The following is a 288,358-nucleotide window of genomic DNA, read 5'->3' as shown; positions in this document are numbered from 1 at the left end:
TTGGGGTGGGGGGGTTTGGGTTGGCATTAGGGCCATGGGTCTGTTTTGTTATGACATGGTGTTTGGTGGGCCATGTGTTGTCAATGTGGGGCGGGGGGGCATGAGTCGGGCCTGCTGGCAGGTGCCCGTCAATGGGGGGTGGAGGGACATGAGTTGGGGTCTGCTGACAGGTGCACTTTCAATGGGGGGTGTGTGGGGGACAGGAGTCGAGGCCTGCCGGCAGGCGCTCATCAATGGCGGGTGGTTGGGGGGGCATGAGTGAGCCCTGCTTGCAGGTGCCCATTAAATGGGGGGTGGGAGTGGGGGACATGAGTCGGGCATGCTGACAGGTGTCCGTCAATGATGGGTGAGTGGGGTTGGTGGACATGAGTCGGGCCTGCTGGCAGGTGCCCTTTAAATGGGGCGTGGAGGTGGGGGACATGAGTCGGGCCTCCCAAGTGCATGGTGACATGTGACCTGCCTGTGGGGCATGACCAGGAGTGATGGGTTGCCCGCGGGGCATGTCCAGGGGTGATGGGCTGCCTGCGGGGCATGCCCAGGGGTGATGGGCTGCCTGCGAGGCATGATCAGGGGTGATGGGCTGCCTGCGTGCCATGGGGAGGGGGAGGCCCACACTGCCCAATTGCAAGTAAAACTCCCCACGCACCCCCAGAATACGCGTACCCTTGTAACGCTCACCTGATTCCCGCAGAGGCGCCGGTCTTGACAAGGTGAATGCCGTATCTTCAAAGGTGATGTGTAACACACGGTTGGCTCTTTGGGCTGGACCTCTGTGCACTGTATGTCTGACTCGAAGAGTAAGATGTCTTAGGTAAGTGAACGCCGAGCTCTCCATCTGCCTCGGGGCAGGGTGCCGTAACCAGTTTCTTCACTGGATAAGGGTGCAGGCCTCTTGACCTCAGAGGACTGCTGTCCGTCGTTAACTGCACGAACGGTAAGTTCTGGGCACTTCAAATGTCTTAAAAGTCTTTTGTAATGATATCTCTTGTTTTGCAGGGTTCCGGCGATGGCGGATGGCGGGCTGATGAGAGTTGAGGATCGAACCCGCGTGAGGAATAGAAGCGCCTGGAAGCACGTAAGTAAGCGCTTGTAGCCTGCTTCACGATGCGCACTAACTGTCCCTTTTATCTTGCAGGTACAAGTTCGGAGCTTTAGAGAAGCTGAAGGGTGCTGGAATACCCACTGGATTCGGCGTGGGAAGGAGTAATGGCACGTGAGTAATAAAGTTGCCCAATGTCTTTAAACGCACCTTCTTTTGTCTTTCAGATGCGGGATGCAGCGCCGAAGGCCTCCGGAGCGTGCGAAGAGCTGGTAAGCTTTTGTCTTTCAGATGCCGGAATGCAGTGCGAAGACCTCCGGAGCATGCGAAGAGTAGGTAAGCCTTTGTCTTTCAGATGCCGGAATGCAGCGCGAGGCGTTGGTGACAGCCGATGGACCAGGTAAGAGATGCGCTGCCACTGAAGACCGTAGTGCTAACCTGTTCTTTCTTTGTCTTTACAGGTGCTGCTGAAGACTGGATTCCAGGATGGTAAGCCTTTGTTCCCTTAGGCCCAGGATCAGAAGCAGAAGACACGATGAGCGTTCTGCTGCAGAGAATGCAGAATAACGCAAAGCAAGATTCATCCATCGGGTGTGGTTTAAATAGCCTCCTGTAGTGCTTAGGTGTCTCCTTCCACAGCCACGCCTAGGTAAGAAAAGAGTTCCTGCTTTCCAGAAGAGTTCCAGAGTTCTGAACCTAGGGAGTGGCTCCTGCCCCACCCAACAGGAAAAGTAGTCCCAAACAGAAGAGGATCAGGGGTTCAACTGGCAGGTAAGTAAGCAGCATGGTCTGCTGCAGGTAAGTCCACCCAAGCATTATGAGCCCGGCGCTTCCAGCGCTGGGACTGGGCATCTTTATGAGCCTGGTGCCACTGGCGCCAGGACAGGGTCCAAAAGGTCCCAATTGGGACTGGCTGGCACTCGGAACCGGGGTTATGGGTCTGCTTCCAAGGGAGTCAGGCAAGTCCTGATCTTTTGGAAGCAGAGATCATGACACCCTGCTTGCGTCAGTGAAATCGCATGTAAAACTCCCTGCACACCCCTCTGAATACGCCTACACTGCTCGCGCCAACGAAATTGCATGTAAAACTCCCTGCGCAGCCCTCAGAATAGGTGTATCCGCTCGCGCCAGCGAAATCGCATGTAATACTCCCCGCGGACCCCCAGTATACATTCAAGCAGACCATCCACCCTCCCCATGCCCCGCAGGCAGCCCATCACCCCAGGGCATGCCCCGCAGGCAGCCCATCACCCCTGGGCATACTCTGCAGACAAACCAAACCACAGGGGGGACTTTTTCCATGCGATTTTGCTGGCGCGAGGGGGGTACGCCCATTCCGAGGGGTGCGTGGGGAGTTTTCCACGCGATTTTGCTTGCGCGAGTGGAGTACGTGTATTCTGAGGGGTGCGCAGGGAGTTTTCCATGCGATTTCGATGGGCAGTTGTGTTGTAAATATGTATTTTTAAATATAGTGACAGATAGTGTAAAACTTTAATAACTATGCATGAGCAGTAAACATACATGTAAGTATTTTTAAAAAGTCCTTGTTAAATTGCCTTTCATTTTTCTTTGTAGACATAATACAGTGTGCTGCTTAGTGTAATTGTTTGTATTTTTTATATTTAAGATAAAGAGATGCCATCTTCTTTAAAATTAACAGCATTACCTGCATCAATATTCTCATTATTACAGAAGAACATACCAGCTCTAAGCATGAAGGCACAGATGCCTCAGTTGATGACACACCTAGCAATATTTTGCTGAGGACAAAAAACTGAACTATTGTCCCATATTGCCCTAGGTAGTAATCCAGAAAAAATTACTTTCGCATTTGGAAGGATCTTCATTACGGCTTGAACCAAGCGTTCCAAATCAGCCAACAAAGTAGGGGCAAAGACGTTGCCCAAATGGAAAGCACCATAGTGCAAAACTACCACATACGGACTGTTCATCATGGCCATATCCTCACAAACTTGTACAATTGCCTGTACATTGCAATCAGGCACAGTGCTCCACACCACCTCCACTCCTTTCACATCAAAGTTCTTTGCAACATGCCTGCATTGAGCGTACTGTTGTAAACCATGCACAAACATATCTCCAAGCACCAACACCCTGACTTTCTCTACTTCTGCCATCTTCACCACACACAGTCTCTTTCAACACAAATCCACAACCTCGACATCTGATTGGCTGATCCGTACAGTCTTCTTTCCATGTTGGATTTCCTGGAAAAACCCGGATGTAGCACGCCCTGTCCACGAACAGCCGCGGTGTCCGTGTACGGCGTCCACTTTACTCTCTGTGCCATTCCCTCATTGCATACAGCTAAGCAATCACACAATACGAATAACGTCCTCAGAACACCCCCATTTTGTGAATTTTCAAACATTTCAGGACAATTATAATTTCATTATTCAACATATTAGCATTACAAATATTATACCTTCATCTTGTACTCTGCACACAATGCTATGTTTCTCCATTAGTAGCTCAGTATACTAGATCGAATCCCATAATACAATGCTATTTATATCAATGCATCGTTCAAAGCACTAATAACGGTATGATATTTATTGCAATATCCTTGACACTTTTTTCGCAACATTATAATACAAATCCCTAGTACACACATTCCATGAAAAGTACATACACATGTGATGTCATCAGTGATTTCATCAATGACATTTGTGATGTCATCTTTGATGTCCTGGGTGTTAGTCTTAGCAGTGCACGGTGGTGGCGCGAGTTATTTTTCATAGCTTACCATAACTTGCGATTTTCAGGGGTCTTTCGGCTGTACTTAGAACCATAACGTCCCTTAAACAAACTTTTTTTAACATCACGCAAACAATATACAAACATGGCGTGCAAAAACCAACTTCTCACAGATGGCTTTACACAGAATGTTGCAAAGTAAGAATTTATGCTCGTTCACAGTGAAGGTCAGCTGCTTACATTTTTTTCTCGGGCCCCGGAGAGGCTCACGAAGCGGACTATAAGGTTGTATTGTGTTTTGAACTTGACAGACAGAGATTGTGATGAAAGACCTGATGAAAGACTTCTCTTGAAGGAGTGTTGCTAAAACGTAAGAGAAGATAAGGATGAAATTTCTGAAACAAAACCACTTTTATATATTATATTACTATGCGAAAGATCTTTCGCACACGCAGAGTCGTATTTTGGGACTGCACTACTCATAGACAATGGAAATTGCAATTGTACTGTAAGTAACCCTTTAGATTATTTTATACCAAATATAATTACAATAGCGTAGCATTAAAGACCGCTCAAGTTGAACTTGTTCGTTCAAAGTGGCATAATGTTTTCTACCGTGCACTATCACAGCCAAATTGATCCCCTGTCGTTTAGTGGGCTCTGAAAAAGGCAGACGACACAGGGTGGGTTAATAGAAATAATTTAACCGGTCTATAGGCGGTCAAGCGCTCTACTCGCTGTGCCACTTCACTGTAGCCTGTCAAGTGGCACAGCGAGTACAACGCTCGCTTTGACATCCGTGCACAGCTTGCTAACGCAAGTTCGAATCCCGGCAAGGCCAAACTCAGCCTTTCATCCTTCCGTGGTCGATAAATGAGCACCACACACCGTGGGTAATAATAAGCACCGCTTAAATACCTCACGGTTCTTAGTGCTATATGAATGGGAAAATATTATTATTTTATTATTAACATACTCCGTTGCACTATCTTCGATAGCAAATAGTTTCACGCCCTAATAAATAAAATGATGATTTTTAATGAAGATCGGCTGGTGAGACTAATTTATGTTTTTTAAAACAGGTATGTCGCCCCATTTTGCCTATGTCACGATTTACAGACTCCAGTGGATGGGGTCTTCAACTGCCAGGTGCAGGTCCAAATATGCAACTTCATGACCCTCACCATTTTATGGGGCAATCGCCAAGGGCCAATATGCCCTTACGCAGTACTACCGGCTACAAATGACATACCAACCAATAGGGTGGTCTAATGGCTCATTGTTGGAGCAACCTTCCGATTATCAGAGCGACCATTTACTGCTTTTATCATAAACCAACAGCCTATCTACCGCAGAGGAACAACGCGTATCTCAAAATAAACTTTTGCTGATCGACAGCAGAGAAAATAGCAAATCGCTGACTATTCACTAAACATTTCATCTGAAATAAATGTACTTTACCAAATGTACAATCCTGCTGTTTACTTTTAAACCACAGTTTCATATTCCGAATTGTGGCGCACTGAGTTGTAAGCTGATCTAACACTGTCTGAACCGCAAAGGAACATCGCGTGCCTCAACATGAACTTTTGCGGATCGACAACAAAAACAAATGCAAATTGCTGAATATTCTCTAAACATTTGATGTCAAATAAATGTACTTTACAAAATGTACAATCTTGCTGTTTGCTTTTAAATCACTGTTTCATATTCCGAATTGTGGCGCGCTGTGTTGTGACATAATATGTTGTCTTCTGGGTTCTGTGTAAAGTCACTTAGGACTGGAGAGGACTGGGCACGTTTGATGACGCACCCTGTAACGTCACGGAGAGAGGCAGGGAATATGAATGCTTTGATAATATCAGGCTTAGGGGCAGGTGATATGATTTAGTGTCGCAAAAGCAAGTCAGCCAGGTCAATAGCGCCAGTCATAGGATTATCACATAATGTCGGCGCACACCAGCAAAAAATCAGTTGACGTCCATAGGAAATTGTACTATTAGCGAACAAAAGGAGTGGTCTTAAAACACTTTCACCCTGACAACGAACAATACAAACAACGTTCTCAGAACACCCCCATTTTGTGTAATTGCAACCATTTCGGGACACCGCGAGTGTTCTTAGAACACATTCAACTAGACAGATTACAATACGGACAGCGTCCTGAGGACACCCCCAGTTTGTGTATTTACGAACAATTAAGTACACCGCGAATGTTGATAGCTCATTTTTACCTTCCTTGCAAACAAAAATGACACATACTCCGTCCTCTAAACACCCCACCATTTAGTTTATTTACAAAATGTCAGAACAGCCGTGTTCTCCGCGGACAAATCGAACACAACAAAAACATCTAGCACATAAAAAAACAAACATTGAACCTATCTCATACTCCCTCACCCCCCCAAAACATCTTACACACCAACACACAGCACTAAATACAATTTTTTATCCATGTTTCACCGCGAATACAAGATGGCGGCCGCCACAGAAAATCTGACACGCTCCACGCCCCTCGCCGTCCAATCAGCAAACATGTCGCATGTCCGCGGACATGACGCAAGGCCATGGGCCAATCGGGGTGCTGTCCACGGAGCGAACAGGGAAATCTGTCCGCGAAGCGAACACAGATATCACTAATTTTTTTGCCTTACGTTTTGTTCATTTTATAAAAAACTACTGGACGTATTTACACCATATTTGCAAAAGCACGCTTTCGGGACCAAGCCCCCACTCCTGCCGCAAATTTGGCATAAATCCGTCCAGCGGTTTGGCCTATGGCCGTGCACAAAGTTTTTTCCCATTATGTCTATAGGAAATAATGGGAACGTTTTTCCCATTATGTCTATAGGAAAAAACACAAGTTTTGGGACCTCCCCTATAGCTTTTCCCCCTGTGGACGAATCCTCAAACTTGTGGGCTATATACTTTTTTTGCAAAGTTTGGTGAGGATTCGTCCAGAGGGAGCGAAGTTATAAGCCACCCAAAAAATGTTCTTCCTATGGAAACACTTAACCATAACTACATGGACGCTAACGCGTCCATGTAAAATATATATATATATATATATATATATATATATATATATATATATATATATATATATATATATAATGTTCAAGGAAACCACTTTAGTTGTCGGGACGTTGAGGTGAGAACTTAATGCAACAAAACCCCTGAAAATCAGCTAAATCCACCGTAACTTCGTGCCCACTGTTGCACAGCCTGAGACCACAATAATGACAACTCTGATGACATAATCTATGACATACACACAAGTCAATGTATGAAAAAATTAGATAAAATTTAAAGACAATTTTTACTTTGTACAGTATGGCCCTCATTACGACCCTTGCGGAAATCGAAAAACGATGGCGGAAATGCAATACCGCCATCGAATAGCGCTCGGTGCGACTATGACCCGTCACCGCAAAGTACGAAGCCATTAGCGACACCGTAGTGAACGCCAACGCTAACTGCACCAAGCACGCGCGCGCGCGCCATGCCAAACCGCAAACACCACCATGGTGCAACGGTACGCCAATTCCGACCCTAGCGGACATGTACCTAACGCCATCAGGCATGGCGGAATGTACCATTCCGCCATGGCGAGAAGTACGGCATCGCGAATCAACCGTAAACGGCCCCACTGAGTGCCTGTACACCGCTCCCTGCCCACAAAGTACAACTCCCCGTAGGTGCAATGAAGCCACAATGCAACCATTGAAATGTACAAGTCACCCATGCATGCCAACGAACAAAAGAAACACAACAGGGGCCAATGGGAGCTGCAGGGCACAGATGGCACGAATACAGAAGCCATCCCAATGGACATGACCACAGTCCCCCACCAAGAAACGCACGCAAACACAGGCACCTGTGACCAGCAATATTCCGAAAACCACATCATTCAACCAGTCCACCTGGCTGACCGGCATCTGTTACACAAAACCCAATCCCCCGCCCCTGAGCATGACAACATTCAAACTGGCATATTGGCAGCCCCCATCCCTGACCTCACTGGGCTTCGTAGGCAAACGCGCACAGCACAGTACCACGCAACTAAACCCCGAAGCTGGAACCCAATGCAGATCTCCTCACAATACATCGCCCCCCAAATAGGCATATGCCACATCACTTGCAAAGAAAAACGCTACACGGGCCAAATCAGAATAGATATTTATGCACATCAAAATCACCAAGCACATACAGCCATCAGGCCATGAAATCCAAAACACCAATCACCATTGTGGGCTGCTTCCGCAAGAAATGACCAGCCACTACCTGTGTGTCGCCCTGTTCCCCCATGGTACACAGAGCCACATTCACGTCCGAAAAGGCAACATGGAAGCGCACAGAACCACAGGGCCGTCCCAATGGGGAGGCACTAGTCCAGCTGAAAGGCCGAAATGTTGCTCCGAGCCACCAGTACTGCGTAAGGGCATGTGGCCCATTGGCGATCGTCCCATAAGATCGTAATGCTGCTCCACTGATTAACACGAAGCAGCAGGTGTCGGGAGTAAAATCCATCTGCAGGAGTGGCATACAGATGGCAGTGGCAAAAGGGGAGGAGATACCTGTCAACCAAAAGAAAAGAAAAAGAACAGAATGGCCATCAGAACTACATACCAACAACTCACTTCAATGATCACACGAAATCCACAGCCATATGCATGCTAGCCCACTCCAAAGGAACATCACCACCCCAAAACCACTTGCGACTCATAACCATCTATATCGAGGTGCAAACACCATCGCAAACGAGTGTCTGAGGGCGCCTCGAGACAGGGAGGGCTCAACAAGGCCAGATGGACGATGGTCCCACTATGGCAGCCCTGCATCACATAGCGTAGGGGAGGCAGATAGATCCCAAGAAGCCCTGTACATGGCAAACTCTGTATCAAATCACCTGCCCATGCATCCATCCATCATTCCCTCATCCCGGGATCAAAATGCCTGAATAATTACTCACATGACATTAGAAACATCCATTGAGTCTGTGCGTTATGCAGCCTGCTAAATCCACAGTGCCCCAGCCCGTAATTCCAGTGTTGTGAAGTAACATGTATTTGGGAACGGACGGCCTCATCGCCCACGTAGCTATTGCGCATCCCAAACTATTCATATCAATCATTGCTCCCTCGCCATGGGCCCTGTCTCAAGGACATAGAACAATAGAACGTTACATTTGCAGTCAGACCTGTGGGCATCTCCTCGCCGCTAGCTGGAAACCGAAAGCGCCGCCCTTCGAATTCCTCATTTGCAACATCACGTCGAAAAGGCATCTGTGGCCGTTTGAAATCACTAATCATCCCATCGAGTGCGGCTGTGTGTGAAAATGGCAACTGCCTTCACCCACGAATGGGACGCCCCGCCCGTCGTTGCAACTCGGTACAGTGATGCATGAGGGCCCACCGTTACTCGAGTACTACGTCCCACTGACCCCTCACAAGTCTGTTCGCGACTGCACAGATAGTATGTGAAACAATGGGACCACAGCAGAATGAACATATCAACCAATCTTACACGGCCATCGGGTACTAATACATGATTGCAATAGCAAGATACAATTCCCCGAATTGCAGCGTTGTGCGCGGGACGTGCTCGGCCAAAGGGGAGAGCAGTTTGCACAGGTGGAATCAATCACCACAGGTGGAGGCCATACAGCCTGAAAACACATAAATTGCACAGCCAGTCTCCTCCCACAACCACACCGAAATGCTACCGGCAGGACTCGCGATGTTGGCCCTGGGGGACCTGATAGCACTGCAAGTGCTCCGACTCCAAGAAGTAGACGAACACCAACTACAACCAGCCGCACGGAGGAGACGCAGGAGGAGGAGGAGGCCAAGGCAGGGCCAGCAAGGCCCACCAGCACAGCCACTACCACCACGCAGGCAGCCCGCAATTCAACGCCTCCGAGCACATCCGTTCAACCTCACTGATGAGCAGATCCACACCCTCTACCGTCTGGACCGGGACACCATAGCCGCCATTGTGGACATGACACAGGCTGACCTTGTCAGCATGATAGATAGCCCAACCGCCATCCCACCCCTACTGAAGGTGGTGTCTGTACTCCACTTCCTGGCCACAGGCACCTACCAGCACACAGTCGGACAGTTGCATGGCATTTCTCAGCCACTGTTCTCACGGACACTATTGCAAGTGCTCGATGCCCTCCTGAAGCACGCAGACGACTACATCTCTCTACCACGCTCGGAGCAGGAAATTACCAACACAAAAGTGGGATTCCATGCACTTGCCGGCATACCGGGTTGCATTGGTGCCATCGACTGCACCCATGTTGAATTGGTCGTCCCACATGCCATGGAGGCCCAGTACCGCAACCGAAAACAATTTCATTCCCTGAATGTACAGATGGTGTGTGACTCCAACAGGATCATTACACATTGTTGTGCCCGATTCCCTGGATCAACCCATGATTCTATGGTCTTGAGGAACTCTACAATACCACGCTACATGGAACGACACGCAGGGAACAGATCCTGGCTACTCGGTGAGTCTCATTACATGCATGATGATGTGGGGTATGTGAATTGTCAATGACCTGCCAGGAAGGGGGGGGGGGGGGTGTGCGTACGTATCAATGGCATTCCACATCATACGTTTCTCGTCCACATACAGGTGATGCTGGATATCCACTGAAGAGATGGCTCCTCACACCAGTCCGGAACCCACGGGACCAGCATGAGGAGGACTACAACCATGCCCACTCACGTACCCGTGTAGTCATCGAACAGGCATTCGGCCTACTGAAGACCCGTTTCCGCTGCCTCAGCAGGTCTGGCGGGGCACTCCTGTACCGCCATGAGAAGGTTGCAAAGATGGTCATGGCATGTGTCATGCTCCACAACATGTGCGTACGTAGAAATGTGCCCATGCCCCCTGACGCAGAACTGCAAGCACCTGATGATGGTCATGATGAGGGTGGGGATGTGGCAGCACCTCATGGAGTCTGCGAGGCACCGGAGGGCCGTGACATTCGTCAGCATCTCATTGATGTATGCTTCTAGCACTCACGCCTGGTGGCTGATGCATGGACACGGGACTCGTGGCACTGCGTGTGTCTGGGACATGCACAATATGGACTGTACGCCTATGATGGCCTAGTACACAAAGATCAATGTCCACACTTCTCATTGGTTGATCGTGCACTTTTTATGGCATATGTGATATCATGTTGAACACCCTATCGACCCGCCACCCAAGTGAGCCCAACACACCCCCTCCACCCTCCTACCTCCCACCCGAACACCAGTGTCCAAAGATGCTCATTGTCAGTGGGCTGTCGCTATTGCATGCCCCCTCTGCGGGTATCAGGGGCACCCCTGCCTGTGGAGCGCAGGTTCCTTCCAGATCTACGTTGGGGGCTGCCCTGGACGGAACTTGCAACGGATGATGTGTCTGCCTGCTCACGTCCATGCATGTCCCTAAGGGTTTGCGAGAGCTCAGTGAGCACACGGCGCACTGCGGCAAGTTCGGCACATACGTCTTTGGACGTCGCATGCAGTTCCCCCCTCAGGCTCTCGGTGCTACTCTCCATTTGGACTCTCAGGCTCTCGGTGCTACTCTCAATTTGTGCCCTTAGCGTCTCTGTACCTCTCTCCATTTCTGCCCTAAGTGTCTCTGTTGATGTTTCTATGTCTGCCTTGGTGCCCCCACATTCATCGGCATGGCCCTTGAGGAGTGTGGCCATTTGCTGCTGTTGGACGATTAACTTGTCGAGGGACTGTTGCCTCTGCTGGGCCATGGCCATTTGCGGTGGTGTCACAGAGGGGCTGTTGTCCTCATGTTGCCTTGCCACAGGGCTTGTGGGGGATGGCCAGTCGTCGTCTTGTGGCTGCACCTGCGTGGTATCCTCATGTTGTACGGGAGGGGACAGACAGGGGGATTGGGACAGGTCATGGATGGATCTGACCTCGACATCCCCGTCTTCTGTGTCCGAGCATGCTGCCATCAATGGGGTGTCACCTATGGTGCTGCTGCCACCAGAGGCAGTGCCTTCTGTGGCATCCATTGGGGGGACCTGTGGTGGTGGTGTTGTGGCCATGCTGGCTGCTGGGGTGCCTGTTGATGTTCCCTCCTCTGTGCTGCCACCTGATTTGTGCTGCTGCCGTGTCTTGATGCGTGCAGCTGAGGTGGAGGGTCTCTGGCCGTTGGTCTTGGCCCTCTTTGCAGGTGTGCTGGTAGGGGTGTCCTGTAGCTCGTCGTTTGGATCGGACCCTGTGGTGGAGTAAAGGAGGGCGAGGGTTATTGATGGGTCAGTGGGAATTGGAATGGCATTGTATCACATGCATTGGGGTGGTACCTGAGGGTGATTTGGGTCGGGGTCTTGGAGGTGCTTTGATTTGTGTGTGGAGTGAGGGTGCAGTTGTTTGGCAGCCTGCAGTTAGGGTGTGCCTGCTGCACGTGTAGTGCGTGTATTACGGGTTTTTAATTATTTATGTATTTATTGTGGGTTTTGACGTGCGCTTTCAGGCCGATGTGTGTGGACGTTCTCCTGGACATGTGTTTCTGTTGCACTATGTGGACGCATGGTACTTCACATGGTTGGACTTTGTGGATTTGGCATTGTTTTATCTGGCCCACCTACCTGAATCTTCGGATGTCTGCACTCCTTTCTCCATCCCTCCGACTCCCTCTATGCTCTCCATTCCGATGGTGGAGGCACAGATTTCTTCCCAGGGGGTCAACTTGATGGGTGATTCAGGACCTCCCCCGGTGGCTGTGGCAATGTTGCGGTTGGCAGAGAGTATGCTGCGGACGCGTATCCGCAGGTCGTCCCATCGCTTGCGGCATTGCTGTGGGGTGCGGGGTGCGGTCCCCACCGCACTTACCCGCTGTGCCACCAGAGCCCATATGGCCTTCTTGTTTGCAAGTGCCGTCCTGGTCATTTGCGTGGAGAAGACGACGGCTGCATTCTCCTGGAGGGTCTCTGTTAGCACGGTGAGTTCCTCACGGGAGAAGTGGACCTGCCGCTTGCGGTCGCACGCTTTCTTCGCTACTTTTCCCATTTTTCGTGGTTTCGCTAGGGTGGTTGACGGGTTGGGGTGTGTTTCAGGGTAGTGATTTTAGTGGTTGTGTGGTTTTGGTGTTTTTATAGGTGTACGCCGGGATGTTTCCCGTTCCGGGCCCATGTTTTAACTTCCGTTTCCGTATATTTCCGGGCACCGTACTTTCCGGTAGGCGCACACTGCGGTGACCGCTAAGAGGGGTGGCGGTATTGCACCTAGGGCGCCGTACGGCGGCGGTGTGGGCCGTTTTGGGGTCATTTCCGCCATCGCGGACTTTGCACTTCCGCCGTGGCGTGGTGCTCGTGCCCGATGGGTCGGAATGGGCCGCACTTTGCTCCTTCGTACAATGGCGGAAACGCTATTTACGCTGTGGTGCTCCGGTCAGTCGCTTTCCGCAAGGGTCGTAATGAGGGCCTATGTGTTTTATTCCAATGTGAACCTATTGATCACTTACAAAAGACACATTGAAAGAAGTACATGTATTCAAGCAAATGTTGAATTTTTAAACTTAATTTCTTTTCTATACATACATACATACATATATACATTTACAGTAATAATCACTTTTTTGCAATACCCATGTATGAAATCATAAAATACATCCTATTAACATATTTTTTACATCTTTCCTCATCTCTTCTGTCCATTCCTCTCTGGAAATAGTTGTATTTTGAAGAGCACAAATCATTTCTTGTTGTTCTTCCATTTCTTCGCCCTCTTCATGAAAATTCTTCAACCTGGAAAGACAATCTGCAGCATAGTTCTTTTCACCAGGAATACATTTCATCACTAGATCAAAATCTTGCATCCTGGAAACCCATTGCCTAATTGTTCCTGATGCCTTAACTAATCCTTTAGTCATGAATACCTCCACCAGCGGTTTATGGTCAGTATGTAATTCAAATCTTGTTCCACATACAAAACTTCTGAACTTATCAATTGCCCACACAATAGCCAGTTCTTCCTTCACGATAGTCGCCTATGCCTTCTCTGCTCCTTTTAGTAAGCGTGAGGCAAATGCTATGATCTGTTCCTTCCCTTCATGTACATGTGTTAACACCGCCCCTAAACCAATGTTGCTTGCATCGGTTGTGACCATTGTACGACACACATAATTCTTCATGGCTGGTGCTGTTCCTAAGGCATTCTTGATATACTTGAATTCTTTCTCACAATCTTCATTCCAATCAAACTTCCTGTTAATTCGTGTAAGATCATCAACACTGCTCTGTGATCAGAGACATTTTTCACATACTTCGAATAATATTCGGCCATGCTCAAAAAATGTCCTTAGCTGATTAGTATGTTACTTGTATTGGTGCACAAATGCACATTTAAGAATGTAGCCTAGTAGTCTGGAATCTACACTACACCAAGGTTCCATAAGTGTCATTTAGGACACACAGGATGGGAGAGAGACTAGAGAAGATGTATATACCTTAAGCTCCTACCCTCTTCTTATAACTTACCCTGTAACTTAATAAAGTAACCTCCTTTTATAAATACCTGTCTTCAGTTTGCTTCCTGTATCATGAAGAACTCAAATACTTCAAGTAATAATCACTGTTTTGCAATACCCATGTATGAAATCATAAAATACATCATACTAATTAGTTGTTCCTTGTTTTAAAGCACTTCACATGTTATTTGTAAAATGATACATGTACACATTTTCTTACAATAAAACTATTGATTATTTACATATGTTTATTTTAAAACATAGTAAATTATTAGGGTTCACGTGTTGCTTTCTATTTATTTCTACTATTTTATTTCTCTAAATGTATATACAGATTATATTATAGTGAACATCTCTTAGATATGATGAGACAAACAGAAACATTCTAAACAGTTTACTATTTATAATTCAGATATCATCTTTTATCAAAGTACTACAAGTGGTGATATCATGCATGTGTAGCTGTTTACTGTTTAAACAATGTACTCATTGTTAAGAACTGTTCTAAATGCTAATCTCACAAATGTAGAAAAGTAAGGGTGGTCTAAATATGGGCAAATATGTAGAGTGATCATATGTCTGATGCCACCAGGTAAATAATCATTTATGTCATATAAGATGCATTTAGCAATGCCATCAGTGATGCCATCAGCAATGTCACCAGCAATGTCACCAGTGATGTCACCAGTGATTTCACGAGTGTGTTCATAGGCAGCACAACAGGGTGTGCAAAGTTAAGGTGGCTTTAGCTGAATTTCAGGGGATGTGTTGCATTAAGTTCTCAACTTAACGTCCCCGCACCTAAAACATGTTCCCAGAATTCCAAAGGATTTGTTGCAATGTATTGTTCATCTTAAACTCCTTGGATTTCAAGGGTTTTGTTATTCCATAGGTTTTATACGCACATGGCCAGTGGCCACAGCCCATGGCCGTGCCCACTGTATATTTTAGAAAACTACCAGACCAATAGCCATGGTCTTTGGCCATGGCCGGTGGGCACGGCCTGCAGCCGTGCCCATTGTCTATTCATTTTAGAAGACTACCAAACCACTAGCCATGGCCCTCGCCCATGGCCAGTGGGCAAGGCCACTCTATATTTTAAAACACTTGCAACCCATCGCTCAAAGACGTTCATCAATCACAAACTGATTTTGACCTGTTTTGACAGTGGTATTGGCATGTATAAAAGATTGCAACTCTCAATGTTTTAGGCAATGTTCAATGAGATTACATTATTTGCCATGGATCACATACTTTGGTGAAGCACTGTGGTACAAGCCCCTTGTTTTATGGCTGGTCTCTTTGTGAATGTTGTGATACATTGCATAACCCCAACTAACCTCATTTAAGCAGCACAGAACATGTAAAAGAATGACTGGCTGCCAGAATAAGATATGACCAGGTACTTTGCGCCCATAGCTAAAATCAAAAGCTGACCCACATGAATAGACACACAGTAAGTGATCACATATCTTAAAGTGAAATATGCAAATGTAGTTCAATTGACCTTCCCCCTAGAGGAAATTAGCTTTAGACACAATAGCATTGGACTTTTATTTAAAAAAAGCAATGAACACCAGCAGAAAAATGACCAAAAGAGGAAATGTTCCAATAAATATGCCTAGCAAAATATAAAGGTGCTCACCTTTTGAACCTAGCATTATCTTGTGAAATATGCCCTGGGAAACAAAATTTGAATATTAAATACGTGCTTGTGGTCTTGTGGGAAAGCTTCTGCACTGGGAACATGACAACCTTAGTAAAATCCTGGTAGCCAATTGCTTGAGGAAGCTTGCCAGCCTAAAAAAAACAAGCGGTTGTGTCCACCCTCTGATAAAAAGTTACGCTGTCCAGCCACATGTGTCTGTTTGTGCTCTGAAAAGCAGCCACATGCAGGGGAAAATAATTGCACCAGTGTCCAGGATTGCAAACTCACTTGTCACATCATAGGCAAATACTCATGACTTACTAGCCCTCTCATCCCCTCCTCATAATGTCTGGCTTTCATCAATACTCTGTTTTATAAAGATATCTTGAAAGATGTAAATACCATTGTGTCCCTCAATTATATAAATCCTTATAGAAATATGTTTGTAAAAATGTGAACAGTAGTCGCATTATTCCCCCCATCTTGACTGGGAAACTACAAAAAACTACAAAAAAATAATTTAATTCAGCAAAAGGCAAAATATGGGCTATAAGTGCAATACTTCAAAGGACTGACAAAGGTCAGTAGCATGGTTTAAATAAATGTGGATGCCGTGTTTTCATTGTGTTATGAGATATTTAAAACTAACAAAACACAGAGCATTTGGGACTGTGGACTGTCTTTACACCATGCAGTAACCGGGACTGACCCTGCTTAGCGTCAAAGAGAGGAAGGAGCCTGCCGCCTCAGGCCAAGTTAATCCAAGTGTTCTTGTAACTTGTGACCATTTAATCTGCAACATGACCTAATGGTGTTGTCCGCTACCTTTGTTTGAGCCTAAGCAGGGTCAGTACTGATTACTGCAGTAATGGAAGTCGCAGAAGCCTATTGCGGCACTGTCCATGGCCTGCCAGCGATTATTAACCTCCAAAGTCACTGTAGCTTTCAAAATATCTGTTGTACATTCATGATGTCATCCTTGATTTCCTGGGTGTTAGTCTTAGCAGTGCACTGAGGTGGCACGAGTTATGGTTGCTTAGCATACAATAACTGGCAAATTTCAAGGGTTGTTCAGTTTTACTTGTAACCATAGTGCCCCTTTCACAAAGTTCTTTCACAGAATTTCATAGTTTTCTGTTAGTGAAACTCATCCATAACGTCCCTTTAACAAAGTTTTTTTCAGTGTATTTCATAGGTTTTTACTAGTGTACCCTTAATCTCCTTCTGCTACAAGTTCCTTATATTATACTCCCCCCAATTTGGCACAGCGTGGTAGTCCGCAGACATTGGGTGGCATTTACAAGGTGCAGAATCACAAGGGAGAACCAAAAAAGATGTACCCAGCAACCAACAAACAGATGTACAGAACATCACAATTAATGTTTACAACATGCAAATACACCTTTTTGTACAAACACGTTAAAAAAATATTAATTATTTTTGTATTTAACACACATTACAATGGAATGCACCAATCACAAACCATAACTGTACACTTCATATAATCTCCTCACTACAACTCTGCATACAGATTGAGAAACATCAAGTGCTTATTGAACAAGACAATCTCACCAAATAGTAAATACATTGTATTTATTTCTCTATTATTAGCTTTCATTATATAAACATGTGCTATAAGACAGAAGCCCTTTTTTTCTCACAGAAATGGCAAACACACTTGAATGGTCAGAGAACTTCTCAAAAGAAGAAATGAGTGATAACATCTCCAATGGTATACAATATATATTTTATATTTTAATGTAAACAAATAATGTATTTTGTAAACATTTACTAAAATAAACATTTCTATTTTTCTTACAGTACATAGTTTTCATGAAGAAACAATACCCCAGTTTTATTACACCCAAATCCCAGTATCACAAACAGAAACATTATCCCCAAATGGAAATAATCAAATCATGAAATTGTCCATCATATTAGATGAACTTAGTAAGGATTTCAAAGACCTTTTACAGTATGTGAATAATCATGTGATTACAAATGTTCCCTTGCACCTGTCCCCTTTGTCCCTAGCAATCAACCCCAGCAAATTCTGACCATTTTAATAAAAGACTCTTTGATGAAACCTCACTAACTTCCTCCCCTGATAATTATTGTACAAAAGTTCCTGATTTTCCCATTTATTTTTCCCATCCCTTTCTTGAATAAATATATTCGTTATACTATAAATGTTTAGTTTATTGTTGTGCGTATTTCTTTTTTTTTAAACTCCCATTATGAGTCAGTGGACACCATTACTGTCTGGGCTGTCCACACTCAGAATGGAGGTGCCCCCGGACAGCGGCAATGTCCAAACATGTCCGTTTTCGTGTGATGCACATTTAATTAGTCCGCTGAGACTCTCCATGGTCTATGGACACCCAGCGAATGCACACCGCGATTCCCGTCCGACGGGTGTCCACTGATGGCCATCAAGGCTGCGGACGGCTGCAGACGTCATCATGTGACTACATTGTGCAGCCTGACAGCGAAGTCTGTGAACGGTGTCCGTGGCTATGGACAGTTTAAAAGTGCTTCTTCAGCCAATCTCGGGTGTTTGAAGCAGAAACCTTACCCTTGCATCTCCCAGACCCATTCTACGTTGATCTGGCAATTTTTTTTACAACATTTTAAGGCATATATTGACTCAGTAGTCCGCCGACAGTTCCTCAGAAGGGACCCACCCATTACCTTTACTCATTCTCAATCTGGCTATCAAGGAGAGAGCACCTTTTTCACTGCTGGGCACATTTCATTTGCAGAACTTGTTCTTAGAGACCATGGCATCTCTTATGGCCATTGCTTCAACCCAGTCACCGTCACTTCCACCACCACCACTAGCATCTTCTGTAAGGCCTGGCGAGGGGAACTGGCTTGGTGATACAGACGAGGAAGATCAAAAGGAAGAAGAGGATGAAATGGAGGCCGTCCCTGTCAGCAGTACTGGAGTGAGTCCTGGGTGTGGCAATTTTTCACAACCGTTGGAAATGTCCCAAAGGCTCATGCAAGCATGGTTCAATGCACTAAGTGCAAACTCAGTCGGAGGAAACCTGGCTTGTATTCCTACAGGACTACTACCATTAAGCGCCACACCAAATCGACTGATGCGACTGGTCTGAGAAAGGCGATACCTTTCTCAGGTAAGAGCAGGTTGACTTCCTCCACCCCATCATCTTCATCTGCTCCTGTCACCACAAAGGATACTCTTTTGGGGCAGAGAATCCCAGCAGCGGTTTCACAGGCCATATTGAAAGCTGTTGACCCTTACATTTCAAGTATGTACTGTGAAGCACTGTTCTGTAGTAGGGAACAGTTTCAGAGTGCTTTTAAGTCTGCTTTCAAGGAGCATGAGAAACACTGCCACCTACCTGATTAAGGCCCAGTCAACAACTTCCTCTCTCCACCTGCCCCTTCATCCCTGTGGTTTTTGCCCCTTCTCTCCCTACCCTCCCCTACCCTTGCCTCTCTTGAAGAAAATGCCAAAAGAAAATACTAAATTGAAAAAACGCGAACAAAGGTTCCTTTAGGAGCCACCTTTCACACTTAAAAAATAGAAGTGGAAAAAAAGTCACAGGCACCTGTGGCAGCATGGTAGTCCACGGACATCTAAATAATTCTGGGTGTGGGAGAATTAAAATAATTTTAATTGTTTTGTGTTCAAAAAGGGTGGCTCTTAAAATAACCTTTTTTGTGTTTTCTGCTTTTATATATATTTTATTTATTTTTGGTTTTACAAACTGAACTAAGAAAACATTTAACCGAATGGATTTGTTTCTTCTCACTTTCACAAAAAATGCTTCAAAGTATTTTGAATGTTTTCCACGAAAATCTGATTAACCAAGTCAGTTAGATGGACTCCATCTCGCCGACAAATGTTGACCCTCTCAAATGTAATGCTTTCATTATGAAACAATGTCATGGCAACATCTCAAACAAAAGCACACACATCTTTATTGACGTTGCACCTTTTATGTACAGTAGTACGTACACTCTACATCTTCCTTTACAATGTTCTTACAGGAACCTTTTCAATGAATTCCTAACATTGTAAAGGAAAATTGCATTTTCGACTTCTGTGAAGTGAACTCCATCTTGACAAAAAGAATTCACACCATCAGAACTTATATTGTCATTCTCAAAAGATTACATTCAGCAGCATATAAAAAAGCAGATACAGCTTTATTGACAAGCTGCCTTGATTGTTCATTTTGTGGCCTGAAAATGTTTGTTGGACATCTCCATGTTTGCCTCTGATTTATTTCACCAAAAAAATGATTTTAGCAGCAGGAAACATCTGCACTAGGCTTTTAAAGAAATCCTTGAGGGCAACCTGCAAAGACACTGGAGTCATAAACAGACACTGTCCCCTCCACAATGCACAATCAGAATATCTGGAAATTTGAAGTGAGCCATACTCTCACAGAACAAAAACAAGCTTGCCCAGTTTAAGCCACAAACTGCATGCCACAAAATGTCCACTTCTGCCAATCCAATATTTCTAAGGATGCCATGATTTCAGCATACACCTTGAATGACTGAATTGAAGAGTTCAATAAACGTATAGTGAACGTGCACCACCCACTTTTATTAGGTAGTCCTTGTAGTTAATCAAAATTCAATGGAATTAAAGGAGGGGTGCAAACCCGCTGGAAAAGTGCCTCCGTGGGGCACACAACGAAAACAGGGGGTATGGACCAAGGCCGTTAAGCCTGCAGTGCGGGCTGCACTCCCAAACGCCACAATGTGGTGTGTACGTCCAATGTAATTCAGTCAAAAAAGTAACAAACTCCCGGTAACTTGTTGCAAGGTGCGACTATTTAATCTTGGTCTTATATTATTAACAACTATACATCCTGGTTGAAGCAGATGTGTAGGGTGAGCTCAAAAAATGGCCAATGCATTTCGGAACTACATTCCTTCGTCAGGGCCAGCCCATTCTCAAATTAATAGGATCCGAATGTCATAAAATCATAAACAAACAGATCTGTAACATAATACACAACAAATAAACAACAGTAGTTGGTACAACAGTGGGTACCGCGTTCATACAGTGAATTCACACAATTCGTGAAAGAGCAAGTAAATGAAGCTGTCAGCATGTGCATTATCATAATCATTTTTTTAAAGTAAGCTGGGTATAGTTGTACCATATTCAAAAGGAGGTATAAATGCACAAAATTGATAACACAACCCATCATTAGTCATAAATGTACTGACACACATCAAAAGTAAAAAAATAATAAAAATAAATAAAGGGTACATACATGCAAAACCAAACCATATGCAAGGTTGTCAATGAATCGTAGAATCACAGCAATTATGTAGCACCAACAAAGATAGTAAAGAGTGAAAGAAGAACAAGGTGGAAAAAATAACAAAGGGAAAGCGATTAGCTGATACTTTCTCAATAAAGTGATGTAATTGTATGAATAAGGCTGCACTGACCTTGTCGTCAAAGCAGTATCAGCTTAAGTCTTGACAAACTCGTCAGGACAAAGATTGATGAAAGGCTTTCATAACCGCATGCAGACTCTATCTGAAAGAGACGCCCACCGCAGTGAAAAATATGCTCAAAGCCCATTCCGTATTCGGAGCTCAGGGGCTCAGGTGTCTACAATGACAGTTAGGCAAAGTCTAGACGCTTGAGAAGCCTCACCTGGAAGCGGCAGAAGAGTGAATTAACTGAAGGCGCCACAAGAGCGCGCTCATTGTATGCATGGTACTTTTACTATGTTTACCTGTGGTTGCCTAGGGAACGTCAGGAGCCGTGAAAATCCGGCGGCCATGACTAAAAGGCTACTGATATGATATACATAAAGGTAATGGAGACTCCCGTAACGTAGTGCATAATGTGCGTAAACACACATAATCCACCTAGATATTATTAACAAAATATAGAATGAGTAACAATTCAAATCTACATGAAAAGTAAAAAGTACATGAAAAAGAAAAATACAAATAAAAAAACGGGAATAAACACGTAATAGCAATGCAGAGTGACAGTGCTTAACAGTTACTAGACTGATACCAAATGATGTCTTGGGTCCGATAGCCACAGTGAGGACCAGTGATGGACAAACTAAATAAGAAATGGATTGTCATGTGCTCAAACTCATCAATCAGGTGAAAGAGAGTAGGAGCCGGCCTAAACCGTCAGAAATTCAGGGTAAAGTTACCCAAAAAAACCAAAGAGTCGAGATCACTTAGAAGAGAGGAAAGTAAATAAAATGAACACTAGCCAGAAACAGCTAGAAATGTGCTGGCGGTAACTAAGATGGTTCCATAAAGTGAATGCACAATTCATGACTTGCAATGCTTGCTATATATCTCATCATGTCAGTGAATATATTTAAATCTATACCTCCAGTGGCAATTTCAACAAAAACAAAAATAACTCAATTTCATAGTTCGTTCTGAGGCATTGCACATTTATAATCATGAAAAATACTGAGGTAGCTTCTCATGCGTCAAAGGAAACAACTGAGGTCGAATTCCTCATTCATCCCATTCGGTGATAAAGAGTCGAGCTTGTCAATCCAAAATGCCTCTTTCTGTGCTCTCCATTGCTTAATGTCTCGAGATTGATCTTTAGGAGGCATAACTTCCAGTACCAAATACCTCAATTGACTCACAGTATGCCCATTGTCATTGAAATGCCTAGCAACGGCTGACATCCTGTTCTTGTTCCTGATGTTGGACTTGTGCTCATTTATCCTAATGCGGATCTTGCGTGAAGTCTCTCCTACATAATATTTCCCACAGGGACACCTGATTGCATAAATTACATTCTCTGAAAGACATGTAGCATGTTGTCTCAATGTAAATTTTTGGCCAGTTCGTGGATGTGTAACAGTGCTTCCTTTTATGATATTGTTAAAGTTCCCACAGCTCATACAAGGATGGGTTCCAGGGAACTTGTCAAGTCTTGTTGCGGGTGTCTTCTCTTTGGTGTTAACTAATAAATTCTGCAAACTGCTGCTCTTCTGATACGCAAATAAAGGTGGAGTTGGAAACAGGTCAGCAGTGCGTTCATCACTGGTGAGAACGTTCCATCTATTATGTGTTATAGCCTTGATTTGTTTGCTTTGTATAGAATATTTGGTTACAAAGACCAGTTCTGGACTCTCTTTCACTGGTTTTTTCACTAGTAGTTGTTGACGTTCTTGTGCGTTGGTCTTGTCGCGAGCAGCTTCGAGATCTGTCACTGGATATCCTCTTGTTTGTGGTCTTTCTTGTAATTTCTGCAACTGTAGGCACAATCCTCTGGATTGCTAACTATCCTTTTGATCCTAAACATTTGTCCCTAGGGTAAATTCTGGAGAGTCTTGGGCGGATGGAAAATGAGCCGGTGCAACAGATTATTACGATCTGTAGGTTTAGTGTAAAGCGTGGTGATAATTCTGTTCGCTTGGAAAACTGTTTGCACGTCAAGATAGTGGACATCCGGATTGCCTATATCCATAGTAAACTGAATACGTTGGTCAATTCCATTGAGGAATATCAAAAACTCACAGAGATCCTGCTTACTACCTGTCTATATGCCGAAAATATTGTCTATGTATCTGATCCATGTTTTTAACTGGTGTTGCCATCTTGGGTTGGATAATACATACGTAGTTTCAAACTGATGCATGAAGCAATTGGCGTACATGGGTGCCATGGTGGCTCCCATTGCTGTTCCTGATATTTGGTTATAAAATTTGCCGTCATACCTGAAACAAGAATTCTTAGAGATGAAATCTAGCAGAATAATGAGGAATTCTTTATTGGCTCCAATCACTGTCGTGTTGAGGAAGAGGGCTTCCACTGCTTGTTGTCCAAGATCATGTGGGATGCTTGTATAAAGGCTTACCACATCAATTGCTAACAAAATATCTTCAGAGGTCAGAGAAATGGTATCTAATATTTGAAGAAAATGTGTCATATCTTTTACATATGTGCTTGTAGTTTGTATGATTGGTTGCAGAAAAAAGTCAATATATGTGCCAAGTGGTTGTAACAGACTCCTCGTGGCAGCGACTATAGGTCTTCCAGGTGGGTTGATCAAGCTTTTATGGTTCTTCGGCAGAGTGTATAGGTGAGGCATTACTGGGAATGGAGTAAATAGGTATGCCCTTGTTTTTGTGCTGATCCATCCATCCTCAACTGCCTTGTCTAAAATCTCTGTTAATTTTCTTTTGATCTCTGGTGTAGGATCTCGTGGGAGTAACTTATACGTATTAACATCTGAGAGTTGTCGTAAGCATTCTGAATGATACTGTGATGCCTCTTGGATCACCATTGGACCGCCTTTGTCAGCGAGGCGGATGAATATAGAGTCATCACTAAACAAATAGTTCACCTCTGTTGAGATTGGTTCTTTTGGGTGCTTGAAAATGCATCTTTTTTAGATCGCTCAGTACCATTTTTTGGAAAAAATCTATTGCCGGTACCTGAATTGGAGGACAAAAAGTACTGCTTGGTTTGAATTCAATGTACTCTGATTCCGTTGCTGCAGTGGACGATGCACTCTCTGCAAAAAATGCCTTCAACTTTAATTTACGAATCAGCTTGAACAGTTCAATTTCCGTCTGGAATTTATTGGTGCTGTAGGTAGGTAGAAACTTAAGTCCTTTCTCCAGAGTTTGTATCTCACGAACGGAGAGTGTCCTTTTCAACAAGTTAACCACTAACTGCAATTCGCTTGAAACCTTGTTTGCATCCTTTGGTTTCCTCTTTCTCCCCCTCCTTGTCCTCTTCCTCTGTCTAAAAAACCAGTGTTAATGGCACGTTTGGGTTGCAGTGGTCTAGCTTCTTGCGCTGAAGCACTGGCCGGTTGAGAATCTGTGGTCGCTCTCTCTTCTTGTTCAGGGATGTCAGAGTCAGAGCTGCTATTGCCGCTCGTGTTTTTATATGGGCGTGTGCCTAGCTGTTGGTATTTGTCAGCCCAGGTATAGACCTCGTTATTAAGGTAATCGAAGGTGTCTCGACAAAACTTTTGTATTTTCCGAGCTTCTAAGTCTTCTTGATAGCTCTCAAGTTTTTTATTGATGTCTGCTAATATTTCGGCAAAGGATTCAGCATCAGTAATCTCAGTAATGTCTTTGGAGAGGCTCTCAATTTCCTTCTCAAGTTGTTCAACGTTACCAGATAGCTCTTGTATGGTCAGTAAAATCAGATCTAGGGAACATCTATTGAGAATCTGTTCCCATTTTCCGACAAACTTCTTGTTCTCCTTACAAAGAGTTGGGCGTAATGGAATCCGAAGACCTCTTGGTATCCTTTGCGCTTTATAATACCTGCTCAATGTAACTGCATGTAACTTGCGGTTATGAATTGAAGAGTTCCCCAGAATACTCACAGTCTGCCTTCTCAAACAAATAGCTATAGCCATTGTCAGTGCTCTCACAACTCCTGCAAACAAAACTCCTGCTATCCTCCCTTCCTGTACACCACACCCATCAAACCTGATTGGCTAATCATCAAAATCCCCTTTCCATGCCAGGTATCTAAAAAAGGACTGGATGTGGCATGTGCCATCTGTGGTATGCCGCAGTGTCTGCGGACCCACTTGCATTGGGCAGCCCCTCTACCCTTTCCACTTCTATGTTTTTAACACTCCCTCATTGGCTGCTTTCAAAGAGTCATCCACCCACCAATCACATCCAAAACCTCTCCACCTAACCCTGTCATCCCATCTCACTTCTACACTTCAGATTTACACTCTCAGAGTACATATCTGCAGTTAATGAAAGGCATCTTGATTGCATGATTGAGGATTGCAATGAGTATGTCATGTTAATACAACAGAAGTATACCACTCGCAAATGCTGTACTGAACATAGTACATACAATGTACTATTTATGAGGGTCAAAAAAGTAAATCTATATATATAATTGTATGCAAATAAACATTTTAAAGTAAATCTGTATGTAAATGTGTATGCAATTTACATGTTTTAAAGTATCTTGTGTAACAAATGATACTGTTTTTTTTTTCACAGAAAAACAACCACAGATTCCAGCCTTTTTACCACATTCAACTAAGAATCCACAAACAGTATTATACTTTTTCCACAGATTCCATAAGCAGTATCCACAATTGTAGTAGGATTATAAATACCATACACACTTCTTTGATACGGTTCAGCCATATTACAAATACTGTATTCTGTCCTAGAGTACCTATAATCACTGTACACATATTACTATGCCGGTGGCCAGTGGCCCGATTCTTGGTTGCATGACCTGCGTCCATGCTCGCAGAAATCTGGCCACTGGCCGCAATTACAACAATATAATTGAACCATAGAATAAATACGCACAATCCACCTTCAAATAATATAAAACCCTCCCAATCCCTGTGGTGTCGGCCATTGTCTGCAGCTCCTAATATTGCCATGGACAGTAAAATTGACCGGACTCACCGGTACCTGCATGGCCTTTTTCACACATAGGAACAGCTCCATCTTAACTTATTTCCTCTCCTCCATCCTTCGCAGACACTCTTTCAGCCACAAAAGAACCCTGAATGTATTTCCAGAGTGTTTTCTCACTGCAGTGTCCACAGACAAAGGCAGTGGTCTGCAGACCCAACATGGCAAATGTTTAAAAAAATATGACACAGCTCACTTTTTCCAACAACCAATCAGTGTGCGTGTTTAATGTTTGCGAACACGAGGGCACCCCCCTGATTGGTCCAGGGGTGTCCCTGGACTCCGAACCAGGAAATGAGTCCATGGACTGGACACAGATATCGAAATTTTCTTTTTTTACCTACCTTTTGCCCATTTTTTTAAAAAACTACCAGACGGATTTATACCAAATTTTCAAAAGCACGCTTCCAGGACCAAGCCGCTGCTCCACGCACAAGTGTGGTAAAAATCTGTCCAGCAGTTTGGGCTGTAGGAGTGAGCCATTTTTTTCATTATGTCTATGAGGATTTCAAAAGTTTTGGGACCCCTGCTAAGACTTTGCACCCCCCCTTGCTGAAACCATACCAAACGTCGGAAAATCATTCTGAGGTGGCCATATACTTTATCTGCAAATTTTTGAGAGGTTTTGTACAAAGGCACCAAAGTAATAAGCCGCCTAAAAACTGCTCTTCCTGTGAGTTCAGCCACTTAACCATAACTACATCGCCGCTACTGCATAACGTGTAATATATATATTATATTTATATAATATATTCACTGAAATAACTTTAGTTAAAGTTCAATTAAGTTGGCCTTATTTACCTCAACGAAACCCTTGAAATTCAGCAGATGTGGGAAGTCATGACTTAACTGGGCTTGTTCCCATTGATGTCCCCCATAATGACGTTTCACTGTGAATCCCTTCTCTTATAATATGTATGTGCTCATGGGCTTTGCAACAGGACTGTGCTGAATTAAGCTGGTCATGCATGTGTTTGGCAATATTTTAGTATATATGTAATTACTGCACTGCACTACAAACCTCTAAGCGAACCTGAAAGGACAACAGAGGATAAGCTGGAGCTGGAGCAAGTAGAGCAGGGAGTCCAAATGAATTAGGAAAACCGGAAGGTAATGTCTCTCTCATATGACTTAGTGAATAGGACACACATAAAATGTGTGAGATGTGTTACTCCATAAAAAAGCATAGAAGGAGACAGGAGTACAATACCCACCTAAATGCAACCATTAGTAAGGTAATGCAATAGGTAAACCACAATGCTAAATCCTGCACTATAGCATTCATCACAGAAACATGTAAATTAGCGAATGATCTAAGGACCCAGTTGGAAGAATATCAATCATCAGTAAAGCAGCAGTCAACCAGCACTCCAGGCCTTGGCGCCTGCATTCTTACAAATTACAGCCATGCAGATCACCCCTTCTTTCCATGGCAATCAAATTCCTGATTCCAAATTCACTGCCCACGTGTCCTCTGAAGGGTGATTAGAGAATATGTAGGGCAAGCTATTAGATCCAGCACGATCCTGACCAGATGAAGCGCCCCACCCTGAAACAATAATGAGTAATCCCAGAAAAGAGTAAACGGTTAGATTAACCCTACAGAACACAGTCCTATTGCCACAATACAAAAATAAAAATAAACCTACAACTAGATCCAGCAGCCCCACACAAGTGGCCATTTTATAAAGGCGGAGCGTTAAATGAAGGCATAAAAACAAGACACAATGATTTAATGCCTTCATTGGCTGCTCCAGAGCCTTAGCAAATGCTTTCAAGGCAGATAAAGACCATAAATCAGAGTTAACATCTTCTCAGTGCTTTCTTGCTTCTTTTTGAAAGTGCAATTCATTTTTTTTATGACCGTGCAAAACAAATGAATTAGTACATAATCTTCCTCTATTTAGAACCTACTTAAACCACACAGATTCCATAACAAAAGAGGCCCTGGACATCATTTTCAAAGTGGCCCTACATTGACACATTTTCAGCAAGCCCAACCCTTTTCCTATGGGGACATATTGAAATACCACACAAAGGAGGCCCACGGTGCAGACCCTTATAGGGAAATCTCCAGAGTTCCTTTTAGGCCCGTCCAACCCTGTAAGAGTCCAATTGTAAATGCTGTCTGCAAAGCCTCATTTGCAGACTACATCTACATTTTTAACAAAACGAGGAGAAAAAGTGAAGAATAAAGGCAGTTTCACCTGGTTTGACTTTCATACTCTGCTTTGTAAATGTATTAAATTGCCTGCACAGGAGTTGTGTGAGCAGAGTCAGTCTGCATCAGCATACACACTGCTTTTTTTCCTAGAGGAGCTGCAGCAACATGCTTTTTCTCCTGTTTACCTGCTATTGGCACTGTGTCTTTAAGGTACTGGGAGTGCCTTTGAAACAGGAAATACCGCGTGGAGCGCGATGCCCAGTCGTGTGAGCAGAGTCAGTCTGCATCAGTATACACACTGTTTTTTTTCCTAGAGAAGCTGCAGCAACGTTCTTTTTCTCCTGTTTACCTGTGTTTTGGCCCTGTGTCTTTAAGGTACTGGGAGTGCTTTTAAAACAGGAAATACAGTGCAGAGCGTGGTGCAGAGTCGTGTGAGCAGAGTCAGTCTGCATCAGTCCGCATCGGGCAGCCGCGGGCGGTTAGCGGCTATGACTGCTAACTCAAGTCATTCAGGTCCTGTCACCAGCGCAAAACATTACAGCATGTCGGATGCTAAATCCATGGACCGCCCTGAAAACTGTCAAAACAGGAAAGAACTCAAAGGTAAGCGATTTGGCATCCTTGTCCTCCATGTCTCCTGTACATGCTGTGTTAAACTCAGACCCTGATAACACAAATGATCACACAAATGAATCTGTGGACAGGTTTGTAGCAGTGCCTGCCACAACGTCTTCTTCTGGTAATGATATCTATTCTAATGGTGTGGAGTCGGGCTCTCTGAGGGTGATGCCGAAACCAGCCTTGTAGCTGTATCGGCGTCGGAAACGATTGCGGACGCTTTGTCCGTCTCGAGACCACATCAAATTGCTTTATTGACTTTGGCTGGTCTGACTCCGGCACCCCTGGGCCCGTTGATAACGCCCATAGTGGTGCAAACGTGTGCAAACATTAAATCTCCTGACTCAAAAGAGATTTTCTACTTTCCATTCAACTTCACGGATGCCAAGCTTATAGAGGCGACACATGTTGAGCTCCCAAATGGTATCACTGAGTCTCTCTCTGAACTTGCCTCTCATGCCGACACGTTGCCAACTCCTGACATTGACATTGCCACTAAATTAAATGTGAACGAGGACCCGTGGGAAACCGCACCAATACTTACACATGTCACCGTGGACTGCAGTGACGTACTAAGCTCAAAGAATCTCCCACGGGCCAACTGTTTATCAGCTAAACCAGACCATGAACCAACGCAAGTAAACAACATCCTACTTGCATTTCATGACATCACTTTAGGCAAGAAGACATGCTCTGATCCAAACAATCAATTGCGCAACCAGAGACCAGTGACAACAATTGGCTAAAACTCCCTTCCATTTACAACAACAGCTGATGCCTTCTTTCCACGCAAAAAGTTTGAAGGCCACCCCAGGCTCCGTCAACGGAGTCAACTCAAACCACATACTTTGATTGCACAACATCTGAGGCAGTCTTCCTCCAGCACACCTCGAAATATAGGCACAAGAGCAGGCCATTCCAACTCATCTAAAGTCTCATCTGCCTTGATGACTGCGAATGTGTCAGTGATTGGCGATTGACACTCTGCCTCAATCAGTAGCACACTCTCTAGTGCTGAGGAGCATCCTGTGCCTAGCTCGAAATCAAGTCTGTCCTCTGCTGCCTCTACTCAGATCTACAATAACATTCTGGCTGCCTCTTCCATGGCAATGCTTCCCTCCATCAAACTGTATGAATCCCTCCACGAAGCGCTTAATGATCAGACAGCGATAATCATTACCTTGAAGGAAAAAATGGCAAAGTTTGAATCCTTAAACACCTTCCTCCAAAGCCTAATCCTAAGAGAAGCTGATCTAACGACACACTGGCAAGAGCGCCTAAGTGAATTAGCTGCTCGTCACCATTGCCAGAAAGATACCCAGTCTGATGGCCTGTTGGAAGCGGTTAAATGGATGCGCCACTCGAATGCTACTGTGCCCCTTAAAGTAGATTTGATCACAAACCTCCTCTTGCAATCCACAATACTGGCTGGGCTACCAAGAGACCCAATTCAACAAACTGGCCTTATGCCTGACGATAATTCAACAAATATTTTGTTGCTCACAACCAACATTGCCAATCCATCATCTACCGAAAAAGCGACGAACAAGGATCTCCCTGCCTTAATTGAGAAGCCGGCTGAGCAAATCAGTAAGCAAACCACTTGGCCCACTATGTCAACCCCTCTGGCCTCTTTTGGTATTTTCGTGGGGGCAGCCAAATCTGTTACTTCTAGCATCAAAGCACCTTTTCAACCCACCACAAATCTACCCATCCATCAGGATTTGCTTTCCAGAAATGAGGTGCCGGCCCCCACAAATATAAAAGGAGGCAACAAACAAAAGAAGTTCATCAGAAATCTAATAATACCACTGAAAGCTGGTTTGCTGAGTTCCACTGAAATCGTCAAACGGACAAGTTCAAAGATTTCTGGACAATGAAAACTTCGGACCCTGGTACAAATCTTTCAGGTCCTTTACCAATTAAATGACGAAGAGTTGATTCAGAACTTGAACACAATTTGTGTCCCTCAGCAACATCAGCAATTAACCTTTGTGATTTATCAGTTTACTCCCATGAAGACGAAGTCTGTAACAACAGTACTACGAGTTCAAACTCACATCTTCAGCAAATGTAACTATTATCTTCTTTGGGGACTCGACCAGACGATCGTGCCCTGCCGAAAACGCAGAAGCAATCAGCTAATCATGATAAGCACTCAGTAGAACTCAGCAAAGTTCCAGCTCAAAACCCAGCCTGTACCACAAATTTGAATCCAAAATTAACCCTAACACAAAAAAGCAAGATGATGCAGTGCAGCTCGCGTGTTCACCAGAACTTCAATACCATTATAGCTAAGCCCATTTGGAAATTGAGACTACAAACCATTCATTCTGACGACAGTGAAATCAATCTAAATCGTCATAATGTTATGAAACTTTTTAACTGTATCCCCTCTCTATGCACAATCCTGTCTGCTGACATTATGATCGTTGAGTATCTGACGGAAAAAAACCTCTGACCAGGTTCTTCTACATATCACGTCATCCTCGGTCCACAACACAATCATGAAAGCAACAGAAGAACTGCTTGCCCTTGGATTCGATGTAACTCTCGAACCAATGGCTATAGCAAAACCAGTAGAAGATCAGCATCTAAGGCCCACTGAACATGATAACATTGCACAAAGATCCTCTCAGCTAAGGAAAGCAATGACCAACTCACCGTTGAAGTGACATCATGACGACCACCCCCATCAAGGGCCCACGATATCGCAACATAAAATGCATCACCATCTGGCTCGCCAAAAGCCATGACACGAGGTGCATGAGTTCCTGTGTGTGTTCCTATCGTGGAACACAAGAGGTTTCATGCACCTATTCAACGAATTTGAGGCAGACCTGGAAAATGTGAGTATAATCTGTCTGCAGGAGACCTGGTTATGTGAGGCCCCGACAAGAGATGGCTATGTCACATTTCTAAACCCAGCTATGAAAAACCCAAAGGCTAGGCCCTCATCAGGCCTCCTAATGCTAATAAAAACAAATTCCTGGTGGTCGATAGTGGATACATACAATCCGAATCCCTTCACCCAAGGAGTTCTCATGCGGACTAATGATCCAAACACCTCAAGAAGGAAACATCTGCTCACTATCAATGGGTACTGGAATCCTGAAAAAATTAGCACCAGGGCCTTTCTTAATTCAGTGACACAGCTCATTGATAAGGTCCTCATTGCATTTAAGGACTTATCGATCATCTGCTGTGAAGACCTAAACTGTACATGGTTTGGTTATGACAAGGGAAAACGGTCATATCAAAACCTGCCTGCAGATGAGGTTTCTGCAAGGGCTCAGCTATGGATGTCTGCTCTTTCCAATAGAAACTGCCATATGGTAAATGGAAATGTGAGCTGCGATCAACCACGCAATGCAACCTGGAGAAACAACAAGTCACAAAGGATAATTGACTATTTTTGGATATCGAGAAACTTGTTTGAACAAGATACTTCTCTCCACATATGTGAGATGAAAAACAGCAATCACGAATTACTTTGATTTACCTGCATGATCGAATGTCCCCAGTCCTGCATAAGGTACAACGTTCCACTCGAAGTCAACGCATGTGAAAACCGACACCGAATAAGTGGATCACAAATTCAAAAATTCAAAGACTGCGCCAAAAGTTCCTAAATCAAAAAGATTCACAGGCGGCAAATTACGTCCCTCTGCTCACAGACTTTATAACTGCTCACCCCTCGCAATGTGCCATGGGTGTTACACATAAGCACCTATCAAGCAACATTCTTTCATCTGCTAAGAGAGCAATGCGACACGATATAAGAATCCTGAGAAAGAAAAAAGGCACTTTAAGCCTCAGGTAGAAGTGAGCATTGCAATTAAACATCGACACCAACAATACAGGAACTGGCTAAAATCGCACAAAATCATAATCGAACAAGACAAGGCAGAAGCCATGATGAAACTTCTGGTTATGAAGAACTCTTGTGAAATCTGGACCATACTGAATGCAGGCAACTCCAGATGCTCTGCTTCTCTATCTAACCAAATTTCAGCAGCTGAATGGGAATCACATTTTGCGCAAATCTATAGCAAACCCTTAAGCGAACCAAAGACCTTGACAGCGAATGATCAGTTGACCAGGGACGTAAAAATAGCCTCACAAGATATCGCAAATGCAATACGTAGGCTAAAGAATTCATACATGGCAGGGCCGGACCTGATCACTAATGTGATGCTGAAAAAGAACATACCTCATTGGATGTCTTTTATCGAAGCCCTATTTGCATTACTTCCCAACATGAGACAGATTCCGGATTCCTGGCGCAAAGCTATAATCATCCCAATTCACAAGAAAGGCAATCGGGCAGATCCAAACAACTATCGGCCGATTGCCCTGCTGGACACAATAGGAAACATTTTTGCCTCGTTTGTGCGACATAAACTAGCCCTCTGGGCGTGTCGGGAAAAGATCGGTGATATCCGACAAACTGGTTTCACTGAAGGGGTTGGCGTGGAAGTAAACCTCTTAATACTGACCATACTAAAACTTGAAACCTTAAAGGCAAAAAAAAAATGTTTGTGGCATTCATCGATACGCGCCAAGCGTTGGATAGAATTAATCAAGGTAAGTTGTGGCAGAAACTATTGAAATGGAATTGCCCTTCAAACTTACTCGAACCAGTGATAGCTTTACATTCCAACACAGAGATTCGGATTCACTTGAACAACCAGGGCGAGCTATCAAAAAAAATACCTACTAAAAAAGGTGTTAAACAGGGCTGTCCCCTTGCCGCCGATCTGTTTAAGCTATTCATTTCCGATCTGCCGAACCATCTTGAGGAAGTGCAGTGCTTCACTCCAAAATTAAACAACCACCCGATCAATTGCATAACTTATGCAGATGATCTTCTGTTAATGGACCGCACGCAGATCGGTTTACAATGATTACTATCTAAACTCTGTGATTATTTAAACCTGAACGACTTGGAAATAAACATCGAAAAGACAAAGATAATGACTATTGGGGAATCTGGTACAAAAAAGTGAAAAGCCTTTAGGTGGACAATCGACAACAAACCAGTAAATCCTGTTACTTCTATCAGATATCTTGGCATCATGTTGAACACCTCGCTAAATGAACATCATTGGAATCAGGATCTTGTCAACCGCATGACGCAATTCAGTTTACAGGGTGCCATGATAAATAAGAACTTTGGGAAATTCACACTAGCACCAGTCCTCACATTCTATTCAGAAAAAGTAGTCCCGGACATTACTTTTGGTGCCGAAGCCGGCTGGAATATCGATGCCCTATTCTGGCAAAAACTAGAGTGTCACTTCTGGCGGCGAATATTAAAACTACCCTCGCATATTTCCATGACAGCAATGTGGAATGAATTGTCTCTGAATTCAGTGCATTCATGTGTTATGTGGAAATCTTTATTGGCGAGGCGTAAGATGAGTCTAAATTCTCCAATTCTGGCATATTACATCTTCCAGGACAATCAAGGTGTTGAAAGATCACGTCTATTGGATACCTGGCAGAAGCTCCTGGGCGTCATCCTGTCAAATGTCGATCAAACATTATTCAACCTGATTAACTACCCACAACTTGTGAAAAAGAAATTTGAGGCCTGGTGCAGGATTATGAACCAAGATCAACTTCAAAAAATGCCCTCGACCCTGGAGTCGGGTATAGGTGCTCACAAACTTAATGTGCAACGTCGCTATCTGACAAATTGTCCATCACGCCACCATTGTGAGCAATTTTTGAGACTAAATGCGTTGAACACCAAAGACATGCTTTGGCTTCACTATGACAACGAAATCAAAGACAATCTTTGTCGCTATTGTAAGTTGGTACCTGACCCAATCCAACACTTATTAATAGCTTGTACGCTACCACGGCATTGCATTCTTATCATCTTGGACGCTTTGCACCTGCAGATAACAACATGAACAATTGGTGGACCTATGCATCCTCTTGCCACAATGTCAAACTGAGCTGTGCTGTTGTTGACTACATGGATTCGTTAAAGTTGAAGGACAATCTCAAACTGATGGAAACCTGCTGAAAATGTCAGATTCTCTTTGCTCTCACTCCGTTTCCTTTTTCTTCTTCTTTTTTCCTTTTCCTTTCCTCTGTTGTTATTCTTTTTTGCTTGATGGGTGATTTGAGGCTTAATCTGTTTTTTTCATGCTTTGCAGACTATTTTCATTAGGACAGATTGAAGGATCCTCCTTTTTTTCTGAATTCTAATTTTCATTTTTTTTTATGTATTTTGTAACAAAAGTTTAACCTCTTTGGTTGATTTCAACCAAAGTTTGTTGTACTGACGTTTCAATAAAAAAAAATAAAAAAAAATTGCCTGCACATTGGCCTTAGGGGACCCAACTTGATGTAACTGCTAACGTTGGTTGTCCTTTGCATGTAAATATCATTTTTGGTGAAATGACCCCCAAAGTGTTCCACTTAAACTTCAGACTCAGAGACATGGGTAGGCTGGATGGGAACCTACAAAGCAAGATCTCTATTTCCACATAAGGTGTTTAATAAATGTATCCCCCTTTGCTTAAATTGCACTGGCAATAAGGAGAAGCCTGGGGTTGGGGGGGGGGGGGGCTGACAGAAAGGTTAAACATAGACAATCAGCATATGTACTAGACCCAAATAGACACCAACCTTGAGACATTGGCCCTCATTACGGTTTTGCCAGTATCTCCCCAGTAATTCCGTCGGGATACCAGCAAAACTGCCTCATTGTTTCTGCCGCCTGAGATCCCGGATGCAGGTAAGTTCCCATGGGATGGGATTGCCTGAATTACTCGCTACTGGTGCTGGTGATTCTTATATGTATGTGCCGGTAGGGGCCTGAACTTCCAGCAGGTCAGGCCTGCCCGTAGTTCACTGCCCCCACCGGCAAACTTGTGTTTACCCATTCCAGAAAAAATGCTGGTGCCAGAATTACCTGCATTTTTACCAGTATTTTTCTGGATTTGGGAACTCGTCTTACTTCAGAAGTAAACAAAAAGGGACTTTATCTAAAAGAACCATTCAGAAGTAAACAAAAGGGCCGTTATCTAAGAGCCCGTTTCGGTATGTGCAGTCTAGATGCATAAATAAATCCGAAGAGGGCTGCAGCAGCAGGTCTCTCACAAATTTGCTAAACCCAGATCAACATCCTTCCTCCTGCTCTCAGTATCTGAATCAGCGGAAACAGACGCACAGGATTATGGGTTATTGGTCATATGCTTTATAGCCGGGGGATAGGCGAAAGCTTGAGAGTTTGTATATGTAAAGGGCTAGCACAGTTGCCTGTTTCCTGGACATGAATTACATTGAAAGAATAAGGGATGTGACGCAGAAGAGGCTTAATAATAAAAACATGGTCAATTTTTTTCTGTGATCCGTGTTTCGTTCCAAAATGCAGTAACTACTGAGTAGCAAAGGTTCAGCTTCGTTAGAGCAGCAGCAGATTTTAAAAGTAAGGTTATCATAGGAACGACGCTTCGCTTGAAACATTGGACGGCTGTTTTATTCTGTGAGTGTAGACTCTATGCATGGCAAAGTCGTTTGCATTAGAGAACTAATTAAATGAAACGAAGAAAAGGTTGAAGAACCATTTGACCTCCATTTGACGCCGCATGATTAAATCAGGGAAGAAGACTTTAAACAAAAAATAATTCTACCTGCTATGAGTGAACATAATTTATAATTCAAGTTGATTAAATAGCAGCTTTTCGAAAGCTTGGTTAAAAGCCCACTGACAATTGTCATTTCATGGCTGCAGCTGTAGAGGTGAGAGCTCAAGCAGACAATTAAACATGCTCTTGAAAAATTCAGGATAGTTCCACAGATGAGAAAACAAGAAGCTATAGCCGGTTTCTTAATGCGACCATTTGGCGCATGACTAGTATTATAAGAATTGGAATTACAGGTTGACAACCTGCATTACTAGCTCAATTGCAACGGGACCGCAGCTTCTTGCCTTGACTTTTAAAGTAGTTCTCAATTGTGAGTGTTAACCCCCATTCATCCCTCATACTAATCAGATGGACTGAATCATCATATTTGAACAAACAAGGAACACCGAATTTCGTTCTCATGGCTACGCCTCCTCTTCCATTGGCAGAGGACTTTTTGAGATACTGGTAATCTAGACACCATTCGACTAATCTGCGCTAAAGGGACACACATGGTATAGGTGTTCTCCAAACATTGCTTTCTTATTCTAAGTCAAATAGGGATTTTTGTTGGCAGCTAAAACAATAACATTGACCATTACTACCACAGACCTGAACTGCCATTAGAATATGCTTCAATTTAAAATCAATTTTTGTTTCAGCGAAAATTGGTTGAATATATTGACAGTTGTGGTAAAAAACACCTCTGAACAAAGTAGCATGAACTCTAAACACCAGTTTGATCTGCTAATGTGAGTAGCATATTGAGATGTTCTGAGCCAGGTCTGAATGATATGTCACAACCACCAACATGGACATTTCAAGACCTAGTTGCTATCAGCACAATTCTCATTGCTGTGCAGAACAGAGTCAGACACATAAAAAGACGGCACATAAATGGTTCACAGCAATTGTTTATCACTTCAGGTTTTTGCGGTGGATTCTTCTATGTCGCTAAATGTAGCACAAAACTGTGGGTTGTGCTACATTAACTTTGCACGGTGCGACTGCATACCACCAGCATGTGATAGGCAAGCCTGTGGCAACCATGTCTGTAGATGCTTCGCATGACTCACCTGACAGGAAAGTGTCATGGAGACGTATCAATTCTCCATGTCACAATTGGCAGGGCAATATGGAATTGTGGATGAGGGGAAACACAACCGTCACAAAGCTCAAATTTAAGCACGACACACATATTTCCTTAAGATTAAAAATGTCAGCAGTGCCAAGAAGGAGACTTTCACTTGCCCACCATGGAGCACCTGTAGCCCCATTGTGAGAAATTGCCATCTGGCTACAGTCTAGAAGCCCTGGATTTTTTGATTTCTATTAGTAATAACATGAAGTTGCTAATTGCATCTCAGAATGTGTGGTCTGCTAACCTGGCCCCCCTTTCATAAACTTCATGACCATAGAATAGTATACCCTTGTGCCTTGCTGCACCAGTATCCTGATCTGCAACCCTTGTTCTCAAATGGCATAGAGCAGATTCAGAGATCACAGGTGCCGTGGTTGACAGCTATTGAGACAACCAAGTCATTGCAGTGCGGAGTTTGCATTTAAGTGTACACCTCTGTTCCAAATTCCATATGATTAAACCCTCATTTGGTGGCAGGGTAAACTGAAAATATAAATTATACCCTGTGTGGTATGGTAGTTGTTAGGAAAGATTTCATATTTGAATGTAATTTTCCCTCCATGTGTTAACCCCAAAACCTTTTGCTGCTGTTTTACACCATGATCTAAACTTTGCCAGAGAAGCACATCACTCAGCTGCACTCCTCTGGGCTTTTGCTCACCTTTTATGGGAAAACTGACATGCCCTTTAAGAATGGTTCAGTCAAAAAATGTTGTTGTCCCTACGGGTCGGCCATGTGTTTTTAAGCCTAAGTCGCTCGATTTTAGAAAAGTTTCCTAAGGACCTTACCCGAGTTTTCGTCCATTAAACGCACGTGAAAACAGACATCATGGAGCTGCCATTTTTGTGATAATCCTATCATTTCCCCCATCGCCCTGGCTAAACTGCCTTTGCGGCACTAAATCATATCCCCCGCCCCAGAGCCTGTCATCAGCAGACATGTACCGCCCATTTCACAACGCCAAAGCACGTCTCGTGTCAACATTCGCTGCGCTTCAGCTAATGACGTGTCGACATGGAAATGGGAGGACGCCTCTTTCCTCAATAAGTATAAACAGACCGTTTCACAACACACAGCAGCAGATTTTCGATTCCATTCCTCTCTCTGTGTTTCTTTGAGTATTCTGTGACTCGTTTCTGTGCTCTGGTCAGCTACCTTCGTTGCTTGTAGCCCGTGTGAACAGATACCAGTACCACCGCTATAAATTATTTTAGTTTGTTTAACACACAATGGCTACAATAATGCCCTACATGTACGAGCCCGAGTATACCGAGGAGGAACTACTGGAAAGGGAAACATGCAAAAACGATGGGTCTTCGGATGGCAGTTGGGAGGACGATTCAACAGCTGAAGAGCCTAGATCTAGACGCATGGACGGTGTTTCCACCTGGTGCACATGCAGTCGGTGCGAGCTAATGCCAACCGAGGACGAGAACTGCTGCTGCTGTGAAAACTCGGGATGCGTGGCCTACATTTCGGAAGGCGAGCCACGACCGCAGTGCATCACCGAGCTGCCAGACTTCAGGGAAGCCTGCCTCACACGAACTTTGTGCAACTGTTCGTCCTCGTAATCCGAGTAACGAGTAAGTATACTCTGCTTGTCATGCCACTCCTATTTCATGGTCTTCTACTATATCCAAAATTACATATACATATCATTGTAACGCACGAAAGTCTTTCAATAGTGTGCAGTGTCTGGATAGCATTTGTCCGAGCAGAATGCCATTAGTTACAAGAATTGTCATTGACAACAAACCTTTATTAAACTTATCTTGGTCATTTAAAAACTGTTTGTTTCATTCCTTTTCACAGGTGGTACAGGCTGGTGGCCTATAGTTCCTTTGCATGGTGGCTTCACGGGAGGCTTGGACACCGCGTTCGAAGAGTGATACCCGCCTGTGCCGTTCGTGCTATAAGAGAAACGTTCCCGAGTGACAGTGGTCAGTACAGGGGATTCTCTCTCGGGGGTACAAAAAATGGATGCCCCGTGTCCTGCTCAGTGTTCCCATCTACGCGAATGTCATCCAAAGTTAACATCACATAAGGGCAAGGGGCGAACCCACTACTGGAGGCACTTAGTACGAGTTTCTACTGAGAAGTAATGGATGAGAGGGGCCTGATGGCCCCTCGCTCCCACACACTTGCCTGCACGCCCCAGGCCCTCTATCAAAGGCGGTTCGCACCCGGGGATGAGTGCTGGCATGGGGGGCTGTCACGGCGCAAACGGCCAAGGTGCCACACAGCATGTACATTTCAAAAGGTATCCCACGCCCAGGGGCCATCGCTCACATTGCCTCCTCAGACCCCATGTCTCCAGGCAGGCCTCCCCCGAGGTAATGAAAATACTATGTTTTAGGGAGTCGATGGAGCCTCATTCCGTGCTGTCTATGCGGATACAGAAAATATAGTCGTTGCAGCGCAAGAGGAAGGGGAGACATGCGGATACGTATCGGAGCTCTGTGTTCCTGGCACCCTCTCACTGAATTTCGTACACTTGGTATTCCCAGGACTGAAGTGAGATGAGTGCGCCCGGACCGGAGTAAACACGGTTACCGTGTTGCCCTGCTGGGGCAACAACCTGTGCAAGTTTGCTGCATTTATGACCCCCTTGACCTTGAAGCCTGCTGCAGTGGAATTGGGCTCATTCCTCCACCCGGAGCGGAAAAATCGGCCCTGTCCCGTTTGGGAATCCTCACTGTATCTCGGAAACTACACAGTGTTGAGACGTCATGATTATCGCATTCGAACCGGTCAGCAAAGTGGACTGTACTGGCGAAGTTTGGGTCTGCCTGTGTCGGGGACTGGTGAGTAGTCCCTATCAAAACTGGTGGCCCCTAGCACAGAAGCCCATTTTTATGCACAAAGTGGCCCCTGGGGGCCCCTTTCCTTTCCACAGCTATTACGATATAGCGACCCCATCCAGCACTCTCAAACTGCCTCTGCCCTCAAGTGGAGGTCCTGCTTGAATAGTGGGAACTTGTTCTTCATCGCCCTATCCACCTTCCTGAGCTGCTAGAGACCCTTGAAGAGACCCTAATTTGTCCATTGGCACACGCGGATGCATGCACTATTGAGCATAAGGCTCCTCTGTTCGTGGGGCTTGGATTGCCTCTTAGTTAGGTGTATTATTAATGTTGAACTGGGTCTAACGATTACTTGCACTGCCTGTTTCCTCCCCACCTAGGTGGTCTACATATTTCATGCTTTTAACCCCTTAGACCCGCCTGGTCATGTATATATATTGTGTTGATTGTGATGTATTGGTTTGCTTTAGTATTATTGTGATTCTTTGCTATGATCTATATTACAAAGGCCTTGTAATAAATGTGTCTATACTTTTCAATATAACACCTGTCGGGAGTAATTTGTAAGTGTCCTTGCTTTGTGTGCTCATTGAGGTCTTTCAGTCACCTTCACCCCTCTTGAAACTTAGTCTTGACCGCCTGCCATAGTTACCCTGATTCGTCTGGCTTGTCCAGAGGTTACCCTGTTCCAAGAAACTAGGTTGGCCTTCTGAACCTCTGCCCTCCAGGTCAGAGTTCAGAAATCCTTCTTAACAGTAGTGAACGGTTTACATAATTATTAAACTCCACAACAGATTATATAACACCTATTTATTCATTGGACATTTGTATGGCGCCTATACACATGTGTTTCCAGACACCACAAAACAAAAGGGGCGGGGGCATGGGATAATAAATACGAAAAACAACAAGAAAAGAGACGGTTATATTGGCCATGTGACAATCTTACCATGCAAGTGCTTGAGGATGAGTGTCAGGGGGAAGGGGTAGAGGCAGAACTGCAGTAGTGGGGGGACCCCACAAGTGGTGGGCAAGTGCTGTACAGGCAAGGGTGGCAAGTGCCAGGGGAGAGAGGGGGGGAGACGAAGTGCAGTGGGCAGTTGGACTGGGTAGCGATAGTCTGGGAAAGTGAGCTCAAGTGCAAGTGCTGGCAGTGTATGCTGGTAGGGACTGGTAGGGGGGATGGTCTAGTCCCTGCACGACTCAGAAAGGGACAAGGACACAGTTGCAGCAGCAGGTGGAGAGCTTAGCACGGGAGGGGGAGATGGAAGGAGGAGTAGAAAAGGATGGTCTTAAGAAGTTTCCAGAACTTAAGAAGATCCTGCTCAAGTATGATGGGGAGAGTGAGGCTGTTCTAGAGGGAGGCACCAGCCGAGGAGAGCGATCTACCTCAAACTCTCTGCTTGGAGAAACGTCCGACCTGCAGAGATTTGGAGCCAGGAGACCGAAGGATTCGGGCTGTGCGGTATTAAGGGATGCAAATCTGGATGTAGAGGGGTCCCAAGCCCTTGCAGTCACCAGGAGCCAGTGGAGGGACTTTAGGGCTGGGGAGATGCCATCCCTGGGCTTCAGGCCAAGGATAAGTCTTGCAGTCTTATTCTGGATTAGCTGGAGAAGGCAAAGAGAGGAAAGAGGAAGGTTAAGAAAGAGGAAAAGCAGTAGTGAGGTTTAGAGAGAACCAGTGGTCTGCAGACATTGAGCTTCTGGGGGAAGGTGAGGAAAGGAGTGAACTTGTATGCTCAACACAAGCCCTTTAAGATGACGTAACAATACTTTGAGCTGGATGGGGATGCAGAATATACTCAAACATCAATAATCGAACTGTCTCAGAAAGTTGGCAAAGTGGGACTGTTTTAATATTCATCATCTAAAACATGGAGCATAACGAACATCAACGAACACGCTTAAACTTCTCACTCAAAGCATTTAATAAACACAACATTTATAGTAAAACACCATCATCATTGACGTTAATCTACGTTGCAAACTACAAAAACCTACTTGGAAAGTGATAGGCTTACAGGGAACCTCTAGGTATACATTCCATACTTGTCAGGGAATGTGATTGGGTCTCTAGCATCAGGTGGGGCAACTAAGCCCTTCTTTAGTGCAGGTCACTATGAATGCCATCAAATACACAACGTCCCATTGGTTATACAAACTATAGGGCTCTTTAGTGCGTGGCCCTTCATAATTGGTTGGCACCCTTGTGCCCCTCTGTAATATTCCACCTATGCAGGCAGCACGCAGGCTAACATCTTAACATTCTAAACCTGCCTCCCTCTACTCTCTGCCCTCTACAACTCATCCAGAACAAGGACTGCAAGACTTGTTCTTGGCCTCAAGCCCAAGGATCATATCTCTTCAGGACTGAAATCCCTGCACTGGCTCCCAGTGGCTGTGAGGATTAAGTTCAAACCCCTCTGCATTGTCCACAAGGCCTTCTGGGGCCTGGGGTTTCAATACCTTCAACTCTCTCTTCCTAAATATCTTCCTTCTCAAGCTCTTTGCTCATCCACCTCCATTTCCCTCAGGGTCAATCGCTTCTCCAAGCAACGAGTTTGTGGTAGATCTCTCTCCTCAGCTGGGGCATCCCTCTGGAGCAGCCTCCATGTCTCTTTGAAAATTGAGGAGAACCATCTACGGTTATGGAAGCACCTCAAGACCTTCTTCTTTGCTTCTGCTTTCTATCCTCCACTCCCCTGCTGAACTCCTGGCTGAAACTGCACTGATCACCTGGCTACCCTCTGTTCTCAAGCCCAGGTTCCCTCCCCACCAGTTGCACACCTGTACAGCCCCCCTGGCAACCCATGCACCCTGTGCCTGTTTCTGTATCCCTACAGCCCTCTACCAGCACTTGACACCTGTTGACTGCACTTACCCTTGCAGCTTCCACCAGCTGGTCACACTTCTTATTTATTTTCCTATTTATTGCTTCTGCTTATTTACTGTTTATCCTATGTACTGCACTTCCCCACCCTCCTTCCCCTCACACTTTCCCCTTTCCCACCTCCCCTGCAATTTGCGCAATCTCAATGTCACCTGGCCTAGTAAGATTGTTGTCTCTGTCTTCCCTCTGTTACCCTCCCTAGCCTCGTCACGCCTTGAAACACTTGTGTATAGGTGCGTTATAAATGCCATATCATATTATATCATATCCAGGTGCTAGTGGGCTTGTCATAACCATAGCTTCCTACCAATTAGCCTGTCATCTATCATCACTCTTGCCGTCTGCCAGTAAATTAGTCCTTTGAACATTGGCCTTGGAAAAGTTATTTGTGCCTGAGACTAAGAGGGAGTATAGGCATACTCTGTCTCTTGGTTTCGATACAGCTCATCCAAGTGTCTACTTTCATCCAACCACATAAGTGCAGACCATGTTTCAGGGTCTTTCTGTATTTAAAACACTATTACATGATGAACCTCTGACATCTTTGGTGTTCTCACTCCTCATCTCACACAGGAGTTTATTCTTTTCACACGTTCTGTAACTACTGCATGAACATTCAGATTCATGGTGACCTTGACTTCCTGGTGCTGGGCCAACCAAGCCTTTCTTCGATTCACCTCTGAATGTCGATTGCTTTTCCAACTGTGACACACTGAAAGCCTTGCTTTTCACTGGATATAGCTCTGCTAAAATGGGATCTTTAATCATCCATAGTACATACATTCCTATGCATATACGTTGGAGCGTCGCCGCAATCTATTCACTACATAGCTGGCCTTTAAGAAAATGTTGTCTACTTGCGTTACTGCATCTGTACACTTGTAAAATGACTTGATATCTTCTTCATTATTTCTGAAGCATGAGCATCTTCATCTCAAGCCCAAAATGTTGCTCATCATTAACACCTCCTTTGTTTCCATGGAATGTCTATTCTCTTCAGTCTCTTCTTCTGAGTGTGTCAGCTCTGCTTTTCATGACATCGACAGGCTTCTTCCTTGCTTGTTTTTCCCATTTCCTGCGGGATTTCATTCAAATGGGCTTCATGTTGTCGTGAATGCATGCATGGCTTCCTCAATGGGAACCTTACTTCCAAGATTCTTTTCAGTATAGGTATTTTCACTGGCACTGCATGTGGCTCACACTCCAGTCCCCAACATATAGGTAACATGGGGGAGAAGCATTGGGTGGGCATACATGGCTCCACCTCTACACTCATCCCTCTGGGCAATTCATCGACCACTCTCTCATCAATCTTCCCATCTAGACATCCTCGTCTGAAGAAATGCTTCTTTGGGAATCATATTTTTATGACTCCTTTCAGGCATCCTGCTCATTTCACATGCTCATCTTTATTCCACGACCTAAGCATGCATTGTCCACTTGGAGTGCACTTGGCCCATTTTCCCACATACTTCTTGTGATTCTTCGGGTACAGGAATTTCATTCCCTCAGGTGCATGAATGCTGGCCTTCACGTAGTCTCTGATTTCTTCATTCGTCAGCTCTTTAATTTTCCATCCTGATTCAACATCAATCATAATCTTCATTTCTATTGCCTTCTTTGCAGTCTTCTTGCACTGTGCTATGGTTATCCTGTTCACAAGAAATACAAGCAATAACATCACTATCAGGGCTCCAAGGAATTTGAACATATCTGCAGTCCATCGAGCGAACCCCGAGAAGATTGATCCAAACCAACTGTCATCAGCAATGTCTTCCACTTCGTCTATCATCTGGACGTGTACCTTCATCAGCATTGTTATGGCTTCTGTCAAGGTGCCATTCTCATCATCATGAGAAGGTATACATGTGCAACATGATTCTCCAATTTTGGCACAAACACCTCCATCCATAGCTGTGATCATGTCCAGGACCTATCTGTTCTGAAGAGTCATTTGTCATATGGCTCTCAGCTCCTCCTTGATAGCATTGAATCCAGTTATGGTAGTGTTAATCTCTTTTTTCTCCGGTGACCTAGATCTATGGTCAGCTTCATGTAAGAACAGCACAAAACAAAACCGTATGTTGCCAAATGGTGACCCTATGATGCACTGCTGGGGGACTTATTATCCCAGGGTTATTCTAGGTCTAGGGAGTTCGGAAGCCTCCTGTACAGGAGGGCTTCTCTTGATGGACCACAAAGGTAAATATTCACAGCAACAACTTAATCTTTTTAGTAAACATCAGTAATGAAATACATTTCCATGCGTGGTAATCATATTATTCTTAATAGCAAAAGTAACTAAGAGACTCAAGACAAAGATGTCTAAAAGAAAAATATATATTGGGTTTTATGGTCTTGTCCAACATAATAATCTGTATTAAGTGGCTAGTACCCAAAATACAGTAGATTCAGTCTTTCATCAAAAACCTGAAAGACTGTGAATACACATCAGTGGTAGTACATTATGTTCCAATCTGTATCAATGTACTAACATTGATTTGCTTTGACCGTCTTTCAGGTTTTTGATGAAAGATTGAATCTACTATATTTCATATGCTGATAGCACATATTGTTACCCAAGTGTGCTGTACTATCTAGGTAATAGTTTAAATCATGATCATCCTCCCTAGCACTTCTCTTAGGTCTCTTTCTTTGTCTCTCTCTCAGAATCTGTATCTGACTCTCAGTAAGAATATCTATAAGAGTCTTTCCTGCATAAGGATTCCTCAGGATATTTGTCAGTGAAATTGATGTCCCTGCATGAGCTACTGGTGAAGACACAATCACATACGGTCGTGGTGGTCTCACAATCACCATGGCTGTACCTTCCTGCTGCATAGGAAGATATACAGTAACTACTCCTCTCTTTGGATCAATATAATAAACAGCTTTTATCATGAGGAAGAGGAGAATAACAATGAACATTACACATGTATATATTATTTACCAATAAGTCCATTTTATACAGAAATAGCTTCTTGCACGTCATGATGCTCTCTCCTTGTCTGCTACATTGTTGTTACGATCAATGTTGCCCATATTGCCTGTGACTATTTTTAAGGAAGGAAAATTCAATTTTAATAAGACAATCTCATAAAATATTCTGGCAACTTTCTAATCTGCTTCACAAGCAGTTGGCTGATTGCAGGATGATTGACATGATTCTGGATAAATATAAACGTGTTATCCTTGCACCAAACAAGATGAGGATGAGTTTCAAGCAAATTGTAAAAGATCAAAGCCTGTAGATTGTGAATGTCATCACTTGACAGCACCATCCGTACCTTCAACAAGATGTTCAGGTAGCAAGTGAATCTGCTCACGAATTTCACTAATCAGCCATTTTATCACAGATCGATTCCTGGGATCTCTCAGAAATGCATGAGTATTGGTTTGTCATTGACCAAGATATGGATGTTCTTCAATCAAGAAATAAAAGACCATTCCAAGCAGTTTGTGCGCATCTTCGTCACATATGACCATCTGTACTTTTTGTACTATACTCAGGTAAATGGGAGATTTGCTCAATTATGGCTGTGAGCAGTCTCCTCATGATTGGACCATATTTAGGATATTGAGGAACACGATAATGTCAACAGTTCTCCCAAACAGCGTAGGATATGTGCAACGAATGAAGAGGAAAACAGCAAGAATGATCCCATGAATGTTTCCATTAGGCGCTACCATGGGTGCCTCCAAAGAGAAACTCTGTGAGAAAGGAATCAGGGAACTGCTCCCTTTTCCAGTCGTCGAAGGTTAACTCAAGATTTGTCAGTTTCCTTCTTCTGGATCGCAATGCTTCACAGTCCAATGTTTTCGCAAATTTCTGTGGCTCAAGAACAATAGCGTTTTCACTCCTTTCTTAGCAGCTACAAAGAGTGTCTAGAAAGAACCACAGTCCAATGTACTCTTTATCTGTCTATTGGACAGTCTCTGTGTCATTCTTCCTTGCCATCAATCTAGTTTGCACATTCTGAACTTCTTCTCCTTGGCTTGCTTCCGATAGGGTGGGGGTCTCTCTAGCATCAACTTTCACGTCTCCCAGGTGCAACCAAGACCATCTCCCTAGGACCTTTACTGCGGAAGGAGTGACATCTTTCACTACGAAAGGATTATTATATCTGGGCTGGTGCCATTTGAAGTTAATGGTCCTGATCAAAATGTGATCCCAGCAAAACCATTTTTGGCAATAATAGTTCCTTAGTTCCGGTTGCTGTATGGTCTTCATCTGTGTTCTGAGCTCATCACCCTGTCCGGTTAACTTGGTCTGAAATGACGGAAATACTTGTAGTCATACATGTGAAGTAGGTACGTAACTCATCTCCTAACAATTCTGCTATCATCTGGGCAATCACTTCTAGTCCTCGATGGAGGAGTGTGAGGTGATCTCCTTCACCTCCCCATTCCCAGTTCATGGAGCATGAGGTGATGGTCAGAGCCTGGTTGATTCCTCAGTGCATATAATAAAAGTGGCAGGCAATACAGACATCCTTTTTTCAACGTTAGCTTTAGCTTTGCTATCCTTTCCTTGTGCAAGCCATTGAGTCTCTCACAAAATTCTGTTTGCTTGCGGGTGATAAGCAGAAGGAAATTTATCTGGGCCATTATCTAATCCCAACACCTCATATATACTCATCTAGGAAATGCTTCTCGAACTAAAGATTTCGCAGTGCAAGTGGTGTCTGGGTGTGTGCATGGACCAGCCTCAATCCATCTAGAAAAGGGGCCCACCACCATTATCAGGTATCTTTAACCATTACAAACTTGCAGCATGTCAACATAATCAATATGTAAATGCGGAAAAGGACAATTGGGTCGAGATATAACTCCTCTGACTGTTCGCAGCATGTGGCAAGCAGTAACATTTTACTACATAAAATGAAACGTTTTCTAACAAATTCGGTACGAACCAGTCTTCCACAATAGTTGCTACAAGGCTTTCCCTAGTGACATGCACAGGGTAGTGTAGCTGTTCCAACATCACCCTTAATAAGGCTACAGGCATCACCGGTTTACCAGTGCTTTCCTTTTGTCACAGTGGCTCGGAAGGGAATTGAAGTGGAAAAATGGGGAAATACCCTTCCCCCATTCTCATCCAAACTATTGCCCAGGACATCAAGACCCAAGCACCCCCCGCAAGAGGAGTTAAACCCATTCACTTCCTCACAAGACGGAAAGGTCCCCTGTATCCATGGCCCACACACCGAGGGATCCTGCCCACTTCCACGTCCGGGAACCGCCGACGTCAGCCTCATGGACCAACTCGATTAGACAACAGCCACAAACACCATCATCGTTAGAGATGCCATGACGACATAGCCAACAGACAAAGAACACATGTGCCACCATGCATACTGGTCACTCACACACCAACCCACACAAAGAACATACTGAGTGCTATGACGTAGAGGTCCGATGCACCCACAGACATGCATTGTTGTTATTTTCCACATAGGCCTCCTACAGCACCGCAGAAATGCAAGACGCCTGAAGAGCTTGTGTACATATGCTTGCAGACGCTTTCTCACTACCTATCCGTATGAAGACTCCACCCAATATATCTACTGCTGCTTGTGACACTCTGTCACCCCTCACGACCTCCATACTATGGATCATGTACCGCCACCCAGAAACTAGTCCAAGGTAGGCCGCAAAGCAAGAGTCCCCAGACAGGAGCGTATCAGACGAAAATCTTCCCAGATGAAAATGCAAGGCGCAGATCACGCAGAATGAGCCCCAACGAGAGCTCACAGCCAAGGCCGCAATGTTGCCATTTACATGCCGCGCTCGCTGCGCCAAGGTTACACCTGCCAATGCGAAACTCTCCTCAGAGCCAAAATACAAATCAAATGCTCATAATTCTGCTCCAGCCATGGTCTCTCCATATGTGACCAAGCCGAGCTGACAAGATGCCAAGTTTATGAGGCAGAAAGTCGTCGCGGTCCCACGTCTTGGGATACGATCTGCAACAACGAAGTGACAAGCTGGACACCTACAGCGATGGGAAAGATACGCACACCAGTCACTAGTCAGACCTGTCTATTGTCCACCATTAACACATAGGGCCTCATTACACGGATGGCGGTAGGGATTTACCGGTACCGGTAAAATACCGGTACCGGTAAATCCCTACCGCCTTACTACGAGGTCCCTTAGCGGGTTGGTGCTTTAACGCCTGCTTTTTGCAGGCGTTAAAAACCAACCCGCTAAGGGACCTCGGAGCTAATTACGGCACCGCAAAATTGCAAAGCCTTCCCCATTCCCATAGAGCCCTATGGGGCAGAAATGGGAATGGGGAAGGGCAATGGCGGAAGGGGGATTTACCGCCCCACCAACCTTGGAATGGGGCGGTAAATCCCCTTTCCGCCAAGGCGGTGCCGGTATTTTACCGGCATGAGCCATGGCACTAATAGTGCCATGGCTCACCGCCTTCCGTGTAATGAGGCCCATAGTTGCACATTGTTGCCAGCATCAGGTACACCGCAAGCTCGGAACAGCGATGGTCCCAGGCTTGTCGGCTCGCAGGTGAACCAATCAGAATACAAGGGGCTCATCACTGCCACCATTCTAGTTAGCCAATCACCAAGTGTCCCCTTGTAACCAATTTGGTATAGCAATTGTTAGGGACAGCCCAAGTGTACCACCTGACCCGTTCTTATCCAATAACCCCTTCTCCTATAGTAACCATACTGACCCTACCACTCGGTGAGTCAACAAAAAGAGGCGTTAGGTTTTCAGACGGTATTCCCAGGTGACGCAAGTAGCGCATCACACTACAGTAAAAAGGGCCTGCAAGCTCTACTAACGCTGAGAGTCTCTCTGGATGCATATGGGCTGAGAGTTATCCCTGCCGTTACTATAATAGACAGCAGTAACTACCTTGCTCTTGTGTGTGCCTCATACTCGTTTTGGGACGCAGGAGGAGTTGGGACCTCCCCAGCCCCGGAGGTCCGCGGACAGCTCTGCCGGCCCCCGGGAAATCACCTCGACAAGTTGGAGGCACTGCTGAGATCTGTTTAAGGTCTACCTAACCTAAGGGCAACCACTACAAGGCCTCTTGCTGTGAGGTAACCTGGCAGCGCGCCCCCTCTGCCGTGCCCCCTTTTGAGGACTACCGGACCATTGCGGCACTGCAAGACAACCACACAGCGCAATCCGGACATTGACCATCGGGAGCCGACTGGAGAAGTATCCCGCCCGCGGTTGGCAAGTGTTCAGATGTGGACCAGATGAGGGGAGGTGGCGAGCCGCTTTGGAGGGGTGCCCGCGGTCGAGCGGCCCCAGTTTACAAGGACTTGATGTGAGTATGGCACACCCAACCAGCAATGTAATGTTGTGCGGGAGGTGGGAGGAATTGTAACGTGGGTGGTGGGTGGTTATCACAGTGTGTGGAAACTGATTTCGACTAATAAGCGGCAATAGATGTGTGAGGTGTAGTGGGACAGGCACGAGGGACGTCCACTACAGCATCACAAAGTGGATAGGGTGGGGCTTCAGGGCACCCATGTATGACTGGCACATCACGTGGATTGGTCTAGATTGCAGATACCTGTACGAGGGAGGAGTGGCTTTCCTATGAATTGACATTGTTGATCAATGAGTAGATGAGGATCCCTACTAGTTGAGCGTTTTAGCTCAGTGAGTAGATGATGTTTTCCTGCAGGAGGTAGCTAGATTGTTTCCCGAGTGCGGAAGATAATTGGCTGGTTAAGCTCCCCTGGAGAGGGGGCGTATCACACGCGAGGCGACGCAGCATGCACAGTCCGATTATAATAGGTAAGTGATTATTGATTACTCCACTCCAGAGGTAGTGGGAAGACAGCTGTGGGATTAACAGGGAATGAAAGTGTCAAGGATAGCTCGCGTTCATTGGTTCTGAAATTGTACGTATTGGTAATATATTGTAGAGGTTGGTGACATCACCCATAGGGCTTACATAGGACACAACAACCATCTTGTGTTCACCCAGGGGTGGTCGAAGACAGGAAGTACGAAAGGGTAGGAGCGAAGCTTGAGAGGCGGCCGTGCACGGAGAACGCCGGCCGCGCTCAAAAGGGTAGGGGCGAAGGGGAAGAGGCGGCTGAGCACAGAGAACACCAGCTGCGCTCGAAGGGGAAGCGGGGAAGGGGAGAGGCAGCCGCACACGGAGGACGCCAGTCACGCTTGACAAGGGGGTTGAACCAGAAGAGGGAGGGGACTGAGCAGGCAGTGAGGATGGGAGGAGGAGCAGCTAATCTGAAGGTGTGCCAAGTATAGGCGGCACAGGAAGGTGGGGCAGCTAAAAGGCACGCCACACAGGGCACATAGCCGCAGGGGGCTTCATATGCCACGGCCGTTGGGGGCCATAGTTGCAACATCGGGAAGAAAGAACAGCAAAAGCAAAGCATTGTAAAATTGAAATTGCATTCCTTTCCAGCGGACAGTCAGAAGTCCCCAGCTTACGGGGCTAGGTAAAAGGTTGAAGTTGAGAAAAGTGAAGTTGTATCATGGCCACGTACTATCGGTCGGGGGTAGGAGCAGGGTTGGGGCTCAGAGCAAGCGCTTTAACTACACCACTCCAGCACATCTGTGCGACATTGTCACAGCACAAAGAGAAAATTATAAAATACAGCATTGAATGGACACATGGAACAGACAACAAAATAAGGGTACCTTGGCCGCCCAACGGCAGCTTCGACACGTTTACCCAACACTACCTACTGACATATCTGCATAATACAAAAGGAAAAAGTTAGCAAACCATTTAGAGGTTTTTGATCTCTGGAAGATGTTCCAGGGAGGTACACCAGGAGCCCCGGGAATGTTCACAGTATAGGGGGTAAAGTAGGAGAAGGGGATAAGGGAGGAGAAGGAGGTAAAAGAGGAGAAGGTGACAGGAGGGGGTGGGAGTACGACACACAAAAACTCACCCAGCACTGAAGAATGTGAGGAGGAGGCAGAAGGATCATTTCTGGTAGCAGAGGCAAGGGTGAAAAAGGAAGGGGCAGGGGACGTGCCAATGGCTAAGGTAGTAAAAAAGGATGAGGGGGACTGTTTCCAATAACAGAACTAAGAGAAGCTTCCCAACAGCAACTAATGGCCACTGAGGGGTACTCTAACCCTGCATACAGTGCTCCACCATACGCACCAACATATAGCTGCCAAAAAAGGGGTGGTAGCGATGGGCATGGCACATATAAGCAAAACGCAGGCACGGGGGCCGGGAAGAGGGTCCTGTGGGACTTCTCAAACATAGGGCCAGATGAATTATAGCAGCACAGGTGCTTCTGAAACTCTGGGGACCTTAACATGGGAAGAGGAGGACGCAGTGAGGAAGGCAAGAAAGGAAGAGATGGACCATGTACAGACAAGGCAATTGAAACACAGCAACAACAGGTCCAAACAGTGCAGCAGCTCACACACATACAAGACAATGCAATGACACCTGTAAAACACACACAGCTAGGGAGGGTGACAATATTGGGTCACAACCCTTACACAGGGAGTAGACAGTCACTATACCAACAAAGGACAGCCCACAGATGTCCTTGATGTGTCCAATCCTATCAGTAACACCAAACCCTGTGGAGGAACCACGCATACAGGTGGTGATAGGTGACAAAAAATGTTCCTTCCTAGTTGACACAGGTGCCACTAGGTCATGCATAAGGGAGGGAAAATGTTACTTGTCAGGCGAAGCTATGAACACTCAAGGGTTCTCTGGGACTAGAGGGTTGGTTCCCTTTACTGATAACATCTCATTATCTATAGGAGATCACGACATGTCCCTTCCGCTGCTGTATTCAAAGCAGCCACCAGTAAATATACTAGGGAGAGACAACATGAGCAGATTGAATATGACCATATCCTTTATTGAAAAGGGGATAATTTGCTCTACACCAGGCATTAACATGCTCACAGCATGACAAATACTGCACGCTTATTGTGTAAAAACAGTGGCCAGTGCATAACCAGTAGATGGAGACATCTTCCAATATGGAACAGACATGGCAATAGCATGGCTACCAGGAATTGAAGGGAAAATATGGAGGAGACCAGCAGCTTATCTTTTCAGACCCAAAACACCAGCTAGTAAAAAGGAAGGGGCCACAATGTCAGTGAGCATAGTGAGCATTGTTGCAACAACAGACTACATTGCAGTGCATGCCCAGGACAGGGAAGGGAGAGCATGCAGAGCAGTAAAAGCACTAGCTGAAGGATGCCGACTAACACAGGTATCAGATGAGGAGCTGTTCTCTGACAATAATGGAGAGAGGGAGATGGTTTTTGAGATGAGAGTTAACATTTGGTTGAGAGTGACATACAAAGAAGTAGCACAAAAGATGGCAATGGCACTAGAGGCACCTGCCACTACAGCAGTGCCATTTTACGAGGATGACCTGGCAGCAGTACCAGCATCTCTATGGACAACCAGTCCATATGACGTGGGCTGCATAAAAAGCACTGGAGGAGTAAAAATAAAATTGAAAAAAAGAGCAATGCTGCCAAGAGTAAAGCAAAACCCCCTATCAAAGGAAGCAGATGAGGGGATATATGAAACTATAACAGCACTAATAAACAAGGGTATACTAGTACCATCAGAGTCCCCATGCAACAATGCTGTTTACCCTGTGTGCAAAGCAAAGGGAGGGTCCTGGCATTTCATCCAAGATCTAAGACCCCACAACCACATTGTAGAAGCAGAATACCCCATAGCGGCTAACCCAGCCACTATACTATGTGGAATACCAGCAGAGGCATCACGGTTCACCATGATTGACCTCAAAAATGCATTTTTCTCCACACCCCTACACCCTCACTCACAAGATCTGACAATTTTCACATACCGCAACACAAAATTGAAACACACAAGGCTATCAAAGGAGTGCTGCGAATCACCATCAATCTTTAACAGAGTCATACAAATTGATTTGAGTAACATTGATATGGAAAGCACAGTGTTGCAATATGTAGATGACATCATCATCTGCAGCACCACAGAGGAAAAGTGCATGAAAGACTCTGTAAAGATGCTCACAGTGCTAGCCAAAAAAGGGTACAAGGTAGACAAGGAGAGCAAGTACTGTACATAGGCCAACTAATTTTACAAAAAGGGAGAAACATTGCACCAAAAAGAGCGCAGGCCATAACAAACACACCACAGCCACAGACAGTGAGAGAATTGCAGCAGTTTCTGGGCCTATGCAACTACTGCAGGGCATGGGTTTTCAACTACAGCTCATGCATAGGACCACTGCTTGAGGCCCTCAGAGAAGCACAAAGGGTAGAGAAGAAGTTGTTATGGACAAGAGAAATGACAGAGGCTTTCAGTAAATTAAAACATGCCATCTCCACTGCACCAGTACTAGCAACCCCAAACTATGAAGAACCATTCTACATATTTTCACATTGTGACTCAGCAGTAATGAAAGTGGTACTGACACAAAAAACTAGCATGGGACACAAACCAGTAGCATTTTACAGTGGCCATCTAGATCCTGTAATGATGGGTCACTTCCCGTGCGAACAGAGCCTGGCAGCAGCAGAATTTGCGGTAGAAAAATCATCATCAATAACAATGGGGTACCCCACCACACTGTACGTGGAACATGCACTCTTTGCAATATTGAATAAACCCAAATCCACATTGACCACTCAGAGGGCAACAGGCTATGAAATTATTTTATCCAGACCAGAATTGAAAATTGTGACGTGCAGTAATGTAAATCCAGAAAGATTTATAGCAGAGGTAGTAGAAGATGGCAACTACGCCCATGATTGTACACAGGCCATTGAAATTTACTCAAGCACAAGGAAAGTTGAGGAAAATGCCCTAGAGGGGGGAGAGGTAATGTACATTGATGGGTCCTCAACAATTTATCAGAGTGATGGGGTAAGAAGAACAGGTGCAGCAGTGATACGACTGAGGGACGATTGGACGTGCGTTCCAGAAAAGTGCGTACAGTTACCACAACATTATTCAGTACAAGCAGCAGAGCTAGTGGCCCTGATTTTGACCCTCAAGGAAAGCTATGACAAGAGGGTAAAAATATATTCTGACAGTGCATACGTCACATCAACAGTGCACTCAGGGTTAATTAAGTGGCAACGAAGAGGGTTCAGAAGAGCAGATGGCACCCCGGTGCAGCATGCTCTACTACTTGCTGAACTAATTGAAGTAATTGATAGCCCTGGTAAAGTGTCAGGCCCATACAAATGGGGATGATCCAATTTCAAAAGGTAACGAAAGAGCAGACGCAAATGCTAAATATGCTGCGTATTTTAACGAGATTTGGACCCTCCCAGAAAAACAAAAAGATAAGGAAAGGCGGGGGCAAGACAGATGTTGATGAAGGATGGATACACACACATCCCTGAAACTCAAATAATGGAATTACAGGCAGCAGCACCTATGGCAGAAAAAGAACTATGGGTCAAAAGAGGATGCACCATGTCTCCCACAGACGCATTATGGCGACAGAATAATACAGGCAAAATCGTGATGCCCCTAGCCTTGTTAAAAACAGCTTTGGCACAACTAGACCACCCCACACACACAGGAAAAGAAGTGATTGAAGCACGAATAAAAGAGGTGTGGTTCTGTCCCGAGCTAAATTCACATGTTGCAAACTCTATTAGCAATTGTCTCACTTGTCAACAATTTACGGCTGGTCACATGCTGCAAGAGATCAAAGGTACTATTCCCCGACCAGAAGCACCCTTTCTGCACCTAAATATTGACTATGTTGACATGATCAATGTATGTCAAGGATACAGATACATGATTGTAGTAGTATGCCCATTTTCAAGGTGGATCGAGGCTGGTCCATGCTCTCATGCAGATGCCTTCGGAGAAGCTAAGTTCCTAGTAAGGGAGGTGTTCCCGAGGTGGTGGGTATGTGAAGTGTTGCTCTCTGACGATGGCCCACACTTTGCCAATGAAATGTTCCAACACGTAACTGCCCTCCTTGGTATAAAGCATAAGTTTGCATGCGCGTACCACCCACTAGAAAACGGCGTCTGTGAACACCTCAACAGCCTCCTAAAAGAAGAGACAGCCAAGATTCAGTAAACAACCAAAAAGAGTTGGCTTAACTGCCTCCCCTTGGCTCTGTTTGAATTAAGGAATAGGCCTGGGTCAGACCACCACCTCACACCCCACGAGGTGGTGACCAGACGCCAAAATGCACCTTTCACTAACACCACCATCAAGAGCTATAACAGATTGCCATGCCTCGCAAAATGTATTTGGTGAAGAAATGTATGAATATGTCTCTTCCTTGGTTACTAGTGTCGCCTATATCTGCCAACAGATCAAACGGACACGGGGAAGGTCGAAGAACACCCAACAAGAAGAAAAAGCAAATGAAGAACAGGACCAAGCCACACAGTGGACAGTAAAAGAGGGGGACCACGTTATTTTGAGGAACGTTAACCGCCAGTGGAACAGCCCCCGGTTCACTGGGCCCCACCAGGTGGAAAAAACAGTTCCTAGAGCCATAAAACTGAGGGACAAAAACGTTTGGTCCCACCTGCATGATATCAAGCCCTACAAAGCACAGACCCCCCCTTGCATCGACGGAAGGGCCAACACACCATCAACAACAACCAACTACAACAGCAACACAGCCCAGATAACAAACCACCCTAAAGACATAAGTGAACAATCACCTATACCCCACGCAATGGTCATGAGATCCCAGACTAAAGCTAACACCACTCCAGCCAACCCCTAATAAAGAACATTGTCCGATAATTTGCATATTTACACCACACTGTCTAGACACCTGCACGTTCTCTTCTCCTTTTTGTCTCGTACATGCAGGTACCGCACAGTACTGTTATATATAGAAAGAGTTGAATTTAAGTTACTAAAGCATACGTCATTGCCCAGAGGTAAATGCTGCCCGCGGATGACAACACCCCAGAAGCATTGTGACACAAATTTGTATACGTTATAAAAAGAATACGTGTGTATTATAACACGTTCCTTTTGATCATAGAGCAATCCTTCCCACATCTCCACAAGCACTTACCAGCCTTAAGAGAGAGGACGCTAAGGACAGCGTGGGAACAGCTTTTTGTCTGGGCTTTGAACGATTATATGATAGGGAGAGCTTGAACAAAAAAAAAAAACACTAACCAAATAACGCATATTTTGAGAAACTTTCAGGTGTGCATCTATATCATCCGAAGTAAAGAAGCTGCAGGACCGCAGCAAAGGTAAGAGAATTATGCCAGTGATATTAGCAATCACAATAAAGATGATAGCCATATTTTTCATCGTTGGTCTACTTGCTGCTACCATCTGGCAGGCACACTATGCTTCCTATGTAATGGGTTCACCCTCTACTAACAGATCCCCCACCATGGCTGCAACAGGTACGGTGTCAGGTGGTACAAGTACCCCAAGAGGGAACAGGATGAGGGATAAACGTAGTGCTCCTATTGATAACCACGGGGTAGACATATATTTATATGTGGTACCAGCACATGTCAAAAACTGGTAAGGGGACAACTAAGGACAACTGCTAAGTGTGCTCATTGATCCCATATGCCATGAGAGCATCCAGAACATTTGTGGCAACAGCTGTATCTGCAACATCAGTGGGGTGCCTGCTATACCTGGCCTTGTTCCAAACAAGAGGATGATTTCAAGGGAAACTAGCAACGCTGAAATGGAAATCGAGGGATACATACCCGTATGAAAATAACTTCATCAAAACACTACCCATGTACGACAATTACTGGCAACATACACAAGGGCTCCAATATGTGACGGATGGACCTGACAAAGGAGAAACAAAGGAAGTAACATTGAACTACCTACCATGCAAATGGCGTACAAGAGAAGTTCCTGCGATACCAGGGTGCTGGGAAAGACCACTGATATTAATCTATGGAAAGGTATACACAAAAGAAGGATGGGTGTATGGGGCTGTAGGAAGCAATATGGTGAGATTGGCAAAGGCAACAGTGGTAACAGTAACTGAAGAGAACAATAAATGTTACAATGGATGGAAAAGGAGCGCAGCCCTAGTAACTTGGCTAGAGAAGGACAAGGAACCAATAACAATACTTCCACTAACTGCACCTACACTATGTTATCAACACAATGGGAATATAGAGGTTGAAAGAAACAGCAACTGCAAAAGAACAATAATGATTGCTGAGGGGGTGCTGGCAGATCAGTTCTAATGGACCACTATTAGGCCTGTGGAGCAAAAGCATACCATAGCTTGCCACCATCATGGAATGGAATATGCACTATGGTGCACATCAACGTACCATTCCTGGTAGTAGCGCAGAAACATGTCAACATGGGGAACTTCCCTAAGATGGACGAAGGGAACAAAAGGAAGAAAAGATCAGTGAAGATAGAAGGAAGAAGGGAAAAGAACAACACGCCAAGCCTGTCGAGAGTAAAGAGACAAGGAGAACCACTGACGGGAAACTACCTGTGGGGAAGATCAGAAACAGCTCTTAGTGTCATTCCACCAGAACACAGACTGTTCAGCAGATCGACAATGCTTTTCTCCTCCATAATACATCCAGGGATGCAGGCATATGCAAATGGGAAGTGGCTCCAGATTACCAGATGGGAACTAATGATGACAATTAACTCCACCGTCAATGGATTCAACACAATAAAAGAAGAACTGAGTGCAATACAGTATGAATGGTGGCACTCCAGAACAGATATGTGCTGGATCTCCTAACAGCAATGGAAGGAGGAGTTTGTGCGAACATTGGGAGCTCGTGTTGCACATTTCCCCCTGCCAACGACGCAGACAATGGCACGCTTTCTGAGGCAGCATCACAACTTGCCAAGATGCACACCAAGATGTAAGAAGCAAAGGGAGTGAAGAAAGATGGTATCTGGTTTTCCTACTTGTGGTCATGGATGCCATCGTGGCTGTCAGATGGTCTCAAAATTGTAGCAGGATACATAATATTGGGAATGGTCGCCCTGTTGGGAATGAGGTTATGGAAAGAAAGATCAGCGCGTACTACTGATGAAATGATGGAAATGATAGGCATGAACTCCCTAATGCCAGCTGAAGACGACAAACACACAGACATCATAATAAAGGAACGAGAGTGGTTACGCCAGCAGATACTGGAAGCAGACTTATATCCACTATCAGTGAAGGTAGAAAACCCAAGGAACCCGAAGAATTACGTTGGAAAGTGGGTCTATTGTAAGCCTGGTGGTGGATGCGTATACATGTACTGGTCGTTTGAAGATCATGCAAACCAGTTTGGACACCTGGTGTGGATAACGAAAGTATGGAGAGTACGCAGAGACAAGAGAGTGGATAATTTTGCGGCTGAAGTGGGACATTGGAGAAATAACCTTCCCCATTCTCATCCAAACCATTGCCCAGGACATCAAGACCCAAGCACCCCGTGCGAGAGGAGTTCGACCCATTCACTTCCTCACAAGACAGGTCCCCTGTGTCCATGGCCGACATGCCCAGGGAGCCTGCCCATTACCACTACCACGTCAGGGAACCGCCGACATCAGCCTCATGGACCAACTCGATAAGACAACAGCCACCAACACCATCATCGTTAGAGATGCCATGACGACATAGCCAACAGACAAAGAACACACGTGCCACCATGCACACTGGTCACTCACACACCAACCCACACGAAGAACATACTCAGTGCAATGACCCAGAGGATCGATACACCCACATACATGCATCGTTGTTATTTTCCACATAGGCCTCCTACAGCATAGCAGATACGCAAGAAGCCTGAAGAGCTTGTGTACATATGCTTGCAGACGCTTTCTCGCTACCTATCCGTATGAAGATGCCACCCTATATATCTACTGCTGCTTGTGATACTCTGTCGCCCCTCACGACCCCCATACTATGGATCATGTACCACCACCCAGAAACTAGGCCAAGGTAGGCCGCAAAGCAAGAGTCCTCGGACAAAAACCCTCCCAGATGAAAATGCAAGGCGCTGATCACGCAGAACGAGCCCCAATGAGAGCTCACAGCCAAGGCCGCAATGTTGCCATTTACATGCCGTGCTCCCCGCACCAAGGTTACACCTGCCAATGCCAAACGCTCCTCAGAGCTGAACTACTAATCAAATGCTCATAATTCTGCTCCAGCCACGGTCTCTCCACATGTGACCAAGCAGAGCTGACAAGATGCCAAGCTTACGTGACAGAAAGTCGCCAGGGTCCCACGTCTTGGGACACAATCTGCAACAACGAAGTGACAAGTTGGACACCTACAGCGATGGGAAAGACACGCACAGCAGTCACTAGTCAGACCTGTCCATTGTCCACCATTCACACATAGTTGCACATTGTTGCCAGCATCAGGTACACCGCGAGCTGGGAACAGCGATGGTCCCAGGCTTGGGGGCTCGCAGGTGAACCAATCAGAATACAAGGGGCTCATCACTGACGCCATTCTAGTTAGCCAATCACCAAGTGTCCCCTTGTAACCAATTTGGTGTAGCAACTGTTAGAGACAGCCCAAGTGTACCACCTGACCCATTCTTATCCAATAACCCCTTCTCCTATAGGTAACCATACTGACCCTACCACTCAGGGAACGAACCTGAAGAGGCGTTAGGTTTTGGGATGGTTTTTCTAGGTGACGCAAGTAGCGCGTCATACTACAGTAAAAAGGGCCTTCAAGCCCTACTAACACTGAGAGTCTCTCCGGATGCATACGGGCTGAGAGATATCCCTGCCGTTACTACAATAAACAGCAGTAACTACCTTGCTCTTGTGTGTGCCTCATACTCCTTTTGGAATGCGGGAGGAGTTGGGGCCTCCCCAGCCCCGGAGGTCTGCGGACAGCTCTGCCGGCCCCCGGGAAATCACCCCGACAGGGCAAGAAAGACCTGTGGTGCTCCACCTTGAACTTCCATCAATTGTGTCTTTGATACATTATTAAAAATTCATTATATCAGGTCAATAGGTAGTTCTTTTTGCTTCTTTGTCTGTGGCTTGGTTTCTGCATGAAATAAAGTCTGCTCTCCTAGTATGTGCTGCGCACTTGACTATTGCGATGGCTATTGGGAGTTATAGTGCTATAATAACTCTGTTCAATAAAACAGCATGTTGCACTGGAGTGCAGTCTGCTCTGAGTATCCCCTCCTTTTCCAACGTGCTAATCCTGCGTGCACTGTTGACGTAACATTGGCAGAGTCACTGTACATGGTTACTTCCTGGTCTGCATGTTTCTCGAGTGCAGCAATCAACGCCACTAATTCTGCAGCCTCTGCTGAAAAGTGAGACAGTAGTCTTGCACTTGTCATTACTTCAAATTTTCCATTAGCTTTGGGCCTTTCCACAGCGGCACCTGAATATATTTGCCCATCAGTTTGATCGATCCTTGAAGAACCATCAATAAAAAGAATCTGCCCAGCTGCCAAAGCATTTTCTTTTACCCTCGGGATCTCATCAAAAAATTCCTTGTATTTTGAGCAATCGTGTACATGCTCTCGTCTTCTGCCAGTGGTTCAGCTACAAACGTCGCAGGGTTCACTGTTTTAAATCTTACTATTTTAATCGCTGGATTTGATATAACTACCTCATAAGCAGAAGCTCTTTGGGACATCAATGTACCTTTAGGTTTCTCTAGAACAGCAAATAATGCATGTTCAACAAACAACGTTATGGAACACCCCATTACTATGCTGGTAGGTTTATCAATAGCGAACACAGCGGCTGCCAACAAATGCTCGCCAGGGAAGTGACCCCTGATTACTAGGTCCAGGATCCCACTGTAATATGCTAGAGGCTTGTACCCCAATGTAGTTCTCTGCTTGAGTACTGCTATCATAACTGTTCCATTCATGTGCGAGAATAAAAAGAATTCCTCAGAATAATTAGGCATCCCTAAGACTGGAGTTGTGCAAATTGCCTTTTTTAACTCATCTAACCCTTCCTTCATTTCCTCAGTCCATACAATAGTTTCCTAGCTTTGTTGGGCCTTTTTCCAGGGCCTGTAATAATGGCCTTGTGTATGAATTATAATCAAATACCCATGCCCTTACATAAATGCACAGTCCCAGAAATTGCTGCATGCACTTTATCGTGTGCTGTTTCACTGTTTTCAAAATTGCCTCAGCCCTTTCAGGTGTAGCTTTCTTTCCTTCATGCGAAATTAACTGGCCTATGTATAAAGCCTCTTCTTGGCTGTACTGCAATTTTTCTTTGTACACTTTATATTCTTTCTTGGCTTAAATAATCATTAGCTGAATTGAGTCACGTTTTCACTCTTCTTCTGATATACTACAGACCAAAATATCATCTACGTATTGCACAACAACACTCAGCAAATCTATAAGTCCAACTGTAGGACTCTATTGAACATTGATGGTGACTCACAGTACCCTTGGGGTAATCTTGTGCTTTTTAGTTTTTGTCTGATGGAACGTAAATGAAATCAGATCCTGAGAATCTTTATGCAAAGGAATTGAGAAAAACACATTTTTAAAGTCAATCACCATAAAATATTGTGCTTCTGGGGGAATACTACATAAGATTGTCACTGGATTTGGAACTAGAGGAAACTCAGCCTATACAATCTGATTAATTGGACGCATGTCTTGAATTAAATGCCACAACCCTTCCTTAGATTTTTTGATAGGGTACACTGCTGTATTGCATGGTGACTCTGACGTCACTAAAATGCCTTGATCTATCATGGCGGATATTGTCTTAAAAATATCTTTGTATGCCACTCGAGACATGGGATACTACTGTGCTCAAGGTAAAATTGCTCCTGGCTTCAGTTTAATCTTAACTTCTGCAACCCCTTTTAATAGGCCTACGTCATAGGGACCTGTGGTCCATAAAGAAACTGGAACATAGTCATCAAAAATGTGGGACGATGTTGCACTATCATTATTCTCTGTGGAACCTCTTGTCTTTCTGCCCTAACCCAATTTGAAATGCTCATCTTTAATACCACTTAATCATCAGATGGGTCATCCTTAAATATGTCCTCATCAGTGATGTTAATCTGTAACCCTCTCCAATAGCAATGACTGTACTCCATGATTTGCCATTGTCATCAAATCCTATGAGCATGGCCAAGAACCTTTGTACTACAGCTGAGTGTAACTCCAAGGGAAAAATCTGTCCCCTCTCTTCGTCCATGGGAATTTCTGGCCTGAAGAGAAATTCATCAGGTATTCTCATAGTCTTATCCACTAAACCAGGCAGCCATGTTGACAGAATGCGTATAATGAAATACTTCTGGTTATAACAGTACTCCTCATATGGCTATTTGCCATGTAAGTGCCATAATAAATTCATACACATTTAAATAATGTATTCCTGGCATTGAACACACTATACCTTCACCTGTAAAAGAAATCTTCATGTTTAGCTTCATCATTAAATCTCAACCCAATATATTAACCCTGCTGTATCTGCAAGGGTGCAGGTTGTGACTTCCATTATGGCAGATTCAGTGGTGCTTGCTGTAGTTGCAAAGCCTGTTGTGCCCTAGGTGCTTGTGTTGTATACACTGTTTGATACTGGGCAAACCTGTCCCCAGTTTGTGAGCCATATGCAGGTGGATAGGCGGTCGGCTCCTCTTGAGAACTGCCCATTCTGTACATACCCTTGGCTCCCACATGTTCGAGCTATGTGTCTTGTCATTCCACATGTCCAACATACAGGAGGGAGTCTTCTGACTTGTCCTCCCTGCATGCACTGGTTATCATTCTTCATAGGCTGAAACCCACCTTGGTTACTCTGAAAATTCCCTTGATTATTCTGAAAGCCTCCTCTTCTGCGGAAGGTTCCCCTACCTCATGGTATAAATCCATTCCGTCCTTGATCAAACTGCCTTTGGTTATTCAGCTGTGGCATTCCTACTACTTGCTGAGATCCTGACCCTTCACCACTAGTTAACATTGCCCCTTCTATAGCATACTTTGATAGCTTCTACTGTACTAACTTGGCCTCCTCAATCTTCCTACCATTGTCTCTCTTTTTATTGTTCTCATGCAACAATCTGCAATGATGCGCTATGGTCAGCTGTATTTATGGTCATGGTTTTGCTTCCATATGCAACAGTTTCTTGAGCTGTCCCTGCACCTTGTCTGGTAGCCCTTGACATAATATATGATAGAACACAGGTATGGATTTTCCCCATGGCTAGCGCATTTCCAAAGATCACTGCTCTTGGAAATTCAGAATGTAAACAAGCGGATCCTCCCCTTCTTGCATCTTACGTGCGATTATAGCGCACATATCCGACGTATCAGGAAATTGTACTCGAAGTGCTTTAGAGACTGCTGCTCTACAATTATTAAATGGCGCTCCATCATGAGCTTTGTTCTGGGCAGTGACACCTGCGTATCCTGCTCTCGACCAAATGTCATCAGTTCTCTCCCCAAGTATAACTGCTAGAAGACCCTTAATGTCCCCTATAGATAGCATATTGCCTCCTGACATTTTCTCTAATTCATAAATCCATTTTCCGGCACCCAACGTCAGACACAGGAGTTTACATCTTAGATTATCCTTATCCATTTGGGGCCAATCTATATATTGTGGTCTGACTCCTTCTTTTCCTAACAACTGAAACTACGAGATCCCAAATTCGCACTTGTCTCCCATAGTCTGCCTATCCATAGCAGGGACAATGGTTACAAACCGTCTTCTTCCCAGTATTGACCTTAGACTGCTCACATAAGGTGGCGAGTCCCCCCATACACTATTAGATCGCTCTTTTGGTCAGTCTGGCCGCTCCAGAGGCTCTGGCATCCTCAGTTTAGGTAGGTCCACATCTGACCATCTTACTTCCCTGTCTGTCGGAGAACATCCTTCAGGACCACATGCATTAAAGCCCTCCTCTTCACAGAAGGTTTCTCTGTCTTCATCTGACATATCTTGTCCCCAACTAGTGTGGCTTCCCTCTTTCTCATCTCTGTTTAACGTTAATTTTTCCAAAGACAAGGCTCTGTGCCCGAGGCTAAACAAACCTCCCTCTTCACCTTGTGACTGAGCACCTTCAAATCGATCATTTTTTCCTTTATTTTTTGATTCACTCTTGGTCCTCATTTCATGATGAACTTTATCAATTTTCTCTCCAATGCTACTTATATCAAAATCATCCTCTTAATCTGTCGTAGACAGTCCTGGCATTGGTTTGTGTGTCAGGAAGAATTCTTCTAAGTCCTCCCATGCTACTACTGGATTTGGTTCCATTAACTCTTTCTCAATGCGATCAATGTCGCGTGCCCTTTGACTTCTCTTTCATTCCATTTCCTCATCAAACTCTTTGTTTCTTTGCTTCCTCCCTGACCCTTTCCTCTTCCTGTCTTTTCACCTCTCTTCTCTCGTTTGTCCTATGCACTTCTTCATCTCTGCGTTTTTGCATTCTTTTATCTCTTCATTTCTGTTACTCCTCTTCTTCTCTTTTCATTTCTAGCTTATCTCATTCTTCGATTGCTCTTTGCCTGTTACAGTTGTTCTCATCTTGGTCTACTCTTTCTTTTAGCTTCATCTTCCTTCAAATGTTTCTCTCATTCTTTGTCTTTATCTTGCCTGTCCTGATCTTCCTTTTGTCTTACTACCTTAATGCTCTTTCCATCAAGTTTGAGTAGTATCTGACCACCCATACATTTGTTCTGTATGAGCGCTACCTCGTCAGTTTTGTCTTTTTCTCATTTCTATCTTTCTATCTCTCTCTCTATATCCAGAGACATGCCTGGTCGATCACTTCTCTCCTTGTCCCGTGGGACTTTAGGGATCACATCTCTTTCTAGAGTCTTTTCTGGATCCTCGTTGCTGCTATGTGCAGGCGACTTATATGTTGGGTTGCTATACCCTGTCGCTGCCTTAAGCTCTCGTAAAGGATATAATCCTTCATCCCTTGGACTATCGCTTTTGGCTTCAAGCATGGTAGGGGGAGCAGAATTCTCAACACCCCCCTCTTTACACTGGTTAAGCATCCAGTCTTCTGGAGGCGGGTCTTCCCGTTCCCCCTAGTACATCTTCCAAAGCTCTAAGCTGGCTAACCTCTCTTCTAACTTTTGTCCTGTGTATGCTGCATGCAAGTATGTCGTCATATGTTGCAAAACTGCTTTAGAAAGTGATCCCCCTTGTGGCCATGGCGTGAACATTTTATCTGGCGTGCCCTTAACCCATTCTGCACTGTACTACTTGAGCCTGGGTGTGTGTTTTGGCAACTGTCTGCACAAGTGTAAAAGAGTAACATCCTCCATCATGACTTAGTCACAATCAACTGTCACTACTTACCGTTACTTTACACAAATAAATGCTTTCCAGAAAAATAATACAATATGAGCCTGCACCAATCACCACAGCTCCAAGCTTCTATGTCACTTTACTTCAATCTGCTTATTCAATGGACATCATCGGTCAACTAATGAATACAAAACTAAAATTCAACACTTTATTCTCTACCTTAGTCTATTTCTTCCTTATTTTTTCAATACTTCATTTCTTTTACCACAAATATCAAATATAATATACAGACAGACAGACAAACTAACAGACTGGCCGGTCCACAGAAATCTCTGTCAACGCTCCTTGTGACTTTATTCCTGGCCCTAATATTGACTCCGATGTACTGTCCTCTTTAACGATCCTTGATCATTTGTAGCCTAGGTACGTCCACTTGGAATTTAGGACAAGTTCCTTCGAAACGTCCTTGACGTAGGATTCCAGGCTTATCATATAGACTGCGCCTCATCTACATACCTTAAACTATGATGCTCTTTGTCTTAAACCAAAAAATAAAATACCCCAACCAACCCTCCATTACTCTTTCCCCGTTATCAATCTTCCCCACTTAGTGCTTATTCAGTTTGCCACCTCACTCATCCCTACTCACCATTCGATTTTTAAGCTTCCAACCCTGGGGATTGCCTCCTCCTCAACCAGCCTCTTCAGCCTTCGGTCCACTCAGCTTCCTGTAGAAGTCAGAAGGGGATTCCGCTTGAAAAAGAGGGACCGGTCCCACCTGTACTTCCAAGGTTTTTTAACTAATGGCTGCTATCCACAGGGAGCTTCACGTTCCTCCAGCTAAATAGCGGAAGATATCCGATATTTCTGGGACCCCAAAGCTTACTACGTCAATTGATTTTTAACCATCCTTTGCTACCACGTGAACTCGTGTGCCCAACACAGGCCCTTTAAGACGAGGTAACAATACTTTGAGATAGATAGGGATGCAGAATATACTCAAACATCAATAATCAAACTAATTCAGGATGTTGGCAAAGTGCATCTGTTTTAATATCAATTATCAATCTGTGGAAGGGTTAGGTGTAATCTGGTCAGACGACCTCTCCCTGTGAGTCCGGCAGGGCCAGAGACTGAATGGCTATGCCTCTCCTTTGATACTTTGTGAGTTTAGGTGACACCTCTCTCCAGCACAGGTAGCCCTCAGCATGTGTTGGCCTGGGAAACAAGAATCAAAGGGCACACCCTGAAACACAGGGACTAGCTTCATACCAGGGTGTTGCATACTAAAAGGGCTTTTGTTCCTATCGGGGTGAGAAGGAGTGGGTTTAGTTTAGACAAAGGGAGCTCAATATAGTTGGGAGGAAGGTTCCACAGCCATGTTTCTCTTTGTACCTCACTCTCCTTCCTGTCTCTTACACATTCTTTAGTACAAATCTATTTGGGTATGATGTCAGAAGGCAAAGACCACTAGTCCCAAGGGCAGGGATTGACCCCTTGAAGAAGGTATCCCTTTGGCCAATCAACTATGTACTTGTACCTATAAAAGCGGGCACTCCAATGGTTTCTTGGCTTAATCTCTGGACTTCAACTCTTCAAGAATAATTTTTTGCACTCTGCTGGTGAACCAGTCCTTTTCAAAGTCCTCCTGTTGTGAGGTGAAGGCAGCTGAGATAAAGCAGATTCAAGATCTGGGGGTGAATTTGCTGCTGGAGAAAGGCATGCCTCTCTGCCAGCTACATAAGTACCCAGGACCTCACAGGAGGTGAAGGACCCTTTTAGGTGTTTGCCAGACCCCAATGTGTTTCCAATAATGAGAACATTGATCTATCTCATCCCAAACCCCTGGATTGGTACTCACAGCAAACTGAACACGGGATTAGCCAGGATCATGCTTTTTTCCATCAAACTGCATTGAGCCACACATCAAATCTGTTCAACACATTTGGACCAGCAGGACCCACCAGTGCTCTTTCTGGCACCATCTTGGTTTTTGAACAGCTTGCACAGTGCCAAGAAGCCTGGTCCCATGCTGTTGAATTGCCAAGTACAGTGGGAAGGTATTATTGACTCTTAACTTCCCTCCCGGTCCATCTTTGGGCCCTAGAGAGGTCACTGGTGAGGTTACTTTTAATCTACTTTTCACACAAGAACATACCCTTTTTATGAACATTGTGGTTATTGATTGCCTTTTACCCCTGTTTCATTATCCAGAGCAATGCATCCTTTATTTCTTTTTTATTGATTTAGCTGATTTTCCATATCAACCTTTCAATATGAAGTTACAAAATAGTTATTACAAAAAGAAAAAATGCATAATTATATTTATATTACAACCAAGTTAAAAACAGAAATGTAATCGGTCGTTCAAGTGAACCTTTAAAAATACAGTATGAGCAAAAGCATAAGTATGCACAATTTGTACACCATTATTACATTTGTCTTAAAACAAAACAGCATGCTGGACTATGATTGTATTTGATTCTATTCCTGATTTTAACTGTCAGAATTAATATTCAGAGTCATTAAAAAGTTTATGATGGCAATTCTAAGCGAATGACTATCCGCATAGAAAAGATTTCTCCATAATGCACCTGCAGTCATTAACACTTGATTTTTAAAATAGCTCCGAAAATAATGCGTTCACAAGATAACTGAGTACATTCCACCATCAAATGTCTAATAGGCTCAGGTTCTTGATCAGAGAATGGACAAACATTATACCGAACAGGGATCAATCTCCATTTTGCCAAAATGTCATTAGTGCGCCACAAATTCAACCTGAATCGCATGAAAGCTGTTCTCTGAATTGGGTCATGTGACTTAATTAGATACATTAAGTTTAAACATCGGTTTCAACGACCCAGACAACAAGCATGCCCACTCTATAGCTGCTTTACTCAACGACCATGGGCTCACCCAAAAAATCCTCTCACCTACCCACATTAAGGGCAGAAACCTCAACTGGGTATATGAACTTAATTGTAACATCACCATCACCGACATTGTCCCTCAACCCTGGACAGACCACTACTTAATCAACTTCACTGCCTCACGCAATCGCCTCACTCCTAAAATTATCAACATGATACCCCCCTACCCACTAGAAGTAAAAAAGACATCTCTGCCGAAAAACTCATCCCACTTCTCCTCCCCGCCATTAATGGCCTGGAGAATAACACTGATCCAGCCACATTAGTGGACACCTTTAACCAAGCCATGAGTAAGGACTAAGGCACTAGACACCATTGCCCCCTTCAAAGATTGCGCAAAAGTAAGCAAGAAGGGCTCCTGAACACCTGGTTCACCCCCCAACTAAATGAACTCAGAAAACAGAAAAGGAAACTACAAACCACCTGGTGTAAATCGCCCAGCGACAGCAATAGCCCAACTATCTAAACACTATAAGAAAGAAATCACAATCACAAAGAAAAACCTATTCAATGACAGAATCATGAAGGCCCAATCTAGTACAAAAGAATTCTTCTCCATCCTCAGTGAAATGGAAAACCCAATACAACCAATTGACACTGTCACAAAGGACAAGACATGGTGTACCAATATACTGAGTACCCTAACCAACAAAATCTCCTCCCTCCAACTCAAAATAATAAAAAAAAGACTCCCTGCCCACCGATAACCAACCACCACCACTGCCTACGGAGCACAATACTATCCCACCATTTAGCTTCAAGACTATCTAAATCATTGACACTGAAAAGGTTATTCTCTCCTTGAAACCTTCCAATTGCAAGGGTGACAGCTGCCCAGCGCAAATAATCAATGCTGCAGCTAGAGACATAGCCCCATTCATCTCAAAGCTAATTAATTCCTCCTTCAAATCAAATATGGTACCGACTAACTTGAAAGAATCCTGGGTCCTCCCCCTACTGAAAAAACAAACCCTTGACCCTTCAATACCTACCAACTACAGACCCATTACAACTGTACCCTTCTTACTTAAAATCATTGACAGAGTAGCTTATCTACAAATTCAAGACTACCTTCAAACTAATCACCTGCTAGGATCACGACAATCAGGATTCCACCCCTCTACGGCACTGAAACAGCCTTGCTTGACCTCAAGACTAAAATTGAGGAACTAAAGGACAATGGCAAAACCACCCTGCTACTACTGTTGGACTTGTCAGCAGCCTTCGACTTGGTGGACCACGGAGTCTTATACAGCCACTTAAGACTCGCTGCTAACTTCACAGGAGAAGCCATTGCCTGGGTGTAATCCTTTTTAGCCAATCGCACAATGAGAGTTTTCTCTACCTCCTCTTGCGCCGATCCCATCCAAATCTCCTGCGGAGTCCCACATGTATCCTGCGTCTCACCAACGATGTATAACATCTTCACTAAACCACTATTCGACAAGTTGGACAGACTGGGTGTCACCTACACTAATTATGCAGATGACACCCAGATCCTCATACCCCTTTTGGGCAACTATGAAGAGGACTTGGCCATGGTGAACAAAATATACACCCTCATTCAGGCATGGATGGCAACCCATGGCCTTTGCCTGAATGGCGATAAGACTGAGATTCTACTCCTCAGATCCAATTCTAATTTTAAAAAATGAACTCCAAACTACACATCCTTTAACATTGACAATAACATCATTAAGGTCCTGCCGGAGGTAAAAACATTAGGATTCTACCTGGACTCCTCTCTCAACCTAAAAAAGCAAGTTAACTCTCTCTCCTCTACCACTGCCTACACTTGTAAATTAATCCGAGCTGCCAGACCATTCCTGTCTAACGCCAGTAGCATTACCTTGGCCAATGCGCTCATCATGTCCCGACTTGATTACTGTAACGCCCTGTACTCAGGAGCCAACACGTATGTCACTGACAAACTTCAAAGATTGCAAAACAACGCTCTTAGAGCAGCGTTGAACATATCTCACAGAGAGCATATCTCTAAATTTAGGAAAGCGGCCCACTGGCTAAAAATAAAAGACAGAATCCTCCTCAAAACGATATCCCTCACCTCCAAATGTCCCAACACCCTAGCACCTCCCTACCTATCGGAAAAAATCACTAGGAAAACTGCCGCCAGACCACTGAGATCTGCCAACACCTTCCTGCTTGACATTCCCAGATTCAAACTCGCCACGGCTGGAGGAACTAGCTTCCCAGTCAAAACTGCACAAGTATGGAACACACTCCCTACTGACCTTAGATGTCCCCTCCCGTACACTAGATTCAGAATCAACTTCCTCAAATGGCTTCGCTCGAATGACCTATAACGTCTTTCTCTCCTTGACCTGCACAATCCAAATGCCTATGACTCAACTTCCTTGCTCTCAAAAGTGTAACCATAGGCCACCCATCTGATGTTTCACCTCATTTACTGTATTATACTCTCTCTACAATTATTGCCTATACGGAATCTTGCACTGTATTTGTTTTCTCACACTGTAATGTAATTTATGCACGTACCAACTATGTAACACTGTAACTAAGCTTCGAGTATTCTTGTACTGCTGCGCCCGGCTGCCCATGGGCTTGGTGCGCACTATCAAATAAATAAACAAACAAACAAACAAAGGTAATGTTCCACATTTCTTTATTTGAAATTGATTATTTTCAAAATCTTTGTAAGAGAGACATTTGAATCTTGTTTGAATCCAAACCCATTCCCATAGTTTGACCTTAGCTCTATTTGGATTCACAACAAGAAGTTCCTCAGATATATCAGCAGCACACAATACCTCCTTTACCTTTGTTCTCTATTGTAGCAAAAAGCTGTGGTTTGAGGATTTGACATATGCAGACAATATGGATAGCAATGAATCAACATCAGATACAATTAGACATTTGTGATACAATGCACATAGTTTCCACATGTATATGTTATACATAGATAGCAAACCATTTCACGTCCTATGATTGGCATCAGCTCAGACAGGGGCAGGCTCAGTACCCTTTTCCCAAATTTTCCCTCAATTCTCTACCAAAAAATGTCTGCTTTCCATGGCTTCAACTCTGCCCCATACAATAGCGTTGGTATGACTTTTTATTTGTAATATGTAATCACAGCAACAATAAAAAAATATTTCGCATTAATTAATTTTGCTTGAGAAATGGCAGTTACAGTCTTGTTTTTTAAATCTTCCACACATGGTAAATCAGAGGGATGGTCATTCAGATTAAGACTTAGGTAAATATATTCTTTAACCAGTTCTAGGTTGGTGTTCTGTAGTGTTCACTTAAGATTGTACGTTTTCCTTGTTTTTATTCCATACTGGACTATCTTAGTTTTGACTGTATTGATAGTCAGATAATTCTCCTGTGCATATTTATCTAAAGCTAAAACATAATCTCCAGACCCTTAGGTGTCTTGGACAAAAGCACCAAATCATCCACAGATAGCAGCCATTTGAATGCTTCCTGACCTAGTTTAGGCGGATCAGTGACAAGACCACTGAACAAACGACCCACATTTGTGATAAAGAAATTGAATAAGGCAGGTGCCATTATACAGCCCTGTTTCAATACTCTCTAAGTTAAGATTGGGGAAGAAAGTTGTCCATCCATAGACAGACGCACCTGAATTGTCATTCGTGGGTGAAATTGATGTATCAGTTTCAACATATATAAAGGACATTGTCGATCCATTAGTTTTTTAATCAGTATCTCCCTCTGCACAGAGTCAAAAGCTGTCCAAAAATCTATAAATGCCATGAATAGTGGTTGTTGCTTTTGTTGCTCATGAAATTTTATGGCATTTATAGTGAGCAAATTGATAGATATGACTAGACCAGGAATAAATCCCCTCTGAAATGGGTCTCATAATTTCATTGTTGTTACCCATTGGTTGAAATCTCTAAACAGTATTACGCGCAAAGATTTTTCCCAGGCTGTCGAGCATGGCAATTGGCCTCTAACTCATGGGATTAGATCTATCCCCCTTTTTAAATATGGGGATGAATATTCAGGTTGCCCATGAGGATAGAATAGTCCCTATATTCATAGCTCGCCAGAATATTATCTCTAATATGCTCGCCCAAGCTTCTGAATGCTGTTTCAATGTTGCATTACTCACGCCATCAGGGCCCAGACATCTTGAAGAACTTAATTTAGAGATGTATAATAGTATATCATCTCTATCAAATTGCATACATTATTCCATTTTTATATTGGAGAGCTCAACAGAAGAATAGGGCAAGGGGGTTGAAGAGAATTCTGTGAAATGCTTCGTCCAATGTTATTCAGAGATTGAATTTATCTGGACTGGTGTCTGAGTTCTATGGAAAGCCATATTTAATTGTCCCCAGATTCCTGCTGATGATTTCAATGTCATCTGGGTGAGCATTGCTTCTCCATCTTTTTGCAGTTTCTGGATCTCAACTAATTCTTACAGAAAGATTTAACATGTCTGATCTGGGCCCATCTAAGATTACTCAATAGCCCCCTTGTTCCTCTGATTGCTCTTCTTAATGCAATCCTTGAAATTTTTAGCTTGAGGTGGAATGTATGGAGATGCCTGAAGCTATTTTGCTTATGTAATGTTTTCACTTGTGAAAATATTTGTAAAGACGTTATATAGCTGACCTCTATGTCGGTTGCATGCAACGATTTCTAAGATTACAGCATAATTTGAATTTTTTCCAGGGACTTATCTCTCCATTTTATCTGATTCCTGTCATTTGTCACATATAATGATCCTATCATATGCCGATATTTGGGTTTATGCGAGTATACCAGTGAAGCCCATGTTAAGCACAATTGCATATGATCACTATGTTCATTCAGGGTTATTTTCAGAGAGAGTGCCTCTGCCATGTGGTTCATATCAGAATAGATGTAATCAATGGTGGTCTTTTGCAAATGCCCTATCCAAGTATGTTGATGAGGGGTTTCTCCGGGAAGTGCAACATTTGTAATTATAAGATGTCTCAAATGCACTAACTGGATCCAACAAACAACTATTGGCATTTCTGGGCCCACTTGATTCTGAAACAAGTGTAGGTTCAAATCTCCTACTAGGAGCCTATTGGTTATAGTAGGATCTAAACAGATTGTGCAAGGGTAGCCTCTATTTGTTCAAAAAAGTCATCCACTTTCACGTCAGCACAACCCCAGTATACATTAATAAGTGCAAGAACATATGGGTGCCTCGTGATCTTAGCAAAAACACTCGAAGGGGGACTCCAAGCAAGAGTATCCGCGGCCGTGCCTGGAAAGAACAAGTGTATATAAAGCAACTAAGAGGCCAAGATAAGCAAACTTATTCAGGTGGAAGGCAAGACGGACAAAATGCTTAACACAGCCTATAATTTAACATCACTAAGTAAGCACATCATTCAATGGGAGGTGAAAGGATTCAATTCACTTCCATAACATATTGGAAAATATATTTTTTAATTAATAAACATTTGTCATAAGAGTTGTAAAAACTCATAATATATCAAAAATGGAAACAATAGAAAATGGAAAAAGAACTAATGATACGTATATACTAATTGCTACTGCCATTCATCATATATAGTGTGCAACAAAACAAAACCCACTTACCAATTACTCCATCCATACTGCACTCATGCATACCTAAAATACAATGGTAATTACCAAAATACAAATAATACATAAACATAAAACATGGGAGTTTTAAAACAAAATGTTATAGCACCATTTGCAAAATCTAGTCAGTAATGAACACTGTACTGCTAGAGATAAAGTTTCCCAAAACTAGAAAACTTAACTTGTCAACTTAATTGGCAATTAATCAAGCAAAATATCAAAAGACCCAACAAAGAACCGACATGTTTCTTTCCATCTATATTATTAAATTATTTGTTTGGAAATTCATCAGGGAAAAAAGAGGTCTGAAGTCTTCGGAGTCAAATGGTACTGGATTGTCGCAAAGCACTGTACCACTGTCTTGGCCTGCCATCTAAACAAGAAAGCAAAAATTACTGATCTCATACCAAATCAATTCAAGGAGTTCAGTATATATCTGAAACGCTCTGTCAATGAGCGAGATATCGAGATCAAGTGACCTCATAAAAAAAAATGCACCTAAATAAGGATCAACAAACACTTGTGAATGGACCAACATAGCTGTAGAACTGAATAAATGAGCTTCTAGCCCAATGTACTATGTAAGAGAGAAGAAAAATGAAACATCCCTAAAGATGGTGTCAAAATGTAAAACAGTACAATATCTAATTGCACCGAACATTAAAAGTGACTTCAAGATGTAATGGTGACAAACTGCTTATGGCTAGAGTAAATAACGACAGTATCCATCGTGTATATAAGTATAACTACTGATGGAGCACTGATGTGTTAGAACAAAAAAAGGCAACTAATAATGGCCATATGGTAATGAAAATCTTCACCCATATAACCTGGATGGTAAGGGGACTGAAACAACTAAACAAGCATAGAGAGCATATGGCTGTGCCTAAACTGTTGACTTGACTCATTAAAACAAGTATTTCAGAAAGAAGCAATGCTTACTCTGCTGTAGAAAGTATGTAGGTCAGTGGGAAGGTGTAGTCAATCATGGAGTGCTGTACCATACATATACAGAACTGTGTGCTGTTAAAAAAAATGCACCCTACAAAGAAGGGACAAAAAGTATAGATATTGAATGTATGGAAAATAAGACTCAATTGGTACATTTAGCTGATACGACTCGCCATAGCCTGACCCAAGTATAAATCAAAACAGTAATTGACAAATGGGATTCAGAGAGGTACTTACTTGTCACAGCAGTGTGGACAGAACCCTTGTTTGTATTTGAGTAATAGCCGTGCTTCGTCAGGCGAGGTTGAGAGGTGATCAATTGTGCGGTGATCGAGGCTGCGAAAATGCCTCACAGCCAGTGTTCATTAGTGCCTGTCAACATAACCAACAGACCCAGTTCCCATCAATGGAAAAAATGAAAAATAGTGGGCGGCAACACAATATGCTTCAAAGCCAGACGGCAATACATACGTAACATGCCTGAGAAGCGTCATGAAGTATTCGATAAAAATACGATCACAAAGTGAAAGAAAAAGTCATGTCTTGTTGGCTTGTGCGGTGTTCAAAAAGTACAAACACTAAACATCGTGCCTAGGTGCGGTTAACAGCCGTGCACATAAATTAAGGTCACGAGAAGATTAAACGGTCATGTCGGTTGTGAACCGAGAAGCAGTTAGACACTTAAACTGCCCATGCGCTTATACTGATAACCTTTGTAATGAATAGTACTCACCGGGAGCAGTCGTAGGACTGGTGTTCGTGGCCAAAACAAGGAAATATTCTGAAAAATAGTAGATGGACTAGAAGAAGTGTATCAGGCTGGTCCATATATATAGCAAAGTGTCAAGGTTATCATTACATGATCTAACAGAGTAACGGATCGTACAGGCGGCCATATTGAAGTGGTTGCAGAGATCTCTCGAGTGCACACAAAATGAAAATCGAACGGGCAAAAGGGACAAAATTGATATGCAGGACAGACTGTAATGGAATGGAATACAACTCCTAGTTAGAAATGGACGGTCCATCAAGGGATAATGATGGTGGTAAGAGTAACCTGTTGTACAAAAAGCTCAGACCACAAGTTACAAAACCAAATCAAACTACTGATTAAGACCGGTCAGGTGACTTTTGGTTAAAAATATTAGCCTCATTTCTTCTTTCTTCAAAATACTTTTGCTCGTGTTGCAACCATTGGCAGTACATATTCTCTTTAGCACTGTCCATTTTAAATCTTCAGTCGTGATTATTTGTCAAAAAATTTCCAACCATATGGGCTGCAACATTTTTCTTCCTGATGCAGCTCCTATGTTCAGTTATTCGGGTTTTAACTTTACATTCAGTACACCAAATGGCATATACAACGCCACTGGTGTTGCAGTTGGTGAATACCTTCTGTTGCCAAGGTTTTGTTAGGACTATATCAACGGACGTGCTCCGTTTGGTAGAGGAACAACACTTGCACATGCCACACGGGGCATGGCCCCTGGGCCTATCAGAACCCCATTGCTCAGTGATAGTTTTTTGTGAAGTCAACTGATCACTGATATCGTTCCTTGTTAACAATTCTTTAAGATTGCGTCTGCGTTTAGACGCACATCTAGGAGCATGAATAGGATTGTTGCCTTTAGACAAGATGTGCCAGTGCTTCCTGATTAATCTTACAATCTTGTGGGACAATGGATTGTAAGCGCTCACAAACACTAATCCGTCCGGATCATATGTGGGTAATTCTTTCTTGTACTCTAGTAGAGCTTGTCGATGGTTATTAGAAGCCCTTTTACGAGAACGTTTAACAATTCTGCGCGGGTAACCTCTTTGGATGAGATTCTCGCTAAGAATTTTGGCTTCCGCCTGAAATATATCAGGATTGGTGCTGTTTCTCTTCAACCTCAAAAATTGGCCAAACGGGAGGTTGTCACAAAGTGTTTTGGGATGGAAGCTGTCATATCTAAATAAAGAATTCTGATCAGTGGGTGTGCAAAAAGGTTTGACTTGTAAAGTATTGTTAATAGTATTCACAGAAATAGTTAGGTCTAAAAAGTCAATCTTGTGTCTGTCATAGTGGATGGTGAACTGTAAGAATGGATTATTCCTATTAAGCCAATCAAAAAATGCCAGTAGTTGTTGTGCATCTCCATGCCAGATCATCAGCACATCATCGATAAACCTTTTCCATAAAATCTGATGATGGCGGAAGGTATTGCCCTCACTGTAAATACTTTGTTGTTCGACAAAATCAACATAAAGATTGGTCAAGGTGGGGGCCACGGCAGAGCCCATGGCCGGACCATGGATCTGTTGAAAATAATCATTGTTGAATTTGAAGTAATTTGTATTTGAAGTAATTTTACATTAAGGCTAATGAGGTACACCAAAGTATGAAAGAATTGGGAGTCATACCTGGTGTACGTTTAGCCAGCAGCAGTTCTTCAATCATGTCGAGAGTGGCTGATTGTGGAATCTTTGTATACAAGGAAACGATATCCAAGGTGACCAATATGTCTTCCCTGTTATTAAAAGGAAAATGTTTGATGAGGTTGATGACACTGGTTGAGTCTTGTATGAACAAATGCATCTCTGTCACATAGCCCTTTAAAAAGGAGTCTGCAAATTTTGCTACTGGTTCCAGTAGAGAATTAGTACCTGATACTATAGGTTGTCCCGGTGGATTAACCAGGGTCTTGTGGACCTTGGGCAAAATATAAAATTCCAGGACTCTCGGATCACTTTTGACCAGGAATGCAGCTTCTTTATTTGTAATCCATTTTCGGTCTCTTGCCTTCTCTACCTTCCTGGTAATCAGGGCCTTGTGATCTTAACCAGTTGGATATAAGAGCTAGGAGAATACCAGGGCTTCAAGTTAAAGTTTCAGGTTATGCTTGGCCGATATGATCTCTAAATCAAAATCATCCCAAACGGGATTGGTGGAGAGCCAAGTTTCCTGAAGTGTGACAATATCAAAGTGATGCACATTTGAAGTAGCTCAATTGATTAAATGTTTAAAGCCATTCGAGTTCCATGAAAAAAGCCTGAGGGTCTCACATGTGCTTGGTTGTTATGCTTGGATTTTAGTATTAATCACTCATGGCTCTGATCGTTTATTTGGACTCTGTGGATTATTGCCACACTGTCGTTGAGTTTGGGTAAGAAATTTAACGGACACTTCGGGATACATGGGGTGTTCCCAAGGAACGGTGACCACATTATCTTGCTACAATAGAAAGCCCAAATCATATAGCAATGATTTGGCTCTCCATAAAGTATTCAGGACCACCCCAGATCATATCCACAATTGAGCAACAGTAAGATCTTTATCATTGATAAAGTCTACTGTGTCGATATTTGGTGATGTAATGTCCTCCAATTCCGGAATTTCCATAAAGGTATTTAGAATGCTCGATCTATTCAAGTCATATGCTGGGAACTGTAGTTCACGACATCTCATTAGTAGATGATGGTAAGATTTGTAATGCAAAATGTGGAGGGTAGTTATTGGAGCACTCCTAGGTTTATGGTTTACTGTTTTCATATTGGGTGTTAGATGCTTTATCTAGGTTTAAGGTGCGGTGGAAAAAACAGTGGACTTGGCACACGCCCACTCACACGTATATGTAAACAAGAAAAGGCGATCCAAGATTGGAACACTCCCGTCCCCTGCACACTCTAATTCTCTGTCAAACAGGCGGTTAACAATATCTTAAAGATTAAAGAACATAGTATATATTTCAAATTTCAACAAAAGTAAATATCAGAAACAACAACACTAAGTTATTGTTACTTAGATGATGTAATATAAAATAGAAGATACATTTGTGATGCAAATTCAAAGTCCAAAACAAACAACTTATAATGGCAATTCCAGCATTGCCTGTGTCAAGTTCAATTTGAATGGCTGACACGTTTCGAGTCACAACACTCTTCTTCTTGAGCTTCAGTTGAACTATAAAGATGACAATATAGGAATAATAGAGAAAGGAATCCATTAGAGTTTTGTATTGTAGACAATGATTCATTCATGATTGTATTTACACAAGCACATTTAGTCTCAAGGTGAGCAAATCAAAATAAAACAGCAAGTGGTAGAACATATTATTGGAGGCCTTATTTGATAGTCACCATTATATCAGAACGCGTTATTTGGGCAAATATGCTTATTAACTCATGTATGTGCTCTCATGACAATCGTAACACTAAGCATTCAAAGTCATAACTGTGAGGAACTGACTAGGTGCCCAGGTTTTCTATTCCTAAAGCTGTTTAATATTATTAGTAAACCAAGGTATTTCACTCAATTGGTAAATAGGGTACTCCATCTAGTGCTTAAACTGAACAATCTCATATGTAGCCAACATCCTAATTCCAACAAATGTCATTGCCTAAATCAAATCGTTCTCAATACACATCTGTCATAACTGGAAATCATTTTAGAGTGAGGAATACCTTTTTTATGGTGTGCGTGAAACTACTTCTGCAAGTCTTCTAAATCTATGCTTCTCAGTGCGAAATCCTGAAGCGTGGATTCTAATTCTGTGTATGGAGCATGATAACTCCTGTAAACCAATAGTGGTACAGCATGTTAAAACGGGACATATTCTCAAAGTGCCTATACCCTCTGAAGTAAACATACGGAGTCTCACCGGTTTCAATGAGGGACATCATCCTTATATTCTAATATCCCAAGAGTCCCAAAGATGCTCCCAGCTAACAACACAAAACTATTTGAAGGACAAATCTGTTTACACAGGCTATTGAGAAAACTCAGACTTAAAATCTTTTTTGAATCTGAGGAGAATTTAGAAACTTTGTACTTGGAGGAAGACATGCTGGAAATTCTACCAAGAAGCAATTTTGACCCACATAGAGAACTCAATCTTGAATTTCTTTGAGAATAATGTACTGGCAGATTTAAAAAAGAATCAACTATCAGGCAACAACTCCCTTCAACATAAAGAAATGACAATTAGACCAAATCGAGGCACTGGCTAGAGATGAAGATCTGACTATCAAACCAACGGACAAGGGAGGGGTGATAGAAATAATGGATACAGAGAACTACACAAAGAAATGCCTGGAATTATTGAATGAAGTAGACACATATGTCACATTAAATAGGGACCAGGTCATGAGGATAAGATCACTCATTGAAAACATCCTAGACGAGGCACTTGAAAACAAATGGATCAGCAATAAAACAAGTGAATTCTTGATTAACCAACATCCCATTACGCCAGTATTTTATGGCTTGCCAAAAATCCCTAAGAACCGGTTGGACCCACCGTTAAAACCAATAGTAGTGGGCACGGATAGCATATTTGATCCCTTATCAATATATATTGATCGACTACTACAACCAGTGATTCAGAAGACTCCAACGTACCTCAAAGATACTACAGATGTTTTAAACTGCATTCATGAGATTTCAGCATTAAGCCCAGAGTGTATATGGTTTAGCCTGGATGTCTGCAGTTTATACACATCAATTACACATGATGAAGGCATCCAATCAGTGGAGTGGCTTTTACTTAATTCATCAGCCATCAGAGGAGATCCACAATTCATCATGAAACCATTGAGCCTAATTTTGAACAACAATTATTTCAGATTCCAGGGAAACTATTACCTCCAGGCTACAGGAACCTCGATGGGCTCAGCAATGGCCCCGGTTTATGCTAACAGTTTTATGTACATATTTGAATGTCTAGAGAACATGTACTAGAGAACTTGGAATGGTTGAATAAGATACTACTATGGAAACGATTAATAGACAAAATCTTTGGTGTCTGGTGTGGCACAATGGAAGAACTGGCCACCTTCTGTAATTATTTAAACTCGGTGCACCAGACTATTAAATTCACTATAGAGACTGGATCACCATCCTTACATTTCCTTGATGTCTGCTTGGAAATCAGGAATAATAGGATTATTACTAATATCTACCACTAACCCACAGATGTAAACAATCTGTAACACTTCATAAGCTTTCACCCCAAATCCATGACAGGGAGTCTACCTTACAGTCAAATCTTGAGACTCAAGAGGATCATTTCAGATCCAGCTGGCCTTGACATAGAGTGCAAAAAATTTTTGGACACATTTGAAAGGAGAGGCTATCCAAAAACAGCCCTCGAAGAAACAAGAGAAAGGTCTTCCAACGTGAGTAAAGAACATTTACTCACCCCCAAGATAAAAAACAAAGAGACTCCACTCCTCTATATCTCCAAATATTCGAGACAAAGTTTCCAAATGGGGAGAACTACCAAAAAGCTTTGGAACATTCTACAGAGTGACCCAGTACTACATAAACTGTTTCCAAAATCACATGACATTTGTCAGAATTAGCAGGATGTTGGCTACATTTAAAGTTGTTCATTTTAAGCACTAGATGGAGTAACCTATTTACCAATTACGTGAAATACTTTGGTTTATTAATAATATTAAACAGCAGCAGGAATACAAAACCTGGGCACCTAGGCAGTTCCTCACAGTTACGACTTTGAATGCTTGGTGTTATGATGGTCATGAGAGCACATACATGATTTTAGAAGCATATTTGTGTTACGCTCACCTGGTATCCACAGGGGCACCACACGATACTGGATGGAGGTCTATGCGCTATCCCGGACCCCTCTCTGCTTGGTTATGTGCCAGACGTTGGGTAGCGCCCATAACAGGAGAATGGAGGGTTAAGATACTGGTTCTGTGATGGGTGGACTTCCACCTCCCTCTGGTCCAAATCCCCTCCTTTGGGGTTATTGCTCACCTTAGGTTTTTGTGCATTGAACTCTCCAACCTGCGTCTTTGTGCAGGGGCGCGTGGTGGTGCAGGCCTTCTGTGGACCTAGTTGCTTTACTGGTCCGTTTGCCCTTATGTCGGGTCCAGACCGGCTGTTACTTGGACTCTGCTTGATGTCTTCCAGGTGAGTTATAATGCCTTTGTCCGTCTTTATTCTGCCTCTTTCTTTCCCTCTGTTTTCTCTGTCTTCTCGGCTTCTTGCTCCACTATGCTGTTCCCTAACAATGTCTCTTTTTGTTTTCACAGGGATGGTTGCAATCTTGGAGTTGCCACGCCAATGGTGAAGACCACGGTGAGTTATTGATGCGCGGAGCGATGCGCTGTTTAATGGTGTTAATTGCTAACCTGTGTTCTCTTCTCTTCTTGGTACAGGTTGCGGTGATATTCTTGAGTGACGAGCGATCGAAGTGCCACTTGCCCAGGTAAGTTAATGCTCACCTTGTTTCTTCTCCCTTGCAGGTTGTGGTGAAACCCAGAGATGGGTGAGGTAAGAGAAGCGCAGTGTGCTGCCAGGACTCGCTGATTGCCCAGGTAAGAATTGTTATTAATGCTGTCCTTGTTTCTTTACCTTTACAGGTTGTGGCAAACTCCGGAGATGGGCGAGGTAAGCGAAGCGCATGATGATGGATTCAAGGCCGGTTACTTCACAGGTAAGTGTTCTTTCTCGCTAATGCTGTTCTTGTTCTTTCAGGTTATTAATGGACACCAGATCTAGGGCTTCAGGATCGGGCCACCGAAGAAGCAGATGAGCAGGAGCTGGACACGGTGAGCCTTACGCTGCAGGAGTGCAGAATAAAACGAAGCGTGTTCTGCTGTTTGGGTGTGGTTTAAATAGCCTCGGTAAAGTAGTTCCAGGCCAAGTAGTTGCAGGCCCAGCCACACCCAAAACACTAGACCGCATGGCTTGGTTCTAAAGAACTGAACTGTTTATTAGGCCTCCATTTGGATTAAGGTGCAAAACTGGTATTGCTTTATTCTTGCCAGGACTGACTCATGTATGTTTCTGATGGAGTTTTAAGGCCCTTAGGGCCGGTGTTAAGGGTTTTAGCCCCACTACTGCCAGGGGGCTGTTATACCTTAGGGGGTCAGGGGCATGGATCGTGACAATTTGCCCAAATAACGCATTCTGATATAATGGTGACTATCAGATAAGGCGGAACAATAATATGTTCTACCACTTGCTGTTTTGTTTTAATTTGCTCACCTTGAGACTAAATGTACTTGTGTAAATACAATCATGAATGAATCATTGACTACAATACAGTTAGTAATTTAATTTGTAATTTATTTTTTTAATTATTTTTTTTTTATTTATTTGAACTTTACTCAGTTACAACTAAATTTTGTCAAAACTTCCATGTCTTCAGGATCTTCTTCTCTGAGAAACTGCAGAAACCTCCCCAAAGCTGGCCAAGCCACTTAAGCTTGCTTAAATTCCTGATTCTACATTTCTTTGTCCTGGGTCTGAGTCCTGCAAAGTGCAGCCGTTGGGCTGTAGACGGTTAATCTGATCAAGAGCAAGTTCAATAAGTTTGGCCAAAGCTGTGTTCCATCTTGTGTTCTAGCCAGAAATTAATCTGTTCCACAGATCGTTCGTTTGGAATATCCAGAGGTTTTCCGCTAGCAAGGGGAGGTAGATGTTTCTGTTTTCGCACTCTATCACAAGGTGCTTCAATGTTTCAATGGAAGATTCCTTTTTGCAAAGGCAGCATCGCTTGTCGGTTGAAGCTCCTTTGATTGTTATGATCTCTCTGGTTGGCAGTAAGTTGAGTCTTGCTCTCATAATGCAGATTCTCAGGTTCTTCTCTGGGAACTTGGCACAGTAATTCAGTGTTTTTTTCACCTTATTGAATGTTGGAGGCAGGTGGTTTAGAAGTTTATTCCCCACCGCTTTCTCTGTTGTCAGAATCCAGTCTGTTTCTACTGTTTTTCTTTTAATTTGATCTGGATTTTCTTTCAGCTCTTTTTCAGTACATGCAATTTTTGCCAGATCATCCTTTCTAGCTTTTACCCATTTTTTCAGAGCCTCACATTTGCCTTTTTCTATTTCATCCTTTATGATGTTAAAGATGGGGAGCATGTCCGACCTGATTATTCTTCTATACAGACGCATCTCACTTTGATCTACCATGGACGCTAATGACACAAGCCCCGGCTCTCTCCTGATAGCCCGCATTGCAGTTGATTTAGGAAGTACCAACACTGTTTTCCAAAAATAGCCTTCTAATATGCTCCAGGTGTTACTTGGGAAGTATAGCGAGGACTCCATTCCATAAGCCAAAGCAGGAACCACTTTGGCTTTGTAAAAGGTTATTGCCGGTATCAGTGAGAATTTTCCGAACTTGTGATCAACTGCTCTTATTTGGGCGGTCAGGCATTTCGCTTTTTCCCATAGTTGGTTTTGGAGACTCTTTTCTGTTCTGGAACTGTCCATTTGAATCCCTAGATATTTGAAATGTTTTACTATTTCGAATCTGGTGTTGTCGAGCAACAAGTTTGGTTTTTTCGTCGATTTATTGGGAACTTTCTCCACCACCAGAATTTTTGTCTTTGTTTTGTTTAGCTCCAGGTGGTTTTCAGCAATATAGTTCTCCAAGTTACGTAATTTTCTTTGTAGGCCCACTTTCGTCTGATCGATCAAAATGACGTCATCTGCGTACAATAGGCGTGGGATCTCTGTTTTCACGATTTTCGGGGGGAAAGATCGGATTTTGCTTTCTGATAGTTGGTTAATCACCTAGAAATGCTATATTCTGCCACATTCTGCAAAGATCTTGCTGATCATTTCAGCCCATTCTTTTGGAAACATTTTTAGGTCCATGTTCGTTAGTCCATCCGGACCCGGGGCTCTGGATGTTTTAAGTTTCCATATGGAAGTTTCAATGTCTTCTGCCTTCGAAAGATCAACCCAGGATGTTTCAGGGATCTGGTTTTTCATTTGTGCGTCCCAAGTCGGACCCTCAAATTCTGTCGTGAAGTACCTAACCCACCTTTCTTCGGCCACTGCACTGGACAGGGAGGAACTCTGGGTGCAGTTTGTCTCTTTTATCAGCGTCCAAAATTTACTTGATTTTTTGTTTGTAGTTTGTGCATCATTTCTTTGGCTTCATTTTGATATTGAATGGCTCTATGCTGTTTGTGCCAGTTTTTGTAGTTTTTTACTTCCTGTTTCCAGTTCTTCCAGTCATCCATGGCATTAGATTTCTTTGCTGTTCCTAGCAATCTACGGCCCACTTTTCTTTTTGTCACCAAATCCTTGTCATAAGTTTGGTTGATATGGTCAGGTTTCTTTGTTTTTTTTGTCCCCTTTACTTGGAATGATAATAACAGAGGCAAGTAGTTTGGTCTTTCTTTCCTATCATTCCAGGCATGATTGGTGACTCTGTTCTCCCAGGTCCGTTTCATTTTCACAATGTCTTGTTCAGTTAGCCTTAGACGAGTCTGTTGGAGATTTGTTTCGATCGCCCAATCATAAGTTCTTGATTTCGGACTTGATGTTTGCCACGTGCAGCACAGTAGATTGTGATCACTGTGCATGGTTTTTTGGACCTTGAAACCGGTCAGATCGTGTGTAAGACCGTTTGAAACAAAGATGTAATCAAGCGTTGCTTTTGAACCATTACGTTCACGTGTTGGGATATTCGTTTGGTTAGGGAACAGTGAGGCAACATTTTGTATATTTCTTGAGCTGATAGATTCATTCCAGGCCTTTCCTCTCTCGATGGTAGAGTCAACACCTCCCCGTTGATGGATGGGTCGTTGTCAGTAGTCCAAAGCGTCCGTGCATTTGGCGTTAAAATTGCCACAGATGATAAGCTTGATTTTGTCAAATTCGACGTATTGTTGATCAATCGTAGCACACATGTTGGAGCAGAAGGGCTTTATTGACTTTTGCTGCGGGTTCCAATAACAGTTCACAATGGCCAAGGGATTTTGGAGCCCATTTTTTTCATCTTGTCCTTACAATGGGTTTGAGAGGTCAGGGTGACCAGCGTATGACTGTTTCCACTTTCTTGGTTCACTCAGACCCGTTCCTGTTTTAATTGCGGTTAGCAGGCCCGACAACAGTCTACCTAGCAGGCCTTTAACTGCAGGAGAGATCACCACTGAGAACCCGTCCAGTGCAGGTTGGTTTACCAGCCAGGTTTCTTGCAGGCAAAGGATATCGTAGTGGCCCAGATCGACGTTTCCAGATATCATGAGATGAATATGGCCTCTCGTATTCCATGAGCCCAGATTGTATGTTTCCTTTCTGATGTTGTCGTCGGGGCAAGCTGACCCTGGTAGTTGCTATTTGCCAGAGTTTTTATTCCAACTTGACATAAGCCACTTCCAAGGTTCTTTTGGTTGTCTTTCATCTTCACTTTTTGCTTGATGGTTTACATGGCTATTTACCTTGTCCTCTGACTGTTCCCTCCCTGGATTTCTGCAAGAGACGGTGTGCCGCTGCTCCTCTCTATTGGATCTGGTAGGTTTCCGACTCAGGTCAAGCTGGTTCTTTGTACTTTGACATTGTCTCGGGTTAGTGTCGTCTCTCTCCGTCGGCTCAGTGGGCCATTTCACTGCCCTACCATGATGCTGTGGTCGTCTATACGGTTCCTGAGGCTCCTGGGGCTTATACCATCGACTTCGGTGGTATAGATCCTCCGTTTTTGATCGATAGTGGTACTGGAGTTTTAGCTTTCCCACCTTTTCCTCTTCACAATCTTGTCTACCCATCTTCCTTTTTAGTTCTGTCAAGCGAAAGCCCATTTGTTCGAGTTCTTCATAGGCTGACTCATCGATGTATTTGATGCCGGCTGATTTCAGATGTAGAAATGCTTTGCCTTCTTTTCCCTGTGATAGGGTTCCACAAGCACGACATCCTCTGTTCTAATCTTTTTCAGAGTTTTCATTTTCTTTGTTATTTGGAGTATTGTCGATCTATTTAGAATTAGAAAGTTTTTATCTACTTCCATTTGTTCAAGCTTGAAGACTTGTATCTCTTTTTTTGTCTTTTTTCTATTTTCAAATTCGCCTTTTTCTGCGTGGTACTTCCACAGGCTTCTTCGGTTGTCGGCCTCCTCTCGTGCAAATCGGGAATTAGATGGACTTCTTCTTGTTCTGGATTCATGACTTTTGACCTTCTCGTCCTCTGCACTCGATTGGGATGTTGCTTTGTGTGAATCCGGCGGGATTGTTGCTCTCTTATCACTCCGGATGGATCCCTCCTTGTCTGTCTTGGGCCTGACTGTGGGGTTTTCGTCCCGTTCTATGCCACTTATTTTTTCACCACCTTCTATGCGTGGCTCCCTTGACTCATTACATCCCTTCTCTGAGTGTGTGGATAAGTTCATTAAGTCTGAGCAGCCTAGGAATTCACCCACGGTTCTTGGTGAACTCGGTGAGCCGATATCCTCCGGCCATTGCCTTGGCTCTAGTTGATTATCCTTTGTTCGTAATTCGCCCAGGCTAGACTCCCTCAAGTCAGATTTCGCCGACTTTTTGGTATCCATCTTGGGGTTTAACTTCCTTTCCGTCTGGAAGGTTATAGGCGGCTGTGTCTTTTGTAATTTGGCATGTTGACCACCTTTGATTTTCTCTTGTGTCAGTATCAAAAGGCTTTTCTCTTTTCCCTTTGACCGCACTGCGGCCTCTTCCACTGCTTCTTCGGGGGCAGATGTTTTTACTAGTGAATTTCTGGTGAATTTTGTAAAATAGCAAAGCTCTCATAGATTCCTTTCACTATTTTTCCTATGTTGTCATCTTTATAGTTCAACTGAGGCTCAAGACGAAGAGTTGTTGTGACTCGAAATGCATCAGCCATATAAATTGAACTTGACACAGGCAATGGTGGGATTGCCATAATAAGTTGTTTGTTTTGGACTTTGAATTTGCATCACAAATGTATCTTCTATTTTATATTAAATCATCTATGTAACAATAACTTAGTGTTGTTTCTGATATTTAATTTTGTTGAAATTTGAAATGTATACTATGTTCTTTAATCTTTAATCTTTAAGATATTGTTAACCGTCATTTTTGACGGAGAATTAGAGTGGCAAGGGGACGTAAGGGTTCCAATCTTGGATCCTCTTTTCTTGTTTAAAGATTTGTAATGCGTCATCTTCGCATTAGTGATGTCTGTTGAGTATTTGTCTGTGAGGCAAATATCACAGGTGACTTTTTTGGAGGTTTGTACTGACGTAATGGTATAGTATTTGTCACCTTAGGCCATGAGTTCTGTCTATGTATCTGATCTCTTGAAGGATCTATTGATGTCTGTGAATGAGGATTCTGAAATGCAACCGGGATGCTATTTATCACATTGGACCACGGGTTCTGTTTGTGTATCGGAGTTATTGGGAGATCTGCTGGTCCCTGTAATGTCAGTTTGTAAGATGTAAACGACAACCTATTTAGGATGCAAATTCATTGCCACATAGGTGGCACAGGACCTTTTAATTTCTTCTCGCATTTGTTCTAATGTCAAGTTTACAACAGTGTTTGACTTTTGTGTTTAGGAGGAGTCAGCTTCTTGTAGACCATTTCCCAAATCAGTCTCTGTAATGTTAATTTTGGGGATAGATGCTTCTTGTGAACATGTATATTTTGTCATCATGTAATAAATAAGCTGAAATTGCGACAAAATTATCTAGCGGGTGGTATTGCAATTTATCTGCCTTTACCAAATCGCTAGTGGATTTCTTTAGTCGCGATGCAGCAGCATGTTTCCTTACCTTGAGGGATCTTGTTATATTGGTCCCACTTGCTGGAACTCTTATGGCATTAACAAATCTCTTTGTGCCACTTTGTGAATGTGCATTGATATTTATCTGTTTTTTTTCTTATGGAATTCAATAAATTCACTGCTTTTGTTTTCGAACTCACCGTAAAGATCTTGAATTCAGGTCGAAATGCTGTCATTTGCACCGGCAAACTGTTCGAACATTGTCCTGTTTGATTTCCACCTGAAGAGAGTATTGCATCATCTTCCACAATTGCATTCTGGCTTGTAATCTTCTGCACTAGTGGTTGCAATAGAGGCACTTGTTCCACATTGGATTCTAGAGGATTATGTGTATTATTTAGTTGTTCTGTGTATAATAACCTCGTTTGTGAGCTCGTTGTGCGTACTGCAACAGATTCTTTGCAGCTTCTGTTGTCCCTCGTAGGCATAACACAAGGTCGTTTTTCAGTTACTTTATCAGATAGCAATTGTGTTAGAATGTCTGTCTGATGCATCATTTTACGATCTAGGGTCTCATACAACTTTGCTATGGCAAGCAGTGCCGTATTCATCGCCATGATTGTCATGTTTACAGAAGGTGAATTCGACGGTGGTGAGCAATGTGTTTGTTGGGACAACGAGTTTTGTCTAGCTCTACCTGTTGTAGGGTTCGTAAAAGACAGAGAAAGTGCTCATGACTGGTGTACCAAATTTGGAAATAAACTAGGAGAGTGAGACAAGTCCCGGATATTATCCGACAAATGAACACGTGGACTTGTCTGACTCTCTCGTGAATTTTGGGGGGTGGTGGTCAGTTCTGAGTCAATACGTAATGCAGAATTAGACACGTTTTTTCTTGCTAGATCTGCTGAGTTTGAACCTATAAAAACAACTTCTTCTGTTTGTCTGAAAAACCCCTGATGTAAGGTTGAGCAGTATGAAAAGGGTCATTATGTATCATAGCCTCTGCCGTGGTGATGCCACTAAATGAGCAGGCACCCTCCCGTTCGTCTTGCATACTTGGCAATATATAATTTGCCACAACTTTACCTACAGCATCCGTGCTCACCAGATCAGGATCTATTTATATTTGATTATCAGGCATGAACACGGTTTCCTTGGGCGAGTTTGTAGGAAACTATGTGGGCCTCATTGCGAGTTTGGAGGCAGCCATGCCCTTAATAAGGGCATGGCTGCCTCCAAACTCAGGTCCGGTTCCGGGTTCCTTGAATCAGGAATTACCGGGCCATTCCAACCTTGGAAGACCCGGTAATTCCTCATTCAATTTACCCATCCCCATTCCCATTGAGCCCCCATAGGGCTCAATGGGAATGGAGAGGGAGCTAACAACGGGCCCGTTAATAACGGACCCGTTGTTAACTCCCTGGTCCCCTCGCGGGACCCGCAAAAGATGTCTGGTCTGACCAGACGTCCAGAGCGGTTCCCCCAAGGGGACCTCGTAATATGGGGGAATGGGTTTAACGGCTCTGGCACATTTACCGTCACCATTAAAGCCATTCCACCCTGGTCGTAATGAGGCCTTGTGTCTCCTGATTACGTAATTGCATTGCTCGTCGCTCGCTGTGCTCGCGTGTTCACCGCATGCGATAGGGCAGATGTTTCCTGAGTTTGGGCCATTCATTGGAGCATTTGGGCCCTGGAAATATCATGTGAACAAAACAAACGAATGTCCGCGTTCATTGATTATGAACAAACCTTGGCTCGCGTACCATGCATTTTACCAGCCGCTGCCTTTGTTGGATTTCTTACAGGAATCAAGGTGCACAAGCAACATAGTACAGATAAAGGTTTGATTGCTGGCATATCAGTTTTCAATGAATAAATCCCCCACCCCCACATAGAAGTCTATGTGAGAAGACAGATGGTTAAAACACAATTTAGTCAACTTTGAGGCTAACTGCTCTTGGAGAAGGAGACGGAGACAGTGAGCTGCTCAGCAGCACACTTCAGCACTTCCCACGGAGGCGCCCATGCAGTTCCACACTCATGGCAGTTTTTGTAGGAAGTAAGTGAAAGTGGCAGAGCCTCAGTATTGTGTGGATTTTAACAGTAAAACCATGTAAATCTACAACAAAGTGAAAAGATAAAGAGTTATAATAAGTTGCTTGAGTCCATTAGGGATGCAGCATTGTCAAATTTGTTATGTATCCAAGCTGCATACCCCGTAGCAGAGTCTAAAAAACAAGGTCTCCTGCAGCTAGGCAGCACACTCCAGCACTTCTCCGGAGCACTTCCCACGATTATACATCATTCCATTTCTTGCATATTCTGTGTTATTTCCACAGGGGTGGGCTTTTCTATTGTAGTTATATTTCGATATGGTGTCTTTAATGGAAGTATATATATTTGTATAGAACCTTGATTGGCCAGTCCTTTATTTTGGACTGTTGTACTTTGCTGTTTTGATTGCCACTTTTTCATATTCAAACCCCTCTTAAGAATAAAGCCTGTCCTTGGCCCATGTTATTACAAAAGGTGAAGGAGATATATCTTGTACCTGTGCCAATTTCACCTTTTTGATTGGTATTGCTTTTGTTTTGTTGAAGTTTTGTCATCATTGTACTACTGAGGAGAACAAGTCATGTCAGTAACCCCACCCTGACGATAACCCCACTCCAGAGTACTTTTTTAGCATTCCCTTCACTGTGCAGGAAAGCTTGCTTTCCTGCTAGAATCCAGTTTGAAGTGGGTTGGGAAAATGAGAAGTTCCCTAGAGAGAAGTACATGGTAATCTGAAGTAGCAAAAAAAACACAATTGGCACTGCTGTACTCATGTCATTTGACACCTTATGGCCACAAAACTCAATCATCGGCCATTATGGACTGACATGGAAACAGTGACGGGGAGGGACATGTATATGTATGCACACTTCAACGAAGTTCATGGACAGAGTTGGGGGTACTTAACAGTTGTAGCACTGCGATACTGCACAGTGAATAGAAGTGCAGCCTCCACCATTGTGATCCACGAGGTTTAGCTACATCAAAATGGCCGCCCGCCATATGTTTGCCTACTTCCAGGGGCTGATGCACATAGGAACCTGCATCCAAATCTGATTGGCTGCCCACCTACATTTGAGACCCAATCGCGAACCGGCTGGCTCAAGCCGGCCCACGTCTAAAGGCACACGAGTGAAGGCACCATATCTTGTCGTGAGTCTGTCAGGAGCCGTTGAGCCTAGGTCCATGACATCTGTTCCTTCCCCGTGACGTTCACTTGCCACTGACACTGCTTGATTTGGTGAGTGAGATGCCGTCCAATCTACTGCTTTCACCAGGACAAACCAAACATGAGCCATACATCAGACCGACTTCCTCATCACGGCGTGTCTCCTTGATCCCAAGATCCATCCTGGCATCCACACGGTACCTGTAGAGAATGAGTAGACCCTGCCTCGACCTCCTCACTGTTGCGGTTTACAAGCTATCTAAGTTGCCCACGTACGCATCTACAACCTTTTATTACTGTTATATGCTTTATAAACGGAACCAAATGCCATTGCTGTAACTACAATGTTACTTGTATACGAGGTACGGATTAGGTTTGCACTCATGGTTAGAGTCATACCAGATCCTGTTCACACTGTCATTGGTATTTAATCTATAAACTTTCCCTGGAACACCGTGAAGTAATACATCATGCATAACTGTTTGGCTGGCAAACCCTTTAAAATGCTTACAGCGTTTTTTTTCTAGACCCAGGCCACTTTAGGCCACTGTGTTCAATTGCCTTTTGATGACCTTTATGTCTAGATATTTGCCACATTAGGTCATTGTAGTACTGCTCTTGATGCTTAGATTTATGTTGCATTGTGCTTAGACTCATGCCACTTTAGCGCACTATTCCCAACTGCCTCTCCGATGCCCACTGTGTCGAGATTCATGTTGCATTAGGTCACTGTAGTACTGCTCTTGATGCTTAGAAAAATGTTGCATTGTGCCTAGATTCATGTTGCTTTGTGCCTAGATTCCTGCCATTTTAGCGTACTATGCCTAACTGCCTCTCTGATGCCCACTGTGTCTAGATTCATGTCGCATTAGATCATTGTGCACTACTGCCTGATTAGGAGTACTCTGAAGTTTAGCATGCTGATATTTTAACTATGCCAGTTTAACCTACTGTGCCTATCAATGATTGAACTACGGACTAGCAGCCTAATATTAATTACCCTACCTTCAACCTTCCATGCCCAACCGAAACTGTATACTAGCTACTGCCATTATGTACGCAGATGCTATATCTAAGATAGCATTGCTAATGCTACACATTGCCATATCTATCATAATAATATCACAGACCAACATCCTGACCTTTAACACTCCAACTATTATGCTCGCTCCCTCGACAACCCCAAATAGTAGTCCTATTTACCCTACTATGTCAGCCACATCTGCACATAAGTTTAGTATACAGCACAAACTTTCTTTCACACAGGCACCATGTAGCATCACTGATAGAAATTCAAGATTGCGTGCACACATATCTAAATGGTACCAACTACCAGCTAAAAAAGTTGAGCAACTTAATCGCCTAAAAAAGAACCCACCACACAAAGAAGTTATAGAGCCCAATATAGGCCCAGCCAACCATAAAAATCCTAAACACAAATCTCCTAGGCACACCATTATAGACAAAATTAAACCCAATGTGTCATATGTACCAGAAAGCCAACTACCAAATCTCAAAGGATTTTAATAAATGCAAGGTAGCTAGTTGCACACGTAACAGAAATATCTAACATCATCCAAACAGATAACCTTGGCCTCTTTGCCGTCACAGAATCTTGGTTACATGATGCTGCAGGCCCTGCCCTGTCTTTGGCAGTCCCAGATAACTATACCATTCTAAGAGCGGACAGACATGGCTCCCGAAGAGGAGGATTAGCAATCATTGCCAAAACCAACCTTTCCATGAGATTAGTCACCACACCTTGCCTGACATCTTGTGAATGCCTAACTGTCGAAATACCCACCGCCAATTCCCAAACGTTGAATATCCACCTTATTTATAGACCACCAGGTCATATTGGAACCTTCCCTGAAGACATTTCTATGTCCCTGTCCAATAACCTAAAAAACACTTCTCAAACTTTAGTTTTAGGTGACTTTAATTTAGGTTACAACGATGCCAAAAATACCCATTCTACTGCCACCGCCAATATACTGAAAGAATTAGGCTTCAACCAGAAAGTTCACCTCCTTACCCATAATAAGGGACAAACTCTCGACTGTATTGCAGAGCACAACTGTAATGTAACTATTACTAATATCACTCCTCAAGTCTGGACAGACCACCATTTCCTGTAATTTACTGTGACAACTAAACTGGATACAGATCAGACTATCCTACTTTCAAGAGGAATAAAAAAAATATCACAGTAGACAAACTACTACCCTACTTACTACCTAACCTCAACTGCCTTCCTGAGAATCTAGATCCCAACTTGCTAGTTGAACAATATAAAAAGCTATGACCATCGTCCTCAACGATATTGCACCTCTCAAAATGAGGAAGAGCAAACCTAAAAAACATCTCAATAACTGGTACACCCCTCATCTCAAGAATCTAAGACTACTCAAAAGAAAATGTGAAACTGCCTAGAGACTCCCACCTTCAGCAGAAAATAAAACTAACCATACCAATCTCGCATCCCAATACAAGAAAGACATTCTCCTGGCCAAACAGGAAATGTATAATAATCGAATAACACAATCTAAATCTAGTACTAAAGAACTGTTTAAAATCCTAAAAGAACTAGAAACACCTATCACACCGCAAGAGAATTGTACTAAAGACAAAAAGTGGTGCTCCAGCATTCAGCATGCACTTACTAACAAAGCCTCAAATTTACAAACTAAAATTGCCCTTAAGAAAGCCTCTCTAGCACCTCAAACCACCCCCAGCAAATTAACATTGCCACACGATAATCAGGAAACACGCTTCTGCTTTTCTAAAGTCTCTGTCATTGAGGTAGAGAAGGTTATACTGGGACTCAAACAATCTAATTGTAAGGGTGACCAATGCCCAGCAAAACTTATTAAAGATGCTGCTAGAGAACCTTTGCCTTTCATATCTAAACTTATTAACTCTTCATTTACATCTGGTACTGTCCCTAATAATTTAAAAGAATCATGGGTACTTCCTCTACTCAAAAAGCAAACTCTTGATCCAACCATACCCACAAATTACAGACCTATAACAACTGCTCCTTTTCTTCTAAAAATGTTAGATAAAGTGGCATACATTCAAATTCAGAACTTCCTGGAATCCAACCAGTTACTAGGATCTCAGCAATCTGGTCTCGATCCTCAACATGGCACGGAAACAGCTCTCATTGATCTCAAGGCCCAAATAGACGAACTCAGAGACAAGGGCCAATCAGCCCTTCTCCTCTTACTAGACCTCTCGGCTGCATTCAACTTGGTCGACCACAAAGTCCTATGAAGCCACCTAGATTCTGCAGCACACTTTTCCAAGGAAGCCATAATTTGAATTGAATCTTTCCTGAGCAATAGGACTATGAGAGTCTTCTCATGCCAGCATCAGCAGACCCCATCCGTATAACTTGTGGTGTTCCCCAAGGATCCTGTAGTGTCATCGACCCTCTATAATGTATTCACCAAGCCACTCTTTGACGAAATGGACCATTTGGGTATCGCCTACCTGAATTATGCAGACGATACCCAAATCCTCCTACCTCTTTCCGGAGACTACTCCTTGGACCTGGCCTTGGTGAATAGAATTTATAGTATCGTTCAGGCATGGATGGCCACTCACAGACTATGCCTGAACAACAACAAAACGGAGTTCATCATCCTGGGCACCAGAGCCCATTTGTCCAAACTAAGCCCCGACAACGGCCACTTCACCATTGATGGTAACGACATCAAAGTAGCTAAGGAGGTGAAGACCCTAGGTTTTTACGTTGATGGCACCCTTAACTTTACTAAACAAGTCAATTCTCTGGCATCCTCTACTGCATACACGTGCAAATTAATTAGAGCAAATAAACAATTTCTCTCCACAAACAGCTGTCTAATTCTCTCTAGAGCCCTTATACTCTCTAAATTGGGCTATTGTAACACCCTGTATATTAGCGTGAATAAACATAACATACAAAAAATACAGGTACTCCAGATGAATGCTCTGAGAGCAGCGCTAAAGATAAATAGAATGGATCACATCTCTTCCACCAGGAGAAAATACAAATGGCTCTCCACTTTTGACAAAATTCGACTCAAAACCTTCAAATGCCTAAACAATAAAGCACCACCTTATCTAACTGATAGGATTATCAGAAAAACATCCAATAGACCGACTAGATCTACCAATTCCAACTGCCTACTAGTTCCCGGTTTTAAATTATCCACTATTGGGGGTTCTAGTTTCCCAGTTAAGGCAGCACAGTTATGGAACTCTCTACCCCCTTGCCCCAGAGAACACCAAACATTTGCAAAATGTAGGCAGAACATGACCGTTTGGTTGAAAGAAAACAACAAGTTGTTTATGCTATAGCGATTCCACAGCTGCCTATACCTTGCAGATGCCAGATTTTGCATTTTGCTAAACTGTATATTTGACTGCTAACGCTCTCTCCTTATTGTTCACTTTCTTCTATACTTTGTAGCTTATTGTGTCTGGTCCCTTCTAGAGATTCACTCTGCATATTAATTCCTATCATTATGTACCTAATCCTATTTGTAATTACTCGGCAATATTCTATCCTTATTGTATTTCATGTATATATGCAACTATTTGATCCTCATTGTATTTCATCTTTATATGTAACTAAGCTGAGCATTTTCTTATGTCTTGCGCCCTGATGCCCCAGGGTCTGGCGCACACTATAAATCAATAAACTAAACTAAACTAAACTGTGCAGGCCCTGTTTACAAGACTGTACATTTGAGCGAGTAAAGCAAGGGAGAATAGAAGAGGCATGTAGTGGTATGTCACGGAGGGTGGAGGCATGACCAAAAGAGGTGGCCAATGGACCTGATTAGTAAAGGAAATGGCATTTTCTGGGGTATTGTTCGCAGGCAGGCCCAAGGGGTCCTTTCACCAGTTGCTATGCTAATATGGATTGCTCCTAGTCTGTGATTTAGAGCTGTGATTCTATTAATGGCACAGAGGAGAGAATTCTGTATCTACATTTTTCTTTATTTGCTCCACAGCAGTAAGAAACAAAACAAGTGGCTGTAAATCCCATTATCCCCTACTGCACAATTGTGAAATCATTATACAACCCGCAGGGAACAAGGGAACGGGAGTTGTACTCGCTCCCTCAGTGTTTTGCCCAAAGCCCGCGAGGATCTAGGGTGCGTGGGTTGTACTCAATCCCTCAGTGTTTTACCCTGGAAGGGCCACTGTAACCATCGGAAGGCGGGAGTTGTACTCATGCAGGGAAATCTATGAGAGCTGCCTGAGTAGCAAACAGACTTGGGGAAGTTTCCAGCCCCGCCCTGGAAATCCAGAAATGTTCCCCATCCCCTATATGGAAGGAGCTTGGTGAAGATCTGGAGTTCCATGTAACTGACAGCCTCCAGTGTGTGCTCTTTGAAAAGCTTTTGGGAGAGTATGACACTAGGATTGTAACATATACATTTACCTCATAGGCTAGTGAGGCTCGAGAGCCACACACACAGGCAGCGGCCTTGGGAATTTGGGAACTTGTCTATTGAATGAGCAACTGATGAGAGGAAACACATGATAGTTGGCGTAGGACTAAACTGGATCTTGGTGCTGGGATTGGGTTATTGCTATATCGCTGAACGCATCATACCCTGTCCACTTGACGCTCTGCTCTTGGAATAGTCCTTTGGGGCAGTCGGCTTTTGAGAGCAGGGTTCGTGCATTGAATTTATGTGGAAGCGAGGGGGGGTGGCTAAAGCAGCCACCCGAACTGTTGGACCTGCCTCGCTCCATGCTTTATACAGAGCAGCAAGAGAGCATTCTGTTTGTCGTTGACCACTTGCTATGTCCATTTCCTTTGGTTGACCAAAATACCCACTAGGACGGTGTACCCCTAGAGGCCCCTGGGGGACTCCTGGAGCTGTTAGGTGGAGTGAAAGACACCTTGTTAACTGTTTATATTACCAGAGGTTACTCGGTTTCTGTATGTACATTTTAATGAATTTGTAAGCAATCTAAGTCTAATGTCAATTAGATTTTTAGGAATTTTTCAAATAATTATTGCTTCGCAGATTTCATATGCTAGTGTACTAATCGTTGCAAGTGTGGTGAATATTGCGGTCGTGAATACCAAGGCATTCCTGGTTTACAGTTGATTTGTTTTGCTAACCCATGAGAATTATGTACACAAGAAAAACGCTAAGCCCTTTAAATAACGGCATAGCGAGGAAACACTCCACAAAGTTCATGGATTGAATTGAGAAGGCCAACGCCATGATTGATGAGATTGCTGGGTTATTATATGATATTGACCCTACTAGTGAAGGGCTAGGGAGTGGGAGGAAGTTTGTGACAAATTCCTCGAGGGCAAAAGAGTGACTTCTAATTGTAGTGTGTCAGTTGGTGAAGAAACTATTGTCATGGTAAACAAGGAGGTGGTACCCACGGTTTGCCTGGAGAGGTTTGACTCCAGGTGCAAGCTTAGCATTGAAGAGATGTGGACACCCACTAATGAAAGTATGGATATACGCAAGACAAGTTTAGTTGCCCTCATGGATGTGGGGAAAATATTTTCAGGATACCAGGTCCAAAATCGCCCGAATTAAAATGAAGCAAAGTCCAATAGTATACCAGTGGAGGTTAATCCGCCCACAGTAGAGATCAACAGTGGGGCTGAAGGGGGTGAAGGGAAGGAGGGGGAAATGTTCCCCGGAGTTGGACCAGGAGGTTATAACCAGCATTAGTTATCCACTAAGGTTGTTGTTAGTAATAGGTATGAGACTTTGAATATCCCGTGTGTTGATATTTTAACCTTCTCTGCTGCGCTCCAATCTGTACCTGAACTTTCTGTCACATTGGTGTCCCCTAGCGTTAAGAGTGGGGAGGACGACCATGACAAAAATCCAGCACGTATTGGAGGGCCACATGGGTGTGAGGGTTGCAAGAGTGCCTTGGAATTCATAGCACGTATCCTGAGGAAAATGAAGAACTAAAAAGAGACCTGTGAGCAGACTGACAAGTTAGTAGAGGGACTAGCACTATGTATACCAACTCCACTGGTGTGTGCAGCTGATCTGGCAGCAGCGACAGCTGGGCAAACTGAACAAAGGAACAGGGGTTATGCTGAAAAAAGCCGAACTAATGGGTGTAGCCAGGAGGAAATGTGCAGATGACGATCATAGGCAAGAACAGAATCCGGCCCCATTTCGCTATGAGATGGAGCTGGACTCTGAGACTGAGCGGGACATGCGTAATCAACATCTTGGAGGAAGTCCTGCTCAAACTGGTCCTGGGGTGAGGGTTCTCTCGTGGAATATAGCCAGGGTAAATAAACATATGCTTGATAATGACTGGCTCAAGCTTATCTGACACTATGAGATAATTTGCCTGCACGAAACCTGGGCCATTGAGACTCCCCATATTCAAGGGTAAGCTGCATTTTCCATACCGGCATGCAAAGGGTAGAAGGGCCGCCCAAGTGGGGGTTTGGTCACGTGGTTGGATGTGGCCTTGTTCAAGTCTTTTAAGTTTGTGGACACTGGCTCACCTGATTTGCTTGAATTACATCTTAAGTTAAGGGATGATTCCACTATCTTGCTGATTAATTTTTACAATATGATCCTGCCCGGCAAGGGTGTAGGGCAAATAGCTAAAATGGTGGAGATTTGGAGATTGTTTTCCACTGGCCCCCAGAGGGTGTTGGCTATGGGGGACCCAAACCTCCAGTTCGAGCTCCTGCATGGCATGGATGACATCATGGATGAGGAGGATAGTCACTGGGGAGTGGGCCCCCCTCATTCTGCCTATTCGGTTCAGCAACACAGGAATACACAGGAGGTAGCTATCCTGTTATTGTCAGCCAATTTAAGGGCTTATAATGTTCTATTTCTGGGGGATGCCCCAGCAGCACCCCAATTGGATAACGGTCAGGCCATTAAAATTCAGTAAACGGTCAGTAAAATTGATTATATCCTTGTGAATATTCAGACCTGGGACCTTGTGAAAACCATTCATATTTGCAAAAGGATTATAGCGATCATCATCCCTTGTTCATGGTAGCGAGCAAACGCCTCTGGGGGATTACTGCGGGAAAAGCACCAAGTACCAGGTGCCGTGACCTAGAAATGGTCCTGCCACCGGTATACCATGATATTGTCCCTTTTTTGGATGAATTTGCCAGAGTAGACCCTAATGACGCAGCCACATTATTCAGCAAGCATGATAGCTTATTTGAATAGGTGGGGTCACGGTTTCCTAGATCTCTAAAATCAAAATGCAAATCGACTGGCCATAGGTTAAGGATGACTACAGCAGAATATCGAAGGTTAATAAGGGACAAAAAGAGAGCATGGCATGAGGATACCTGGAGTGCCCTGTTGAATGCTATCAGCAAAGGGGACTAAAGGGGCTTTTGGGCATTGATGGGGACTGGGCACATAGTGGGGTCAAATACACTTCAGGGCGGCATCACAGAGCAAACCTGGGAAGAATACTTAAGTGGACTCTCTGTCAATGATGGGGGTTAAAGCAGTGCGACTCCCCTTGAAGGGGCTTGTGCAACGGATGGAGATCGGCTCAACTACTACGTATTGGTATTGACCTGCAAAAACCTATGCCAGGGTGTTATTATTCCACCTGGAGACCTAGGCAAATAGTAATCAGATCATCAACCACCACCAAGCAGGGTTTTCTGAGGGACTAAGTACAGTCGACCAAAGCTTGCGGCTGAGGTTGGTGTGTGATAAATATGTAGTTCTTCGGAAGGTTAGTGTTTATGCTGTTTTTGTAGATCTGCATACTGCTTTTGACACCATGCCAAGGCACTGCCTCTGGGAGATCCTTGGGAGGTATGATATCCTGGGTGCTCTCTTATCTGCCATCCAGAGTTTGTACAAGGGAAACACAGCAGTGGTTCGGTGGGGAATCAACAAAAGGACTTCCAGCAGCATTAAAATCGAAAAAGGTTGCAGGCTAGGGGCGCGTCCTGGCCCCTATGTTATTTTGCCTTTTTATCAATGGTATTATAGAGGAGTTGTTGGCCTCTCAGACCGATGCACTGATGCTAGCTGGCAACAGGAATCCGGTCCTACTGTTTGCAGATGATGCGGTTTTACTATCACTGACACCTCCTGGTGCACTCAAGCAGTTGCACATATTTGTTGCTTTTTGTAAGAGAAATGACCTGGCACTTAATATAACGAAGACTACCTTGTTGATCCTTAACACCAACAGTAGGAGGAAATGTAAAGGGTTTAACTTGGCCTTGGAAGAAGGTGAAATAGAACAAGTAACCTCTTATGATTATTCGAGGGTCAGAGTGATGGCATCCAATGGTTGGTCCATGCAGCTGGAGAAAGCAAGGACTATGGCTAGATATGGCACCACCCTTACTAGGTTCACTGCAGAGCATTGCAATGGGGCGGTGCATGTCTCTCTAGAAGCATATAGGGTCCACGTAAGACAAACTGCAATTTACAGGGGGAGCTGTGGGGGCAGATGAACATTTCTTCACTGGCGATTGTCGAAAATAAGTATTTAAAGAACAAATTGCAATTGCCTTACAGGACGCCAAACCTGCTGGTGTTACTAGAGACAGACATGCAGGGGATTGAACCTAACTGCCAGCTTCGCCCACTGTTTTTCTGGTTGCGGCTTTGGACCAATCCAAACCTTGTTAAATATAGAGAAGCACTGGTGGATGTTCTATCACAGCCTGGGGTCACCTCTTTGAAGTGGGTTGCCCACATCAACAGATGCCTGGGGCACAAGGATCTTGTCAATTACTGGTGTAATTACGAGCATAATTTCAATCCATTCCAGAGATGTGGTTAAAACTGATGCTCATGGTAAGGCTCGGCGGTTCTATGTGTTTATAATGACAACAAAAATAACGTCAACTTTTTCAGTGACAACTAAATAACGAAAACATTTTGCTTTTTTTTTCTCTTTTTTAATTTGGGGATCCCCCCACCGAAGCCCCCGTTTCTACAGCTGTTTTACACCCCAAACTACCCCCACCCTTTTTAATACCTGACACCACATCTATATATACGTTCACTAAATTCGACATCCAGGTGTCACTGAGAATGATTGCCGTAATTTTTTTTTTGTTATTAACTCTGCATTCTGGCAAAGCGACATATTTCGGTAAAAACGGCCAACTCCCTGTCCCTGGCACGCTATGTAACTCAACCCCAAATTTGCAAGGTCTTTGTATACAAAGTTGCGCTTTGGGATTCTGTCTAGGCAGCCTTGAAACACAAATGGCGCATTGATGATTCTCCTGCGTGCTCATTGTGTAAAACGCGAACGAGGACTTGAATCATTTCTTTATGCTGTGCCCGGTTACATCGCCATTGAGAAAGCATTTTCTAAAGCCTCTCTTTCTGGTCCGTGGTTGCAGGACACTTCCAGAGGCTATGGCAATTTGTTTAATTATTGCTGATACGCCTGCAGTGCTTGCCACCAGTAAATATCTCGAGTGGGCATGGAGAGTACGATTAAAGAAACAGATGGGGGATGCCTAATACTTTTCTAGACACAGTAACTTGCAATTTTAATATTATGCAAGACTATTTTTATGAATTGTACGTACTGTATGCTGTTTTTGTGGAACGTGTGCTTTTATGACTTTAGTTGTCGAAACAACGTTTCTGAACTAAACTATACTTCCTCCCCCGTGCAGTCTCCTTCCTCTTTTCAACAATCCATCTGTCTACAAGTCTTGAGGAAGAAACATGAGCAGTACCAGTGTAGACAAACATGAATGTAGATAGAAAAACCTGGCTGAGAAGCACGCAGATTCCAGAAATGCATTAAGGGGTGAAGAGGGGATAACACTCTCCTCTGTGTAATTAATAGCATCCACACTTCCCATCATAGACTACGAGTAATCAACATTCTATGGCATAGCATGGAGGCTTCTTATTATGCATGTTCAAAGTCCCTCCAATGTGGCTCATGAAGCGCGAAAAATAGGTTTGCAGTCAATTTGATAGAATGGCCCCACATTGGACCAATCTCCTTACTGAAAAATATCTTCCAGTCATGCACCGGACCAAAAGGCTTAAGTGGCATATCCCCATCAGTGCAGAATGAGACCTAAAGAGAGACACGTCCACATCAGCCAGATCCATGAAGCACAATACCCATCTAGCCATAGTGGGGGAAGAAAGAGGGTGAAAAGGTGCATGAAAGAAATGGAAAAGTAGATTTGATGCACTTCTAGCAGTAGCCTTTCTTCAATCATACTCAGGAAGACTACAAACCACAGAGTTGAGGGAAACCAGAAAAGAAAGGGAAAAAAACATCCAAGAGTCAGAGTTAGTCCTATGAAGTACATGAAACAGACCCCTTCTGCTCAATAAAATTCCCTGCATATGTCCAGAATCCTGACATCCCCAACACTTCTAAAGGACACCAAACACACCAACATCACCAGCTTGGCTGACAGGTCCTGGGAGGACAGATTGCCATTCCCTGGCCAATTCTGAAACAAAGACAAGACAATGGATTCTACCTCGCAGGAAAACTGTCCACCAAGGCATGATAAGGCGATATAGAAGAGCGTTAAATGTTGACCAGGTGGTAAAACAATGAATCAGCCATCCCAATCAGGACATTTTCCACATGCACTACTCCTGCATGTAAGGGATCCTGATGCCATGAACAGGGTGTGTTGAGTGCCCCTCATCACGAGTTTGGCTGTAACCCTTAAATGCGGTGGTGACACTATTACCGCTGTATTTAAGGGTCTGACAAATCACAGGTCTGGCAGTATTTACCCCAGCTCAGAGCTGGCGGTAAATCAACCACGAATTTGCCCATTTTCAGTGCTATTACCGTGTGCTAATACTGCTGACGGTAGTAGCACCGAAAATTCCCCATTGGGCCCCATGGGGAATGGGGAATTCCCGAATGGGCCCAATGGAGAATGGGGAATTACCGTTCTGCCAAACCTGTGATCCAGTGCTAATAGCGCTGGGGGTTTGGCGGTAACGCTAATAGCCCCAGCAGTATTACTGCAGGGATACCGCCCAACTCGTGATGAGGTCCTGAATGAATGTGCCAGCTGACTGCGAAAGGCCCCAGCATCCTCCAACACCAAACAGAGAACCAACCGCAGAGACATCTGCAAAACCAGTAGATGGAGGGCAAGGGTTGAATGGAGGGCAACGGCCGAATCTAGCAGAAGGTCTCAGGAAACTCGTAGAAGCATTGGTGGGGTCATGAATATGTGAAGCAAGAGTGGAAACCATAGTTGACTCCGCCAAAGAGGGGTGCTCAAAGCCAGAACCGTGTCCTGCATCAGTGCCTGCAGGAGTCTGCATGCAATCAAGCAAAATACGTTGGTCACCCCGGCAAATGGATCTGGATGCCAACTGAAGACCGTAAGGGATTTCAATCAGGCACTCACCCAGGTCTTGCCTAGCATGTAGCATGCGATGAAACCCTTATTTATTTGTGTCTATAAGTTCAATATTCTGAATGATATACCACTCGAAAAACCCCAGAAATTCGGCAATTATGGTAAGATAAGCAACCATAACTCGCGCTACCGTGCACTGCTAACACTAACACCCAGGACATCAAAGATGACATCATAAATGTCATTGATGACATCACTGATGACATCACATGTGCATTTACTTTTCATGAATACTCTGTACAAGGGATTCTTATAATGCTGACCAAAAACTGTCAAGGATCATTGGGATAAATATCATGAGCTAATTAGTGCATTAAGCAATGCATTGATATAAATAGCATTATGTTATGAAGTTCTATAGAGTATACTAAGCTACTCCTGCAGAAACATAGGCAGTGTGTGCAGCATACATGATGAAGGTGCAATATTCATAATCTTGTCATGTTGAATAGTGAAATGATAACTGCTTTCTTATTAGAGTTTTGCATACTGTGAAACATGTAATAAGTAGATAATAAAACCCACTTAATACATAATTATTACAGACAAAACAGACAAAACACAAAGAGACAACAACAACATACAAATATGAGTATATACAGGGACAGCGAAGTAAACAAAAAAGCAGAAGTAGTAGCAGAAAGAGTTCATAACCTAACTGATTGTCTTTATGCAGAGAAACTATTGCTCTGTTTCAAAGCTGCTACTTACCATATGTATGTGTATCACATGATGTGACTGCATCCAAAGGAAAGGAGAGTGAGTACAATGTATACAAATATGAGCATATACAGGGAAGGTAGAGTAATAAAAATAAAACTATGAGAAAGTGCTGATAACCCTAATGAGTATCTTCATGCACAGAAAAGATTGCTCTCTTTCAAGCCTGTGTCTTCCGCTATGTATATGTTTCATCTGATGTGACTTGACCCTAAGTCTACAAATATAGTACCTTTTCAATTTTTACTTCCTGACTGTTACTGAAGAAACCTATGTGGCCTAGATATGTCAGTAAAGGGAGAATCAGACATGTGATGTCATCAGTGATGTCATCAATGACATTTGTGATGTCATCTTTGATGTCCTGGGTGTTAGTGTTAGCAGTGGCACGGTGGCGCGAGTTAAGGTTGCTTATCTTACCATAACTGCCGAATTTCAGGGGGTTTTCGGTTTTACTTTGAACCATAACGTCCCTTTAACAACGTTTTTTTACTGAATTTCATAGGTTTTTTGTAGTGCAACTTAACCATAACGTCCCTTTAACAAAGTTTTTTCACTGAATTTCAAAGGTTTTTAGTAGCGCAACTTAACCATAACGTCCCTTTAACAAAGTTTTTTCACTGAATTTCATAGATTTTTCGTAGCGCAACTTAACCATAACATCCCTTTAACAAAGTTTTTTCACTGAATTTCATAGGTGTTTAGTAGCACAACTTAATCATAATATCCCTGACTTCATATACATGTAACATAGAACATTCTGAACCCCCACGTAGTGATTTTGATGTCCGCGGACTACCGCCATGTCCGCGGACATATTAAGAATCTGAGCGTGGTGAATGTAAATTTAAATAGTGTGCCCCATTTCCCCTTTGAAGTTGGCTCTGAAAAGAGCCTTTTTTTGTTTTTTTTACAGATGCTTGACAGACACCTGTTATTTTGTATTTTTTTTCTTGTTTTTTTTCTTGCTATACTCCATGCTATCTTCTTTAAAATTAACAGTATTACTGGCATCAATATTCTCATTATTACAGAAGAACATACCAGCTCTAAGCATGAAGGCACACATGCCTTCATGCTTATGACAGGTTGATGACACACCTAGCAATGTTTTTCTGAGGACAAACAACTGAACTATTGTCCCATATTGCCCTAGGTAGTAATCCAGAAAAAAATACTTTCGCATTTGGAAGGATCTTCATTACGGCTTGAACCAAGTGTTCCAAATCAGCCAACAAAGTAGGGGCACTGACGTTGCCCAAATGGAAAGCACCGTAGTGCAAAACTAACACATGCGGACTGTTCATCGTGGCCATATCCTCACAAACTCGTACAATTCCCTGTACATTGCAATCAGGCACAGTGCTCCACACCACCTCCACTCCTTTCACATCAAAGTTCTTTTCAACATGCCTGCATCGAGCGTACTGTTGTAAACCATGCACAAACATATCTCCAAGCACCAATACCCTGACTTTCTCTGCTTCTGCCATCTTCACCACACACAGTCTCTTTCAACACAAATCCACAACCTCGACTTCTGATTGGCTTATCCGTACAGTCTTCTTTCCATGTTGGATTTGCTGGAAAACCCCGGATGTAGCACGCCCTGTCCACAGACAGCCGCGTTGTCCGCGGACCGCGTAACTCTTCGACACCCCTTCTACCATTTCCACTTTACTCTCTGTGCCATTCCCTCATTGCATACAGCTAAGCAGTCACACAATACGAAGAACGTCCTCAGAACACCCCCATTTTGTTTATTTTCGAACATTTCAGGACAATTATCATTTAATTATTCAACATATTAACATTACAAATATTATACTTTCATCTTGTACGCTGCACACAATGCTATGTTTCTCCATTAGTAGCTCAGTATACTAGATAGAACCCCATAATACAATGCTATTTATATCAATGCATTGTTCAAAGCACTAATTACGGTATGATATTTATTGCAATGATCCTTGACACTTTTTTCGCAACATTATAATAAAAATCCCTAGTACACAAATTTCATGAAAAGTAAATGCACATGTGATGTCATCAGTGATGTCATCAATGACATTTGTGATGTCATCTTTGATGTCCTGGGTGTTAGTCTTAGCAGTGCACGGTGGTGGCGCAAGTTATGGTTGCTTAGCTTACCATAACTGGCGAATTTCAGGGGTTTTTCGGCTTTACTTGAAACCATAACGTCCCTTAAACAAACTTTTTTTATTAGCACGCAAACATTATACAAAGATGTAGTGTAAACAGCAAGTTCTCACAGATGGCTCTACACAGAATGTTGCAAAGTAAGCATTTATGCTAGTTAACAGTGAAGGTCAGCTGCTTCCATTTTTTTCTCACGGCCCGGAGAGGCCCACGACTCCCAGTATAAGGTTCTATTTTTTTTTTTACCTTGACAGACAGAGATTGTGCTGAAAGACTACTTTTGAAGAAGTGTAGCAAAAACGTAAGACACGATAAAGATGACATTTCTGAAATGAAACCACTTTTGTATATTATATCACTTTGAGAAAGATCGTTGGCACACGCGGAGTCGTATTTTGGGACTGCACTACACTTGGACAATGGAAAATGCAATTATAATGTAAGTAACCCTTTAGATTATTTTATACCGGAATATAATAACAATAGCGTGGCATTAAAGCCCGGTCAAGTTGTACTTGTTCGTTCAATGTGGCATATTGTTTTCTACCGCGCACTATCACCGCCGGATTGATCCCCTGTCGTTTAGAGGGCTCTGAAAAAGGCAGACGACACAGGGTGGGTTAATAGAAATAATTTAACCGGTTTGTAGCCGGTCAAGTGCTCTACTCGCTGTGCTACTTCACTGTAGCCGGTCAAGTGGCACAGCGAGTAGAGCGCTCGCTTTGACATCCGTGCACAGCTTGCTAATGCAGGTTCGAATCCCGGCACCGCCAAACTCAGCCTTTCATCCTTCCGTGGTCGATAAATGAGCACCACACACCGTGGGTAATAATAAGCAGCGCTGAGATACCTGACGGTTCTTAGCGCTATATAAATGTAAAAATATTATTATTTTATTATTAACATACTCCATTGCACTATCTTCGGTAGCAAATAGTTTCACGCCCTAATAAATAAAATGAATATTTTTAATAAAGATCGGCTGGTGAGACTAATTTATGTTTTTTAAAACAGGTATGTTGCCCCATTTTGCCAATGTCACGATTTTCAGACTCCAGCGGATGGATTTTTCAACTGCCAGGTGCAGCTCCATGTAAACAACTTCATGACAATCGCCAAGGACCAATATGCCCGTACGCAGTACTAGCGGCTAGAAGCAACATACCAACCATTATGGCGGTCTAATGCCTCGTTGTTGGAGCAACCTTCCGATTATCAGTGCGACCATTTACTGCTTTTATCATAAACCAACAGCCTATCTACCGCAAAGGAACAGCGCGTGGCTCTAAATAAACTTTTGCTGATCGACAGCAGAGACAATTGCAAATCGCAGAATATTCACTAAACATTTCATGTGAAATAAATCCTGCTGTTTACTTTTAAACCACAGTTTCATATTCCGAATTGTGGCGCACTGTGTTCTAAGCTGATCTAGCACCCTCTGCACCGCAAAGGAACATCGCGTGGCTCAACATGAACTTTTGTGGATCGACAACAAAGACAAATGCAAATCGCTGAATATTCTCAAAACATTTGATGTCAAATAAATGTACTTTACAAAATGTACAATCTTGCTGTTTGCTTTTAAATCACAGTTTCATATTCCGAATTGTGGCGCGCTGTGTTGTGACATAATGTGTGTTGTCTTCCGGGTTCTGTGTAAAGTTGCGTAGGACTGGAGACGACTGGGCGCGTTTGATGACGCACCCTGTAACGTCACGGAGAGAGGCGGGGAATATGAATGCTTTCATAATGTCAGGCATAGGGGCGGGAGATATGATTTAGTGTCGCAAAAGCAAGTCAGCCAGGTCAATAGCGCCAGTCATAGGATTATCACATAATGTCGGCGCACACCAGCCTGATTTATCGTTTCTTTAGTGGACAAAAAGTCAGATGAGGCCCATAGGAAATTGTACTATCAGCGGACAAAAGGAGGGTTCGTAGAACACTTTCAACCTGACAACGAACAATACAAACAACGTTCTCAGAACACCCCCATTTTGTTTAATTGCAACCATTTCGGGACACCGCGATTGTTCTTAGAACACATTCAACTTGACAGATTACAATACGGACATCGTCCTCAGGACACCTTCAGTTTGTGTATTTACGAACATTTAAATACTCTGCAAGTGTTTTTAGTGGGCTGCCATGGCAAGGGAAGAGGGGCTGTGTATGGAGCCCCGCCTTCTCTTTCCATGTTGGCTGTCTTGGAAAAGGATTTTCCTTCCTACAGCGGGACGCCATAGGCGTCCCGCTGTAGCAAGAAAAATCTATGTTTTAGCACCCTGGGTTCCCGCTTTGGGAACCAGGGGTGCTAATGGCCTTTAGCCCCCATTTCAGGGGCTGCAATGGACGATAATGGTCCGTAGCCCTCCTTATTTATTTATTTATTTATTTATTTATTTATTTATTTATTTATAATGCACCAATGCCCACAGACATCAGACTGTGTGGTTACAGTATTTGTTGAGGAAGATGAGGTGGAGGAAGACAGCTTACTACTTGCTGAGAAAGGAATAACCTTTCTGAGAGCATTGCAGTCATTGGATTTGGTGTGGCGGCGCATGGAGGTGGTCCAGGTAGTCTGCGACTGAGTACAACATTGCACTCAGTGCATTTCACTTTGGTAGCTTTAGCCTTTGGTACACTCCCAACAGTAGCAAAGAACTGGTACACCCATGATTCGATCTTGGTGCTAGAAGTAGGCTCTTCCTCTACCTCATCTTCCTGGTCCTCTTCATTGTCTTTGAAAGTACTGTGCTTTTTTTGTTGTGAAGGTCCGCCAGCTGATGGTGGTGGTGGCTCTTGGGGATGAGAGATGGCAATAACTGATGCCATTTTCTAAGATAAATAGCAGTTTTGATAACATTCTTCCAAGTATGTACTGTGTACTAGATTGGTAATGGATAAAGAGTACGAAAAGGTGTTGAAGGTGTGCAAGGGAAATTTTGAAGATGAAAGTTCCAAGATCAGTAGAAAATGCAGTTCCAAACTGTCTGCGAAGGACGGATCTTATCGTGAAGTGTAGACGGGTTCTCGGACACATCATCATGCCGTGCACCAGCGTATGGACATGTGGCACTGTCCGGAAGGTCTGCAATGAAGTCAGATGTTTGTAGATATCTACGGATGCAAAACTAGTTGAAATAGTTGCAAAAAGTGTATAGAAGTGTTAACAATGATTCTAGAAGGTGGGAAATGGCAGAGTTTTAACGTGACACTTTGTAAATTGGACACAAATATTGTTATATTTGGTAAGTATGATATTAGTAAATTGTAGGAAAATAGCATGCACTGGTAAAAACCTATGAAATTCACTGAAAAAATTTTCTTAAAGGGACGTTATGGTTAAGTTGCACTAATAAAAACCTATGAAATTCAACGAAAAAACTTCGTTAAAGGGACGTTATGGTTAAGTTGCACTAATAAAAACCTATGAAATTCAACGAAAAAACTTTGTTAAAGGGACGTTATGGTTAAGTTGCACTAATAAAAACCTATGAAATTCAATGAAAAAACTTTGCTTAAGGGATGTTATGGTTAAGTTGCACTAATAAAAACCTACGAAATTCAATGAAAAAACGTTGTTAAAGGGAAGTTATGATAAAGTTGCACTAATAAAAACCTATGAAATTCAGTAAAAAAACTTTGTTAAAAGGACGTCATGGTTACAAGTAAAATCGAAAAACTGCTGAAATTCGCCAGTTATGGTAAGCTAAGCAACCATAACTCGCGCCACCACCGTGCACTACTAAAACTAACACCCAGGACATCAAAGATGACATCACAAATATCATTGATGACATCACTGATGACATCACATGTGCATTATCAATGATAATAGGCAGTGATCCTTGTGCCGGTGTCATATTTCTTTGTATGTTTAGGCATAGTTCCAGTAACAAATTGTTATCTATGTCGTCATAATTTGAGGCACATAGAGAACCAGCGTTATGTGGCACTGGAGCAATAGCCTCCTCTATAGTAGTGGAGTTAGTTTCAGGGAGAGGGTTTTGTGGGAAAACTCAGTAATCATGCCCTGGTCAGCCGGAATAGCATTCTTGGCTTTCTTCCTGGCTTTTGCCCGTTCTGTATCATTACTCGGAGGGCTCTTTACTTTCTCGGTTCCCTTAGTTCTTCTAAGATTATACTTAAACTGGGTGGATCTCTTCATTGGAGGCATTCGGGTTGTCACCAGCTCTGGTCCTCCGCACCTTGATTGTGTCACAGGTCAGTATCAATGGGAGTAAGTTCCACAATCACCTGTCTATGGCAGGATGCGAGATCAAGAAGGAACAAATACCCACCAGCTCCTTAATATGTCAGTGGTCAGGATCAAAGGGAACAAGTCCCAGCAGTCTACTGGCCCCAACTGCTCACTGCGTGTCAGCTCTTTATTAAGGGAGGGGATTTAGTTGACCGCAGCTCCAAGTAGCACCCTGCCACTTTATGCAGTCAAATCGCTGCCTTCAGTAGTGCTCAGAAAATGTATGAGCACACACATACATATGCTCACAACCAAATATAAAAAAGGGGGGCAATCAGCAGGATAGAACCTAATGGGCATCAATAGCACATATTGGTACCCAATGCCCACCACAGAGGCAATGTTTAACACCTCGCAGTAATTGCCCACAGCAAGGCAATTTGTAAAGTGCCCCTCAGCTCGACTCCAGGGCCCTGTGGGCTGCTGTCAAGTTATAATTGATATCAGCAGCCCTGCAGTCCCACTCAACAGTTGCCGCTCAGCGCAGTTCAAGCACCGTTCCTGCACCGCTCACTGGCTGCTACTCACGGCACATGCCTCCCAACTCGGCCCCCCTCTCACCGGCTGTGATCTGAAGATCTTAAGGCAACAGCAGGCGGCAGCGGTGGCGGGCGTACTAGCACCGTCAATCCACTCCGGGGCTATGTTAATGACCAAAATGCCTGGTGGCAGCCGTCAATGCTCTTGAGTTCCGAGGCTCCATGTTTCAGTATAAACGGAGGAAAACCCTTCGTCTGGGAGCCGCAGACCGAAGGCTGCAAACTGCAGGCAGTGAGGGGGGGGCAGTGAGGGGCGGCAGCCCGCCGGAACGCCTGCTTCCAACGGAGCACAATACACAATACTCGAAGAGCAAAGCTGTGGGCGTGTCAAGCTGCACCTCCACCCACAATAGCAGCAACGTAACGCAGCTCAGCAACGCAGAGACACGCATTTACTTTTCATACAAGGGGTTGTGAATTTAATGTTGGCAAAAAAGTGTCAGGGATTATCGGGAGATGTGTAATAAATTACATACTTCACCACGCAAGTAGCGTTCTAAAGAACATTCAATTGCAGTGTTCTTTCTAGTACAGGAACCTACTCATACAGAAATGTAGGTATTGGCTGCAGCATACACCACAGAGGTGCTATATTTGTAATTTTCCAAAGTTATATAATAAAACGGTGAATGCTTCTGTATCAGACTTTTCCGTACTGTGAAACAAGTACTAAGTAGCTAATAATGCATCACTTACTACATATTTCTACTAATACACACAAAACATAAATAGACTACAATGCTTACAAATATGGGGCTTATATATGGAGAGTAAAGTAAGCAAACAAGAGGCAGTACCATTTGCAATTGTGTATAATCTACATGTATTCACACACAAAAATGATTGCTGTGTTTCAGGCCTGCTTCTACCCCTATCTATGAACATCATAAGATGCGATTACATTCTAAGGAAAGTAGTTTAAGAACATGTGAGAATAGCAATATCTATAAATGTAATACCTTTAGAAAGTTAAGTTTCTGACTGTCAGTAAATAAACCCACCTGGCCTAGATATGGCAGTGAACAAAAAGAAGGGGCTAGACATGTGATGTCATCAGTGATGTCATCAATGATATTTGTGATGCCATCTTTGATGTCCTGGGTGTTAGCCTTAGCAGAGCACGGTGGTGGCACGAGTTATGGTTGCTTAGCTTACCGTAACTGGCGAATTTCAGGGGTTTTTCGATTTTACTTGTAACCATAATGTCCTTTTAACAACGTTTTTTTACTGAATATATATATATATATATATATATATATATATATATATATATATATATATATATATATATATATATATATATATATATATACATGGCCACGGTAGTGGCCATGTAGTTATGGTTAAGTTGCTGTTTCCATAGGAAGAGCACTTTTTGGGTGGCTTATAACTTCGCTCTCCCTGGACGGATCCTCACCAAACTTTGCAAAAAAAAGTATTTGGGTCACTCTGAATTTTTTTTTGCAAAGTTTGGTGAGGATTCGTCCAGGGGGGACAAAGTTATAGGGGGGGTCCCAAAACTTTTTTTTCCCCATAGACTGAAAAGGAAAAATATTTTGCTCGCGCCTACAGCCCAAACCGCTGGACGGATTTCCACCAAATTTGGACCAGGAGCAGCGGCTTGGTACCGAAAGCGTGCTTTTGCAAATTTGGTGAAAATCCGTCCAGTAGTTTTTTTTAAAATCACCAAAAAGTAGGTAAAAAAAAATTAGTGATATCTGTGTTCGGTTCGCGGACACACTTCCCTGTTCGCTCCGCGGACAGTGTCCTGATTGGCCAATCGTCTTGCGTGATGTTCGCGGACATGCAACGTGTTCGCTGATTGGACGGCGTGGAGCGTGAAGCGCATCAGATTTTTCAGTAGCGCCCGCCATCTTGGATTCGCGGATGTCCGCGGACAGCGCGGTGAAACTTTGTTCAAAATGTGTATTTTGTAGAGTGTGTTGGTGTGTAGGAGTGTTTGGGGAGGGTGGGAGTGTATGAGATAGGATGAAAGTTGTGTTTTTTCATGGGTTAGACATTCTTTTTGTGTTCGATTTGTTTGCGGACATCACGGGTGTTCTGAAATGTTCTAAATAAACTGAATAGGGGGTGTTCTAAGGACTCAATATGTGTCCGTTTTGTTCGCAAGCAAAGTGAAACTGTTCTAAGAACACTCGCGGTGTCCAGGGAGTGTTCGTAGGGGGTGTCCTGAGGACGCTGTCCGTATTGTTCTCTGTCAAGTTGAATGTGTTCTAAGAACACCCACGGTGTCCTGAAATGTTCGCAAATAAACAAAATGGGGGTGTTCTGAAGACGTTTTTGAGAACACTCCCGGTGTCCTGAAATGTTTGTAGGGGGTGTCCTGAGGACACTGTCCGTATTGTTCTCTGTCAAGTAGAATGTGTTCTAAGAACACCCGCGGTGTCCTGAAATGTTCGCAAATAAACAAAATGGGGATGTTCTGAAGACGCTTCTAAGAACACTTGCGGTGTCCGGGGAGTGTTCGTAGGGGGTGTCCTGAGGACGCTGTCCGTATTGTTCTCTGTCAAGTTGAATGTGTCCTAAGAACACTCGCAGTGTCCTGAAATGTTTGCAAATTAACAAGATGGTGGTGTTCTGAAGACGCTTCTAAGAACACTCCCGGTGTCCTGGAATGTTCGTAGGGGTTGTCCTGAGGACGTTGTCCGTTTTGTTCTCTGTCAAGTTGAATGTGTTCTAAGAACACCCGTGGTGTCCTGAAATGTTCGCAAATAAACAAAATGGGGGTGTTCTGAAGACGCTTCTAAGAACACTCGCGGTGTCCGGGGAGTGTTCGTAGGGGGTGTCCTGAGGACGCTGTCCGTATTGTTCTCTGTCAAGTTGAATGTGTCCTAAGAACACTCGCGCTGTCCTGAAATGTTCGCAAATAAACAAAATGGGGGTGTTCTGAAGACGCTTCTAAGAACACTCGCGGTGTCCGGGGAGTGTTCGTAGGGGGTGTCCTGAGGACGCTGTCCGTATTGTTCTCTGTCAAGTTGAATGTGTCCTAAGAACACCCGCGGTGTCCTGAAATGTTCGCAAATAAACAAGATGGTGGTGTTCTGAAGACGCTTCTAAGAACACTCGCAGTGTCCGGGGAGTGTTTGTAGGGGGTGTCCTGAGGACGCTGTCCGTATTGTTCTCTGTCAAGTTGAATGTGTCCTAAGAACACTAGCGGTGTCCTGAAATGTTCTCAAATAAACAAGATGGTGGTGTTCTGAAGAAGCTTCTAAGAACACTCCCGGTGTCCTGGAATGTTCGTAGGGGGTGTCCTGAGGACGCTGTCCGTATTGTTCTCTGTCAAGTTGAATGTGTCCTAAGAACACTCGTGGTGTCCTGAAATGTTCACAAATAAACAAGATGGTGGTGTTCTGAAGACGCTTCTAAGAAAACTCACGGTGTCTGGGGAGTGTTTGTAGGGGGTGTCCTGAGGACGCTGTCCGTATTGTTCTCTTTCAAGTTGAATGTGTTCTAAGAACACCCGCGGTGTCCTGAAATGTTCGCAAATAAACAAAATGTTTTTGAGAACACTCCCAGTGTCCTGGAATGTTCATAAGGGGTGTCATTAGGACGCTGTCCGTATTGTTCGTTGTTAAGTTGAAAGTGTTCTAAGAACTATCGCGTTGTTCTGAAATGTTCGTAGGGGGTGTCCTGAAAACGGTGTCCGTGTTGTTCGCTGGCAAGTTCAAAGTGTTCTAAGAACACTCACATTGTTCGCGGACATTAAAAGTTTCCCATAGATCATAGTTGAAATGTTTGACTCTATGGATGTGATATGCTGCGGTGGTTGTGGCCATGCACCATGCATAGAGTCATGCACCCAAGACTCTATGCCCTGGCAACAACCACCACAGCATATCACATTCATATTTGCTTATAACTTTGGGTGAAAAACAAATGTATAAGGAACAAATGTATTAGATACTATGGATGTGATATGCTGCTATGGTTGTCCTTATTATTGTATACTTACTGTTTGGTCTAGTAATGGGAGTCCATGTTTTTCTTCTTCATTTATGTGATAAAAGAAAATAGCATGTTACTATTAGTATTTTGTAATGACTTATTACATTGTATAAGCAATATACTTTTTTTTTTTTTCGAACCTCATATTTAGTAGAATACAAATCAGAGTACTGTGCAATTTGCTCAGTTTCTGTATTTGTTGCTAAAATCATTGGGTCTGTGGGAGAAAAAAAAATCCATGTTGGATTAAAAAAAAACCCTTTTTCTGTTATGCTACAGTTTATTTGTTTGTTTGTTTTCAGTGTTCACTTGTTGTTTCTGGCTAATGCTTTATACTTTGTATTTCTTTTGGAGCAGTAACAGATTCTTCATTTTTTTTGATATTATAAAATTTTGGAGCAGTTAGATACCAATTGGCGTATTCTAACTGTCTATTTTTTTTAATATATTTTAGTGGTTTTGATTTATCTATTTGGATATTGTTAAATTTTGGGACAGTTAGATACCAATTGGCGTATTCTAACTGTGTATTTTTTAGCCTAATTTAGTGGTATTCATTTATCTGATTAGTTGTGTAGAATCTTTGAGCTGTTAGATAGCTTTTGGAGTATTCTAACAGTTTATATTATTTTAACACAAATTTATAATTTTGGGACAGTTAGATACCAATTGGTGTATTCTAACTGTGTATTTTTTGGTCTAATTTAGTGGTATTCATTTATCTGATTAGTTGTTGTAGAATCTTTGAGCAGTTAGATAGCTTTTGGAGTATTCTAACAGTTTATATTTTTTTAACACAAATTTACTTAAAGGTTTAAATACAGTTTATTTATCAAATTTTGGTTTTAAGAACATAAAATAAGCGTTTGTAAGATTTGCTGGTAATCTCTGCTTTAGAGTAATGGTACTATCATTACATTCAAACCATCCACATTTCTTTTTTATATATGCAGTGTAGTGCCCTGAATTGGTTGTGGCTCCTGCGTGGTAGATTATACCTATTGTTGTGAAGGTTTTCTTACCAAGTGATATTTGACCATGTGTGAATCCAGTCAGCTTGCAGTTGTTTTTGGTACCATCTGCATTGTAACGTAGAAGCATTAGAATTACGTATTTACTATGTGTTTGTATTACTAACATGGAGCGATTATCTGAATTGCAGGTAGAGCATAATCTACCATGGTTTGCATTTTGTACAAGTTGCTGAAATGGAATGGATTCACAATTTGGTATTGATATATATATGAAGCGTTCATTGGGGATTTCTTCTTGTGTCACATTGTTGCAGAGAGTGCATGTATGTTTCCACATGTATGAAATCTGAAAGATTTCATTTATAGGTATGTTTTTGTTTTCCAGTACTTGTAGTAAGTACATTAGAAATTCTTGTGGATCTTCCTGTGAGTTTATAGTGAATTTCACCATTCCAGCACAGTAGTCCAATTGTCGTCTTATTCCAAAAACAATATATGTGTTGTCAGGATTGTTTGCTGCATTTCTGTGAAGTACTAACATTTGAAAACACAATGGGTGTGTAATGTGTAAGTAAATGTTGTCAACAATTGGTGGTAATTGAAATAGAATATTCATTGCTACATTTGCATAGCAACTTACACCAACTATATTTGAGAATTTAAATGGTCCAGGTAGGTCTGTATCTAACTGCTTTTTTTGGAGTTTGTCTTCCTTCTTTAAAGAAGTTCCTGGTTTACTTTCCCTAATTGATTCTTTTTTGTTTGTGGTACTTGATGAAGTATTAGTTTCTTTTACTCTCTTTGGAGGATTTGCAGTGACGTCCTGTTGCATTTCTGTTTGATTTAGTTTTCTTTTACAATGTTTTAGTTTTTGTGGAACAGAATATGTGTTTAGATGGGGAGTGTATAGTGAGCGAAGTCTATTATATACTAAAATGCAAGGAATATCAGCGTTTACTTTACTTGCATCAAAGTTGATTAGAAATAGACCGTCAAGTGTACATAAGCGTGATAGTGCTACGTAGCTCATGCCTTCTTTAAAGACTGTGTTACCAATATCTATCAATGCTTTGTCTAGGGTAAGACCTTGTGATTTATGAATTGTGACTGCGTATGCAAGAGTTAGAGAAAATTGTTCTCTGCGTACATACATATCTTTGAAGAGAAGGAATCTAGCTGTTGAGCATCCTATCCGTTTTACTTCTGAAAGTTTGTCAAAGAGTATATTGACAAACTGAATTTTGTTGTCACGTGGGTATGTTTGAAAGCCAACAACTGTACCCAGTGCTCCATTAACTAGTCCTTGGTCCACGTCAAGGTTACATTTAAGCATTACTCTGCAATTTAAGCATAATTTTAACATATTTTCTAAGCCTGCTGTGTTTGAGATTGATTTTTCTAAATTATTTAAATTATTTAGTCTTGTTGTGGCTTGGTCACACATGGGTAGTGTCATACCATGTACATCTAGTTTGTCTGTGGCGCTAATTCCATTATTGGTTGCATTTCTTTACTTAACATTATTTCATTGAATTTGAGACAGCTTGCAAGAGTTGGCATTAAGGCCATACAATTGACATTTTTGTGGGCTAATTGTTCCATAACATCTGTAGCACATGCATTATCGCCATAAAGTGCATTAATGTGCCGGGTTTTCAATCTTGCTTCTGCTTCTTTAGAAAGAATACCAACTCTCAAACTTTTTAAAATGTTGGCATAAGTTAGATCTGCAGATTGGCGCATGTTTTCTGTTAATTCTCTCTATTCGAAATATTGCCAAAGGTTGACATTTCCAATGCTGCCAACAGTTTTACTGCAGAGTTTGTGCCCTAATGTTTTAAAAATAGGTTCACCTTTTACTGGTGTTAATTGAAGCAGATCTCAAAAAACAATAATGTGTTTTCCTGCAAAGAGCTCTTCATAGTCTGTTTTGAGTACTTCTTGTAATCTGAGGTGAATCAAAGCTAACTGACGTACAGTAGTATAGGTTTATAATTATGGCAGGAACATTCTTTATTTTCATGTTTTACACCATGTGCAATTTGTTTTGTTACTTCTCGAAAAATGCTACTTTGCTCATTGTTTAGTTTTGATTGTAGTATAGTTAAGTCTTCCTTATCTTCATACTGACACATGGTGTTTTCTACTTCTATCATAGCTAATTCTGCCTCATTTGTTATTAGTGGTTCTCCCAGTGGTTCTTGGCTTCCTGTTACAGAAGGTTGACTACTGTCAGGAGTATCCTTATCTAGTTGGGCTTGGAGTTCTTCTTCATGTTGCTGTTCATTGTGCAACATTGTTTTGTACTGTGTAAAGTTTACATCAGTTATAGTGCTTTCATTTGCTTTGAAAGCATCCTCATATGAGTCATAGTTATCTACTAATTGTTCTTCTTTTCTCCATGGTTTGAAGAGTTGTAGCAGGGACATGTAATATACTTCTTTATGTTGAGGAGTCTTCAATGACAATTTGATATGATTAATTAAATGTGGTTTGGTGAGTTTAACTAAGCTGCCTTCACAGTCTGTCACTCTATATTTACCTTTTTTTTCATCAGGTTTCATATTATTTTTGTATGTGTAGTTTTGGGCTATTTGGTATAGACACATGTTTTCCAAAGTATTACTTCTGTTTGGGTAGTATGTGTCCAATAAATTGTTTTTTAAAATGTCTTGGCTGTTGGGATCATGGTTGGCTATTGTTTCTATATCTTCATATGATTTTAGAACTCTTTTTCTAGATTTAGCTGGACCAAGACTTAGCCATACTATATTTTCAGATTTACCATACAATGAAGTACCAGTTAAACGATCAGCTGCTTCATAAGATCCACATTCTCTATGGGTGAGCATGTTTATGCCCAAGCTGTATAATTTCTGAGATACTGTTTTATCTGATGACAGGTCATTCCAGAGGTCTTGGAGCTCTGTCTTTTCTGCTTTAGTTAAGTATGCTGTGACATATCGTGCAACTGCAGTAGAATTGTCTGCAATGTACTGCATATCTATGTTTGCATTCCATAAGTGGGCAATGATTGCATTATAATCATTGATATATTTTTCTTCTTCTTTTCTTTTTATGTAATATGTATTTTTAGGTGACTTACCTTTAACACTATGTCTAACTGAAGACATGAGGTTGTTTACTTGACCTGTATTTGTAACTGGTCTAGGGAAACCAAATCGGCATTTGGTGTAGTATTTGCCTTTGTTTTTGTATTTGCGACGACAATATTTTCCACATTTGTGTCTTTGAAATTGTAAAATTTGTGCACGAAGATCACTATTTGTGGCTTCTGATGGAATTTCACAAGTGACATATTTTTCAATAAACTGTAAAACAGTGGCATCACTGTCTTGACCAAATTTAAGAGCATCTTTAATCCATAAAAGCATGTGGATATGTGGTGCTCCTCTGGCTTGGTATTCTTTTCTCCAAAAGAAGTGTTGCACTTCTCCAAGCGGAGGAACAGTTTTATTACAAATAAAATGTAGCATAGCAATGAAGCGTTGGTGAAAATATCTTGAAACATTAACAGGATCCAAAGAACAAAGTTCTCCAGGTGTTAGAATATCTATGTTTGTTTTGTTTTTATTTGATATGCGTAGGAAATCATGTAAATCTTCCCATGCATATTCTGCACAACTTAATGTAACAAACCAAGTGGCTGGGCCAAGGTTTCTGATCATACAACGTACATCTCCATGACGTCGAAACCAGTACTCTTTAGTACCACGCATATTTGCTAATAGATTTGTAATATTTGATTGTAAAACCTCATCCTTTTGTTGCACTTTCTCTAATAATTGTGTAGCTGTCATATTTTGAAAGTGTGATCCTGATTTTAATATGTGTGCAACTCCGTAACATAAAGTTGCTAGTTCACTTTCAAAGAGTAGGTGGAATATGTATTCCACATTTTGTCTAAATCTGGGATCTTCAGAATACATCCGTAATGAGCGGTATTCTGAAGCTGATATTTGAATAGGTCTATCATCATACCTTCATCCTTTGCCAGTACGAAAGAGTAGAGGAAAAGCACGTGCTTCTATACTTTTTTCCCATATACTGATTGGCGATCCTTTTGTTTGACGCATTTGGTAAGTTTCCAGTACATCTTGTACAGTGTCATTACAGTGCAAAGGATGAATTGTATAATGGTCTAAAGTATTTGATATTGTAGCAGGATCTAGTAGCTCAAATTGATCAGCTTCTTGTGTTTCTTGAATTATTTCAGTTGTATCTTTCAAGTTTTCTTCAATATTAATTTCTTTGTAATATTCATTATTCTCTTTAAGATATTGGAAGGCTTGTCTAACTTTATATAAATCTACCAGCTGTTGCCATATTTTTTTGTCTTTTGTAGGTACTCCATTTACTAATATAATTAAAGATTGCTGTATTGGACGTTGCACTCCTAGAGTATGCACATTTTCTTTTAGATTTAATGGTAAATAAACTACTTTTCCACAAATGCCTTTTACCAATTCAGAGGGAGGTAATTTTGCTGTTTTTGGTTGAAGGCATATTACTGCTTGAAATGGGTGTACTGTTTGAATTATGATGCTCTCATATAAATTAAGTTGTTGTAGAGGTTTTGGTACTGGATATAATTCCAAATTGTTTGTGATAGAACGTGAAGGAGTTTGGTTGTTGTCAAGTTTTGTAGTGCAATAACTGCAAAGTATTAAGGGCTCAGTTATTTCATATTTGTTTTCTGCTACAAGGTAGAGAGCTAATTCAAACCATTTAGAATCTTCATTGTCTTCTATTTTGTATGATAGGTCCACAGTTTTTGTGTTACTTTTATAAAAAATTATACGGCAACATACACATACATGGTTTGGTACTTCAGCTGATGTACTTTTAAATTTTAGTATTTCTTTTTTGTATGTGTTTAGCAAAAGATTGCCATGTGTAGAATTGTTGCTTAATTGGTTTAAAGCTATTTCATTCTGTAAATGGCTTTCACTTCCAAAATATTTTTTCTGGATATAGTGAATTTCTTCAAGTAGGTCTTTTGCTGTAGCATGTAGAAGGATGTTATTTAACTTTGCTAGTGCTAAAGCAGGACGTTTAGCATAGTACCGTTTAAAGACTAGATTTCTTATAGTTGAATGATGTGCTGATATCATTTTGATATCATGGAAAGTGGTTTTACAAGTAGGACCTGTAATGCAGGCCAATGAATGTCCTTGTAGTCCTGTGTACTTGCACACTGGACAGGTATCTATATTTTGCAGTAATTTAATTTTGATTTTGTCTTTGCTTTTTACATATTTATTGAGGAATTGGCGTAAAGATTTGAAACATTGTTTGGGAATGTTACACATTGACGTGCATGGCCATTTGTACACTAGACGTTCTGATTCAGTTGAATGGAGGGGTAATTCTAAGTTTTCAGGGCATATTTTTGTAAGAAGTACTTCTCGTTCCATTATGGTATTATTCACTTTTTCATAACCTCGACCACTGCTATGTATGGCAATTGTATTAGTTTGCTTTTGTTTGTATGCTTCTTCATTAAAATATGGTTCTGTGCTTGTAGTGTGATTCCATTCACCTCTGCTGATACTTAAGAAGTTCTTTCTGTTGATATTTCGCTTATTGAGAAGTCTTTTTTGTAATTTAGTTATTAGTTTTGTTAGTGGTTTCATTTTGTTTAACAGTAAAATAAATAAATTTCTTTTGAGAAGAATTTCACTGTCCATCAATGCTTCTAAGATTAATTTCCTACGATAGGTTTTAAGCTTTGAACCTGATTTCTCTCCTGTTTTTATAAGATTTTGAAGGACTTTGTGACGGTATATTGTGGCTAAAATACTTTTCTTGGTATGCTTACTTTGCACTATATTAAAATTTGAAGAAGTAGTTTTATCTGTACTGATAGCTGATTTTCTGTTAATTGTTTTTTAGTTTGTTTTACATTTTGATAGAGGAAACGAAGTTGTTGGACTTGAAACTTCTTGTGTTTCACTAAATGATTGTATTAGCTGTTTTGTTTCAACTTTTTTTACAAATTCTGCTAGATATGGATGCTTATGTTGGACACCTTTATTTTCATTTGCTCTACTTTTGCGTTGCTTTCAACGGACTTGACTTTTGGTAGGCATTCTTTAGGGTTTGTTGAAAAAAATAAAGAAGATATGGGTTGGGGTGTTCTGGAATGTATGTGTGCTGTGTGCATGAGTGTTTGAGTAAGATGATAAAGATGTATGTAATGGTGTGTGATTGTGCATTGGGAACTAAAACTAGTAGGGATAAGTATTCTTGAATTTATGTGTTACTAAACTGGGGTTCAGATGACAAAAAAAAAGGAAGCTAGTGGTGTGGAAAAGTACAAATAGTAAATCTAATGTATACAATTAAAACAGTTGTTTGTTCTATAATATGAAAATTGTAGTGGTTCAGTTGGGTAATTTGTGTGTCCAAAAATAGAAATTTGTGGGCCATTCTGGCTTTAAATCGCTGTTTAAGACATGGACATTTTTGGACAAAATGGTACAAAATCTCTATTTTTAGAAACCAAAATAGCTCGTATTAATGTTATAGTATATTTGTAAAATTAACAGGTAACTTCTTAGTTTTTCTTTCTTCTTCGAATTCGGCTGCTTCTTTTCAGGAAACTGGTCTTCACTGCAATTGTAAAAGCTTCAAATTAGTAACTTTGTTTGTATATAGCACTGTTTTTAATTTAGATATTGATTTTTTTAATTGAAATCCTCAGTGCCTTCTGTAAAACCATTAAACTAATTTATTTACATAAGATACATTGCATCAGTTCAGTACATATGATATGTTCTTAATGAACAAATTGTATTGAATGACTAACTGTAGCAAAAAAAAATATCTTTACTATCTCTTGTGAAATTTATAATACATTAGTGAATACCACTATTTCTGTATGTAAACTGTTCTAGGTAATAGCGCCTCAATGTCATGTCTAATTTAAAGTAATTAAGTAAATAAATAAATAAAAACAAAAAATATGAAATTGTATAAGTATTTTTATAAAGGTTTAAACATACATTGTGTTTGCATGCAATTTTGTTTGAATATATGTAGTCTATATATTTCATTTAAAAAATGTTAGTTTAACATGATTTGAGTGTGTGTGTATAAAGAAAGTAAAAAGTATAAAGGTTTATAAGTGATAGTTTATTTTAGGAAATTGAAAAAAGTACAGTAAATTCATTTTACAGATTTTACAAGGTAAAAGTCTGTTTGAAAATGTGTTCATCTACTATACAGAAAATATGCATACCTGAAGTTTGTGTTCATGCATATGGATATGCATGGAGCTGCAAGTAGAAATCTTGAAGACTTGTACAATATTTCTGGTAGATGCTGCTTGCCAATGATATGACACTTGTACTCAGAGAGATTCAGAGTACATTTGCAGTGCTGATCTATGATGATGCAGTTAGATGTAGAGCACTTGAATGTGATTGGTGCATGGTCATGTGAATTCTGAGGTACATCCAATGAGAGAATGGCAGAGAGAGTGTAGAGGAAATGGTAGAAGGGCTGTTCATGGTACGATATGTCCGCGGACATGGCGGTAGTTCGCGGACATCGGGAGTTACATCCGGGGATTTTTGGGTTCAGAAGTCATGCAAATGAGAAAAAGCACTGAAAGGGATTGGTCAGGAAAGTTTGGTGGGTGTGTTGTGCCAGGAGAGATTTTCTCAGATACTCTTTTTGCTGAGAGAACAAAAGATAGCTATGGCTGTGTGTTTCAGAAAACAGATTGTTTGGATTTTAGGAGATTTGTGGATACATTGGTTGAAGGTGCATGCAGAAAGCTGTGGAGTAGCTGTAGATCTTGGATTCCCACATGTGGAAGTACACTGGAATGGAGTACGTGGAATGAAGTGGTTGGACTTGCTACCTCTCTGTGCTACTTTGGAGACAGAGCAACATCCAGACATAATTGTAATTCATTGTGGAGAGAACAGTTTAGGACATGTGACTGGAATTTTTTTGCAATTTGCTATGAAAGAAGGACTTAGGAAGGTTATGGACATGTTTCCTAATTCTCAAGTGATATTTTCACGGATTGCGCAGAGACAAATGTGGCTTCGTTCTTCTTCATTTGGTGCACAAATGGAAAAAGCAAGGCGCAATGTTAATAAGGCTGTTTGTGGCTTTCTAAGAGATTTTGGCATGTCTTCTTTTCACAATGAAAATATTATGTTTTGTAGTACATACATTTTTCGCAGAGATGGAGTCCATCTTACTTTTGCTGGCAATCAGATTTTTCTGAGAAATGTACAAAATGCATTGCGACCTTTTTTGGAATTACAACAACGATTTTGAAGTAGATGTTAAGCATTTACAATTTTTGACTTACAAACACCACCCAAAGGCTCTTTTCAGAGCCACCACTTCTTTCCAGAGAAAATTACAATGTTTGTGATGGAGTAGCAACCCAATTTTTTTAATGTTCGCGAACTGTCCGCGGACTTCTAAAAAATACAAAGAGCCCTGCTTCATTTATTTTCACTCCTATTTTTTAACTGGGAAAGGCGGCTCTGAAAAGAGCCTTATTTTTTTTGATTTTTGTAATTTTGTATTTTTTTTGGTTTTTCAGACACGACACACTAGGAGAGGAGGGTAAAGGAGGGTAAAGTGGGGGACACCAACCACAGGGATAGGAAAGGGCGAGCTGAGAGAGGAAGATGTAGAGTGGGTTTTATTTGGGTAGTGACCAGGTCTTCTCGTGCTCTCAGACAATAGTCTCAAAAGCACTCCAAAGTCGCTCTCCCCTGTAGAGTACTGTGTCACAGTACATACATACAACTGTGACCCTCGAAAGGTAAGGGTCATCAGCATTCTGTATGGCCTGTGAGGCAGCTTGAGAAAGACGCTGTCCCACAGCGGTGGTCCTTGTGGTGACAGGATCAGAAACAGAGGATGAAGTAGAGGAAATCAACCTGCTACGTTCTTCGCAAGGTACAACCCTGCGAATAGCCCCAGAGTGAAATGACCTCAGGTGTCGCTTCATAGTAGTGGTCCCAAAGCTGTACTTACCGTGCTTCCCGCGACTGAGTATGATTTTGCACTCATTGCAGGTAACACGGTTCGCACGAGCCTTATGACCATTCCCATGAATGGTAAATAACCGGCACACCCAAGACTCACGCCTAGTGCGGGTAGTAGGGATTTCCTCTACCTCATTCTCATCATCCTCTTCTTCCTCCTCCGCATCCTCACTCCTGTTCCCCTCTTCAGGCCCTTGGGGAGGTGGTGGTGGTGGAGGGGGTAGAGGTGGTGCTGAAGCAGGAGCAGCACCAAGTGGCAGTTCAGCAGCCAAGGATGCCATCTCAATGATGGTGTAGTCTGCAGGTGGCAGCAAAAATCACTGTGTTCTGAAGAATAGCCAGAAACACAATGGGAATAAGCTCTTGGGCGTGGTCTTTTATAGGGGTGCTTGTGCGCGGTCCACGGACAGATCGAACACAAAAAAAGGATCGGAAAGTTTCATAAGGTATATAGAAACTCAAGATTGCTATGTGGGACTTGTGCCATGGTTAGATTTTATTGAAAAAATATTATGGATTAACTGAAAATGTACTTTTAAATTGTTAGGGGACACGAACAGTGTCCGCATTTCAGGACACACGATGAGCGTGGGCGCGGTCATATGATCCGTTTGCGAACTAGTCCGCGAATGGAAGCGCCTGTCCGCAGGACACCAAGTGCACGGAGATTGGTTAGCGCATGCGCATTGATGTCCTACGGACACTGTTCGGGTTCTGAAGTAATTAAAAGTGCGTCACACGTGAAACGAACATTTCAGGACACCGCGTGTGTTCTTAGAACAGTTTAAACTTGGTAGCGAACAGTAAGGACAGATATAGTGTTCTTCAGGACACGTGTAATTTAGTTTACGTACGAACATTTCAGGACACCAATTGTGTTCTTAGAACAGTTTCAATTGGGTAGCGAACACTATGAACAGGTATAGTGTTCTTCAGGACACCTCCATTTTCGTTTACGTACGAACATTTCAGGACACCAATAGCGTTCTTAGAACAGTTTGAACTTGCTAGCGAACAGTACCGGACAGGTATAGTGTTCTTTAGGACACTTTAATTTTTGTTTGTTTACGAACAATTCAGGACACCGCGTGTGTTCTTAGTACAGTTTCATGTTGCTAGCGAACACCACAAACAGTTGTACTGTTGTTCAGGACACATCATTTTTGTTTATTTACGAACATTTCAGGACACCAATTGTGTTCTTAGGACAGTTTTAAGTTGATAGCGAACATTACGGACAGATATAGGGCCTCATTACACGGTAGGCGGTGAGCCATGGTGCTATTAGCGCCATGGCTCATGCCGGTAAAATACAGGCACCGCCTTGGCGGAAAGGGGATTTACCGCCCCATTCCAAGGTTGGAGGGGCAGTAAATCCCCTTTCCGCCATTGCCCTTCCCCATTCCCATTTCTGCCCCATAGGGCTCTATGGAAATGGGGAAGGCGCTAATTACGCCACCTCTATTTTGCGATGCCGTAATTAGCTCCGAGGTCCCTTAGCGGGTTGGATTTTAACGCCTGCAAGAAGCAGGCGTTAAATCCTCCAACCCGCAAAGGGACCTCGTAGTACGGCTGTAAGGGTTAACGGTCACCGTTGCCATTAACGGTGACCGTTAACCCTTACCGCCGTCCGTGTAATGAGGCCCATAGTGTTCTTTAGAACACTTTAATTTTTGTTTCTTTACGAACATTTCAGGACACCACGTGTGTTCTTAGAACAGTTTCAACTTGCTAGCGAACAGTACGAACAGGTGTGGTGTTCTTCAGGACACCTCCATTTTCGTTTATGTACGAACATTTCAGAACACTCGCACTGTCCGCGGACACTTTTATTGTTTTAAAAAAAAAAACGGAAACTATTCACAATACAATATAAAAATTAAACTTTATTTAACATATATTAATAATTTATGACAGAGAAGGTGAGGCAGAAACAGAAACAAAAACAGGAGAATTTGGGGTTTCAACATGATTGGTATTAGGTGAAGAAGGGATGAAAATCTCATCAAAACGTTTTGGATTATGGAGAGGGTTTGGGAATAATTAACTGGGGTATGGTGAGGAGGGACAAGTACATGTGGGGCAATGGTACGAGGTTTTTGGTTTGAAATGATTTTCTACAAAAGTTTTTAAATTATTAAAATTAGCCAACAATACATCAATTTTTTCTTCTATATTGTGAAGACTGTTATCCATAACAGGGTTTTCTGATGTTTTTTCTATTCTGCTCTGTACAAAAAAATAATATATATGTTAAATGTATATAAAAAAAATAATAAATAAATGGTTTATATTATAAAGTGTTTACCATTAGTTTCACTATCTTGTGACATTTCTTCATGTGGGAAATTGTCCTCTAGCCATTTAAGAGTACTAGACATTTCTGTGAGAAAAAAAAAAAGATAATATATTTTTTAATCTAATACAGAAAGTTTATAAATATATGAGTAAAATGAAGTACACTTAGTATTTCTGGTAAGATAAGTCCTATGTATTCGGTCGGTCTGGTCTTGTTCTCAGTTCTGTTGTGTCTGTGAGGTAATTATGTTGGAAGCCAATTTATCTTCTTGTGGTATATTCCATTTCAGAACATATTGTATTTAAATGAATGGTTAGTGTGTTACATATATGGGTTACATTTCTTATGTATTACTATATAAAATGTGTTTGTGTGCTGCTTTTTGAATTTGTTAAATGTTCCTATCTTATGATATAACAATCAAACATACCCCACCCTCCCCCCCACAGTTTTTAGGTAGTGGTACTGTTCTCCGAACATGTCCGCGAACATTAAATAAGTTTGCGGACATCAAGTTCATAAGAAGAGATCTAGTCAGTTCCATATGACATGTATATAAAGTCAAAGTCATTATTGTTAAGTTGTGCTACTAAAAAACTATGAAATTCAGTGAAAGAACTTTGTTAAAGGGACGTTATGGTTACGTTGCGCTACTAAAAACCTATGAAATTCAGTGAAAAAAACTTTGTTAAAGGGACGTTATAGTTAAGTTGTGCTACTAAAAACCTATGAAATTCAGTGAAAAAACTTTGTTAAAGGGACGTTATGGTTCCAAGTAAAACCGAAAAACCCTTGAAATTCGCCAGTTATGGTAAGCTAAGCAACCATAACTCGCGCCACCACCGTGCACTGCTAAGACTAACACCCAGGACATCAAAGATGACATCACAAATGTCATTGATGACATCACTGATGACATCACATGTCTGGCTCACTAGTTTTTTCTTTTGCTGACATATCTAGGCCACATGGTTTTCTTCAGTAACAGTCAGAAACTAAGAATTTTATTTTATTTGTAGACATATCCTTCTAGTAGGTTCTTACAGTAATTCCCTTGGAGTACAGTCACATCATATGAAACATGTACATATGGTAAAACACAAGCTTGAAAGACAGCAATCCTTTTTGTGCATAAAGATAATCACTAGACTTATGAGCACTTTCTAATAGTTCTGTTGTTTTTTTTTATGGCTGTACTTTCCCTTTATATGGTCATATTTGTATACATTGTACTCACACTACTTTCCTTAGGGTCCAATCACATCAAGTGATACATATACATAGGGTAAATAGCAGCTTTGAAACAGAGCAATCATTTATTTGCATGAAACTAATCAGTTAAGTTATGAATTGTTTCTGCTACTACTTGTGCTTTTTTGCTAACTTCACTTTCCCTGTATATACCCGTATTGGTATGTGTTCTTGTGTCTTTGTGTTTTGTCTATAGTAATGCAAATATGTAATACATGGGTTTTATTAGCTACTTATTACATATTTCACAGTACACAAAAATCTATTAAGCAAACAATTATCATTTCATTATTCAACATATTAACATTACGAATATCATACCTTCATCTTGTACGCTGCACACAATGTTATGTTTCTGTATGAGTAGCTTAGTATACTAGATAGAACCCCATAATAGGATGCTATTCATATCAATGCATCGTTCAATGCACTTATTAGGGTATATTTCTTGCAATGATTCTTGACACTTTTTTCGCAACATAATAAGAATCCCTTCTACACATATTTCATGAGAAGAACATACACATGTGATGTCATCATGTCATCAGTGATGTCATCAATGACATTTGTGATGTCATCTTTGATGTTCTGGGTGTTAGTCTTAGCAGTGCACGGTGGTGGCGCGAGTTATGGTTGCTTAGTTTACCATAACTGGCGAATTTCAAGGGTTTTTCGGTTTTACTTGGAACCATAATGTCCCTTTAACAAAGTTGTTTCACTGAATATATATATATATATATATATATATATATATATATATATATATATATATATATATATATATATATATACATATATATATATATATATATGTATTTATATTTATATTTATATATATATGTGGGGCAGTAATCACCGAAAGGGTGACAATACAATTCAGAAACTAAGCACAGCAATTGAATTCACTGATAATGATGCAGAGTAGAAAACACAGGAAAAAGAACAGTTTTGTATTGTGCACAGATAGCGTTTAGGTTAAGATCCCCCTGCAAAGTTTTGTTTAAATACAAATTAGTAATCCTACACCAATGTGAGTAACCAGCAGATATTCAGGAATGAAAGACAGGTTCTAGAGTTTATAGGCAATCTTCCCTCCCCAAACAAGGGAAGAAAACCGTTTTGGCAAATGACACTTTTAAACTGTCGGGTGAGAATGGCTTTGTAAAATAATGCAAAATGGTAAAAAATCCTTAAATGGAGAAAATTTCTAAAGAAAGCAACTCTAAACAAGTCCTAACACACATTAGCTATAATATAAACAGCAATACACACTTCAGATCAGGATGGGATGGAAGAAGCACTTTGAAATGGAACAAAGACACGTGTAAACTTTTGAACTTTGCAAATTTGCGGCAAACATTTACTATGCTATATTGGAGAGAATCGGGTCAAATGCACTGTTGTGGATGTAGCTAAGGGTCTTAGCTATCAGTGAGAGTTGAAATTTCATTTCTATCTTTAAAGGGTTTTAGCGAGAGGCGTTTTTGCAAAATAGGTGCGAAAATGAAAACAGAATTTCGGTTTTAAAAATGACAGATAGGTTTTCTTATACTATATTAATGACTATGAAAAAGAAGAGACCACACATGAATCTTCATGGCTGCCTGGCCAGCACAACCATTCACGTGTTGGGTCTTCAATTTCTTCTGGGATTTACTTTAGTTACTTCAAAATCACTAGGGAGTTATGGTTTTGTAACACAGATGAGAGAAAAAATCAGCGCAAGAAGGATTCTAACAATACTATGATCCTGAATTAAAGATGGGTTGGGTTGAGATAGGGATAATACAGTACAGATATGCTATGGGTTACTGATCTTCCTATTATACTTACAGTCCTTTATAATTAAATTGCTGTAAGTATAGTAGGAAGATCTGGTCATTGGGTGGATCAGGTGGATCAGGTCAATCGGCAGCATGGTACCACTGGAGGGATTTGGATCAGCGGCGCGGTTATGGTCAATTTTGTACTGCGCCTCAGGCTGGAATTGGATGGGACCTTCTGGTTACTGGACAAGGCAGATGACAGGATGCAAGTTTCAGTGAGCAAGCCTTAATGGTAGCAAGCCAAGCAGAATCAGAACTTCTTTTAAGTTCTGGAGGTTTGCAATTGGGTCAAGCTAGCAAGAGTTCTGCAATGCTAAAGTCTGGATTCTTCAAAGAAATCTGGATCTTCAAAGAGTTCTGGAGTCAGCTACAAGATGAAGAGTTCTGGAATAAGGTGCTGCACGGACATCTGGATGGGTTCTGGAAGCAATGTGTTCTGGAAGCAGTGTGTCCTATGTGTAGTGAAACTCCTATATTTATACATTATAAAAGTTTATGGCATGGGCATAACTTCAAAACACACCCCCATGTCTGTGAATGGCTACAGGCATGTGCTTTGTCCCGGTTACCAGTCTGAACAGATCTGTCATCATTATGACAGGATTTAGGAACTCCCACCTTGTTTTTTACCAAAACATAACTCTTGCACACATGTACATTTCTAACATTATGTACCCTAATAATATTGGACACATATATTTCATATTTGATTGTCTACATCCACATTCAATCACCATCCTTGTGCGAGCTGTCTATCTCATTCTACAGATTTTTATCAATTTTACCCATAACAGTTAGGATTGATCATTTCTAATACGGTACTTCTCTGGGCGCTGATCAGTGGATCATGTACATACAATTTTAAGCTTGCAACATTAATAGTTTTGCCACAATCAGTGTTTTAGTGTATATTTGGTTCCTTATGAAGTAAGACCTCCTACCAAATCTTCAACTGTCTAGCATAAGTTCAGATTTATAAGTTTGTATTTTTCACTTGTCTACTTATTTTGGCTGCCATGCTAAATGTCATGATGTTCCGAGGCGAAAATAAGTAATTTCCATTCAAAATCCAGTCCAGGTTTTTTTTTTTCTTACTTCCCAAGTGACATAGTGCCAGTCCTTTAAAGTTCACTGAGAAACCTCCTCCACATCCTGCCCCGCCTTTAGGATGAAGGGTGTCCAAGACTTCCTTTGTCCTTGGGTCAGCCAGGAGATGAATGTCTGAAGCGTTCTTTGTTTTCATTATGCGGGAACCATTAAGCAGCCATTACGCCTTCCTGTAGCAACTGAGTGTCAAGCTGACATATGAATCTTCCCAGGCTGGGCTGTCAGATCAGAATTAAATAGTTGATTCACTCCAGACTGGGTTCCTATACATTGAAGTCTTTTCAGTTCACATATAAAATACACGTACAGTTTATAAGCAGCTGTCAGGCAGAGAGGCCTGGATTCCTCTGACTGCCTGGAGAATCCATGATTTCAGCACACTTTACTTTCAATAATTCAATGGGGAAAATGACTGAATTTACTGGCAAAACAGCAGTTTGAAGATTGACATTGATTAGGAAGCTGTATTTAAGGGCATTTTTCGGATTTTAGCCTACTTTTGTGGCATTGATTCAAGTGACAGGTGACAGATGACAGATGAAAGGTAACAAAAGTGATTCCTGTTTTTACACCACTTTGCCTGTGTGTGTCGCAGGGTGCGCAGCTCTTTTGTGGTTTATGCACCATGCACACTTTTTAAGATTTGGCGCACACAGGGGTTATCGCCTCCATTTTTGGCAGTTTTCTTTCCCCATTGGCAAAGGGTGCAGTTTGGTGCATTGGTGTGGATAAAAATATTCCACAGATCCCCCCCGACTCCAGCATGATGTCCAGTCGTGGTGGAGTTGGGCAAGTGGGATCATTTTGTTTTTCTGTCCATGTGAAGAAATCTGGTTGTTTCTCCCATCAGCGATTGATGCGACACGCTCTCCCTGCTGGGTCCAGTTGGTAGTGTGGAACGACACTCCGGGCTCTTGGTTCTTGGAGTCCTCCTTGGTGATTAGGTGGTTCTTAGTTCCAATGCTAGAAAACAGAACATAGCATGGTTATGGAAATTTCCCCACTACTGTTCCCCGAGGGGTGTAGTGGGGCGGATGCATGCATTGAATACAATTTACTATATTCCCCGCCTATATTTAATAATGGTCTTAACCCTCTTTCCTTAGTACTCAATGAACATTTAATAATTCTTTTTATGTCTCCGGATTTTCTCCTTCTGTGTTTCCGGTTGGCTCCTCTATTTGCCGCAAAGTAAACCTGTGATGGCAACTCTTTAGCTAGTTTATTTGGACCCACTTGTCTTCCCTCTGTGTCAAATTGCTCTTGGGGATGCAGATTCTGTAGGTGACTGGTGAGATTCTGTCCACAATTTCAAAAGGACCCCACCAATATAGGAGGAATTTGCCCTCTTTGGCTTGGTTCCTTTGGAAATTGAACAAGTAGACCCTGTGTCCTACTTGATATTCCTTTTTAGTTGCCTTAAGGTCATAGTGGGTCTTCATACTGTCCGCAGATCTCTCTAGATTCCACTGAGAATACACAAAAGCATGTTGAAGGTGTTTTCTCAGATTCTCAACATACTCATGAGTTGGTGAGGCATTTATCAATGTCTGCTCTTGGGTTCTGTAGAGCAGATGCTGGGGTAGCACCATCCTTCGTCCAGTCATCAGCTCAAAGGGAGGCATTTTTGTTGCAGAAGAAGGGGTAGATCTGATGGCCATCAGGACAAGGGGTAATCAAATGTCCCAACTTGGCACAGAGTCTGCCAGAAACTTTTTAATATACTCACAATATTTTTATTATACCTCTCATCTCCACCACTAGAGGACTGGCGATATGCAATGTGTTTCCTTTTTACCCCAAGTATCTCCCACATCTTTGTCATCACTTCGCTAGTGAAGTGACTACCTCTGTCTGACTCAATCCTTTGGGGTAGTCCAAAATGCGAGAAGATGTGATTGATCATCAGGGCAGCTGCTGTTTCTGCCTTGCAATTTGGGGCTGGTAGACATTCCACCCATTTAGTAAACAAGCATGTTACGGTTAACATGTACATGTTCCCCATAGAGGAGCGAATCACAAGCCCGATGAAATCGTCTTTCAAATCTGACCAAGGCAGTTTTATCCCCTTCTTTTGAAGGGGAGCATGGTGTTTGAGTGATGTTGGCTGAAATTGTGCACACACAAGACACCCCTTCAAGTATTGGTTGAGGTCCTGCCCCATGTGTGGCCAGTATGCAACCTCTCGTAAGATTTCTAATGTCGTATGAAACCCCCGATGTCCGGCTGTGGTCGCATCGTGGGCGTGACTTAGCATCAGGCTTCGGAATGAGGTAGGGACCACCCACTGGTCACAGCCAGATATGGAGCTCCTCACCAACAAACCGTCTTGGATTCAGAACATTTTTGGACATGTCATCAACACTCTGAGGTCCTCTTTCCCAATGCAATCAGTATCTGTCAGGGGAAAGTTCTCAGGGTCCTCAATGTGTTGCTAAAACTTACCAATTATTGGATACCCTTTTTGAGCCATAATCAAATCAGCAGTTGAGAGTTCATTGTGAGCATTTGTCTGGGACCTAGTGATAGCAGTGACCTGGATTTCCTGTCATGATCTCTGCTTCCAAAAGGTCAGGGTTTTCCCAACTCCCTTGGAAGCAGATCCATAACCCAGGTTCCGAGTGCCAACCAGTCCCAATTGGGACCTTTTGGACCCAGTCCTGGCGCCAGTGGCACCAGGCTCATAAATATGCCCAGTCCCAGCGCTGGAAGCGCCGGACTCATAATGCTTGGGTGGACTTACCTGCAGCAGACCATGCTGCTTACTTGCCTGCCAGCTGAGCCTCTGATCATCTTCTGTTTGGAACTACTTTTCCTGTTGGGTGGGGCAGGAGCCACTCCCTAGATTCAGAACACTGGAACTCTTCTGGAAAGCAGGAACTCTTTTCTTACCTAGGCGTGGCTGTGGAAGGAGACACCTAAGCACTACAGGAGGCTATTTAAACCACACCCGATGGGTGAATCTTGCTTTGTGTTATTCTGCATCCTCTGCAGCAGAACGCTCATCGTGTCTTCTGCATCTGATCCTGGGCCTAAGGAAAAAGGCTTACCATCCTGAATCCAGTCTTCAGCAACACCTATAAAGACAAGAAAGAACAGGTTAGCATTACGGTCTTCAGTGACAGCTCTTCACTTACCTGGTCCATCGGCTGTCACCAACGCCTCGCGCTGCATTCCGGCATCTGAAAGACAAAGGCTTACCTAATCTTCGTGCGCTCCGGAGGTCTTCACACTGCATTCCGGCATCTGAAAGACAAAAGCTTACCAACTCTTCGCATGCTCCGGAGGCCTTTGGCGCTGCATCCCGCATCTGAAGACAAAACAAGGTGCGTTTAAAGACATTGGGGAACTTTAATACTCACGTGCCATTACTCCTTTCCACATCTAACCCAGTGGGTATTCCGGCACCCTGCAGCCGCTCCGAACTTGTACCTGCAAAATAAAAAGACAGTTAGAGCGCATCGTGAAGCAGGCAACAAGCGCTTACTTACGTGCTTCCAGGCGCTTCTATTCATCACACGGGCTCCATCTTCAACTCACTTCAGCCCGTCATCCGCCATCGCCGGAACCCTGCAAAACAAGAAATATCATTACTAAAGACTTTAAAGACATTAGAATTACTCAAAACTTACAGTTCGTGCAGTAAACGACGGACAGCAGTCCTCTGAAGTCAAGAGTCCTGCTCCCCTTATCCAGTGAAGAAACTGGTTACAGCACCCTGCCCCGAGGCGGATGGAGAGCACGGCGTTCACTTACCTAAGGTGAGAGCGTTAACCTTTGGGGTTCTACAGGAGAAGAGAAAGGGAAGAACAGAGAGACATTCAATAACCCAGTCCCTTAATCCCATATTTTCTATCTGCAGACATCTTACCCTTCAAGTCAGACATACAGTGCACAGAGGTCCAGCCCAAAGAGCCAGCCGTGTGTTACACATCACCTTTGCAGATACGGTATACGCCCAGTCAAGACCGGCGCCTCTACGGGAATCAGGTGAGCGTTACAGAACACAAAGCCTACCACAAAACTCCGGTCCAGGCGCTATGGAAACCTCGGACACCGACCAGCTAGCCCAGTTACTTAGGGAACTAAGGGCAGAAGTGCATGCAGCCCGTCAGGAAACGAACGCTCTAAGAAGGGAACTGATTATTTCCAAGGAGCGAACAGATGATCTCGCTAGACAATTGCTACAGTCACAAGCCGGACAGACCCCGTTACCCGCATCTGGGGGAAATCTTCCTTCTACATCCTCTATGAATCCAGTGCAGATCAACCTACCTGGGAATGTACCTCTGGCTCCGCCCGAACGATTTTCTGGTGACCCAAAGAGGTTTGCAGTATTTATCAATCAGTGCCGGTTGCATTTCTTATGCCGGCCAGCAGCCTTTCCAACTGATCAAGCTAAAGTAGCTTTCGTGCTTTCGTACCTTAGTGGCAATGCGGCAGACTGGTCGATCCCTCTAGTAAATCAAGATGATCCGGTCCTCCATGATTTTCAAGCTTTTCAGCTCAGTATGGAAAAACTGTTCGCAAGACATTCACAGGGGCAGGCCTTGGACAATGAGCTTCTTTCGTTGCGACAAGGTAATCAAGACCTTTTGGCTTATATTGCGTCTTTCAACAGACTGATAGTGGAAACTCAATGGCCTGAGGACAAAAGGATTACGCTGTTTTATAGAGGTCTACATGGAGAGCTCAAAGATGTGTTAGCCCAAGTAGTGAATCCCCCACAAAATTGTTCGGACTATATAGACTTAGTCGTTCAAATAGATCACAGACTGCAGAACAGGAAGGCCGATCGTTCCAAGTTTGATGCTCGAGTATTTTCCAAACCGCCAACTCCTTCCAAAGGAGTAGACCCCGGGGAACCCATGCAAATAGGGGGTCTGAAAGGTCCTCTAACACAAAAGGAGCGGGAAAGGAGAAAACAGTTGCAATTATGCCTCTATTGTGGAAACTCAGGGCACTTTCTTCGAGACTGTCTGGTGAAACCTGCCAAGAAGGCAGTAGGAGCTGCAGTTACCAAAGTTACAAACTCTGAGCAGGGAAACGACCTCGCCCGACAAGAATAGAGGTCCTCTTGCCGAGCGTGAAAACCAGTTCCGTGACCTCGCATTTCGTGATACCTATGGTCCTCATTAGCCCTGATAATCCGGATCGATTACATGCAATTGAAGCTTACGTCGACAGCGGTGCCATCGGCAATTATGTGGATCATGAAATGGTTTTGAAGATGAATCTAACTCTTTGTCCCAAGGCTGTAAAGGACGTCATTACTACGGTGGATGGTACGGAGATAGCCTCCGGGCCAGTAACGCATACCACTCAAGAGGTGACGCTAGTAAGTCAAGATGGACACCATGAGAAGATCGTGTTCGATGTGATCAAGGCCCCTCAGTTTCAGATTATTCTAGGAATACCTTGGTTAGAGAAACACAATCCTCTGATCGATTGGCGAGCAAGAACGGTCCAGTTTCCAGAATGTGTCTCTACTTGTCACCCTCCACCTGGTGTTGCACTGGCAGCAATTTCTTCAGAGACTCCCCAGTTACCTCCCGAATACCTAGAATACCAAGATGTTTTCCGGAAGGATCAGGCTAACTCTCTACCTCCTCATAGGTCTTATGACTGCCAGATAGACCTGATACCTGGATCTACTCCTCCTTGTAGTAGAATTTATGCCCTCACCGAGCCTGAGAACCTTCACCTTCGACAATACCTGGATCAATACCTGGCAAATGGGTTTATTCGTCCTTCCAAGTCCCCTGCTTCTTCAGCTTTGTTCTTCGTTCCAAAAAAGGAAGGAGACCTTAGAACTTGTATAGATTATCGCTCCCTGAACCAGATCACCGTTAAGAATAGATATCCGTTACCTTTGATCCCTGAACTCCTGGACCAAGTCAGAAAAGCATGCATATATACAAAGCTGGATCTTAGAGGAGCTTACCACTTGGTACGAGTAAAAGAGGGCGATGAATGGAAGACGGCCTTCCGCACCAAGTATGGACTATTTGAATATCAGGTCATGCCCTTCGGACTTTGCAATGCCCCGGCCGCCTTTCAATATTTTATGAACGATGTCCTCAGAGAGCTCATAGATGTGTGTGTTGTTGTTTACATTGACAACATCCTCGTTTATTCTTCTTCGGAATCTGAACATCGGAAACACGTGAAAATGGTCCTCGAAAGATTGCGTCAACACAAACTTTTCGCTAAGTTGGAAAAATGTGTTTTCAACGTGACTGAAGTTGAATTCTTGGGATTCATATTATCACCTGGCGGAGTGTGTATGGATTCAAAGAAGGTCGATGCAGTTCTCAAATGGCCATCACCATCCTCCGTAAAAGGTGTGCAAAGCATGTTAGGCTTCGCTAACTTTTACCGCAGGTTTATCCCCGAATTCTCTCGAATAGTCCAGCCCATCACTGCCTTGTTAAAGAAAAACAAACGTTTTGAATGGTCTACCGAGGCGGAACAAGCTTTCCAGGATTTGAAGACTAAATTTATCTCTGCACCAATCTTAAAACACCCTCGCCCCGAACTCCCCTACATCGTGGAAACTGATGCTTCAAGCCTTGCCATGGGGGCAGTTCTATCACAAAGGGACCCGTTAACCAATCAGTTGCATCCCGTGGCATTTTGGTCCCGCAAATTCTCGCCTCCTGAAATCAATTACACGATTACTGACAAGGAACTTCTGGCTATCAAGTCTGCCTTTAAGGCTTGGCGGCATTATCTGCTGGGGGCCCGACACACCGTTACTGTGATTACGGATCACCGAAATCTGCAATATTTGAAAACCGCAAAAGCCCAATCCTCTAGACAACTCCGTTGGGCATTATTCTTTGCCGAGTTTGACTTCATAATTACCTATCGACCTGGTACAAAGAACGGTAAAGCTGATGCCCTTTCTCGGATGGGAGTGGAAGAACACTTGATCAACCCTAAACCTGTACCAATCATTCCCGAACAAAGAATTCTGGGTGTAATCGCCACAGAATCCATAGAGGAAGTTAAGGATAAGGCCAGGCAACTTGTAACTCCAGCAGACATACAGAATTGGCATCTGCAGGGAAAGGACTTTGCAGTAAAGGACAACTTATTGTATTTCCAAGAACGATTATACCTACCCAGCACAGATTTACAGAAAAAAGTAATCTCTTGTTATCACGATTCTTTAATGGAAGGACATCCCGGTATGGCCAAGACCTCAGAAAAGATCAAGCGCTACTTCTGGTGGCCGTCTTGGAAAAAAGATATCAGAGACTTTATAATGTCCTGTGGAGTATGCGCCCAAAACAAGAGTCAAAAGGAAAGACCAGCAGGCCTCTTACGCCCTATTGACATCCCACCTCGCCCTTGGCATACGCTTTCTATGGACTTCATCACCGATCTACCTCCATGCTCCGGATACAATACGATTCTAGTAATCGTGGACTTATTCTCCAAGATGGCGCATTTCATTCCGCTCAAAGGCTTGCCAACAGCAGCAACTCTGGCCCGAGAATTTCTCGAAAACATCGTCCGACTGCACGGTTTTCCTTCGGTTCTAATTTCGGATCGAGGTAGTCAATTTATTTCTCATTTTTGGCGAAGTTGCTGTCGGTCGGCTCAAATTGATGTGAGACTATCGACCAGTCACCACCCTCAGACCGACGGACAAACCGAGAGGACCAATCAAACTCTGGAACAGTATTTACGCTGCATGCTGCAACAAACTGAAAAAAACTTGGAAAGACATCCTTTGGATAGCCGAATATGCCTACAATAACTCTGTCCATTCGGGAACTGGGAAAACCCCGTTTTTTCTTTTGTACGGCAGTCATCCTCGAACCTCGGAGTTGGATCCCCTCCAAGATCTTGAAACACCAGCAGTAGACTACCTGCATTCTACAATCACCCAAGCCTTTAAGGAAGCTGTTTCTCACCTTCAAAGGGCTAAAGAACAATACAAGAAAGGAGCAGATCAACATCGGAAGGAAGCCCCTCAATATCAAGTAGGGGATCAAGTCTGGTTATCCACCAAATATCTACCTCTAAAAGGGCCACGCACATTCAACCCAAGATACCTTGGTCCCTATTCCATCACTACCATAGTAAACCCAGTAGCGGTCAAGTTGGACTTGCCCCCGCACATGAAGATACATCCGGTCTTCCATGTCTCTCTATTAAAACCCGTGCAACCTCAAACCCGACTAACTAAATCTCCAAAACCTATCCTAGTTGATGGAGAACTCGAGTTTGAAGTCAGAAGCATTCTGGACTCCAAGATCTCCAAATCTAAACTATTTTACCTAATTGACTGGAAAGGCTACGGCCCCCAAGAGAGATCCTGGGAACCTGCTGAATATGTCCACGCTCCTCGCCTAATCAAAAGATTTCACCGAACATTTCCTGACAAGCCAAAACCCCCGGAGAAGCCCGGTTTGGGAGGGGCCTTGAGGGGGGGTACTGTCATGATCTCTGCTTCCAAAAGGTCAGGGTTTTCCCAACTCCCTTGGAAGCAGATCCATAACCCAGGTTCCGAGTGCCAACCAGTCCCAATTGGGACCTTTTGGACCCAGTCCTGGCGCCAGTGGCACCAGGCTCATAAATATGCCCAGTCCCAGCGCTGGAAGCGCCGGGCTCATAATGCTTGGGTGGACTTACCTGCAGCAGACCATGCTGCTTACTTGCCTGCCAGTTGAGCCTCTGATCCTCTTCTGTTTGGAACTACTTTTCCTGTTGGGTGGGGCAGGAGCCACTCCCTAGATTCAGAACACTGGAACTCTTCTGGAAAGCAGGAACTCTTTTCTTACCTAGGCGTGGCTGTGGAAGGAGACACCTAAGCACTACAGGAGGCTATTTAAACCACACCCGATGGATGAATCTTGCTTTGTGTTATTCTGCATCCTCTGCAGCAGAACGCTCATCGTGTCTTCTGCATCTGATCCTGGGCCTAAGGAAAAAGGCTTACCATCCTGAATCCAGTCTTCAGCAACACCTATAAAGACAAGAAAGAACAGGTTAGCATTACGGTCTTCAGTGACAGCTCTTCACTTACCTGGTCCATCGGCTGTCACCAACGCCTCGCGCTGCATTCCGGCATCTGAAAGACAAAGGCTTACCTAATCTTCGTGCGCTCCGGAGGTCTTCACACTGCATTCCGGCATCTGAAAGACAAAAGCTTACCAACTCTTTGCACGCTCCGGAGGCCTTCGGCGCTGCATCCCGCATCTGAAGACAAAACAAGGTGCGTTTAAAGACATTGGGGAACTTTAATACTCACGTGCCATTACTCCTTTCCACATCTAACCCAGTGGGTATTCCGGCACCCTGCAGCCGCTCCGAACTTGTACCTGCAAAATAAAAAGACAGTTAGAGCGCATCGTGAAGCAGGAAACAAGCGCTTACTTACGTGCTTCCAGGCGCTTCTATTCATCACACGGGCTCCATCTTCAACTCACTTCAGCCCGTCATCCGCCATCGCCGGAACCCTGCAAAACAAGAAATATCATTACTAAAGACTTTAAAGACATTAGAATTACTCGAAACTTACCGTTCGTGCAGTAAACGACGGACAGCAGTCCTCTGAAGTCAAGAGGCCTGCTCCCCTTATCCAGTGAAGAAACTGGTTACAGCACCCTGTCCCGAGGCAGATGGAGAGCACGGCGTTCACTTACCTAAGGTGAGAGCGTTAACCTTTGGGGTTCTACAGGAGAAGAGAAAGAGAAGAAGAGAGAGACATTCAATAACCCAGTCCCTTAATCCCATATTTTCTATCTGCAGACATCTTACCCTTCAAGTCAGACATACAGTGCACAGAGGTCCAGCCCAAAGAGCCAGCCGTGTGTTACACATCACCTTTGCAGATACGGTATACGCCCAGTCAAGACCGGCGCCTCTACGGGAATCAGGTGAGCGTTACATTTCCCCCAACAGGGACTTGATATCAAGTAGATCCCCTTGGATGGCTCCGGTTTTGGCCAGGTGATCAGCTAGGTCATTTCCAGTTGTCTCTGGTCCCTCTACTTTAGAATGACCCTTGATCTTTTTCCAGTAGATGGTCATCCCATTTGAGGTGACCAAATCATCAATATTCTGTATTAAATTTCCATGTTTTAGTAGTTTATTGTTAGCACATAGCATGCCTCTGCTTTTCCAATTAACCAGGTGCTCCATGAACCCGTTCCGGTCATAATCTGAATCAGTGATTATGACCAGTTGGTGGAGTTGGTGTTGGACAGCAGTGAGGATGGCTTGATGCACAGCCATCAGCTCTGCCACTTGACTACTACAGGGACTGATTTTGTACCCAGTGGAGGGTTCTGGGGCATCATTCACCCATGCATTCCCCACGCCGGCCACAAGTTCCTTTTCCCTGTTGTTATCAACATGGTAGGAGCACCCATCCACATAGACAGTGGGCATTCCTTCACACTTGTCTTCTTCATAGACCTTGTGTGGGGAATTAAGGTACGCCTCCATGTTGTCCTTGATTTTAAGACTTTTGTCCTGGGTACAGTTTTCTCTGGCACAATCATGCAAGTCAGCCAGACCTTGCGCGTGGGGACTCTTCTTGTTTTGGCCATTTCTGACCTCCACAGGAAAGCCTTGCATTGACAGAATCCAGGAGGTCATTTCGGGAATTACTCACATTTCCAGCCCAGATTCTGACACTTTGAAGATATTGCTGGTGTGGAGTCTCCACTATGATGTGTTCCCCCTGGATGAACGGGTGGTAATTCTTCAATGCCAACTCTGTTGCCAGGAGTGCCTGCTCACAATCGTTGAATTTTTCCTCCACAGAGGATAAATTCTTATTCGCATAGAAGATTACTTTATTGACATTGTCATGCTTTTGTATAATACTGCAGTCAAGCATGTATTTGAGAACCCTGTCTCCAAGAAGAACTCCTTGTTTTTGACAGGGTAAGCTAGGCAAAGCGCTTGTGAGAGGCTTCTTCTGAGTCGTCTTACTGCCTCGGCTTGTTCTGGACCCCACTCCCACTTGAACCCCCCTTCAACCAATCGATCAGGGGTCTTGTGATCTCTGCGTAATCCTCAATGAACTTTCTACTGTAATTAGTCAGTCCAAGGAGGCTCCTTAGCTCATGCAGAGTTGAGGGGTCTTTTAGTTTCTGGAGTGCTTCTACTTTCTTTTCCTGGGGACAGAGACCCTCAGGAGTTATCTCATGCCCTTAGAAATTGACATGGGTCCTGGACCACTGTGCCTTTTGGAAAGATAGTTTTGCTCCTGCAGCCCTCAACTGTGTCTGAACATGACAGATCTCCACTATGTGTTCCTCCACAGTTGAGCTTTTGATTAGAACATCATCTACATAGGCTAGGTTACCCCTTTCACCCAAGTCGGGCATGGCCTTATGCAAGAAGATATTAAATTCATTGCCGGAGTTGATGTATCCGAAGGGAGTCCAGGTCCAAGTGTACTGCTGCCCCCCGAAGGTACAGGCCAGCTTGTATTAGTCCTCCCTACTGATAGTACAGTCCAGTACCCATTGGTCAGGCCAATGGCAGTGTATACATTTGACCCCTGGATCTGGGCCAGCCCTTGGTCAATGTAGGGAAGAGGCCATCGGGAAGTGTGGACCTGTTTGTTTAGCTCCCTCAGGTCAGCACAGAGTCTCCACTGGCTGTTTGGTTTCAAAATCCCCAGAACCGGATTATTGAAGGTGCTGTGGACTGGACGAATTATCCCACGGGATTCAAGGTTGTTAATTATTTCTGTAAGGGACTCCATAGATGTGAGAGGCAATCGATATTGCTTCACAAACACTGGAGTCATGCCAGGGTCCGTGGGAATTGTTGTATGGATTTCGGGTCGACCGCAGTCATATGAGTCGACCGCAAAGAGATCTTGAAAATCTAAGAAAACGTGTTTGAGTTGTTGCTTCTGCTCCAGAGTCGCACAGGCATCAGCTAGGTTGACTCTCTCTTCAACCATCTGCCTGATGCCCGGAAAGACTTCTGGTTTGGCTATCTCAGCAGCCTCCTCCAGCTGGGTGGAGGAGTCCCTGGTTAAAGTACTGACTTGGACTGATGGATTCAGGTGGGGGAGGCAGTCCTGGTGGACTTAAAAGATAACCTCATCCTCCTGAAGTCACAGGTCACCTCTTCCTTAACATAAGGGCAGGAAGAGTACACCAGGAATTTCCCCCCATGCCGGGTGAAGATCCTGTCTGGTGTTGTGTCATTGTCGCTATCACTGTCAAAACAGTCATTGGGGATTGGTCCTACCAGTTCATTACCTAAATCTATGGGAAAATGTTGGTCATCAACCGCCATTCCAATAATGGTGCCTGCGCCCAGAGTGATACTCCTAAGGTCGCTGTTATACACCACTATTGGAATGATGTTGTGTTCTGTTTTAACTAGTGGTGTTGGGTTTAACCCCAACCCTTGTTGTTGGAAATGGGCATTGGGTGAACATATACGTCAGTATTTTGCAGTTCTGTCCTCTTTTAATTTTTATTTCAAGTGTGTCAAGTCAGGTCCGTTCCGGGATGGTGACTTACTCTCCAATTGAACTTCCACTGTATATGGCTGCATTTGAGCTGACCAAAATGCTTTCTCTGGATCCTCTAAATCCATGGGAATACTCGCTAACCAGGACCAGGCTTTGAAGTTTATCAGGTCCAAACTAATGGCAAAGCGATTGAGAATGTCACTGACTAAATAAAATGCAGCAGGGACATCTTGCATGACCCAACAATTATGGACTATTATGTTATGCAGGAGATGTTTGGAATTGGGTGTTTCCAGGTCCATTTCCCATTTGCCTATCACTTTAAAGGTGGGAATGGCTGGATCTTTTGGGAGTTTTCGGAACATGGCTTCGCTGATGAAGCTCTTATCGTTGTTCACACACACTCGGGCGAGAACAGAGTCCTTACCCCCCATTTAACTGAATAGGGATGAACAACTGTTCTCCTATTTTCTGAATGTCAGCCAAGCTTTGAGCTGGTTTCTCATCATTTTGGACTAAAGAAGTGGGATTTTCTGATTGTGAATTGGTATAGAATTTCAGAGTATTTCCTTCCAGTGTATAATGCCACTTGAGTCTGGAAGGAAGTTTGATTTTTCAGAAATAGAGAGGACTTCCCATCCCCAGTTTTTTGTCCTACTGCGATTACTGTCACATCAGGGATTTGGTTGTTTTGAAAATGGAATTCGATCTGGTCAGGTTTTTGTTCAACCATGTGGCATGTGCCATTTAGACTAACATGGTTGACGCTATGGGCCTCATTACGACCCTGGCGCTAATGGGTTAACGGCACCGTAAAAGGCTGCGGCGCCGTTAACCCATTAGCGCCTGATTACGAGGTCCCTTTGCGGGACCCGACCTTAACGGCTGGTCTACACCAGCCGTTAAAGTAGGGACCCGCAAAGGGACCTTGGTGCTAAGTATGGTACCGCAATTTGCGGTACCGTACTTAGCGCCTTCCCCATTCCCATTGAGCCCTATGGGGCAAAAATGGGAATGGGGTAGGGCCATGGAGGAAGGGGGAATTACTGCCCCGCCAACCTTCTAATGGGGTGGTAATTCCCCCTTTCTCCATGGCGGAGTCGGTAATTTACCGGCATGGACCATGGTGCTTATGCCTGGGTCGTAATGAGGCCCAATGTTTTAATTTTATTGGTCGGTTAGTCTGGGTCCAGAGGACCTTGTTTACACAATCTATTAGGAGAGACAATCTACGCAGGATGTCATTCTCTAGTAAACATGGTGTACCCTCTGGAGTCACAACTATGACCGGGTGTTTCACCTTATGTCGCCCTATTTTAATGTCTAACTCCACAGTCCCCTCGACAGGAATTTAATTCCCATCGAAGTTCTGAAGTTGTCCAGGAAGAGGGGTGAGAGGGATCTGGTGTCTCTCCCCTTCCTGATGAAAGGCCCTTTTTGGCAGAAGGGTGGATTGGGATGCAGTGTCCACCAGTGCCAAAAATTTACATTGCCCCTGTATTTGGACCGGGGCATACAATCTTCCCTCCTTTTCCTCAAGGGGCAAAGATAATGTGCATTTTGGGCCAATTGGTGGGTTAATTTTTTTACTCTTGATTCTGACAGAGGGGTAGTTTGTGCAGGATTCTGTTTGGGAGCTTGGGAACCTGTAAGAAAAAGGTGACAGTTGGATATTGGGGAAGTTTTGGGCTCCCCTGGTTCTGATTCTGGGCTGCCCCCCACCCCTCTTTTTGGAGGCAGTCACCAGAATTGGTTTGGGCAAGGTGATTTCCTGGCTTGTCATTCTGGGGTTCAATGCTGGGCGGTTTGAACTCAGTCCCCCCATTTACCCAGTCTGGATTAGGATCTCTCGGGACTCATTTTTCTTTGGGAGGAGTTTCCCCATCCCTGAAGGAGAAGATCCTTTTCCCAGAATCCTCTGAGGACCCCTCTCCTTCAATTTGGAAGGCTCTAACCTCCTCCACAAAATGGGTCCTTTTAGGCCCTTTATTTCTCCTACCCACCCTCTGTTCCTTAGGTTGCAGACTTTCGGGGGCAGGAGTTTTCGGTTCCGGTTCCTGGGTTTCCAGGGGCTTTTCACAACTGGGGAAGGAAGCTTCCTCTAAGGCTTTACACACCCTTCCCCATGTGCCTCCTTCTTTGCAACCGGTGTGTTGTCGGGGTTCTCTCCACGTCATTGCTCTGGAATAACAGACCCTTGATTTGAGGGGTTCTGAGTCACCATTTTCACCTGCGGGTTCTGCTGAGCCCTCAAAATGCGACCCAGATCCTGTGACAAGTTCTGGACTTGGCGCTCCAGTTGGGACACCCGCTCTGGCTGGTACGGTGGTCTCTGGTCCATCCTAGGTTGATCACGGAAGGGTAACTGTCCCTTCTCCCATAATACCCTTGGTTGGGATAGTGCTGGTACCCCTCCACCCTTGGCCTCCCCTCTCCCGGATTGGGCTGTCTGGGCTCAGGAAAGTGGGGAAAGAAAGAAGAGTTGTTTTGAGGGTTGAAGTTTGGCGGGTACTGGGGAAAGAAGCTCAACCCGGCATTTGGGAATTACTGCCCTCTGGGGAAAGTTAGGAGGGAAGTTTCCTGGTTTGGCAGCTACCTGGTTGGACCCCCTGTGATGCTGGAAATGCATCAGAGGGACAGGGCCTCCATATCCTTGTCCTTTACTGCTTTTTATCATGTGTTTTGTCGTGTTTTCCACGCAGGAGTTCATGTGGGACTCCTGGCGGTGCAGCTCTCTCTTTTGGTTTTGGTGAACAGACCCATGGGATACCCTTATGGCACCCATGGGTAGGGGTGCAACCCTGTGCCCCTGGTGTATGTTTTTGGGCACCTGTGGGTGAACCACAGAGCAGGGTACGGGCTGGTGGTAGCTCCGTGCTGAATTGACTGGTGCCCTGAGCGTTCTCCATTTTGGGATGCCCAGGTCCTGTCATTGGAATCAGTAGATTCCTGATGGAGACAAGATGGCCCCCGTGGCCTCTTGCCTTCCGTCGCCTGTTACCTTGATCTTCCCAAAGTCCCGGGAAGCCCTGACTCTGTCCCATCCCCTTTACTGGCTGTTGGGTGGAAGTTCCATATATGGTAGTGTGGGGAAGTGTTGACCAGACTGGCTGGAGCCTTCCCAACGACCGTATGTTGTGGGTACGCCTGTAGGTGGGACCTGGGTGAATGGAGTGTGTGACGAATACGCATTCTGTGTTGTGGGTGTCTAGTATCTGGTGGTTGACACAATGGGCCTCATTACGAGTCCGGCGGTAACCGAGGCGGTAAAACCGCCTGGTTACCGCCGGACTCGTATTACCATTCCGCCTCCATGATTCCCGGAATTACCGGGGCATTACAACCCCGGTTTTCCGGGAATCACGGAGGCGGAATTGTGTTAATCCCCATTCCCATTGAGTCCTATAGGACTCAATGGGAATGGGGATCATGGAAACACCGGCAGCATCTCGTAATGCTGCCAGTGTTTCCTCGTCCGCCTGCAGGCGGGCGGTGTTAAACCCGCCAGGTCAGTCCTGGCCGGAACATCACCTCCCGCCCGCAGGAGTTGTGATCAGGCGGTCCGGAAACAACGGTGGCGGCGGGTTTACCGCCACCGTTATTTCCGGACCGCCTGATTTATAATGAGGCCCAATGACTGAGGCAGACCTGCCCGAAACCGGTATGAATGCAGTGTGGAGTGTTGAATGGCTGGGTACTTGTCACAATACACATAACTTGTTCTGAGTATCAGGAGAGAAGTGAATGGCCTGAATGCACTGTGTGCCTGATTGGCTGCCTGCCTGCATGAATGCCCTTCGTTGTGATTGGATGCTTGAGTATGACCAAGCGGAATGAATGGGAGATCAACAGTATATCTGGGTACCTCTCACTGCTAGGAATCATATTTAGAAGTCCACTACGACGAGTAACTGGAAGTACTGAAGCTTGACCTTGAAGCCCTGCTGGACGAGAATTGCTGTTGCTCTCCTTCACAATCTGAAAGATGCTGTGCCTCCAAGGACTGACCCAGGGAGGACCTGGTAAGGAGCCCTCTTCCCGGGCTACGAGGGACCATCGTGCACCAGCTGATCTTTGCCAAGGCTCCCTGGTAGATAGACCTTCGACAGGCTTCCGACCCGAGATGAGTACCACTGCAGAATCACAAGGAGAAGCGCCCGGACTGTTGTCCACCACCATCGACGACTGCCTTCACCCTACCGGAGCCGCTGTGCTCCCGTTTGCCTAAGAACTTCCTTTGATCCAAGGACGTTCTCGTACACATCATCGCTGCTGTATCCTGCTGGAGAAGGCCTGACTGTCGACGCGCCGAGGAGCATCCACCGGTGGGTTTCCCGCCACCAAAGACCACAGAGACGCGGATGACTCGATGCCCTTTCTGGCCACAGTTCTTCAAACTCTTTAGGGTCCAGAACTATCGACACTGAGGTGCGCTGCGTGCCTCTGCCTTGCAGGACGTTTACGCTTCCCTGTCAACGAGAACCGCTAGGAATTAAGCTGCCACTTCACTGTCGTAGCTCACCCTGTTCTCCGTCAGACGTTCGACGACCCGTGACTCCTGCCTTAAAGGGGGGGCACTCAAGAAGGGCCGTCGATTCCCCGTCGAGGAACGCTACAATGCCAGGTACTTTGGGGTTGCAGAACTATTGGGAAGTCTATTGTGAACAATATATGGGCTGGCCTTGTATCTTTCTTCTACAGGTTGCCCAGGTGGGGGGATCTCCACACAGAGCTGTGTTTAACGGTAGTGACCAGTATTTCTGCCAATTGTTTGTATCAACTGGTTTCCTCTTTTCTCTACTGTTGGTTTCCTTTACGACCTGATTTGTGTGCAATTTAACCATACAGTTGATGCACTTTAACCCTTTAAGTGCCATGGGTATTTCTCCCCAGTGCCAGGGCCTTTTTTGGTGATTTTGGTATGTGGCCATTCAATGGATTGTAACTTTTTTGTTACATGAGATATCTCGGCCAAATTTGGCTACTTTTTTTCCCACATGTAGGCGGTCGTAACGCCACCCAGGAATCCCAGGTTGCTGTAGTGGGTGAGAGAAAATAAGGAAAAAGTGCAAAAATGTTGGGTTTTTTCAAAAAATGTCAATAAAATGATGTACAAAGAAGCCTGTGGTTTTTTCCTTCTAAAAGCTAGGAACAAATGGTTTGCTGTGCTGAGTTCCCCAATGTCGTGGATTTCAGGAACAGGTTGAGTGGAAATGGAAAAAAATTATTTTGATGTGGTTATCAACCGTTTTGTGAGTGGTAGGCAATTTTTGCCATTTTTGCCAATTGGACATACATGGACGGAATGGAAGAAAAGGGCAGGAAAGCCAAACTGGAGGACAGAAAGGCATATATTTCTAAAAAGTAGACAAAATTCCAAGTTTAGGAAGGGGTGATTTGCATAGGTCAGGCAACAACTAGGTAGGGGAAACTGCCATCGAATGGTGGGAAAAGCAGGAAAATGACTGAAAAAAAAGGTATGTGTTGGACATGGTTGGCTTGGTACGGCAATGGCTTCTATGAATTTTGAGAAAAGCAATGCTCCGCTACATTCCCCCGACTCATGCAGTTAGGAGAGCATACCATTTTTGTAGTGTTTTTACAAAACAAGCAATACCACAAGCCAAACACTGAGCCATGGTACACAGGAGTTTTACGCTCACGGCCTGACCAGATGCACTTAGCATGTGTAAATTGGGAAAATCAATGTGGTGAGGAACGGCAGCCATACATTTTTTGAAAGAGCACAGGCAGACCTTTTCAAGGGTAGGTGACTTGTGCAGGTTACAAAAGTGTATGGTGGACAAAACAGCGACTAAATGTAGGTCACATTTGGGAAAGAAAGGGTTGTGAGACAAAGGGCACCAGCAAATGGGTCAAAACGTTATGAAAACCACACAAACACAACACATGGCCTACCGTCCCGCGTTCCCACATGTGTCCCGATGAAAATGGTACCCCACATGTGTGGGTGCACTTACCTGGCCGCCAAGGGGAAAGCCTAAAACACAAGTAACCCCAAGTCTGCTTTCAGAGTGAAATCTCAGACATTCTGCCGACCGGCACAACGTACAGATATGGGCCTCGGGTGTCCAAGCCACCGAGGAAAACAGGGAACCCCATGCATTTCTGCAAAGAGGACACCCGTGGGAATCCGCAGAGGTATGATTTGCGCACATCGCCCCAGATTTTATTAAACAGGCAGCCCTGCAAAGTCCGAAATGTCGGGAAAAATACGCTTTTTCCACACATTTCGCTCGACGCATCCGTCGAAACACGCCCCTAACAACACATGGCCTCCCGTCACGCGTTCCCACAGGTGTCCCGATGAAAACGGTACCTCACATGTGTGGATGCACCTACCTGGCCGCCAAGGGGAAAGCCTAAAACACAAGTAACCCCAAGTCTGTTTTCAGAGCGAAATCTCAGACATTCTGCCGACCGGCACAACGTACAGATATGGGCCTCGGGTGTCCAAGCCACCAAGGAAAAGGGGGAATCCCATGCATTTCCGAAAAGAGGACACCCGTGGGAATCCGCAGAGGTATTATTTGCGCACATCGCCCCAAAATGTATTATCCAGACAGCCCTGCAAATCCGAAATGTGGGGAAAAAAATGCTTTTTCCGCACATTTCGCTCGACGCACCCATCGAAACACGCCCCCAACAACACATGGCCTACCTTCACGCGTTCCCACTGGTGTCCCGATGAAAACGGTACCTCACATGTGTGGGTGCACCTACCTGGCCGCCAAGGGGAAAGCCTAAAACACAAGTAACCCCAAGTCTGTTTTCATGGCGAAATCTCAGACATTCTGCTGACCGGCACAACGTACAGACATGGGCCTCGGGTGTCCAAGCCACCGAGGAAAACAGGGAACCCCATGCATTTCCGAAAAGAGGACACCCGTGGGAATCCGCAGAGGTATGATTTGCGCACATCGCCCCAGAATTTATTACCCAGTCAGCCCCGCAAAGTCCGAAATGTGGGGGAAAAAACGCTTTTTCCGCACATTTTGCTCGACGCACCCATTGAAACATGCCCCCAACAACACATGGCCTACCGTCACGTGTTCCCACAGGTGTCTCGATGAAAACGATACCTCACATGTGTGGGTGCACTTACCTGGCCGCCAAGGGGAAAGCCTAAAACACAAGTAACCCCAAGTCTTTTTTCAGAGCGAAATCTCAGACATTCTGCCGACCAGCACAACGTAAAGATATGGGCCTCGGGTGTCCAAGCCACCGAGGAAAACAGGGAACCCCATGCATTTCCGAAAAGAGGACACCCTTGGGAATACGCAGAGGTATGATTTGCGCACATCGCCCCAGATTTTATTACCCAGACAGCCCCGCAAAGTCCGAAATGTGGGGGAAAAAACGCTTTTTCCGCTCATTTTGCTCGACGCACCCATTGAAACACGCCCCCAACAACACATGGCCTACCGTCACGTGTTCCCACAGGTGTCCCGATGAAAACGATACCTCACATGTGTGGGTGCACCTACCTGGCCGCCAAGGGCAAAGCCTAAAACACAAGTAACCCCAAGTCTGTTTTCAGAGCGAAATCTCAGACATTCTGCCGACCGGCACAACGTAAAGATATGGGCCTCGGGTGCCAAGCCACCAAGGAAAACGGGGAATCCCATGCATTTCCGAAAAGAGGACACCCATGGGAATAGGCAGAGGTATTTTTTGCGCACATCGCCCCAAAATGTATTATCCAGACAGCCCTGCAAATCCAAAATGTGGGGAAAAAATGCTTTTTCCGCACATTTCGCTCGACGCACCCATCGAAACACGACCCCAACAACACATGGCCTACCTTCACGCGTTCCCACAGGTGTCCCGATGAAAACGGTTCCTCACATGTGTGGGTGCACCCACCTGGCCGCCAAGGGGAAAGCCTAAAACACAAGTAACCCCAAGTCTGTTTTCATGGCGAAATCTCAGACATTCTGCCGACCGGCACAACGTACAGACATGGGCCTCGGGTGTCCAAGCCACCGAGGAAAACAGGGAACCCCATGCATTTCCAAAAAGAGGACACCCGTGGGAATCTGCAGAGGTATGATTTGCGCACATCGCCCCAGAATTTATTACCCAGACAGCCCCGCAAAGTCCGAAATGTGGGGGAAAAAAACACTTTTTCCGCACATTTTGCTCGACGCACCCATTGAAACACGCCCCCAACAACACATGGCCTACCGTCACGTGTTCCCACAGGTGTCCCGATGAAAACGATACCTCACATGTGTGGGTGCACTTACCTGGCCGCCAAGGGGAAAGCCTAAAACACAAATAACCCCAAGTCTGTTTTCAGAGCGAAATCTCAGACATTCTGCCGACCGGCACAACGTACAGATATGGGCCTCGGGTGTCCAAGCCACCGAGGAAAACAGGGAACCCCATGCATTTCCAAAAAGAGGACACCCGTGGGAATATGCAGAGGTATGATTTGCGCACATCGCCCCAGATTTTATTACCCAGACAGCCCCGCAAAATCCAAAATGTGGGGAAAAAAACGCTTTTTCCGCACATTTCCCTTGACGCACCCATCAAAACACGCCCCCAACAACACATGGCCTACTGTCACACGTTCCCACAGGTGTCCCGATGAAAACGGTACCTCACATGTGTGGGTGCACCTACCTGGCCGCCAAGGGGAAAGCCGAAAACACAAGTAACCCCAAGTCTGTTTTCAGAGCGAAATCTCAGACATTCCGCCGACCGGCACAATGTACAGATATGGGTCTCGGGTGTCCAAGCCACCGAGGAAAAAAGGGAACCCCATGCATTTCCGAAAAGAGGACACCCGTGGGAATCCGCAGAGGTATGATTTGTGCACATAGCCCCAGATTTTATTACCCAGACAGCCCCGCAAAGTCCGAAATGTGGGGAAAAAAATGCTTTTTCCGCACATTTTGCTCGACGCACCCATCGAAACACGCCCCCAACAACACATGGCCTACTGTCACGCGTTCCCACAGGTGTCCCAATGAAAACGATACCTCATATGTGTGGGTGCACCTACCTGGCCACCAAGGGGAAAGCCTAAAACACAAGTAACCCCAAGTCTGTTTTCAGAGCGAAATCTCAGACATTCTGCCGACCGGCACAATGTACAGATATGGGTCTCGGGTGTCCAAGCCACCGAGGAAAAAAGGGAACCCCATGCATTTCCGAAAAGAGGACACCCGTGGGAATCCTCAGAGGTATGATTTGCGCACATCGCCCCAGATTTTATTACCCAGACAGCCCCGCAAAGTCCGAAATGTGGGGGAAAAAACGCTTTTTCCGCACATTTTGCTCGACGCACCCATTGAAACACGCCCCCAACAACACATGGCCTACCGTCACGTGTTCCCACAGGTGTCCCGATGAAAACGATACCTCACATGTGTGGGTGCACCTACCTGGCCGCCAAGGGGAAAGCCTAAAACACAAGTAACCCCAAGTCTGTTTTCAGAGCGAAATCTCAGACATTCTGCCGACCGGCACAACGTACAGACATGGGCCTCGGGTGTCCAAGCCACCGAGGAAAACAGGGAACTCCATGCATTTCCGAAAAGAGGACACCCGTGGGAATCCGCAGAGGTATGATTTGCGCACATAGCCCCAGAATTTATTACCCAGACAGCCCCGCAAAATCCGAAATGTGGGGGAAAAAACGCTTTTTCCGCACATTTTGCTCGACGCACCCATTGAAACACGCCCCCAACAACACATGGCCTACCGTCACGTGTTCCCACAGGTGTCCCGATGAAAACGATACCTCACATGTGTGGGTGCACTGACCTGGCCGCCAAGGGGAAAGCCTAAAACACAAGTAACCTTAAGTCTTTTTTCAGAGCGAAATCTCAGACATTCTGCCGACCAGCACAACGTAAAGATATGGGCCTCGGGTGTCCAAGCCACCGAGGAAAACAGGGAACCCCATGCATTTCTGAAAAGAGGACACCCGTGGGAATACGCAGAGGTATGATTTGCGCACATCGTCCCAGATTTTATTACCCAGACAGCCCCGCAAACTCCGAAATGTGGGGAAAAAAACGCTTTTTCCGCACATTTCGCTTGACGCACCCATCAAAACACGCCCCCAACAACACATGGCCTACCGTCACACGTTCCCACAGGTGTCCCGATGAAAACGGTACCTCACATGTGTGGGTGCACCTACCTGGCCGCCAAGGGGAAAGCCGAAAACACAAGTAACCCCAAGTCTGTTTTCAGAGCGAAATCTCAGACATTCTGCCGACCGGCACAATGTACAGATATGGGCCTCGGGTGTCCAAGCCACCGAGGAAAACAGGGAACCCCATGCATTTCCGAAAATAGGACTCCCGTGGGAATCCGCAGAGGTATGATTTGCGCACATCGCCCCAGAATTTATTACCCAGACAGCCCTGCAAAGTCCGAAATGTGGGGAAAAAAATGCTTTTTCCGCACATTTCGGTCGACGCACCCATCGAAACACGACCCAACAACACATGGCCTACCGTCACGCGTTCCCACAGGTGTCCCAATTAAAATGGTACCTCACATGTGTGGGTGCACCTACCTGGCCGCCAAGGGGAAAGCCTAAAACACAAGTAACCCCAAGTCTGTTTTCATGGCGAAATCTCAGACATTCTGCCGACCGGCACAACGTACAGACATGGGCCTCGGGTGTCCAAGCCACCGAGGAAAACAGGGAACTCCATAAATTTCCGAAAAGAGGACACCCGTGGGAATCCGCAGAGGTATGATTTGCGCACATAGCCCCAGAATTTATTACCCAGACAGCCCCGCAAAGTCCAAAATGTGGGGGAAAAAACGCTTTTTCCGCACATTTTGCTCGACGCACCCATTGAAACACGCCCCAACAACACATGGCTTACCGTCACGTGTTCCCACAGGTGTCCCGATAAACACGATACCTCACATGTGTGGGTGCACTTACCTGGCCGCCAAGGGGAAAACCTAAAACACAAGTAACCTTAAGTCTTTTTTCAGAGCGAAATCTCAGACATTCTGCCGACCAGCACAACGTAAAGATATGGGCCTCGGGTGTCCAAGCCACCGAGGAAAACAGGGAACCCCATGCATTTCCGAAAAGAGGACACCCGTGGGAATACGCAGAGGTATGATTTGCGCACATCGCCCCAGATTTTATTACCCAGACAGCCCCGCAAACTCCGAAATGTGGGGAAAAAAACGATTTTTCCGCACATTTCGCTTGACGCACCCATCAAAACACGTCCCCAACAACACATGGCCTACCGTCACACGTTCCCACAGGTGTCCCGATGAAAACGGTACCTCACATGTGTGGGTGCACCTACCTGGCCGCCAAGGGGAAAGCCGAAAACACAAGTAACCCCAAGTCTGTTTTCAGAGCGAAATCTCAGACATTCTGCCGACCGGCACAATGTACAGATATGTGCCTCGGGTGTCCAAGCCACCGAGGAAAACAGGGAACCCCATGCATTTCCGAAAAGAGGACACCCGTGGGAATCTGCAGAGGTATGATTTGCGCACATCGCCCCAGAATTTATTACCCAGACAGCCCTGCAAAGTCCGAAATGTGGGGAAAAAAATGCTTTTTCCGCACATTTCGGTCGACGCACCCATCGAAACACGACCCAACAACACATGGCCTACCGTCACGCGTTCCCACAGGTGTCCCAATTAAAATGGTACCTCACATGTGTGGGTGCACCTACCTGGCCGCCAAGGGGAAAGCCTAAAACACAAGTAACCCCAAGTCTGTTTTTAGAGCGAAATCTCAGACATTCTGCCGACCGGCACAACGTACAGATATGGGTCTCGGGTGTCCAAGCCACCGAGGAAAAAAGGGAACCCCATGCATTTCCGAAAAGAGGACACCCGTGGGAATCGGCAGAGGTATGATTTGCGCACATCGCCCCAGATTTTATTACCCAGACAGCCCCGCAAAGTCCGAAATGTGGGGAAAAAAACGCTTTTTCCGCACATTTCGCTCGACACACCCATCGAAACACGGCCCCAACAACATATGGCCTACCGTCACATGTTCCCACAGGTGTCCCGATGAAAACGGTACCTCACATGTGTGGGTGCACCTACCTGGCCGCCAAGGGGAAAGCCTAAAACACAAGTAACCCCAAGTCTGTTTTCAGAGGGAAATCTCAGACATTCTGCCGACCGGCACAACATACAGATATGGGCCTCGGGTGTCCAAGCCACCGAGGAGAACAGGGAACCCCATGCATTTCCGGAAAGAGGACACCCGTGGGAATCTGCAGAGGTATGATTTGCACACATCGCCCCAGATTTTATAACCCAGGCAGCCCCGCAAAGTCCGAAATGTTGGGAAAAAAATGCTTTTTCCGCACATTTCGCTCAACGTACCCATCGAAACACGCCCCCAACAACACATGGCCTACCGTCACGCGTTCCCACAGGTGTCCTGATGAAAACAGTACCTCACATGTGTGGGTGCACCTACCTGGCCGCCAAGGGGAAAGCCTAAAACACTAGTAACCCCATGTCTGTTTTCATGGCGAAATCTCAGACATTCTGCCGACCGGCACAATGTACAGACATGGGCCTCGGGTGTCCAAGCCACCGAGGAAAACAGAGAACCCCATGCATTTCCAAAAAGAGGACACCCGTGGGAATCCGCAGAGGTATGATTTGCGCACATCGCCCCAGATTTTATTACCCAGACAGCCCCGCAAACTCCGAAATGTGGGGAAAAAAACGATTTTTCCGCACATTTCGCTTGACGCACCCATCAAAACACGTCCCCAACAACACATGGCCTACCGTCACACGTTCCCACAGGTGTCCCGATGAAAACGGTACCTCACATGTGTGGGTGCACCTACCTGGCCGCCAAGGGGAAAGCCGAAAACACAAGTAACCCCAAGTCTGTTTTCAGAGCGAAATCTCAGACATTCTGCCGACCGGCACAATGTACAGATATGTGCCTCGGGTGTCCAAGCCACCGAGGAAAACAGGGAACCCCATGCATTTCCAAAAAGAGGACACCCGTGGGAATCTGCAGAGGTATGATTTGCGCACATCGCCCCAGAATTTATTACCCAGACAGCCCTGCAAAGTCCGAAATGTGGGGAAAAAAATGCTTTTTCCGCACATTTCGGTCGACGCACCCATCGAAACACGACCCAACAACACATGGCCTACCGTCACGCGTTCCCACAGGTGTCCCAATTAAAATGGTACCTCACATGTGTGGGTGCACCTACCTGGCCGCCAAGGGGAAAGCCTAAAACACAAGTAACCCCAAGTCTGTTTTTAGAGCGAAATCTCAGACATTCTGCCGACCGGCACAACGTACAGATATGGGTCTCGGGTGTCCAAGCCACCGAGGAAAAAAGGGAACCCCATGCATTTCCGAAAAGAGGACACCCGTGGGAATCGGCAGAGGTATGATTTGCGCACATCGCCCCAGATTTTATTACCCAGACAGCCCCGCAAAGTCCGAAATGTGGGGAAAAAAACGCTTTTTCCGCACATTTCGCTCGACACACCCATCGAAACACGGCCCCAACAACATATGGCCTACCGTCACATGTTCCCACAGGTGTCCCGATGAAAACGGTACCTCACATGTGTGGGTGCACCTACCTGGCCGCCAAGGGGAAAGCCTAAAACACAAGTAACCCCAAGTCTGTTTTCAGAGGGAAATCTCAGACATTCTGCCGACCGGCACAACATACAGATATGGGCCTCGGGTGTCCAAGCCACCGAGGAGAACAGGGAACCCCATGCATTTCCGGAAAGAGGACACCCGTGGGAATCTGCAGAGGTATGATTTGCACACATCGCCCCAGATTTTATAACCCAGGCAGCCCCGCAAAGTCCGAAATGTTGGGAAAAAAATGCTTTTTCCGCACATTTCGCTCAACGTACCCATCGAAACACGCCCCCAACAACACATGGCCTACCGTCACGCGTTCCCACAGGTGTCCTGATGAAAACAGTACCTCACATGTGTGGGTGCACCTACCTGGCCGCCAAGGGGAAAGCCTAAAACACTAGTAACCCCATGTCTGTTTTCATGGCGAAATCTCAGACATTCTGCCGACCGGCACAATGTACAGACATGGGCCTCGGGTGTCCAAGCCACCGAGGAAAACAGAGAACCCCATGCATTTCCAAAAAGAGGACACCCGTGGGAATCCGCAGAGGTATGATTTGCGCACATCGCCCCAGAATTTATTACCCAGACAGCCCTGCAAAGTCCGAAATGTGGGGAAAAAAATGCTTTTTCCGTACATTTTGCTCGACGCACCCATCGAAACACGCCCCCAACAACACATGGCCTACTGTCACGCATTCCCACTGGTGTCCCGATGAAAACGATACCTCACATGTGTGGGTGCACCTACCTGGCCACCAAGGGGAAAGCCTAAAACACAAGTAACCCCAAGTCTGTTTTCAGAGCGAAATCTCAGACATTCTGCCGACCGGCACAATGTACAGATATGGGTCTCGGGTGTCCAAGCCACCGAGGAAAAAAGGGAACCCCATGCATTTCCGAAAAGAGGACACCCGTGGGAATCCGCAGAGGTATGATTTGCGCACATCGCCCCAGATTTTATTACCCAGACAGCCCCGCAAAGTCCGAAATGTGGGGGAAAAAGCGCTTTTTCCGCACATTTTGCTCGACGCACCCATTGAAACACGCCCCCAACAACACATGGACTACCGTCACGTGTTCCCACAGGTGTCCCGATGAAAATGATACCTCATATGTGTGGGTGCACCTACCTGGCCGCCAAGGGGAAAGCCTAAAACACAAGTAACCCCAAGTCTGTTTTCAGAGCGAAATCTCAGACATTCTGCCGACCGGCACAACGTACAGATATGGGCCTCGGGTGTCCAAGCCACCAAGGAAAACGGGGAATCCCATGCATTTCCAAAAAGAGGACACCCGTGGGAATCCGCAGAGGTATTTTTTGCGCACATCGCCCCAAAATGTATTATCCAGACAGCCCTGCAAATCCGAAATGTGGGGAAAAAAATGCTTTTTCCGCACATTTCGCTCGACGCACCCATCGAAACACGCCCCCCAACAACACATGGCCTACCTTCACGCGTTCCCACAGGTGTCCCGATGAAAACGGTACCTCACATGTGTGGGTGCACCCACCTGGCCGCCAATGGGAAAGCCTAAAACACAAGTAACCCCAAGTCTGTTTTCATGGCGAAATCTCAGACATTCTGCCGACCGGCACAACGTACAGACATGGGCCTCGGGTGTCCAAGCCACCGAGGAAAACAGGGAACCCCATGCATTTCCGAAAAGAGGACACCCGTGGGAATCCGCAGAGGTATGATTTGCGCACATAGCCCCAGAATTTATTACCCAGACAGCCCCGCAAAGTCCGAAATGTGGGGGAAAAAACGCTTTTTCCGCACATTTTGCTCGACGCACCCATTGAAACACGCCCCCAACAACACATGGCCTACCGTCACGTGTTCCCACAGGTGTCTCGATGAAAACGATACCTCACATGTGTGGGTGCACTTACCTGGCCGCCAAGGGGAAAGCCTAAAACACAAGTAACCCCAAGTCTTTTTTCAGAGCGAAATCTCAGACATTCTGCTGACCAGCACCACGTAAAGATATGGGCCTCGGGTGTCCAAGCCACCGAGGAAAACAGGGAACCCCATGATGCATTTCCAAAAAGAGGACACCCGTGGGAATACGCAGAGGTATGATTTGCGCACATCGCCCCAGATTTTATTACCCAGACAGCCCCGCAAAGTCCGAAATGTGGGGAAAAAAACGCTTTTTCCGCACATTTCGCTTGACGCACCCATCAAAACACGCCCCCAACAACACATGGCCTACCGTCACACGTTCCCACAGGTGTCCCGATGAAAACGGTACCTCACATGTGTGGGTGCACCTACCTGGCCGCCAAGGGGAAAGCCGAAAACACAAGTAACCCCAAGTCTGTTTTCAGAGCGAAATCTCAGACATTCTGCCGACCGGCACAATGTACAGATATGGGTCTCGGGTGTCTAAGCCACCGAGGAAAAAAGGGAACCCCATGCATTTTCAAAAAGAGGACACCCGTGGGAATCCGCAGAGGTATGATTTGCGCACATCGCCCCAGATTTTATTACCCAGACAGCCCCGCAAAGTCCGAAATGTGGGGAAAAAAACGCTTTTTCTGCACATTTCGCTCGACGCACCCATCGAAACACGCCCCCAACAACACATGGCCTACCGTCACGCGTTCCCACAGGTGTCCTGATGAAAACGGTACCTCACATGTGTGGGTGCACCTACCTGGCCGCCAAGGGGAAAGCCTAAAACACAAGTAACCCCAAGTCTTTTTTCATGGCGAAATCTCAGACATTCTGCCGACCGGCACAATGTACAGACATGGGCCTCGGGTGTCCAAGCCACCGAGGAAAACAGAGAACCCCATGCATTTCCATAAAGAGGACACCCGTGGGAATCCGCAGAGGTATGATTTGCGCACATCGCCCCAGAATTTATTACCCAGACAGCCCCGCAAAGTCCGAAATGTGGGGAAAAAAACGCTTTTTCCGCACATTTTGCTCGACGCACCCATCGAAACACGCCCCCAACAACACATGGCCTACTGTCACACGTTCCCACAGGTGTCCCGATGAAAACGATACCTCACATGTGTGGGTGCACCTACCTGGCCACCAAGGGGAAAGCCTAAAACACAAGTAACCCCAAGTCTGTTTTCAGAGCGAAATCTCAGACATTCTGCCGACCGGCACAACTTACAGATATGGTCCTCGGGTGTCCAAGCCACCGAGGAAAACAGGGAACCCCATGCATTTCTGAAAAGAGGACACCCGTGGGAATCCGCAGAGGTATGATTTGCGCACATCGCCCCAGATTTTATTACCCAGACAGCCCCGCAAAGTCCGAAATGTGGGGAAAAAAATGCTTTTTCCGCACATTTCGCTCGACGCACCCATCGAAACACGCCCCCAACAATGCATGGCCTACCGTCACATGTTCCCACAGGTGTCCCGATGAAAACGGTACCTCACATGTGTGGGTGCACCTACCTGGCCGCCAAGGGGAAAGCCTAAAACACAAGTAACCCCAAGTCTGTTTTCATGGCGAAATCTCAGACATTCTGCCGACCGGCACAACGTACAGACATGGGCCTCGGGTGTCCAAGCCACCGAGGAAAACAGGGAACCCCATGCATTTCCGAAAAGAGGACTCCCGTGGAAATCCGCAGAGGTATGATTTGCACACATCGCCCCAGAATTTATTACCCAGACAGCCCTGCAAAGTCCGAAATGTGGGGAAAAAAATGCTTTTTCCGCACATTTCGCTCGACGCACCCATCGAAACACGTCCCCAACAACACATGGCCTACCGTCACGCGTTCCCACAGGTGTCCCAATGAAAATGGTACCTCACATGTGTGGGTGCACCTACCTGGCCGCCAAGGGGAAAGCCTAAAACACAAGTAACCCCAAGTCTGTTTTCAGAGCGAAATCTCAGACATTCTGCCGACCGGCACAACTTACAGATATGGGTCTCGGGTGTCCATGCCACCGAGGAAAAAAGGGAACCCCATGCATTTCCAAAAAGAGGACACCCGTGGGAATCCGCAAAGGTATGATTTGCGCACATCGCCCCAGATTTTATTACCCAGACAGCCCCGCAAAGTCCGAAATGTGGGGAAAAAAAACGCTTTTTCCGCACATTTCGCTCGACACACCCATCAAAACACGGCCCCAACAACACATGGCCTACCGTCACATGTTCCCACAGGTGTCCCGATGAAAACGGTACCTCACATGTGTGGGTGCACCTACCTGGCCACCAAGGGGAAAGCCTAAAACACAAGTAACCCCAAGTCTGTTTTCAGAGGGAAATCTCAGACATTCTGCCGACCGGCACAACATACAGATATGGGCCTCGGGTGTCCAAGCCACCAAGAAGAACAGGGAACCCCATGCATTTCCGGAAAGAGGACACCCGTGGGAATCCGCAGAGGTATGATTTGCACACATCGCCCCAGATTTTATTACCCAGGCAGCCCCGCAAAGTCCGAAATGTCGGGAAAAAAATGCTTTTTCCGCACATTTCGCTCGACGCACCCATCGAAACACGCCCCCAACAACACATTGCCTACCGTCACGCGTTCCCACAGGTGTCCTGATGAAAACAGTACCTCACATGTGTGGGTGCACCTACCTGGCCGCCAAGGGGAAATCCTAAAACACAAGTAACCTCAAGTCTGTTTTCATGGCGAAATCTGAGACATTCTGCCGACCGGCACAATGTACAGACATGGGCCTCGGGTGTCCAAGCCACCGAGGAAAACAGAGAACCCCATGCATTTCCAAAAAGAGGACACCCGTGGGAATCCGCAGAGGTATGATTTGCGCACATCGCCCCAGAATTTATTACCCAGACAGCCCCGCAAAGTCCGAAATGTGGGGAAAAAAATGCTTTTTCCGCACATTTTGCTCGACGCACCCATCGAAACACGCCCCCAACAACACATGGCCTACTGTCACGCATTCCCACAGGTGTCCCGATGAAAACGATACCTCACATGTGTGGGTGCACCTACCTGGCCACCAAGGGGAAAGCCTAAAACACAAGTAACCCCAAGTCTGTTTTCAGAGCGAAATCTCAGACATTCTGCCGACCGGCACAATGTACAGATATGGGTCTCGGGTGTCCAAGCCACCGAGGAAAAAAGGGAACCCCATGCATTTCCGAAAAGAGGACACCCGTGGGAATCCGCAGAGGTATGATTTGCGCACATCGCCCCAGATTTTATTACCCAGACAGCCCCGCAAAGTCCAAAATGTGGGGGAAAAAACGCTTTTTCCGCACATTTTGCTCGACGCACCCATTGAAACACGCCCCCAACAACACATGGCCTACCGTCACGTGTTCCCACAGGTGTCCCGATGAAAACGATACCTCACATGTGTGGGTGCACGTACCTGGCCGCGAAGGGGAAAGCCTAAAACACAAGTAACCCCAAGTCTGTTTTCAGAGCGAAATCTCAGACATTCTGCCGACCGGCACAACGTACAGATATGGGCCTCGGGTGTCCAAGCCACCAAGGAAACGGGGAATCCCATGCATTTCCGAAAAGAGGACTCCCATGGGAATCCGCAGAGGTATGATTTGCGCACATCGCCCAAGAATTTATTACCCAGACAGCCCTGCAAAGTCCGAAATGTGGGGAAAAAAATGCTTTTTCCGCACATTTCGGTCGACGCACCCATCGAAACACGACCCAACAACACATGGCCTACCGTCACGCGTTCCCACAGGTGTCCCAATTAAAATGGTACCTCACATGTGTGGGTGCACCTACCTGGCCGCCAAGGGGAAAGCCTAAAACACAAGTAACCCCAAGTCTGTTTTCATGGCGAAATCTCAGACATTCTGCCGACCGGCACAACGTACAGACATGGGCCTCGGGTGTCCAAGCCACCGAGGAAAACAGGGAACTCCATGCATTTCCGAAAAGAGGACACCCGTGGGAATCCGCAGAGGTATGATTTGCGCACATAGCCCCAGAATTTATTACCCAGACAGCCCCGCAAAGTCCGAAATGTGGGGGAAAAAACGCTTTTTCCGCACATTTTGCTCGACGCACCCATTGAAACACGCCCCCAACAACACATGGCCTACCGTCACGTGTTCCCACAGGTGTCCCGATGAAAACGATACCTCACATGTGTGGGTGCACTTACCTGGCCGCCAAGGGGAAAGCCTAAAACACAAGTAACCTTAAGTCTTTTTTCAGAGCGAAATCTCAGACATTCTGCCGACCAGCACAACGTAAAGATATGGGCCTCGGGTGTCCAAGCCACCGAGGAAAACAGGGAACCCCATGCATTTCCGAAAAGAGGACACCCGTGGGAATACGCAGAGGTATGATTTGCGCACATCGCCCCAGATTTTATTACCCAGACAGCCCCGCAAACTCCGAAATGTTGGGAAAAAAACGCTTTTTCCGCACATTTCGCTTGACGCACCCATCAAAACACGCCCCCAACAACACATGGCCTACCGTCACACGTTCCCACAGGTGTCCCGATGAAAACGGTACCTCACATGTGTGGGTGCACCTACCTGGCCGCCAAGGGGAAAGCCGAAAACACAAGTAACCCCAAGTCTGTTTTTAGAGCGAAATCTCAGACATTCTGCCGACCGGCACAATGTACAGATATGGGCCTCGGGTGTCCAAGCCACCGAGGAAAACAGGGAACCCCATGCATTTCCGAAAAGAGGACTCCCGTGGGAATCCGCAGAGGTATGATTTGCGCACATCGCCCCAGAATTTATTACCCAGACAGCCCTGCAAAGTCCGAAATGTGGGGAAAAAATGCTTTTTCCGCACATTTCGGTCGACGCACCCATCGAAACACGACCCAACAACACATGGCCTACCGTCACGCGTTCCCACAGGTGTCCCAATTAAAATGGTACCTCACATGTTTGGGTGCACCTACCTGGCCGCCAAGGGGAAAGCCTAAAACACAAGTAACCCCAAGTCTGTTTTTAGAGCGAAATCTCAGACATTCTGCCGACCGGCACAACGTACAGATATGGGTCTCGGGTGTCCAAGCCACCGAGGAAAAAAGGGAACCCCATGCATTTCCGAAAAGAGGACACCCTTGGGAATCGGCAGAGGTATGATTTGCGCACATCGCCCCAGATTTTATTACCCAGACAGCCCCGCAAAGTCCGAAATGTGGGGAAAAAAATGCTTTTTCCGCACATTTCGCTCGACACACCCATCGAAACACGGACCCAACAACACATGGCCTACCGTCACATGTTCCCACAGGTGTCCCGATGAAAACGGTACCTCACATGTGTGGGTGCACCTACCTGGCCGCCAAGGGGAAAGCCTAAAACACAAGTAACCCCAAGTCTGTTTTCAGAGGGAAATCTCAGACATTCTGCCGACCGGCACAACATACAGATATGGGCCTCGGTTGTCCAAGCCACCGAGGAGAACAGGGAACCCCATGCATTTCCGGAAAGAGGACACCCGTGGGAATCTGCAGAGGTATGATTTGCACACATCGCCCCAGATTTTATAACCCAGGCAGCCCCGCAAAGTCCGAAATGTCGGGAAAAAAAAATGCTTTTTCCGCACATTTCGCTCAACGTACCCATCGAAACACGCCCCCAACAACACATGGCCTACCGTCACGCGTTCCCACAGGTGTCCTGATGAAAACAGTACCTCACATGTGTGGGTGCACCTACCTGGCCGCCAAGGGGAAAGCCTAAAACACAAGTAACCCCAAGTCTGTTTTCATGGCGAAATCTCAGACATTCTGCCGACCGGCACAATGTACAGACATGGGCCTCGGGTGTCCAAGCCACCGAGGAAAACAGAGAACCCCATGCATTTCCAAAAAGAGGACACCCGTGGGAATCCGCAGAGGTATGATTTGCGCACATCGCCCCAGAATTTATTACCCAGACAGCCCCGCAAAGTCCGAAATGTGGGGAAAAAAATGCTTTTTCCGCACATTTTGCTCGACGCACCCATCGAAACACGCCCCCAACAACACATGGCCTACTGTCACGCATTCCCACAGGTGTCCCGATGAAAACGATACCTCACATGTGTGGGTGCACCTACCTGGCCACCAAGGGGAAAGCCTAAAACACAAGTAACCCCAAGTCTGTTTTCAGAGCGAAATCTCAGACATTCTGCCGACCGGCACAATGTACAGATATGGGTCTCGGGTGTCCAAGCCACCGAGGAAAAAAGGGAACCCCATGCATTTCCGAAAAGAGGACACCCGTGGGAATCCGCAGAGGTATGATTTGCGCACATCGCCCCAGATTTTATTACCCAGACAGCCCCGCAAAGTCCAAAATGTGGGGGAAAAAGCGCTTTTTCCGCACATTTTGCTCGACGCACCCATTGAAACACGCCCCCAACAACACATGGCCTACCGTCACGTGTTCCCACAGGTGTGCCGATGAAAATGATACCTCACATGTGTGGGTGCACCTACCTGGCCGCCAAGGGGAAAGCCTAAAACACAAGTAACCCCAAGTCTGTTTTCAGAGCGAAATCTCAGACATTCTGCCGACCGGCACAACGTACAGATATGGGCCTCGGGTGTCCAAGCCACCAAGGAAAACGGGGAATCCCATGCATTTCCGAAAAGAGGACACCCGTGGGAATCCGCAGAGGTATTTTTTGCGCACATCGCCCCAAAATGTATTATCCGGACAGCCCTGCAAATCCGAAATGTGGGGAAAAAAATGCTTTTTCCGCACATTTCGCTCGACGCACCCATCGAAACACGCCCCCAACAACACATGGCCTACCTTCACGCATTCCCACAGGTGTCCCGATGAAAACGGTACCTCACATGTGTGGGTGCACCCACCTGGCCGCCAATGGGAAAGCCTAAAACACAAGTAACCCCAAGTCTGTTTTCATGGCGAAATCTCAGACATTCTGCCGACCGGCACAATGTACAGACATGGGCCTCGGGTGTCCAAGCCACCGAGGAAAACAGGGAACCCCATGCATTTCCGAAAAGAGGACACCTGTGGGAATCCGCAGAGGTATGATTTGCGCACATAGCCCCAGAATTTATTACCCAGACAGCCCCGCAAAGTCCGAAATGTGGGGGAAAAAACGCTTTTTCCGCACATTTTGCTCGACGCACCCATTGAAACACGCCCCCAACAACACATGGCCTACCGTCACGTGTTCCCACAGGTGTCCCGATGAAAACGATACCTCACATGTGTGGGTGCACTTACCTGGCCGCCAAGGGGAAAGCCTAAAACACAAGTAACCCCAAGTCTTTTTTCAGAGCGAAATCTCAGACATTCTGCCGACCAGCACAACGTAAAGATATGGGCCTCGGGTGTCCAAGCCACCGAGGAAAACAGGGAACCCCATGATGCATTTCCGAAAAGAGGACACCCGTGGGAATACGCAGAGGTATGATTTGCGCACATCGCCCCAGATTTTATTACCCAGACAGCCCCGCAAAGTCTGAAATGTGGGGAAAAAAACGCTTTTTCTGCACATTTCGCTTGACGCCTCCATCAAAACACGCCCCCAACAACACATGGCCTACCGTCACACGTTCCCACAGGTGTCCCGATGAAAACGGTACCTCACATGTGTGGGTGCACCTACCTGGCCGCCAAGGGGAAAGCCGAAAACACAAGTAACCCCAAGTCTGTTTTCAGAGCGAAATCTCAGACATTCTGCCGACCGGCACAATGTACAGATATGGGTCTCGGGTGTCCAAGCCACCGAGGAAAAAAGGGAACCCCATGCATTTTCAAAAAGAGGACACCCGTGGGAATCCGCAGAGGTATGATTTGCGCACATCGCCCCAGATTTTATTACCCAGACAGCCCCGCAAAGTCCGAAATGTGGGGGAAAAAACGCTTTTTCTGCACATTTCGCTCGACGCACCCATCGAAACACGCCCCCAACAACACATGGCCTACCGTCACGCGTTCCCACAGGTGTCCTGATGAAAACGGTACCTCACATGTGTGGGTGCACCTACCTGGCCGCCAAGGGGAAAGCCTAAAACACAAGTAACCCCAAGTCTTTTTTCATGGCGAAATCTCAGACATTCTGCCGACCGGCACAATGTACAGACATGGGCCTCGGGTGTGCAAGCCACCGAGGAAAACAGAGAACCCCATGCATTTTCATAAAGAGGACACCCGTGGGAATCCGCAGAGGTATGATTTGCGCACATCGCCCCAGAATTTATTACCCAGACAGCCCCGCAAAGTCCGAAATGTGGGGAAAAAAACGCTTTTTCCGCACATTTTGCTCGACGCACCCATCGAAACACGCCCCCAACAACACATGGCCTACTGTCACGCGTTCCCACAGGTGTCCCGATGAAAACAATACCTCACATGTGTGGGTGCACCTACCTGGCCACCAAGGGGAAAGCCTAAAACACAAGTAACCCCAAGTCTGTTTTCAGAGCGAAATCTCAGACATTCTGCCGACCGGCACAACTTACAGATATGGTCCTCGGGTGTCCAAGCCACCGAGGAAAACAGGGAACCCCATGCATTTCTGAAAAGAGGACACCCGTGGGAATCCGCAGAGGTATGATTTGCGCACATCGCCCCAGATTTTATTACCCAGACAGCCCCGCAAAGTCCGAAATGTGGGGAAAAAAATGCTTTTTCCGCACATTTCGCTCGACGCACCCATCGAAACACGCCCCCAACAACGCATGGCCTACCGTCACATGTTCCCACAGGTGTCCCGATGAAAACGGTACCTCACATGTGTGGGTGCACCTACCTGGCCGCCAAGGGGAAAGCCTAAAACACAAGTAACCCCAAGTCTGTTTTCATGGCGAAATCTCAGACATTCTGCCGACCGGCACAACGTACAGACATGGGCCTCGGGTGTCCAAGCCACCGAGGAAAACAGGGAACCCCATGCATTTCCGAAAAGAGGACTCCCGTGGAAATCCGCAGAGGTATGATTTGCACACATCGCCCCAGAATTTATTACCCAGACAGCCCTGCAAAGTCCGAAATGTGGGGAAAAAAATGCTTTTTCCGCACATTTCGCTCGACGCACCCATCGAAACACGTCCCCAACAACACATGGCCTACCGTCACGCGTTCCCACAGGTGTCCCAATGAAAATGGTACCTCACATGTGTGGGTGCACCTACCTGGCCGCCAAGGGGAAAGCCTAAAACACAAGTAACCCCAAGTCTGTTTTCAGAGCGAAATCTCAGACATTCTGCCGACCGGCACAACTTACAGATATGGGTCTCGGGTGTCCAAGCCACCGAGGAAAAAAGGGAACCCCATGCATTTCCGAAAAGAGGACACCCGTGGGAATCCGCAGAGGTATGATTTGCGCACATCGCCCCAGATTTTATTACCCAGACAGCCCCGCAAAGTCCGAAATGTGGGGAAAAAAAACGCTTTTTCCGCACATTTCGCTCGACACACCCATCGAAACACGGCCCCAACAACACATGGCCTACCGTCACATGTTCCCACAGGTGTCCCGATGAAAACGGTACCTCACATGTGTGGGTGCACCTACCTGGCCGCCAAGGGGAAAGCCTAAAACACAAGTAACCCCAAGTCTGTTTTCAGAGGGAAATCTCAGACATTCTGCCGACCGGCACAACATACAGATATGGGCCTCGGGTGTCCAAGCCACCAAGAAGAACAGGTAACCCCATGCATTTCCGGAAAGAGGACACCCGTGTGAATCCGCAGAGGTATGATTTGCACACATCGCCCCAGATTTTATTACCCAGGCAGCCCCGCAAAGTCCGAAATGTCGGGAAAAAAATGCTTTTTCCGCACATTTCGCTCGACGCACCCATCGAAACACGCCCCCAACAACACATTGCCTACCGTCACGCGTTCCCACAGGTGTCCTGATGAAAACAGTACCTCACATGTGTGGGTGCACCTACCTGGCCGCCAAGGGGAAATCCTAAAACACAAGTAACCTCAAGTCTGTTTTCATGGCGAAATCTCAGACATTCTGCCGACCGGCACAATGTACAGACATGGGCCTCGGGTGTCCAAGCCACCGAGGAAAACAGAGAACCCCATGCATTTCCAAAAAGAGGACACCCGTGGGAATCCGCAGAGGTATGATTTGCGCACATCGCCCCAGAATTTATTACCCAGACAGCCCCGCAAAGTCCGAAATGTGGGGAAAAAAATGCTTTTTCCGCACATTTTGCTCGACGCACCCATCGAAACACGCCCCCAACAACACATGGCCTACTGTCACGCATTCCCACAGGTGTCCCGATGAAAACGATACCTCACATGTGTGGGTGCACCTACCTGGCCACCAAGGGGAAAGCCTAAAACACAAGTAACCCCAAGTCTGTTTTCAGAGCGAAATCTCAGACATTCTGCCGACCGGCACAATGTACAGATATGGGTCTCGGGTGTCCAAGCCACCGAGGAACCCCATGCATTTCCGAAAAGAGGACACCCGTGGGAATCCGCAGAGGTATGATTTGCGCACATCGCCCCAGATTTTATTACCCAGACAGCCCCGCAAAGTCCGAAATGTGGGGAAAAAAACGCTTTTTCTGCACATTTCGCTCGACGCACCCATCGAAACACGCCCCCAACAACACATGGCCTACCGTCATGCGTTCCCACAGGTGTCCTGATGAAAATGGTACCTCACATGTGTGGGTGCACCTACCTGGCCGCCAACGGGAAAGCCTAAAACACAAGTACCCCCAAGTCTGTTTTCATGGCGAAATCTCAGACATTCTGCCGACCGGGACAATGTACAGACATGGGCCTCGGGTGTCCAAGCCACCGAGGAAAACAGAGAACCCCATGCATTTCCATAAAGAGGACACCCGTGGGAATCCGCAGAGGTATGATTTGCGCACATCGCCCCAGAATTTATTACCCAGACAGCCCCGCAAAGTCCGAAATGTGGGGAAAAAAACGCTTTTTCCGCACATTTTGCTCGACGCACCCATCGAAACACGCCCCCAACAACACATGGCCTACTGTCACGCGTTCCCACAGGTGTCCCGATGAAAATGATACCTCACATTTGTGGGTGCACCTACCTGGCCACCAAGGGGAAAGCCTAAAACACAAGTAACCCCAAGTCTGTTTTCAGAGCGAAATCTCAGACATTCTGCCGACCGGCACAACTTACAGATATGGTCCTCGGGTGTCCAAGCCACCGAGGAAAACAGGGAACCCCATGCATTTCTGAAAAGAGGACACCCGTGGGAATCCGCAGAGGTATGATTTGCGCACATCGCTCCAGATTTTATTACCCAGACAGCCCCGCAAAGTCCGAAATGTGGGGAAAAAAATGCTTTTTCCGCACATTTCGCTCGACGCACCCATCGAAACACGCCCCCAACAACACATGGCCTACCTTCACATGTTCCCACAGGTGTCCCAATGAAAACGGTACCTCACATGTGTGGGTGCACCTACCTGGCCGCCAAGGGGAAAGCCTAAAACACAAGTAACCCCAAGTCTGTTTTCATGTCGAAATCTCAGACATTCTGCCGACCGGCACAACGTACAGACATGGGCCTCGGGTGTCCAAGCCACCGAGGAAAACAGGGAACCCCATGCATTTCCGAAAAGAGGACTCCCGTGGGAATCCGCAGAGGTATGATTTGCACACATCGCCCCAGAATTTATTACCCAGACAGCCCTGCAAAGTCCGAAATGTGGGGAAAAAAATGCTTTTTCCGCACATTTCGCTCGACGCACCCATCGAAACACGTCCCCAACAACACATGGCCTACCGTCACGCGTTCCCACAGGTGTCCCGATGAAAACGGTACCTCACATGTGTGGGTGCACCTACCTGGCCGCCAAGGGGAAAGCCTAAAACACAAGTAACCCCAAGTCTGTTTTCAGAGCGAAATCTCAGACATTTTGCCGACCGGCACAATGTACAGATATGGGTCTCGGGTGTCCAAGCCACCGAGGAACCCCATGCATTTCTGAAAAGAGGACACCCGTGGGAATCCGCAGAGGTATGATTTGCGCACATCGCCCCAGATTTTATTACCCAGACAGCCCCGCAAAGTCCGAAATGTGGTGAAAAAAACGCTTTTTCTGCACATTTTGCTCGACGCACCCATCGAAACACGTCCCCAACAACACATGGCCTACCGTCACGCGTTCCCACAGGTGTCCTGATGAAAATGGTACCTCACATGTGTGGGTGCACCTACCTGGCCGCCAAGGGGAAAGCCTAAAACACAAGTAACCCCAAGTCTGTTTTCATGGCGAAATCTCAGACATTCTGCCGACCGGCACAATGTACAGACATGGGCCTCGGGTGTCAAAGCCACCGAGGAAAACAGAGAACCCCATGCATTTCCATAAAGAGGACACCCGTGGGAATCCGCAGAGGTATGATTTGCGCACATCGCCCCAGAATTTATTACCCAGACAGCCCCGCAAAGTCCGAAATGTGGGGAAAAAAACGCTTTTTCCGCACATTTTGCTCGACGCACCCATCGAAACACGCCCCAACAACACATGGCCTACTGTCACGTGTTCCCACAGTTGTCCCGATGAAAATGATACCTCACATGTGTGGGTGCACCTACCTGGCCACCAAGGGGAAAGCCTAAAACACAAGTAACCCCAAGTCTGTTTTCAGAGCGAAATCTCAGACATTCTGCCGACCGGCACAACTTACAGATATGGTCCTCGGGTGTCCAAGCCACCGAGGAAAACAGGGAACCCCATGCATTTCTGAAAAGAGGACACCCGTGGGAATCCACAGAGGTATGATTTGCGCACATCGCCCCAGATTTTATTACCCAGACAGCCCCGCAAAGTCCGAAATGTGGGGAAAAAAACGCTTTTTCCGCACATTTCGCTCGACGCACCCATCGAAACACGCCCCCAACAACACATGGTCTACCGTCACATGTTCCCACAGGTGTCCCGATGAAAACAGTACCTCACATGTGTGGGTGCACCTACCTGGCCGCCAAGGGGAAAGCCTAAAATACAAGTAACCCCAAGTCTGTTTTCATGGCGAAATCTCAGACATTCTGCCGACCGGCACAATGTACAGACATGGGCCTCGGGTGTCCAAGCCACCGAGGAAAACAGAGAACCCCATGCATTTCCATAAAGAGGACACCCGTGGGAATCCGCAGAGGTATGATTTGCGCACATCGCCCCAGAATTTATTACCCAGACAGCCCCGCAAAGTCCGAAATGTGGGGAAAAAAACACTTTTTCCGCACATTTTGCTCGACGCACCCATCGAAACACGCCCCCAACAACACATGGCCTACTGTCATGCGTTCCCACAGGTGTCCCGATGAAAATGATACCTCACATGTGTGGGTGCACCTACCTGGCCACCAAGGGGAAAGCCTAAAACACAAGTAACCCCAAGTCTGTTTTCAGAGCGAAATCTCAGACATTCTGCCGACCGGCACAACTTACAGATATGGTCCTCGGGTGTCCAAGCCACTGAGGAAAACAGGGAACCCCATGCATTTCTGAAAAGAGGACACCCGTGGGAATCCGCAGAGGTATGGTTTGCGCACATCGCCCCAGATTTTATTACCCAGACAGTCCCGCAAAGTCTGAAATGTGGGGAAAAAAACGCTTTTTCCGCACATTTCGCTCGACGCACCCATCGAAACACGCCCCCAACAACACATGGCCTACCGTCACATGTTCCCACAGGTGTCCCGATGAAAACGGTACCTCACATGTGTGGGTGCACCTACCTGGCCGCCAAGGGGAAAGCCTAAAACACAAGTAACCCCAAGTCTGTTTTCATGGCGAAATCTCAGACATTCTGCCGACCGGCACAACGTACAGAGATGGGCCTCGGGTGTCCAAGCCACCGAGGAAAACAGGGAACCCCATGCATTTCCGAAAAGAGGACTCCCGTGGGAATCCGCAGAGGTATGATTTGCACACATCGCCCCAGAATTTATTACCCAGACAGCCCTGCAAAGTCCGAAATGTGGGGAAAAAAATGCTTTTTCCGCACATTTCGCTCGACGCACCCATCGAAACACGTCCCCAACAACACATGGCCTACCGTCACGCGTTCCTACAGGTGTCCCGATGAAAACGGTACCTCACATGTGTGGGTGCACCTACCTGGCCGCCAAGGGGAAAGCCTAAAACACAAGTAACCCCAAGTCTGTTTTCAGAGCGAAATCTCAGACATTCTGCCGACCGGCACAACGTACAGATCTGGGCCTCGGGTGTCCAAGGCACTGAAGAAAACAGGGAACCCCATGCATTTCCGAAAAGAGGACACCCGTGGGAATACGCAGAGGTATGATTTGCGCACATCGCCCCAGAATTTTTTACCCAGACAGCCCTGCAAAGTCCGAAATGTGGGGAAAAAAATGCTTTTTCCGCACATTTCGCTCGACGCACCCATCGAAACACGTCCCCAACAACACATGGCCTACCGTCACGCGTTCCCACAGGTGTCCCAATGAAAATGGTACCTCACATGTGTGGGTGCACCTACCTGGCCGCCAAGGGGAAAGCCTAAAACACAAGTAACCCCAAGTCTGTTTTCAGAGCGAAATCTCAGACATTCTGCCGACCGGCACAACGTACAGATATGGGTCTCGGGTGTCCAAGTCACCGAGGAAAAAAGGGAACCCCATGCATTTCCGAAAAGAGGACACCCGTGGGAATCCGCAGAGGTATGATTTGCGCACATCGCCCCAGATTTTATTACTCAGACAGCCCTGCAAAGTCCGAAATGTGGGGAAAAAAATGCTTTTTCCGCACATTTCGCTCGACACACCCATCGAAACACGGCCCCAACAACACATGGCCTACTGTCACATGTTCCCACAGGTGTCCCGATGAAAATGATACCTCACATGTGTGGGTGCACCTACCTGGCCACCAAGGGGAAAGCCTAAAACACAAGTAACCCCAAGTCTGTTTTCAGAGCGAAATCTCAGACATTCTGCCGACCGGCACAACTTACAGATATGGTCCTCGGGTGTCCAAGCCACCGAGGAAAACAGGGAACCCCATGCATTTCTGAAAAGAGGACACCCGTGGGAATCCGCAGAGGTATGATTTGCGCACATCGCCCCAGATTTTATTACCCAGACAGCCCCGCAAAGTCCGAAATGTGGGGAAAAAAACGCTTTTTCCGCACATTTCGCTCGACGCACCCATCGAAACACGCCCCCAACAACACATGGTCTACCGTCACATGTTCCCACAGGTGTCCCGATGAAAACAGTACCTCACATGTGTGGGTGCACCTACCTGGCCGCCAAGGGGAAAGCCTAAAATACAAGTAACCCCAAGTCTGTTTTCATGGCGAAATCTCAGACATTCTGCCGACCGGCACAATGTACAGACATGGGCCTCGGGTGTCCAAGCCACCGAGGAAAACAGAGAACCCCATGCATTTCCATAAAGAGGACACCCGTGGGAATCCGCAGAGGTATGATTTGCGCACATCGCCCCAGAATTTATTACCCAGACAGCCCCGCAAAGTCCGAAATGTGGGGAAAAAAACACTTTTTCCGCACATTTTGCTCGACGCACCCATCGAAACACGCCCCCAACAACACATGGCCTACTGTCATGCGTTCCCACAGGTGTCCCGATGAAAATGATACCTCACATGTGTGGGTGCACCTACCTGGCCACCAAGGGGAAAGCCTAAAACACAAGTAACCCCAAGTCTGTTTTCAGAGCGAAATCTCAGACATTCTGCCGACCGGCACAACTTACAGATATGGTCCTCGGGTGTCCAAGCCACTGAGGAAAACAGGGAACCCCATGCATTTCTGAAAAGAGGACACCCGTGGGAATCCGCAGAGGTATGGTTTGCGCACATCGCCCCAGATTTTATTACCCAGACAGTCCCGCAAAGTCTGAAATGTGGGGAAAAAAACGCTTTTTCCGCACATTTCGCTCGACGCACCCATCGAAACACGCCCCCAACAACACATGGCCTACCGTCACATGTTCCCACAGGTGTCCCGATGAAAACGGTACCTCACATGTGTGGGTGCACCTACCTGGCCGCCAAGGGGAAAGCCTAAAACACAAGTAACCCCAAGTCTGTTTTCATGGCAAAATCTCAGACATTCTGCCGACCGGCACAACGTACAGAGATGGGCCTCGGGTGTCCAAGCCACCGAGGAAAACAGGGAACCCCATGCATTTCCAAAAAGAGGACTCCCGTGGGAATCCGCAGAGGTATGATTTGCACACATCGCCCCAGAATTTATTACCCAGACAGCCCTGCAAAGTCCGAAATGTGGGGAAAAAAATGCTTTTTCCGCACATTTCGCTCGACGCACCCATCGAAACACGTCCCCAACAACACATGGCCTACCGTCACGCGTTCCTACAGGTGTCCCGATGAAAACGGTACCTCACATGTGTGGGTGCACCTACCTGGCCGCCAAGGGGAAAGCCTAAAACACAAGTAACCCCAAGTCTGTTTTCAGAGCGAAATCTCAGACATTCTGCCGACCGGCACAACGTACAGATCTGGGCCTCGGGTGTCCAAGGCACTGAAGAAAACAGGGAACCCCATGCATTTCCGAAAAGAGGACACCCGTGGGAATACGCAGAGGTATGATTTGCGCACATCGCCCCAGAATTTTTTACCCAGACAGCCCTGCAAAGTCCGAAATGTGGGGAAAAAAATGCTTTTTCCGCACATTTCGCTCGACGCACCCATCGAAACACGTCCCCAACAACACATGGCCTACCGTCACGCGTTCCCACAGGTGTCCCAATGAAAATGGTACCTCACATGTGTGGGTGCACCTACCTGGCCGCCAAGGGGAAAGCCTAAAACACAAGTAACCCCAAGTCTGTTTTCAGAGCGAAATCTCAGACATTCTGCCGACCGGCACAACGTACAGATATGGGTCTCGGGTGTCCAAGCCACCGAGGAAAAAAGGGAACCCCATGCATTTCCGAAAAGAGGACACCCGTGGGAATCCGCAGAGGTATGATTTGCGCACATCGCCCCAGATTTTATTACTCAGACAGCCCTGCAAAGTCCGAAATGTGGGGAAAAAAATGCTTTTTCCGCACATTTCGCTCGACACACCCATCGAAACACGGCCCCAACAACACATGGCCTACTGTCACATGTTCCCACAGGTGTCCCGATGAAAATGATACCTCACATGTGTGGGTGCACCTACCTGGCCACCAAGGGGAAAGCCTAAAACACAAGTAACCCCAAGTCTGTTTTCAGAGCGAAATCTCAGACATTCTGCCGACCGGCACAACTTACAGATATGGTCCTCGGGTGTCCAAGCCACTGAGGAAAACAGGGAACCCCATGCATTTCTGAAAAGAGGACACCCGTGGGAATCCGCAGAGGTATGATTTGCGCACATCGCCCCAGATTTTATTACCCAGACAGTCCCGCAAAGTCTGAAATGTGGGGAAAAAACGCTTTTTCCGCACATTTCGCTCGACGCACCCATCGAAACACGCCCCCAACAACACATGGCCTACCGTCACATGTTCCCACAGGTGTCCCGATGAAAACGGTACCTCAAATGTGTGGGTGCACCTACCTGGCCGCCAAGGGGAAAGCCTAAAAAACAAGTAACCCCAAGTCTGTTTTCATGGCGAAATCTCAGACATTCTGCCGACCGGCACAACGTACAGACATCGGCCTCGGGTGTCCAAGCCACCGAGGAAAACAGGGAACCCCATGCATTTCCGAAAAGAGGACTCCCGTGGGAATCCGCAGAGGTATGATTTGCACACATCGCCCCAGAATTTATTACCCAGACAGCCCTGCAAAGTCCGAAATGTGGGGAAAAAAATGCTTTTTCCGCACATTTCGCTCGACGCACCCATCGAAACACGTCCCCAACAACACATGGCCTACCATCACGCGTTCCTACAGGTGTCCCGATGAAAACGGTACCTCACATGTGTGGGTGCACCTACCTGGCAGCCAAGGGGAAAGCCTAAAACACAAGTAACCCCAAGTCTGTTTTCAGAGCGAAATCTCAGACATTCTGCCGACCGGCACAACGTACAGATCTGGGCCTCGGGTGTCCAAGGCACTGAAGAAAACAGGGAACCCCATGCATTTCCGAAAAGAGGACACCCGTGGGAATACGCAGAGGTATGATTTGCGCACATCGCCCCAGAATTTTTTACCCAGACAGCCCTGCAAAGTCCGAAATGTGGGGAAAAAAATGTTTTTTCCGCACATTTCGCTCGACGCACCCATCGAAACACGTCCCCAACAACACATGGCCTACCGTCACGCGTTCCCACAGGTGTCCCAATGAAAATGGTACCTCACATGTGTGGGTGCACCTACCTGGCCGCCAAGGGGGAAGCCTAAAACACAAGTAACCCCAAATCTGTTTTCAGAGCGAAATCTCAGACATTCTGCCGACCGGCACAACGTACAGATATGGGTCTCGGGTGTCCAAGCCACCGAGGAAAAAAGGGAACCCCATGCATTTCCGAAAAGAGGACACCCGTGGGAATCCGCAGAGGTATGATTTGCGCACATCGCCCCAGATTTTATTACTCAGACAGCCCCGCAAAGTCCGAAATGTGGGGAAAAAAATGCTTTTTCCGCACATTTCGCTCGACACACCCATCGAAACACGGCCCCAACAACACATGGCCTACTGTCACATGTTCCCACAGGTGTCCCGATGAAAACGGTACCTCACATGTGTGGGTGCACCTAGCTGGCCGCCAAGGGGAAAGCCTAAAACACAAGTAACCCCAAGTCTGTTTTCAGAGGGAAATCTCAGACATTCTGCCGACCGGCACAACATACAGATATGGGCCTCGGGTGTCCAAGCCACCGAGGAGAACAGGGAACCCCATGCATTTCCGGAAAGAGGACACCCGTGGGAATCCGCAGAGGTATGATTTGCACACATCGCCCCAGATTTTATTACCCAGGCAGCCCCGCAAAGTCCGAAATGTCGGGAAAAAAATGCTTTTTCCGCACATTTTGCTCGACGCACCCATCGAAACACGCCCCCAACAACACATGGCCTACCGTCACGCATTCCCACAGGTGTCCCGATGAAAACGGTACCTCACATGTGTGGGTGCACCTACCTGGCCGCCAAGGGGAAAGCCTAAAACACAAGTAACCCCAAGTCTGTTTTCAGAGCGAAATCTCAGACATTCTGCCGACCGGCACAACGTACAGATATGGGCCTCGGGTGTTCAAGCCACCGAGGAAAACAGGGAACCCCATGCATTTCCAAAAAGAGGACACCCGTGGGAATATGCAGAGGTATGATTTGCGCACATCGCCCCAGAATTTATTACCCAGACAGCCCTGCAAAATCCGAAATGTGGGGAAAAAAAGGCTTTTTCCGCACATTTCGCTCGACGCACCCATCGAAACACGTCCCCAACAACACATGGCCTACCATCATGCGTTCCCACAGGTGTCCCGATGAAAACGGTACCTCACATGTGTGGGTGCACCTACCTGGCCGCCAAGGGGAAAGCCTAAACCACAAGTAACCCCAAGTCTGTTTTCAGAGGGAAATCTCAGACATTCTGCCGACCGGCACAACATACAGATATGGGCCTCGGGTGTCCAAGCCACCGAGGAGAACAGGGAACCCCATGCATTTCCGGAAAGAGGACACCCGTGGGAATCCGCAGAGGTATGATTTGCACACATCGCCCGAGATTTTATTACCCAGGCAGCCCCGCAAAGTCCGAAATGTCGGGAAAAAAATGCTTTTTCCGCACATTTCGCTCGACGCACCCATCGAAACACGCCCCCAACAACACATGGCCTACCGTCACGCATTCCCACAGGTGTCCCGATGAAAATGGTACCTCACATGTTTGGGTGCACCTACCTGGCCGCCAAGGGGAAAGCCTAAAACACAAGTAACCCCAAGTCTGTTTTCAGAGCGAAATATCAGACATTCTGCCGACCGGCACAACGTACAGATATGGGCCTCGGGTGTTCAAGCCACCGAGGAAAACAGGGAACCTCATGCATTTCCGAAAAGAGGACACCCGTGGGAATATGCAGAGGTATGATTTGCGCACATCGCCCCAGAATTTATTACCCAGGCAGCCCTGCAAATTCCGAAATGTCGGGAAAAAAACGCTTTTTACGCACATTTTGCTCAACGCACCCATTGAAACACGCCCCCAACAACACATGGCCTACTGTCACGCGTTCCCACAGGTGTCCCGATGAAAACGGTACCTCACATGTGTGGGTGCACCTACCTGGCCGCCAGGGGGAAAGCATAAAACACAAGTAACCCCAAGTCTGTTTTCAGAGCGAAATCTCAGACATTCTGCTGACCGGCACAACGTACAGATCTGGGCCTCGGGTGTCCAAGGCACTGAGGAAAACAGGGAACCCCATGCATTTCCGAAAAGAGGACACCCGTGGGAATACGCAGAGGTATGATTTGCGCACATCGCCCCAGAATTTATTACCCAGGCAGCCCTGCAAAGTCCGAAATGTCGGGAAAAAAATGCTTTTTACGCACATTTAGCTTGACGCACCCATCGAAACACGCCCCCAACAACACATGGCCTACCGTCACGCGTTCCCACAGGTGTACCGATGAAAACGGTACCTCACATGTGTGGGTGCACCTACCTGGCCGCCAAGGGGAAAGCCTAAAACACAAGTAACCCCAAGTCTGTTTTCAGAGCGAAATCTCAGACATTCTGTCGACTGGCACAACGTACAGATCTGGGCATCGGGTGTCCAAGCCACCGAGGAAAACAGGGAACCCCATGCATTTCCGAAAAGAGGACACCCGTGGGAATCCACAGATGTATGATTTGCGCACATCGCCCCAGAATTTATTACCCAGACAGCCCTGCAAAGTCCGAAATGTGGGGAAAAAACGCTTTTTCCGCACATTTCGCTCGACGCACCCATCGAAACACGCCCCCAACAACACATGGCCTACCGTCACACGTTCCCACAGGTGTCCCGATGAAAATGGTACCTCACATGTGTGGGTGCACCTACCTGGCCGCCAAGGGGAAAGCCTAAAACACAAGTAACCCCAAGTCTGTTTTCAGAGGGAAATCTCAGACATTCTGCCGACCGGCACAACGTACAGATATGGGCCTCGGCTGTCCAAGCTACCGAGGAAAACAGGGAACCCCATGCATTTCCGAAAGGAGGACACCCGTGGGAATACGAAGAGGTATGATTTGCGCACATCGCCCCAGAATTTATTACCCAGACAGCCCTGCAAAGTCCGAAATGTGGGGAAAAAAATGCTTTTTCCGCACATTTCGCTCGACGCACCCATCGAAACACGTCCCCAACAACACATTGTCAACCGTCACGCGTTCCCACAGGTGTCCCAATGAAAATGGTACCTCACATGTGTGTGTGCACCTACCTGGCCGCCAAGGGGAAAGCCTAAAACACAAGTAACCCCAAGTCTGTTTTCAGAGGGAAATCTCAGACATTCTGCCGACCGGCACAACGTACAGATATGGGCCTCGGCTGTCCAAGCCACCGAGGAAAACAGGGAACCCCATGCATTTCCGAAAGGAGGACACCCGTGGGAATATGAAGAGGTATGATTTGCGCACATCGCCCCAGAATTTATTACCCAGACAGCCCTGCAAAGTCCGAAATATGGGGAAAAAAATGCTTTTTCCGCACATTTCGCTCGACGCACCCATCGAAACACGTCCCCAACAACACATGGCCTACCGTCACGCGTTCCCACAGGTGTCCCAATGAAAATGGTACCTCACATGTGGGTGCACCTACCTGGCCGCCAAGGGGAAAGCCTAAAACACAAGTAACCCCAAGTCTGTTTTCAGAGCGAAATCTTAGACATTCTGCCGACCGGCACAACGTACAGATCTGGGCCTCGGGTGTCCAAGCCACCAAGGAAAACGGGGAATCCCATGCATTTCCGAAAAGAGGACACCGGTGGGAATCCGCAGAGGTATTTTTTGCGCACATCACCCCAAAATGTATTATCCAGACAGCCCTGCAAATCCGAAATGTGGGGAAAAAAATGCTTTTTCCGCACATTTCGCTCGACGCACCCATCGAAACACGCCCCCAACAACACATGGCCTACCGTCACGTGTTCCCACAGGTGTCCCGATGAAAACTATACCTCACATGTGTGGGTGCACTTACCTGGCCGCCAAGGGGAAAGCCTAAAACACAAGTAACCCCAAGTCTTTTTTCAGAGGGAAATCTCAGACATTCTGCCGACCAGCACAACGTAAAGATATGGGCCTCGGGTGTCCAAGCCACCGAGGAAAACAGGGAACCCCATGCATTTCCGAAAAGAGGACACCCGTGGGAATACGCAGAGGTATGATTTGCGCACATCGCCCCAGATTTTATTACCCAGACAGCCCCGCAAAGTCCGAAATGTGGGGAAAAAAATGCTTTTTCCGCACATTTTGCTTGACGCACCCATCAAAACACGCCCCCAACAACACATGGCCTACCGTCACACGTTCCCACAGGTGTCCCGATGAAAACGGTACCTCACATGTGTGGGTGCACCTACCTGGCCGCCAAGGGGAAAGCCGAAAACACAAGTAACCCCAAGTCTGTTTTCAGAGCGAAATCTCAGACATTCTGCCGACCGGCACAATGTACGGATATGGGTCTCGGGTGTCCAAGCCACCGAGGAAAAAAGGGAACCCCATGCATTTCTGAAAAGAGGACACCCGTGGGAATCCGCAGAGGTATGATTTGCGCACATCGCCCCAGATTTTATTACCCAGACAGCCCCGCAAAGTCCGAAATGTGGGGAAAAAAACACTTTTTCTGCACATTTCGCTCGACGCACCCATCGAAACACGCCCCCAACAACACATGGCCTACCGTCACACGTTCCCACAGGTGTCCTGATGAAAACGGTACCTCACATGTGTGGGTGCACCTACCTGGCCGCCAAGGGGAAAGCCTAAAACACAAGTAACCCCAAGTCTGTTTTCATGGCGAAATCTCAGACATTCTGCCGACCGGCACAATGTACAGACATGGGCCTCGGGTGTCCAAGCCACCGAGGAAAACAAAGAACCCCATGCATTTCCATAAAGAGGACACCCGTGGGAATCCGCAGAGGTATGATTTGCGCACATCGCCCCAGAATTTATTACCCAGACAGCCCCGCAAAGTCCGAAATGTGGGGAAAAAACCGCTTTTTCCGCACATTTTGCTTGACGCACCCATCGAAACACGCCCCCAACAACACATGGCCTACTGTCTCGGGTTCCCACAGGTGTCCCGATGAAAACGATACCTCACATGTGTGGATGCACCTACCTGGCCACCAAGGGGAAAGCCTAAAACACAAGTAACCCCAAGTCTGTTTTCAGAGCGAAATCTCAGACATTCTGCCGACCGGCACAACTTACAGATATGGTCCTCGGGTGTCCAAGCCACCGAGGAAAACAGGGAACCCCATGCATTTCTGAAAAGAGGACACCCATGGGAATCCGCAGAGGTATGTTTTGCGCACATCGCCCCAGATTTTATTACCCAGACAGCCCCGCAAAGTCCGAAATGTGGGGAAAAAAACGCTTTTTCCGCACATTTCGCTCGAGGCACCCATCGAAACACGCCCCCAACAACACATGGCCTACCGTCACATGTTCCCACAGGTGTCCCGATGAAAACGGTACCTCACATGTGTGGGTGCACCTACCTGGCCGCCAAGGGGAATGCCTAAAACACAAGTAATCCCAAGTCTGTTTTCATGGCGAAATCTCAGACATTCTGCCGATCGGCACAACGTACAGACATGGGCCTCGGGTGTCCAAGCCACCGAGGAAAACAGGGAACCCCATGCATTTCCGAAAAGAGGACTCCCGTGGGAATCCGCAGAGGTATGATTTGCACACATCGCCCCAGAATTTATTACCCAGACAGCCCTGCAAAGTCCGAAATGTGGGGAAAAAAATGCTTTTTCCGCACATTTCGCTCGACGCACCCATCGAAACACGTCCCTAACAACACATGGCCTACCGTCACGCGTTCCCACAGGTGTCCCGATGAAAACGGTACCTCACATGTGTGGGTGCACCAACCTGGCCCCCAAGGGGAAAGCCTAAAACACAAGTAACCCCAAGTCTGTTTTCAGAGCGAAATCTCAGACATTCTGCCGACCGGCACAACGTACAGATCTGGGCCTCGGGTGTCCAAGGCACTGAGGAAAACAGGGAACCCCATGCATTTCCGAAAAGAGGACACCCGTGGGAATATGCAGAGGTATGATTTGCGCACATCGCCCCAGAATTTATTACCCAGACAGCCCTGCAAAGTCCGAAATGTGGGGAAAAAAATGCTTTTTCCGCACATTTCGCTCGACGCACCCATCGAAACACGTCCCCAACAACACATGGCCTACCGTCACACGTTCCCACAGGTGTCCCAATGAAAATGGTACCTCACATGTGTGGGTGCACCTACCTGGCCGCCAAGGGGAAAGCCTAAAACACAAGTAACCCCAAGTCTGTTTTCAGAGCGAAATCTCAGACATTCTGCCGACCGGCACAACGTACAGATATGGGCCTCGGGTGTTCAAGCCACTGAGGAAAAAAGGGAACCCCATGCATTTCCGAAAAGAGGACACCCGTGGGAATCCGCAGAGGTATGATTTGCGCACATCGCCCCAGAATTTATTACCCAGGCAGCCCTGCAAATTCCGAAATGTGGGGAAAAAAACGCTTTTTCCGCACATTTTGCTCGACGCACCCATCGAAACACGTCCCCAACAACACATTATCAACCGTCACGCGTTCCCACAGGTGTCCCAATGAAAATGGTACCTCACATGTGTGTGTGCACCTACCTGGCCGCCAAGGGGAAAGCCTAAAACACAAGTAACCCCAAGTCTGTTTTCAGAGGGAAATCTCAGACATTCTGCCGACCGGCACAACGTACAGATATGGGCCTCGGCTGTCCAAGCCACCGAGGAAAACAGGGAACCCCATGCATTTCCGAAAGGAGGACACCCGTGGGAATACGAAGAGGTATGATTTGCGCACATCGCCCCAGAATTTATTACCCAGACAGCCCTGCAAAGTCCGAAATGTGGGGAAAAAAATGCTTTTTCCGCACATTTCGCTCGACGCACCCATCGAAACACGTCCCCAACAACACATTATCAACCGTCACGCGTTCCCACAGGTGTCCCAATGAAAATGGTACCTCACATGTGTGTGTGCACCTACCTGGCCGCCAAGGGGAAAGCCTAAAACACAAGTAACCCCAAGTCTGTTGTCAGAGGGAAATCTCAGACATTCTGCCGACCGGCACAACGTACAGATATGGGCCTCGGCTGTCCAAGCCACCGAGGAAAACAGGGAACCCCATGCATTTCCGAAAGGAGGACACCCGTGGGAATATGAAGAGGTATGATTTGCGCACATCGCCCCAGAATTTATTACCCAGACAGCCCTGCAAAGTCCGAAATATGGGGAAAAAAATGCTTTTTCCGCACATTTCGCTCGACGCACCCATCGAAACACGCCCCCAACAACACATGGCCTACCGTCACGCGTTCCCACAGGTGTCCTGATGAAAACGGTACCTCACATGTGTGGGTGCACCTACCTGGCCGCCAAGGGGAAAGCCTAAAACACAAGTAACCCCAAGTCTGTTTTCATGGCGAAATCTCAGACATTCTGCCGACCGGCACAATGTACAGACATGGGCCTTGGGTGTCCAAGCCACCGAGGAAAACAGAGAACCCCCTGCATTTCCATAAAGAGGACACCCGTGGGAATCCGCAGAGGTATGATTTGCGCACATCGCCCCAGAATTTATTACCCAGACAGCCCCGCAAAGTCCGAAATGTGGGGAAAAAAACGCTTTTTCCGCACATTTTGCTTGACGCACCCATCGAAACACGCCCCCAACAACACATGGCCTACTGTCACGCGTTCCCACAGGTGTCCCGATGAAAACGATACCTCACATGTGTGGATGCACCTACCTGGCCACCAAGGGGAAAGCCTAAAACACAAGTAACCCCAAGTCTGTTTTCAGAGCGAAATCTCAGACATTCTGCCGACCGGCACAACTTACAGATATGGTCCTCGGGTGTCCAAGCCACCGAGGAAAACAGGGAACCCCATGCATTTCTGAAAAGAGGACACCCGTGGGAATCCGCAGAGGTATGTTTTGCGCACATCGCCCCAGATTTTATTACCCAGACAGCCCCGCAAAGTCCGAAATGTGGGGAAAAAAATGCTTTTTCCGCACATTTCGCTCGACGCACCCATTGAAACACGCCCCCAACAACACATGGCCTACCGTCACATGTTCCCACAGGTGTCCCGATGAAAACGGTACCTCACATGTGTGGGTGCACCTACCTGGCCGCCAAGGGGAAAGCCTAAAACACAAGTAATCCCAAGTCTGTTTTCATGGCGAAATCTCAGACATTCTGCCGATCGGCACAACGTACAGACATGGGCCTCGGGTGTCCAAGCCACCGAGGAAAACAGGGAACCCCATGCATTTCCGAAAAGAGGACTCCCGTGGGAATCCGCAGAGGTATGATTTGCACACATCGCCCCAGAATGTATTACCCAGACAGCCCTGCAAAGTCCGAAATGTGGGGAAAAAAATGCTTTTTCCGCACATTTCGCTCGACGCACCCATCGAAACATGTCCCTAACAACACATGGCCTACTGTCACGCGTTCCCACAGGTGTCCCGATGAAAACGGTACCTCACATGTGTGGGTGCACCTACCTGGCCGCCAAGGGGAAAGCCTAAAACACAAGTAACCCCAAGTCTGTTTTCAGAGCGAAATCTCAGACATTCTGCCGACCGGCACAACGTACAGATCTGGGCCTCGGGTGTCCAAGGCACTGAGGAAAACAGGGAACCCCATGCATTTCCGAAAAGAGGACACCCGTGGGAATATGCAGAGGTATGATTTGCGCACATCGCCCCAGAATTTATTACCCAGACAGCCCTGCAAAGTCCGAAATGTGGGGAAAAAAATGCTTTTTCCGCACATTTCGCTCGACGCACCCATCGAAACACGTCCCCAACAACACATGGCCTACCGTCACACGTTCCCACAGGTGTCCCAATGAAAATGGTACCTCACATGTGTGGGTGCACCTACCTGGCCGCCAAGGGGAAAGCCTAAAACACAAGTAACCCCAAGTCTGTTTTCAGAGCGAAATCTCAGACATTCTGCCGACCGGCACAACGTACAGATATGGGTCTCGGGTGTCCAAGCCACTGAGGAAAAAAGGGAACCCCATGCATTTCCGAAAAGAGGACACCCGTGGGAATCCGCAGAGGTATGAATTTAGCACATCGCCCCAGATTTTATTACTCAGACAGCCCCGCAAAGTCCGAAATGTGGGGAAAAAAACGCTTTTTCCGCACATTTCGCTCGACACACCCATCGAAACACGTCCCTAACAACACATGGCCTATCGTCACGCGTTCCCACAGGTGTCCCGATGAAAACTATACCTCACATGTGTGGGTGCACTTACCTGGCCGCCAGGGGGAAAGCCTAAAACACAAGTAACCCCAAGTCTTTTTTCAGAGCGAAATCTCAGACATTCTGCCGACCAGCACAACGTAAAGATATGGGCCTCGGGTGTCCAAGCCACCGAGGAAAACAGGGAACCCCATGCATTTCCGAAAAGAGGACACCCGTGGGAATACGCAGAGGTATGATTTGCGCACATCGCCCCAGATTTTATTACCCAGACAGCCCCGCAAAGTCCGAAATGTGGGGAAAAAAATGCTTTTTCCGCACATTTTGCTTGACGCACCCATCAAAACACGCCCCCAACAACACATGGCCTACCGTCACACGTTCCCACAGGTGTCCCTATGAAAACGGTACCTCACATGTGTGGGTGCACCTACCTGGCCGCCAAGGGGAAAGCCGAAAACACAAGTAACCCCAAGTCTGTTTTCAGAGCGAAATCTCAGACATTCTGCCGACCGGCACAATGTATAGATATGGGTCTCGGGTGTCCAAGCCACCGAGGAAAAAAGGGAACCCCATGCATTTCCGAAAAGAGGACACCCGTGGGAATCCGCAGAGGTATGATTTGCGCACATCGCCCCAGATTTTATTACCCAGACAGCCCCGCAAAGTCCGAAATGTGGGGAAAAAAACGCTTTTTCCGCACATTTTGCTCGACGCACCCATCGAAACACGCCCCCAACAACACATGGCCTACTGTTACGCGTTCCCACAGGTGCCCCGATGAAAACGATACCTCACATGTGTGGATGCACCTACCTGGCCACCAAGGGGAAAGCCTAAAACACAAGTAACCCCAAGTCTGTTTTCAGAGCGAAATCTCAGACATTCTGCCGACCGGCACAACTTACAGATATGGTCCTCGGGTGTCCAAGCCACCGAGGAAAACAGGGAACCCCATGCATTTCTGAAAAGAGGACACCCGTGGGAATCCGCAGAGGTATGTTTTGCGCACATCGCCCCAGATTTTATTACCCAGACAGCCCCGCAAAGTCCGAAATGTGGGGAAAAAAACGCTTTTTCCGCACATTTCGCTCGACGCACCCATCGAAACACGCCCCCAACAACACATGGCCTACCGTCACATGTTTCCACAGGTGTCCCGATGAAAACGGTACCTCACATGTGTGGGTGCACCTACCTGGCCGCCAAGGGGAAAGCCTAAAACACAAGTAATCCCAAGTCTGTTTTCATGGCGAAATCTCAGACATTCTGCCGATCGGCACAACGTACAGACATGGGCCTCGGGTGTCCAAGCCACCGAGGAGAACAGGGAACCCCATGCATTTCCGGAAAGAGGACACCCGTGGGAATCCGCAGAGGTATGATTTGCACACATCGCCCCAGATTTTATTACCCAGGCAGCCCCGCAAAGTCCGAAATGTCGGGAAAAAAATGCTTTTTCCGCACATTTCGCTCGACGCACCCATCGAAACACGCCCCCAACAACACATGGCCTACCGTCACGCGTTCCCACAGGTGTCCCGATGAAAACGGTACCTCACATGTGTGGGTGCACCTACCTGGCCACCAAGGGGAAAGCCTAAAACACAAGTAACCCCAAGTCTGTTTTCAGAGCGAAATCTCAGACATTCTGCCGACCGGCACAACGTACAGATATGGGCCTCGGGTGTTCAAGCCACCGAGGAAAACAGGGAACCCCATGCATTTCCGAAAAGAGGACACCCGTGGGAATATGCAGAGGTATGATTTGCGCACATCGCCCCAGAATTTATTACCCAGGCAGCCCTGCAAATTCCGAAATGTCGGGAAAAAAACGCTTTTTACGCACATTTTGCTCGACGCACCCATCGAAACACGCCCCCAACAACACATGGCCTACCGTCACACGTTCCCACAGGTGTCCCGATGAAAACGGTACCTCACATGTGTGGGTGCACCTACCTGGCCGCCAAGGGGAAAGCCTAAAACACAAGTAACCCCAAGTCTGTTTTCAGAGCGAAATCTCAGACATTCTGCCGACCGGCACAACATACAGATCTGGGCCTTGGGTGTCCAAGGCACTGAGGAAAACAGGGAACCCCATGCATTTCCGAAAAGAGGACACCCGTGGGAATACGCAGAGGTATGATTTGCGCACATCGCCCCAGAATTTATTACCCAGACAGCCCTGCAAAGTCCGAAATGTGGGGGAAAAAATGCTTTTTCCGCACATTTCGCTCGACGCACCCATCGAAACACGTCCCCAACAACACATGGCCTACCGTCACGCGTTCCCACAGGTGTCCCAATGAAAATGGTACCTCACATGTGTGGGTGCACCTACCTGGCCGCCAAGGGGAAAGCCTAAAACACAAGTAACCCCAAGTCTGTTTTCAGAGCGAAATCTCAGACATTCTGCCGACCGGCACAACGTACAGATATGGGTCTCGGGTGTCCAAGCCACCGAGGAAAAAAGGGAACCCCATGCATTTCCGAAAAGAGGACACCCGTGGGAATCCGCAGAGGTATGATTTGCGCACATCGCCCCAGATTTTATTACCCAGACAGCCCTGCAAAGTCCGAAATGTGGGGAAAAAAACGCTTTTTCCGCACATTTCGCTCGACACACCCATCGAAACACGGCCCCAACAACACATGGCCTACCGTCACATGTTCCCACAGGTGTCCCGATGAAAACGGTACCTCACATGTGTGGGTGCACCTACCTGGCCGCCAAGGGGAAAGCCTAAAACACAACTAACCCCAAGTCTGTTTTCAGAGGGAAATCTCAGACATTCTGCCGACCGGCACAACATACAGATATGGGCCTCGGGTGTCCAAGCCACCGAGGAGAACAGGGAACCCCATGCATTTCCGGAAAGAGGACACCCGTGGGAATCCGCAGAGGTATGATTTGCACACATCGCCCCAGATTTTATTACCCAGGCAGCCCCGCAAAGTCCGAAATGTCGGGAAAAAAATGCTTTTTCCGCACATTTCGCTCGACGCACCCATCGAAACACGCCCCCAACAACACATGGCCTACCGTCACGCGTTCCCACAGGTGTCCCGATGAAAACGGTACCTCACATGTGTGGGTGCACCTACCTGGCCGCCAAGGGGAAAGCCTAAAACACAAGTAACCCCAAGTCTGTTTTCAGAGGGAAATCTCAGACATTCTGCCGACCGGCACAACATACAGATATGGGCCTCAGGTGTCCAAGCCACCGAGGAGAACAGGGAACCCCATGCATTTCCGGAAAGAGGACACCCGTGGGATTCCGCAGAGGTATGATTTGCACACATCGCCCCAGATTTTATTACCCAGGCAGCCCCGCAAAGTCCGAAATGTGGGGAAAAAAATGCTTTTTCCGCACATTTCGCTCGACACACCCATCGAAACACGGCCCCAACAACACATGGCCTACCGTCACGCGTTCCCACAGGTGTCCCGATGAAAACGGTACCTCACATGTGTGGGTGCACCTACCTGGCCGCCAAGGGGAAAGCCTAAAACACAAGTAACCCCAAGTCTGTTTTCAGAGCGAAATCTCAGACATTCTGCCGACCGGCACAACGTACAGATATGGGCCTCGGGTGTCCAAGGCACTGATGAAAACAGGGAACCCCATGCATTTCCGAAAGGAGGACACCCGTGGGAATACAAAGAGGTATGATTTGCACACATCGCCCCAGAATTTATTACCCAGACAGCCCTGCAAAGTCCGAAATGTGGGGAAAAAAATGCTTTTTCCGCACATTTCGCTCGACGCACCCATCGAAACACGTCCCCAACAACACATTGTCAACCGTCACGCGTTCCCACAGGTGTCCCAATGAAAATGGTACCTCACATGTGTGTGTGCACCTACCTGGCCGCCAAGGGGAAAGCCTAAAACACAAGTAACCCCAAGTCTGTTTTCAGAGCGAAATCTCAGACATTCTGCCGACCGGCACAACGTACAGATATGGCCCTCGGGTGTCCAAGCCACCGAGGAAAACAGGGAACCGCATGCATTTCCGAAAAGAGGACACCCGTGGGAATCCGCAGAGGTATTATTTGCGCACATCGCCCCAGAATTTTTTACCCAGACAGCCCTGCAAAGTCCGAAATGTCGGAAAAAAAACACTTTTTCTGCACATTTCGCCCAACGCACCCATCAAAAAACACCCCCAACAACACATGGCCTACCGTCACGCGTTACCACAGGTGTCCCGATGAAAATGGTACCTCACATGTGTGGGTGCACCTACCTTGCCGCCAAGGGGAAAGCCTAAAACACAAATAACCCCAAGTCTGTTTTCAGAGCGAAATCTCAGTCATTCTGCCGACTGGCACAAAGTACAGATATGGGCCTCGGGCGTCCAAGCCACCGAGGAAAACAGGGAACCCCATGCATTTCCGAAAAGAGAACACCCGTGGGAATCCGCAGAGGTATGATTTGCGCACATCGCCCCAGATTTTATTACCCAGACAGCCCCGCAAAGTCCGAAATGTGGGGAAAAAAACGCTTTTTCCGCACATTTCGCTCGACGCACCCATCGAAACACGCCCCCAACAACACATGGCCTACCGTCACACGTTCCCACAGGTGTCCCGATGAAAACGGCACCTCACATGTGTGGGTGCACCTACCTGGCCGCCAAGGGGAAAGCCTAAAACACAAGTAACCCCAAGTCTGTTTTCAGAGCGAAATCTCAGACATTCTGCCGACCGGCACAACGTACAGATATGGGCCTCGGGTGTCCAAGCCACCGAGGAAAACAGGGAACCACATGCATTTCCGAAAAGAGGACACCCTTGGAAATCCGCAGAGGTATGATTTGCGCACATCGCCCCAGATTTTTTTACCCGGACAGCCCCGCAAAGTCCATAATGTGGGGAAAAAACGCTTTTTCCGCACATTTCGCTCGACGCACCCATCGAAACACTCCCCCAACAACACATGGCCTACCGTCACACGTTCCCACAGGTGTCCCGATGAAAACGGTACCTCACATGTGTGGGTGCACCTACCTGGCCGCCAAGGGGAAAGCCTAAAACACAAGTAACCCCAAGTCTGTTTTCATGGCGAAATCTCAGACATTCTGCCGACCGGCACAACGTACAGACATGGTGTGATGCCGGAAATGCATCTGAGGGACAGGGCCTCTGAATCCTTGTCCTTTTTCTGTTTTTACCGTGTGTTCTGTCATGTTTTCTGCCCAGGAGTCCATGAGGGACTCCTGGCAGTGCAGCTCTCTTTTGGTTTGGTGAACAGACCCATGGGATACCCTTATGGCACCCATGGGTAGGGGTACAACCCTGTGCCCCTAGTGTATGTTTTTGGGCACCTGTGGGTGGCCCACAGAGCAGGGTATGGGCTGGTGGCAGCTCCATGCTGAATTTGACAGGTGCTCTGGGTGTCCTCCATTTTGGGATACCCAGGCCCTGCCATTGGAATCAGTTGATTCCTGATAGGAAACAAGATGGCCCCTGTGGCCTCTTGCTTTCTATTGCCTGTTATCTTGTTTTTCCCAAAGTCCTGGGAAGCCCTGACTCTGTCCCTTCCCCCTGACTGGCTGTTGGGTGGAAGTTCCATATATGGTGTTGTTGTGAAGGCCCAGCTAGACTGACTGGAGCCTTCCCAGTGACTGTATGTTGTGGGTACCTCCTGTGGGTGGGACCTGGGTGAATGGAGTGTGTGACCAATATACACTCCTTGTTGTGGTTGTCTGGTTTCTGGCATGAGAGACAAAGACTGAGACAGCCCTGCCCGAAACTGGCCTGAATGCAGTGTGTAGTGTTGAATGGCTGGGTACTTGTCCCAATCCACATTCCTTGTTGTGAGTGTCTGAAAGGGAGGAGTGTGGCCTGAATGCACTGTGTGCCTGATTGGCTGACTGACTGCATGAATGCCCTTCTGTGTGATTGGCTGCTGTGTGTGTGCCAGCAGTGTGGATGAGAGACAGAATAGTATATCTGGGGACCTCTCACCACTGGAAATTGTTCAGAAGCATTCAGAAGCTGAGTCTCCACTCAAGAGTAACTGGATTTGCTGATCCTCGACGTCCAGCTGGAAGAAGAAGACTTGCTGTGGCATTTGCTTCGACGGAACTGAAGGTTGTCGAAATCGTCGAGGACTGACCCGAGAGAGGACCTGGTAAGGCGCCCTCTTCCCGTGCTCCGAGGGACCATCGAGCACCGCTGAATCTTCGCCGAAGCGCCCTGGAAGTCAGACCCTCGAAAGGCTGCCGACCCGAGACGGGACCGCCGAGGAGATCGAAGTGAAGCACCCGGACCTCGACGCTGTCGAAGTCCATTGCCGTCGACCAGGGTTCGCAGGTCTGTGTAACCGCTGGAGGCCCGTCGAAGTTGTGTTGCCCAGCCGTGGGAACCACTTGACGCCGTGCCGCCGACGACCGGAGCCGTCCGCTCCTTTGCCTAAGAACATTCAATCGAAGGACTCCATCGACCGCATCGTCGACCACTTATCCTGCCGGAGAAAGTCGAGGACGACCAACGCGCCGAGGAGAATCCGCCGGTGGGTTTCCCGCCACCTCACGATCCCAAAGACTCGAGCGACTCGACGCCCTTGCTGGGCTCCCGTCTCTACAATCTTTGCGGTCCAGAACTATTGTCATCGAGGTGCCCCGCACACCTCCGCCTTGCAGGACGCCGACGCCCCGACGCCGACGAGCACCGCTCGGACGAAGCTGCCGCCTCTTCGACATCGTTCTACCTCGTTTGTCGACGGACGTTCGACGCCCCGTGCCTCCCGCTTGAAAGGGAAGGCATTCAAGAAGGGCCGTCGATTCCCCGTCGCCGAACCCCGAGGTCTTCGACGTTTCTCGACGCCTCTCGACGATCCGTGACTCCTGCTTAAAAGGGGGTCATTCAAGAAGGATCTGTCGACGCCTCTTCGAAGAACTCGACTCCACCAGGTACATTGGGGGGGTAAAAACATTGTAGGAGAGAATAAGACTGTTGAACAATATATGGACTGGGCTTGTGTCATATCCCTTTATTTTACAGGTTGCCCAGGTGGGGGGATCTCCACACAGAACTGTGTCCAGTAGCGAGGGCCAGTATTCTGCCTATTGTTTCAACCCTCTGTTATCTCTCCTCTCTCTATTGCTGGTTTCCTTCTTATTGATCTGTGTGCCATTTTTAACAGTATTGTGAATGCACTTTAATGAGGTCTAATATTAGTGGTACCACTTTAGAATTGTAGATATTTACCATTATTGATCTTCCTGAGCACAAAGTGCGTTATTGTGATAAGTGTACATAACCTTTGAATATTAATTATATAAAGACTGTGTTTTCAGTAATACAGTGTGTGGACATTCCTTTGTGGGGGCTTGGGGGATACACTGTACTTAAGAACCAGCCTGCATCACCTCCTGAGAAGCTAGGCCTTGATTGCTCGTCCATTGCTACCACAATTGAGAATCTTGGCTGGGGTCCTCTGTGCCTCTCCTCTACCATATAGAGAGCGGAAGTACAGACCCCCCACCGGTCTTGACAAGCTGGTGGCAGCGGTGGGATGCTTATGGTTTTAAGACTCAGTGTATAACCGTGCCACTTACAAAATATCCGCACTTTATTAGATTAAGGTTTGGGTGTGTACCAAATAACTGCATTACAGGCAATGGAGCCCATTGCAAATGGTAAATTGACTCGGATGAGCTTAGAGGCTCTCCAGAGTGCTTGTGAAGCCAGGGAGTTGGACTTTGTGGATAAGTCTAGGGCTGAGCTGATAGCTGCCCTGGTGGACTACCAGACTGATGGTGAAACCCTTGATGAAGGGGGGGATGCAACCAGTGAGGACTCTGCCCCTGGGGTTGTCGCTGAATCTGTTTCTGGGAATGCCACCATTCCTGCTGCCTCTGTTCCAAACCCCAGCAATTCCATGGAACTTGAGTTATTAAGGATGAAATTGGCCTTTGAATATCGCAAGTTGGAAATAGAAGCTGAGCTTAAGAAAGAGGAGCTGGCACAGCAAGTGGAACTCAAGAATAGGGATCTTGCGCTCAAAGACAAGGACACTGAATGTCAGAGAATCCAGCTAGAGAGAGCTAGAGTGGAGACTTCAGCTAGACCAATTGAGAGTGGCAGGTCCCCAGCCACCAAGTTTATGAAAGATTTGGTTGGTGTGTTTGTGGAGGGTTCAGATATCCTCCAATGGATTGAAGCGTTTGAAATGGCTTGTGCAATTCATGATGTAGATAAAAGAGATTGGGCTAAGTGTTTGTTAAGCAGAGTGCCTCAAACTGGATATGACTGTATTCTGAAGCTGAGTGTGGAGGAAAGGGGTCAGTATGAGTGTATGAAGTCTGCTTTGATTGCCAAGTTTGGCAAGACACCTACCCAATACCTTAAAAGGTTCAGGGATTTTAAGAAAAGAGAGAATGTGTCTTGGGTTGACTGGGTGAGTACTGCGCACATGAACATGATGGGGTGGATTGACGGTTACAAGGTAAAAACTTTTGTTGAGTTGTCCCACCTCTTGTTTTTTGAGCATTTTTCTGAAGCCTGTTCACCAGAGCTGCGTCAGTATGTGGCTGACCAGAACATTTTGGACCCCTTTAAGCTGGCTAGGTTGGCTGACAAGTGGGTCTCCCACCGGGTGTCCCCTAAAGACTCCAGTGGGAAGGACAAGGACAAAGAAAAGGGGACCTCTCAGAAAGCTGAGGAGTCCCAAAAGCAATCACAGTCGGGTAAACCAAAACCTTCCTCTCCTAAGACCCATAAATCTGGTGGGGATAAGTCCTCTGTGGGTGGGAATAAGAGTAGTGGTCCACCTGCTGCAAAGCAGGTTCCCAGTGGTTCCAGTACCGTACCCCGCACTCCTGGCACTTGTTGGGATTGTGGGGCTCTGGATCACAAAAGGGGTGACCCCAAGTGTAAAGGTAAGGCACTTGGAGTACAGGCTGTCAGCCTGACCTACCCTTACCCCGTGGCTGAGGTGGAGGCCACTGTCCTCCCCTCCTCTACAGGAATCACATTTGGTGCTCCGGTAGAGATTTCCTTAGTGTCCCTTGGGGCCTGGGACCAGTACGCAGAAGTACTGGCAACTATCCCGCAGAACACCCGTAGGTTTTTGAGAAGTGTCCTCTTGAATGGCCAGCCTTCTACTGGTTTGAGAGACACTGGGGCAAGCATGACAGTGGTGGACAGGACCCTGCTCAAGCCAGAGGACTATGTAGGTGCTCCTCTGAGAACCGCCAGGTTAGCTGGTGGGCCTCCCAAATTATCGCCTGTAGCCCTAGTCACACTCATGATTGGAGACAAGACAGCAAAGCTTCCTGTCCTGGTTCAGGACAATGTCCCTGCTAACATTCTGTTAGGAAATGATCTAGTAGAGTTGGGGTTGATCTCGGATGGTCTCCCCATGACTGCTGCTGCAGTCACTAGGTCACAGGTGACACCGGGTCTGGCTGTGAGTCAGGTACCCGAGCCAAAGGCGAGGCCTAAGGCAAGAAGAAGGAAGACCAAGAAGGCCACCTCTGTGGAGGGAACACCTTCTCTTCCTGCTGTTCCGACAGCACCCATTGGGATCCATGCTCCGGACGGGCTGGGTCCAGCGGAAAACCCAAACTCAACTCCTGTGGGAGAAGAGACAGAAGACTCTCCTGTGGGAGAGGTTCTCAACCCGGAGGATCATCCCGACCTTCAATGCTTGTTAGCTGAAGGGGGACCCTCCCGGGCAGACTTCTGTAAGGGACAGAGAGAGTGCCACTCTCTCGAGGGCCTGAGGAAACAGGCCCTGTCCCAGGCACAAGGTGAAGTGCCTAGGACATTCAAGATTTATTGGGAGGGTGAGCTCCTTGTTAGTGAGCCCACTAAGCCCGAACCTGGTGCCCGCAAGAGGTTGGTGGTACCCCAGGTTTACAGGCCCTTCCTACTGCAGTTGGCGCATGAGGTGCCCTTGGCTGGTCATCTTGGGACCAAGAAGACTAAGCAGAGGCTCTCTGCCCATTTCTACTGGCCACGGATGGGAGTAGAGGTGGAGTCCCACTGCAGGACCTGCCCAACTTGTCAGTTGTCTGGCAAGACTGGAGGCAGGGTCATTGCCCCACTGCAGCCATTACCAGTGGTTGGCACACCATTTGAGAGGGTGGGCATCGACATCGTCGGTCCCCTTGACCCTCCCACTTCAGGTGGACATCGGTTCATCCTGGTCTTGGTAGATCATGCCACCAGGTACCCTGAGGCAATACCCCTTCGGACTGTTACTGCCAAGGTGGTTGCCAGGGCTCTCCTGGGCATTTTCACCCGTGTTGGATTCCCCAAGGAGGTTGTCTCTGACCGAGGATCCAACTTCATGTCTAGTTACATGAAAACCATGTGGAAAGAGTGCGGGGTAACCTACAAGTTCTCCACCTCTTACCACCCCCAGACCAATGGTCTGGTTGAGAGATTTAACAAAACTCTCAAGGGCATGCTAGGTGCTTTGGAAGAGCCCCTAAGGAGGAAATGGGATCTCCTCCTGCCATGCCTGCTGTTTGCTTACAGAGAGGTACCTCAAGAGGGTGTTGGTTTCAGCCCCTTTGAGTTACTCTTTGGACATCCCGTGAGGGGGCCCCTCGCCTTGATCCGAGAAGGCTTGGAAGCCACCCCTCCAGGTCCCGCCAAGCAAGTGGGGGACTATGTGTTAGGCCTCAGGCGGAGGATGACACAAATGATGGGTCAGGCAACAGCAAATCTCAAGGCCAGCCAGGAATTGAATAAGTACTGGCATGACCTGAAAGCTTCGCAAGTGGATTGGACTCCGGGACAGGAAATCCTTGTGATGGAGCCTACCAAGCCTAGAGCTTTGGCAGACAAGTGGACTGGACCCTTCAGGATCATCTCCAAGATGGGCGAAGTCAATTATCTGGTGGACATGGGAGACTCTGGGGTAGCCCCCCAGGTATTCCATGTCAACAGGCTCAAGCCTTTCCACAGGCGAGCAGAGGTCTCATGTCTCTTGCTAGCTTCAGGGCAAGAAGAGGATGAGAGTGAGCCCCTTCCTGATTTGCTGCATAGCAACCCTCAGGATGGCTCAGTGGAGGGAGTACAACTCTCTCCCGATTTGACAACAGAGCAGCAGGGGGCCTGCCGGGATTTGCTCCAGCAGTATGCCCCTCTGTTTTCACTGACACCGGGCCTTACACCGTGGTGTAAGCACGAAATTGACACTGGTGACAGTGTGCCTGTCAAAAGCAGGAGCTATCGTATGTCAGATACCGTCAAAAACCACATCCAGGCTGAGGTCGCCAAGATGTTGGATCTGGGTGTTTTTGAACCCTCCACCAGTCCCTGGTCCAGTCCAGTGGTCCTTGTCCCCAAGGCAAGTTCCCCGGCGGGTACCAAGGATTGGAGGTTCTGTGTGGACTACCGAGGAGTCAATGCCGTCACCAAAACTGACGCGCACCCATTGCCCAGGGCTGATGAGCTCGTGGACACTATAGGTGCTGCCAAATTTGTGAGCACCTTTGACCTTACCTCAGGCTATTGGCAAATAGCTCTGACGGACCATGCCAAGGAAAAGACGGCATTCTCCACACCTGAGGGACTCTACCAGTTTAGGGTCATGCCCTTTGGGTTGAAGAATGCCCCTGCCACCTTCCAGAGATTGGTCAACCATGCGCTCAGTGGGCTGGAAGCCTTTTGTGTGGCTTACTTAGACGACATTGCCGTCTACAGTTCCACCTGGGAAGAGCATTTGACACATCTGGATAAGGTGTTGCAGGCCTTGAAAAGGGCTAACCTCACTATCAAGGCCACCAAGTGCCAGATAGCTCAGGGGAAAGTTACCTATCTTGGTCATGAGGTAGGAGGGGGTCAAATCCAACCTCTCTCCAGTAAAGTACAGGACGTACAGAACTGGGAGACTCCCACTACTCAAACCCAGGTGAGAGCCTTTTTGGGCCTCACTGGGTACTATCGCAATTTCATGGCAGACTATGGAACCATAGCTGCACCCGTGACAGCTCTAACTTCACCCAAACAGCCTAGGAAGGTTAATTGGACTGAAGACTGTCAGAGGGCCTTTGATGGCTTGAAAGAAAGTCTGTGTAGGGCACCTGTGTTGAGTGCGCCTGACTACAGCCGACCCTTTATCGTCCAGACGGATGCCTGCGACACCGGAATTGGAGCTGTCTTGTCCCAGTTAGATGACAAAGGGAGAGAACATCCTATCATATTCATCAGTAGACAACTCAAGGGTAGAGAACTTAGGTGGGCTACTGTTGAAAAGGAATGTTTTAGTATAGTTTGGAGCCTTAGGCGTTTTAGGCCCTACCTTACGGGGTCCACCTTCAAGGTCCAAACAGATCATAAGCCCCTGAAGTGGCTTATGCAGATGAAGGGTGAGAATCCGAAATTGCTCAGGTGGTCGATTAGCCTACAAGGGCTAGACTTCACCATAGAGCACAGACCAGGGAAGAGTCACGATAATGCAGATGGCCTTTCCAGAAGGTATGTTGACCGTCTGGATGAGGGTGTCTATCCCGTGGGAGATTAGGCACCCTCCACCTCAGTCTGGGGAGGGCGACTGTGATGCCGGAAATGCATCTGAGGGACAGGGCCTCTGAATCCTTGTCCTTTTTCTGTTTTTACCGTGTGTTCTGTCATGTTTTCTGCCCAGGAGTCCATGAGGGACTCCTGGCAGTGCAGCTCTCTTTTGGTTTGGTGAACAGACCCATGGGATACCCTTATGGCACCCATGGGTAGGGGTACAACCCTGTGCCCCTAGTGTATGTTTTTGGGCACCTGTGGGTGGCCCACAGAGCAGGGTATGGGCTGGTGGCAGCTCCATGCTGAATTTGACAGGTGCTCTGGGTGTCCTCCATTTTGGGATACCCAGGCCCTGCCATTGGAATCAGTTGATTCCTGATAGGAAACAAGATGGCCCCTGTGGCCTCTTGCTTTCTATTGCCTGTTATCTTGTTTTTCCCAAAGTCCTGGGAAGCCCTGACTCTGTCCCTTCCCCCTGACTGGCTGTTGGGTGGAAGTTCCATATATGGTGTTGTTGTGAAGGCCCAGCTAGACTGACTGGAGCCTTCCCAGTGACTGTATGTTGTGGGTACCTCCTGTGGGTGGGACCTGGGTGAATGGAGTGTGTGACCAATATACACTCCTTGTTGTGGTTGTCTGGTTTCTGGCATGAGAGACAAAGACTGAGACAGCCCTGCCCGAAACTGGCCTGAATGCAGTGTGTAGTGTTGAATGGCTGGGTACTTGTCCCAATCCACATTCCTTGTTGTGAGTGTCTGAAAGGGAGGAGTGTGGCCTGAATGCACTGTGTGCCTGATTGGCTGACTGACTGCATGAATGCCCTTCTGTGTGATTGGCTGCTGTGTGTGTGCCAGCAGTGTGGATGAGAGACAGAATAGTATATCTGGGGACCTCTCACCACTGGAAATTGTTCAGAAGCATTCAGAAGCTGAGTCTCCACTCAAGAGTAACTGGATTTGCTGATCCTCGACGTCCAGCTGGAAGAAGAAGACTTGCTGTGGCATTTGCTTCGACGGAACTGAAGGTTGTCGAAATCGTCGAGGACTGACCCGAGAGAGGACCTGGTAAGGCGCCCTCTTCCCGTGCTCCGAGGGATTATCGAGCACCGCTGAATCTTCGCCGAAGCGCCCTGGAAGTCAGACCCTCGAAAGGCTGCCGACCCGAGACGGGACCGCCGAGGAGATCGAAGTGAAGCACCCGGACCTCGACGCTGTCGAAGTCCATTGCCGTCGACCAGGGTTCGCAGGTCTGTGTAACCGCTGGAGGCCCGTCGAAGTTGTGTTGCCCAGCCGTGGGAACCACTTGACGCCGTGCCGCCGACGACCGGAGCCGTCCGCTCCTTTGCCTAAGAACATTCAATCGAAGGACTCCATCGACCGCATCGTCGACCACTTATCCTGCCGGAGAAAGTCGAGGACGACCAACGCGCCGAGGAGAATCCGCCGGTGGGTTTCCCGCCACCTCACGATCCCAAAGACTCGAGCGACTCGACGCCCTTGCTGGGCTCCCTTCTCTACAATCTTTGCGGTCCAGAACTATTGTCATCGAGGTGCCCCGCACACCTCCGCCTTGCAGGACGCCGACGCCCCGACGCCGACGAGCACCGCTCGGACGAAGCTGCCGCCTCTTCGACATCGTTCTACCTCGTTTGTCGACGGACGTTCGACGCCCCGTGCCTCCCGCTTGAAAGGGAAGGCATTCAAGAAGGGCCGTCGATTCCCCGTCGCCGAACCCCGAGGTCTTCGACGTTTCTCGACGCCTCTCGACGATCCGTGACTCCTGCTTAAAAGGGGGTCATTCAAGAAGGATCTGTCGACGCCTCTTCGAAGAACTCGACTCCACAAGGTACATTGGGGGGGTAAAAACATTGTAGGAGAGAATAAGACTGTTGAACAATATATGGACTGGGCTTGTGTCATATCCCTTTATTTTACAGGTTGCCCAGGTGGGGGGATCTCCACACAGAACTGTGTCCAGTAGCGAGGGCCAGTATTCTGCCTATTGTTTCAACCCTCTGTTATCTCTCCTCTCTCTATTGCTGGTTTCCTTCTTATTGATCTGTGTGCCATTTTTAACAGTATTGTGAATGCACTTTAATGAGGTCTAATATTAGTGGTACCACTTTAGAATTGTAGATATTTACCATTATTGATCTTCCTGAGCACAAAGTGCGTTATTGTGATAAGTGTACATAACCTTTGAATATTAATTATATAAAGACTGTGTTTTCAGTAATACAGTGTGTGGACATTCCTTTGTGGGGGCTTGGGGGATACACTGTACTTAAGAACCAGCCTGCATCACCTCCTGAGAAGCTAGGCCTTGATTGCTTGTCCATTGCTACCACAATTGAGAATCTTGGCTGGGGTCCTCTGTGCCTCTCCTCTACCATATAGAGAGCGGAAGTACAGACCCCCCACCGGTCTTGACACATGGGCCTTGGGTGTCCAAGCCACTGAGGAAAACAGGGAACCCCATGCATTTCCGAAAAGAGGACTCCCGTGGGAATCCGCAGAGGTATGATTTGCACACATCGCCCCAGAATTTATTACCCAGACATCCCTGCAAAGTCCGAAATGTGGGGAAAAAAATGCTTTTTCCGCACATTTCGCTCGACGCACCCATCGAAACACGCCCCCAACAACACATGGCCTACCGTCACGCGTTCCCACAGGTGTCCCGATGAAAACCGTACCTCACATGTGTTGGTGCATCTACCTGACCGCCAAGGGGAAAGCCTAAAACACAAGTAACCCCAAGTCTGTTTTCAGAGCGAAATCTCAGACATTCTGCCGACCGGCACAACGTACAGATATGGCCCTCGGGTGTCCAAGCCACCGAGGAAAACAGGGAACCCCATGCATTTCCAAAAAGAGGACACCCGTGGGAATCCGCAGCGGTATGATTTGCGCACATCGCCCCAGAATTTTTTACCCAGTCAGCTCCGCAAATTCCGAAATGTCGGGATAAAAACACTTTGTCAAGACCGGTGGGGGGGTCTGTACTTCCGCTCTCTATATGGTAGAGGAGAGGCACAGAAGACCCCAGCCAAGATTCTCGATTACGGTAGCTATGGACGAGCAATCAAGGCCTAGCTTCTCAGGAGGTGATGCAGGCTGGTTCTTAAGTACAGTGTATCCCCAAGCCCCCACAAAGGAATGTCCACACACTGTATTACTGAAAACACAGTCTTTATATAATTAATATTCAAGGGTTATGTACACTTATCACAATAACGCACTTTGTGCTCAGGAAAATCAGCAATGGTAAATATCTACAATTCTAAAGTGGTACCACTAATATTAGACCTCATTAAAGTGCATTCACAATACTGTTAAAATGGCACACAGATCAATAAGAAGGAAACCAGCAATAGAGAGAGGAGAGATAACAGAGGGTTGAAACAATAGGCAGAATACTGGCCCCTACCACTGGACACAGTTCTGTGTGGAGATCCCCCCACCTGGGCAACCTGTAAAATAAAGAGATATAACACCAGCCCAGTCCATATATTGTTCAATAGTCTATTTCTCTCCTATAATGTTTTTACCCCCCCAATGTACCTGGTGGAGTCGAGTTCTTCGAAGAGGCGTCGACAGATCCTTCTTGAATGACCCCCTTTAAAGCAGGAGTCACGGATCGTCGAGAGGCGTCGAGAAGCGTCGAGGAACTCGGTGTTCGGTGTCGGGGAATCGACGGCCCTTCTTGAATGCCTTCCCTTTCAAGCGGGAGACACGGGGCGTCGAACGTCCGACAACAAACAAGGTAGAACGGCGTCGATGAGGCGGCAGGCTTCGATCCGAGCGGTGCTCGTCGGCGTCGAGACGTCGGCGTCCTGCGAGGAAGAGGCGTGCGGGGCACCTCGGCGACACTAGTTCTGGACCGCAAAGATTGTGGGTGACGGTGGCCCAGCAAGGGCGTCGAGTCGCTCGAGTCTTTGGGGTCGTGAGGTGGCGGGAAACCCACCGGCGGATTCTCCTCGGCGCGTTGGTCGTCCTCGACTTTCTCCGGCGGGACAAAGCGGCCGACGATGCGGACGAGGGAGTCCTTCAAGGCAAATGTTCTTAGGCAAGGAGCGGACGGCTCCGGTCGTCGGCGGCACGGCGTCAAGTGGTTCCCACGGCGGGGCAACACAACTTCGACGGGCCTCCAGCGGTTACACAGACCTGCGAACCCTGGTCGACGGCAATGGACTTCGACAGCGTCGATGTCCGGGTGCTTCACTTCGATCTCCTCGGCGGTCCCGTCTCGGGTCGGCAGCCTTTCGAGGGTCTGACTTCCAGGGCGCTTCGGCGAAGATTCAGCGGTGCTCGATGGTCCCTCGGAGCACGGGAAGAGGGCGCCTAGCCAGGTCCTCTCTCGGGTCAGTCCTCGACGATTTCGACAACCTTCAGTTCCGTCGAAGCAAATGCCACAGCAAGTCTTCTTCTTCCAGCTGGACGTCGAGGATCAGCAAATCCAGTTACTCTTGAGTGGAGACTCAGCTTCTGAATGCTTCTGAACAATTTCCAGTGGTGAGAGGTCCCCAGATATACTATTCTGTCTCTCATCCACACTGCTGGCACACACACAGCAGCCAATCACACAGAAGGGCATTCATGCAGTCAGTCAGCCAATCAGGCACACAGTGCATTCAGGCCACACTCCTCCCTTTCAGACACTCACAACAAGGAATGTGGATTGGGACAAGTACCCAGCCATTCAACACTACACACTGCATTCAGGCCAGTTTCGGGCAGGGCTGTCTCAGTCTTTGTCTCTCATGCCAGAAACCAGACAACCACAACAAGGAGTGTATATTGGTCACACACTCCATTCACCCAGGTCCCACCCACAGGAGGTACCCACAACATACAGTCACTGGGAAGGCTCCAGTCAGTCTAGCTGGGCCTTCACAACAACACCATATATGGAACTTCCACCCAACAGCCAGCCAGGGGGAAGGGACAGAGCCAGGGCTTCCCAGGACTTTGGGAAAAACAAGACAACAGGCAATAGAAAGCAAGAGGCCACAGGGGCCATCTTGTTTCTATCAGGAATCAACTGATCCCAATGGCAGGGCCTGGGTATCCCGAAATGGAGGACACCCAGAGCACCTGTCAAGTTTAGCATGGAGCTGCCACCAGCCCATACCCTGCTCTGTGGGCCACCCACAGGTGCCCAAAAACATACACTAGGGGCACAGGGTTGTACCCCTACCCATGGGTGCCATAAGGGTATCCCATGGGTCTGTTCACCAAACCAAAAGAGAGCTGCACTGCCAGGAGTCCCTCATGGACTCCTGGGCAGAAAACATGACAGAACACACGGTAAAAACAGAAAAAGGACAAGGATTCAGAGGCCCTGTCCCTCAGATGCATTTCCGGCATCACAGTCGCCCCCCCCAGACTGAGGTGGAGGGTGCCTAATCTCCCACGGGATAGACACCCTCATCCAGACGGTCAACATACCTTCTGGAAAGGCCATCTGCATTATCGTGACTCTTCCCTGGTCTGTGCTCTATGGTGAAGTCTAGCCCTTGTAGGCTAATCGACCACCTGAGCAATTTCGGATTCTCACCCTTCATCTGCATAAGCCACTTCAGGGGCTTATGATCTGTTTGGACCTTGAAGGTGGACCCCGTAAGGTAGGGCCTAAAACGCCTAAGGCTCCAAACTATACTAAAACATTCCTTTTCAACAGTAGCCCACCTAAGTTCTCTACCCTTGAGTTGTCTACTGATGAATATGATAGGATGTTCTCTCCCTTTGTCATCTAACTGGGACAAGACAGCTCCAATTCCGGTGTCGCAGGCATCCGTCTGGACGATAAAGGGTCGGCTGTAGTCAGGCGCACTCAACACAGGTGCCCTACACAGACTTTCTTTCAAGCCATCAAAGGCCCTCTGACAGTCTTCAGTCCAATTAACCTTCCTAGGCTGTTTGGGTGAAGTTAGAGCTGTCAGGGGTGCAGCTATGGTTCCATAGTCTGCCATGAAATTGCGATAGTACCCAGTGAGGCCCAAAAAGGCTCTCACCTGGGTTTGAGTAGTGGGCGTCTCCCAGTTCTGTACGTCCTGTACTTTACTGGAGAGAGGTTGGATTTGACCCCCTCCTACCTCATGACCAAGATAGGTAACTTTCCCCTGAGCTATCGGGCACTTGGTGGCCTTGATAGTGAGGTTAGCCCTTTTCAAGGCCTGCAACACCTTATCCAGATGTGTCAAATGCTCTTCCCAGGTGGAACTGTAGACGGCAATGTCGTCTAAGTAAGCCACACAAAAGGCTTCCAGCCCACTGAGCGCATGGTTGACCAATCTCTGGAAGGTGGCAGGGGCATTCTTCAACCCAAAGGGCATGACCCTAAACTGGTAGAGTCCCTCAGGTGTGGAGAATGCCGTCTTTTCCTTGGCATGGTCCGTCAGAGCTATTTGCCAATAGCCTGAGGTAAGGTCAAAGGTGCTCACAAATTTGGCAGCACCTATAGTGTCCACGAGCTCATCAGCCCTGGGCAATGGGTGCGCGTCAGTTTTGGTGACGGCATTGACTCCTCGGTAGTCCACACAGAACCTCCAATCCTTGGTACCCGCCGGGGAACTTGCCTTGGGGACAAGGACCACTGGACTGGACCAGGGACTGGTGGAGGGTTCAATAACACCCAGATCCAACATCTTGGCGACCTCAGCCTGGATGTGGTTTTTGACGGTATCTGACATACGATAGCTCCTGCTTTTGACAGGCACACTGTCACCAGTGTCAATTTCGTGCTTACACCACGGTGTAAGGCCCGGTGTCAGTGAAAACAGAGGGGCATACTGCTGGAGCAAAGCCCGGCAGGCCCTCTGCTGCTCTGTTGTCAAATCGGGAGAGAGTTGTACTCCCTCCACTGAGCCATCCTGAGGGTTGCTATGCAGCAAATCAGGAAGGGGCTCACTCTCATCCTCTTCTTGCCCTGAAGCTAGCAAGAGACATGAGACCTCTGCTCGCCTGTGGAAAGGCTTGAGCCTGTTGACATGGAATACCTGGGGGGCTACCCCAGAGGCTCCCATGTCCACCAGATAATTGACTTCGCCCATCTTGGAGATGATCCTGAAGGGTCCAGTCCACTTGTCTGCCAAAGCTCTAGGCTTGGTAGGCTCCATCACAAGGATTTCCTGTCCCGGAGTCCAATCCACTTGCGAAGCTTTCAGGTCATGCCAGTACTTATTCAATTCCTGGCTGGCCTTGAGATTTGCTGTTGCCTGACCCATCATTTGTGTCATCCTCCGCCTGAGGCCTAACACATAGTCCCCCACTTGCTTGGCGGGACCTGGAGGGGTGGCTTCCAAGCCTTCTCGGATCAAGGCGAGGGGCCCCCTCACGGGATGTCCAAAGAGTAACTCAAAGGGGCTGAAACCAACACCCTCTTGAGGTACCTCTCTGTAAGCAAACAGCAGGCATGGCAGGAGGAGATCCCATTTCCTCCTTAGGGGCTCTTCCAAAGCACCTAGCATGCCCTTGAGAGTTTTGTTAAATCTCTCAACCAGACCATTGGTCTGGGGGTGGTAAGAGGTGGAGAACTTGTAGGTTACCCCGCACTCTTTCCACATGGTTTTCATGTAACTAGACATGAAGTTGGATCCTCGGTCAGAGACAACCTCCTTGGGGAATCCAACACGGGTGAAAATGCCCAGGAGAGCCCTGGCAACCACCTTGGCAGTAACAGTCCGAAGGGGTATTGCCTCAGGGTACCTGGTGGCATGATCTACCAAGACCAGGATGAACCGATGTCCACCTGAAGTGGGAGGGTCAAGGGGACCGACGATGTCGATGCCCACCCTCTCAAATGGTGTGCCAACCACTGGTAATGGCTGCAGTGGGGCAATGACCCTGCCTCCAGTCTTGCCAGACAACTGACAAGTTGGGCAGGTCCTGCAGTGGGACTCCACCTCTACTCCCATCCGTGGCCAGTAGAAATGGGCAGAGAGCCTCTGCTTAGTCTTCTTGGTCCCAAGATGACCAGCCAAGGGCACCTCATGCGCCAACTGCAGTAGGAAGGGCCTGTAAACCTGGGGTACCACCAACCTCTTGCGGGCACCAGGTTCGGGCTTAGTGGGCTCACTAACAAGGAGCTCACCCTCCCAATAAATCTTGAATGTCCTAGGCACTTCACCTTGTGCCTGGGACAGGGCCTGTTTCCTCAGGCCCTCGAGAGAGTGGCACTCTCTCTGTCCCTTACAGAAGTCTGCCCGGGAGGGTCCCCCTTCAGCTAACAAGCATTGAAGGTCGGGATGATCCTCCGGGTTGAGAACCTCTCCCACAGGAGAGTCTTCTGTCTCTTCTCCCACAGGAGTTGAGTTTGGGTTTTCCGCTGGACCCAGCCCGTCCGGAGCATGGATCCCATTGGGTGCTGTCGGAACAGCAGGAAGAGAAGGTGTTCCCTCCACAGAGGTGGCCTTCTTGGTCTTCCTTCTTCTTGCCTTAGGCCTCGCCTTTGGCTCGGATACCTGACTCACAGCCAGACCCGGTGTCACCTGTGACCTAGTGACTGCAGCAGCAGTCATGGGAAGACCATCCGAGATCAACCCCAACTCTACTAGATCATTTCCTAACAGAATGTTAGCAGGGACATTGTCCTGAACCAGGACAGGAAGCTTTGCTGTCTTGTCTCTAATCATGAGTGTGACTAGGGCTACAGGCGATAATTTGGGAGGCCCACCAGCTAACCTGGTGGTTCTCAGAGGAGCACCTACATAGTCCTCTGGCTTGAGCAGGGTCCTGTCCACCACTGTCATGCTTGCCCCAGTGTCTCTCAAACCAGTAGAAGGCTGGCCATTCAAGAGGACACTTCTCAAAAACCTACGGGTGTTCTGCGGGATAGTTGCCAGTACTTCTGCGTACTGGTCCCAGGCCCCAAGGGACACTAAGGAAATCTCTACCGGAGCACCAAATGTGATTCCTGTAGAGGAGGGGAGGACAGTGGCCTCCACCTCAGCCACGGGGTAAGGGTAGGTCAGGCTGACAGCCTGTACTCCAAGTGCCTTACCTTTACACTTGGGGTCACCCCTTTTGTGATCCAGAGCCCCACAATCCCAACAAGTGCCAGGAGTGCGGGGTACGGTACTGGAACCACTGGGAACCTGCTTTGCAGCAGGTGGACCACTACTCTTATTCCCACCCACAGAGGACTTATCCCCACCAGATTTTTGGGTCTTAGGAGAGGAAGGTTTTGGTTTACCCGACTGTGATTGCTTTTGGGACTCCTCAGCTTTCTGAGAGGTCCCCTTTTCTTTGTCCTTGTCCTTCCCACTGGAGTCCTTAGGGGACACCCGGTGGGAGACCCACTTGTCAGCCAACCTAGCCAGCTTAAAGGGGTCCAAAATGTTCTGGTCAGCCACATACTGACGCAGCTCTGGTGAACAGGCTTCAGAAAAATGCTCAAAAAACAAGAGGTGGGACAACTCAACAAAAGTTTTCACCTTGTAACCGTCAATCCACCCCATCATGTTCATGTGCGCAGTACTCACCCAGTCAACCCAAGACACATTCTCTCTTTTCTTAAAATCCCTGAACCTTTTAAGGTATTGGGTAGGTGTCTTGCCAAACTTGGCAATCAAAGCAGACTTCATACACTCATACTGACCCCTTTCCTCCACACTCAGCTTCAGAATACAGTCATATCCAGTTTGAGGCACTCTGCTTAACAAACACTTAGCCCAATCTCTTTTATCTACATCATGAATTGCACAAGCCATTTCAAACGCTTCAATCCATTGGAGGATATCTGAACCCTCCACAAACACACCAACCAAATCTTTCATAAACTTGGTGGCTGGGGACCTGCCACTCTCAATTGGTCTAGCTGAAGTCTCCACTCTAGCTCTCTCTAGCTGGATTCTCTGACATTCAGTGTCCTTGTCTTTGAGCGCAAGATCCCTATTCTTGAGTTCCACTTGCTGTGCCAGCTCCTCTTTCTTAAGCTCAGCTTCTATTTCCAACTTGCGATATTCAAAGGCCAATTTCATCCTTAATAACTCAAGTTCCATGGAATTGCTGGGGTTTGGAACAGAGGCAGCAGGAATGGTGGCATTCCCAGAAACAGATTCAGCGACAACCCCAGGGGCAGAGTCCTCACTGGTTGCATCCCCCCCTTCATCAAGGGTTTCACCATCAGTCTGGTAGTCCACCAGGGCAGCTATCAGCTCAGCCCTAGACTTATCCACAAAGTCCAACTCCCTGGCTTCACAAGCACTCTGGAGAGCCTCTAAGCTCATCCGAGTCAATTTACCATTTGCAATGGGCTCCATTGCCTGTAATGCAGTTATTTGGTACACACCCAAACCTTAATCTAATAAAGTGCGGATATTTTGTAAGTGGCACGGTTATACACTGAGTCTTAAAACCATAAGCATCCCACCGCTGCCACCAGCTTGTCAAGACCGGTGGGGGGGTCTGTACTTCCGCTCTCTATATGGTAGAGGAGAGGCACAGAAGACCCCAGCCAAGATTCTCGATTACGGTAGCTATGGACGAGCAATCAAGGCCTAGCTTCTCAGGAGGTGATGCAGGCTGGTTCTTAAGTACAGTGTATCCCCAAGCCCCCACAAAGGAATGTCCACACACTGTATTACTGAAAACACAGTCTTTATATAATTAATATTCAAGGGTTATGTACACTTATCACAATAACGCACTTTGTGCTCAGGAAAATCAGCAATGGTAAATATCTACAATTCTAAAGTGGTACCACTAATATTAGACCTCATTAAAGTGCATTCACAATACTGTTAAAATGGCACACAGATCAATAAGAAGGAAACCAGCAATAGAGAGAGGAGAGATAACAGAGGGTTGAAACAATAGGCAGAATACTGGCCCCTACCACTGGACACAGTTCTGTGTGGAGATCCCCCCACCTGGGCAACCTGTAAAATAAAGAGATATAACACCAGCCCAGTCCATATATTGTTCAATAGTCTATTTCTCTCCTATAATGTTTTTACCCCCCCAATGTACCTGGTGGAGTCGAGTTCTTCGAAGAGGCGTCGACAGATCCTTCTTGAATGACCCCCTTTAAAGCAGGAGTCACGGATCGTCGAGAGGCGTCGAGAAGCGTCGAGGAACTCGGTGTTCGGTGTCGGGGAATCGACGGCCCTTCTTGAATGCCTTCCCTTTCAAGCGGGAGACACGGGGCGTCGAACGTCCGACAACAAACAAGGTAGAACGGCGTCGATGAGGCGGCAGGCTTCGATCCGAGCGGTGCTCGTCGGCGTCGAGACGTCGGCGTCCTGCGAGGAAGAGGCGTGCGGGGCACCTCGGCGACACTAGTTCTGGACCGCAAAGATTGTGGGTGACGGTGGCCCAGCAAGGGCGTCGAGTCGCTCGAGTCTTTGGGGTCGTGAGGTGGCGGGAAACCCACCGGCGGATTCTCCTCGGCGCGTTGGTCGTCCTCGACTTTCTCCGGCGGGACAAAGCGGCCGACGATGCGGACGAGGGAGTCCTTCAAGGCAAATGTTCTTAGGCAAGGAGCGGACGGCTCCGGTCGTCGGCGGCACGGCGTCAAGTGGTTCCCACGGCGGGGCAACACAACTTCGACGGGCCTCCAGCGGTTACACAGACCTGCGAACCCTGGTCGACGGCAATGGACTTCGACAGCGTCGATGTCCGGGTGCTTCACTTCGATCTCCTCGGCGGTCCCGTCTCGGGTCGGCAGCCTTTCGAGGGTCTGACTTCCAGGGCGCTTCGGCGAAGATTCAGCGGTGCTCGATGGTCCCTCGGAGCACGGGAAGAGGGCGCCTAGCCAGGTCCTCTCTCGGGTCAGTCCTCGACGATTTCGACAACCTTCAGTTCCGTCGAAGCAAATGCCACAGCAAGTCTTCTTCTTCCAGCTGGACGTCGAGGATCAGCAAATCCAGTTACTCTTGAGTGGAGACTCAGCTTCTGAATGCTTCTGAACAATTTCCAGTGGTGAGAGGTCCCCAGATATACTATTCTGTCTCTCATCCACACTGCTGGCACACACACAGCAGCCAATCACACAGAAGGGCATTCATGCAGTCAGTCAGCCAATCAGGCACACAGTGCATTCAGGCCACACTCCTCCCTTTCAGACACTCACAACAAGGAATGTGGATTGGGACAAGTACCCAGCCATTCAACACTACACACTGCATTCAGGCCAGTTTCGGGCAGGGCTGTCTCAGTCTTTGTCTCTCATGCCAGAAACCAGACAACCACAACAAGGAGTGTATATTGGTCACACACTCCATTCACCCAGGTCCCACCCACAGGAGGTACCCACAACATACAGTCACTGGGAAGGCTCCAGTCAGTCTAGCTGGGCCTTCACAACAACACCATATATGGAACTTCCACCCAACAGCCAGCCAGGGGGAAGGGACAGAGCCAGGGCTTCCCAGGACTTTGGGAAAAACAAGACAACAGGCAATAGAAAGCAAGAGGCCACAGGGGCCATCTTGTTTCTATCAGGAATCAACTGATCCCAATGGCAGGGCCTGGGTATCCCGAAATGGAGGACACCCAGAGCACCTGTCAAGTTTAGCATGGAGCTGCCACCAGCCCATACCCTGCTCTGTGGGCCACCCACAGGTGCCCAAAAACATACACTAGGGGCACAGGGTTGTACCCCTACCCATGGGTGCCATAAGGGTATCCCATGGGTCTGTTCACCAAACCAAAAGAGAGCTGCACTGCCAGGAGTCCCTCATGGACTCCTGGGCAGAAAACATGACAGAACACACGGTAAAAACAGAAAAAGGACAAGGATTCAGAGGCCCTGTCCCTCAGATGCATTTCCGGCATCACACACTTTTTCTGCACATTTCGCTCGACGCACCCATCAAAACACGCCCCCAACAACACATGGCCTACCGTCACGCTTTCTCACAGGTGTCCCGATGAAAACGGTACCTCACATGTGTGGGTTCACTACCTGGCTGCCAAGGGGAAAGCCTAAAACACAAGTAACCCCAAGTCTGTTTTCAGAGCGAAATCTCAGACATTCTGCCGACCGGCACAACGTACAGATATGGGTCTCGGGTGTCCAAGCCACTGAGGAAAAAAGGGAACCCCATGCATTTCCGAAAAGAGGACACCCGTGGGAATCCGCAGAGGTATGATTTGCGCACATCGCCCCAGATTTTATTACTCAGACAGCCCCGCAAAGTCCGAAATGTGGGGAAAAAAACACTTTTTCCGCACATTTCACTCGACGCACTCATCGAAACACGCCCCCAACAACACATGGCCTACCGTCACACGTTCCCACAGCTGTCCCGATGAAAACGGTACCTTACATGTGTGGGTGCACCTACCTGGCCGCCAAGGGGAAAGCCTAAAACACAAGTAACCCCAAGTCTGTTTTCATGGCGAAATCTCAGACATTCTGCCGACCGGCACAACGTACAGATATGGGTCTCGGGTGTCCAAGCCACCGAGAGAAACAGGGAACCCCATGCATTTCCGAAAAGAGGACTCCCGTGGGAATCTGCAGAGGTATTATTTGCACACATCGCCCCAGAATTTATTACTCAGACATCCCTGCAAAGTCCGAAATGTGGGGATAAAAATGCTTTTTCCGCACATTTCGCTCGACGCACCCATTGAAACACGCCCCCAACAACACATGGCCTACCGTCACGCATTCCCACAGGTGACCCGATGAAAACGGTACCTCACATGTGTGGGTGTATCTACCTGGCCGCCAAGGGGAAAGCCTAAAACACAAGTAACCCCAAGTCTGTTTTCAGAGCGAAATTACAGACATTCTGCCGACCGGCACAACGTACAGATATGGCCCTCGGGTGTCCAAGCCACCAAGGAAAACAGGGAACCCCATGCATTTCCGAAAAGAGGACACCCGTGGGAATCCGCACAGGTATGATTTGCGCACATCGACCCAGAATTTTTTACCCAGACTGCCCCGCAAATTCCGAAATGTCGGGAAAAAAACACTTTTTCTGCACATTTTGCTCGACGCACCCATCAAAACACGCCCCCAACAACACATGGCCTACTGTCACGCGTTCCCACAGGTGTCGCGATGAAAACGGTACCTCACATGTGTGGGTGCACCTACCTGGCCGCCAAGGGGAAAGCCTAAAACACAAGTAACCCCAAGTCTGTTTTCAGAGCGAAATCTCAGACATTCTGCCGACCGGCACAACGTACAGATATGGGTCTCGGGTGTCCAAGCCACCGAGGAAAAAAGGGAACCCCATGCATTTCCGAAAAGAGGACACCCGTGGGAATCCGCAGAGGTATGATTGCGCACATCGCCCCAGATTTTATTACCCAGACAGCCCCGCAAAGTCTGAAATGTGGGGAAAAAAACGCTTTTTCCGCACATTTTGCTCGACGCACCCATCGAAACACGCCCCCAACAACACATGGCCTACTGTCACGCATTCCCACAGGTGTCCCGATGAAAACGATACCTCACATGTGTGGGTGCACCTACCTGGCTACCAAGGGGAAAGCCTAAAACACAAGTAACCCCAAGTCTGTTTTCAGAGCGAAATCTCAGACATTCTGACGACCGGCACAATGTACAGATATGGGTCTCGGGTGTCCAAGCCACCGAGGAAAAAAGGGAACCCCATGCATTTCCGAAAAGAGGACACCCGTGGGAATCCGCAGAGGTATGATTTGCGCACATCGCCCCAGATTTTATTACCCAGACAGCCCCGCAAATTCCGAAATGTGGGGGAAAAAGCGCTTTTTCCGCACATTTTGCTCGACGCACCCATTGAAACACGCCCCCAACAACACATGGCCTACAGTCTCGTGTTCCCACAGGTGTCCCGATGAAAACGATACCTCACATGTGTGGGTGCACCTACCTGGCCGCCAAGGGGAAAGCCTAAAACACAAGTAACCCCAAGTCTGTTTTCAGAGCGAAATCTCAGACATTCTGCCGACCGGCACAACGTACAGATATGGGCCTCGGGTGTCCAAGCCACCGAGGAAAAAAGGGAACCCCATGCATTTCCGAAAAGAGGACACCCGTGGGAATCCGCAGAGGTATGATTTGCGCACATCGCCCCAGATTTTATTACCCAGACAGCCCCGCAAATTCCGAAATGTGGGGGAAAAAGCGCTTTTTCCGCACATTTCGCTCGACGCACCCATCGAAACACGCCCCCAACAACACATGGCCTACCTTCACGCGTTCCCACAGGTGTCCCGATGAAAACGGTACCTCACATGTGTGGGTGCACCCACCTGGCCGCCAATGGGAAAGCCTAAAACACAAGTAACCCCAAGTCTGTTTTCATGGCGAAATCGCAGACATTCTGCCGACCGGCACAACGTACAGACATGGGCCTCGGGTGTCCAAGCCACCAAGGAAAACAGGGAACCCCATGCATTTCCGAAAAGAGGACACCCGTGGGAATCCGCAGAGGTATGATTTGCGCACATAGCCCCAGAATTTATTACCCAGACAGCCCCGCAAAGTCCGAAATGTGGGGGAAAAAACGCTTTTTCCGCACATTTTGCTCGACGCACCCATTGAAACACGCCCCCAACAACACATGGCCTACCGTCACGTGTTCCCACAGGTGTCCCGATGAAAACGATACCTCACATGTGTGGGTGCACTTACCTGGCCGCCAAGGGGAAAGCCTAAAACACAAGTAACCCCAAGTCTTTTTTCAGAGCGAAATCTCAGACATTCTGCCGACCAGCACAACGTAAAGATATGGGCCTCGGGTGTCCAAGCCACCGAGGAAAACAGGGAACCCCATGCATTTCCGAAAAGAGGACACCCGTGGGAATACGCAGAGGTATGATTTGCGCACATCGCCCCAGATTTTATTACCCAGACAGCCCCGCAAAGTCCGAAATGTGGGGAAAAAAACGCTTTTTCCGCACATTTCGCTTGACGCACCCATCAAAACACGCCCCCAACAACACATGGCCTACCGTCACACGTTCCCACAGGTGTCCCGATGAAAACGGTACCTCACATGTGTGGGTGCACCTACCTGGCCGCCAAGGGGAAAGCCGAAAACACAAGTAACCCCAAGTCTGTTTTCAGAGCGAAATCTCAGACATTCTGCCGACCGGCACAATGTACAGATATGGGTCTCGGGTGTCCAAGCCAACGAGGAAAAAAGGGAACCGCATGCATTTCCAAAAAGAGGACACCCGTGGGATTCGCAGAGGTATGATTTGCGCACATCGCCCCAGATTTTATTACCCAGACAGCCCCGCAAAGTCCGAAATGTGGGGAAAAAAACGCTTTTTCTGCACATTTTGCTCGACACACCCATCGAAACACGCCCCCAACAACACATGGCCTACCGTCACGCGTTCCCACAGGTGTCCTGATGAAAACGGTACCTCACATGTGTGGGTGCACCTACCTGGCCGCCAAGGGGAAAGCCTAAAACACAAGTAACCCCAAGTCTTTTTTCATGGCGAAATCTCAGACATTCTGCCGACCGGCACAATGTACAGACATGGGCCTCGGGTGTCCAAGCCACCGAGGAAAACAGAGAACCCCATGCATTTCCATAAAGAGGACACCCGTGGGAATCCGCAGAGGTATGATTTGCGCACATCGCCCCAGAATTTATTACCCAGACAGCCCCGCAAAGTCCGAAATGTGGGGAAAAAAACGCTTTTACCGCACATTTCGCTCGACGCACCCATCGAAACACGCCCCCAACAACACATGGCCTACCGTCACATGTTCCCACAGGTGTCCCGATGAAAATGGTACCTCACATGTGTGGGTGCACCTACCTGGCCGCCAAGGGGAAAGCCTAAAACACAAGTAACCCCAAGTCTGTTTTCATGGCGAAATCTCAGACATTCTGCGGACCGGCACAACGTACAGACATGGGCCTCGGGTGTCCAAGCCACCGAGGAAAACAGGGAACCCCATGCATTTCCGAAAAGAGGACTCCCGTGGAAATCCGCAGAGGTATGATTTGCACACATCGCCCCAGAATTTATTACCCAGACAGCCCTGCAAAGTCCGAAATGTGGGGAAAAAAATGCTTTTTCCGCACATTTCGCTCGACGCACCCATCGAAACACGCCCCCAACAACACATGGCCTACCGTCACGCGTTCCCATAGGTGTCCCCTTGAAAACGGTACCTCACATGTGTGGGTGCACCTACCTGGCTGCCAAGGGGAAAGCCTAAAACACAAGTAACCCCAAGTCTGTTTTCAGAGGGAAATCTCAGACATTCTGCCGGCCGGCACAACGTACAGATATGGGTCTCGGGTGTCCAAGCCACCGAGGAAAAAAGGGAACCCCATGCATTTCCGAAAAGAGGACACCCGTGGGAATCCGCAGAGGTATGATTTGCGCACATCGCCCCAGATTTTATTACCCAGACAGCCCCGCAAAGTCCAAAATGTGGGGAAAAAAATGCTTTTTCCGCACATTTCGCTCGACACACCCATCGAAACACGGCCCCAACAACACATGGCCTACCGTCACATGTTCCCACAGGTGTCCCGATGAAAACGGTACCTCATATGTGTGGGTGCACCTACCTGGCCGCCAAGGGGAAAGCCTAAAACACAAGTAACCCCAAGTCTGTTTTCAGAGGGAAATCTCAGACATTCTGCCGACCGGCACAACATACAGATATGGGCCTCGGGTGTCCAAGCCACCAAGGAGAACAGGGAACTCCATGCATTTCCGGAAAGAGGACACCCGTGGGAATCCGCAGAGGTATGATTTGCACACATCGCCCCAGATTTTATTACCAGGCAGCCCCGCAAAGTCCGAAATGTCAGGAAAAAATGCTTTTTCCGCACATTTCGCTCGACGCACCCATCGAAACACGCCCCAACAACACATGGCCTACCGTCACGCGTTCCCACAGGTGTCCTGATGAAAACAGTACCTCACATGTGTGGGTGCACCTACCTGGCCGCCAAGGGGAAAGCCTAAAACACAAGTAACCTCAAGTCTGTTTTCATGGCGAAATCTCAGACATTCTGCCGACCGGCACAATGTACAGACATGGGCCTCGGGTGTCCAAGCCACCGAGGAAAACAGAGAACCCCATGCATTTCCAAAAAGAGGACACCCGTGGGAATCCGCAGAGGTATTTTTTGCGCACATCGCCCCAAAATGTATTATCCAGACAGCCCTGCAAATCGGAAATGTGGGGAAAAAAATGCTTTTTCCGCACATTTCGCTCGACGCACCCATTGAAACACGCCCCCAACAACACATGGCCTACTGTCACGCGTTCCCACAGGTGTCGCGATGAAAACGGTACCTCACATGTGTAGGTGCACCTACCTGGCCGCCAAGGGGAAAGCCTAAAACACAAGTAACCCCAAGTCTGTTTTCAGAGCGAAATCTCAGACATTCTGCCGACCGGCACAACGTACAGATATGGGTCTCGGGTGTCCAAGCCACCGAGGAAAAAAGGGAACCCCATGCATTTCCGAAAAGAGGACACCCGTGGGAATCCGCAGAGGTATGATTGCGCACATCGCCCCAGATTTTATTACCCAGACAGCCCCGCAAAGTCTGAAATGTGGGGAAAAAAACGCTTTTTCCGCACATTTTGCTCGACGCACCCATCGAAACACGCCCCCAACAACACATGGCCTACTGTCACGCATTCCCACAGGTGTCCCGATGAAAACGATACCTCACATGTGTGGGTGCACCTACCTGGCTACCAAGGGGAAAGCCTAAAACACAAGTAACCCCAAGTCTGTTTTCAGAGCGAAATCTCAGACATTCTGACGACCGGCACAATGTACAGATATGGGTCTCGGGTGTCCAAGCCACCGAGGAAAAAAGGGAACCCCATGCATTTCCGAAAAGAGGACACCCGTGGGAATCCGCAGAGGTATGATTTGCGCACATCGCCCCAGATTTTATTACCCAGACAGCCCCGCAAATTCCGAAATGTGGGGGAAAAAGCGCTTTTTCCGCACATTTTGCTCGACGCACCCATTGAAACACGCCCCCAACAACACATGGCCTACAGTCTCGTGTTCCCACAGGTGTCCCGATGAAAACGATACCTCACATGTGTGGGTGCACCTACCTGGCCGCCAAGGGGAAAGCCTAAAACACAAGTAACCCCAAGTCTGTTTTCAGAGCGAAATCTCAGACATTCTGCCGACCGGCACAACGTACAGATATGGGCCTCGGGTGTCCAAGCCACCGAGGAAAAAAGGGAACCCCATGCATTTCCGAAAAGAGGACACCCGTGGGAATCCGCAGAGGTATGATTTGCGCACATCGCCCCAGATTTTATTACCCAGACAGCCCCGCAAATTCCGAAATGTGGGGGAAAAAGCGCTTTTTCCGCACATTTCGCTCGACGCACCCATCGAAACACGCCCCCAACAACACATGGCATACCTTCACGCGTTCCCACAGGTGTCCCGATGAAAACGGTACCTCACATGTGTGGGTGCACCCACCTGGCCGCCAATGGGAAAGCCTAAAACACAAGTAACCCCAAGTCTGTTTTCATGGCGAAATCGCAGACATTCTGCCGACCGGCACAACGTACAGACATGGGCCTCGGGTGTCCAAGCCACCAAGGAAAACAGGGAACCCCATGCATTTCCGAAAAGAGGACACCCGTGGGAATCCGCAGAGGTATGATTTGCGCACATAGCCCCAGAATTTATTACCCAGACAGCCCCGCAAAGTCCGAAATGTGGGGGAAAAAACGCTTTTTCCGCACATTTTGCTCGACGCACCCATTGAAACACGCCCCCAACAACACATGGCCTACCGTCACGTGTTCCCACAGGTGTCCCTATGAAAACGATACCTCACATGTGTGGGTGCACTTACCTGGCCGCCAAGGGGAAAGCCTAAAACACAAGTAACCCCAAGTCTTTTTTCAGAGCGAAATCTCAGACATTCTGCCGACCAGCACAACGTAAAGATATGGGCCTCGCGTGTCCAAGCCACCGAGGAAAACAGGGAACCCCATGCATTTCCGAAAAGAGGACACCCGTGGGAATACGCAGAGGTATGATTTGCGCACATCGCCCCAGATTTTATTACCCAGACAGCCCCGCAAAGTCCGAAATGTGGGGAAAAAAACGCTTTTTCCGCACATTTCGCTTGACGCACCCATCAAAACACGCCCCCAACAACACATGGCCTACCGTCACACGTTCCCACAGGTGTCCCGATGAAAACGGTACCTCACATGTGTGGGTGCACCTACCTGGCAGCCAAGGGGAAAGCCGAAAACACAAGTAACCCCAAGTCTGTTTTCAGAGCGAAATCTCAGACATTCTGCCGACCGGCACAATGTACAGATATGGGTCTCGGGTGTCCAAGCCAACGAGGAAAAAAGGGAACCGCATGCATTTCCAAAAAGAGGACACCCGTGGGAATCCGCAGAGGTATGATTTGCGCACATCGCCCCAGATTTTATTACCCAGACAGCCCCGCAAAGTCCGAAATGTGGGGAAAAAAACGCTTTTTCTGCACATTTTGCTCGACGCACCCATCGAAACACGCCCCCAACAACACATGGCCTACCGTCACGCGTTCCCACAGGTGTCCTGATGAAAACGGTACCTCACATATGTGGGTGCACCTACCTGGCCGCCAAGGGGAAAGCCTAAAACACAAGTAACCCCAAGTCTTTTTTCATGGCGAAATCTCAGACATTCTGCCGACCGGCACAATGTACAGACATGGGCCTCGGGTGTCCAAGCCACCGAGGAAAACAGAGAACCCCATGCATTTCCATAAAGAGGACACCCGTGGGAATCCGCAGAGGTATGATTTGCGCACATCGCCCCAGAATTTATTACCCAGACAGCCCCGCAAAGTCCGAAATGTGGGGAAAAAAACGCTTTTTCCGCACATTTCGCTCGACGCACCCATCGAAACACGCCCCCAACAACACATGGCCTACCGTCACATGTTCCCACAGGTGTCCCGATGAAAATGGTACCTCACATGTGTGGGTGCACCTACCTGGCCGCCAAGGGGAAAGCCTAAAACACAAGTAACCCCAAGTCTGTTTTCATGGCGAAATCTCAGACATTCTGCGGACCGGCACAACGTACAGACATGGGCCTCGGGTGTCCAAGCCACCGAGGAAAACAGGGAACCCCATGCATTTCCGAAAAGCGGACTCCCGTGGAAATCCGCAGAGGTATGATTTGCACACATCGCCCCAGAATTTATTACCCAGACAGCCCTGCAAAGTCCGAAATGTGGGGAAAAAAATGCTTTTTCCGCACATTTCGCTCGACGCACCCATCGAAACACGCCCCCAACAACACATGGCCTACCGTCACGCGTTCCCATAGGTGTCCCCTTGAAAACGGTACCTCACATGTGTGGGTGCACCTACCTGGCTGCCAAGGGGAAAGCCTAAAACACAAGTAACCCCAAGTCTGTTTTCAGAGGGAAATCTCAGACATTCTGCCGGCCGGCACAACGTACAGATATGGGTCTCGGGTGTCCAAGCCACCGAGGAAAAAAGGGAACCCCATGCATTTCCGAAAAGAGGACACCCGTGGGAATCCGCAGAGGTATGATTTGCGCACATCGCCCCAGATTTTATTACCCAGACAGCCCCGCAAAGTCCGAAATGTGGGGAAAAAAACGCTTTTTCCGCACATTTCGCTCGACACACCCATCGAAACACGGCCCCAACAACACATGGCCTACCGTCACATGTTCCCACAGGTGTCCCGATGAAAACGGTACCTCACATGTGTGGGTGCACCTACCTGGCCGCCAAGGGGAAAGCCTAAAACACAAGTAACCCCAAGTCTGTTTTCAGAGGGAAATCTCAGACATTCTGCCGACTGGCACAACATACAGATATGGGCCTCGGGTGTCCAAGCCACCAAGGAGAACAGGGAACTCCATGCATTTCCGGAAAGAGGACACCCGTGGGAATCCGCAGAGGTATGATTTGCACACATCGCCCCAGATTTTATTACCAGGCAGCCCCGCAAAGTCCGAAATGTCAGGAAAAAATGCTTTTTCCGCACATTTCGCTCGACGCACCCATCGAAACACGCCCCAACAACACATGGCCTACCGTCACGCGTTCCCACAGGTGTCCTGATGAAAACAGTACCTCACATGTGTGGGTGCACCTACCTGGCCGCCAAGGGGAAAGCCTAAAACACAAGTAACCTCAAGTCTGTTTTCATGGCGAAATCTCAGACATTCTGCCGACCGGCACAATGTACAGACATGGGCCTCGGGTGTCCAAGCCACCGAGGAAAACAGAGAATCCCATGCATTTCCAAAAAGAGGACACCCGTGGGAATCCGCAGAGGTATGATTTGCGCACATCGCTCCAGAATTTATTACCCAGACAGCCCCGCAAAGTCCGAAATGTGGGGAAAAAAATGCTTTTTCTGCACATTTTGCTCGACGCACCCATCGAAACACGCCCCCAACAACACATGGCCTACTGTCACGCATTCCCACAGGTGTCCCGATGAAAACGATACCTCACATGTGTGGGTGCACCTACCTGGCCACCAAGGGGAAAGCCTAAAACACAAGTAACCCCAAGTCTGTTTTCAGAGCGAAATCTCAGAAATTCTGCCGACCGGCACAATGTACAGATATGGGTCTCGGGTGTCCAAGCCACCGAGGAAAAAAGGGAACCCCATGCATTTCCGAAAAGAGGACACCCGTGGGAATCCGCAGAGGTATTTTTTGCGCACATCGCCCCAAAATGTATTATCCAGACAGCCCTGCAAATCGGAAATGTGGGGAAAAAAATGCTTTTTCCGCACATTTCGCTCGACGCACCCATTGAAACACGCCCCCAACAACACATGGCCTACTGTCACGCGTTCCCACAGGTGTCGCGATGAAAACGGTACCTCACATGTGTGGGTGCACCTACCTGGCCGCCAAGGGGAAAGCCTAAAACACAAGTAACCCCAAGTCTGTTTTCAGAGCGAAATCTCAGACATTCTGCCGACCGGCACAATGTACAGATATGGGTCTCGGGTGTCCAAGCCACCGAGGAAAAAAGGGAACCCCATGCATTTCCGAAAAGAGGACACCCGTGGGAATCCGCAGAGGTATTTTTTGCGCACATCGCCCCAAAATGTATTATCCAGACAGCCCTGCAAATCGGAAATGTGGGGAAAAAAATGCTTTTTCCGCACATTTCGCTCGACGCACCCATTGAAACACGCCCCCAACAACACATGGCCTACCGTCACGCATTCCCACAGGTGACCCGATGAAAACGGTACCTCACATGTGTGGGTGTATCTACCTGGCCGCCAAGGGGAAAGCCTAAAACACAAGTAACCCCAAGTCTGTTTTCAGAGCGAAATTACAGACATTCTGCCGACCGGCACAACGTACAGATATGGCCCTCGGGTGTCCAAGCCACCAAGGAAAACAGGGAACCCCATGCATTTCCGAAAAGAGGACACCCGTGGGAATCCGCACAGGTATGATTTGCGCACATCGACCCAGAATTTTTTACCCAGACTGCCCCGCAAATTCCGAAATGTCGGGAAAAAAACACTTTTTCTGCACATTTTGCTCGACGCACCCATCAAAACACGCCCCCAACAACACATGGCCTACTGTCACGCGTTCCCACAGGTGTCGCGATGAAAACGGTACCTCACATGTGTGGGTGCACCTACCTGGCCGCCAAGGGGAAAGCCTAAAACACAAGTAACCCCAAGTCTGTTTTCAGAGCGAAATCTCAGACATTCTGCCGACCGGCACAACGTACAGATATGGGTCTCGGGTGTCCAAGCCACCGAGGAAAAAAGGGAACCCCATGCATTTCCGAAAAGAGGACACCCGTGGGAATCCGCAGAGGTATGATTGCGCACATCGCCCCAGATTTTATTACCCAGACAGCCCCGCAAAGTCTGAAATGTGGGGAAAAAAACGCTTTTTCCGCACATTTTGCTCGACGCACCCATCGAAACACGCCCCCAACAACACATGGCCTACTGTCACGCATTCCCACAGGTGTCCCGATGAAAACAATACCTCACATGTGTGGGTGCACCTACCTGGCTACCAAGGGGAAAGCCTAAAACACAAGTAACCCCAAGTCTGTTTTCAGAGCGAAATCTCAGACATTCTGACGACCGGCACAATGTACAGATATGGGTCTCGGGTGTCCAAGCCACCGAGGAAAAAAGGGAACCCCATGCATTTCCGAAAAGAGGACACCCGTGGGAATCCGCAGAGGTATGATTTGCGCACATCGCCCCAGATTTTATTACCCAGACAGCCCCGCAAATTCCGAAATGTGGGGGAAAAAGCGCTTTTTCCGCACATTTTGCTCGACGCACCCATTGAAACACGCCCCCAACAACACATGGCCTACAGTCTCGTGTTCCCACAGGTGTCCCGATGAAAACGATACCTCACATGTGTGGGTGCACCTACCTGGCCGCCAAGGGGAAAGCCTAAAACACAAGTAACCCCAAGTCTGTTTTCAGAGCGAAATCTCAGACATTCTGCCGACCGGCACAACGTACAGATATGGGCCTCGGGTGTCCAAGCCACCGAGGAAAAAAGGGAACCCCATGCATTTCCGAAAAGAGGACACCCGTGGGAATCCGCAGAGGTATGATTTGCGCACATCGCCCCAGATTTTATTACCCAGACAGCCCCGCAAATTCCGAAATGTGGGGGAAAAAACGCTTTTTCCGCACATTTCGCTTGACGCACCCATCAAAACACGCCCCCAACAACACATGGCCTACCTTCACGCGTTCCCACAGGTGTCCCGATGAAAACGGTACCTCACATGTGTGGGTGCACCCACCTGGCCGCCAATGGGAAAGCCTAAAACACAAGTAACCCCAAGTCTGTTTTCATGGCGAAATCGCAGACATTCTGCCGACCGGCACAACGTACAGACATGGGCCTCGGGTGTCCAAGCCACCAAGGAAAACAGGGAACCCCATGCATTTCCGAAAAGAGGACACCCGTGGGAATCCGCAGAGGTATGATTTGCGCACATAGCCCCAGAATTTATTACCCAGACAGCCCCGCAAAGTCCGAAATGTGGGGGAAAAAACGCTTTTTCCGCACATTTTGCTCGACGCACCCATTGAAACACGCCCCCAACAACACATGGCCTACCGTCACGTGTTCCCACAGGTGTCCCGATGAAAACGATACCTCACATGTGTGGGTGCACTTACCTGGCCGCCAAGGGGAAAGCCTAAAACACAAGTAACCCCAAGTCTTTTTTCAGAGCGAAATCTCAGACATTCTGCCGACCAGCACAAGGTAAAGATATGGGCCTCGGGTGTCCAAGCCACCGAGGAAAACAGGAAACCCCATGCATTTCCGAAAAGAGGACACCCGTGGGAATACGCAGAGGTATGATTTGCGCACATCGCCCCAGATTTTATTACCCAGACAGCCCCGCAAAGTCCGAAATGTGGGGAAAAAAACGCTTTTTCCGCACATTTCGCTTGACGCACCCATCAAAACACGCCCCCAACAACACATGGCCTACCGTCACACGTTCCCACAGGTGTCCCGATGAAAACGGTACCTCACATGTGTGGGTGCACCTACCTGGCCGCCAAGGGGAAAGCCGAAAACACAAGTAACCCCAAGTCTGTTTTCAGAGCGAAATCTCAGACATTCTGCCGACCGGCACAATGTACAGATATGGGTCTCGGGTGTCCAAGCCAACGAGGAAAAAAGGGAACCGCATGCATTTCCTAAAAGAGGACACCCGTGGGATTCGCAGAGGTATGATTTGCGCACATCGCCCCAGATTTTATTACCCAGACAGCCCCGCAAAGTCCGAAATGTGGGGAAAAAAATGCTTTTTCTGCACATTTTGCTCGACACACCCATCGAAACACGCCCCCAACAACACATGGCCTACCGTCACGCGTTCCCACAGGTGTCCTGATGAAAACGGTACCTCACATGTGTGGGTGCACCTACCTGGCCGCCAAGGGGAAAGCCTAAAACACAAGTAACCCCAAGTCTTTTTTCATGGCGAAATCTCAGACATTCTGCCGACCGGCACAATGTACAGACATGGGCCTCGGGTGTCCAAGCCACCGAGGAAAACAGAGAACCCCATGCATTTCCATAAAGAGGACACCCGTGGGAATCCGCAGAGGTATGATTTGCGCACATCGCCCCAGAATTTATTACCCAGACAGCCCCGCAAAGTCCGAAATGTGGGGAAAAAAACGCTTTTTCCGCACATTTCGCTCGACGCACCCATCGAAACACGCCCCCAACAACACATGGCCTACCGTCACATGTTCCCACAGGTGTCCCGATGAAAATGGTACCTCACATGTGTGGGTGCACCTACCTGGCCGCCAAGGGGAAAGCCTAAAACACAAGTAACCCCAAGTCTGTTTTCATGGCGAAATCTCAGACATTCTGCCGACCGGCACAACGTACAGACATGGGCCTCGGGTGTCCAAGCCACCGAGGAAAACAGGGAATCCCATGCATTTCCGAAAAGAGGACTCTCGTGGAAATCCGCAGAGGTATGATTTGCACACATCGCCCCAGAATTTATTACCCAGACAGCCCTGCAAAGTCCGAAATGTGGGGAAAAAAATGCTTTTTCCGCACATTTCGCTCGACGCACCCATCGAAACACGCCCCCAACAACACATGGCCTACCGTCACGCGTTCCCATAGGTGTCCCCTTGAAAATGGTACCTCACATGTGTGGGTGCACCTACCTGGCCGCCAAGGGGAAAGCCTAAAACACAAGTAACCCCAAGTCTGTTTTCATGGCGAAATCTCAGACATTCTGCCGACCGGCACAACGTACAGACATGGGCCTCGGGTGTCCAAGCCACCGAGGAAAAAAGGGAACCCCATGCATTTCCGAAAAGAGGACACCCGTGGGAATCCGCAGAGGTATGATTTGCGCACATCGCCCCAGATTTTATTACCCAGACAGCCCCGCAAAGTCCGAAATGTGGGGAAAAAAATGCTTTTTCCGCACATTTCGCTCGACACACCCATCGAAACACGGCCCCAACAACACATGGCCTACCGTCACATGTTCCCACAGGTGTCCCGATGAAAACGGTACCTCATATGTGTGGGTGCACCTACCTGGCCGCCAAGGGGAAAGCCTAAAACACAAGTAACCCCAAGTCTGTTTTCAGAGGGAAATCTCAGACATTCTGCCGACCGGCACAACATACAGATATGGGCCTCGGGTGTCCAAGCCACCAAGGAGAACAGGGAACTCCATGCATTTCCGGAAAGAGGACACCCGTGGGAATCCGCAGAGGTATGATTTGCACACATCGCCCCAGATTTTATTACCAGGCAGCCCCGCAAAGTCCGAAATGTCAGGAAAAAATGCTTTTTCCGCACATTTCGCTCGACGCACCCATCGAAACACGCCCCAACAACACATGGCCTACCGTCACGCGTTCCCACAGGTGTCCTGATGAAAACAGTACCTCACATGTGTGGGTGCACCTACCTGGCCGCCAAGGGGAAAGCCTAAAACACAAGTAACCTCAAGTCTGTTTTCATGGCGAAATCTCAGACATTCTGCCGACCGGCACAATGTACAGACATGGGCCTCGGGTGTCCAAGCCACCGAGGAAAACAGAGAACCCCATGCATTTCCAAAAAGAGGACACCCGTGGGAATCCGCAGAGGTATGATTTGCGCACATCGCCCCAGAATTTATTACCCAGACAGCCCCGCAAAGTCCGAAATGTGGGGAAAAAAATGCTTTTTCTGCACATTTTACTCGACGCACCCATCGAAACACGCCCCCAACAACACATGGCCTACTGTCACGCATTCCCACAGGTGTCCCGATGAAAACGATACCTCACATGTGTGGGTGCACCTACCTGGCCACCAAGGGGAAAGCCTAAAACACAAGTAACCCCAAGTCTGTTTTCAGAGCGAAATCTCAGAAATTCTGCCGACCGGCACAATGTACAGATATGGGTCTCGGGTGTCCAAGCCACCGAGGAAAAAAGGGAACCCCATGCATTTCCGAAAAGAGGACACCCGTGGGAATCCGCAGAGGTATTTTTTGGGCACATCGCCCCAAAATGTATTATCCAGACAGCCCTGCAAATCGGAAATGTGGGGAAAAAAATGCTTTTTCCGCACATTTCGCTCGACGCACCCATTGAAACACGCCCCCAACAACACATGGCCTACTGTCACGCGTTCCCACAGGTGTCGCGATGAAAACGGTACCTCACATGTGTAGGTGCACCTACCTGGCCGCCAAGGGGAAAGCCTAAAACACAAGTAACCCCAAGTCTGTTTTCAGAGCGAAATCTCAGACATTCTGCCGACCGGCACAACGTACAGATATGGGTCTCGGGTGTCCAAGCCACCGAGGAAAAAAGGGAACCCCATGCATTTCCGAAAAGAGGACACCCGTGGGAATCCGCAGAGGTATGATTGCGCACATCGCCCCAGATTTTATTACCCAGACAGCCCCGCAAAGTCTGAAATGTGGGGAAAAAAACGCTTTTTCCGCACATTTTGCTCGACGCACCCATCGAAACACGCCCCCAACAACACATGGCCTACTGTCACGCATTCCCACAGGTGTCCCGATGAAAACGATACCTCACATGTGTGGGTGCACCTACCTGGCTACCAAGGGGAAAGCCTAAAACACAAGTAACCCCAAGTCTGTTTTCAGAGCGAAATCTCAGACATTCTGACGACCGGCACAATGTACAGATATGGGTCTCGGGTGTCCAAGCCACCGAGGAAAAAAGGGAACCCCATGCATTTCCGAAAAGAGGACACCCGTGGGAATCCGCAGAGGTATGATTTGCGCACATCGCCCCAGATTTTATTACCCAGACAGCCCCGCAAATTCCGAAATGTGGGGGAAAAAGCGCTTTTTCCGCACATTTTGCTCGACGCACCCATTGAAACACGCCCCCAACAACACATGGCCTACAGTCTCGTGTTCCCACAGGTGTCCCGATGAAAACGATACCTCACATGTGTGGGTGCACCTACCTGGCCGCCAAGGGGAAAGCCTAAAACACAAGTAACCCCAAGTCTGTTTTCAGAGCGAAATCTCAGACATTCTGCCGACCGGCACAACGTACAGATATGGGCCTCGGGTGTCCAAGCCACCGAGGAAAAAAGGGAACCCCATGCATTTCCGAAAAGAGGACACCCGTGGGAATCCGCAGAGGTATGATTTGCGCACATCGCCCCAGATTTTATTACCCAGACAGCCCCGCAAATTCCGAAATGTGGGGGAAAAAGCGCTTTTTCCGCACATTTCGCTCGACGCACCCATCGAAACACGCCCCCAACAACACATGGCCTACCTTCACGCGTTCCCACAGGTGTCCCGATGAAAACGGTACCTCACATGTGTGGGTGCACCCACCTGGCCGCCAATGGGAAAGCCTAAAACACAAGTAACCCCAAGTCTGTTTTCATGGCGAAATCGCAGACATTCTGCCGACCGGCACAACGTACAGACATGGGCCTCGGGTGTCCAAGCCACCAAGGAAAACAGGGAACCCCATGCATTTCCGAAAAGAGGACACCCGTGGGAATCCGCAGAGGTATGATTTGCGCACATAGCCCCAGAATTTATTACCCAGACAGCCCCGCAAAGTCCGAAATGTGGGGGAAAAAACGCTTTTTCCGCACATTTTGCTCGACGCACCCATTGAAACACGCCCCCAACAACACATGGCCTACCGTCACGTGTTCCCACAGGTGTCCCGATGAAAACGATACCTCACATGTGTGGGTGCACTTACCTGGCCGCCAAGGGGAAAGCCTAAAACACAAGTAACCCCAAGTCTTTTTTCAGAGCGAAATCTCAGACATTCTGCCGACCAGCACAACGTAAAGATATGGGCCTCGCGTGTCCAAGCCACCGAGGAAAACAGGGAACCCCATGCATTTCCGAAAAGAGGACACCCGTGGGAATACGCAGAGGTATGATTTGCGCACATCGCCCCAGATTTTATTACCCAGACAGCCCCGCAAAGTCCGAAATGTGGGGAAAAAAACGCTTTTTCCGCACATTTCGCTTGACGCACCCATCAAAACACGCCCCCAACAACACATGGCCTACCGTCACACGTTCCCACAGGTGTCCCGATGAAAACGGTACCTCACATGTGTGGGTGCACCTACCTGGCCGCCAAGGGGAAAGCCGAAAACACAAGTAACCCCAAGTCTGTTTTCAGAGCGAAATCTCAGACATTCTGCCGACCGGCACAATGTACAGATATGGGTCTCGGGTGTCCAAGCCAACGAGGAAAAAAGGGAACCGCATGCATTTCCAAAAAGAGGACACCCGTGGGAATCCGCAGAGGTATGATTTGCGCACATCGCCCCAGATTTTATTACCCAGACAGCCCCGCAAAGTCCGAAATGTGGGGAAAAAAACGCTTTTTCTGCACATTTTGCTCGACGCACCCATCGAAACACGCCCCCAACAACACATGGCCTACCGTCACGCGTTCCCACAGGTGTCCTGATGAAAACGGTACCTCACATATGTGGGTGCACCTACCTGGCCGCCAAGGGGAAAGCCTAAAACACAAGTAACCCCAAGTCTTTTTTCATGGCGAAATCTCAGACATTCTGCCGACCGGCACAATGTACAGACATGGGCCTCGGGTGTCCAAGCCACCGAGGAAAACAGAGAACCCCATGCATTTCCATAAAGAGGACACCCGTGGGAATCCGCAGAGGTATGATTTGCGCACATCGCCCCAGAATTTATTACCCAGACAGCCCCGCAAAGTCCGAAATGTGGGGAAAAAAACGCTTTTTCCGCACATTTCGCTCGACGCACCCATCGAAACACGCCCCCAACAACACATGGCCTACCGTCACATGTTCCCACAGGTGTCCCGATGAAAATGGTACCTCACATGTGTGGGTGCACCTACCTGGCCGCCAAGGGGAAAGCCTAAAACACAAGTAACCCCAAGTCTGTTTTCATGGCGAAATCTCAGACATTCTGCGGACCGGCACAACGTACAGACATGGGCCTCGGGTGTCCAAGCCACCGAGGAAAACAGGGAACCCCATGCATTTCCGAAAAGAGGACTCCCGTGGAAATCCGCAGAGGTATGATTTGCACACATCGCCCCAGAATTTATTACCCAGACAGCCCTGCAAAGTCCGAAATGTGGGGAAAAAAATGCTTTTTCCGCACATTTCGCTCGACGCACCCATCGAAACACGCCCCCAACAACACATGGCCTACCGTCACGCGTTCCCATAGGTGTCCCCTTGAAAACGGTACCTCACATGTGTGGGTGCACCTACCTGGCTGCCAAGGGGAAAGCCTAAAACACAAGTAACCCCAAGTCTGTTTTCAGAGGGAAATCTCAGACATTCTGCCGGCCGGCACAACGTACAGATATGGGTCTCGGGTGTCCAAGCCACCGAGGAAAAAAGGGAACCCCATGCATTTCCGAAAAGAGGACACCCGTGGGATTCCGCAGAGGTATGATTTGCGCACATCGCCCCAGATTTTATTACCCAGACAGCCCCGCAAAGTCCGAAATGTGGGGAAAAAAACGCTTTTTCCGCACATTTCGCTCGACACACCCATCGAAACACGGCCCCAACAACACATGGCCTACCGTCACATGTTCCCACAGGTGTCCCGATGAAAACGGTACCTCACATGTGTGGGTGCACCTACCTGGCCGCCAAGGGGAAAGCCTAAAACACAAGTAACCCCAAGTCTGTTTTCAGAGGGAAATCTCAGACATTCTGCCGACTGGCACAACATACAGATATGGGCCTCGGGTGTCCAAGCCACCAAGGAGAACAGGGAACTCCATGCATTTCCGGAAAGAGGACACCCGTGGGAATCCGCAGAGGTATGATTTGCACACATCGCCCCAGATTTTATTACCAGGCAGCCCCGCAAAGTCCGAAATGTCAGGAAAAAATGCTTTTTCCGCACATTTCGCTCGACGCACCCATCGAAACACGCCCCAACAACACATGGCCTACCGTCACGCGTTCCCACAGGTGTCCTGATGAAAACAGTACCTCACATGTGTGGGTGCACCTACCTGGCCGCCAAGGGGAAAGCCTAAAACACAAGTAACCTCAAGTCTGTTTTCATGGCGAAATCTCAGAAATTCTGCCGACCGGCACAATGTACAGACATGGGCCTCGGGTGTCCAAGCCACCGAGGAAAACAGAGAATCCCATGCATTTCCAAAAAGAGGACACCCGTGGGAATCCGCAGAGGTATGATTTGCGCACATCGCTCCAGAATTTATTACCCAGACAGCCCCGCAAAGTCCGAAATGTGAGGAAAAAAATGCTTTTTCTGCACATTTTGCTCGACGCACCCATCGAAACACGCCCCCAACAACACATGGCCTACTGTCACGCATTCCCACAGGTGTCCCGATGAAAACGATACCTCACATGTGTGGGTGCACCTACCTGGCCACCAAGGGGAAAGCCTAAAACACAAGTAACCCCAAGTCTGTTTTCAGAGCGAAATCTCAGAAATTCTGCCGACCGGCACAATGTACAGATATGGGTCTCGGGTGTCCAAGCCACCGAGGAAAAAAGGGAACCCCATGCATTTCCGAAAAGAGGACACCCGTGGGAATCCGCAGAGGTATTTTTTGCGCACATCGCCCCAAAATGTATTATCCAGACAGCCCTGCAAATCGGAAATGTGGGGAAAAAAATGCTTTTTCCGCACATTTCGCTCGACGCACCCATTGAAACACGCCCCCAACAACACATGGCCTACTGTCACGCGTTCCCACAGGTGTCGCGATGAAAACGGTACCTCACATGTGTGGGTGCACCTACCTGGCCGCCAAGGGGAAAGCCTAAAACACAAGTAACCCCAAGTCTGTTTTCAGAGCGAAATCTCAGACATTCTGCCGACCGGCACAACGTACAGATATGGGTCTCGGGTGTCCAAGCCACCGAGGAAAAAAGGGAACCCCATGCATTTCCGAAAAGAGGACACCCGTGGGAATCCGCAGAGGTATGATTGCGCACATCGCCCCAGATTTTATTACCCAGACAGCCCCGCAAAGTCTGAAATGTGGGGAAAAAAACGCTTTTTACGCACATTTTGCTCGACGCACCCATCGAAACACGCCCCCAACAACACATGGCCTACTGTCACGCATTCCCACAGGTGTCCCGATGAAAACGATAGCTCACATGTGTGGGTGCACCTACCTGGCTACCAAGGGGAAAGCCTAAAACACAAGTAACCCCAAGTCTGTTTTCAGAGGGAAATCTCAGACATTCTGACGACCGGCACAATGTACAGATATGGGCCTCGGGTGTCCAAGCCACCAAGGAGAACAGGGAACTCCATGCATTTCCGGAAAGAGGACACCCGTGGGAATCCGCAGAGGTATGATTTGCACACATCGCCCCAGATTTTATTACCAGGCAGCCCCGCAAAGTCCGAAATGTCAGGAAAAAATGCTTTTTCCGCACATTTCGCTCGACGCACCCATCGAAACACGCCCCAACAACACATGGCCTACCGTCACGCGTTCCCACAGGTGTCCTGATGAAAACAGTACCTCACATGTGTGGGTGCACCTACCTGGCCGCCAAGGGGAAAGCCTAAAACACAAGTAACCTCAAGTCTGTTTTCATGGCGAAATCTCAGACATTCTGCCGACCGGCACAATGTACAGACATGGGCCTCGGGTGTCCAAGCCACCGAGGAAAACAGAGAATCCCATGCATTTCCAAAAAGAGGACACCCGTGGGAATCCGCAGAGGTATGATTTGCGCACATCGCTCCAGAATTTATTACCCAGACAGCCCCGCAAAGTCCGAAATGTGGGGAAAAAAATGCTTTTTCTGCACATTTTGCTCGACGCACCCATCGAAACACGCCCCCAACAACACATGGCCTACTGTCACGCATTCCCACAGGTGTCCCGATGAAAACGATACCTCACATGTGTGGGTGCACCTACCTGGCCACCAAGGGGAAAGCCTAAAACACAAGTAACCCCAAGTCTGTTTTCAGAGCGAAATCTCAGAAATTCTGCCGACCGGCACAATGTACAGATATGGGTCTCGGGTGTCCAAGCCACCGAGGAAAAAAGGGAACCCCATGCATTTCCGAAAAGAGGACACCCGTGGGAATCCGCAGAGGTATTTTTTGCGCACATCGCCCCAAAATGTATTATCCAGACAGCCCTGCAAATCGGAAATGTGGGGAAAAAAATGCTTTTTCCGCACATTTCGCTCGACGCACCCATTGAAACACGCCCCCAACAACACATGGCCTACTGTCACGCGTTCCCACAGGTGTCGCGATGAAAACGGTACCTCACATGTGTGGGTGCACCTACCTGGCCGCCAAGGGGAAAGCCTAAAACACAAGTAACCCCAAGTCTGTTTTCAGAGCGAAATCTCAGACATTCTGCCGACCGGCACAATGTACAGATATGGGTCTCGGGTGTCCAAGCCACCGAGGAAAAAAGGGAACCCCATGCATTTCCGAAAAGAGGACACCCGTGGGAATCCGCAGAGGTATTTTTTGCGCACATCGCCCCAAAATGTATTATCCAGACAGCCCTGCAAATCGGAAATGTGGGGAAAAAAATGCTTTTTCCGCACATTTCGCTCGACGCACCCATTGAAACACGCCCCCAACAACACATGGCCTACCGTCACGCATTCCCACAGGTGACCCGATGAAAACGGTACCTCACATGTGTGGGTGCATCTACCTGGCCGCCAAGGGGAAAGCCTAAAACACAAGTAACCGCAAGTCTGTTTTCAGAGCGAAATTACAGACATTCTGCCGACCGGCACAACGTACAGATATGGCCCTCGGGTGTCCAAGCCACCAAGGAAAACAGGGAACCCCATGCATTTCCGAAAAGAGGACACCCGTGGGAATCCGCACAGGTATGATTTGCGCACATCGACCCAGAATTTTTTACCCAGACTGCCCCGCAAATTCCGAAATGTCGGGAAAAAAACACTTTTTCTGCACATTTTGCTCGACGCACCCATCAAAACACGCCCCCAACAACACATGGCCTACTGTCACGCGTTCCCACAGGTGTCGCGATGAAAACGGTACCTCACATGTGTGGGTGCACCTACCTGGCCGCCAAGGGGAAAGCCTAAAACACAAGTAACCCCAAGTCTGTTTTCAGAGCGAAATCTCAGACATTCTGCCGACCGGCACAACGTACAGATATGGGTCTCGGGTGTCCAAGCCACCGAGGAAAAAAGGGAACCCCATGCATTTCCGAAAAGAGGACACCCGTGGGAATCCGCAGAGGTATGATTGCGCACATCGCCCCAGATTTTATTACCCAGACAGCCCCGCAAAGTCTGAAATGTGGGGAAAAAAACGCTTTTTCCGCACATTTTGCTCGACGCACCCATCGAAACACGCCCCCAACAACACATGGCCTACTGTCACGCATTCCCAAAGGTGTCCCGATGAAAACGATACCTCACATGTGTGGGTGCACCTACCTGGCTACCAAGGGGAAAGCCTAAAACACAAGTAACCCCAAGTCTGTTTTCAGAGCGAAATCTCAGACATTCTGACGACCGGCACAATGTACAGATATGGGTCTCGGGTGTCCAAGCCACCGAGGAAAAAAGGGAACCCCATGCATTTCCGAAAAGAGGACACCCGTGGGAATCCGCAGAGGTATGATTTGCGCACATCGCCCCAGATTTTATTACCCAGACAGCCCCGCAAATTCCGAAATGTGGGGGAAAAAGCGCTTTTTCCGCACATTTTGCTCGACGCACCCATTGAAACACGCCCCCAACAACACATGGCCTACAGTCTCGTGTTCCCACAGGTGTCCCGATGAAAACGATACCTCACATGTGTGGGTGCACCTACCTGGCCGCCAAGGGGAAAGCCTAAAACACAAGTAACCCCAAGTCTGTTTTCAGAGCGAAATCTCAGACATTCTGCCGACCGGCACAACGTACAGATATGGGCCTCGGGTGTCCAAGCCACCGAGGAAAAAAGGGAACCCCATGCATTTCCGAAAAGAGGACACCCGTGGGAATCCGCAGAGGTATGATTTGCGCACATCGCCCCAGATTTTATTACCCAGACAGCCCCGCAAATTCCGAAATGTGGGGGAAAAAACGCTTTTTCCGCACATTTCGCTTGACGCACCCATCAAAACACGCCCCCAACAACACATGGCCTACCTTCACGCGTTCCCACAGGTGTCCCGATGAAAACGGTACCTCACATGTGTGGGTGCACCCACCTGGCCGCCAATGGGAAAGCCTAAAACACAAGTAACCCCAAGTCTGTTTTCATGGCGAAATCGCAGACATTCTGCCGACCGGCACAACGTACAGACATGGGCCTCGGGTGTCCAAGCCACCAAGGAAAACAGGGAACCCCATGCATTTCCGAAAAGAGGACACCCGTGGGAATCCGCAGAGGTATGATTTGCGCACATAGCCCCAGAATTTATTACCCAGACAGCCCCGCAAAGTCCGAAATGTGGGGGAAAAAACGCTTTTTCCGCACATTTTGCTCGACGCACCCATTGAAACACGCCCCCAACAACACATGGCCTACCGTCACGTGTTCCCACAGGTGTCCCGATGAAAACGATACCTCACATGTGTGGGTGCACTTACCTGGCCGCCAAGGGGAAAGCCTAAAACACAAGTAACCCCAAGTCTTTTTTCAGAGCGAAATCTCAGACATTCTGCCGACCAGCACAACGTAAAGATATGGGCCTCGGGTGTCCAAGCCACCGAGGAAAACAGGAAACCCCATGCATTTCCGAAAAGAGGACACCCGTGGGAATACGCAGAGGTATGATTTGCGCACATCGCCCCAGATTTTATTACCCAGACAGCCCCGCAAAGTCCGAAATGTGGGGAAAAAAACGCTTTTTCCGCACATTTCGCTTGACGCACCCATCAAAACACGCCCCCAACAACACATGGCCTACCGTCACACGTTCCCACAGGTGTCCCGATGAAAACGGTACCTCACATGTGTGGGTGCACCTACCTGGCCGCCAAGGGGAAAGCCGAAAACACAAGTAACCCCAAGTCTGTTTTCAGAGCGAAATCTCAGACATTCTGCCGACCGGCACAATGTACAGATATGGGTCTCGGGTGTCCAAGCCAACGAGGAAAAAAGGGAACCGCATGCATTTCCTAAAAGAGGACACCCGTGGGATTCGCAGAGGTATGATTTGCGCACATCGCCCCAGATTTTATTACCCAGACAGCCCCGCAAAGTCCGAAATGTGGGGAAAAAAATGCTTTTTCTGCACATTTTGCTCGACACACCCATCGAAACACGCCCCCAACAACACATGGCCTACCGTCACGCGTTCCCACAGGTGTCCTGATGAAAACGGTACCTCACATGTGTGGGTGCACCTACCTGGCCGCCAAGGGGAAAGCCTAAAACACAAGTAACCCCAAGTCTTTTTTCATGGCGAAATCTCAGACATTCTGCCGACCGGCACAATGTACAGACATGGGCCTCGGGTGTCCAAGCCACCGAGGAAAACAGAGAACCCCATGCATTTCCATAAAGAGGACACCCGTGGGAATCCGCAGAGGTATGATTTGCGCACATCGCCCCAGAATTTATTACCCAGACAGCCCCGCAAAGTCCGAAATGTGGGGAAAAAAACGCTTTTTCCGCACATTTCGCTCGACGCACCCATCGAAACACGCCCCCAACAACACATGGCCTACCGTCACATGTTCCCACAGGTGTCCCGATGAAAATGGTACCTCACATGTGTGGGTGCACCTACCTGGCCGCCAAGGGGAAAGCCTAAAACACAAGTAACCCCAAGTCTGTTTTCATGGCGAAATCTCAGACATTCTGCCGACCGGCACAACGTACAGACATGGGCCTCGGGTGTCCAAGCCACCGAGGAAAACAGGGAATCCCATGCATTTCCGAAAAGAGGACTCCCGTGGAAATCCGCAGAGGTATGATTTGCACACATCGCCCCAGAATTTATTACCCAGACAGCCCTGCAAAGTCCGAAATGTGGGGAAAAAAATGCTTTTTCCGCACATTTCGCTCGACGCACCCATCGAAACACGCCCCCAACAACACATGGCCTACCGTCACGCGTTCCCATAGGTGTCCCCTTGAAAATGGTACCTCACATGTGTGGGTGCACCTACCTGGCCGCCAAGGGGAAAGCCTAAAACACAAGTAACCCCAAGTCTGTTTTCATGGCGAAATCTCAGACATTCTGCCGACCGGCACAACGTACAGACATGGGCCTCGGGTGTCCAAGCCACCGAGGAAAAAAGGGAACCCCATGCATTTCCGAAAAGAGGACACCCGTGGGAATCCGCAGAGGTATGATTTGCGCACATCGCCCCAGATTTTATTACCCAGACAGCCCCGCAAAGTCCGAAATGTGGGGAAAAAAATGCTTTTTCCGCACATTTCGCTCGACACACCCATCGAAACACGGCCCCAACAACACATGGCCTACCGTCACATGTTCCCACAGGTGTCCCGATGAAAACGGTACCTCATATGTGTGGGTGCACCTACCTGGCCGCCAAGGGGAAAGCCTAAAACACAAGTAACCCCAAGTCAGTTTTCAGAGGGAAATCTCAGACATTCTGCCGACCGGCACAACATACAGATATGGGCCTCGGGTGTCCAAGCCACAAAGGAGAACAGGGAACTCCATGCATTTCCGGAAAGAGGACACCCGTGGGAATCCGCAGAGGTATGATTTGCACACATCGCCCCAGATTTTATTACCAGGCAGCCCCGCAAAGTCCGAAATGTCAGGAAAAAATGCTTTTTCCGCACATTTCGCTCGACGCACCCATCGAAACACGCCCCAACAACACATGGCCTACCGTCACGCGTTCCCACAGGTGTCCTGATGAAAACAGTACCTCACATGTGTGGGTGCACCTACCTGGCCGCCAAGGGGAAAGCCTAAAACACAAGTAACCTCAAGTCTGTTTTCATGGCGAAATCTCAGACATTCTGCCGACCGGCACAATGTACAGACATGGGCCTCGGGTGTCCAAGCCACCGAGGAAAACAGAGAACCCCATGCATTTCCAAAAAGAGGACACCCGTGGGAATCCGCAGAGGTATGATTTGCGCACATCGCCCCAGAATTTATTACCCAGACAGCCCCGCAAAGTCCGAAATGTGGGGAAAAAAATGCTTTTTCTGCACATTTTGCTCGACGCACCCATCGAAACACGCCCCCAACAACACATGGCCTACTGTCACGCATTCCCACAGGTGTCCCGATGAAAACGATACCTCACATGTGTGGGTGCACCTACCTGGCCACCAAGGGGAAAGCCTAAAACACAAGTAACCCCAAGTCTGTTTTCAGAGCGAAATCTCAGAAATTCTGCCGACCGGCACAATGTACAGATATGGGTCTCGGGTGTCCAAGCCACCGAGGAAAAAAGGGAACCCCATGCATTTCCGAAAAGAGGACACCCGTGGGAATCCGCAGAGGTATTTTTTGCGCACATCGCCCCAAAATGTATTATCCAGACAGCCCTGCAAATCGGAAATGTGGGGAAAAAAATGCTTTTTCCGCACATTTCGCTCGACGCACCCATTGAAACACGCCCCCAACAACACATGGCCTACTGTCACGCGTTCCCACAGGTGTCGCGAAGAAAACGGTACCTCACATGTGTAGGTGCACCTACCTGGCCGCCAAGGGGAAAGCCTAAAACACAAGTAACCCCAAGTCTGTTTTCAGAGCGAAATCTCAGACATTCTGCCGACCGGCACAACGTACAGATATGGGTCTCGGGTGTCCAAGCCACCGAGGAAAAAAGGGAACCCCATGCATTTCCGAAAAGAGGACACCCGTGGGAATCCGCAGAGGTATGATTGCGCACATCGCCCCAGATTTTATTACCCAGACAGCCCCGCAAAGTCTGAAATGTGGGGAAAAAAACGCTTTTTCCGCACATTTTGCTCGACGCACCCATCGAAACACGCCCCCAACAACACATGGCCTACTGTCACGCATTCCCACAGGTGTCCCGATGAAAACGATACCTCACATGTGTGGGTGCACCTACCTGGCTACCAAGGGGAAAGCCTAAAACACAAGTAACCCCAAGTCTGTTTTCAGAGCGAAATCTCAGACATTCTGACGACCGGCACAATGTACAGATATGGGTCTCGGGTGTCCAAGCCACCGAGGAAAAAAGGGAACCCCATGCATTTCCGAAAAGAGGACACCCGTGGGAATCCGCAGAGGTATGATTTGCGCACATCGCCCCAGATTTTATTACCCAGACAGCCCCGCAAATTCCGAAATGTGGGGGAAAAAGCGCTTTTTCCGCACATTTTGCTCGACGCACCCATTGAAACACGCCCCCAACAACACATGGCCTACAGTCTCGTGTTCCCACAGGTGTCCCGATGAAAACGATACCTCACATGTGTGGGTGCACCTACCTGGCCGCCAAGGGGAAAGCCTAAAACACAAGTAACCCCAAGTCTGTTTTCAGAGCGAAATCTCAGACATTCTGCCGACCGGCACAACGTACAGATATGGGCCTCGGGTGTCCAAGCCACCGAGGAAAAAAGGGAACCCCATGCATTTCCGAAAAGAGGACACCCGTGGGAATCCGCAGAGGTATGATTTGCGCACATCGCCCCAGATTTTATTACCCAGACAGCCCCGAAAATTCCGAAATGTGGGGGAAAAAGCGCTTTTTCCGCACATTTCGCTCGACGCACCCATCGAAACACGCCCCCAACAACACATGGCCTACCTTCACGCGTTCCCACAGGTGTCCCGATGAAAACGGTACCTCACATGTGTGGGTGCACCCACCTGGCCGCCAATGGGAAAGCCTAAAACACAAGTAACCCCAAGTCTGTTTTCATGGCGAAATCGCAGACATTCTGCCGACCGGCACAACGTACAGACATGGGCCTCGGGTGTCCAAGCCACCAAGGAAAACAGGGAACCCCATGCATTTCCGAAAAGAGGACACCCGTGGGAATCCGCAGAGGTATGATTTGCGCACATAGCCCCAGAATTTATTACCCAGACAGCCCCGCAAAGTCCGAAATGTGGGGGAAAAAACGCTTTTTCCGCACATTTTGCTCGACGCACCCATTGAAACACGCCCCCAACAACACATGGCCTACCGTCACGTGTTCCCACAGGTGTCCCGATGAAAACGATACCTCACATGTGTGGGTGCACTTACCTGGCCGCCAAGGGGAAAGCCTAAAACACAAGTAACCCCAAGTCTTTTTTCAGAGCGAAATCTCAGACATTCTGCCGACCAGCACAACGTAAAGATATGGGCCTCGCGTGTCCAAGCCACCGAGGAAAACAGGGAACCCCATGCATTTCCGAAAAGAGGACACCCGTGGGAATACGCAGAGGTATGATTTGCGCACATCGCCCCAGATTTTATTACCCAGACAGCCCCGCAAAGTCCGAAATGTGGGGAAAAAAACGCTTTTTCCGCACATTTCGCTTGACGCACCCATCAAAACACGCCCCCAACAACACATGGCCTACCGTCACACGTTCCCACAGGTGTCCCGATGAAAACGGTACCTCACATGTGTGGGTGCACCTACCTGGCCGCCAAGGGGAAAGCCGAAAACACAAGTAACCCCAAGTCTGTTTTCAGAGTGAAATCTCAGACATTCTGCCGACCGGCACAATGTACAGATATGGGTCTCGGGTGTCCAAGCCAACGAGGAAAAAAGGGAACCGCATGCATTTCCAAAAAGAGGACACCCGTGGGAATCCGCAGAGGTATGATTTGCGCACATCGCCCCAGATTTTATTACCCAGACAGCCCCGCAAAGTCCGAAATGTGGGGAAAAAAACGCTTTTTCTGCACATTTTGCTCGACGCACCCATCGAAACACGCCCCCAACAACACATGGCCTACCGTCACGCGTTCCCACAGGTGTCCTGATGAAAACGGTACCTCACATATGTGGGTGCACCTACCTGGCCGCCAAGGGGAAAGCCTAAAACACAAGTAACCCCAAGTCTTTTTTCATGGCGAAATCTCAGACATTCTGCCGACCGGCACAATGTACAGACATGGGCCTCGGGTGTCCAAGCCACCGAGGAAAACAGAGAACCCCATGCATTTCCATAAAGAGGACACCCGTGGGAATCCGCAGAGGTATGATTTGCGCACATCGCCCCAGAATTTATTACCCAGACAGCCCCGCAAAGTCCGAAATGTGGGGAAAAAAACGCTTTTTCCGCACATTTCGCTCGACGCACCCATCGAAACACGCCCCCAACAACACATGGCCTACCGTCACATGTTCCCACAGGTGTCCCGATGAAAATGGTACCTCACATGTGTGGGTGCACCTACCTGGCCGCCAAGGGGAAAGCCTAAAACACAAGTAACCCCAAGTCTGTTTTCATGGCGAAATCTCAGACATTCTGCGGACCGGCACAACGTACAGACATGGGCCTCGGGTGTCCAAGCCACCGAGGAAAACAGGGAACCCCATGCATTTCCGAAAAGAGGACTCCCGTGGAAATCCGCAGAGGTATGATTTGCACACATCGCCCCAGAATTTATTACCCAGACAGCCCTGCAAAGTCCGAAATGTGGGGAAAAAAATGCTTTTTCCGCACATTTCGCTCGACGCACCCATCGAAACACGCCCCCAACAACACATGGCCTACCGTCACGCGTTCCCATAGGTGTCCCCTTGAAAACGGTACCTCACATGTGTGGGTGCACCTACCTGGCTGCCAAGGGGAAAGCCTAAAACACAAGTAACCCCAAGTCTGTTTTCAGAGGGAAATCTCAGACATTCTGCCGGCCGGCACAACGTACAGATATGGGTCTCGGGTGTCCAAGCCACCGAGGAAAAAAGGGAACCCCATGCATTTCCGAAAAGAGGACACCCGTGGGAATCCGCAGAGGTATGATTTGCGCACATCGCCCCAGATTTTATTACCCAGACAGCCCCGCAAAGTCCGAAATGTGGGGAAAAAAACGCTTTTTCCGCACATTTCGCTCGACACACCCATCGAAACACGGCCCCAACAACACATGGCCTACCGTCACATGTTCCCACAGGTGTCCCGATGAAAACGGTACCTCACATGTGTGGGTGCACCTACCTGGCCGCCAAGGGGAAAGCCTAAAACACAAGTAACCCCAAGTCTGTTTTCAGAGGGAAATCTCAGACATTCTGCCGACTGGCACAACATACAGATATGGGCCTCGGGTGTCCAAGCCACCAAGGAGAACAGGGAACTCCATGCATTTCCGGAAAGAGGACACCCGTGGGAATCCGCAGAGGTATGATTTGCACACATCGCCCCAGATTTTATTACCAGGCAGCCCCGCAAAGTCCGAAATGTCAGGAAAAAATGCTTTTTCCGCACATTTCGCTCGACGCACCCATCGAAACACGCCCCAACAACACATGGCCTACCGTCACGCGTTCCCACAGGTGTCCTGATGAAAACAGTACCTCACATGTGTGGGTGCACCTACCTGGCCGCCAAGGGGAAAGCCTAAAACACAAGTAACCTCAAGTCTGTTTTCATGGCGAAATCTCAGACATTCTGCCGACCGGCACAATGTACAGACATGGGCCTCGGGTGTCCAAGCCACCGAGGAAAACAGAGAATCCCATGCATTTCCAAAAAGAGGACACCCGTGGGAATCCGCAGAGGTATGATTTGCGCACATCGCTCCAGAATTTATTACCCAGACAGCCCCGCAAAGTCCGAAATGTGGGGAAAAAAATGCTTTTTCTGCACATTTTGCTCGACGCACCCATTGAAACACGCCCCCAACAACACATGGCCTACTGTCACGCATTCCCACAGGTGTCCCGATGAAAACGATACCTCACATGTGTGGGTGCACCTACCTGGCCACCAAGGGGAAAGCCTAAAACACAAGTAACCCCAAGTCTGTTTTCAGAGCGAAATCTCAGAAATTCTGCCGACCGGCACAATGTACAGATATGGGTCTCGGGTGTCCAAGCCACCGAGGAAAAAAGGGAACCCCATGCATTTCCGAAAAGAGGACACCCGTGGGAATCCGCAGAGGTATTTTTTGCGCACATCGCCCCAAAATGTATTATCCAGACAGCCCTGCAAATCGGAAATGTGGGGAAAAAAATGCTTTTTCCGCACATTTCGCTCGACGCACCCATTGAAACACGCCCCCAACAACACATGGCCTACTGTCACGCGTTCCCACAGGTGTCGCGATGAAAACGGTACCTCACATGTGTGGGTGCACCTACCTGGCCGCCAAGGGGAAAGCCTAAAACACAAGTAACCCCAAGTCTGTTTTCAGAGCGAAATCTCAGACATTCTGCCGACCGGCACAACGTACAGATATGGGTCTCGGGTGTCCAAGCCACCGAGGAAAAAAGGGAACCCCATGCATTTCCGAAAAGAGGACACCCGTGGGAATCCGCAGAGGTATGATTGCGCACATCGCCCCAGATTTTATTACCCAGACAGCCCCGCAAAGTCTGAAATGTGGGGAAAAAAACGCTTTTTCCGCACATTTTGCTCGACGCACCCATCGAAACACGCCCCCAACAACACATGGCCTACTGTCACGCATTCCCACAGGTGTCCCGATGAAAACGATAGCTCACATGTGTGGGTGCACCTACCTGGCTACCAAGGGGAAAGCCTAAAACACAAGTAACCCCAAGTCTGTTTTCAGAGCGAAATCTCAGACATTCTGACGACCGGCACAATGTACAGATATGGGTCTCGGGTGTCCAAGCCACCGAGGAAAAAAGGGAACCCCATGCATTTCCGAAAAGAGGACACCCGTGGGAATCCGCAGAGGTATGATTTGCGCACATCGCCCCAGATTTTATTACCCAGACAGCCCCGCAAATTCCGAAATGTGGGGGAAAAAACGCTTTTTCCGCACATTTTGCTCGACGCACCCATTGAAACACGCCCCCAACAACACATGGCCTACAGTCTCGTGTTCCCACAGGTGTCCCGATGAAAACGATACCTCACATGTGTGGGTGCACCTACCTGGCCGCCAAGGGGAAAGCCTAAAACACAAGTAACCCCAAGTCTGTTTTCAGAGCGAAATCTCAGACATTCTGCCGACCGGCACAACGTACAGATATGGGCCTCGGGTGTCCAAGCCACCGAGGAAAAAAGGGAACCCCATGCATTTCCGAAAAGAGGACACCCGTGGGAATCCGCAGAGGTATGATTTGAGCACATCGCCCCAGATTTTATTACCCAGACAGCCCCGCAAATTCCGAAATGTGGGGGAAAAAGCGCTTTTTCCGCACATTTCGCTCGACGCACCCATCGAAACACGCCCCCAACAACACATGGCCTACCTTCACGCGTTCCCACAGGTGTCCCGATGAAAACGGTACCTCACATGTGTGGGTGCACCCACCTGGCCACCAATGGGAAAGCCTAAAACACAAGTAACCCCAAGTCTGTTTTCATGGCGAAATCGCAGACATTCTGCCGACCGGCACAACGTACAGACATGGGCCTCGGGTGTCCAAGCCACCAAGGAAAACAGGGAACCCCATGCATTTCCGAAAAGAGGACACCCGTGGGAATCCGCAGAGGTATGATTTGCGCACATAGCCCCAGAATTTATTACCCAGACAGCCCCGCAAAGTCCGAAATGTGGGGGAAAAAACGCTTTTTCCGCACATTTTGCTCGACGCACCCATTGAAACACGCCCCCAACAACACATGGCCTACCGTCACGTGTTCCCACAGGTGTCCCGATGAAAACGATACCTCACATGTGTGGGTGCACTTACCTGGCCGCCAAGGGGAAAGCCTAAAACACAAGTAACCCCAAGTCTTTTTTCAGAGCGAAATCTCAGACATTCTGCCGACCAGCACAACGTAAAGATATGGGCCTCGGGTGTCCAAGCCACCGAGGAAAACAGGGAACCCCATGCATTTCCGAAAAGAGGACACCCGTGGGAATACGCAGAGGTATGATTTGCGCACATCGCCCCAGATTTTATCACCCAGACAGCCCCGCAAAGTCCGAAATGTGGGGAAAAAAACGCTTTTTCCGCACATTTCGCTTGACGCACCCATCAAAACACGCCCCCAACAACACATGGCCTACCGTCACACGTTCCCACAGGTGTCCCGATGAAAACGGTACCTCACATGTGTGGGTGCACCTACCTGGCCGCCAAGGGGAAAGCCGAAAACACAAGTAACCCTAAGTCTGTTTTCAGAGCGAAATCTCAGACATTCTGCCGACCGGCACAATGTACAGATATGGGTCTCGGGTGTCCAAGCCAACGAGGAAAAAAGGGAACCGCATGCATTTCCAAAAAGAGGACACCCGTGGGAATCCGCAGAGGTATGATTTGCGCACATCGCCCCAGATTTTATTACCCAGACAGCCCCGCAAAGTCCGAAATGTGGGGAAAAAAACGCTTTTTCTGCACATTTTGCTCGACGCACCCATCGAAACACGCCCCCAACAACACATGGCCTACCGTCACGCGTTCCCACAGGTGTCCTGATGAAAACGGTACCTCACATGTGTGGGTGCACCTACCTGGCCGCCAAGGGGAAAGCCTAAAACACAAGTAACCCCAAGTCTTTTTTCATGGCGAAATCTCAGACATTCTGCCGACCGGCACAATGTACAGACATGGGCCTCGGGTGTCCAAGCCACCGAGGAAAACAGAGAACCCCATGCATTTCCATAAAGAGGACACCCGTGGGAATCCGCAGAGGTATGATTTGGGCACATCGCCCCAGAATTTATTACCCAGACAGCCCCGCAAAGTCCGAAATGTGGGGAAAAAAACGCTTTTTCCGCACATTTCGCTCGACACACCCATCGAAACACGCCCCCAACAACACATGGCCTACCGTCACATGTTCCCACAGGTGTCCCGATGAAAATGGTACCTCACATGTGTGGGTGCACCTACCTGGCCGCCAAGGGTAAAGCCTAAAACACAAGTAACCCCAAGTCTGTTTTCATGGCGAAATCTCAGACATTCTGCCGACCGGCACAACGTACAGACATGGGCCTCGGGTGTCCAAGCCACCGAGGAAAACAGGGAACCCCATGCATTTCCGAAAAGAGGACTCCCGTGGAAATCCGCAGAGGTATGATTTGCACACATCGCCCCAGAATTTATTACCCAGACAGCCCTGCAAAGTCCGAAATGTGGGGAAAAAAATGCTTTTTCCGCACATTTCGCTCGACGCACCCATCGAAACACGCCCCCAACAACACATGGCCTACCGTCACGCGTTCCCATAGGTGTCCCCTTGAAAACGGTACCGCACATGTGTGGGTGCACCTACCTGGCTGCCAAGGGGAAAGCCTAAAACACAAGTAACCCCAAGTCTGTTTTCAGAGGGAAATCTCAGACATTCTGCCGGCCGGCACAACGTACAGATATGGGTCTCGGGTGTCCAAGCCACCGAGGAAAAAAGGGAACCCCATGCATTTCCGAAAAGAGGACACCCGTGGGAATCCGCAGAGGTATGATTTGCGCACATCGCCCCAGATTTTATTACCCAGACAGCCCCGCAAAGTCCGAAATGTGGGGAAAAAAACGCTTTTTCCGCACATTTCGCTCGACACACCCATCGAAACACGGCCCCAACAACACATGGCCTACCGTCACATGTTCCCACAGGTGTCCCGATGAAAACGGTACCTCACATGTGTGGGTGCACCCACCTGGCCGCCAAGGGGAAATCCTAAAACACAAGTAACCCCAAGTCTGTTTTCATGGCGAAATCTCAGACATTCTGCCGACCGGCACAACGTACAGACATGGGCCTCGGGTGTCCAAGCCACCGAGGAAAACAGGGAACCCCATGCATTTCCGAAAAGAGGACACCCGTGGTAATCCGCAGAGGTATGATTTGCGCACATAGCCCCAGAATTTATTACCCAGACAGCCCCGCAAAGTCCGAAATGTGGGGGAAAAAACGCTTTTTCCGCACATTTTGCTCGACGTACCCATTGAAACACGCCCCCAACAACACATGGCCTACCGTCACGTGTTCCCACAGGTGTCCCGATGAAAACGATACCTCACATGTGTGGGTGCACTTACCTGGCCGCCAAGGGGAAAGCCTAAAACACAAGTAACCCCAAGTCTTTTTTCAGAGCGAAATCTCAGACATTCTGCCGACTGGCACAATGTACAGATATGGGTCTCGGGTGTCCAAGCCACCGAGGAACCCCATGCATTTCCGAAAAGAGGACACCCGTGGGAATCCGCAGAGGTATGATTTGCGCACATCGCCCCAGATTTTATTACCCAGACAGCCCCGCAAAGTCCGAAATGTGGGGAAAAAAACGCTTTTTCTGCACATTTCGCTCGACGCACCCATCGAAACACGCCCCCAACAACACATGGCCTACCGTCATGCATTCCCACAGGTGTCCTGATGAAAACGGTACCTCACATGTGTGGGTGCACCTACCTGGCCGCCAAGGGGAAAGCCTAAAACACAAGTAACCCCAAGTCTGTTTTCATGGCGAAATCTCAGACATTCTGCCGACCGGCACAATGTACAGACATGGGCCTCGGGTGTCCAAGCCACCAAGGAAAACAGAGAACCCCATGCATTTCCATAAAGAGGACACCCGTGGGAATCCGCAGAGGTATGATTTGCGCACATCGCCCCAGAATTTATTACCCAGACAGCCCCGCAAAGTCCGAAATGTGGGGAAAAAAACGCTTTTTCCGCACATTTTGCTCGACGCACCCATCGAAACACGCCCCCAACAACACATGGCCTACTGTCACGCGTTCCCACAGGTGTCCCGATGAAAATGATACCTCACATGTGTGGGTGCACCTACCTGGCCACCAAGGGGAAAGCCTAAAACACAAGTAACCCCAAGTCTGTTTTCAGAGCGAAATCTCAGACATTCTGCCGACCGGCACAACTTACAGATATGGTCCTCGGGTGTCCAAGCCACCGAGGAAAAAAGGGAACCCCATGCATTTCCGAAAAGAGGACACCCGTGGGAATCCGCAGAGGTATTTTTTGCGCACATCGCCCCAAAATGTATTATCCAGACAGCCCTGCAAATCGGAAATGTGGGGAAAAAAATGCTTTTTCCGCACATTTCGCTCGACGCACCCATTGAAACACGCCCCCAACAACACATGGCCTACCTTCACGCGTTCCCACAGGTGTCCCGATGAAAACGGTACCTCACATGTGTGGGTGCACCCACCTGGCCGCCAAGGGGAAATCCTAAAACACAAGTAACCCCAAGTCTGTTTTCATGGCGAAATCTCAGACATTCTGCCGACCGGCACAACGTACAGACATGGGCCTCGGGTGTCCAAGCCACCGAGGAAAACAGGGAACCCCATGCATTTCCGAAAAGAGGACACCCGTGGTAATCCGCAGAGGTATGATTTGCGCACATAGCCCCAGAATTTATTACCCAGACAGCCCCGCAAAGTCCGAAATGTGGGGGAAAAAACGCTTTTTCCGCACATTTTGATCGACGTACCCATTGAAACACGCCCCCAACAACACATGGCCTACCGTCACGTGTTCCCACAGGTGTCCCGATGAAAACGATACCTCACATGTGTGGGTGCACTTACCTGGCCGCCAAGGGGAAAGCCTAAAACACAAGTAACCCCAAGTCTTTTTTCAGAGCGAAATCTCAGACATTCTGCCGACTGGCACAATGTACAGATATGGGTCTCGGGTGTCCAAGCCACCGAGGAACCCCATGCATTTCCGAAAAGAGGACACCCGTGGGAATCCGCAGAGGTATGATATGCGCACATCGCCCCAGATTTTATTACCCAGACAGCCCCGCAAAGTCCGAAATGTGGGGAAAAAAATGCTTTTTCTGCACATTTCGCTCGACGCACCCATCGAAACACGCCCCCAACAACACATGGCCTACCGTCATGCGTTCCCACAGGTGTCCTGATGAAAATGGTACCTCACATGTGTGGGTGCACCTACCTGGCCGCCAAGGGGAAAGCCTAAAACACAAGTAACCCCAAGTCTGTTTTCATGGCGAAATCTCAGACATTCTGCCGACCGGCACAATGTACAGACATGGGCCTCGGGTGTCCAAGCCACCAAGGAAAACAGAGAACCCCATGCATTTCCATAAAGAGGACACCCGTGGGAATCCGCAGAGGTATGATTTGCGCACATCGCCCCAGAATTTATTACCCAGACAGCCCCGCAAAGTCCGAAATGTGGGGAAAAAAACGCTTTTTCCGCACATTTTGCTCGACGCACCCATCGAAACACGCCCCCAACAACACATGGCCTACTGTCACGCGTTCCCACAGGTGTCCCGATGAAAATGATACCTCACATGTGTGGGTGCACCTACCTGGCCACCAAGGGGAAAGCCTAAAACACAAGTAACCCCAAGTCTGTTTTCAGAGCGAAATCTCAGACATTCTGCCGACCGGCACAACTTACAGATATGGTCCTCGGGTGTCCAAGCCACCGAGGAAAACAGGGAACCCCATGCATTTCTGAAAAGAGGACACCCGTGGGAATCCGCAGAGGTATGATTTGCGCACATCGCCCCAGATTTTATTACCCAGACAGCCCCGCAAAGTCTGAAATGTGGGGAAAAAAACGCTTTTTCCGCACATTTCGCTCGACGCACCCATTGAAACACGCCCCCAACAACACATGGCCTACCGTCACATGTTCCCACAGGTGTCCCGATGAAAACGGTACCTCACATGTGTGGGTGCACCTACCTGGCCGCCAAGGGGAAAGCCTAAAACACAAGTAACCCCAAGTCTGTTTTCATGGCGAAATATCAGACATTCTGCCGACCGGCACAACGTACAGACATGGGCCTCGGGTGTCCAAGCCACCGAGGAAAACAGGGAACCCCATGCATTTCCGAAAAGAGGACTCCCGTGGGAATCCGCAGAGGTATGATTTGCACACATCGCCCCAGAATTTATTACCCAGACAGCCCTGCAAAGTCCGAAATGTGGGGAAAAAAATGCTTTTTCCGCACATTTCGCTCGACGCACCCATCGAAACACGTCCCCAACAACACATGGCCTACCGTCACACGTTCCCACAGGTGTCCCGATGAAAACGGTACCTCACATGTGTGGGTGCACCTACCTGGCCGCCAAGGGGAAAGCCTAAAACACAAGTAACCCCAAGTCTGTTTTCAGAGCGAAATCTCAGACATTCTGCCGACCGGCACAACGTACAGATCTGGGCCTCGGGTGTCCAAGGCACTGAGGAAAATAGGGAACCCCATGCATTTCTGAAAAGAGGACACCCGTGGGAATACGCAGAGGTATGATTTGCGCACATTGCCCCAGAATTTATTACCCAGACAGCCCTGCAAAGTCCGAAATGTGGGGAAAAAAATGCTTTTTCCGCACATTTCGCTCGACGCACCCATCGAAACACGTCCCCAACAACACATGGCCTACCGTCACGCGTTCCCACAGGTGTCCCAATGAAAATGGTACCTCACATGTGTGGGTGCACCTACCTGGCCGTCAAGGGGAAAGCCTAAAACACAAGTAACCTCAAGTCTGTTTTCAGAGCGAAATCTCAGACATTCTGCCGACCGGCACAACGTACAGATATGGGTCTCGGGTGTCCAAGCCACCGAGGAAAAAAGGGAACCCCATGCATTTCTGAAAAGAGGACACCCGTGGGAATCCGCAGAGGTATGATTTGCGCACATCGCCCCAGATTTTATTACTCAGACAGCCCCGCAAAGTCCGAAATGTGGGGAAAAAAATGCTTTTTCCGCACATTTCGCTCGACACACCCATCGAAACACGGCCCCAACAACACATGGCCTACCGTCACATGTTCCCACAGGCGTCCCGATGAAAACGGTACCTCACATGTGTGGGTGCACCTACCTGGCCGCCAAGGGGAAAGCCTAAAACACAAGTAACCCCAAGTCTGTTTTCAGAGGGAAATCTCAGACATTCTGCCGACCGGCACAACATACAGATATGGGCCTCGGGTGTCCAAGCCACCGAGGAGAACAGGTAACCCCATGCATTTCTGGAAAGAGGACACCCGTTGGAATCCGCAGAGGTATGATTTGCACACATCGCCCCAGATTTTATTACCCAGGCAGCCCCGCAAAGTCCGAAATGTCGTGAAAAAAATGCTTTTTCCGCACATTTCGCTCGACGCACCCATCGAAACACGCCCCCAACAACACATGGCCTACCGTCACGCGTTCCCACAGTTGTCCCGATGAAAACGGTACCTCACATGTGTGGGTGCACCTACCTGGCCGCCAAGGGGAAAGCCTAAAACACAAGTAACCCCAAGTCTGTTTTCATGGCGAAATCTCAGACATTCTGCCGACCGGCACAATGTACAGACATGGGCCTCGGGTGTCCAAGCCACCAAGGAAAACAGAGAACCCCATGCATTTCCATAAAGAGGACACCCGTGGGAATCCGCAGAGGTATGATTTGCGCACATCGCCCCAGAATTTATTACCCAGACAGCCCCGCAAAGTCCGAAATGTGGGGAAAAAAACGCTTTTTCCGCACATTTTGCTCGACGCACCCATCGAAACACGCCCCCAACAACACATGGCCTACTGTCACGCGTTCCCACAGGTGTCCCGATGAAAATGATACCTCACATGTGTGGGTGCACCTACCTGGCCACCAAGGGGAAAGCCTAAAACACAAGTAACCCCAAGTCTGTTTTCAGAGCGAAATCTCAGACATTCTGCCGACCGGCACAACTTACAGATATGGTCCTCGGGTGTCCAAGCCACCGAGGAAAACAGGGAACCCCATGCATTTCTGAAAAGAGGACACCCGTGGGAATCCGCAGAGGTATGATTTGCGCACATCGCCCCAGATTTTATTACCCAGACAGCCCCGCAAAGTCTGAAATGTGGGGAAAAAAACGCTTTTTCCGCACATTTCGCTCGACGCACCCATTGAAACACGCCCCCAACAACACATGGCCTACCGTCACATGTTCCCACAGGTGTCCCGATGAAAACGGTACCTCACATGTGTGGGTGCACCTACCTGGCCGCCAAGGGGAAAGCCTAAAACACAAGTAACCCCAAGTCTGTTTTCATGGCGAAATATCAGACATTCTGCCGACCGGCACAACGTACAGACATGGGCCTCGGGTGTCCAAGCCACCGAGGAAAACAGGGAACCCCATGCATTTCCGAAAAGAGGACTCCCGTGGGAATCCGCAGAGGTATGATTTGCACACATCGCCCCAGAATTTATTACCCAGACAGCCCTGCAAAGTCCGAAATGTGGGGAAAAAAATGCTTTTTCCGCACATTTCGCTCGACGCACCCATCGAAACACGTCCCCAACAACACATGGCCTACCGTCACACGTTCCCACAGGTGTCCCGATGAAAACGGTACCTCACATGTGTGGGTGCACCTACCTGGCCGCCAAGGGGAAAGCCTAAAACACAAGTAACCCCAAGTCTGTTTTCAGAGCGAAATCTCAGACATTCTGCCGACCGGCACAACGTACAGATCTGGGCCTCGGGTGTCCAAGGCACTGAGGAAAATAGGGAACCCCATGCATTTCTGAAAAGAGGACACCCGTGGGAATACGCAGAGGTATGATTTGCGCACATTGCCCCAGAATTTATTACCCAGACAGCCCTGCAAAGTCCGAAATGTGGGGAAAAAAATGCTTTTTCCGCACATTTCGCTCGACGCACCCATCGAAACACGTCCCCAACAACACATGGCCTACCGTCACGCGTTCCCACAGGTGTCCCAATGAAAATGGTACCTCACATGTGTGGGTGCACCTACCTGGCCGTCAAGGGGAAAGCCTAAAACACAAGTAACCCCAAGTCTGTTTTCAGAGCGAAATCTCAGACATTCTGCCGACCGGCACAACGTACAGATATGGGTCTCGGGTGTCCAAGCCACCGAGGAAAAAAGGGAACCCCATGCATTTCTGAAAAGAGGACACCCGTGGGAATCCGCAGAGGTATGATTTGCGCACATCGCCCCAGATTTTATTACTCAGACAGCCCCGCAAAGTCCGAAATGTGGGGAAAAAAATGCTTTTTCCGCACATTTCGCTCGACACACCCATCGAAACACGGCCCCAACAACACATGGCCTACCGTCACATGTTCCCACAGGCGTCCCGATGAAAACGGTACCTCACATGTGTGGGTGCACCTACCTGGCCGCCAAGGGGAAAGCCTAAAACACAAGTAACCCCAAGTCTGTTTTCAGAGGGAAATCTCAGACATTCTGCCGACCGGCACAACATACAGATATGGGCCTCGGGTGTCCAAGCCACCGAGGAGAACAGGTAACCCCATGCATTTCTGGAAAGAGGACACCCGTTGGAATCCGCAGAGGTATGATTTGCACACATCGCCCCAGATTTTATTACCCAGGCAGCCCCGCAAAGTCCGAAATGTCGTGAAAAAAATGCTTTTTCCGCACATTTCGCTCGACGCACCCATCGAAACACGCCCCCAACAACACATGGCCTACCGTCACGCGTTCCCACAGTTGTCCCGATGAAAACGGTACCTCACATGTGTGGGTGCACCTACCTGGCCGCCAAGGGGAAAGCCTAAAACACAAGTAACCCCAAGTCTGTTTTCAGAGCGAAATCTCAGACATTCTGCCGACCGGCACAACGTACAGATATGGGCCTCGGGTGTTCAAGCCACTGAGGAAAACAGAGAACCCCATGCATTTCCAAAAAGAGGACACCCGTGGGAATATGCAGAGGTATGATTTGCGCACATCGCCCCAGAATTTATTACCCAGGCAGCCCTGCAAATTCCGAAATGTCGGGAAAAAAACGCTTTTTACGCACATTTTGCTCGACGCACCCATCGAAACACGCCCCCAACAACACATGGCCTACCGTAACGCATTCCCACAGGTGTCCTGATGAAAACGGTACCTCACATGTGTGGGTGCACCTACCTGTCCGCCAAGGGGAAAGCCTAAAACACAAGTAACCCCAAGTCTGTTTTCAGAGCGAAATCTCAGACATTCTGCCGACCGGCACAACGTACAGATATGGGTCTCGGGTGTCCAAGCCACCGAGGAAAAAAGGGAACCCCATGCATTTCCGAAAAGAGGACACCCGTGGGAATCCGCAGAGGTATGATTTGCGCACATCGCCCCAGATTTTATTACCCAGACAGCCCCGCAAAGTCCGAAATGTGGGGAAAAAAACGCTTTTTCCGCACATTTCGCTCGACACACCCATCGAAACACGGCCCCAACAACACATGGCCTACCGTCACATGTTCCCACAGGTGTCCCGATGAAAACAGTACCTCACATGTGTGGGTGCACCTACCTGGCCGCCAAGGGGAAAGCCTAAAACACAAGTAACCACAAGTCTGTTTTCAGAGGGAAATCTCAGACATTCTGCCGACCGGCACAACATACAGATATGGGCCTTGGGTGTCCAAGCCACCAAGGAGAACAGGGAACCCCATGCATTTCCGAAAAGAGGACACCCGTGGGAATCCGCAGAGGTATGATTTGCGCACATCGCCCCAGATTTTATTACCCAGACAGCCCCGCAAAGTCCGAAATGTGGGGAAAAAAACGCTTTTTCCGCACATTTCGCTCGACACACCCATCGAAACACGGCCCCAACAACACATGGCCTACCGTCACATGTTCCCACAGGTGTCCCGATGAAAACAGTACCTCACATGTGTGGGTGCACCTACCTGGCCGCCAAGGGGAAAGCCTAAAACACAAGTAACCACAAGTCTGTTTTCAGAGGGAAATCTCAGACATTCTGCCGACCGGCACAACATACAGATATGGGCCTTGGGTGTCCAAGCCACCAAGGAGAACAGGGAACCCCATGCATTTCCGGAAAGAGGACACCCATGGGAATCCGCAGAGGTATGATTTGCACACATCGCCCCAGATTTTATTACCCAGGCAGCCCCGCAAAGTCCGAAATGTCGGGAAAAAAATGCTTTTTCCGCACATTTCGCTCGACGCACCCATCGGAACACGCCCCCAACAACACATGGCCTACCGTCACGCATTCCCACAGGTGTCCCGATGAAAACGGTACCTCACATGTGTGGGTGCACCTACCTGGCCGCCAAGGGGAAAGCCTAAAACACAAGTAACCCCAAGTCTGTTTTCAGAGGGAAATCTCAGACATTCTGCCGACCGGCACAACGTACAGATATGGGCCTCGGCTGTCCAAGCCACCGAGGAAAACAGGGAACCCCATGCATTTTCGAAAGGAGGACACCCGTGGGAATACGAAGAGGTATGATTTGCGCACATCGCCCCAGAATTTATTACCCAGACAGCCCTGCAAAGTCCGAAATGTGGGGAAAAAAATGCTTTTTCCGCACATTTCGCTCGACGCACCCATCGAAACACGTCCCCAACAACACATTAACAACCGTCACGCGTTCCCACAGGTGTCCCAATGAAAATGGTACCTCACATGTGTGTGTGCACCTACCTGGCCACCAAGGGGAAAGCCTAAAACACAAGTAACCCCAAGTCTGTTTTCAGAGGGAAATCTCAGACATTCTGCCGACCGGCACAACGTACAGATATGGGCCTCGGCTGTCCAAGCCACCGAGGAAAACAGGGAACCCCATGCATTTCCGAAAGGAGGACACCCGTGGGAATACGAAGAGGTATGATTTGCGCACATCGCCCCAGAATTTATTACCCAGACAGCCCTGCAAAGTCCGAAATATGGGGAAAAAAATGCTTTTTCCGCACATTTCGCTCGACGCACCCATCGAAACACGTCCCCAACAACACATGGCCTACCGTCACGCGTTCCCACAGGTGTCCCAATGAAAATGGTAGCTCACATGTGGGTGCACCTACCTGGCCGCCAAGGGGAAAGCCTAAAACACAAGTAACCCCAAGTCTGTTTTCAGAGCGAAATCTCAGACATTCTGCCGACCGGCACAACGTACAGATATGGGCCTCGGGTGTCCAAGCCACCGAGGAAAACAGGGAACCACATGCATTTCCGAAAAGAGGACACCCTTGGAAATCCGCAGAGGTATGATTTGCGCACATCGCCCCAGAATTTATTACCCAGACAGCCCTGCAAAGTCCGAAATGTGGGGAAAAAATGCTTTTTCCGCACATTTCGCTCGACGCACCCATCGAAACACGTCCCCAACAACACATTAACAACCGTCACGCGTTCCCACAGGTGTCCCAATGAAAATGGTACCTCACATGTGTGTGTGCACCTACCTGGCCACCAAGGGGAAAGCCTAAAACACAAGTAACCCCAAGTCTGTTTTCAGAGCGAAATCTCAGACATTCTGCCGACCGGCACAACGTACAGATATGGGCCTCGGGTGTCCAAGCCACCAAGGAAAACGGGGAATCCCATGCATTTCCGAAAAGAGGACACCCGTGGGAATCCGCAGAGGTATTTTTTGCGCACATCGCCCCAAAATGTATTATCCAGACAGCCCTGCAAATCCGAAATGTGGGGAAAAAAATGCTTTTTCCGCACATTTCGCTCGACGCACCCATCGAAACACGCCCCCAACAACACATGGCCTACCGTCACGTGTTCCCACAGGTGTCCCGATGAAAACTATACCTCACATGTGTGGGTGCACTTACCTGGCCGCCAAGGGGAAAGCCTAAAACACAAGTAACCCCAAGTCTTTTTTCAGAGCGAAATCTCAGACATTCTGCCGACCAGCACAACGTAAAGATATGGGCCTCGGGTGTCCAAGCCACCAAGGAAAACAGGGAACCCCATGCATTTCCGAAAAGAGGGCACCCGTGGGAATACGCAGAGGTATGATTTGCGCACATCGCCCCAGATTTTATTACCCAGACAGCCCCGCAAAGTCCGAAATGTGGGGAAAAAAACGCTTTTTCCGCACATTTCGCTTGACGCACCCATCAAAACACGCCCCCAACAACACATGGCCTACCGTCACACGTTCCCACAGGTGTCCCGATGAAAACGGTACCTCACATGTGTGGGTGCACCTACCTGGCCGCCAAGGGGAAAGCCGAAAACACAAGTAACCCCAAGTCTGTTTTCAGAGCGAAATCTCAGACATTCTGCCGACCGTCACAATGTACAGATATGGGTCTCGGGTGTCCAAGCCAATGAGGAAAAAAGGGAACCCCATGCATTTCCGAAAAGAGGACACCCGTGGGAATCCGCAGAGGTATGATTTGCGCACATCGCCCCAGATTTTATTACCCAGACAGCCCCGCAAAGTCCGAAATGTGGGGAAAAAAATGCTTTTTCTGCACATTTTGCTCGACGCACCCATCGAAACACGCCCCCAACAACACATGGCCTACCGTCACGCGTTCCCACAGGTGTCCTGTTGAAAACGGTACCTCACATGTGTGGGTGCACCTACCTGGCCGCCAAGGGGAAAGCCTAAAACACAAGTAACCCCAAGTCTGTTTTCATGGCGAAATCTCAGACATTCTGCCGACCGGCACAACGTACAGACATGGGCCTCGGGTGTCCAAGCCACCGAGGAAAACAGGGAACCCCATGCATTTCCGAAAAGAGGACTCCCGTGGGAATCCGCAGAGGTATGATTTGCACACATCGCCCCAGAATTTATTAATCAGACAGCCCTGCAAAGTCCGAAATGTGGGGAAAAAAATGCTTTTTCCGCACATTTCGCTCGACGCACCCATCGAAACACGTCCCTAACAACACATGGCCTACCGTCATGCGTTCCCACAGGTGTCCCGATGAAAACGGTACCTCACATGTGTGGGTGCACCTACCTGGCCGACAAGGGGAAAGCCTAAAACACAAGTAACCCCAAGTCTGTTTTCAGAGGGAAATCTCAGACATTCTGCCGACCGGCACAACATACAGATATGGGCCTCAGGTGTCCAAGCCACCGAGGAGAACAGGGAACCACATGCATTTCTGGAAAGAGGACACCCGTGGGAATCCGCAGAGGTATGATTTGCACACATCGCCCCAGATTTTATTACCCAGGCAGCCCCGCAAAGTCAGAAATGTGGGGAAAAAAACGCTTTTTCCGCACATTTCGCTCGACACACCCATCGAAACACGGCCCCAACAACACATGGCCTACCGTCACGCGTTCCCACAGGTGTCCCGATGAAAACGGTACCTCACATGTGTGGGTGCACCTACCTGGCCGCCAAGGGGAAAGCCTAAAACACAAGTAACCCCAAGTCTGTTTTCAGATTGAAATCTCAGACATTCTGCCGTACCGGCACAACGTACAGATATGGGCCTCGGGTGTTCAAGCCACCGAGGTAAACAGGGAACCCCATGCATTTCCGAAAAGAGGACACCCGTGGGAATATGCAGAGGTATGATTTGCGCACATCGCCCCAGAATTTATTACCCAGGCAGCCCTGCAAATTCCGAAATGTCTGGAAAAAAACGCTTTTTACGCATATTTTGCTCGACGCACCCATCGAAACACGCCCCCAACAACACATGGCCTACCGTCACGCGTTCCCACAGGTGTCCCGATGAAAATGGTACCTCACATGTGTGGGTGCACCTACCTGGCCGCCAAGGGGAAAGCCTAAAACACAAGTAACCCCAAGTCTGTTTTCAGAGCGAAATCTCAGACATTCTGCCGACCGGCACAACGTACAGATCTGGGCCTCGGGTGTCCAAGGCACTGAGGAAAACAGGGAACCCCATGCATTTCCGAAAGGAGGACACCCGTGGGAATACAAAGAGGTATGATTTGCACACATCGCCCCAGAATTTATTACCCAGACAGCCCTGCAAAGTCCGAAATGTGGGGAAAAAAATGCTTTTTCCGCACATTTCGCTCGACGCACCCATCGAAACACGTCCCCAACAACACATTGTCAACCGTCACGCGTTCCCACAGGTGTCCCAATGAAAATGGTACCTCACATGTGTGTGTGCACCTACCTGGCCGCCAAGGGGAAAGCCTAAAACACAAGTAACCCCAAGTCTGTTTTCAGAGGGAAATCTCAGTGTGATGCTGGAAATGTATCAGAGGGACAGGGCCTCTGAATCCTTGTCCTTTTCTGCCTTTTATCGTGTGTTCTGTTATGTTTTCTGCCCAGGAATCCATTTGGGACTCCTGGCAGTGCAGCTCTCTCTTTTGGTTTGGTGAACAGACCCCTGGGATACCCTTATGGCACCCATGGGTAGGGGTACAACCCTGTGCCCCTAGTGTATGTTTTTTGGGCACCTGTGGGTGGCCCACAGAGCAGGGTATGGGCTGGTGGCAGCTCCATGCTGAATTTGACAGGTGCTCTGGGTGTCCTCCATTTTGGGATACCCAGGCCCTGCCATTGGGATCAGTTGATTCCTGATAGAAACAAGATGGCCCCTGTGGCCTCTTGCTTTCTATTGCCTGTTGTCTTGTTTTCCCAAAGTCCTGGGATGCCCTGACTCTGTCCCTTCCCCCTGACTGGCTGTTGGGTGGAAGTTCCATATATGGTGTTGTTGTGAAGGCCCAGCTAGACTGACTGGAGCCTTCCCTTTGACTGTATGTTGTGGGTACCTCCTGTGGGTGGGACCTGGGTGAATGGAGTGTGTGACCAATATACACTCCTTGTTGTGGTTGTCTGGTTTCTGGCATGAGAGACAAAGACTGAGACAGCCCTGCCCGAAACTGGCCTGAATGCAGTGTGTAGTGTTGAATGGCTGGGTACTTGTCCCAATCCACATTCCTTGTTGTGAGTGTCTGAAAGGGAGGAGTGTGGCCTGAATGCACTGTGTGCCTGATTGGCTGACTGACTGCCTGAATGCCCTTCTGTGTGATTGGCTGCTGTGTGTGTGCCAGCAGTGTGGATGAGAGACAGAATAGTATATCTGGGGACCTCTCACCACTGGAAATTGTTCAGAAGCATTCAGAAGCTGAGTCTCCACTCAAGAGTAACTGGATTTGCTGATCCTCGACGTCCAGCTGGAAGAAGAAGACTTGCTGTGGCATTTGCTTCGACGGAACTGAAGGTTGTCGAAATCGTCGAGGACTGACCCGAGAGAGGACCTGGTAAGGCGCCCTCTTCCCGTGCTCCGAGGGACCATCGAGCACCGCTGAATCTTCGCCGAAGCGCCCTGGAAGTCAGACCCTCGAAAGGCTGCCGACCCGAGACGGGACCGCCGAGGAGATCGAAGTGAAGCACCCGGACATCGACGCCGTCGAAGTCCATTGCCGTCGACCAGGGTTCGCAGGTCTGTGTAACCGCTGGAGGCCCGTCGAAGTTGTGTTGCCCAGCCGTGGGAACCACTTGACGCCGTGCCGCCGACGACCGGAGCCGTCCGCTCCATTGCCTAAGAACATTCAATCGAAGGACTCTCTCGACCGCATCGTCGACCGCTTATCCTGCCGGAGAAAGTCGAGGACGACCAACGCGCCGAGGAGAAACCTGCCGGTGGGTTTCCCGCCACCCGACGACCCCAAAGACTCGGACGACTCGACGCCCTTGCTGGGCTCCCGTCTCTACAATCTTTGCGGTCCAGAACTATTGTCATCGAGGTGCCCCGCACACCTCCGCCTTGCAGGACGCCGACGCCCCGACGCCGACGAGCACCGCTCGGACGGAGCTGCCGCCTCTTCGACAACGTTCGGCCTCGTTTGTCGACGGACGTTCGACGCCCCGTGCCTCCCGCCTGAAAAGGAAGGCATTCAAGAAGGGCCGTCGATTCCCCGTCGCCGAACAGCGAGTCCCTCGACGCTTGTCGACGCCTTTTCGAGGAACTCGACTCCACCAGGTACATTGGGGGGGTAAAAACATTATAGGAGAGAAATAGACTATTGAACAATATCTGGACTGGGCTGGTGTTATATCTCTTTATTTTGCAGGTTGCCCAGGTGGGGGGATCTCCACACAGAACTGTGTCCAGTAGCAAGGGCCAGTATTCTGCCTATTGTTTCAACCCTCTGTTATCTCTCCTCTCTCTATTGCTGGTTTCCTTCTTATTGATCTGTGTGCCATTTCTACAGTATTGTGAATGCACTTTAATGAGGTCTAATATTAGTGGTACCACTTTAGAATTGTAGATATTTACCATTGCTGATTTTCCTGAGCACAAAGTGCGTTATTGTGATAAGTGTACATAACCCTTGAATATTAATTATATAAAGACTGTGTTTTCAGTAATACAGTGTGTGGACATTCCTTTGTGGGGGCTTGGGGATACCCTGTACTTAAGAACCAGCCTGCATCACCTCCTGAGAAGCTAGGCCTTGATTGCTCGCCCATCGCTACCGTATTAGAGAATCTTGGCTGGGGTCCTCTGTGCCTCCCCTCTACCATATAGAGAGCAGAAGTACAGACCCCCCCACCGGTCTTCTTTACAAAGCTGGTGGCAGCGGTGGGATGCTTATGGTTTTAAGACTCAGTGTATAACCGTGCCACTTACAAAATATCCGCACTTTTATTAGATTAAGGTTTGGGTGTGTACCAAATAACTGCATTACAAGCAATGGAGGCCATTGCAAATGGTAAATTGACTCGGATGAGCTTAGAGGCTCTCCAGAGTGCTTGTGAAGCCAGGGAGTTAGACTTTGTGGATAAGTCTAGGGCTGAGCTGATAGCTGCCCTGGTGGATTACCAGACTGATGGTGAAACTCTTGAGGAAGGGGGGGATGCAACCAGTGAGGACTCTGCCCCTGGGGTTGTCGCTGAATCTGTTTCTGGGAATGCCACCATTCCTGCTGCCTCTGTTCCAAACCCCAGCAATTCCATGGAACTTGAGTTATTGAGGATGAAGTTAGCCTTTGAATATCGCAAGTTGGAAATAGAAGCTGAGCTTAAGAAAGAGGAGCTGGCACAGCAAGTGGAACTCAAGAATAGGGATCTTGAACTCAGAAATAAGGACCTTGAACTCAAAAGCCAGGACACTGAATGTCAGAGAATCCAGCTAGAGAAAGCTAGAGTGGAGACTTCAGCTAGATCCAGTGAGAGTGTCAGGTCCCCAGCCACCAAGTTTATGAAAGATTTGGTTGGTGTGTTTGTGGAGGGTTCAGATATCCTCCAATGGATTGAAGCGTTTGAAATGGCTTGTGCAATTCATGATGTAGATAAAAGAGATTGGGCTAAGTGTTTGTTAAGCAGAGTGCCTCAAACTGGATATGACTGTATTCTGAAGCTGAGTGTGGAAGAAAGGGGTCAGTATGAGTGTATGAAGTCTGCTTTGATTGCCAAGTTTGGCAAGACACCTGCCCAATACCTTAAAAGGTTCAGGGAATTTAAGAAAAGAGAGAATGTGTCTTGGGTTGACTGGGTGAGTACTGCGCACATGAACATGATGGGGTGGATTGATGGATACAAGGTGAAAACTTTTGTTGAGTTGTCCCACCTCTTGTTTTTTGAGCATTTTTCTGAAGCCTGTTCACCAGAGCTGCGTCAGTATGTGGCTGACCAGAACATTTTGGACCCCTTTAAGCTGGCTAGGTTGGCTGACAAGTGGGTCTCCCACCGGGTGTCCCCTAAGGACTCCAGTGGGAAGGACAAGGACAAAGAAAAGGGGGCCTCTCAGAAAGCTGAGGAGTCCCAAAAGCAGTCACAGTCGGGTAAACCAAAACCTTCCTCTCCTAAGACCCAAAAATCTAGTGGGGATAAGTCCTCTGTGGGTGGGAATAAGAGTAGTGGTCCACCTGCTGCAAAGCAGGTTCCCAGTGGTTCCAGTACCGTACCCCGCACTCCTGGCACTTGTTGGGATTGTGGGGCTCTGGATCACAAAAGGGGTGACCCCAAGTGTAAAGGTAAGGCACTTGGAGTACAGGCTGTCAGCCTGACCTACCCTTACCCCGTGGCTGAGGTGGAGGCCACTGTCCTCCCCTCCTCTACAGGAATCACATTTGGTGCTCCGGTAGAGATTTCCTTAGTGTCCCTTGGGGCCTGGGACCAGTACGCAGAAGTACTGGCGACTATCCCACAGAACACCCGTAGATTTTTGAGAAGTGTCCTCTTGAATGGCCAGCCTTCTACTGGTTTGAGAGACACTGGGGCAAGCATGACAGTGGTGGACAGGACCCTGCTCAAGCCAGAGGACTATGAAGGTGCTCCTCTGCAAACCACCAGGTTAGCTGGTGGGCCTCCCAAATTATCGCCTGTAGCCCTAGTCACACTCATGATTGGAGACAAGACAGCAAAGCTTCCTGTCCTGGTTCAGGACAATGTCCCTGCTAACATTCTGTTAGGAAATGATCTAGTAGAGTTGGGGTTGATCTCGGATGGTCTTCCCATGACTGCTGCTGCAGTCACTAGGTCACAGGTGACACCGGGTCTGGCTGTGAGTCAGGTATCCGAGCCAAAGGCGAGGCCTAAGGCAAGAAGAAGGAAGACCAAGAAGGCCACCTCTGTGGAGGGAACACCTTCTCTTCCTGCTGTTCCGACAGCACCCAATGGGATCCATGCTCCGGACGGGCTGGGTCCAGCGGAAAACCCAAACTCAACTCCTGTGGGAGAAGAGACAGAAGACTCTCCTGTGGGAGAGGTTCTCAACCCGGAGGATCATCCCGACCTTCAATGCTTGTTAGCTGAAGGGGGACCCTCCCGGGCAGACTTCTGTAAGGGACAGAGAGAGTGCCACTCTCTCGAGGGCCTGAGGAAACAGGCCCTGTCCCAGGCACAAGGTGAAGTGCCTAGGACATTCAAGATTTATTGGGAGGGTGAGCTCCTTGTTAGTGAGCCCACTAAGCCCGAACCTGGTGCCCGCAAGAGGTTGGTGGTACCCCAGGTTTACAGGCCCTTCCTACTGCAGTTGGCGCATGAGGTGCCCTTGGCTGGTCATCTTGGGACCAAGAAGACTAAGCAGAGGCTCTCTGCCCATTTCTACTGGCCACGGATGGGAGTAGAGGTGGAGTCCCACTGCAGGACCTGCCCAACTTGTCAGTTGTCTGGCAAGACTGGAGGCAGGGTCATTGCCCCACTGCAGCCATTACCAGTGGTTGGCACCCCATTTGAGAGGGTGGGCATCGACATCGTCGGTCCCCTTGACCCTCCCACTTCAGGTGGACATCGGTTCATCCTGGTCTTGGTAGATCATGCCACCCGGTACCCTGAGGCAATACCCCTTCGGACTGTTACTGCCAAGGTGGTTGCCCGGGCTCTCCTGGGCATTTTCACCCGTGTTGGATTCCCCAAGGAGGTTGTCTCTGACCGAGGATCCAACTTCATGTCTAGTTACATGAAAACCATGTGGAAAGAGTGCGGGGTAACCTACAAGTTCTCCACCTCTTACCACCCCCAGACCAATGGTCTGGTTGAGAGATTTAACAAAACTCTCAAGGGCATGCTAGGTGCTTTGGAAGAGCCCCTAAGGAGGAAATGGGATCTCCTCCTGCCATGCCTGCTGTTTGCTTACAGAGAGGTACCTCAAGAGGGTGTTGGTTTCAGCCCCTTTGAGTTACTCTTTGGACATCCCGTGAGGGGGCCCCTCGCCTTGATCCGAGAAGGCTTGGAAGCCACCCCTCCAGGTCCCGCCAAGCAAGTGGGGGACTATGTGTTAGGCCTCAGGCGGAGGATGACACAAATGATGGGTCAGGCAACAGCAAATCTCAAGGCCAGCCAGGAATTGAATAAGTACTGGCATGACCTGAAAGCTTCGCAAGTGGATTGGACTCCGGGACAGGAAATCCTTGTGATGGAGCCTACCAAGCCTAGAGCTTTGGCAGACAAGTGGACTGGACCCTTCAGGATCATCTCCAAGATGGGCGAAGTCAATTATCTGGTGGACATGGGAGCCTCTGGGGTAGCCCCCCAGGTATTCCATGTCAACAGGCTCAAGCCTTTCCACAGGCGAGCAGAGGTCTCATGTCTCTTGCTAGCTTCAGGGCAAGAAGAGGATGAGAGTGAGCCCCTTCCTGATTTGCTGCATAGCAACCCTCAGGATGGCTCAGTGGAGGGAGTACAACTCTCTCCCGATTTGACAACAGAGCAGCAGAGGGCCTGCCGGGCTTTGCTCCAGCAGTATGCCCCTCTGTTTTCACTGACACCGGGCCTTACACCGTGGTGTAAGCACGAAATTGACACTGGTGACAGTGTGCCTGTCAAAAGCAGGAGCTATCGTATGTCAGATACCGTCAAAAACCACATCCAGGCTGAGGTCGCCAAGATGTTGGATCTGGGTGTTATTGAACCCTCCACCAGTCCCTGGTCCAGTCCAGTGGTCCTTGTCCCCAAGGCAAGTTCCCCGGCGGGTACCAAGGATTGGAGGTTCTGTGTGGACTACCGAGGAGTCAATGCCGTCACCAAAACTGACGCGCACCCATTGCCCAGGGCTGATGAGCTCGTGGACACTATAGGTGCTGCCAAATTTGTGAGCACCTTTGACCTTACCTCAGGCTATTGGCAAATAGCTCTGACGGACCATGCCAAGGAAAAGACGGCATTCTCCACACCTGAGGGACTCTACCAGTTTAGGGTCATGCCCTTTGGGTTGAAGAATGCCCCTGCCACCTTCCAGAGATTGGTCAACCATGCGCTCAGTGGGCTGGAAGCCTTTTGTGTGGCTTACTTAGACGACATTGCCGTCTACAGTTCCACCTGGGAAGAGCATTTGACACATCTGGATAAGGTGTTGCAGGCCTTGAAAAGGGCTAACCTCACTATCAAGGCCACCAAGTGCCAGATAGCTCAGGGGAAAGTTACCTATCTTGGTCATGAGGTAGGAGGGGGTCAAATCCAACCTCTCTCCAGTAAAGTACAGGACGTACAGAACTGGGAGACTCCCACTACTCAAACCCAGGTGAGAGCCTTTTTGGGCCTCACTGGGTACTATCGCAATTTCATGGCAGACTATGGAACCATAGCTGCACCCCTGACAGCTCTAACTTCACCCAAACAGCCTAGGAAGGTTAATTGGACTGAAGACTGTCAGAGGGCCTTTGATGGCTTGAAAGAAAGTCTGTGTAGGGCACCTGTGTTGAGTGCGCCTGACTACAGCCGACCCTTTATCGTCCAGACGGATGCCTGCGACACCGGAATTGGAGCTGTCTTGTCCCAGTTAGATGACAAAGGGGGAGAACATCCTATCATATTCATCAGTAGACAACTCAAGGGTAGAGAACTTAGGTGGGCTACTGTTGAAAAGGAATGTTTTAGTATAGTTTGGAGCCTTAGGCGTTTTAGGCCCTACCTTACGGGGTCTACCTTCAAGGTCCAAACCGATCATAAGCCCCTGAAGTGGCTTATGCAGATGAAGGGTGAGAACCCGAAATTGCTCAGGTGGTCCATTAGCCTGCAAGGGCTAGACTTCACCATAGAGCACAGACCAGGGAAAAGTCACGATAATGCAGATGGCCTTTCCAGAAGGTATGTTGACCGTCTGGATGAGGGTGTCTATCCCGTGGGAGATTAGACACCCTCCACCTCAGTCTGGGGGGGGCGACTGTGATGCTGGAAATGTATCAGAGGGACAGGGCCTCTGAATCCTTGTCCTTTTCTGCCTTTTATCGTGTGTTCTGTTATGTTTTCTGCCCAGGAATCCATTTGGGACTCCTGGCAGTGCAGCTCTCTCTTTTGGTTTGGTGAACAGACCCCTGGGATACCCTTATGGCACCCATGGGTAGGGGTACAACCCTGTGCCCCTAGTGTATGTTTTTTGGGCACCTGTGGGTGGCCCACAGAGCAGGGTATGGGCTGGTGGCAGCTCCATGCTGAATTTGACAGGTGCTCTGGGTGTCCTCCATTTTGGGATACCCAGGCCCTGCCATTGGGATCAGTTGATTCCTGATAGAAACAAGATGGCCCCTGTGGCCTCTTGCTTTCTATTGCCTGTTGTCTTGTTTTCCCAAAGTCCTGGGATGCCCTGACTCTGTCCCTTCCCCCTGACTGGCTGTTGGGTGGAAGTTCCATATATGGTGTTGTTGTGAAGGCCCAGCTAGACTGACTGGAGCCTTCCCTTTGACTGTATGTTGTGGGTACCTCCTGTGGGTGGGACCTGGGTGAATGGAGTGTGTGACCAATATACACTCCTTGTTGTGGTTGTCTGGTTTCTGGCATGAGAGACAAAGACTGAGACAGCCCTGCCCGAAACTGGCCTGAATGCAGTGTGTAGTGTTGAATGGCTGGGTACTTGTCCCAATCCACATTCCTTGTTGTGAGTGTCTGAAAGGGAGGAGTGTGGCCTGAATGCACTGTGTGCCTGATTGGCTGACTGACTGCCTGAATGCCCTTCTGTGTGATTGGCTGCTGTGTGTGTGCCAGCAGTGTGGATGAGAGACAGAATAGTATATCTGGGGACCTCTCACCACTGGAAATTGTTCAGAAGCATTCAGAAGCTGAGTCTCCACTCAAGAGTAACTGGATTTGCTGATCCTCGACGTCCAGCTGGAAGAAGAAGACTTGCTGTGGCATTTGCTTCGACGGAACTGAAGGTTGTCGAAATCGTCGAGGACTGACCCGAGAGAGGACCTGGTAAGGCGCCCTCTTCCCGTGCTCCGAGGGACCATCGAGCACCGCTGAATCTTCGCCGAAGCGCCCTGGAAGTCAGACCCTCGAAAGGCTGCCGACCCGAGACGGGACCGCCGAGGAGATCGAAGTGAAGCACCCGGACATCGACGCCGTCGAAGTCCATTGCCGTCGACCAGGGTTCGCAGGTCTGTGTAACCGCTGGAGGCCCGTCGAAGTTGTGTTGCCCAGCCGTGGGAACCACTTGACGCCGTGCCGCCGACGACCGGAGCCGTCCGCTCCATTGCCTAAGAACATTCAATCGAAGGACTCTCTCGACCGCATCGTCGACCGCTTATCCTGCCGGAGAAAGTCGAGGACGACCAACGCGCCGAGGAGAAACCTGCCGGTGGGTTTCCCGCCACCCGACGACCCCAAAGACTCGGACGACTCGACGCCCTTGCTGGGCTCCCGTCTCTACAATCTTTGCGGTCCAGAACTATTGTCATCGAGGTGCCCCGCACACCTCCGCCTTGCAGGACGCCGACGCCCCGACGCCGACGAGCACCGCTCGGACGGAGCTGCCGCCTCTTCGACAACGTTCGGCCTCGTTTGTCGACGGACGTTCGACGCCCCGTGCCTCCCGCCTGAAAAGGAAGGCATTCAAGAAGGGCCGTCGATTCCCCGTCGCCGAACAGCGAGTCCCTCGACGCTTGTCGACGCCTTTTCGAGGAACTCGACTCCACCAGGTACATTGGGGGGGTAAAAACATTATAGGAGAGAAATAGACTATTGAACAATATCTGGACTGGGCTGGTGTTATATCTCTTTATTTTGCAGGTTGCCCAGGTGGGGGGATCTCCACACAGAACTGTGTCCAGTAGCAAGGGCCAGTATTCTGCCTATTGTTTCAACCCTCTGTTATCTCTCCTCTCTCTATTGCTGGTTTCCTTCTTATTGATCTGTGTGCCATTTCTACAGTATTGTGAATGCACTTTAATGAGGTCTAATATTAGTGGTACCACTTTAGAATTGTAGATATTTACCATTGCTGATTTTCCTGAGCACAAAGTGCGTTATTGTGATAAGTGTACATAACCCTTGAATATTAATTATATAAAGACTGTGTTTTCAGTAATACAGTGTGTGGACATTCCTTTGTGGGGGCTTGGGGATACCCTGTACTTAAGAACCAGCCTGCATCACCTCCTGAGAAGCTAGGCCTTGATTGCTCGCCCATCGCTACCGTATTAGAGAATCTTGGCTGGGGTCCTCTGTGCCTCCCCTCTACCATATAGAGAGCAGAAGTACAGACCCCCCCACCGGTCTTCTTTACACTCAGACATTCTGCCGACCGGCACAACGTACAGATATGGGCCTCGGCTGTCCAAGCCACAGAGGAAAACAGGGAACCCCATGCATTTCCGAAAGGAGGACACCCGTGGGAATACGAAGAGGTATGATTTGCGCACATCGCCCCAGAATTTATTACCCAGACAGCCCTGCAAAGTCTGAAATATGGGGAAAAAAATGCTTTTTCCGCACATTTCGCTCGACGCACCCATCGAAACACGTCCCCAACAACACATGGCCTACCGTCACGCGTTCCCACAGGTGTCCCAATGAAAATGGTACCTCACATGTGGGTGCACCTACCTGGCCGCCAAGGGGAAAGCCTAAAACACAAGTAACCCCAAGTCTGTTTTCAGAGCGAAATCTCAGACATTCTGCCGACCGGCACAACGTACAGATATGGCCCTCGGGTGTCCAAGCCACCGAGGAAAACAGGGAACCCCATGCATTTCCGAAAAGAGGACACCCGTGGGAATCGGCAGAGGTATTATTTGCGCACATCGCCCCAGAATTTTTTACCCAGACAGCCCTGCAAAGTCCGAAATGTCGGAAAAAAAACACTTTTTCTGCACATTTCGCCCAACGCACCGATCAAAAAACGCCCCCAACAACACATGGCCTACCGTCACGCGTTCCCACAGGTGTCCCGATGAAAACGGTACCTCACATGTGTGGGTGCACCTACCTTGCCGCCAAGGGGAAAGCCTAAAACACAAATAACCCCAAGTCTGTTTTCAGAGCGAAATCTCAGTCATTCTGCCGACTGGCACAAAGTACAGATATGGGCCTCGGGCGTCCAAGCCACCGAGGAAAACAGGGAACCCCATGCATTTCCGAAAAGAGGACACCCGTGGGAATCCGCAGAGGTATGATTTGCGCACATCGCCCCAGATTTTTTTACCCAGACAGCCGGCCCGCAAAGTCCGAAATGTGGGGAAAAAAACGCTTTTTCCGCACATTTCGCTCGACGCACCCATCGAAACACGCCCCCAACAATACATGGCCTACCGTCACACGTTCCCACAGGTGTCCCGATGAAAACGGCACCTCACATGTGTGGGTGCACCTACCTGGCCGCCAAGGGGAAAGCCTAAAACACAAGTAACCCCAAGTCTGTTTTCAGAGCGAAATCTCAGACATTCTGCCGACCGGCACAACGTACAGATATGGGCCTCGGGTGTCCAAGCCACCGAGGAAAACAGGGAACCACATGCATTTCCGAAAAGAGGACACCCTTGGAAATCCGCAGAGGTATGATTTGCGCACATCGCCCCAGAATTTATTACCCAGACATCCCTGCAAAGTCCGAAATGTGGGGAAAAAATGCTTTTTCCGCACATTTCGCTCGACGCACACATCGAAACATGCCCCCAACAACACATGGCCTACCGTCACGCGTTCCCACAGGTGTCCCGATGAAAACGATACCTCACATGTGTGGGTGCACCTACCTGGCCGCCAAGGGCAAAGCCTAAAACACAAGTAACCCCAAGTCTGTTTTCAGAGCGAAATCTCAGACATTCTGCCGCCCCGCATAACGTACAGATATGGTCCTCGGGTGTCCAAGCCACCGAGGAAAACAGGGAACCCCATGCATTTCCGAAAAGAGGACACCCTTGGGAATCCGCAGAGGTATGATTTGCGCACATCGCCCCAGATTTTTTTACCCAGACAGCCCCGCAAAGTCCATAATGTTGGGAAAAAACCCTTTTTCCGCACATTTCGCTTGACGCACCCATCGAAACACGCCCCCAACAACACATGGCCTACTGTCACACGTTCCCACAGGTGTCCCGATGAAAACGGTACCTCACATGTGTGGGTGCACCTACCTGGCCGCCGAGGGGAAAGCCTAAAACACAAGTAACACCAAGTCTGTTTTCATGGCGAAATCTCAGACATTCTGCCGACCGGCACAACGTACAGACATGGGCCTTGGGTGTCCAAGCCACCGAGGAAAACAGGGAACCCCATGCATTTCCGAAAAGAGGACTCCCGTGGGAATCCGCAGAGGTATGATTTGCACACATCGCCCCAGAATTTATTACCCAGACATCCCTGCAAAGTCCGAAATGTGGGGAAAAAAATGCTTTTTCCGCACATTTCGCTCGACGCACCCATCGAAACACGCCCCCAACAACACATGGCCTACCGTCACGCGTTCCCACAGGTGTCCCGATGAAAACCGTACCTCACATGTGTTGGTGCATCTACCTGGCCGCCAAGGGGAAAGCCTAAAACACAAGTAACCCCAAGTCTGTTTTCAGAGCGAAATCTCAGACATTCTGCCGACCGGCACAACGTACAGATATGGCCCTCGGGTGTCCAAGCCACCGAGGAAAACCGGGAACCCCATGCATTTCCGAAAAGAGGACACCCGTGGGAATCCGCAGCGGTATGATTTGCGCACATCGCCCCAGAATTTTTTACCCAGACAGCTCCGCAAATTCCGAAATGTCGGGATAAAAACACTTTTTCTGCACATTTCGCTCGACGCACCCATCAAAACACGCCCCCAACAACACATGGCCTACCGTCACGCTTTCTCACAGGTGTCCCGATGAAAACGGTACCTCACATGTGTGGGTTCACTACCTGGCTGCCAAGGGGAAAGCCTAAAACACAAGTAACCCCAAGTCTGTTTTCAGAGCGAAATCTCAGACATTCTGCCGACCGGCACAACGTACAGATATGGGTCTCGGGTGTCCAAGCCACCGAGGAAAAAAGGGAACCCCATGCATTTCCGAAAAGAGGACACCCGTGGGAATCCGCAGAGGTATGATTTGCGCACATCGCCCCAGATTTTATTACTCAGACAGCCCCGCAAAGTCCGAAATGTGGGGAAAAAAACGCTTTTTCCGCACATTTCACTCGACGCACTCATCGAAACACGCCCCCAACAACACATGGCCTACCGTCACACGTTCCCACAGGTGTCCCGATGAAAACGGTACCTCACATGTGTGGGTGCACCTGCCTGGCCGCCAAGGGGAAAGCCTAAAACAAAAGTAACCCCAAGTCTGTTTTCATGGCGAAATCTCAGACATTCTGCCGACCGGCACAACGTACAGATATGGGTCTCGGGTGTCCAAGCCACCGAGAAAAACAGGGAACCCCATGCATTTCCGAAAAGAGGACTCCCGTGGGAATCTGCAGAGGTATTATTTGCACACATCGCCCCAGAATTTATTACCCAGACATCCCTGCAAAGTCCGAAATGTGGGGAAAAAAATGCTTTTTCCGCACATTTCGCTCGACGCACACATCGAAACATGCCCCCAACAACACATGGCCTACCGTCACGCGTTCCCACAGGTGTCCCGATGAAAACGATACCTCACATGTGTGGGTGCACCTACCTGGCCGCCAAGGGGAAAGCCTAAAACACAAGTAACCCCAAGTCTGTTTTCAGAGCGAAATCTCAGACATTCTGCCGCCCGGCATAACGTACAGATATGGTCCTCGGGTGTCCAAGCCACCGAGGAAAACAGGGAACCCCATGCATTTCCGAAAAGAGGACACCCTTGGGAATCCGCAGAGGTATGATTTGCGCACATCGCCCCAGATTTTTTTACCCAGACAGCCCCGCAAAGTCCATAATGTGGGGAAAAAACGCTTTTTCCGCACATTTCGCTCGACGCACCCATCGAAACACGCCCCCAACAACACATGGCCTACCGTCACACGTTCCCACAGGTGTCCCGATGAAAACGGTACCTCACATGTGTGGGTGCACCTACCTGGCCGCCAAGGGGAAAGCCTAAAACACAAGTAACCCCAAGTCTGTTTTCATGGCGAAATCTCAGACATTCTGCCGACCGGCACAACGTACAGACATGGGCCTTGGGTGTCCAAGCCACCGAGGAAAACAGGGAACCCCATGCATTTCCGAAAAGAGGACTCCCGTGGGAATCCGCAGAGGTATGATTTGCACACATCGCCCCAGAATTTATTACCCAGACATCCCTGCAAAGTCCGAAATGTGGGGAAAAAAATGCTTTTTCCGCACATTTCGCTCGACGCACCCATCGAAACACGCCCCCAACAACACATGGCCTACCGTCACGCGTTCCCACAGGTGTCCCGATGAAAACCGTACCTCACATGTGTTGGTGCATCTACCTGGCCGCCAAGGGGAAAGCCTAAAACACAAGTAACCCCAAGTCTGTTTTCAGAGCGAAATCTCAGACATTCTGCCGACCGGCACAACGTACAGATATGGCCCTCGGGTGTCCAAGCCACCGAGGAAAACCGGGAACCCCATGCATTTCCGAAAAGAGGACACCCGTGGGAATCCGCAGCGGTATGATTTGCGCACATCGCCCCAGAATTTTTTACCCAGACAGCTCCGCAAATTCCGAAATGTCGGGATAAAAACACTTTTTCTGCACATTTCGCTCGACGCACCCATCAAAACACGCCCCCAACAACACATGGCCTACCGTCACGCTTTCTCACAGGTGTCCCGATGAAAACTGTACCTCACATGTGTGGGTTCACTACCTGGCTGCCAAGGGGAAAGCCTAAAACACAAGTAACCCCAAGTCTGTTTTCAGAGCGAAATCTCAGACATTCTGCCGACCGGCACAACGTACAGATATGGGTCTCGGGTGTCCAAGCCACCGAGGAAAAAAGGGAACCCCATGCATTTCCGAAAAGAGGACACCCGTGGGAATCCGCAGAGGTATGATTTGCGCACATCGCCCCAGATTTTATTACTCAGACAGCCCCGCAAAGTCCGAAATGTGGGGAAAAAAACGCTTTTTCCGCACATTTCACTCGACGCACTCATCGAAACACGCCCCCAACAACACATGGCCTACCGTCACACGTTCCCACAGGTGTCCCGATGAAAACGGTACCTCACATGTGTGGGTGCACCTACCTGGCCGCCAAGGGGAAAGCCTAAAACACAAGTAACCCCAAGTCTGTTTTCATGGCGAAATCTCAGACATTCTGCCGACCGGCACAACGTACAGATATGGGTCTCGGGTGTCCAAGCCACCGAGAAAAACAGGGAACCCCATGCATTTCCGAAAAGAGGACTCCCGTGGGAATCTGCAGAGGTATTATTTGCACACATCGCCCCAGAATGTATTACCCAGACATCCCTGCAAAGTCCGAAATGTGGGGAAAAAAATGCTTTTTCCGCACATTTCGCTCGACGCACCCATCGAAACACACCCCCAACAACACATGGCCTACCGTCACGCATTCCCACAGGTGACCCGATGAAAACGGTACCTCACATGTGTGGGTGTATCTACCTGGCCGCCAAGGGGAAAGCCTAAAACACAAGTAACCCCAAGTCTGTTTTCAGAGCGAAATTACAGACATTCTGCCGACCGGCACAACGTACAGATATGGCCCTCGGGTGTCCAAGCCACCAAGGAAAACAGGGAACCCCATGCATTTCCGAAAAGAGGACACCCGTGGGAATCCGCACAGGTATGATTTGCGCACATCGACCCAGAATTTTTTACCCAGACTGCCCCGCAAATTCCGAAATGTCGGGAAAAAAACACTTTTTCTGCACATTTTGCTCGACGCACTCATCAAAACACGCCCCCAACAACACATGGCCTACTGTCACGCGTTCCCACAGGTGTCGCAATGAAAACGGTACCTCACATGTGTGGGTGCACCTACCTGGCCGCCAAGGGGAAAGCCTAAAACACAAGTAACCCCAAGTCTGTTTTCAGAGCGAAATCTCAGACATTCTGCCGACCGGCACAACGTACAGATATGGGTCTCGGGTGTCCAAGCCACCGAGGAAAAAAGGGAACCCCATGCATTTCCGAAAAGAGGACACCCGTGGGAATCCGCAGAGGTATGATTGCGCACATCGCCCCAGATTTTATTACCCAGACAGCCCCGCAAAGTCTGAAATGTGGGGAAAAAAACGCCTTTTCCGCACATTTTGCTCGACGCACCCATCGAAACACGCCCCCAACAACACATGGCCTACTGTCACGCATTCCCACAGGTGTCCCGATGAAAACAGTACCTCACATGTGTGGGTGCACCTACCTGGCCGCCAAGGGGAAAGCCTAAAACACAAGTAACCCCAAGTCTGTTTTCAGAGCGAAATCTCAGACATTCTGCCGACCGGCACAACGTACAGATATGGGTCTCGGGTGTCCAAGCCACCGAGGAAAAAAGGGAACCCCATGCATTTCCAAAAAGAGGACACCCGTGGGAATCCGCAGAGGTATGATTTGCGCACATCGCCCCAGATTTTATTACTCAGACAGCCCCGCAAAGTCCGAAATGTGGGGAAAAAAACGCTTTTTCCGCACATTTCGCTCGACACACCCATCAAAACACGGCCCCAACAACACATGGCCTACCGTCACATGTTCCCATAGGTGTCCCGATGAAAACGGTACCTCACATGTGTGGGTGCACCTACCTGGCCGCCAAGGGGAAAGCCTAAAACACAAGTAATCCCAAGTCTGTTTTCAGAGCGAAATCTCAGACATTCTGCCGACCGGCACAACGTACAGATATGGGCCTCGGGTGTTCAAGCCACCGAGGAAAACAGGGAACCCCATGCATTTCCGAAAAGAGGACACCCGTGGGAATATGCAGAGGTATGATTTGCGCACATCGCCCCAGAATTTATTACCCAGGCAGCCCTGCAAATTCCGAAATGTCGGGAAAAAAACACTTTTTACGCACATTTTGCTCGACGCACCCATCGAAACACGCCCCCAACAACACATGGCCTACCGTCACGCGTTCCCACAGGTGTCCCGATGAAAACGGTACCTCACATGTGTGGGTGCACCTACCTGGCCGCCAAGGGGAAAGCCTAAAACACAAGTAACCCCAAGTCTGTTTTCAGAGCGAAATTACAGACATTCTGCCGACCGGCACAACGTACAGATCTGGGCCTCGGGTGTCCAAGGCACTGAGGAAAACAGGGAACCCCATGCATTTCCGAAAAGAGGACACCCGTGGGAATACGCAGAGGTATGATTTGCGCACATCGCCCCAGAATTTATTACCCAGACAGCCCTGCAAAGTCCGAAATGTGGGGGAAAAAATGCTTTTTCCGCACATTTCGCTCGACGCACCCATCGAAACACGTCCCCAACAACACATGGCCTACCGTCACGCGTTCCCACAGGTGTCCCAATGAAAATGGTACCTCACATGTGTGGGTGCACCTACCTGGCCGCCAAGGGGAAAGCCTAAAACACAAGTAACCCCAAGTCTGTTTTCAGAGCGAAATCTCAGACATTCTGCCGACCGGCACAACGTACAGATATGGGTCTCGGGTGTCCAAGCCACCGAGGAAAAAAGGGAACCCCATGCATTTCCGAAAAGAGGACACCCGTGGGAATCCGCAGAGGTATGATTTGCGCACATCGCCCCAGATTTTTTTACCCAGACAGCCCCGCAAAGTCCGAAATGTGGGGAAAAAAATGCTTTTTCCGCACATTTCGCTCGACACACCCATCGAAACATGGCCCCAACAACACATGGCCTACCGTCACATGTTCCCACAGGTGTCCCGATGAAAACGGTACCTCACATGTGTGGGTGCACCTACCTGGCCGCCAAGGGGAAAGCCTAAAACACAAGTAACCCCAAGTCTGTTTTCAGAGGGAAATCTCAGACATTCTGCCGACCGGCACAACATACAGATATGGGCCTCGGGTGTCCAAGCCACCGAGGAGAACAGGGAACCCCATGCATTTCCGGAAAGAGGACACCCGTGGGAATCCGCAGAGGTATGATTTGCACACATCGCCCCAGATTTTATTTCCCAGGCAGCCCCGCAAAGTCCGAAATGTCGGTAAAAAAATTCTTTTTCCGCACATTTCGCTCGACGCACCCATCGAAACACGCCCCCAACAACACATGGCCTACCGTCACGCGTTCCCACAGGTGTCCCGATGAAAACGGTACCTCACATGTGTGGGTGCACCTACCTGGCCGCCAAGGGGAAAGCCTAAAACACAAGTAACCCCAAGTCTGTTTTCAGAGCGAAATCTCAGACATTCTGCCGACCGGCACAACGTACAGATATGGGCCTCGGGTGTTAAAGCCACCGAGGAAAACAGGGAACCCCATGCATTTCCGAAAAGAGGACACCCGTGGGAATAGGCAGAGGTATGATTTGCGCACATCGCCCCAGAATTTATTACCCAGGCAGCCCTGCAAATTCCGAAATGTCGGGAAAAAAACGCTTTTTACGCACATTTTGCTCGACGCACCCATCGAAACACGCCCCCAACAACACATGGCCTACCGTCACACGTTCCCACAGGTGTCCCGATGAAAACGGTACCTCACATGTGTGGGTGCACCTACCTGGCCGCCAAGGGGAAAGACTAAAACACAAGTAACCCCAAGTCTGTTTTCAGAGCGAAATCTCAGACATTCTGCCGACCGGCACAACGTACAGATCTGGGCCTCGGGTGTCCAAGGCACTGAGGAAAACAGGGAACCCCATGCATTTCCGAAAAGAGGACACCCGTGGGAATACGCAGATGTATGATTTGCGCACATCGCCCCAGAATTTATTACCCAGACAGCCCTGCAAAGTCCGAAATGTGGGGAAAAAATGCTTTTTCCGCACATTTCGCTCGACGCACACATCGAAACATGCCCCCAACAACACATGGCCTACCGTCACGCGTTCCCACAGGTGTCCCGATGAAAACGATACCTCACATGTGTGGGTGCACCTACCTGGCCGCCAAGGGGAAAGCCTAAAACACAAGTAACCCCAAGTCTGTTTTCAGAGCGAAATCTCAGACATTCTGCCGACCGGCACAACGTACAGATATGGGCCTCGGCTGTCCAAGCCACCGAGGAAAACAGGGAACCCCATGCATTTCCGAAAGGAGGACACCCTTGGGAATACGAAGAGGTATGATTTGCACACATCGCCCCAGAATTTATTACCCAGACAGCCCTGCAAAGTCCGAAATGTGGGGAAAAAAATGCTTTTTCCGCACATTTCGCTCGACGCACCCATCGAAACACGTCCCCAACAACACATTGTCAACCGTCACGCGTTCCCACAGGTGTCCCAATGAAAATGGTACCTCACATGTGTGTGTGCACCTACCTGGCCGCCAAGGGGAAAGCCTAAAACACAAGTAACCCCAAGTCTGTTTTCAGAGGGAAATCTCAGACATTCTGCCGACCGGCACAACATACAGATATGGGCCTCGGCTGTCCAAGCCACCGAGGAAAACAGGGAACCCCATGCATTTCCGAAAGGAGGACACCCGTGGGAATACGAAGAGGTATGATTTGCGCACATCGCCCCAGAATTTATTACCCAGACAGCCCTGCAAAGTCCGAAATATGGGGAAAAAAATGCTTTTTCCGCACATTTCGCTCGACGCACCCATCGAAACACGTCCCCAACAACACATGGCCTACCGTCACGCGTTCCCACAGGTGTCCCAATGAAAATGGTACCTCACATGTGGGTGCACCTACCTGGCCGCCAAGGGGAAAGCCTAAAACACAAGTAACCCCAAGTCTGTTTTCAGAGCGAAATCTCAGACATTCTGCCGACCGGCACAACGTACAGATATGGCCCTCGGGTGTCCAAGCCACCGAGGAAAACAGGGAACCCCATGCATTTCCGAAAAGAGGACACCCGTGGGAATCCGCAGAGGTATTATTTGCGCACATCTCCCCAGAATTTTTTACCCAGACAGCCCTGCAAAGTCCGAAATGTCGGAAAAAAAACACTTTTTCTGCACATTTCGCCCAACGCACCCATCAAAAAACGCCCCCAACAACACATGGCCTACCGTCACGCGTTCCCACAGGTGTCCCGATGAAAACGGTACCTCACATGTGTGGGTGCACCTACCTTGCCGCCAAGGGGAAAGCCTAAAACACAAATAACCCCAAGTCTGTTTTCAGAGCGAAATCTCAGTCATTCTGCCGACTGGCACAAAGTACAGATATGGGCCTCGGGCGTCCAAGCCACCGAGGAAAACAGGGAACCCCATGCATTTCCGAAAAGAGGACACCCGTGGGAATCCGCAGAGGTATGATTTGCGCACATCGCCCCAGATTTTATTACCCAGACAGCCCCGCAAAGTCCGAAATGTGGGGAAAAAAACGCTTTTTCCGCACATTTCGCTCGACGGACCCATCGAAACACGCCCCCAACAACACATGGCCTACCGTCACACGTTCCCACAGGTGTCCCGATGAAAACGGCACCTCACATGTGTGGGTGCACCTACCTGGCCGCCAAGGGGAAAGCCTAAAACACAAGTAACCCCAAGTCTGTTTTCAGAGCGAAATCTCAGACATTCTGCCGACCGGCACAACGTACAGATATGGGCCTCGGGTGTCCAAGCCACCGAGGAAAACAGGGAACCACATGCATTTCCGAAAAGAGGACACCCTTGGAAATCCGCAGAGGTATGATTTGCGCACATCGCCCCAGAATTTATTACCCATACATCTCTGCAAAGTCCAAAATGTGGGGAAAAAATGCTTTTTTCGCACATTTCGCTCGACGCACACATTGAAACATGCCCCCAACAACACATGGACTACCGTCACGCGTTCCCACAGGTGTCCCGATGAAAACGATACCTCACATGTGTGGGTGCACTGTGATGCCGGAAATGCATCTGAGGGACAGGGCCTCTGAATCCTTGTCCTTTTTCTGTTTTTACCGTGTGTTCTGTCATGTTTTCTGCCCAGGAGTCCATGAGGGACTCCTGGCAGTGCAGCTCTCTTTTGGTTTGGTGAACAGACCCATGGGATACCCTTATGGCACCCATGGGTAGGGGTACAACCCTGTGCCCCTAGTGTATGTTTTTGGGCACCTGTGGGTGGCCCACAGAGCAGGGTATGGGCTGGTGGCAGCTCCATGCTGAATTTGACAGGTGCTCTGGGTGTCCTCCATTTTGGGATACCCAGGCCCTGCCATTGGAATCAGTTGATTCCTGATAGGAAACAAGATGGCCCCTGTGGCCTCTTGCTTTCTATTGCCTGTTATCTTGTTTTTCCCAAAGTCCTGGGAAGCCCTGACTCTGTCCCTTCCCCCTGACTGGCTGTTGGATGGAAGTTCCATATATGGTGTTGTTGTGAAGGCCCAGCTAGACTGACTGGAGCCTTCCCAGTGACTGTATGTTGTGGGTACCTCCTGTGGGTGGGACCTGGGTGAATGGAGTGTGTGACCAATATACACTCCTTGTTGTGGTTGTCTGGTTTCTGGCATGAGAGACAAAGACTGAGACAGCCCTGCCCGAAACTGGCCTGAATGCAGTGTGTAGTGTTGAATGGCTGGGTACTTGTCCCAATCCACATTCCTTGTTGTGAGTGTCTGAAAGGGAGGAGTGTGGCCTGAATGCACTGTGTGCCTGATTGGCTGACTGACTGCATGAATGCCCTTCTGTGTGATTGGCTGCTGTGTGTGTGCCAGCAGTGTGGATGAGAGACAGAATAGTATATCTGGGGACCTCTCACCACTGGAAATTGTTCAGAAGCATTCAGAAGCTGAGTCTCCACTCAAGAGTAACTGGATTTGCTGATCCTCGACGTCCAGCTGGAAGAAGAAGACTTGCTGTGGCATTTGCTTCGACGGAACTGAAGGTTGTCGAAATCGTCGAGGACTGACCCGAGAGAGGACCTGGTAAGGCGCCCTCTTCCCGTGCTCCGAGGGACCATCGAGCACCGCTGAATCTTCGCCGAAGCGCCCTGGAAGTCAGACCCTCGAAAGGCTGCCGACCCGAGACGGGACCGCCGAGGAGATCGAAGTGAAGCACCCGGACCTCGACGCTGTCGAAGTCCATTGCCGTCGACCAGGGTTCGCAGGTCTGTGTAACCGCTGGAGGCCCGTCGAAGTTGTGTTGCCCAGCCGTGGGAACCACTTGACGCCGTGCCGCCGACGACCGGAGCCGTCCGCTCCTTGCCTAAGAACATTTGACTCGAAGGACTCCCTCGTCCGCACCGTCGACCGCTTTTGCCCTGCCGGAGAAAGTCGAGGACGACCAACGCGCCGAGGAGAATCCGCCGGTGGGTTTCCCGCCACCTCACGATCCCAAAGACTCGAGCGACTCGACGCCCTTGCTGGGCTCCCGTCTCTACAATCTTTGCGGTCCAGAACTATTGTCATCGAGGTGCCCCGCACACCTCCGCCTTGCAGGACGCCGACGCCCCGACGCCGACGAGCACCGCTCGGACGAAGCTGCCGCCTCTTCGACATCGTTCTACCTCGTTTGTCGACGGACGTTCGACACCCCGTGCCTCCCGCTTGAAAGGGAAGGCATTCAAGAAGGGCCGTCGATTCCCCGTCGCCGAACCCCGAGGTCTTCGACGTTTCTCGACGCCTCTCGACGATCCGTGACTCCTGCTTTAAAGGGGGTCATTCAAGAAGGATCTGTCGACGCCTCTTCGAAGAACTCGACTCCACCAGGTACATTGGGGGGGTAAAAACATTGCAGGAGAGAATAAGACTGTTGAACAATATATGGACTGGGCTTGTGTTATATCTCTTTATTTTACAGGTTGCCCAGGTGGGGGGATCTCCACACAGAACTGTGTCCAGTAGCAAGGGCCAGTCTTCTGCCTATTGTTTCAACCCTCTGGTATCTCTCCTCTCTCTATTGCTGGTTTCCTTCTTATTGATCCGCGTGCCATTGTTACAGTATTGTGAATGCACTTTAATGAGGTCTAATATTAGTGGTACCACTTTAGAATTGTAGATATTTATCATTATTGGTTTTCCTGAGCACAAAGTGCGTTATTGTGATAAGTGTACATAACCTTTGAATATTAATTATATAAAGACTGTGTTTTCAGTAATACAGTGTGTGGACATTCCTTTGTGGGGGCTTGGGGGATACACTGTACTTAAGAACCAGCCTGCATCACCTCCTGAGAAGCTAGGCCTTGATTGCTCGTCCATTGCTACCACAATTGAGAATCTTGGCTGGGGTCCTCTGTGCCTCTCATCTACCATATAGAGAGCGGAAGTACAGATCCCCCCACCGGTCTTGACATGCACCTACCTGGCCGACAAGAGGAAAGCCTAAAACACAAGTAACCCCAAGTCTGTTTTCAGAGCGAAATCTCAGACATTCTGCCGACCGGCATAACGTACAGATATGGTCCTCGGGTGTCCAAGCCACCAAGGAAAACAGGGAACCCCATGCATTTCCGAAAAGAGGACACCCTTGGGAATCCGCAGAGTTATGATTTGCGCACATCGCCCCAGATTTTATTACCCAGACAGCCCCGCAAAGTCCGTAATGTGGGGAAAAAAACGCTTTTTCCGCACATTTCGCTCGACGCACCCATCGAAACACGCCCCCAACAACACATGGCCTACCGTCACACGTTCCCACAGGTGTCCCGATGAAAACGGTACCTCACATGTGTGGGTGCACCTACCTGGCCGCCAAGGGGAAAGCCTAAAACACAAGTAACCCCAAGTCTGTTTTCATGGCGAAATCTCAGACATTCTGCCGACCGGCACAACGTACAGACATGGGCCTTGGGTGTCCAAGCCACCGAGGAAAACAGGGAACCCCATGCATTTCCGAAAAGAGGACTCCCGTGGGAATCCGCAGAGGTATGATTTGCACACATCGCTCCAGAATTTATTACCCAGACATCCCTGTAAAGTCCGAAATGTCGGGAAAAAAACACTTTTTCTGCACATTTCGCTCGATGCACCCATCAAAACACGCCCCCAACAACACATGGCCTACCGTCACGCGTTCCCACAGGTGTCCCGATGAAAACGGTACCTCACATGTGTGGGTGCACCTACCTGGCCGCCAAGGGGAAAGCCTAAAACACAAGTAACCCCAAGTCTGTTTTCAGAGGGAAATCTCAGACATTCTGCCGACCGGCACAACGTACAGATATGGGCCTCGGCTGTCCAAGCCACCGAGGAAAACAGGGAACCCCATGCATTTCCGAAAGGAGGACACCCGTGGGAATACGAAGAGGTATGATTTGCGCACATCGCCCCAGAATTTTCTACCCAGACAGCTCCGCAAATTCCGAAATGTCGGGATAAAAACACTTTTTCTGCACATTTCGCTCGACGCACCCATCAAAACACGCCCCCAACAACACATGGCCTACCGTCACGCTTTCTCACAGGTGTCCCGATGAAAACGGTACCTCACATGTGTGGGTGCACTACCTGGCCGCCAAGGGGAAAGCCTAAAACACAAGTAACCCCAAGTCTGTTTTCAGAGCGAAATCTCAGACATTCTGCCGACCGGCACAACGTACAGATATGGGCCTCGGGTGTTAAAGCCACCGAGGAAAACAGGGAACCCCATGCATTTCCGAAAAGAGGACACCCGTGGGAATAGGCAGAGGTATGATTTGCGCACATCGCCCCAGAATTTATTACCCAGGCAGCCCTGCAAATTCCGAAATGTCGGGAAAAAAACGCTTTTTACGCACATTTTGCTCGACGCACCCATCGAAACACGCCCCCAACAACACATGGCCTACCGTCACACGTTCCCACAGGTGTCCCGATGAAAACGGTACCTCACATGTGTGGGTGCACCTACCTGGCCGCCAAGGGGAAAGCCTAAAACACAAGTAACCCCAAGTCTGTTTTCAGAGCGAAATCTCAGACATTCTGCCGACCGGCACAACGTACAGATCTGGGCCTCGGGTGTCCAAGGCACTGAGGAAAACAGGGAACCCCATGCATTTCCGAAAAGAGGACACCCGTGGGAATACGCAGATGTATGATTTGCGCACATCGCCCCAGAATTTATTATCCAGACAGCCCTGCAAAGTCCGAAATGTGGGGAAAAAATGCTTTTTCCGCACATTTCGCTCGACGCACACATCGAAACATGCCCCCAACAACACATGGCCTACCGTCACGCGTTCCCACAGGTGTCCCGATGAAAACGATACCTCACATGTGTGGGTGCACCTACCTGGCCGCCAAAGGCAAAGCCTAAAACACAAGTAACCCCAAGTCTGTTTTCAGAGCGAAATCTCAGACATTCTGCCGACCGGCACAACGTACAGATATGGGCCTCGGCTGTCCAAGCCACCGAGGAAAACAGGGAACCCCATGCATTTCCGAAAGGAGGACACCCTTGGGAATACGAAGAGGTATGATTTGCACACATCGCCCCAGAATTTATTACCCAGACAGCCCTGCAAAGTCCGAAATGTGGGGAAAAAAATGCTTTTTCCGCACATTTCGCTCGACGCACCCATCGAAACACGTCCCCAACAACACATTGTCAACCGTCACGCATTCCCACAGGTGTCCCAATGAAAATGGTACCTCACATGTGTGTGTGCACCTACCTGGCCGCCAAGGGGAAAGCCTAAAACACAAGTAACCCCAAGTCTGTTTTCAGAGGGAAATCTCAGACATTCTGCCGACCGGCACAACATACAGATATGGGCCTCGGCTGTCCAAGCCACCGAGGAAAACAGGGAACCCCATGCATTTCCGAAAGGAGGACACCCGTGGGAATACGAAGAGGTATGATTTGCGCACATCGCCCCAGAATTTATTACCCAGACAGCCCTGCAAAGTCCGAAATATGGGGAAAAAAATGCTTTTTCCGCACATTTCGCTCGACGCACCCATCGAAACACGTCCCCAACAACACATGGCCTACCGTCACGCGTTCCCACAGGTGTCCCAATGAAAATGGTACCTCACATGTGGGTGCACCTACCTGGCCGCCAAGGGGAAAGCCTAAAACACAAGTAACCCCAAGTCTGTTTTCAGAGCGAAATCTCAGACATTCTGCCGACCGGCACAACGTACAGATATGGCCCTCGGGTGTCCAAGCCACCGAGGAAAACAGGGAACCCCATGCATTTCCGAAAAGAGGACACCCGTGGGAATCCGCAGAGGTATTATTTGCGCACATCGCCCCAGAATTTTTTACCCAGACAGCCCTGCAAAGTCCGAAATGTCGGAAAAAAAACACTTTTTCTGCACATTTCGCCCAACGCACCCATCAAAAAACGCCCCCAACAACACATGGCCTACCGTAACGCGTTCCCACAGGTGTCCCGATGAAAACGGTACCTCACATGTGTGGGTGCACCTACCTTGCCGCCAAGGGGAAAGCCTAAAACACAAATAACCCCAAGTCTGTTTTCAGAGCGAAATCTCAGTCATTCTGCCGACTGGCACAAAGTACAGCTATGGGCCTCGGGCGTCCAAGCCACCAAGGAAAACGGGGAATCCCATGCATTTCCGAAAAGAGGACACCCGTGGGAATCCGCAGAGGTATTTTTTGCGCACATCGCCCCAAAATGTATTATCCAGACAGCCCTGCAAATCCGAAATGTGGGGAAAAAAATGCTTTTTCCGCACATTTCGCTCGACGCACCCATCGAAACACGCCCCCAACAACACATGGCCTACCGTCACGTGTTCCCACAGGTGTCCCGATGAAAACTATACCTCACATGTGTGGGTGCACTTACCTGGCCGCCAAGGGGAAAGCCTAAAACACAAGTAACCCCAAGTCTTTTTTCAGAGCGAAATCTCAGACATTCTGCCGACCAGCACAACGTAAAGATATGGGCCTCGGGTGTCCAAGCCACCGAGGAAAACAGGGAACCCCATGCATTTCCGAAAAGAGGGCACCCGTGGGAATACGCAGAGGTATGATTTGCGCACATCGCCCCAGATTTTATTACCCAGACAGCCCCGCAAAGTCCGAAATGTGGGGAAAAAACGCTTTTTCCGCACATTTCGCTTGACGCACCCATCAAAACACGCCCCCAACAACACATGGCCTACCGTCACACGTTCCCACAGGTGTCCCGATGAAAACGGTACCTCACATGTGTGGGTGCACCTACCTGGCCGCCAAGGGGAAAGCCGAAAACACAAGTAACCCCAAGTCTGTTTTCAGAGCGAAATCTCAGACATTCTGCCGACCGTCACAATGTACAGATATGGGTCTCGGGTGTCCAAGCCAATGAGGAAAAAAGGGAACCCCATGCATTTCCGAAAAGAGGACACCCGTGGGAATCCGCAGAGGTATGATTTGCGCACATCGCCCCAGATTTTATTACCCAGACAGCCCCGCAAAGTCCGAAATGTGGGGAAAAAAATGCTTTTTCTGCACATTTCGCTCGACGCACCCATCGAAACACGCCCCCAACAACACATGGCCTACCGTCACGCGTTCCCACAGGTGTCCTGTTGAAAACGGTACCTCACATGTGTGGGTGCACTGTGATGCCGGAAATGCATCTGAGGGACAGGGCCTCTGAATCCTTGTCCTTTTTCTGTTTTTACCGTGTGTTCTGTCATGTTTTCTGACCAGGAGTCCATGAGGGACTCCTGGCAGTGCAGC

The sequence above is a fragment of the Ambystoma mexicanum genome, chromosome 5p (genome assembly GCF_040938575.1).
Source record: "Ambystoma mexicanum isolate Mex_15411 chromosome 5p, UKY_AmexF1_1, whole genome shotgun sequence".
NCBI classification, from domain to species: domain Eukaryota; kingdom Metazoa; phylum Chordata; class Amphibia; order Caudata; family Ambystomatidae; genus Ambystoma; species Ambystoma mexicanum.
Note: the sequence above shows the minus strand (reverse complement) of the source record.